This window comes from Nomascus leucogenys, chromosome 7b, assembly GCF_006542625.1.
Source record: "Nomascus leucogenys isolate Asia chromosome 7b, Asia_NLE_v1, whole genome shotgun sequence".
In the NCBI taxonomy this organism is placed as follows: domain Eukaryota; kingdom Metazoa; phylum Chordata; class Mammalia; order Primates; family Hylobatidae; genus Nomascus; species Nomascus leucogenys.
Genome location: NC_044387.1, coordinates 56,703,169 through 56,910,771, shown reverse-complemented (window position 1 = coordinate 56,910,771; position 207,603 = coordinate 56,703,169). Strand labels below are relative to the sequence as shown.

The following is a 207,603-nucleotide window of genomic DNA, read 5'->3' as shown; positions in this document are numbered from 1 at the left end:
CCGACCTCTGCTGGCCTTACCCGGGAAACCACGTAGAGGCTGGATCCGGGGCGCGGGAATTGGGTCCTTCGTTGGCCCAGGGAGGGACTCTTTCGGTTCAAGTAGGCTCCGAGTGTGACGCCCCAAGGGATTGCGTTTCGGACACCCGGCGAACATTCTTGTTTGGCAGTTAATCACATATACCGACCCCTATGAAACTTTCAAGACACTTGTGGAGGCCTGTTAGGTTTGCTGGCACTTTTCCGCCAGATCCCTCTGCTTCCCTTTAGAATTATTATTATTATTTTTTTTTTTTTTTTTGGGGGGGGGGACGGAGTCTCGCTCTTGTTGCCCAGGCTGGAGTGCAGTGGCGCGATCTCGGCACACTGCAACCTCGCCTCCCGGGTTCAAGCGATTTTCCTGCGTCAGCCTCCCGAGTAGCTGGGATTACAGGTATGCGCCACCACGCCAGGCTAATTTTGTACTTTTAGTAGAGACGGGATTTCTCCATGTTCGTCAGGCTGGTCTCGAACTTCCCACCTCAGGTGATCCGCCCGCCTCGGCCTCCCGAAGTGCTGGGATTACAGGCGTGAGCCACCACACCCCGCCTAGAATTATTATTAATCGTTATACCTACCTCGTGAGGTTGTTGAATTTCAGCGCACTGAATACATATCAGGCTTTAGAATGGAGCCTGGCATCCTATGAAATTGCTGAATTTGGGTTGAAAATGAAAGCATTCTTCATTTTATACTCTTATGATGCCCATTTTTGAACCATATTCATGTATTATTTATTTAGTGTCATCAAAGGTTATAACGGGTGTAGGGGGGATAATTATACCTTTCTGTACTTAGATAATAAATTCTATTTTAAAATGGCTCTTAGTAGTCAAATAGGGACAATTTACTGTGTTTTATCCTTTGTTTTTTGTTTTGAGACAGAGTTTCGCTCTTGTTGCCCAGGCTGGAGTGCAATGGGGCGGTCTCGGCCCACTGCAACCTCTGCCTCCCGGGTTCCGGGTTCAAGCAATTCTCCTGCCTCAGCACCCCCAGTAGTTGGGATTACAGGCGCCCGCCACCACGCCCGGCTAATTTTTGTATTTTTAGTAGGGACAGGGTTTCACCATGTTGGCCAGGCTGGTCTCAAACTTCTGACCTCAGGTGATCTTCCCACCTTGGCCTCCCAAAGTGCTGGGATTACAGGCGTGAGCCACCGCGCCCGGTCTACTGAGTTTTAACTGAACAATAATCACTCCATAAATGTTAGCTAACATTAGCATCAACCCCCCCACTCCACAGGTGAAGATCTTGAGAGATATGATAGAGCCACTCGCTGGCTATAATGCAGATAGTGAAAGGCAAAGCTAGGACTCAAACCCAGGTCTGTCCCACCCAGAGCCTGCTGGTTAGCACTGTGCTGCCCTGCTTCCAAATTCTCCCTACTACAGCCTCAGGGAATGTGAATTACAGTTCCGGAGTACTCAGCAGACATTGTTGCTGTAACGGTATATTAATGGAATAAATCTAGCTCTTCTGCACGGACCCCTACTGTGCCTGGTAGCACCGGCCAGGCCTCAGGAATGGTTTGCTGCCACACCCAGTGAGGCTGCTGTGGGAACTTTATGTCCTGCCTTCTGCTAGCAAATTCTCCCCACCAAAACTGATTGTTCAGCGCAGTATGGGCTTGGCATGGGAGTGTCTTCATTATCATTGCTTCATTTCTTCCCCGCAGGTGGGAGAACCGGGCTGGGTTTTCTGGGCTCCCCACAGGGACAACAAATCGCTGCTGATAGAAAATACGTGACACCGGCCGGGCACAGTGGCTCACGCCTGTAATCCCAGCACTTTGGGCGGCCGAGGCGGGAGGATCACAAGGCTGGACACAGTGGCTTACACCTGTAATCACAGCACTTTGGAAGACCAAGGGTGGAGGATCACATGAGGCCAGGAGTTCGAGACCATCCTGGCTAACACGGTGAAACCCTGTCTCTACTAAAAATACAAAAAATTAGCAGGGCATGGTGGCCGGCGTCTGTAGTCCCAGCTACTCCGGAGCCTGAGGCAGGAGAATGGCGTGAACCAGGGAGGCGGAGCTTGCAGTGAGCCAAGATGGCGCCACTGCACTCCAGCCTGGGCGAGAGTGCAACACTCCGTCTCAAAAAAAAAAAAAGAAAGAAAAGAAAAGGCGTGACACTGGAAACCCAGTGAGGAGTAGCAAAAGGAGGTAGATCAGATAGCAGGGACTAAAAAGCGACACTGATGATTGGTAATTGCTCATTTTTATGGAAAGACTTACCAGGTGCTAGGCACTGGGCTAATTGGCCCAAAATGCCAAATTTAATGTTCCTGGGAGGACATCCAGCTAGACATATGGGTTTGAATCCCAGAAGGGAGGTCAGGGCCAGGAATAAAAATAGATGTGATAGAATATTATGCTGGTATTAAAAGTGCCATTCACAGGCTGGACACAGTGGCTTACACCTGTAATCACAGCACTTTGGAAGACCAAGGGTGGAGGATCACATGAGGCCAGGAGTTCGAGACCATCCTGGGCAACATAGTAAGACCCCCATCTCTACAAAAATTAAACATTTAGCCAGTGTGTGCCAGGTGCGGTGGCTCACGCCTGTAATCCCAGCACTTTGGAAGGCGGAGGCGGGTGGATCACTTGAGGTCAGGAGTTCAAGACTAGCCTAGCCTGGCCAACATGGAGAAACCCTGTCTCTACAAAAATACAAAAAAAATTAGCCGGGCGTGGTGGCGCACGCCTGTAATCCCAGCTACTCCAGAGGCTGAGACAGGAAAATCACTTGAACCCAGGAGGCAGAGGTTGCAGTGGGCTGAGATCGTGCCATTGCACTCCAGCCTAGGTGACAGAACAAGACTTCATCTCAAAAAAATAAAAGAAAAAAAAAATTAGCCCTTGTGGTGGAGTGTGCCTGCAGTCTCAGCTACTCAGCGGGGCTGAAGTGGGATGATCACACCAGACCAGGAGTTGGAGTCCACAGTGAGCCACGATGGTGCTATTGCACACCAGCCTGGGTGACAGAGACCCCCAGCTCCCAAACAAATGCCATTCATAAAGAATAAATACAGCCAGGTGCAGTGGCTCACGCTTGTAATCCCAGTAATTTGGGAGGCCGAGGCGGGTGGATCACCTAAGGTCAGGAGTTCAAGACCAGTATGGACAACATGGTGAAACCCCATCTCTACTAAAAATACAAAAACTCAGCCAGGCGTGGTGCCAGGTGCCTGTAATCCCAGCTGCTCAGGAAGCTGAGGCAGGAGAATCTCTTGAGCCCAGGAAGTGGAGGTTGCAGTGAGTCGAGATCGTGTCATTGCACTCCAGCCTGGGCAACAAGAGTGAAAATCCATCTCAAAACAAAAAATAATAATAAATAAATAAACACAGATGATAATTATATGCACCAGATAAGAGTCTGAGGGGGAATTCAGACAGAGCTCATTATGATCTGGCACATAGACCCCAGTTAATAAATATCTGTTGAATGAATGAGTGATGGTCATAAGGAAATACTTATGGTGTCAAGTGTGGTCTGGACAATATTAGTAGCTACCATATTTTAAATGCTTACCATATACAGCACTCTGCAAAGTGCTTTGCATGCTTTATTTATCGAGATCTTTTTTTTTTTTTTTTTTTTTTGACATGGAGTCTCGCGCTGTAGCCCAAGCTATAGTGCAGTGGCACGATCTCGGCTCACTGCAACCTCTGCCTCTGGGGCCCAAGCAATTCTCCTGCCTCAGCCTCCCGAGTAAGTGGGACTACAGGTGCGCCACCACGCCCAGATAATTTTTTGTATTTTAGTAGAGACAGGGTTTCACCATGTTGCCCAGGTTGGTCTGGAACTCCTGACCTCAGGTGATCCACCTGCCTCAGCTTCCCAAAGTGCTGGGATTACAGACATGAGCCACCGCGCCCAGACTATTTTGACCTTTTTCAAAACCACATTTGGTAGGTGTAATATCCTCAGTTTATATCTGAGGAAACTGAATAACGCTGAAAAGAGGTAATTTACCCACAGCCATGATCAGTAGAGCTGCAATTTGCATCTAGGAATGGTTTCATCCATATCTCTCCTGATTTACACTTTGCTCTTCCAGATCAGTGGTTCTCAGATAGTGGTCTCTGCCCTACAGGGGACATTTGGCAATGTATGGAGATTTTTTTGGTTGTCACAACTGGGGGACGTTCCTGGCCTCTAAGGGCAAAAGCCAATGATGGCGTTCAACATTCCACAATGCACGGGACAACTCTCCACAACAAAGAATTATCCAGGTCAAAGTGTCAATAGTACCAAGATAAAGAAACTCTGCTCTAGAGCAGAGATTTTTGTTTGTTTTTGAGACAAGGTCTCGCTCTGTCGCCCAGGCTGCAGTGCAGTGGCAAGATCATGGCTCAGCCTAGACCTCCACTGGATCAAGTGATCCCTCCGCCTCAGCCTCCTGAGTAGCTGGGACTGAGAGGTGACAGCATGCTGGCAGCCCTGGCAGCCCTCGCTCGCTCTCGGTGCCTCCTCGGCCTTGGCACCCACTCTGGCCACGCTTGAGGAGCCCTTCAGCCCGCCGCTGCACTGTGGGAGCCCCTTTCTGGGCTGGCCAAGGCCGGAGCCGGCTCCCTCAGCTTGCGGGGAGGTGTGGAGGGAGAGGCACGGGCAGGCGGGAACCGGGGCTGCGCGCGGCACTTGCAGGCCAGCTCGAGTTCCGGGTGGGCGTGGGCTCGGCGGGCCCCGCACTCAGAGCCGCCGGCTGGCCGGCAAGCCCCGGACAGTGAGGGGCTTAACACCTGGGCCAGCAGCTGCTGTGCTCGATTTCTCGCCGGCCTTAGCTGCTTCCCCGAGGGGCACGGCTTGGGACCTGCAGCCCACCATGCCTGAGCCTCCCCCCACCGCCGTGGGCTCCTGCGCAGCCCCAGCCTCCTCTAGGAGTGCGGCTCCCTGCTCCAGGGCGCCCAGTCCCATCGACCACCCAAGGGCTGAGGAGTGCGGGCGCACAGCAGGGAACTGGCAGGCAGCTCCACCTGTGGCCATGGTGCGGAATCCACTGGTTGAAGCCAGCTGGGCTCCTGAGTCTGGTGGGGGCTTGGAGAACCTTTATGTCTAGCTAAGGGATTGTAAATAACACCAATTAGCACTCTGTATCTAGCTCAAGGTTTGTAAACACACACCAATCAGCACCCTGTGTCTAGCCCAGGGTTTGTGAATGCACCAATCGACACTGTATCTAGCTAATCTGGTGGGGACTTGGAGAATCTTTATGTCTGGCTAAGGGATTGTGAATGCACCAATCAGCACTCTGTATCTAGCTCAAGGTTTGTAAATGCACCAATCAGCCCTCTGTGTCTAGCTCAGGGTTTGTAAATACACCAATAGACACTCTGTATCTAGCTAATCTAGTGGAGACGTGGAGAACTTTTGTGTCTAGCTCAGGGATTGTAAAGGCACCAATCAGCACCCTGTCAAAACGGACCAATCGGCTCTCTGTAAAATGGGCCAATCAGCAGGATGTGGGTGGGGCCAGATAAGAGAATAAAAGCAGGCTGCCCGAGCCAGCAGCGGTAATGTATTCAGGTCTCTGTCTACACTAAGGAAGCTTTGTTCTTATGCACTTTGTTTGGGTCTGCACTGCCTTTATGAGCTGTAATACTCCTCGTGAAGGTTTGCAGCTTCACTCCTGAAGCTAGAGAGACCACGAACCCACTGGGAGAAACAGAAAACTCCAGAGGTGCTGCCTTAAGAGCTGTAACACTCACCGCGAAGGTGTGCAGCTTCACTTCTGAGCCAGTGACCATGAACCCACCAGAAGGAACAAACTCCGGACACGTCACCTTTAAGAACTGTAACACTCACCATGAGGGTCCGCAGCTTCATTCTTGAAGTCAGTGAGACCAAGAACCCACTGATTCTGGACACAGAACTACAGGCATGCACCATCATGCCACATCCAATTTTTTTTTTTTTTTTTTTTTTTTTTTTTTTTTTTTTCCGTAGAGAGACGGTTTTGCGATGTGGCTCAGGCAAGTCTCAAACTACTGGGCTCAGGCCATTCTTCTGACTCAGCCTCCCAAAGTGCTGGGATTACAGATATGAGCCACTGTGCTTGGCCTGTATGTTATTTTAAGCCACTAAATGTGTAGCAATTTATTACACAGCAATAGAAAACTGAAACAGCTAGAAAAACATTTTTTGGTAAAGAAATGGGAACTCTGTCACCCAAGCTGGAGTGCTGCTGTGACACGATCATAGCTAATTGCAGCTTTGAACTCCTGTGGTCAACAGATCCTCGCACCTCAGCCTCCCAATTAGTGATGGCTAAAGGCACCACCATGCCCATACTAATTTTTAAAAATTTTTTTGTAGAGACAAGGATCTTGCTGTTGCCCAGGCTGGTCTCAAACTCCTGGCCTCAAGCCATTCTCCCAGCTCGGCATGCGAAAGTGCTGGGATTACAGGTATGAGTCACCGAGCTCACCTCGCCCGACCAAGAAAAACAATTTTTGAGGCCCAGCACAGTGGCTCACTCCTGTAATCCCAGTACTTTGGGAGGCCGAGGTGGGCGGATCACAGATCGGGAGTTTGAGAGCAGCCTGACCAACATGGTGAAAACCTGTCTCTAAAAAAAATACAAAAATTAGCTGAGCACAGTGGTGCGTGCTTATAGTCCCAGCTACTGGGGAGGCTGAGGCAGGAGAATCGCTTGAACCCAGGAAGCAGAAGTTGCAATGAGCTGAGATCGCGCCACTGCACTCCAGCTTGGGCGACAGCGAGATGCTGTCTCAAAAAAAAAGAGAAAAACAAATTTTAACTCGCATCATCTACTGATTCACTGCTATCACATACTACTTACTGTTTTATGATTTGTTAATTTTATTTTATTTTTTGAGACGGAGTCTTGGCTGGGCTGGGGTGCAGTGGTGCAATCTTGGCTCACTGTACCCACCTCCTCCCAGGTTCAAGCAGTTCTCTGCTTCAGCCTCCCAAGTAGCTGAGATTATAGGCGCCCACCACCACGCCTGGCTAATTTTTGTATTTTAGTAGACACGGGGTTTCCCCATCTTGGCCTGGTTGGTCTTGAACTCCTGACCTTGTGATTCACCCACCTCGGCCTCCCAAAGTGCTGGGATTACAGGCGTGAGCCACCACGCCTGGCCGATTTGTTAATTTTTCATTCATTAATATATTATGACTATCCTCACCCGTCACTAAATATTTTATAATATAATTTTTTAAGAAATGTACAGGACTCTATGTATGTAAATTTTAAGTTTTTTTCTCTTACACACATTGTAACTCAAGTAATCAAGTTTCCTTCTTGCTGGTAAGAAGCTCAGAGCCAAATTATATGTCTGCCTCTGGCAATTGTACTTGACCTTGCCTTATTTTTGGCTTTATTTTATTCTTGCTGCTCTTGCTTACTTTGCAGTGAATTTTTCCCTACCCACTTACTATTTAATTGTTGCACTAGCTGTATTTCTTTTTGCATAGTTATAGATCTCTTATTTAAGGTTTTGTTCTCGTTTATTTATTCTTCTTGGGACAAGACCTTACATAACAAATTTTTTTGTTTGTTTGTTTGTTTTTTGAGATGGAGTTTTGCTCTGTCGCCCAGGCTGGAGTGCAGTGGCGCGATCTCAGCTCACTGCAACCTCCGCCTCCCGGGTTCAAGTAATTCTCCTGTCTCAGCCTCCAGAGTAGCTGGGATTACAGGTGCCTGCCACCATGCATGGCTAATTTTTGTATTTTTAGTAGAGACAGGATTTCATCATGTTGGCCAGGCTAGTCTCGAACTCCTGACCTCAAGTGATCCGCCTGCCTCAGCCTCCCAAAGTGCTGGGATTACAGGTGTGAGCCACCGCGCCCCGCCAACAAAGTATTTTTTAATGTGTATAATTTATAAGCTTTTTATTTTGACCTAATATTGGACTTCAAACCTGCAAAAATAGTAGAGTTTCCCTATATCCTTCAGTTAGCATCCTCTAATGTTAACATTTTACTTAATCGTAATACAATGATCAAAATCAAGAAATTAACATTGAGGCCTGGTGTGTGGCTCATGCCTGTAACTCTAACACTTTGGGAGGCCAAGGCGGGTGGATTGCCTGAACTCAGGAGTTCATGAAGAGCCTGGCCAACATGACAAAACCCCATCTCTACTAAAAATATAAAAAATTAGCTGGCATGGCGGTGCATGGATGTAGTCTCAGCTACTCATTGCCAGCTCCACCTCCCTGGATTCAAGGATTCTCGTGCCTCAGCCCTCCCTTGTAGCTGGGACTACAGGCCTGTGCCACCACACCTGGCTAATTTTTGTATTTTCAGTAGAGAAGGGTTTCGCCATGTTGCTCAATGAGGTCTTGAACTCCTGGGCTCAATTGATCCACCCACCTCGGCCTCCCAAAGTGTTGGGATTACAGGCATGAGTCACCACTTCCGGCCAGCCTTGACACTTTTTAGAGAGTATTGATAGGCTGGGCGCGGTGGCTCATGCCTGTGATCCCAGCACTCTGGGGCGCTCAGGTGGGTGGATCGCCTGAGGTCAGGAGTTCGACACCAGCCTGGCCAACATGGTGAAACGCTGTCTGTACTGACAAAACAAAAAATTAGCCGGGTGTTGTGGTGGACGCCTGTAATTCCAGCTACTTGGGACACTGAGGCAGGAGAATCTCTTGAACCCGGGAGAAGGAGGTTGCAGTGAGCCAACATCGTGCCACTGCACTCCAGCCTGGGTGACAGAGCGAGATTCCGTCTCAAAAAAAAAAAAAGAATATCGATAGAGTATATTTCTCAAAGGTCTGTCTCAATGTCAGTTTGCCTTACATTTGCTTAGGATTGGACTGATGTTCTAGATGCATTTTTGTAAGCTGCACCACCAGAGATAGCAATAAGCAAACTAAGAGGTGCTTGCCTATATTGCAGCCTCAGGGTCAGTGAGGTAACCCGACTCATTAAACATCACCTGGCCCAGGTGACCTTGCATGGTCAGAGGCTCAGCCAAGGCACCACCCTGGGGTACTGAACCTGAATGAAAGCAGGCTTCAGGTAATAACTCCTATCTGGACCTAGAACACCTTTGGAAATAAGTAGTACTCCTCCTGTGCTCTGTTCTCTTCAGGCCAGATTGCAGAGATTTGAATTTCTCTAGGATGTCAGTTGATGGTGGAGGCAGACAGGCCTGAGGTAGAATTTCTACTTCTCTGTAACCTTGGGCAATTTAACTTCTCTGAACTTCAGTTACCCCATTTGTAAAAATGGGAATACTGTAATAATAAATGATATGACGAGTTTAAAACCCCTCATAAACAGTAATTAATATTTATCGGCTGGGCGCGGTGGCTCATGCCTGTAATCCCAGCATTTTGGGAGGCCGAGGTGGGTGGATCACCTGAGGTTGGGAGTTCGAGACCAGCCTGACCAACATGGAGAAACCCCGTCTCTACTAAAAATACAAAATTAGCCGGGCGTGGTGGCATGTGCCTGTAATCCCAGCTACTGGGGAGGCTGAGGCAGGAAAATCGCTTGAACCTGGGAGGCAGAGGTTGCAGTGAGCCGAGATCATGCCATTGCATTCCAGCCTGGGCAACAAGAGTGAAACTCCGTCTAAAAAAAAAAAATTATCAAGCACCTCCTATGTCCAAGGTGCTGTGTTACCTCAAAAAGATTTTTACCATTTCCTGGCCTTCATTTCATCATCACTTAAAAAGGCAAGAATAAGAAACGGGGCGAGGCACAGTGGCTCCCCTGTAATCCCAGCACTTTGAGAGGCCAAGGAGGGAGGATTACTTGAGCCCAGCAGTTTGAGACGAACCTGGGCAATATGGCAAAACCTCATCTCTACTAAAAATATAAAAAATTAGGCCAGACGCAGTGGCACACACCTGTAATCCCAGCACTTTGGGAGGCTGAGCCAGATAGATTACCCGAGGTCAGGAGTTCAAGACCAGCCTGACCAACATGGTGAAACCCCATCTTTACTAAAGACAAAAAAATTAGGTGTGGTGGCGCATGCCTGTAATCTGAGCTACTTGGGAGGCTGAATCACTTGTACCTGGGAGGCGGAGGTTGCAGTGAGCTGAGATCACGCTATTGCACTCCAGTCTGGGCAATAAGAGCGAAACTCCATCTCAACAACAACAAAAAAATTAGCTAGACATGGTGGTGTGAGCCTGCAGTCCCAGCTACTCTGGAGGCTGACGTGGGAGGATCACTTGAGCCCAAGAAGTCCAGGCTGCAGTGAGCTGAGATTGCACCACTATGCTTTAGCCTGGGCAATGGGAGTGAGACCTTGTCTCAAAAAAAAAAAATTATTATTTTATTTTTTTGAGATGGAGTCTCATTTTGTCACCCAGGCTGGGGTGCAGTGGCACGATCTCGGCTCGCTGCAACCTCTGCCTCCTGGTTTCAAGTGATTCTCCTGCCTCAGCCTCCCAAGTAGCTGGGACTACAAGCATGCACCGCCATGCCTGGCTAATTTTGTATTTTTAGTAGACACTGGGTTTCACCATGTTGGCCAGGCTGGTCTCAAACTCCTGACCTCAAGTGATCTGCCTGCCTCCACCTCCCAAAGTGCTGAGATTACAGACATGAGCTACCCTGCCCACCCAAAAGAAATAAAAATAATTTTAAAAAAGAAATAGAGGCCAGGTATGGTGGCACATGCCTGTAATCCCAGCTACTCAGGAGGCTGAGGCAGGAGAATTCCTTGAACCTGGGAGGCGGAGGTTGCAGTGAGCCGAGACCGCGCCATCGCACTCCAGCCTGGGCAACAGAGCAAGACTCCATCTCAAAAAAAAAAAAAAAAGAAAAGAAATGGAATTGCAAATAGCAAATCCATCCTAAAAGCACAAATTTATTGAATTGTTACTGAATGCTCTTTTTTTTTTTTTTTGAGACAGAGTTTCGCTCTTGTTGCTCAGGCTGGAGTGTAGTGGTGCGATCTCAGCTCACCGCAATCCGCTTTCCGGGTTCAAGCGATTCTCCTGCCTCAGCCTCCCAAGTAGCTGGGATTAAAGGCATGCGCCACCATGCCCAGCTAATTTTGTATTTTTAGTAGAGACGGGGTTTTTCCGTGTTGGTCAGGCTAGCCTTGAACTCCCAGCCTCAGGTGATCCTTCTGCCTTGGCCTCCCAAAGTGCTGGGATTATAGGCATGAGCCACCACGCCCGGCAATTTTTGCATTTTTGTAGAGATAGAATTTTGCCATGTTGCCCAGGCTGGTCTTGAACTCTTGGGTTCAAATGATCTGCCCACGTCGGCCTCCTACAGAGCTAAGATTACAGGTGTGAGCCACTGCACCCAGCCTAAATGTCCCCTGTTCACAAGGACATTAGTCATACTGGATTACGGCTCACCCTAATGACCTAATTTTAATTTTATTACTTCTATCAAGACCTTATTTCCAAATAAGGTCACATTCCAAGGTACTAGGGGTCAGGACTTCAACATCTCTTTTTGAGGAAACACAATTCAACCCATAGCTCCCCGCTTGCAGGAGTGGACTCAAGTGGCCATATTTATGCTGGGGAGGACCAGGAATGTCATATTTTATTTATTTATTTATTTATTTATTTATTTATTTATTTATTTTTGAGACAGAGTCTAGCTCTGTCACTCAGGCTGGAGTGCAGTGGCACCATCTCGGCTCACTGCAATCTCCACCTCCCAGGTTCAAGTGCTTCTCCTGCCTCAGTCTCCCAAGTAGCTGGGATTACAGGCATGGGCCACCAAGCCTAGGTAATATTTGTATTTTTAGTAGAGACCAGGTTTCACCATGTTGTCCAGGCTGGTCTCAAACTCCTAACCTCAGGTGATCCGCCTGCCTCGGCCTCCCAAAGTGTTGGGATCATAGGCGTGAGCCACCACGCCTGGCCAACCTCCCTAATTTAAATGTCATATTTTACAAGAAGGATGCCTGCTGTAAACTTAACATGATTCAAAACTTTGTGTCCCAAGAATACGAGTAGGAGGTGAAATGCACTCACGTAACTCATAAATCTGCACAACCATCTGACCACATTTTTGCTTTTGATCCTGCTTTGTATCTTTGCAGCATTATCTGTACCTGCGGGCAGTCTCCTAAATTAACAGCACCACCTGTCATGGAGGTGGTTTGGTCTTCTTCATGGTGTCTCATCATATCCAATATCCACTCCAAAGGTGTTGATTTGAGGATATACTTTTCAGCACCAGCCCCTCTCCTTCAGGAATGCTTGAATGATGTTGTTATAGCCTTTTTCTTATTTGTTTTTGTTTTTTTCTGAGATAGTGTCTTGCTCTGTCACCCAGGCTGGAGTGCAGTGGTGCAATCTCAGCTCATTGCAACCTCTGTCTCCTGGGTTCAAGCAATTCTCCTGCCTCAGCCTCCTGAGTAGCTAGGATTACAGGCATGTGCCACCACACCCGGCTAATTTTTGTATTTTTAGTAGAGACCGAGTTTCACCATGTTGGCCAGGCTGGTCTCGAACTCCTGATGTCATGATCCGCCTCTCTTGGCCTCCCAAAGTGCTGGGATTACAGGCATGAGCCACCGCGCCCGGTCTTGTTACAGCCTTTTTAAGTGGTTTATAATAACAGTGCCTGACCAAATAATGGCACAAAAAACAATTGCTAGTGTCCCAAGCACGTCAACAACCGTGTGATTTGCTCAGTAATGACAGGATGTGAGCATTTGCTTCCTTGCTAAAGTGGCGCCACCTTGTGGCAATAGCATAAATAGTTTATAATCCGCTCCACCAGCTTTGAAATTGTTCTATACTTAACAAGTTAATTTTTTCCCCTAGCATTTGTATTATTTATAATCTATATGCGGAGTATTACTTTTTGTTCATTTTTTTTGAGTCAGAGTCTCACTCTGTTGCCCAGGCTGGAGTACAGTGGCATGATCTCCACTCACTGCAACCTCTGCCTCCCGGGTTCAAGTGATTCTCCTGCCTCAGCCTCCTGAGTAGCTGGGATTACAGGCGCGCACCACCACGCCCGGCTAATTTTTGTATTTTTAGTAGAGATGGAGTTTCACCATGTTAGTCAGGCTGGTCTTGAACTGCTGACCTCAAGTGATCTACCTGCCTCAGCCTCCCAAAGTGCTGGGATTACAGGCGTGAGCCACCACGCCCGGCCTGTTAATGTCTTTATGTGGCACTCTGTCAAAGGCACATGATTCATATCTGCATATGATGCATAGTCCAGAAAGGCTGGGACTTAGCTCTGTGGCTCTTGCCCCAGGTGAGACATAAAAGCTTTCTTGTCCCTTTCCCTCCTGTTTGGGGTCCCATAGGAGCTGAAGGATACAGTTCTCAGCAGTTGGGTCTGAGCATAAAAGCCCATTAATAAGGAGCAGGTGACACTGCCACAGCTGGGTAATTTGTCTCTTTGCTCGTCCGCAGCCCATTTGGTGATGATCTATTTGTCTCAGGGAATGAATGATGGCAGGTTTGTCAATATTTTACACTTATGAACCTGCCTGTTCCTCTCTGCCTGGCTCTGCCCATCTGTCTTTGTCCCTGGCTCCTCTCATTTCATTTTGCAGACTGGATAACAGACCTCGGCAAAGAGTTATGAAGGTGGATTCCATGAGGGCAACTTTGGGAAGGGAGGAGGGCGGGAGAGGAGGGGTCGGCTCTCTGCAGGGAGAGGAGGGGTGGGTGGGAGACATGTTCAGGAGAAAAAGATGTCACAGACATAGTGGTGGGCAGAAAGGAACTTCAGAGAGAGAGATCCTAGGACAGAGGACAGTGGCACTCTGGGGAGGCCTTGTAGAAGACAGCTTGAAGAACTGAGTCCAACCCTAATAATTAAGTTGGGCCTAGTACAAAAGCTAATTGTGCTAGCCAGCCTCCAGGATGTCCCACGTGACTCTCGCATGTTGATATTTACACCCATTGGTTATACATGCAGACCTGCTCACGTGTTGATATTTACATTCTGAGCGTGGATGGCGCATGCCTGCAGTCCTAGCGACTCAGGAGGCTGAGTCAGGGGGACTGCTTGAGCCCAGAAGTTGGAGACTTCAGTGAGCTATGATTGTGCCACTGCACTCCAGCCTGGGCAACAAAACAAGCCCCTGACTCCTGCTGAGGAGGGCTGCATGTCCAACCAATGGGATGTACAAAAACGACAGTGTGACTTCCAAGGCCAGATCACAAAAGTCCTTGAAGGTTTCACCTTACTGGATCACTTGCTCTGGGGGAAGCCAGCCGCCATGTGGTGAAGACACTCAAGCAGCCCTCTGCAGAAGCCCATGTGGCAAGGAACTGAGGTCTCCTGCCAACCGCCAGGACTAACTTGCCAGGCATGTGAATGACTCACCTCAGAAGGGGATTCTCCAGCCTTGGTCAAGTCTTCAGATATCTATAACCCAAGCCAATATCTTGATTACAGCCTTGTGAGACCCCCGGAGCCGGAACCGCCCCAGCTAACCACCCACTCCAGAATTCCTGACCCTCAGGAACTGTGTGAGATCATAAATGAGATTGTTTCAAGCTGCTAAGATTTGGGGTAATTTATTCCATAGTAATTGGAAATTGTCTAAATCCCTATTTGTGGAATTTTTTTTTTTTTTTTTAAAGATAAGATCTCCCTCTGTTGCCCAGGCTGGAGTGCCGTGGCATGATCATGGCTCACTGAAGGCGTGACTTCATGGGCTTAGGCAATACTCTGGCCTCAGCCTCCCAAGTAGCTGGGACTACAGGCACACACCACCAGCTAATATTTTAAAATTATTTTTGTAGAGATGGGGTCTTCCTATGTTACCCAGGCTGGTCTTGAACTCTGGCCTCAAGTGATCCTCCTGCCTCAGCTTCCCAAAGTGCTGGGATTATAGGTGTGAGCTACTGAGCTCAGCCACGTTTTTACAGTTTTACTGGTGAATTTTTTTTTTTTTTTTTTTTTTTTTTTTTTTTTTTTTTTTTTTGGAGACAGGGTCTGGCTCTGTCACCCAGGCTGAAGTGCAGTGATATGATATTGGCTTACTGCAACCTCTGCCTCTTGGGTTCAAGCCATCCTCCCACCCTCCCACCTCAGCCTCCTGAATTGCTGGGACTACAGGTGTGCACCACCACACCCAGTTAATTTTTGCACTTTTTGTAGAGATGGGGTTTTGTCATGTTGCTCAGGTTGGTCTCGAACTCCTGAGCTCAAAGCTATCTGCCCACCTCGGCCTCCCAAAGTGAGATTACAGGCATGAGCTATCGCACCTGGCCTATTGGTGGAATTTTATCCTAACTGGTTTGCTGACCAGAATACAGCAACTGGTTTGCTACACAGAATGAATGGTCTGTGGGTAAGGACAGTTCACATCAGGTGCTCAGTTAACCAGCATTGTATGTCACTGAGTGCCACAAAGAGCCCAGTTCCACCCTCACTCCTTTTTTTTCTTTTTCTTTTCTTTTTTTTTTTTTTTTTTTGAGCTGGAGTTTTGCTCTTGTTGCTCAGGCTGGAGTGCAATAGTGCAATCTTGGCTCACCACAACCTCTGCCTCCCAGGTTCAAGCGATTCTCCTGCCTCAGCCTCTCGAGAAGCTGGGATTACAGGCACATACCACCACGCCTGGCTAATTTTGTATTTTTAGTAGAGACAGGGTTTCTCCACACTGGTCAGGCTAGTCTCGAACTCCCAACCTCAGGTGATCCACCCGCCTTGGCCTCCCAAAGTGCTAGAATTACAGGCGTGCCCGGCATACCCCTTTTCTTTTAGAGTGAAGGTCTTGTTCTGTTGTTCAGGCTGGAGTGCAGTGACATGACCATAGCTCACTGCAGCCTCCAACTCCTGGGCTCAGGCAGTCCTCCCACCTCAGCTTCCTGAATAGCTGGGACTACAGGCACACACTACCATGCCCAGTTAATTTTTAAAAATTTTTTGTAGAGACAAGGGTCTCACTATGTTGCCCAGGTTGGTCTTGAAATCTTGGCCTCAAGTAATCCTCGTGCCTGGGCCTCCCAGTGTGCTGCGATTACATGTGTGAGCCACCGAGCTTGGACCCCATCCCTGCTCTCTTTCTTCCTTTCCTTTTCCTTTTCCTTTCCTTTCTTTTCTTTTCTTTTTTTTTTTTTTTTTTTGACACAGTCTCGCTGTGTTGCCCAGGCTGGAGTGTAGTGGCATGATCTTGGCTCATTGCAACTTCCACCTCCTAGGTTCAACCGATTATCCTGCCTCAGCCTCCTGAGTAGCTGGGACCACAGGCACCTGCCACCACACCTGGCTAATTTTTGTATTTTTGGTAGAGATGAGGTTTCACCACATTGGCCAGGCTGGTCTTGAACTCCTGACCTCAGGTGATCCATCCACCTCGGCCTCCCAAAGTGCTGGGATTACAGGCATGAGCTACCTCGCCCAGACCCCAGCTCCCTTTCAAGGAGGGTAAATAGATTTAGTTAAGCAAGGAAAAGATTCTGGGATGGAGTGGGTATATGTCCTGTGGAGAGAACTAGGGCCATAATTGGGGTGACCAAAGGTTCTGGCTTGTCCAGGACTGAGGGGTTTTCTGGGATGGAGGACTTTCAGTGCTAAAACTGAGAAAGTCCAGGATAAACTGGGATATGTGGTTGCCCTAGCTAAGGTGGGAGTGGGGGCCTTGAGCTTGCCCTTCTAGTCAGTGGCCACACTGTGGTTCATGTGGGATGGGGAGGGAGGCCCGTATCCCATCTGTCCCAGGCAGAGGTGGAAGCATGCTCCCAGCACCACCTTTTTTCACCCTCCTGCCCTATTTGGCTGGGCAGAGATGGAAAACCCTTCTTGGAAATGCTAAGACCCACAGGAGGAGGCTGCAGGTCAGACCTCCCTCATTCTCCTCACTGGGAGGCAGTGTGAGGCAGCCAGGAACACCGAGGCTTTGGTGAGAGCCTCTCACCCTAAACCAGCAAGGCCGGCTCCTCCCTGTCCTTGGGTCCAGCTTGCTGTGGCCTGACTGCCAAATGCCCTCTAACCACATAGCCAACGTGCTGCTACTCGGCCTCTGTTGACATAATTCAATGACATGTCACCAAGGCAGCCCATTCCATTGTTAGAAAATTATTCCAGCCAGGTGCGGTGGCTCACACTTGTAATCCCAGCACTTTGGGAGGCTGAGGCGGGTGGATCATTTGAGGTCAGGAGTTCAAGACCGGCCTAGCCAATGTGGTGAAACCCCATCTCTACTAAAAATACAAAAATTAGCCAGGTGTGGTAATGCAAGCCTGTAATCCCAGCTAGTCGGGAGGCTAAGGCAGGATAATCACTTGAGCCTAGGAGGTGGAGGTTGCAGTGAGCTGAGATCATGCCTTTGCACTCCAGCCTGGGCGACAGAGTGAGACCCTGTCTCAAAAAAAAAAAAAAAAGAAAGAAAATTATTCCTGTACTGAATGAGAGGCTGCCACCACATAATCACCACCCATTCATTATATTCAACTGTGCTTTCTTCCTGGAAGAGCCCTCAACACACCCCCCTCATTTTTTTTTTTTTTTTGAGACAGAGTATTGCTGTCACCCAGGCTGGAGTGCAGTGGCACAGTCTCCACTCACTGCAACCTCTGCCTCCTGGGTTCAAGCCATTCTCATACTTCAGCCTCCGGAGTAGCTGGGACCACAGGTGTGTGCTACCATGACTGGCTAATTTTTTGTATTTTTAATAGAGATCGGGTTTTGCCATGTTGGCCAGACTGGTCTCAAACTCTTGGCCTCAATTGATCCACCTGCCTCAGCCTCCCAAAGTGCTGGGATTACAGGCGTGAGCCACCGCGCCTGGCCTCTGGCAGCCCCTTCACATACTGTGTACGCATTGCTTCCTCTGAGTTTCCCCTGGTCCTTCCCTCTCCTGGCAGACTCCTACTCATCCTTTGAAGCTCAGGTCCAAAGTCAGGCTGGCGGAGGTGGTCGTTTCCACCGCTCCACAGTCAGTCTGCCACACTGGGTTCCTAAGGAAAGAGCTGCTCCCACCACATGACACCATTTGCAGTGCTTCCATCAACCCACCTGGGTTTTTCCTGAGTGGCTTTGACTGGGGACTCTGCTGAGATCATACTGACTTTTTTTTTTTTTTTTTTTTTTTGAGACAGAATCTCTCTCTGTCACCCAGGCTGGAATGCAGTGGCGTGATCTCGGCTCACTGCAACCTCTGCCTCCCGGGTTTAAGCCACATTCCTGCCTCAGTCTCCAGAGTAGCTGGGGTTACAGGTGTGCATCACCACGCCTGGCTAATTTTTGTATTTTTATTATTTTTTATTTTTATTTATTTTTATTTTTTTGACACGGAGTCTCGCTGTCGCCCAGGCTGGAATGCAGTGGCGCGATCTCGGCTCACTGCAGGCTCCGCTCCCCGGAGTTCACGCCATTCTCCTGCCTCAGCCTCCCACATAGCTGGGACTGCAGGCGCCCGCCACCTCGTCCGGCTAATTTTTTTTTGTATTTTTAGTAGAGACGGGGTTTCACTGTGTTAGCCAGGATGGTCTCGATCTCCTGACCTCGTGATCCACCTGCCTCGGCCTCCCAAAGTGCTGGGATTACAGGTGTGAGCCACCGTGCCCAGCCTGTATTTTTATTTTTTATTTTATTTATTCGTTTGTTTTGTTGAGACGGAATTTCGCTCCTGTTGCCCAGGCTGGAGTGCAATGGCACGATCTTGGCTCACTAAAACCTCTGCCTCCTGGGTTCAAGTGATTCTCTTGCCTCAGCCTCCCGAGTAGCTGGGATTACAGGCACATGCCACCACACCTGGCGAATTTTTATATTTTTAGTAGAGATGGGGTTTCATCATATTGATCAGGCTGGTCTTGAACCCCTGACCTCAGGTGATTCCCCTGCCTTGGCCTCCCAAAGTGCTGGGATTATAGGCGTGAGCCACTGCGCCTGGCCTAATTTTTGTATTTTTAGTGAGACAGGGTTTCACCATGTTGGCCAGTCCGGTCTCGAACTCCTGATCTCAGGTAATCCACCCACCTTGGCCTCCCAAAGTGCTGGGTTTACTGCCTTGAGCCACCGTGCCCAGCCTGATTTATTTATTTAATTAAAAAAATCATAACTCACTACAGCCTGGACCTCCTACCTCAAGTGATTTTCCTGCCTCAGCCTCCTGAGTAGCTGGGACTACAGGTGTGTGCTACCATGCTCAGCTAATTTTTTGAATTTTCATAGATCCTCTTGCCTTGGCTTCCCAAAGTGCTGGGATTACAGGCATGAGCCACCACATGTGGTCCTAATCTTAAAATTATTATTATTTTTTAATAGAGACTGGGTCTTGCTCTGTTGCCCAGGCTGGAGTGCAGTGGTGCAATCATGGCCTGGCCTCCATTTCCCCATGCCAACCATACCAGGAGGCAACCACTAGTCAGTGGGTGGACGTTCTTTTGGGGAGCTGTCCCTGCCCTTTTGGAAGTGGATAAAGCCCCTGCCCCCTGTGGGGTCTGCAGACTCTCCACCCCTGCCAATGTCTGTGATCTGGGGTATTGTGGGCTGAGAAGGGATTAGTTTAGAGGGCGGACAAAAGAGCTGGGCAGGGCAGAAAGAGGCCCCAGGATTTTCAGGCGGAGAAGTCAAAGGGGGATGAAAAGGGGAAAGGAGATGGTGGAGATAAAGTGTCTGCAGCTGACAGCCTTGTCCCTGTCTTCAGTTGTAAGGAAGTTTGTTTCTTTGATGGTGATAAACCTGGCCTGTGAATGCCTTTCCCCAGAGAATGCACCACACAGGAGCACATAATGTTGTATACAATTTCAGGGGGCTTACTGATGCAACCCCCTTTGCAGAAATTTTAAGTGAGAAAATTATGACAGTGAAAGTGATCTGACCTAACCGACTCCATTTTGCTTCTAACCCCCAAACTGTCCATCTTCATTCCTGGGCATAGGCCAAACTTACAGTCTTTTTGTTTGTTTGTTTGTTTGTTTTTTGAGACGGAGTTTCGCTCTTGTTGCCCAAGCTGGAGTGCAGTGGCACAATCTTGGCTCACTGCAACCTGCAACCTTTGCCTCCAGGGTGCAAGAGATTCTCCTGCCTTAGCCTCCCGAGTAACTGGGATTACAGGTGCCCACCACCATGCCTGGCTAATTTTTTGTATTTTTATTAGAGACGGGGTTTCACCCTGTTGGCCAGGCTGGTCTTGAACTCCTGACCTAAACTCCTGATCCACTCGCCTCGGCCTCCCAAAATGCTGGGATGACAGGCATGAGCCACCATGCCCGGCCGCAAATTTATAGTTTAACTTTGAAACAAAGATAACAGCCCTCTCCCAAAATAAACCCCTTTCTTGCCTGGGACCAGACTGCTTTTGTAAGACTAACAAATTAGCCACGAGATTAGAAATTACGGTTTAGGAGTCATGCAGGTAGTGGTCAGATTCTAAACCTCCCCAACTGCTCTTAGGGATAGCATCACTACTGTAAAACCTAAGATTGGTGCTCAAGATATTTTTCCCATCCTGCACTCAATGGATCCGCTGGCGACACACAGATTAAGAAACCGGATCATCCGGTCTTGTGGCCCCCACCCAGAGTTCCACTCAGCACAAGAGGACAGCTTCCACTCCCTATGATTGCATCTCCGACCTGACCAATGAGCACTCTCCACTCTCTGGCCCCTACCCACCAAATTATACTTAATAAATCCCAGTCTCCGAATTTTCAGGGAGACTGCTTTGAGTAATAATAAAACTCCGGTCTCCCATTCAGCCGGCTCTGCATGAATTAAACTCTTATTGCAATTCGTCTGTCTTGATAAATCCGCTGTCTGGGAAACGAGCAAAATGAACCCATGGGGTGGTTACAATGACCCTCTGCTGCACATCCCGGACAGCCCTATTAAGAACCCTTGGTAGGCTGGGCATGGTGGCTCACGCCTGTAATCCCAGCACTTTGGGAGCACGAGGCGGGCAGATCACGAGGTCAGGAGTTCGAGACCATCCTGGCTAACACGGTGAAACCCCGTTTCTACTAAAAATACAAAAAATTAGCTGGGCGTGGTGGCAGACGCCTGTAGTTCCAGCTACTCGGGAGGCTGAGGCAGGAGAATGGCGTGAACCCAGGAGGCGGAGCTTGCAGTGAGCCGAGATCGCACCACTGCACTTCAGCCTGGGCGACAGAGCGAGACTCCGTCTCAAAAAAAAAAAAGAACCCTTGGTATTATTGTTCCACGCTCCCATTTTACCGAGGTGGATCCTGAGACCCAGAGTGGGCAAAGGGCTTGCCAAGGTCGCAGAGCGCGCAGAGGATTAGAACCCTGACTTCCGTCCAGCACCAGCGGAGTTGGAGACGCCCACGGGCAACGCCCACCTGACCGGGTGAGTGGAGGGGACGGGCGAGCCGGAGGGGTGGAGTTTATTCGCGCCCCGCCTCCGCCACCAGGGCTTGGGGGCGGGGCCTTCCTGCTACCTTCGCGGCTCCAACATGGCTCCGCGGCTGTGCAGCATCTCTGTGGCGGCGCGGCGGCTGCTGGGGGGCCCGGGGCCCCGCGCTGGGGACGTTGCAGCTGCAGCTGCGGCGCGGTGAGAGCCCGGCCAGGCAGGGATAGACACGCGCGGGGTGGGGTGCAGACGCGGGGGCCAGGGACTGGGTCGGCGGGGAGGGGCTGAGGCTCCTTGCTTGGAATCTGGGGGTTAGAGGCCGGGCAGGATCAAGGCCTAGGGAGGGGTCTGGGCAAAGAATGGGGGAGGTGAGAAAGGGATGGGTAGGGTCTTTGTCCTGGTTGGGAACGGGCTGTGATGGGGACCTGATGAAAGATGGTGAGAAGGGCAGGTACTGGGCCCTGGAGAGCGGGAGAGGGCAGAAGACAGGAGGAGTGGCCCATTCCCAGGCGTAGCTTGTGATTTAACACCCACTGGGGGCTTCTGGTAGTCAGCTCCTCCGTCGGGAAGTTCTGTGGGAAAGAGATGATGGCAGGGGAGCAGTGCGGGATCCCCAGGGGCCATGGCTGCACAGACCCTTTGTTCCTCCACCTCGAACTGTACAGGTGGGGAAACGGACCTGAGAGGGAATGGGAGTTGTCCAAGGTCACCCTCCCTGCTGTGCCGTGGCAGCACCAGATCTGGGACCCAGGTCTGCCAATGCGCCATGCACTTTGCACCCAACTGGTGGCCTCCTGGGAGTGGGAGTCTGGCTGGGCCATGTGCTCTCAGTCTGGGCTTTTGTTTGGGCCCTGCTCTGGGCTGAACTAGGGCTTGGCCTCCCTGACTGGCCCTGGGCAGCCCCTCGCTCCTTGGTCCCCACAGCCCTGTACTTCCCCCATCTCTGTATATATCACCCTGCACAGTTATGACTTGGTGCTTGTCTGTCTCTCTCACTAGACCATGATCTCATTTTTCTCTGTTTCCCCAGCCTCCCACCCTCAGAGGGCTCAGGACTGTGTATGGTCAAGGAATATTTACCAAAGAAGTGAGGCCACCTGTTCCCCCTCCCCCAACCTGTGAAAAGGAAGCAAGCATCCCTCTTGCCCTGCAGCCCAGGAATGAAGCTGCAAAGTTCTGATAGCGCCTGCCGTGAGATGTTACAGCACAGAGCAGTGGGGCTTTTGGACAGCTGGGAAAGAGGAGTGGCATAAGCTCCCCACCTAGACTGCCCAATAATTAGGGAGAAAGCTGACACCGTGGGAAGAGCCTAGAATTTGCCTGGCACTAACATCTAACTCAGACTTTGTAGGTGGGGTGACCTCAGGACTCTTTAAGCCTCGGGTTCCTCATCTGTAAAATGGGAGTAATCAGGATGTATCTCATAGGGTTGTTGAGGATTAAAGATGCTGTGGTTGGTCAGGTATGGTGGCTCACGCCTGTAATCCCAGCACTTTGGGAGGCCGAGGTGGGTGGATCACTTGAGGTCAGCAGTTCAAGACCAGCCTGGCAACATGGCAAGATCCTGTCTCTGTAAAAAGTACAAAAATGGCCGGGCGCGGTGGCTCACGCCTGTAATCCCAGCACTTTGGGAGGCCGAGGTGGTGGGTCACGAGGTCAGGAGATCGAGACCATCCTGGCTAACATGGTGAAACCCCGTCTCTACTAAAAATACAAAAAATTAGCCGGGCACGGTGGCAGGCGCCTGTAGTCCCAGCTACTCAGGAGGCTGAGGCAGGAGAATGGCGTGAACCCACGAGGTGGAGCTTGCAGTGGGCTGAGATTGTGCCACTGCACTCCAGCCTGGGCGACAAGAGCGAGACTCTGTCTCAAAAAAAAAAAAAAAGTACAAAAATTTCACCATGTTGGTGAAACCGTGTCTCTACTAAAGATGCAAACAATTAGCTGGGTGTGATGGCTCACACCTGTAATCCCAGCTACTAGGAAGCTGAGGCAGGAGAATCAATTGAACCCGGGAGACAGAGGTTGCAGTGAGCCGAGATCACACTACTGCACTCCAGCCTGGGTGACAGAGCGAGACTCCATCAAAAAAAAAAAAGATTCTGTGGTTGTGAAGTGTCTAGCACTTGATGAACATGCAGCAAGTGTTGCTCCTTAACCCCAGCCTATGTTTCAAGCAATTTCTGCATGTGACCCACATAATGTTGAGGCTCAAAGGGCTCTGGGAAGATCATCTTTTATGAATCCTTTGTTTTCCAGATGAAAATATCAAGATTGGGGAAGGGACAGAATGGATTGGTGGTAAAACCATTTGTGTGGCAAACACCCAGAGGCCATAAAAGGAGCACAGGTCTTAGAGTCAGCCTGCTGCCCCTCACTCAGTAACCCCGGATGAGTTGCTGAACCTCCGTCAGCCTCAGTTTCCTTTTCTGTAAAGTGGGGATGTTGGTGTTTTCGGCAGGATTGCTGTGAAGACACTTTAATTAATATTTATCGAGTCCCTCAAGGACTGTCTTGCAGTTACTTATGCCTTAATTCCACATCGGATACCTGAGAACCCTCTGTCCTGCTGCCCCTCAGGCTGCCCCATATCTCTCTGGAGTCACTAGTAGGGCCAGCAGCAGCCCTTCTGGCCTGTGAGGTTTGGGGGCAATGAGGCTGCTGGGGTGGGGATGGAGTGTGGGCTTTGAAATCAGATGGACCTGGGCCAGGCACCGTGGCTCACGCCTGTAATCCCAACACTTTGGTAGGCCAAGGTGGGAGGATCGCTTGAACCCAGGAGTTTGAGACCAGCCTGGGCAACATGGCGAGATCCTGTCTCTATAAAAAATACAAAAATTTGGCCAGGCACGGTGGGTCATGCCTGTAATCCCAGCACTTTAGGAGGCTGAGGTGGGTGGATCACCTGAGGCCAGGGGCTCAAGACCAGCCTGGCCAACATGGTGAAACCCCATCTCTACTAAAAACACAAAAATTAGCCAGGCCAGGCTTGGTGGCTCCCACCTGTAATCCTAGCACTTTGGGAGGCCCAGGCAGGTGGATCACGAGGTCAGGTGTTCAAGGCCAGCCTGGCCAACATGGTGAAACCCCGTCTTTATTAAAAATACAAAAATTAGCTGGGCGTGGTGGTGTGTGCCTGTAATCCCGGCTGCTCTGGAGGCTGAGGCAGGAGAATCACTTAAACCAGGGAGGTGGAGGTTGCAGTGAGCTGAGATTGCACCAGTGCACTCCAGCCTGGGTGACAGAGCAAGACTCTGTCTCAAAAAAAAAAAAAAAAAAAAAATTACACAGGCATGGTGGCGTGTGCCTGTATTCCCAGCTATTCTGGAGGCTGAGGCAGGAGAATTGCTTGAACTGGGGAGCCGGAGGTTGCAGTGAGCCAAGATTGCGCCACTGCACTCTAGCCTGGGCGACAGAGGGAGACTCTGTATCAAAAAAAAAAACAAAAAACACGCCGGGTGCGTTGGCCCACACCTGTAATCCCAGCGCTTTGGGAGGCCGAGGCGGGCAGATCGCCTGAGGTCAGGAGTTCGAGACCAGCCTGGCCAATGTGATGAAACCCTGTCTCTACTAAAAATACAAAAATTAGCCAGGCGTGGTGGCAGATGCCTGTAATCCCAGCTACTTGGGAGACTGAGACAGGAGAATCACTTGAACCCAGGGGGCGGAGGTTGCAGTGAGCTGAGATCTCGCCATTGCACTCCAGCCTGGGGAACAAGAGCGAGACTTTGTCTCAAGAAAAAAAATTAGCCAGGCATGGTGACACATGTCTATAGTCCCAACTACTCCGGAGGCTGAGGCAGAAGAATCCCTTGAACCTGGGAGGTGGAAGTTGCAGTGAGCCAAGATCGTGCCATTGCACTCCAGCCTGGGCAACAGAGTAAGACTCCATCTCAAACAACAACAAAAATTAGCCAGGCATGGTGGTGCGCACCTGTGGTCTCAGCTACTTGGGAGGCTGAAGTAGGAGGATCATTTGAGTATGGGAGATAGAGGATGCAGTGAGCCATGATTGTGTCACTGCACTCCAGCCCGGATGACAGAGTGAGACCCTGTCTCGAAAAAAGAAGAAAAAAAAATAGAAGAAAAAAGAAAGATGAAGCTGAGCTAGGATCAAAACCTGGGTTTGTCCAGAGCTTGTGCTCGTAAGCACTAGTTCTGCTGTTGGTGTTAAGGATGGAAAGGACCCCCGATCCCTGAGTGAAGTCACTCTGGGTCAAGGTCTACTTCTTTTTTTTTTTTTTTTTGAGACGGAGTCTCACACTGTCACCCAGGCTGGAGTGCAGTGGCGCGATCTCGGCTCACTGCAACCTCTGCCCTCTGAGTTCAAGCGATTCTCTTGCCTCAGCCTCCCAAGTAGCTGGGATTACAGGCGCCTGCCACCGCACCCAGCTAATTTTTTGTATGTTTAGTAGAGACGGGGTTTCACCATCTTGGCCAGGCTGGTCTTGAACTCCTGACCTCGTGATCCACCTGCCTCGGCTTCCCAAAGTGCTGGGATTACAGGCATGAGCCACTGCGCCCGGCCTAAGGTCTACCATTTCTTTCCTTTCATACTTTCCAGCTTTCATCATTTTCATGCAAGAATGTCTTAGCTCCTCCTTCATTCATTTCTCAAACTTGGACTGCATTCTCACCATGTGCCCAGCACTGCTCCAAGCATAGGGGATACAGCAGGGATACAACAGAACAGACAAGGATTCTGCCCCGCTAGGGCTGCCTCCAGTTTAGAGACTGACAATAAACAAAGCACATAATAAACCAAAAAGTATAGTGGTTTTTTTTTTTGTTTTTAATTTTTAGTAGAGATGAGGTCTTGCCGTGTTTCCCAGGCTGGTCTCAAACTTCTGGGTTCAGCCGGGCATGGTGGATCACGCCTGTAATCCCATCACTTTGGGAGGCCAAGGCAGGCGGATCACTTGAGGTCAGGAGTTCGAGACCAGCCTGACCAACATGGTGAAACTCCGTCTCTACTAAAACATACAAAAATTAGCCGGGAGTGGTAGCACGCACCTGTAGTCCCAGCTACTCGGGAGGCTGAGGCAAGAGAATCGCTTGAACCCAGGAGGTGGAGGTTGCAGTGAGCTGAGATTGCGCCACTGCACTCCAGCCTGGGCAACAGAGTGAAACTCCATCTCAAAAAAATACAAAAAAAAAAAATAATAATAAGCCAAGTGCGGTGGCTCATGCCTATAATCCCAGCACTTTGGGAGGCTGGGGCAGGAGGATCACCTGAGGTCAGGAGTTCACGACCAGCCTGGCTAACATGATGAAAACCCGTCTCTACTAAAAATAAAAAATTAGCTGGATGTGGTGGCACATGTCTGTAGTCCCAGCTACTTGAGAGGCTGAGGCTGGAGAATTACTTGAACCTGGGAGGCGGAGGTTGCAGTGAGCCCAGATTACGCCACTGCACTCCAGCCTGGATGACAGACTGAGACTCCATCTCAAACAAAACAAAACAAAAAACAACTCCTAGGTTCAAGCAATCCTTCCCTCCTGCGTCAGCTTCCCAAAGTGCTGGGATTACATGCATGAGCCACTGGGCTCATCCTAGTATAGCGTTTTAGAACGTGCTCTGGAACAAGATGGAGAGCAGGATGAGAGGGCTTGGGGAGGTCAAGGGTAGGAGAACATTGTAACTTCACTGAGAAAGTGACATTTGTACTCTTGCAAAAGTTCCCTTGGGGATGCTGGCTTGGAGTTCAGACCCTCCACTGAGATCTTTGACAAGCTCCTTCTTGGATTTTACCTGTAGAAAACAGCTTTAGGGATGGGCTCCACCACCCTGCTCGTTTGACAGATGGGGAAACTGAGGCCCACAGGCAGGAAAGATTAGAGTAGTGGGAAGAGACGGGAGCCCATCAGAGCTCCTGAAGTTTCCAGTGTTCCAGCCCCTAATCTGTCTCTTCAGGGCTGGCTACTTGACTGATATTTATCTTGTTCAGTGCTGATGTTAATAAATTACTCAGTCTAGTCCTTTCTAGAGCAAAGGTCTTGCTTGATAAATAGTAGGAGCTGCTCTCACTGCCCATCTCCCTCCAGGGGAAGCAGCCCCTCTACATTAAAACCAAAGGTCAGGTCCCTCAGTGCCCAACCTGAGGTGGGGGTTGGCTTTCAAGGAAAGAGCGCTGGGTTGGTTCTTAACTCTGCCTCTGATTTTCTGTGTGGCCTTGGGCAAGTCCCTTAAACTCTCTGGGCTTCTTTCCATTTTATCCTTGCAAGAATGGGAATACTAATAGTACCAATACTATAAGATCATTGCATAGAGTCAGTGAGATCCTGCAACTGAAAAGTACATCACAGATCCCTGGCTTAGAGCGTCCCTTATTCTGGTCCAAAAACTTCACAGACCGCACTACCCATCTAATGATGATTGTCTTTTTTTTTTTTTTTTTTTTTTTTTTTTGAGACAGAGTTTCGCTTTTGTAGCCCAAGCTGGAGTGCAATGGCACGATCTCGGCTCACTGCAACCTCCGCCTCCCGGGTTCAAGTGATTCTCCTGCCTCAGCCTCCCAAGTAGCTGGGATTACAGGATTGCACCACCATGCCCAGCTAATTTTTGTATTTTTAGTAGAGACGGGATTTCACCACGTTGGCCAGGCTAGCCTCGAACTCCTGACCTCAGGCAATCCACCCACCTCGGCCTCCCAAAGGGCTGGGATTACAGGCGTGAGCCACTGCGCCAGGCGGATAATTGTCTTTTTGCTAATGAAGCAGATGCATGTACGATGACCGAGACAGTCCATGAATTCAGAAATGCTTAACATACTTTTTAAAAATCTTTATAAAAAATTACAATGAATAAAGAAAAATTTAGCCATCTCCTATTCCTCTTTCCCAGGTAAGCAGTATTAACAGTTTGGGACAAGTAATTTCTTTTTTTTTTCTTTCTTTCTTTTTCTTTTCTTTTTTTTTTTTTTTTTTTTGTGAAGATGGAGTCTCACTGTGTCACCCAGGCTGGCGTGCAGTGGCGTGATCTTGGCTCACTGCAGCCTCTGCCTCCTGGATTCAAGCAGTTCTGCCTCAGTCTCTTGAGTAGCTGGGACTACAGGCACACATCACCACTCCTGGCTAATATTTTGTATCTTTTTTTAGTGGAAATGGGGTTTTGCCATGTTGCCCAGGCTAGTCTTGAACTCCTGAGCTCTGGCAATCCGCCCACCTCAGCCTCCCAAAATGCTAGTATTACAGGCATGAGCCACCATGCCCAGCCTCTTTTTTTTTTTTTTGAGGCAGGGTCTGCTCTGTTGCCCAGGCTGGAGTGCAGTGGCCCGATCTCAGCTCGCTGCAACCTCCGCCTCCTGGGTCCAAGTGATCTTCCCACCTCAGCCTCCTGAGTAGCTGGGACTACAGGCACACTCGACACTCAATCACACCTGGCTAATTTTTTTTTTTTTTTTTTGAGAAAGAGTTTCACTCTTGTTGCCCAGGTGTAGTGGCCCGATCTCAGCTCACTGCAACCTCTGCCTCCTGGGTTCAAGCAGTCTTCCCACCTCAGCCTCCTGAGTAGCTGGGACTTCAGGCACACTCGACCATACCTGGCTAATTTTTTTTTTTTTTTTTTTTTTGAGACAGAGTTTCACTCTTGTTGCCCAGGCTGGAGTGCAATGGCCTGATCTCAGCTCACTACAACCTCCACCTCCTGGGTTCAAGCAATTCTCCTGCCCCAGCCTCCTGAGTAGCTGGGATTACAGGCATGCACCACCACGCCTGGCTAATTTTGTATTTTTAGTAGAGACGGGGTTTCTCCATGTTGGTCAGGCTGGTCTTGAACTCCTGACCTCAGGTGATCCACCCGCCTCAGCCTCCCAAAGTGTTGGGATTATAGGCGTGAGCCACCGTACCCAGCAATTTTTTTATTTATTGCAGAGACAGTGCTTCGGACTCCTGAGCTCAAGCGATCCGCCTGCCTCAGCCTCCCAAAGTGCTGGAATTAATAGGCGTGAGCCACCATGCCCGGCCCATTTCTCATTTTTATGCTTATACAAACATATCACCACTTTGGCCGGGCGCTGTGGCTCATGCTTGTAATCCTAGCACTTTGGGAGGCCGAGGCAGGTGGATCATGAGGTCGAGAGATCGAGACCATCCTGGCCAACATAGTGAAACCCCATCTCTACTAAAAATACAAAAATTAGCTGGGCGTGGTGGCGCACGTCTGTAGTCCCAGCTACTTGGGAGGCTGAGGAAGGAGAATCACTTGAACCCGGGAGGTGGAGGTTGCAGTAAGTGGAGATCGTACCGCTTTACTCCAGCCTGGCGACAGAGCGAGACTCCATCTCAAAAACAAACGAACAAAACGAAACAAACATATCACCACTTTAAGATTATTTAAAAAAAAAAATTATTATTATTTTTTTTGAGACGTGGTCTCTGTCATCCAGGCTGGAGCGCAGTGGCCTGATCATAGCTCATTGTAGCCTTGAGTTCCTGGGCTTCATAAGATCCTCCTAAGTCTCTCAAGTGGCTGAGACTACAGGCATGTGTCACCACACCCGGCTAATTATTGTATTATTTCATTTTATTTTTTATTTATTTTATTTTATTTTATTTTTTTTGAGATAGAGTCTCACTCTGTTGCCCAAGCTGGAGTACAGTGGCAAGATCTTGGCTCACTGTAGCCTCAACCTCCCAGGCTCAAGTGACGCTACCACCTCAGCCTCCCAAGTAGTGGGACTACAGCACATACCGTCATGCCCAGCTAATTTTATTTTTTGTAGAGACACGGTCTCACAAGTTTCCCCAGGCTTGTCTCATGGACTCAAGCAATCCTCCTGCCTCAGCCTCCCAAAGTGCTGGGATTACAGGCATAAGCCAGTCATATTTATTATTTTTTTTGTAGAGATGGAGTCTCATTTTGTTGCCCAGGCTGATCTTGAACTCCTGGGCTCAAGCAATCCTCTGACCTCAGCCTCCCAAAGTACTGGGATTACAGGCATTTAGCCATCGTGCCCAGCTGATTTTATCCGTCCCAATGGCTGCTGCATATTTTGGGAAAAAGTGATTGATTTTTTATTTGCAAGACATTTGTCCTTTTTTTTTTTTTTTTTTTCAGATGGATTCTCACTCTGTTGCCCAGGCGGGAGTGTGATGGTGCGATCTCGGCTCACTGCAACCTCTGCCTCCTGGGTTCAAGCAATTCTCCTGCCTCATGCTCCTCAGTAGCTGGGATTACAGGCGCACACCACCACGCCTGGCTAATTTTTGTATTTTTAGTAGAGACGGGGTTTCGCCATGTTGGTCAGGCTGGTCTCGAACTCCTGACCTCAGGTGATTCGCCTGCCTTGGCCTCCCAAAGTACTGGGATCGCAGGCGTGAGCCATCGCACCTGGCCTAAGACATTTGTCTAACCACATAAAAGTCTTAAAAAGGGATAGGGCAGCCGGGTATTTGTATTGTAAAAATACAAAAATTACCTGGATGTGGTGGTACGTGCCTGTAATCTCAGCTACTCAGGAGGCTGAGGCAGGAAAATTGCTTGAACCCGGGAGGCCGAGGTTGCAGTGAGCCGAGATCACACCACTGCACTCCAGCCTGGGCAACAAGAGTGAGACTCTGTCTCAAAAAAAAAAAAAAAAAGAAAAGAAAGGATAGGATAGGGCTTCTTGTGACCTCACTTGGAAAAAACAAAAGAGAAAAAAGAAAAAAGGGATAAGGCTTGCTGCTACTCAGGGATCCCTCTTGCCAGGCTCCCTGGCTAGGAATTGTCTCCATCGGGAGACTTCCTTTTCAGGCCTGGCTGCAAGCTGCACCAAGGCTGTGGAGCAAGAAGATTGGTAGTCTCAAAATAAGCACCCCTGCCTCCTGCTGGGACCCTGGGTATGTGTTTGGGATGGGAGTGCAGTTCTGGTCCAGTAGGAGCTGGCAGCAGACCCTCCACTGCCCTTAACCACAGTGCTCATGGGCAAAGCACATAATCATATTCATTGATCATTCATTCATTCATTCTCACAATATCCTATGGAGATGGGCAGAGCAGGTGTTGGCTGGATGAGTGAATGCATCTTGCTTTGCAATGCCTTTTACTCCCTCCATCTGCCACTATCTGCCAAACTAGTCCTGGGGACTGACCAGCTCATCTCCTCCTCTGTAGAGAGTCTGCCCAGGTTGCCAGAAGCAGAGTTAAGGCTAGTTCACCTGGGCTCTTCCAGAGACCCCTCCTATAATTGTGTCCCAAGGCCCATTTCTTCTAGTGGACTATGAGCTCCTCAAGGACAAAGCTTATTTGTATTTGGCTTTCCACGTGTGGGGTCAGGGTGGGGGCATGGGCCAAGTGCACCGTGAGAGTGCTGGGGAGGACGGTGAGAGCGGTCGTCTTTTGTTAGAGGGGATGGAACTTGTACAGAAAGCACAGAGTAGCAGAGCCTGTTGTGTTCAGGCAAGAGCATACCTGGAGAGTGAGGTGTACAGGTGAGGGGGCAGGAGGGGAGGCTGACAAGTTAGGTTGGGTTGTCAAGGGCTTTGGGCATGATGCAAGGTGGATTTGGGGTTGATCCTCTTGGCGAGAGGCTGCAGTTATGTGACCCAAGTAGAGGACCTCTTGGAAGGGGGATGAAGTGGAGGCAGGGAGGCTAGAGAGAGAAGTGGGAGGTGGGGCTACCTCTCCTGGCCTCCTGAGGCTCTGCAAAGCTTCAAGAAGCCAACTGGGCAGCTGGAATATCTGTAGAAAGGAGCTGGCTCCAATAGCATTTCACAGTCTGGAGCTGCCACAGGACTTCGTGGCCCTGTTCCCAGAAATGTGGGTCACTGGTCTAGGGGAACAGGACATCCAAGCAGATGGAATTGCTGGGGCTCCCCCCGACCTCCGCACATCCCCCTCAACTCCTCTGTCCTGCAGTTTCTATTCCAAGGACAATGAAGGCAGCTGGTTCCGCTCCCTCTTTGTTCACAAGGTGGATCCCCGGAAGGATGCCCACTCCACCCTGCTGTCCAAGAAGGAAACCAGCAACCTCTATAAGATCCAGTGTGAGTGGCTGCTGAGCTGACCAATTTCTGCCCTTTCAGGGGCTCTGGGGGCCTGTGAGGCTCCAGGAAGGAGATGGGAGGGTCTGGAATGTCCTCAGCTGTCCTGGGACCCCTGGCCTTGATGGGCTCCCCTCACCCCAAGTTCTTGCCTGTGTACACACCCTACCTCACTTCTTGTTCTTTGTCGTCTCTTGCAGTTCACAACGTAAAGCCCGAATACCTGGATGCCTACAACAGCCTCACGTGAGCATCCTGCATCCATACATCCCAGCCCCTGCTTGGGTGGGGAACACACTTTCACCAAATTCGCAGAACATCCTCCACCCTGTTCTTTTTTGTAGAAATCCAGGAGATGTAGATTTCTTTTATCCCCTCCCCTCCCTTCCCCTCCCCTCTCCTGGCTAATTTTTTTGTATTTAGTAGAGACAGGGTTTCACCATGTTAGTCAGGCTGGTTGCAAACTCCTGACCTCAGGTGATCCACCTGCCTCGGCCTCCGAGTGCTGGGATTACAGGCATGTGTCACCGCGCTTGGCCCCTTTTTTCTTTCTTCTTCTTCTTCTTCTTTTTTTTTTAAAGAGATGATCTCCAGGAGGCGGAGGTTCCAGTGAGCCGAGATTGCACCACTGCACTCCAGCCTGGGCAACAAGAGCAAAACTCTGTCTCACACACAAAAAAGAGAGATGGGATCTCACTTTGCTGCCCAGGCTGGTCTCAAACTACTGGGCTCAAGCAATCCTCCTGCCTCAGCCTCCCAGTGTTGGGATTACAGGTGTGAGCCACTGTGCCCAGCCAGAGTCGCAAGTCCTGAGGGCCTCTTGCCTAGCTTCTGCATTTTAGAGATGGAGAGTCTGAGGCCCAGCCCCAGGGTCTGTAGTTTGAACTGAGTTTGAACCCTTATCTCAGAGGCCCTGGTGGCTATGTGAACCCTGCCCCTCTCTGCGCCCCTCCCACAGGGAGGCTGTGCTGCCCAAGCTGCACCTGGATGAGGACTACCCGTGCTCACTGGTGGGCAACTGGAACACGTGGTATGGGGAGCAGGACCAGGCAGGTAAGGCGCTCACCTCCCTAGTGCCATTGCCACCGCCCAGCCCAGGCCTCCAGCACTTTTCACACTTGGCCGTTCTCCACTCCCTCTCCACAACAGCACCTGGTGGGGCTCTTACTAAAACCTCATCACCTCACTCCCCTGCTCAAATACCTGTCCTGGCTCCCCTGTCCCTCAAGGTGACCTGTGAAGCCTGTGAGTACTTCCCGGCCCCACCCCCAGCCTCATGGTGCCAAATCCTCCTTACCTCTCTGTGCTTTCCCACCCAGGACTCAGTTCCTCAGCTTGACAGTTTCACTCTTTAGTTGCAGACTACTGCTCATGCTCTTTCTTCTGCCTTAAGCATTATTTCTTGTTTGCCTGCTTTACCTGGATCACCGTCTCTTATTCTTTTTTTTCCGAGACCGAGTTTCACTCTTGTTGCCCAGGCTGGACTGCAGTGGTGCAATCTCGGCTCACTGCAACCTCCGCCTCCCCAGTTTAAGCAATTCTCTTGTCTTAGCCTCCTGAGTAGCTGGGATTACAGGCATGTGCCACCACGCCCAGCTAATTTTGTATTTTTAGTAGAGATGGGGTTTCACATGTTGGTCAGGCTGGTCTTGAACTCCTGACCTCAGGTGATCCACCTGCCTCAGCCTCCCAAAGTGCTGGGATTATAGGCGTGAGCCACCACACCCGGCCTTTTTGTTTTTCTTCTTTTTTTTTTTTGAGACAGGGTCTCGCTCTGTCACCCAGGCTGGCAGGTAGTGGCACAGTCTTGGCTGACTGCAACCTGCACCTCCTGGGTTGAAGAGAGTCTCCTGCCTCAACTTCCCAAGTAGCTGGGATTACTGGCCTGTGCCACCACGCCTGGCTAATTTTGTATTTTTAGTAGAGATGGGGTTTCACATGTTGGTCAGGCTGGTCTCAAACTTCTGACCTCAGGTGATCCACCCGCCTAGGCCTCCCAAAGTGCTGAAATTACAGGCATGAGCCACCACTCCCGGCCTTTTTTTTTTTTTTTTTTTTTTGAGACAGGGTCTTGCTCTGTCACACAGGCTGGAGTGCAGTGGCATAATCTTGGCTCACTCAAGCCTCAATTTCCCAGGCTCAAGCAATACTCCCACCTCAGCCTCCTGAGTAGCTGGGACTATAGGTGCGCTCCACCATGCTCGGCTAATTTTTGTGTTTTTTGGTAGAGACAGGGTTTCTCCATGTTGCCCAGGCTGGTCTCGAATTCCTGAACTCAAATGATCCTGCCTCCTCGGCCTCCCAAAGTGCTAGGATTGCAGACATGAGCCACTGTGCCTGGCCTTTCATTTTTATTCATTTTAAAATTTTCATTTATTTATTTATTTTTGACACCAGGTCTTGTTACCCAGTGGGGAGTGCAGTGGTGTGATCACAGCTCACACAGCCTTAACCTCCTGAGCTCAAGCAATCCTCCTACCTCAGCCTCCTGAGTAGCTGGGACCACAGGTGCATGCCACAATGCCCAACTAATTTATTTTAAATTTTTTGTAGAGACGGGATCTCCCTATGTTACCCAGGCTGGTCTCAAACTCCTGGGCTCAAGTGATCCTTCCACCTTGGCCTCCCAAAGTGCTGGGAGTACAGGCATGAGCCACAGTGCCTGGACTATTCACTTTTTTATTTTGGCATAGATGTCACCTCCTCCTGGAGGGCTGCCGAGATTTCCTCCACCTGGGCTGGGTCAGGCACCTTCCCTAGCTCTCCAGACCTAGGTAATCACCTCCTCATGCCCTGATCATGTACCCCTATAGCTGCCTGTTTAGTTGTTTGTCTCCATATATAGGTGAATCCCCAATATGCAGCACATATTTATGGACTAAATAGGGGTTCTTCTTGTCTGAGCTGGTGTCTTACAGTCCCAGGGGCACCCCTAGCATGCCCCATCCCACCCTAATAGACACACCAAAGTTGGCACCAGCTATAAGAACCCACACATGAATTTGGCTGACTCACAGCATCTCAGCCATTCAAAGGGACCTCAAATTCAGACCCACACTGTCCAAAATGATAGCCACTAACCGCATGTAGCTATTTATTTATTTATTTTTTTGAGATGGAGCCTCGCTCTGTTCTGTCACCCAGGCTGGGGTACAGTGGTGCAATCTTGGCTCACTGCAACCTCTGCCTCCTGGGTTCAAGTGATTTCTCCTGCCTCAGCCTCCTGAGTAGCTGAGGTTACCGGTGTGTGCCACCGCACCCGGCTAATTTTTGTATTTTTAGTAGAGACAGGGTTTCACCATATTGGTCAGGCTGGTCTCGAACTCCTGACCTCGTGATCCTCCCACCTCAGCCTCCCAAAGTGTTGGGATTACAGGCATCAGCCACTGCGCCTGGCCTATTTATTTATTTTTTTGAGACAGCGTCTCACTCTGGTTGCCCAGGCTGGACTGCAGTGGTGCGATCACGGCTCACTGCACCCTTGACTGCCCGGGCTCAGATGATTCTCTCACCTCAGCCTCCCGAGTAGCTGGAACTACAGGTGTGTGCCACCACAGCCAGCTAATTTTTTGTATTTTTAGTAGAGATTTCGCTATGTTGCCCAGGCTGGTCTTGAACTCCTGGACTCAAGCAATCCATCAGCCTTGGCCTCCTGGACTACTGAGATTACAGGTGTGAGCCACTGCACCCTGGCCTTACATGTAGCTATTGAAATTTATATTGGTTAAAATTACATAAAATTTAAAGTTCAAGCTGTGTGCCAAGGTGCTCACCTGTAGTCCTAGCTACTTTGGAGGCTGAGTTGGGAGGATTGCTTGAGCCCAGGAGTTCGAGGCCATGATTCAATACCATCACACCTATGAATAGCCACTGCACTCCAGCCTGGGCAGCACGGGGGGACCCTGTCTCTAGAAAAGAAAAAATTCAGGACTGAGTATGGTGGCTTATGCTTATAATCCCAGCAGTTTAGGAGGCTGAGGTGGGAGGAACACTTGAGGCCAGGAGTTTGAAACCAGCCTGGGCAATATAGCGAGACTTTGCTTCTATAAAAAAAATACATATTAAAAAAAAAAGAAGAAAAGATTTAAAAAAAGAAAAAGTTCAGTTTCTTAGTCATACTAGCTACATTTCAAATGCTCACTCATACACACACAGGGCTCATGCGGAATGTACTTTTGGACAGTACTGGTTTAGACTGTCTGCATAGCACAGCCATAACAGATGGTCCTCTAAACTTCCCTTGAACACTCCCAGCCATGAAGAGCTCACTTATAAGCCAACCTATTTCATCCTTTGACAGCCCTGATAATCGTGTGTCTTTGAAAATAATCTGTTACCTACAGATAGATAGGTGTATCTCCTTAATCAACTATTTGGTTTCAGTAACAGACATTAACATATTATTTATGTTTTATTTTTATTATTTCCATTTAGAAACAGGGTCTCGCTATATTGCCCAGGCCGGACTTGAACTTCTGGGCTCAGGCAATCCTCCTGAGTAGCTGGGACTACAGGCGTGTGCCATCGTGCCTGGCTAGACACTGATATGTGGCTAAGGGAATAAGAGAAAAGCAAATTGCCTTCAGTTTCAGCCACTACAGCTTTCCCATTTTAAGCTTGACTTGATCAGCTCCAGCAGTATTCCTTGAATTCTCTTTTTTTTTTTTTTTTTTTTTCTTGAGACGGAGTCTCGCTCTGTCGCCCAGGCTGGAGTGCAGTGGTGCAATCTCGGCTCACTGCAAGCTCCGCCTCCCGGGTTCACGCCATTCTCCTGCCTCAGCCTCTCCGAGTAGCTGGGACTACAGGCGCCCGCCACCACGCCCAGCTAATTTTTTGGATTTTTAGTAGAGACGGGGTTTCACCGTGGTCTCGATCTCCTGACCTCGTGATCCGCCCGCCTCGGCCTCCCAAAGTGCTGGGATTACAAGCGTGAGCCACCGCGCCCGGCCGACCTTGAATTCTCTTAAGCATTTGCTAGTTGTGAAATGAACTTTGAGGGATGGGATCCTGACTTTTTCTTTTTTTAATTTTTTGAGACCATGTCTCACTCTGTTGCCCAGGCTAGAGTGCAGTGGCGTGATCTCAGCTCACTGCAACCTCTGCCTTCCGAATTCAAGCAAGTTCTTATGCCTCAGCCTCCCGAGTAGCTGGGACTACAGGCATGAATCACCATGCCTGGCTAATTTTTGTATTTTTAGTAGAGATGGGGTTTCACCATTTTGGCCAGGGTGGTCTCGAACTTCTGACCACAGTTGATCCACCTGCCTCGGCCTCCCAAAGTGCTGGGATTACAGGCGTGAGCCACTGCCCCTGGCCTTTTTCTTCTTATTTTTTATTTTTCTGTTTGGGACAGGGTCTCGCTCTGTCACCCATTTTGGAGTGCAGTGGCATGATCATAGCTCACTGCAACCTCAAACTCCTAGGCTCAGGCGATCCTCTCACCTCAACTTCTCGAGTAGCTGGGACCACAGACATGCACCACCATGCCTGGGCTAGTTGTTTTGTTTTTTTTGTTTGTTTCGTAGAGATGAGGTCTTGCTATGTTGCCCAGGCTGATCTCAAACTCCTGAGCTCAAGTGCTTCTCTCCTGCCTCAACGACTCCCAGAGTGTTGGGATTACAGGCCTGAGCCACTGCACCTGGCTTTTAAAGCATACCCTACATTTTTTGTACCTTGAAGTTCAGTCCTTCACATAGAGTCAGCTGAATCATGTTGAGCTGTACCCTGGGAGTAGGGTTCAAGAATCTACATTTTAATAAACTTGTAAGAACCATTGATCCATCTCCTATAGGGAGCACCATAATTGTTAGGCAATTCCTTCTTCTTGGCTGGGCGCTGTGGCTCATGCCTGTATCCCAGCACTTTGGGAGGCTGAGGTGGGTGCATCACCTGAGGTCAGGAGTTCAAGACCAGCCTGGCTAACATGGTGAAACCCTGTCTCTACTAAAAATACAAAAATTAGCTGGGCATGGTGGCACGCGCCTGTAATCCCAGCTACTTGGGAAGCATAGGCAGGACAGTCTCTTAAACCCAGGAGGTGGAGGTTGCAGTGAGCTGAGATTGTGCCACTGCACTCCAGCCTGGGCGACAGAGAAAAATAAAGAAAATTCCTTCCTGTTGCCAATGATGCTGTCCTTGTAACTTTTCTCCGTTAATCCGTTTTCCACAGGTCATTCCTGGTTTTGGTAGATTTCCATCCATACAGTACTTTTGCCATTTCCTTTGGGAAAGAGGCCTTTAAACCATAGGGTCAGGCCATTTTGCAGATGGGAAAATCAAGGCACAGATGGAGTCAAAAAACAGGTGAAGGTCAGGCTGGGGATGGGGATGGGAAGTTACAGAGTCTGGGTTTCTAGACTGCTGGCAGCCAGCCGCCCTTAGCTGTAGCTTGCCTGTGTGGTCCCCTGGGGACCTTCCTTGCTGATGGGCCCAGCCATGCTCCCAGGATGGCAAAACTGTTTCCTTTCTTCTCCGCCACAATTAATTAGGTTTCTTTGTTACTGGGAATTAGATTAGTTTCCTGGGGCGGCCAGCATACCACAAACTGCGTGGCTTAAAATAACAGAAGTTTATCCTGTCACAGTTCTGGAGGCTGGAAGTCACAAATCAAGGTGTTGACAGGGCTGTCCTTCCTCCTAAGCCCTTAGGGGAGAACCCTTCCTTGCCTCTTCCAGTTTCTGGGGATTGCTGGAAACTCTTAGTGTTCCTTGGCTTGTAGACTTGTCATTCTAATCTCTGCCTCCCTCGTCACATGCTGTTCTCTCTGTGTGTCTCTGTCTTCACATAGTGTTCTCCTGTGTCCAGATCTCTCACTTCTGATAAGGATACCAGTCACTGGACTCAGGGCTCACCCAGTATAATTTCATCTTAGGTCGATTATACCTACAGAGACCTATTTCCAAATAAGGTCACATTCTGAGGTTCTGGGTGGGCATAAATTTTGAGGGGACATTGTTCAACTCAGTGCAGATAATATGATTTTTATTTATTTTTATTTTTATTTATTTATTTTTTGAGATGGAGTCTTGCTCTATTGCCCAGGCTGGAGTGCAGTGGTGCGATCTCGGCTCACCACAACCTTTGCCTGCCAGGTTTAAGCGATTCTCTTGCCTCAGCCTCCTGAGTAGCTAGGATTACAGATGTGCGTCACCACGCCCAGCTAATTTTTGTTTTAGTAGAGACAGGGTTTCGCCATGTTGGTGAGGCTGGTCTCGAATTTCCGACCTCAGGTGATCCACCCGCCTCGGCCTCCCAAAGTTGATTATTTATTTATTTATTTGAGACGGGGTCTCACTCTGCCACCCAGGCTGGAGTACACTGGCACAATCTTGACTCACTGCAACCTCTACCTCCTGGGTTCAAGCGATTCTCCTGCCTCAGCCTCCAGAGTAGCTGGGATTATAGGCATGTGCCACCATACCCAGCTAGTTTTTTTTTTTTTTTTTTTTTTTGAGACGGAGTCTCGCTCTGTCGCCCAGGCTGGAGTGCAGTGGTGCAATCTCAGCTCACTGCAAGCTCTGCCTCCTGGGTTCATGCCATTCTCCTGCCTCAGCCTCCCGAGTAGCTGGGACTATAGATGCCCGCCACCATGCCTGGCTAATTTTTTATATTTTTAGTAGAGACAGGATTTCACTGTGTTAGCCAGGATGGTCTCAATCTCCTGACCTCGTGATCCGCCTTCCTCAGCCTCCCAAAGTGCTGGGATTACAGGCGTGAGCCACCGTGACCAGCCCAGGATTTTTATAAATTCTAACAGTACAAAGAGTTTTCCATGCAAAGTAAGCTTCCCTCCTGCCCTCCATTCTGTGTCCCAGGGGCATCTACTGTCAATCTCTTTTTTTTTTTGAGACGGAGTTTCACTCTTGTTGCCCAGGTTGGAGTGCAATGGCACGATTTTGGCTCACCGCCACCTCCGCCTCCCAGGTTCAAGTGATTCTCCTTCCTCAGCCTCCCAAGTAGCTGGGATTACAGGCATGCGCCACCACACCCGGCTAATTTTGTATTTTTAGTAGAGACTGGGTTTTTCCGTGTTGGTCAGACTGGTCTCGAACTCCCGACCTCAGGTGATCCACCCGCCTTAGCCTCCCAAAATGCTGGGATTACAAGCATGAGCCACTGCGCCCGGTCTACTGTCAATCTCTTAAGTCGCCATTAAGAGGTGATGCATAAATTAGCATCTCTGGATGTCCTTGCCACCTCAACACATGAGGTAGCATACCACACATGCTCTTCTGTTCCTTGGTTCCTTTTTTCAATTCACTGTCTTGGAATGTTCCATATCAGCCCATCGGTTCTCCCCTGTCCTTTTGTCCAGCTGCCCCTCCAGGGCCTGGTGGTCTTCCTTATGCATGCCACTGCTTCCAGGATACAGGACACATCTGATCTTCTTGTTGCTATTTAAGGAAGATGGGGTGGGAGCATTATTCCCATTTTCAAGATGAGAACATTGAGGCCTAGAGCAGTCCAAGGCTGCTGGGCAGAGCTGGAGCTCAAATCCAGGTCTCCTAGACTTGTGTCTGGGGTCATCCCCTCCCCAGCATGGTCTTCCACCAAGGCAGAGGGAACTCAGAGAGTCTTGCTGCTACAGGGAACAAGGCCACCCGCCTCCCCTGTCCCCACCACATATACACTTAGCCAACTTTGGGGAGGTCATCTGCTGGGGGTCCCAGCAGCCCTCTGATCTATATCTCTCACCCCCAACAGTGCACCTGTGGCGATTCTCAGGTGGCTACCCAGCCCTCATGGACTGCATGAACAAGCTCAAAAACAATAAGGTATGTTAGTGTCCACTCAGCACACCTCTCTGGATGTGGGATGCAGCCCAGCCCTGTGCTGGGGACTCCTCTGCTACCCCATGAGGCACACTGTCAGGATGGAGCGCACTTCCTGGTAGCCATGCCTTTACCGCCATGCCCACAGGAGTACCTGGAGTTCCGAAGGGAGCGGAGCCAGATGCTGCTGTCCAGGAGAAACCAGTTGCTCCTCGAGTTCAGCTTCTGGAATGAGCCACAGCCCAGAATGGGTCCCAACATCTATGAGCTGAGGACATACAAGCTCAAGGTGCCTCCCTCTGACGGACCCCCTTCCTGCCCCCCAATTTCCCTGCTGCAATGCTGCTTTGCAGCTGCCCCAACACCTAGACTGGGGCTTCTGGCTTCTCCCTCCCTATGGGCTCAGAGCAGAGTTGTGTACACATGTGTGCAAACATGCATACCAGGTGTGTGTCAGGGCCTGCGAATGAGGCCAAATGGCCGCTGGAGCTTGGGAGGTGGGGAGACAGGGCAGTTTCCCTTCCTTGCCCGGCTGTGATGCTATGAATCTAAGGTGGGGGCTCATTCCTATCATCCCTTTGATTCTCTTTCAGCCAGGAACCATGATCGAGTGGGGGAACAACTGGTAAGTGGCAGCACCAGGACTGGGATTGGGGGGGCGTACCCTGCTCACCTGCCCCACCAACGCCCCTGGTGGGCCACCTTTTCCAGGGCCATATCACAGGGAACTCAGTACCCTCTGCCCCTCATGGATCTGGGAGAAGGATCCAACCAGGAGGTGAGGATCTCCTAGAAGGTTGTGACCCCTCCGTTGGTAGAACACCCTGCCATCAGTCCTTTCTCTCAGCATCCCGGAGAACCGTGGGTTCCACCTAGGCCCCTCCTGTGAGGTGTGGCCAAGGAATCAGCCTCAGTACCCTCTGCACCAGCCCTGACTTCTGCCCCATATTATTCTGCCTTCTCCAGGGCTCGGGCCATCAAGTACCGGCAGGAGAACCAGGAGGCAGTGGGCGGCTTCTTCTCACAAATAGGAGAGCTCTACGTGGTGCACCATCTCTGGGGTAGGTTGAGGACCTTCCAGGAGCCTTTTGTTAGTTCTCTTTCTCTGTCATCACTCTCTGTAGCCAATGGGGTTGTATTAGTGTCCTCATAGAACTTAATGTTCTAGCAGGAGACACTATCTTAGATGTAAAGTCACAAAAAGATCAATTTCAGATTATTACAAATAATATTTATAGAAAATAGGCAAGGAGTCCGGGCGCGGTGGCTCAAGCGTGTAATCACAACACTTTCGGAGGCCGAGGTGGGCGGATCACAAGGTCAAGAGATTGAGACCATCCTGGCCAATATGGTGAACCCCCATCTCTACTAAAAATAGAAAAATTAGCTGGGTGTGGTGGCGCATGCCTGTAGTCCCAGATATTCGGGAGGCTGAGGCAGGAGAATCACTTGAACCCGGGAGGTGGAGGTTGCAGTGAGCCGAGATCACACCACTGCACTCCAGCCTGGCAACAGAGCGAGACTCCATCTCAAAAAAAAAAAAAAAAAAAAGAAAAAGAAAAAAAAGGCAGGGAGAGATGATGGTGAAAAACACAGGGGATCTACATTGGTCTAGGTAGACAAATAATTCCTCTCTGAGGGAGTAAAATGTAAGCTGAGGGGTAAAATGTAAGCTGAGAGCTAAAGGATGAGAAGGAGCCAGCTGTGAATTGCTAGGCAAAAGCATTCCAAGTAGACAGAGCAGCACGTGCAAAGGCCCTGTGGTGGGGAAAGGCCTTCAGGGTTTTGAGGTGTGGCAAGGAGGCCAGTGTGGAGTGAGTAGGGAAGAATGTGGGGAGATGGAACAGGAGAGGGGGAATGAGTTGGGATTTATTGTAAATGCAGTGAGAGATTATTTGTTTTAAACAGCAGTGACATGACCTGATTTTTGTTCTAGTATGATTTCTCTGGCTGCTGTCTGCTTTGTTAAGAGTGCTTGGTAGGGGAGCAAGAGAGAAAGCAGGGCTTCAGAAGGCCATTACTCTAGTTCAGGCAGGAGGGGATGGGGCAGTGGGATGCTGAGATTTGTTAGTCTAGAGGTGGAACCAACAGGACTTGTGGATGAATTGTCTGTGTGGGGCAAGCGAAGGAGAAGGGCATTCCAGAAGAGCTCCCAGGCTCATGCTTGGGTCGTTACTGAGTCTGGGAGGTCTAGGGAAGGAGCAAGTCAGTGGGGTCAGGAGCGTAGTCTTGGCCCTTGGAATTGTTACTTTTTTTTTGAGACAGAGTCTCGTTCTGTCACTTAGGCTGGAGTGCAGTGGTGTGATCTCAGCTCACTGCAACCTCCGCCTCCCAAGTTCAAGTGATTCTCGTGCCTCACGCTCCTGAATAGCTGGGATTACAGGCGTGCAGTACCATGCCCAACTAAGTTTTGTATTTTTAGTACAGACAGAGTTTCGCTATGTTGGCCAGACTGGCCTCGAACTCCTGGCCTCAAGCAGTCCACCAGCCTCAGCCTCCCAAAGTGCTGGGATTATAGGCATGAGCCACCACACCCAGCCGGAAGTGTTACATTAAAAATGCTGACACACCAAAGTACAGATGTCAAGTAGGCAGTAGATGGATATAGGAGTCTGGAGCCCTTGGGAGTGTTTGCAACTAGAAATATAAATGTAGGCAATATTAACATATGTACTGATTGGATGGATTATTAAAGCAGACAGTGTTTGCTAACAGTCCGAGGGAGGCATCTAGGGAGGAGGAGACAGCAGTGCAGGATTTGGGGGACAGTGGGAAGAGGGCCCTGTGCTGGGTAAGGGATCTGATCCTCTGTGCCTGAGGACTGAGCCTGTGCCTTTCTCACAGCCTATAAAGACCTGCAGTCTCGGGAGGAGACTCGAAACGCTGCCTGGAGGAAGAGAGGCTGGGATGAAAATGTCTACTATACAGGTGAGTGAAGCCTTTGGAGGTCTGCTGAGAACCTGTCTGAGGATGGAATCCTCTCTGCAAGGAGATCTAGTCTTTCTTGATTACCTCCAGTGATGGGGAACTCACTTTTAAGACAATGAGTTAGTGGGTTTCTATCCCAGTGGCACACTCCATAGGATACCAGCAGGCCTAGGTGAGTACTCTAGGGGATGATAACATAGCCAGGGCCACGCCTCTGCCTAGGAGATGTGGATTAGCGAACACCCATTGTGACCTTGGGCACGGTTCTTTACCTCGCTGAGGCTGTTCCCTCGTCTGTAAGATAGTGATGGTGATAGTGCTTCTGTCAGAGGGCTGTAATGGAAGATTCTGCAAACTATTTTATTATTTTATATTTTATTTTATTTTATTTATTTTTGAGACAGAGTCTCACTCTGTCACCCAGGCTGGAGTGCAGTGGCATGATCTTGGCTCACTGTAACCTCCGCCTCCCAGGTTCAAGCCATTCTCCTGCCTCGGGATTACAGGCGTGTGCCACCATGTCCAGCTAATTTTGTATTTTTAGTAGAGACGGGGTTTTATCATGTTGGCCAAGCTGGTCTCAAACTCCTGACCTCAGGTGATCCGCCTGCCTCGGCCTCCCAAAGTGCTGTGATTACAGGCATGAGCCACCACATCCGGCCCGCAAACTCATTTATGAAAAGTGCTTTCTCCAGTGTCTGTCACAAAGGAAGCATACAGGAAATGTTTTTGAATAAGGTTTTTTGTTTTTGTAGAGATGCAGTCTTACTATGTCACCCAGGCTGGTCTCAAACTCCTGGGCTCAAGCAGTCCTCCCACCTCAGCCTTCCAAAGTGCTGGGATTATAGGCATGAGCTACTGTGCCCAGCCTTGAACAAGTTTTTTGCTCAAGGTGTTTGCCACTTTGCTAGGAACCCTGAAACCACCTAGAGTCAGTGGGTGTTAATTAAGCCCTCACTGTGTGCCAGGAACTGTGGTAGGTAGGTGGTTGAGGGGCACATAAATGAACAAGAGCCTGTCCTTGCCATTGAGAAGCTTACAGTGATCACTTACCAAGTGGTATGAGGGAGAATGTGTCTGCTGAAGGAGTTAGCAGGAGCCTTGCTATTCAGTGTGGTCCCAGCTGGGTATGGTGGCTCACAACTGAAATCCTAGTACTTTGGGAGGCCAAGGCAAGAAGATCACTTGAGGTCAGTAGTTTAACACCAGCCTGGGCAACATAGGGAGACCCCATCTCTATAAAACATTTTTTAAAAATTAGCAGGACGTGCTGTTTCCCACCTGTAGTCCCAGCTACCTGGAAGGCTGAGGTGGGAGGATCACCTGATCTCAGGAGTTTGAGGCTGCAGGGAGCCATGATTGTGCCATTGCACTCCAGCCTGGGCAACAGTGAGACCCTATCTCAAAAATGAAAAATAAAAATAATAAAAAAGAGGACAAGCACAGTGGCTTACACCTGTAATCCCAGCACTATGTGAGGTTGAGGTGTGTGGATCAATTGAGGCCAGGAGTTGGAGACCAGTCTGGGCAACATGGTGAAACCTCGTCTCTACTAAAAATACAAAAATTAGCCAGGCGTGGTAACTCAAGCCTGTAATCCCAGCTACTCGGGAGGCCGAGGCACAAGAATCACTTGAACCCAGGAGGCGGAGGTTGCATTGAGCTGAGAACCTGCCACTGCACTCCAGCCTGGAAGACAGAGTGAGACCCTGTCTCAAAAAAAAACAAAAAACAAAACAAAACAAAAAACCAAAATCAAGTGTGGTCCCAACTGACAGTACTGGCATCCCCTGGGAGCTTGTTAAGAATGACAAATCTCGGCTGGGTGCAGTGGCTCACGCCTGTCATCCCAGCACTTTGGGAGGCTGAGGCGGGCAGATCACCTGAGGTCGGGAGTTCGAGACCAGCCTGACCAACATGGAGAAACCCTGTCTCTACTAAAAATACAAAATTAGCTGGGTATGGTGGCACATGCCTGTAATCCCAGCTACTTGGGAGGCTGAGGCAGGAGAATCTCTTGAACCCGGAAGGCAGAGGTTTCAGTGAGCCGAGATAGTGCCATTGCACTCCAGCCTGGGCAACAAGAGTGAAATTCCATCTCAAACAAACAAAGAAACAAACAAGAATAACAAATCGCAGGCTTCCTGCAACCTACCAAATCAGAATCTGCACATTAACAAGAACTGCCAAGTGATTTGTAGGCACATTAAAGTTTGAAAAGCTCTAAGCTGGAGGAAAGAGTCTAACCTCCTGGATGACCTTGAGCTGACCTTCTCTAGGCTGCACCCTCTCCATCTGTAAAACGAGGCAGTTGGTCTAACTCAGTGTTTTTCTTTCTTTTTTTTTTTTTTGAGATGGGGTTTCGCTCTTGTTGCCCAGGCTGGAGTGCAATGGCCCGATCTCGGCTCATGGCAACCTCTGACTCCCGGGTTCAAACGATTCTCCTGCCTCAGCCTCCTGAGTAGCTGGGATTACAGGCATGTGCCACTATGCCTGGCTAATTTTGTATTTTTAGTAGAGAGAGGGTTTCTCCATGTTGGTCAGGCTGGTCTCGAACTCCTGACCTCAGGTGATCCGCCTGTCTTGGCCTCCCTAAGTGCTGGGATTACAGGCACAAGCCACCATGCCTAGCCAACAGATAACTATTAAAATGTAAGAAAATGTTATTCTCATCACCACCAAAGTCCTGTCTTATCCCATAATTTGAGGGATCTGGTGCTCTTCATGGGCCCTTCCACGAGGGCAATGGGACATTCCTGTTGCAGCATCTGGGGCCTCCTCCTGCCCACTCAAAGGCCAGCATGTGTGGGTGGGGCCAGGGGAGGTTGTTGGCTTGCTTGAGTCCCCTGTGTGACCTCTGCCTTTCTCTCTCCGCAGTCCCCCTGGTGCGACACATGGAGTCTAGGATCATGATCCCCTTGAAGATCTCGCCTCTGCAGTGATGCTGCCTACACCTCCACCTCCTTCCCCTTCTCCCTCAGGCAACCCCGACAGACAGTGGCACTCCTGGTCCTGCTCTCTTGGTTTTGTCTTCGCTCCGGGAGGACTCTGAGGGGCAGTGCTCAGTTCAGACAAGGGGGAACTGAAGGCTGACAAGTTCTGAGGATTACAGCTCTGCCCAGGCCCTGTCCACTTTCCCTGCCTGCCTCCTTCCCCCTGCTAGAAGTAGTTTCTAATTTCCCTGAATGAACGATAGTGATCTTTTAGGCCTTCTTATATCTTCTAAAATTCCTCATCTCAAGGCCACCAGTCCCCAGTTATCACCCTTGGAAATCCTCTGTTTAGCTTAGTTGCACAAAAGGTAGTATGTCCAGTGGCTAGAGGTGGGGTGGGAAGAGAGGAGGCCAGGCCAGGCCCTCAGGAATTCCCTGGTCTCCACTGGGCCACCCACTTGCTGGACAGTCTGAGCCAAGTCCCTCCTGCTGGAGAAAAGCCTGGAACTGCCAAACAAAAACAAAAACAAACAAACCTCGTCACCACGGTCAGGAGGAGGTCCAGACATTCTGCCCAGAGGGGCTGGGGAAAGGGATGGGAGCCAGGAAGGATTTAGGGGCAGGAGACAGACACATGACAGGAACTCAGAAGGTAGAACTTAGAATTCAGAACTTGGGTTTCAACTGTAGAATTTGGAATCTGGAATACAGAATTGGGAAGAAGAACAGAGATGACAAAAGACCACTTGAAGAGAGGTTCCTAATGCTAGACAGATGGAGAGTGGCTTGGCTGTTTCCCCCTACATATTGGGGTTGAAAACTTAAATGTGTAGTTCCAGTCCTTCTATGCAGGGTCTCTCCTGCCCTCCCTCCTTCCTGCAGGCAAATATATGAGCTAGGGCCTGTTCCCTCACCCTGTATTCTGTCTCCGCTAATTGACATTCTATCAGCCCAACCCTCATTCTGCAGGGCCACCTGGTGTGTGGAGGGGGGGGTCAGTGACTCTGGGGGTCTCCTCAGTGACCCCCATACCTCATCATGAACCCTTGGGTAGTCTGATTCTGCCTCCCATCCAGGAAAACTTACGCTGGAGTTGCTGATAGAACCAATTAAATATTTACTATAAATCACAGTGTCTTTTCTTCCTCTGCAAGGAACTTTAGCAGGTGCCTGAGGCAGGGCACAGTAGAGCTGGTGGGCTTAGTCCCACACGGCAGATCTACCCTCCTGGAGGGTACTGTGTTCTTGAGCTATTCTCAACAGTCAGTATTGGCTGGGCGTGGTGGCTCACGCCTATAATCCCAGTACTTTGGAAGGTGGGCAGATCACTTGAGTGAGGTCAGGAGTTCAAGACCAGCCTGGGCAACATGGTGAAACCCTGTCTCTACTAAAAATACAAAACTTAGCTGGGCATGGTGGTGCATGCCTGTAATCCCACCTCCTTGGGAGGCTGAGGCAGGAGAATCGTTTAAACCCTGGAGTCGGAGTTTGCAGCGAGCGGGGATTGCGCCACTGCACTTCAGCCTGGGTGACAGAGCAAAACTCTGTCTCAAAAATAAATAAATAAATAAAAATAAAAAAGAGCCAGTATGTTCCTCCTTGCTCCTGGGAAGGAGAAGAACTGGCCCCGTACAACCAGGGATTCAGGACACGTGTTACTAGCTCCAGATAAGTAGGATTTACACGAAAAAATCCTGGGCCCTGTTTGTACAGTTCATGCCAGGAGTAGGAAATACCTGAAGCTTTCAAATACTGCATTAGAAGCTTTCGAATACTGCGTTAGAGTTGTGACTCTGTCCTGGGCAAGTCAGGCCTAAAATGGAGAAACTGGTGATGCACTCCTCAAAAAGCCAAGTGTAAAATGAGGTTAATGCCCTCCCTGACTTGTTGCCTTCACTGGCGTGGCATATTATGGTGAAAATAATAATTAAGAAGTAAGGTTATGCAGGCAAATACTCTAGCGCCCAAATCTTCCCGGCCGCGCTACCAGGTTCTTTCGTGTTATCTTGGACATAACACAACATTAATTCAACTACTCGATGGAGCGCCCACTAGCTGCTGGACACTGTCTTAGGCCCTGGGCACGGTGAACGAGGAACGTGTGCCTTCGTCTTTGCAGTCTCACCACGCCGCCACCTCCCTCGGGGGCCTCCGCGCTCAGCTTCCGACCTCCACTCCTCGCTTCCGGTCTGCCACTCCTTCCTTACTTCCGCTTCTCTATGGTGCGCGGGCCACCTTTGCTCCGCCTCCGGAAGTGGTTTGCTCCCGGTGCCAAGTTCGCGGAGCTGCGAGGTGAGGAGGGGACAAGGGCAGTGGGGCTGGGAGATGGGGCGGGGCGGGGCTGGGCGCTCCGGGACTGAGGTGCTGATCGCCCAAAGGGCGCCCCTGGGCTGGGGTCTGACCCGGCTTCTCCTCCCTCACTACCCGCGGTCCCCGGCCTCTCGGCGCTGCGCTGTTACCTCATCCGAAAAGTGTTCGCTGCAGCATCCTCAGGCTTCACGTTGGAGCCTCTTGATCGTGATAATGTAGCCTGATGGGGGTGGGGGTGGTAGTGATGGTAACAGCTCACATATATTGTGCTCTTCTGTGTGCCAGGCATTCTACTGTGTTGCCAAAGTCAGGATTTCTCACACTTAAGCCTTTCAGGTCCGGTCTTTGTAGGCTTTGCCAGATCAACTTACCACCTGTACTACCGTTTACTAAAAATTTTTAGTCCAGTCCAAATTTTTTTTTTTACAACGGGGTCTCTGTTGTCAAGACTGAATGCAGTGGCGCGATCATAGCTCACTGCAGCCTGGAACTTCTGGGCTCAAGCTGTCCTTCCACCCCAGCCTCCAGAGTAGCTTGGGACCACAGGAGTGCGCCACCATACTAGGCTAATTTTAAAATTTTTTCTAAAGATGGAGTCTTGCTCTGTTGCCCACTCTGGTCTTGAACGCCTGGGCTCAAGCGATTCTCTCGCCTCCGCTTGCCTTGGTTTCCCAAAGTGTTGGGATTACAGGTGTGAGCCATGGTGCTGGGCCCAGTCACTTTTTTTGTTGTTGTTGAGACTGAATCTCGCTCTGTCGCCCAGGCTGGAGTGAAGTGGCCGCGATCTCGGCTCATTGCAACCTCTGCCTCCCGGGTTCGAGTGATTCTCCTACCTCAGCCTCCTGAGTAGCTGAGATTACAGGCGCCCGCCTCCACTCCCAGCTAATTTTTGTATTTTTGGTAGAGACGGGGTTTCACTATGTTGGGCAGGCTGGTCTCAAACTCCTGACCTCAGGTGATCCACCCGCCTCAGCCTCCCAAAGTGCTGGGATTACAGGCGTGAGCCACTGCATCCAGCCAAGTCACTTTTTAAACTCAAATTTACTTTGAGAGGAAACTTGAAATCTCTCCACCAGAAATGGAAAGCTGCTTTCACTTGTTTTATGTAGAAGGTAAAAATTAATATAGTTAATATAATGGAAATAGATCATTGTTAACAAATTCTGGCTAGATTTTGTTGTTTAAGGCTGTGGGATAGAGTTCTTTTGTTACAAAGGAACATTGGCATTCATAGATGTTAAAGACATACTAGGGAACTGAGATGTTCTCCTTGAAGCAATCAGAAGTTTCAAAAAAGAATTGAAAAGAGATTAACTTTCTCCTTAGGTGTTCAGCATTATTTAAGATCACCTATGCATCATCTGAAGCCACAATCCCAGGTCATCTTCATCACCTTCCCCAGTGGAATGCCTCCTGTGTTAAAGCCCACAACAACCCCTGTGGTAGGGACTGTTATTCTCATTTGATTTGTGAGGAATCAGACCCAGAGAAAAGTGAAGTGACTTGTCCGGGGACTCATAGCCATAAAGAATAGAACGGAGATCCCAGTTCAGGGCTCTCTGACTTTTACCATTACAAACTATTGGCTCCCTCAAGTCGGGGAGGTGTAAGCTTCAGTGAGTGATGGTTGTGCCACTGCATCCAGCTTGGGTGACAGAGCAAGAGGGATTAGGGTAAAGGGGACAGTGATGCCCACCTCAGGAGGCTGTGGTGAGGCAACAAGGGAGGATGCTTTGTGACCATAAAGCCCCATGAAATGTAGGTTCTATACTTTAAATTCTAGGATCAACCTGGGAGTCAATGGCATCACTAGATGAGAGGCTGGCAGGACTAGGAGGCATAACAGTGTAGTTAAGAGCACCAGTATGGTATTGATTGGATAGATCCAGATTTTAGCATACTAGTCATGTGACTTGCAATTACTCACAAGTAATTCCCCTTGCGAGCCTCAGTTTTGTCATCTGTGAAGTGGTGGTAGTTCTTAGCTGAAAAGTTTGTTATAAGGAACAAATGAGAACATACCCATAAAGTAGTTAGATCAAGGCCCAGCACACAGTGATCACAGTAGTATTGGGAGTGTGTTTAAATGCCAGACCGAGGAGTTTGGATACTAATTTATGGAGCACTCTGCCAGGCTCAGGGGGAAGAGGGTAGAGTTCACAATCTAGGTGGGAAGACAGGTAAACGATTCATAGAGGTAAATTCCCTAATAGTGTACCCAAAGTAGCCAAAAGAGGGCTTTGGGGAGACCTGACAGGCTTCCTGGAGCAGATCAGCATTGCTTAGTCTTGAAGGATATAGGGAGGAAAAGGAAGATCTTTGCAAGCGTGGGAAAGGACGTGGAGTGTTTGGGGAACTGGGATTGCAGGGTGCAGTTGCAGCTAGGAGCAGAGGTTGGGGACAGTGGGAAGGTCAGTAGGAATAGGAATGCAAGAAATGAAGTTGGGAAGGTGGGTTGGGGACAAACCATCAAGGGTCTTTATGACAGGTCAGGGCATATGGATATTCAGTGCATTATGAAGAGCCAGCAAAGGTTTTGAAACAGGAGAGGCATTAATTAGGTTGGTCTTTTTTAAGAAAGAGAATTTAGACAGTATTGTTGGGCAAGACTGTTAGAGTAGTCCTGGAGAGGAATGTGGAGGGCCTGGCCTAGGGTGTTGAGATGGAGACGCACATGGTTCCTGGATAGCTGGGTGAGCACTTGAATGCAGGTCTCTATGGAGAGTGTGGAGCAGGATATGGGTGGAGGCAGGGAAGGGAGAGGTTTAAGTAGATGATTCCGAGATCAGTGGGGGTGGGTGGTGATGCCTTTTTAAAAGAGGAGGTAGAGTTTGTTTTGGACAGGCTGAGGGATACTGTTGTATTACAGAGGGTTAAATTGAGGCTTTGAGGGGTTAAATGACTTCCCTGAGTTACCAAGTCTGTAAGTGGCCAGAACTGCTAGTTCGACTTCAGTGTTATGACTCCAGAAGAATCTCAAAAGCTTTCTCTTCTTAACAGGTCTCTGCCGTTTCCTCCTGACATCGAGGAACAACCATGTCATCAGAATCGAGCAAAAAACGGAAGCCCAAAGTGATCCGAAGCGATGGAGCCCCAGCTGAAGGAAAGCGGAATCGATCTGACACGGAGCAGGTGAGATCAGTCATGGTTGCCATGCTGCTGAGAAATTACATCTCATGGCCAAGCATCTGGCTGGGTGTTTGCAGCAGCTCAGGGTCGCATCTACCAGGTACAGCTTTGTGATGGCTTCCACTTGACCAGGTGACTGGGATTCCTGTTTCTTCACTAAAGCTGAGTGTCCACATCTGGTTTAGCTGCAGCATCTCCAAAACCAACAAGCCTGTATTAGACATGTTTAGTACCTGCCCGGAGAATGTATTCCAGTATGATATGTGTCTCCAGTTTTCCTGATGGTCAGAAGAAGGCAGTCCATCTGCAGCATGGCACTGGAGCTTCAGGAATCCCTTGGTGTGCTGCTGAGACAATACCAGAACCATGTGCCCACAGAACCTCTTGTGGCCTGAGAGCTCATGTGGTCGTCAGGTTCTTCTTTTTGTCTGTTTCTCTGTCCTTGAATCTGTCAACTTCATTTGTGACTTATCTATTAAAAAAAAATTTTTTTTGAGACAGGGTCTCACTCTGTCGCTCATGCCAGAGTACAGTGGCACGATTTTGGCTCACTGCAGACTCCGTCTCCTGGGCTCAAGCGATCCTCCCACCTCAGTCTCTCAAGTAGCTGGGACCACAGCTGCACGCCACCATGCCCAGCTAATTTTCTATTTTTTGTAGATATGGGGTTTTGCCAGGTTACCCGGGTTGGTCTCAAACTCCTGAGCTTAAGTGATCTACCTGCCTTGGCCTCCCAAGGTATTGGGATTATAGGTGTGAGCCACCCCGCACCCAGCTGGAATTCCTCTCTATAGTAGACTATCATGCAGCCATTTTGATTGAGATCTGTATTTACTGGGATGGTCATATGATTTGGCTGTGTCCCCACCCAAATCTCAACTTGAATTGTATCTCCCAGAATTGCCATGTGTTGTGAGAGGGACCTACGAGGAGGTAATTGAATCATGGGGGCCGGGCTTTCCCATACTGTTCTTATTATAGTAAATAAGCCTCATGAGATCTGATGTGCTCATCAGGGGTTTCTGCTTTTGCTTCCTCCTCATTTTTCTTTTGCTGCCGCCATGTAAAAAGTGCCTTTCACCTCCTGCCATGTTTCTGAGGCCTCACCAGCCAAGTGGAACTGTTAAATCCAATTAAACCTCCTTTTGTTCCCAATTTCAGGTATGTCTTTATCAGCAGTGTGAAAATGAACTAATACAGTAAATTCATACCAGTAGAGTTGGGGGTTGCTGAAAAGATACCTGAAAATGTGGAAGCGACTTTGGCACTGGGTAACAGGCAGAGGTTGGAACAGTTTGGAGGGATCAGAAGAAGACAGGAAAATGTGGGAAAGTTTGGAACCTCCTAGAGACTTGTTGAATGGCTTTGACAAAAATGCTGATAATGGGCCGGACATGGTGGCTCATGCCTGTAATCCCAGCACTTTGGGAGTCTGAGGCAGGTGGATCACGAGGTCAGGAGTTCAAGACCAGCCTTGCTAAGATGGTGAAACCCTGACTGTACTAAACATATGAAGAAATTAGCCAGGCGTGGTGGCGGGTGCCTGTAATCCCAGCTACTCGGGAGGCTGAGGCACAGAATTGCTTGAACCCAGGAGGCAGAGGTTGCAGTGAGCCGAGATCATGCCGCTGCACTCCAGCCTGGGCAACAGAGTGAGACTCCATCTCAAAAAAAAAAAAAAAAGTTGATAATGATATGAACAATAAGGTCCAGCCTGAGGTGGTCTCAGATGGAGATGAGGAACTTATTGGAAACTGCAGCAAAGGTGACTCTTCTGTTTTAGCAAAGAGACTGAAGACATTTGCCCCTGCCTTAGAGATTTGTGGAACTTTGAACTTGAGAGAGAGGATTTAGGGTATCTGGTGGAAGAAATTTTTTTTTTTTTTTGAAACGGAGTCTCGCTCTGTCACCCAGGCTGGAGTGCAGTGGCGCAATCTCGGCTCACTGCGAGCTCCGCCTCCCGGGTTCACGCCATTCTCCTACCTCAGCCTCTCCGAGTAGCTGGGACTACAGGCACCCACCACCACGCCCGGCTAATTTTTTGTGTTTTTAGTAGAGATGGGGTTTCACCGTGGTCTCGATCTCCTGACCTCGTGATCCGCCCACCTCGGCCTCCCAAAGTGCTGGGATTACAAGCGTGAGCCACCGCGCCCGGCCAAGAAATTTCTAAGTAGCAAACCATTCAAAAGGTGACAGGGCCATGTGCAGTGGCTCACGCCTATGATCCCAGCACTTTGGGAGGCCGAGGTGGGCGAACCACTTGAGGTCAGGAGTTTGAGACCAGCCTGACCAACATGGCGAAACCCCATCTCTACTAAAAATACAATAACAATTAGCCAGGCATGGTGGTGGGCCCCTGTAATCCCAGCTACTTGGGAGGCTGAGGCAGGAGAATCGCTTGAACCCAGGAGGCAGAAGTTGTAGTGAGCTGAGATTGCGCCATTGCACTCCAGCCTGAGCAACAAGAGCAAGACCTTGTCTCAAAAAAAAAAAAAAAAAAAGTGACTTGGGTACTGTTAAAAGCATTTCATTTTAAAAGGAAAACAGAGCATAAAAGTTTGGAAATTTTGTAGCCTGATGACACAGTAGGAAAGAAAAACCCGGTTGGGCATGGTGGCTCATGCCTGTAATCCCAGCACTTTGGGAGGCCGAGGTGGGTGGATCACTTGAGGTCAGGAGTTCAAGACCATCCTGGGCAACATGGTGAAACCCCATCTCTACTAAAAATACAGAAATTAGCCGGGCCTGGTGGCAGGTGCCTGTAATCCCAGCTACCTATGAGCCTGAGGCAGGAGAATTGCCTGAACCTGGGAGGCGGAGGTTGCAGTGAACTGAGATCATGCCACTGCACTCCAGCCTGGGCGACAAGACCAAGACTCCGTCTCAAAAAATAAAAATAAAAATAAAAAAAGGAAAGAAAAGCAAAACCCATTTTTTGAGGAGAAATTCAAGTTGGTTACAGAAACTTGCATAAGTAGCAAGGAGCCTAATGTTAATCCCCAACACCATGGGGAAAGTGTCTCCAGGCCATGTCAGAGACCTCACGGCAGCCCCTCCCCTCATAGGCCCAGAGGCCCAGGAGGAAAAAGTGGTTTTTTGGGCCAGGCCCAGGGTCCCTGTGCTGTGTGCAGCCTGGGGACTTGGTGCCCTGTGTCCCAGCCAGTCCAGGCATGGCTGAAAGAGGCCAATCTAGAGCTTAGCCTATCGCTCAGAGGGTGGAAGCCCCAAGCTTTGGCAGCTTCCATGTGGTGTTGAGCCTATGGGTGCACAGAAGTCAAGAATTGAGGTTTGGGAACTTCCGCCTGGATTTCAGAAGATGTATGGAAACACCTGGATGCCCAGGCAAAAGTTTGCTCCCGGTGTGCTCATGGAGAACCTCTCCTAGGGCAGTGTGGAAGGGAAATGTGGGGTCAGAGCCCCCACACAGAGTCCCTACTGAGGCACTGCCTAGTAGAGCTGTGAGAAGAGGGCCACCATCCCTTCAGACCCTAGAATGGTAGATCCACCAACGGCTTGCATCATGCACCTGAAAAAGCCGCAGACACTCAATGCCAGCCCGTGAAAGCAGCCAGGAGGGAGGGAGACTGTACCCTGCAAAGCCACGGGTGGAGCTGCCCAAGACCATGGGAACCCACCTTTTGCATCAGCTTAACCTGGATGTGAGACCTGGAGTCAAAGGAGATCATTTTGGAGCTTTAAAATTTGACTGCCCCACTGGATTTTGGTCTTGCATGGGCCCTGTAACCCCTTTGTTTTGGCCAATTTCTCCCATTTAGAATGGCTATATTTACCCCCATTGTATCTAGGAAGTAACTAGTTTGCTTTTGATTTTACAGGCTCATAGGCGGAAGGGGCTTGCCTTGTCTCAGATGAGATTTTGGACTATGGACTTTTGGGTTAATGCTGAAATGAGTTAAGACTTTGGGCGACTGTTGGGAAGGCATGATTGGTTTTGAAATGTGAGGACATGAGATTTGGAGGGGCCAGGGGCGGAATGATATGGTTTGGGATTTAAATCTCAACTTGAATTGTATTTCCCAGAATTGCCACGTGTTGTGGGAGGGACCCAGAGGGAGGTAATTGAATCATGGGGGCCAGTCTTTCCCATGCTATTCTCATGATAGTGGATAAGTCTCACGACATCTGAGGGGTTTATACGGGGTTTCTGCTTTTGCGTCCTCCTCATTTTTCTCTTGCTGCCGCCGTGTAAGAAGTGCCTTTCACCTCTCGCCATGATTCTGAGGCCTCCCCAGTGGGACTGTAAGTCCAATTAAACCTCTTTTCGTTCCCAGTTTCAGGTGTGTCTTTATTGGCAGTATGAAAATGGACTAATACAGATGGGAAGTTGCACTTAACAGCCCGAACAATATGATCCCGTTTTGTTTACAAATAAAATGTTTATTTATCCATAATCTTCACTCAGTTTCGGACTGAGAGGCGAAATTATAGGCAATTTTTCCATTTTCTTTTTGATACTCCTCTGTATATTCTGAATTTTTGACACCAGGCATGCATTACTCTGCAATCAGAAAGCAAAAGAGGTTTCTATTTTGAAGAGAAGAAAAGCATTTAATTTAAGGACCAGATCTTTTAGAGACCTGACTGAGGCTTCATTGTTACTGTTTTTATCTAAAAGGAGATGTCAGCCAAGTGTCCCTGATCCCAACAGGGAGACTTTTACCCCATGCACACAGAGCCTTTATCCTTACCTCTACAGGAAGGTAAATACTACAGTGAGGAGGCCGAGGTGGATCTGCGGGACCCTGGCAGAGACTATGAGTTATACAAGTACACCTGCCAGGAGCTACAGAGGCTGATGGCCGAGATCCAAGACCTGAAGAGCAGGGGTGGCAAGGATGTGGTAAGGAGTGGGACCAGGTGACCGTGAACCTGGTGGGTTTGCATAGATGAGGCTGTTTTTGCACCTACCAGGGCCCTTCCTGATCTTGGTCTTCTGTCCTAGCCATGATCAGGTGATTGGAGCCTCAGGGCTCCCAAAACCTATGAATTTATTGGAACTTCTTATCACCACTCAGTCACCAATTACAGGAATGAAAGTACAGGATAATTAATTTTTTCCCTACTAATTTGATCATTCATCCAATTAATATTTATTAAGTGCCAGGCATTTTGCTAGCTGTTGAGAAATGATGGTACTTATATACATTTGCTTGATACAAAGATTGATGTGTACAAGTAAATTGTAGATGCCAAAAATGAAATTATCATTAATAGTAAATGAATAAATGAGGTTTTAGGGGCAGAGAAATTAAACAATGTGACTAAAAACTCGATAGATAAGTTTTTTAAAATCCATTTTTTTCCCCAGGAATCTCACGTATTTGTGCTTATGCTGACAAGTTTTGTTAGAATTACTGCATTCAGTCTATTGTAGCCAAGCTTTATGGCTATAATTCTGTTATTTTCCATTTAAGTTATCCTGTAATGTTATTTATAGAGGTCAAATTTTATGGCAAGATGTTACTATTGCTGGGATCTCTGTGTAGGATCTGTAGAGACAGATTGTGCCTTTGCTGCCCTTATTCCATCTTCAATTCCTGTTACTCTAGTCCGAGCAGAAATTACTTTTTTTTGCCCGAGATTCTTAAGCATTTTCCTTACACAGTCGTCCTCTTATTTTCTTCATGACTCTTCTCATGCTTCTGAGCTCCCTCCGGTGCCATTTTTGGCCCCAGATGAGGATGGGTCAGTAGTGAGGGACTGAAGGAAGCTGAGCTAGCCCCTGTCGTCAGTGGGCTTTACTGTTTTCTTTGCCCACAGGCAATCGAAATAGAAGAACGGAGGATCCAGAGCTGTGTGCATTTCATGACTCTAAAGAAGCTTAACCGATTAGCCCACATCAGGTTGAAGAAAGGAAGAGATCAGACCCACGAGGTAGTAGTTAAAAGGTTTAATTTTAACCTTCCTCCTTTCTCCTCCCCATCCCCCCCAACCAGAGTCTCGTTCTGTCCACCAGGCTAGAGTGCAGTGGCACGATCTCAGCTCACCACATCCTCTGCCTCCCAGCTTCAAGCGATTTTCCTGCCTCAGCCTCCCAAGTAGCTGGGATTACAGGCACCTCCCACTACTATGCCCGGCTAATTTTTGTATTTTTTAGTAGAGATGGGGTTTCACCTTGTTGGCCAGGCTTGTCTTGAACTTCTTAGCTCAGGTGGTCCACTCACCTCAGCCTCCCAAAGTGCTGGGATTACAGGCGTGAGCCACTGCACCCAGCCCCATCCCCTTCTTTAGTCCCTTTACACCTTCTCTTAGTTTGCTGACCCTCTTCTCTGCCCCATCCTGACTTGCCCTGCTCACCTCTGATCGTATTCTCCTTTCAGGCTAAGCAGAAAGTAGATGCCTATCACCTGCAGCTCCAGAACCTGTTGTATGAGGTGATGCACCTACAGAAGGAGATCACCAAATGTTTGGAATTTAAGTGAGTTTGGGAGGACAGGGCTTTGGCACATGTGGTCTCTTGGTAACTGCTTTTTCCCATATAGCTCACTGTAAGTCTGTTTCTTTTCATTTGAGACGGAGTCTTGCCCTGTCACCCAGGCTGGAGTGCAGTGGCGCAATCTCAGCTCACTGCAACCTCCACCTCCCGAGTTCAAGCAATTCTCCTGCCTCAGCCTCCCGAGTTGCTGGGATTGTAGGCACCCACCTCCACACCCGGCTAATTTTTGTATTTTTAGTAGAGACAGGGTTTTGCCATGTTGGCCAGGCTGGTCTTGAACTCCTGACCTTAGGTGGTCCTCCCGCCTCGGCCTCCCAAAGTGCTGGGATTACAGGTGTGAGCCACCGCTCCCAGCCTAAGTCTCTCTTTAAAAAGAAGTCTGATGAGCGTAGAAAACTGTAGGATCTGGGAGAAGGGCAAATTGCAAGGGTGAATGTGGGAGAATTGCAAGCCGTGGTTTCAGGCTGCATAAAGAACCTCAGAAGTCTCTCTGACCTTTTTGAGTTTTGAGCTCTGCACTTGGTAAAAAGCAGGTCTCTCTCCCTATCAGGGGTCTTTACATTACCAGTTTGATTCCTGGGCATGTTGTATGGGAGCAACTCACTTCCAGTCACATTCTTTTAACCTTTTGGCCCAGTTTTCCTTTCTGTAGTCCCAGCAATTCATTATTGCAAATGGATTTTATTCTTTGGAACCCGAACTTCTTGCTGCTTAGCTGCCTTCAGGTGAAGAAACTACAGTTTGTCAGTGTCCTTCCTCAAAACCAAGCTGAGAGATGAGAAGGAGGAAGGAGTAAACGGGAAGAGAAGGGAAAGTGTTCTCACTTGATCAGACCTGTTTATGCAAACTGAAAACATCTTTTATCTGTAACAAACTTGACATGTGCAGGGGGCCTATTAGACATTGGGTCCAGGATATAGATATATGTATTTTTTTTTTTTTTTTTTTTTTTTTTTTTTTTTTGAGACAGAGTCTTGCTCTGTCGCCCAGGCTGGAGTGCAGTGGCACGATCTCGGCTCACTGCAAGCTCCGCCTCCCGGGTTCACGCCATTCTCCTGCCTCAGCCTCCTGAGTAGCTGGGACTACAGGCGCCCGCCACCATGCCCGGCTAATATTTTCTGTTTTTAGTAGAGATAGGGTTTCACTGTGTTAGCCAGGATGGTCTCGATCTCCTGATCTTATGATCTGCCTGCCTGGGCCTCCCAAAGTGCTGGGATTATAGGCGTGAGCCACTGCACCCAGCGGGTCCAGAATATTTTTAATAATCATGATGCTGATTGATTGTTTTGTTTTTTGTCTTTTTTTTTTTTTTTTTTTTCAGATAGGGTCTCACTCCTGTCACCCAGGCTGGTGCAGTGGCACAATCCCAGCTCACTGCAGCCTTGACTTGACTTGGCTCAGATGATCCTCCCATTTCAGCCTCCTGAGTAGCTGGGACTATTGGCGTGTGCCGCCACACCTGGCCAATTTTTTGTATTTTTAGTAGTGATAGGGTTTTGCCATGTTGGGCTAGTCTTAAACTCCTGGCTGCAAATGATCCACCTGCCTTGGCCTCCCAAAAGGCTAAGATTAAAGGTGTAAGCCACCACGCCTGGCCTGATGCTGATTTTTATTTTCTTTCTTTTTTTTTTTTTTAAAGACAAAGTCTCGCTGTGTTGCCCAGGCTGGAGTGTGGTGGCGTGATCTTGGCTCATTGCAACCTCTGCCTCCCAGGTTCAAGCAATTGCACCCATGAGCCACCATACCCAGCTAATTTTTGTATTTTTAGTAAAGACAGGGTTTCACCATGTTGGCCAGGCTGGTCTCAAAACTCCTGACCTCAGATGATCCACCCGTTTCGACCTCCCAAAGTGCTAGAATTACAGGCATGAGCCACTGTGCCCAGCCCTGATGCTGATTTTTGAGAGGCATCTTTATCTGTTCCACAAAATCGTCACATAATAATAGTTAAATATGAATAGAGACGAAATCTGCATCAGGTCTGTACTTGAGTTAATAATATTGTACCAGTGTCAGTTCCTGGTTTTGACAATGTATAATGTGGTTAGATAAGATGGTATCATTGGGTGAAGGGTACATGGAGGAAATACATTCTAAGTATTATTTTTGAAACTTCTTGGAGTCTTAAACTATTTCCAAATTAAAAAGGTATCAAAAACAAAATAATGTGATGCACTGGTCTGTAATCATCACCCAAATGGAAACTGACAAACCCAGAATACAGTGGAACTTGTGCCTGTTGGGAGGCAGGCGACCACATGGAAGGAGCATAGGCCTTGAAGTTACACAGCCTGGGTTCAAATCCCAGCTTGGCCACTCCCTAGCTGTGGACCTTGGGCAAGCTGCTTACTGATAGAAGCCTCCATCTCTGTCAAAAAATGGAGATTAAAACTCCCCACCTCTTAGAGTTGTTGTGAGGCTTAAATGAGGTGAGGATGACATATAGTGGGTGCTTATTAATATATGATAGCTGCCGTTATTATTACTGTCATCTGACCATAACCTGAGCAGTCAACTATGTTAATACAGTAAAGAGCGTTGGATTTTTTTGAGACGGAGTCTCGCTCTGTCTCCCAGGCTGGAGTGCAATGGCGCAATCTTGGCTCACTGCAGCCTCTGCCTCCTGGGTTCAAGCGATTCTCCTGCCTCAGCCTCCCAAGTAGCTGTGATTACAGGCATGTGCCACCACGCCCGGCTGATTTTTAGTAGAGACGGGATTTCACCTTGTTGATCAGGCTGGTCTCGAACTCCTGACCTCAGGTAATCCACCTGCCTCAGCCTCCCAAAGTGCTGGGATTACAGGGGTGAGCCACCGCGCCTGGCAGAATTTCTTTTCTTTTATACATATAAATCACTATGCATGCAACAGTTTGAGCCTCTAGATCTTTTTCCATCCAGTTCTCCCATGCTGGATCTTCCTCATTCTATTCTTAGGCAGCTAATGTCTTGAACTTAAGTGCAGACCCTTATATTTATTCCTGTTAAATGATGTCTTGCTTTCAACCTGACAGCCTAGGCCCAGGCTGTAGTGTTTTTATTTGACTTTTTAGCTATTAGTTCTCCTACTCAGCTTGGAGACATTTGTAAATTTGGTAAGAATCCCTTCCGAGTCTAATTCATGGGTAAAAAGGTTGGACAGCATGGATAAGGATCCTATGGCATTTCACCAACTACCTTTCTTCACACTGAAACATCTGCTAATGAGCATTTGTGGAGAAGACTGGATTCCAGGATCCTAAGTAATTGTAGACCAGGGCTAAGCAGACATATGTTGGGGGTAACTTTGGGCCTGCTTAAACTACAGTTTGGTTTCCTGAGAACAGCAGCTTGATGTCATGTTTTTGTCTGTAGGTCAAAGCATGAAGAAATTGATCTGGTCAGTTTAGAGGAGTTTTATAAGGAGGCTCCACCAGATATCAGCAAGGCCGAAGTCACCATGGGAGACCCTCACCAGCAAACACTGGCACGTCTGGACTGGGAGCTGGAGCAGCGGAAAAGGTAGCATTTCCTCCTTCCTGACCTTTTAACCACAAAGTGTCAGTGCTTTGTCATGACCCAGGATAAGGCAGCAAAACACTGTGGAACTCTCAGAATAGTTTCTAAGACCAAATCCCATTTTAAGATTAAATCACACTGGATAATTTAAACTTCACCAACCTCATCATGGATGGGATTGGGGTTATAATTGCTTAAGGGTTTTGTTTTTTTTTTTTGAGATGGAGTTTCACTTTGTCTCCCAGGCTGGAGTGCAGTGGTGTGATCTCAGTTCACTGCAACCTCTGCCTCCCAGGTTCAAGTGATTCTCAGTCCTTAGCCTCCCGAGTAGCTGGGTGATAGGTGTGCACCACCACGCCCATCTATTATTTGTAGTTTTTGTAGAGATGGGGTTTCACCATGTTGGCTAGGCTGATCTCGAACTTCTGACCTCAAGTGACCTGCCCGCCTTGGCTTCCCAAAGTGCTGGGATTACAGATGTGAGCCACTGTGCCTGACCCTTTTTTTTTTTTTTTTTTTTTCCAAAGAGATGGCGTTTCACTCTGTTGCTCAGGATGGAGTGCTGTGGCACTATCACGACTCACTTCAGCCTTGACCTCCTGGGCTCAAGTGATCCTTCTGCCTCAGCCTCCCAAGTAGCCAGGACTATGGGTTCCTGCCACCATGCCTGGCTAATATTTTTATTTTTGTAGAGCAGGGGTCTCACTGTGTTACCCAGGCTGGTCTTGAACTCCTGGCTTCAAGTGATCCTCCCACCTTGGCCTCCCAAAATGCTGGGATTACAGGTGTGAGTTACCATGCCTGGTCTCTCCTTGAAATTTTAATGCCAAAGACGTTATCTTTTGTACCATAAATCTAATTTTGTATTTGCCTTTCCCCTTATCTATAAGTGTATGCCTGTGGCATAAAGCTTTGTAAACACTATTTCAGGAGGTTGTGCAACATTCTAGTGTATAGAAAAATTCACAAAATTATTCCCCTGTTGGATTTTAGGTTGTTTCCATTTTTTACTGTCATAAATAATGCTTCAGCCAGGCGTGGTGGCTCACGCGTGTAATCCCAGCACTTTGGGAGGCCGAGGCAGGCGGATCACAAGGTCAGGAGATCGAGACCATCCTGGCTAACATGGTGAAACCCTGTCTCTACTAAAAATATAAAAAATTAGCCGGGCATGGTGGCGGATGCCTGTAGTCCCAGCTACTCAGGAGGCTGAGGCAGGAGAATGGCGTGAAGCAGGGAGGCAGAGGTTGCAGTGAGCCGAGATTGCGCCACTGCACTCTAGCCTGGGCGACAGAACGAGACTCCGTCTCAAAAAATAAAAATAAAAAAAAATGCTTCAAGTCACACTTTAGGTATAAACTTTTCTATATGAATAAAGAGGTTTATTTATTTATCTATTTATTTATTTATTTTTTTGACACGGAGTTTCACTCTTGTCGCCCAGGCTGGAATGCAATGGCGTGATCTCGGCTCACTGCAAGCAACCTCCACCTCCCTGGTTCAACCAATTCTCCTGCTTCAGCCTCCTGAGTAGCTGGGACTACAGGCGTGTGCCACCACGCCCAGCTAATTTTTGTATTCTTAGTAGAAGCGGGGTTTCACCATGTTGGCCAGGATGGTCTGTATCTCTTGACCTTGTGATTCGCCTGCCTCGGACTCCCAAAGTGTTGGGATTACAGGTGTGAGCCACTGTGCCTGGCCAATTTTTGTATTTTTAATAGAGACGGGGGTTTCACCATGTTGGCCAGGCTGGTCTCAAACTCCTGACCCCAGATGATCCACCCGCCTTGGGCTCCCAAAGTGCTGGGATTATAGGCGTGAGCCACTGTGCCCTGTTTTAATCTAAGTACTGTCTGTTTTAATCTAAGTCATTCTAAAAATACAGTGGGCTTTTTTGTTTGTTTGTTTTATTTTTCCATAATGAACTTTTCATGGTAACTTTTTCCCCTTTCATATTTGTACAAGAATACTAGGGCTTTTGATTGGCACATCTGTTCTGTTTTTTGTTGTTGAAGTAGCTGTATACTTGCCTTTTTCTGTTATGGAAGGTATTCTCTGTTTTTGGTTCATATTATGAATTTAATAAGCACTGAGTATTTTTTTTTTTTTTTGAGATGGAGTCTCGCTGTGTCACCCAGGCTGGAGTGCAGTGGTGCTATCTCGGCTCACTGCAACTTCCGCCTCCCCAGTTTAAGCAATTCTCCGGTCTCAGCCTCCTGAGTAGCTGGGATTACAGGCGCATGTCACTGTGCCTAGCTAATTTTTGTATTTTAGTAGAGACGGGTTTCACCATGTTGGGCAGGGTGGTCTCGAACTCTTGACCTCAGGTGATCCGCCTGCCTGGGCCTCCCAAAGTGCTGGAATTACAGGCATGAGCCACCATTCCTGGCCAAGTCTGATTCTTAGGAAATTTGTGTCAGTGTCTTAGCAGATGGGGCTGACCTGTCACTCTGCTGTCCAGTCCACTGATTGTGCTGGGCACTGACTCAGCCATCAGTGCTGCATTCTTGTGGCACTGGTCCAGAATTTATTCCCACCCTGTGCTAACCAGGCCAGTCCATGGGCGTCTTTTGGGTTATATAGCTGCTAAGTCCATGTTTGTGAAAGTTTTAGGTCTTACCTCTCAAGCAAGAAATGGAGCAGAAGATGGCATGTGTATTCCCTAGTGGTTACAGAGCAGACAGAGCCTCTGGAGAGCAAGAGACATGGATCCAAAGCCCAGCGCAGTGTTTGTTCTTAGCTGGATGCCCTTGGGCAAGTTATCTACTTGAGTGAGCCTTGGTTTCCTCCTTTGGGGATAAGAAAAGTCCCTGTCTTCCAGGGTCTTTATAAGGATTAAATGTAATTACGCTTTTAAAGAGCTCACCAAAGTACCTGGCACACATTGAGTGCTGGATAAACATTAGCAGTTAATCATGGCTGCTACCATTAGGTGGAGTCTGACAGTGGACAGGCGTGTTGAGGTATCACTGGGGGATATCAGGTGACAATGCTCTTTCCTCCCCCAACAGGCTGGCAGAGAAGTACCGAGAGTGCCTATCCAACAAGGAGAAGATTCTCAAGGAGATTGAGGTGAAGAAGGAGTACCTGAGCAGCCTCCAGCCCCGCCTCAACAGCATCATGCAGGTGGGGCCCGCTGGCCTTTCGCTTTGCCTTTACCACTGACCAGGCGCTGCCAGAAGCCGTGTCGCCCTTTGGGCTTTGCCAGGTCTATTACCCTAAATTATAGTATAGTATAAAGATGGCCTCGTCTGCATCCCTACCCAGTTGGTGTGATAAGCTTGTGTCTGGGAGGAAGAAGTGCTAGCCTCAGGAATATATACACACATTGACCTGGGTGTTTTCATCCAGAGCCTTCTCTGGGCAACGTACTTTCTCAGACTGTGTAAATTTAGTTTACCCCCTGCATGGCCCCCACCGGCCTCACAATCTCCAGGCATCTAAACTTGCTTCCTGTGGATGTCTGTTTGATCCCCCTGACCATGCTTCAGGGTCAGACTGCTCAGCAGATCTTCTCACTCTGAAAAAAACTTTACTCATGAGGAAGAGTCCACACTTTACCTGTAAAATATAATGTCTTTCTATATAGGTGACCCACTTTTTATTTGCTTTGCGAAGCCAGATTTGGTCTAAATCCTTATAATTTTATGAAGCAAGGTAGATGGCTAATATGAAAGAACTTTGTAAAAGGATCCTAGAGATAAATATGCTTTTTTTCTTAGGATTTGGCAAGACCTGTATTTCCTTTCTTCAACTCTAAGCGTAGAAGAAGAGTTGTTGACTGCTTGTGGTGCCTCATGCCTGTAATCCTAGCACTTCGGGTGGCTGAATGGGGAGGATCACTTGAGCCCAGGAGTTTGAGACCAGCCTGGGCAATATCAGGAGACCTCGCCTCTACAAAAAAAAAAAATTAACTGGGCATGGTGGCATGTGCCTGTCGTCCCAGCTACTTGGAAGGCTGAGGCAGGAGGCTTGCTCCAGCCTGGGTGATAGAGCAGAAATTAAAAGTTTTGGTTGTACTTAACCAAAGCCTCTGCATGGTTAAATTTTCTCTTGTTACCTGGAAACTTTCTAAATGTCCTTAAATAGGGTACAGGTTAAATAAATTCTTGTATGGTACAGCCTTAGAGCTCTGATGAAAGTATGGAATCAAACCACTGATATCGAACCACTGACAGAATAACTGAAATATGAAAGATCTGTCATATTATTAAATAAGAAATGTAAGTTGTAGAACATATAGTATGGACTCATTTCTGTACCTTGGTTTACGAAGTATCTGTAGGGATATATACATGTAGGAGTTGGGTATATGCTTGGAAAAGTCTATGTTCATACCAAACCATTAGCAGCTACATTGAGGACTGGGAACTGGGAGCTTTTGTTTTACAAACTTGAATACCACTTTTTTTTTTTTCGTTTTCCTTACCCACCTTTGCCACCACCCCCCATGACTTTAAAATGCTTTTTTTTTTTTTTTTGAGACAGAGTTGCTCTGTTCCCCAGGCTGGAGTGGGGTGGCGCCATCTCGGCTCACTGCAACCTCTGCCTCCCAGGTTCAAGCGATTCTCCTGCTCTGCCTCCCAAGTAGCTGGGTTTACAGGCGCCCGCCACCACACCTGGCTAATTTTTGTATTTTTAGTAGAGATGGGGTTTCACCATGTTGGCCAGGCTAGTCTTGAACTCCTGACCTCAGGTGATCCGCCTGCCTTGGCCTCCCAAAGTACTGGGATTACAGGCATGAGCCCCTGCATCCGGCCTAAAATGCTTTTTTTTTTTTTTTTTTTGAGACGGAGTCTCGCTCTGTCACCCAGGCTGGAGTACAGTGGCGCGATCTCGGCTCACTACAAGCTCTGCCTCCCGGGTTCACGCCATTCTCCTGCCTCAGCCTCCCGAGTAGCTGGGACTACAAGTGCTCGCCACCATGCCCAGCTAATTTTTTGTTTTGTATTTTTAGTAGAGACGGGGTTTCACCGTGTTAGCCAGGATGGTCTTGATCTCCTGACTTTGTGATCTGCCCGCCTCAGCCTCCCAAAGTGCTGAGATTACAGGCGTGAGCCACCACGCCCGGCCTAAAATGCTTTTTATTTTACTTTATATATTGCACAGTTGATCCTCATGCACTATGCAGAGTCTGCAAACTTAAAACTGAAGGCGATCTAGTTCAATCTTTCCTGAGTCAAGAAAAAAAGAAAAAAGAAAATAGAAGAAAAGCACACAAATAAAATCTCTGAAACAAAACCTGAATTCATTGCCTAAGGTCTTGAATACAACTTTTAAAAACAATGTACAATATATTACTTTAAAACAGAGTTTTATGTACAGAAAAGCATATAACTCGCAAGTGTATGGCTCAATGAATATTCACTAAGCAAACACATCTGTATAACCAGCACCCAAAATCCCAGAGAAAGAACATTAACAATTTCCTGGAAGCTCCTTTATTCCCCCTCCCGGTCCCTATCTTCCCTCACACCCCAGTAACCATAATCTTGACATCTTTACATCATAGGTTAGTTTTGCCTGTTTTTGAACTCTATACAAAGAGAATCATAGTATATACTCCTATGTCTGGCTTCTTTTGTTCAGCAGTATGTTTCTGAGATTCATCTGTGCTATTGTGAGTACAAGAGTTTGTTTTCATTGATGTTTATTAATTGGTTGTTTCCGGTTTAGGGCCATTTCAATAGTGCTGCTATGAGCATTCTTATACATGTGTTTTGGCATACATGTGTACATCTGTCTGTTGAATATATACCCAGGAATGAAATTGCTAGGTCATACAGTATGTTATACATATATTTAGCTTTTGTAGACACTGAAACGGTTTTCTAAACTGGTTGTACCGATTTACAGAAATTCCCACCAGCACCATATGAAAGTTGTAATTGTTTTACATCCTTGTCAACACTTTATACTGTCAGTCTCCTTAATTTTGGCTACTCTGGAGGGTATCTCATTATAGTTTTAATTTTTATTTCCCTGAGGACTAGTGATGTTGAACACAGCACGTTTTGCCTTTTGGATAACCTCTTATGATGGGCCTAGGCAAGTCTTTTGCCTGTTTTCTATTGGGTTGCCTGGAGATGAGTTTTTTCCCAGGTCTTTCCCATTCTGTAACCTCCTGCCTTTTCACTTTGCTAATGGTATCTTTTAATGAGTGCATGTTCCTAATTTTACTAATTATCCTTTTCCTTTATGGTTAGTACTTTTTTTGTGTCTTGTTTAAGAAATCTTTCTATTTAAATCTGTAGTCATCCTGGAAGTGATTTTGTATATAGTGTAAGTTAAGGGTGAAGATTCATTTTTTCTTTCCACATAGGTATTTAGCTGACCATTTATTGAAGACATTCTCTTTCCACTGCCCTGTAGTGCCACTTTTGTCACAAATCAAATGTCTTTGTACATGTGGATATGTGTATAATGTCTGTGTCCATCCTTACACAGTATCACACCGTCTTATTTACTGTGGCTTTATCAGAAGTCTCGATGCACAGTTCCAACCTAATTCTTCAGGACTGTCTTGGTTATTTTATTCTTGGACCTTTGCATTTACATACAAGTTTCAGAATCAGGTTGTCTGTTTTTACCTGCTGGGATTTTGACTAGGATTGCATTGAATCTGCAGACCACTTTAGAATAAATTGTTACCTGGACAATATTTGAGTCTTCCAGGCCATTGACATTCATACGTATCCACTTATTTTAGACTTTTCATTTCTCAGGTTTTTGTGTAGAGGCTTATATGCCTTTCATTTGTTTATTTTATTTTATTTTATTTTAAGGTAGGGTATTGCTCTGTTGCCCAGGCTGGAGTGCAGTGGTACAATCTTGGCTCACTGCAACCTCCGTCTCCCAGGTTCAAGCAATTCTTGTGCCTCAGCCTCCGGAGTAGCTGGGATTACAGGTGCGTGCCACCACACTTGGCCAATTTTTGTATTTATAGCAGAGATCGGGTTTCACCATGTTGGCCAGGCTGGTCTCAAACTCCTGACCTCAGGTGATCCACCTGCCTCAGCCTCCCAAAGTGCTGGGATTACAGGCATGAGCCACTATGCCCGGCCTGTTTATTCTTATTTGATGTTTTATTGATGGTATTGAAATGGCATCTTTTTATAATTTCTTTTTTTTAATTGATTTTTATTTTTTGTGGAAATGGCATCTCGCTAAGTTACCCAGGCTTCTCTCGAACTCCTGGCCTCAACTGATCCTCCTGCCTCAGCCTCCCAAAGTGCTGAGACTACGGGCATGAGCCAGGGTGCCCTGACAGTAAGTAAAATAAAACAATTTTATTTTCTTACTGTTTGTTGCTAGTATAAAGAAATATAATTTTGTTTATGTTGAGCTTTTATCCACCTATTAGTTCTATTAGTTTATCATGTATCACTTTTATAAATAATGATTTATGGTCACTAAGTAGCCACTTGTTCCTGTGCGGACTGGCTGAAAAAGGAAGAACAAAAATCTGTCTCTTGTGTGCAGGCTTCCCTTCCGGTGCAGGAGTACCTGTTTATGCCGTTTGACCAGGCTCACAAGCAGTATGAGACAGCCAGACACCTGCCGCCTCCCCTCTATGTCCTCTTTGTTCAGGCCACTGCATATGGGCAGGCCTGTGGTGAGTATGGGGCCTGGGTGAGGACGAGGGGCTATGGGAGCAGCAGCTGTGGCCGAGTGAATCAGTTGGAAGCAGTACCTGCTCAGGAAATTTCTCAGTCCTGCCCCGAAGCCCTCAGGTGACAGAAGCTTTCTTCCCTCTGCATTGCCCAGCATGGCTGCTCTGACCAGCTGGCCTAAGGCTGGATTAACCTGATGGGTATTTCACAATGGGTGGCTTTGAGTCATTTGTGAGCCTGGCTGGACAGCTGTTGGGTGCAGAGCCCAGGCAGCCTGTCTGGGCTCCCAGGTGCTCACTCCATCAAGGCACGCTTGGCAGTTAGATCAGTGCCTCTTGCTCTGCTTCAGGGTGGGGGTGCCTGGTGAATACAGGTCTCAGCCAGCTCTCCCAGGCTTTCACCATGCCTTGAATCAGGCTGCATGTCTCTGTGAATTTCCAGGTTAGACGATGTGTCCTCATTAAGCTTGAGGGCAGCCTGTGACTCTGCTAGGGTTTTGAGAAAATTTTGGAGACCCTGCCTTTTGCCCTAATGCAGCTTTCACCCAGCACCTAAATTTTCTCACCCCACTGCATCAGACAGACATATACTACACCAATGCTTGCTTCTCCTCCCACCTTGGGCACCAACACATTACTGTCTCTCTTCTTGTGTCTTCCTCGTCCTTCTGGTCCTCCCCTCCCCTTTGTTCTCCCTCCTATTTCCATCATCAGCTCATATGAAATCCTCCCAGCCCCCTAGACAGGGTGAGTAATTTTCTTTTCTTTTATGTTTAAAATTGGCCTGTTCTATTCTGATGTTCTTGTAGAATGCTAATATTAAATGGCTGAAAAAATAGTCTGGTGTTTGCCAGTGCTTGATGGGAGCAACTAGTTGTTTGGGGTGAAGGGTGGTGATTCACATAGGGTTGCAATAGATAAGGCAGTGGTCAGCCACTTGGGGGACGTTTGCCATCCCTCCTTAGTGTGGCTAGGCAAACCGTTTCAGGTTCTTGGGACTATCTGTACCCTTAAGAATGGAGTTGGACGGTGGTAGCCTATCTGACCTCACAACGCTAGACCCTCAGAGGGGATCCCAAGACATCACTCAATGAGGTGTCATACCTGGTGTATGCAACAGGCTGTTAGTTCATGTGCTGGAGAGGCCAAGCTTAAGTTGAACAGACCTGGTCTTGAATCCTGGTTTATCAGCCTTATGGCTGTGATGTCTAGCTTCTCTGAGCCTTAAGTTTCTCATCTATAAATGGCTATAATAATGGTATTACTCCTGTAGGGTTGTTGTGAAGATTAAAATTTTTTTTTTTTTTCTGAGATGGAGTCTGGCTCTGTTGCCCAGGCTGGAGTGCACTGGCGTGATCTTGGCTCACTGCAACCTCTGCCTCCCAGGTTCAAGCAATTCTCCCTGCCTCAGCCTCCCAAGTAGCTGGGATTGCAGGCACCCACCACCGTGCCTGGCTAATTTTTATATATTTAGTAGAGACAGAGTTTCACCATGTTGGCCAGGCTGGTCTCGAACTCCTGACCTCAGGTGATCCACTCGCCTTGGCCTCCCAACCAGACATGAGCCACCACACCCAGCCTAAAAATTAATTTTTAATAATTTTATAGTTAAAATTACAAGCATCAGCTCATTCAGTCCCCACCACTAATGGGGCAGCTACTATTTTTCTTTTTTTTTTTTTTTTTTGAGACAGAGTCTCACTCTGTTGTCCAGGCTGCAGTGCAGTAGCATGATCTTGGTTCGCAGTAACCTCCACCTCCTGGATTCAAGCAATTCTCCTGTCTCAGCCTCCCAAGTAGCTGGGATTATAGGCACATGCCGCCACACACAGCTAATTTTTGTATTTTTAGTATAGACGGGATTTTGCCATGTTGGCCAGGCTGGTCTCAAACTCCTGACCTCAGGTGATCCACCTGCCTCGGCCTCCCAAAGTGCTGAGATTACAGGTGTGAGCTACTGCACCCGGCAGCTGCTATTTTTCAAGTCCCCATTTCATAAATACAGAAACCGAGGCTCAGACAGTGACATAACTTTCCAGGTCATGTGTTTGAGAATTGGTTAGGCAGGGACTCAAGTCTGGAACTGGACTGCAAGATCCAAGTTCCTATTCACTGTGCTACTGCCTCCCAGTTAAGTGAGACAATGGCAGCCATGTGCTTGGTATAGTGTAGAATAGAGAATAAGCACTTAGGGGAGAGTCATTGTTTCTGGGATGTGGACAGGCATGGATTTCTGGGTGAGAACCACTAAGACAATTGGCAGAGGAGTTCCATGTGGCTTTAGGCCCTCAGTTTGAATTTCTGTGCTTTGGTGTGCACCAAAAGAGAGGCATTCACTGCTAGTTTCAGGTGATGCTGGTTTAGGAATTTGTACTTAAGTTCTCTGTTCTCAGTAAATGACGGGAAAAAAAAGACTTAAGTGTCCCACCTTGTTTCCCTTCATCTGGAGCAAGGACTTTTGCTCTTCCACCCTTAGTCAGCAAGGAGCTGGGCAGAAGTGGGAGAAATGCAGCCCCAGAGCTGGCCTACTCGTGCTGCTTAGCACCTTTCCTCAGCAGCTTTCCTACCAGACTTCTTCTTGCCTCCCAGATAAGACGTTATCTGTGGCAATCGAAGGCAGTGTGGATGAAGCCAAGGCTCTGTTCAAGCCTCCAGAGGACTCCCAAGGTAATGTGGTGGTTGGGATTTCTCCCCCAGGGACACCAAGTCACCATCTGAGGGCAGTCCTGGTCTTTGGAGAACTAGCTGGACTAGTTCTGTGTAGCAGGAAGCTTGACTTGAATGTCTTAGCACCCTGGAGTAGACAGGAAAGAGCTCACTTCCCGGAGTCACAAGGTGCAGCCCGTGGATTTCAGCCCTGCCACTCACTAGCTGACTGACCCCGAGGAAGGTATTTAATATTTCAGAGCCTCAGTTTATTCATTTGTGAAAACAGATAGTAACACCTCATGTAGGATTGTTATGTGGATTAAATAAGGTAATGCACATACAGCCTTTAGCATAATTCTCAGCACATTGTACCCCCTCAAGTTATGCTTGCTTCTACTACTATTATTATTATTTGTGTTACTATTATTACCACAGCCACCACCACCATCACAAGGAGGGGCTTGTGTTCCATCTAAATGATATAAAAAGCCCTTTGAAAAAAACGAGTTATACGTCATTCTTCTTTTTTCTTTTTTCATCACCATGTTTTCTGAATAAGAAGCAGCAAGTTAATTTATTATTTATTATAGAGAAACTTATTTACAAAAGACAGAGTCAGGGCCCCTTTATGCCATGTGGGTTGGAGTGCTTTAGGGAGCATTTGGAGCCCCCTCAACTCTAGCCGCCTTCTCTCTGTGGCTGCAGATGACGAGAGTGACTCGGATGCCGAGGAGGAGCAGACCACGGTGAGAACCATTTCCTCTAGTGGGGGCATCAAGCAGCTGCATGCACTGGGGCATGCTTGTTTGCAGGTGCCATGCTCCCTAGAAGCAGAAGAAAGAGGTTTGAAAGAAAGGGCTGCTGGGAGGGGAGTCTGACAACCCAGCTAGCTGAAGCAGCAGGTGCCAGGCAGTAGGGCTGAGGCCTGGCTGGTTGGGAGAGGGAAGGGGAGATTGGTATGACCGATCCTCATCAGCTTGGCACTTTCCTTTGTCCAGAAACGCCGGAGACCCACGCTAGGGGTTCAGTTGGACGACAAACGCAAGGAGATGCTGAAGAGGCACCCACTGTCTGTCATGCTCGACCTGAAGTGCAAAGGTTTGGCTGCACTCACCTTGTTTAGGGGATTTGTAGCACCTAAGAGTTCACCCAGCTGCAGGTGCAGAGGGTCCGGGAGCCAGACGCCTATTTGCCCAACAAAGGATTCCCATTTCATATTGCTTTGTCTTTCCTTATTGTTTTGTATAGACTTTGTTTCTTCTTGTTGTTAAATCATAACCGTAACAACATAGCAACAAAACTCCAGTCACATAAGACAGAAGCTTGAGAAAACTACACGTCTTTCTGAATCTGGCAAGTCAAATATCTAGAACAAGTTGCAAAAGTATACAGGTTTTGAGTAAGACCAACATGTTTAATAAATATAAGTATAACTTTGTATTCTGCAGAGTATATGTTTTGAAGTTGGTTTGTATGAAAAAGTACCATATAATAAAATGTTCTAGCAGTATAAGAGCTAACAGTAAAATTTAAGTTTCCCTCTCACCACAGGTTCCTATATACCAGTCCTAGGTCTCACCTCCAAGGGCAACCATTATTACAGACTTCTTATGCATTTTCTAGAAAGATTCTTTGCACCTAGAAGCTTTTATACAAATGTATATTTATCTGCTTCCCACTTTATTTTTTACACAAATGGAAATAGGCTCTACACAATGGTTTTCTTTTTGCTGGTTGTTTGTTTGTTTGTTTTAGAGATAGGGTCCCACTCTTGTCATCCAGGCTGGAGTACAGTGGCATGATCACAGCTCACTGCAACTTCAACCTCCTGGGTTCAATCGATCTTCCCACCTCAGCCTCCCAAGTAGCGGGGGCTACAGGCACGTGCCATCATGCCAGTTAATTTTTGTATTTTTTGTAGAGATGGGGTTTTGTCATGTTGCCCAGGCTGGTCTTGAACCCCTGGGCTCAAACGATCCTCCTGCCTCAGCCTCCTAAGTAGCTGGGACTGGAAGCGTGCACCACCGTGGCTGGCTTTGAGATAATTTTAGGCTCATAGAAGACTTGCCAAAATAACATGAGTTCCTATATACTCTTCATTCAGCTTCCCTTAAAGTTACATCTTAATTAAAGATGGTATGATTAACAGTGATCCACACCACTCTTAATTTCATTGGCCCAATACTGTTAACAAAATGACAGAATTTTTTTAGTTTCTTCCTTTTTCAATTAATGTCCTTTTTCTGTCCCAAGATCCAAGCCAGGGTCTCAAAGTGCATTTAGTTGCCATGCTCCTTAGTCTCCTCTAGGCAATGAGTTTCTCAGTCTTTCCTTGTGTTCCATGACCTTGATTAGACTGAGATTATGGATTTGGGGGGGAGAATAGCATAGATGAGGTCGTCACTATCATGTCATATCAGGAGTACCTGATATCACTGTCTTATTTCTGCTGATATTGACCTTGATCGCTTGGTTCCCTTTCCATCTTGTATTTGTTAGAAGCAGAGTCACTAAGTCTAGCCCACGCTCAAGGGCAGAGAAATTAAGCCCTACCTCTTGGTGGGAAGAGTAGCAAAGAATTTGTAGATGCTCTCTTTGCTTCTTTTTGTTCATTATATTACTGTTGTGATTTTTTTTTTTTTTCTTGAGATGGAGTCTTGCTCTGTCGCCCAGGCTGGAGGGCAGTGGCATGATCTCTGCTCACTGCAAACTCCGCCTCCTGGGTTCACACCATTCTCCTGCCTCAGCCTCCCAAGTAGCTGGGGCTACAGGTGCCCACCACCACGCCCATCTAATTTTTTGTATTTTTAGTAGAAACAGGGTTTCACTGTGTTAGCCAGGATGGTCTTGATCTCCTGACCTCGTGATCCACCCGCCTCGGCCTCCCAGAGTGCTGGGATTACAGGTGTGAGCCACCGCGCCTGGCCGATTTTGTTTTTATAGTAAATGATTGTAAAAGTCTCTTTGAATTTTTCTATGATTCTGTTTTTCTTTTTTTTGTTATAATTTCAACTTTTATTTTTGATTCTGGGGATACATGTGCCAATTTGTTACACTATTTTGCGTGGTCTTGAGGTTTGGGGTATGAATGATCCCGTCACCCAGGTAGTGGGCATAATACCTAGTAGTTAGTTTTTCAACGCTTGACCCCCCTCCCTTACTACCCCCTATGACTCTGTTGACTCTGCTCTGAGTGTTTTGACTCATAAATTCTCTCATCTTCCTCCCCTCCAGATGACAGTGTGCTTCACCTGACTTTCTACTACCTCATGAACCTCAACATCATGACAGTAAAAGCCAAAGTGACAACTGCCACGGAGCTGATCACCCCCATCAGTGCAGGGTATTGAGCAGGCGCTCTGGGCAGTGACGTGCGGGATGGGGAGGTGATGAGAGCCTCATTGTAGGACTGCTCTCGGTTCCTCCCTCTGGCTCTGGAGAGGGCCACGGCTGTGTTGACTTGTCTTGTATTCAGATGGACCAGAAGTCCTGGCACATCGCTGGTATTTAGAAAGCACTCTCTGACTTTAATCTGTGAAGTCCTCTTACTACACAGCAGATGATAAAAGTGACAACAGCATATTTGCAAATTGAGTAGGTGGGGCAGAGCACCAGCTTTTTGCTACCAGTGGAAAGTGTGTGAATATAAAATGAGATTTGGCAGACATTATTAGGTTGCCAGATTTAGGCCACTCTTTCCCTTTTCTCTTTGTATCTCAACCAAGGTGCTGGGATTTTTGCTCCCTAGCTCAGCCCAAGCCCATGTCCTTATCTGGGTGGTGGGAGGACTGTGGTGGGTCCCTGTGAAAGTTTTGAGAAGAGTGAGCAGAGGCACAGTAATGACAGCCATCACTGCATCCCCAGGAAGGCCCTGACTACAGTGTTCTTTTTTTAATTTCTATTTTTGTTGATACACAGTCTCACTATGTTGCCCAGACTGGAGGACCATGGCATGATCATAGCTCACTGTGGCCTCAAACTTCTGGGCTGTAGTGATCCTCTTACCTCAGCCTCCTGAGTAACTAGGACTACAGGTGCACACCACCATGCCTGGCTGACATTTTATAGAAATGGGGTCTTGCTCTGTTGCCCAGGGTGGTCTTGAACTGCTGGCCTCAAGCACTCCTCCCATCTCTGCCTCTCACAGTGCTGGAATTCCAGGCATGAGTCACTGTACCCGGCCCAATCATGGCATTCTTCTGCAAACATGGGTGGGAAGAAGGGTCAAGGGGGGCTGAGGGTGAAATAGCTTCCATTCACAAGAGCACTGCCCTGACCTAGTCCCACTTTCAGCTGTAGAAAAACCACTGAGGCTTAGGGAGGTATAGCTCTGGTGCCTGGTGGAGCAGGGCTCTTTCCACCCCTTCCAGTTCTCCATGATGATGGTGTCTCTTGGGTTTTAGACTCTGCACTTAGAGAGTCCATATCCCCTTCAGGCCACAGCAGCTTTGGCTGCTGTGCCTGAGAGTGTTGTTGGACCCCCCAGGGGTGCTCTGGATGAAATTGGCCCTGTTCCCATCTGACCCCAGCAGAGGGAGCCCAGGGCTTGCTTCTGAGCGCCCAGTTCCACTGTCCAGGGCTCTCAGTTCAATGAGGAGCTGCAGGGCCCCCAGATCGTGGTAGAGCTCATCATGAACATTCTGCTTGTTCATTTCTCAGGTGCCCTACCTGCTAATAAGAGGGCTGCAGCCTGGCTTTATTGCATGCTCAACTCCAGCTCTTCACTAAGCTGTATACCTGGTCTCAGAATCTGTTTCCTCGCTGTGTGGTTGTTAATTGTAATATCCCCTCCCAGGGTGCTTGTGAAGAGTCAGGTCAAGTGCTTAGCATAGAGGAAGCACTTGGTAAAGGACAGCTGATTTATCATCATTGACTCTTTTAACTTTCACAATAGCTCTATGAGGTGAGTTAACTGAGGCTCTGGACAGTTAAGGGGTTGCCTCAAGGTCACAGGTAGAGAGTGGAGAATTTTGATTCGAAGTCAGCGAGACCTGTATACCACTGCTGTCATTGCCAGGTGGGCCCTGACCCCCAAACAGGGAGGAGACATAAAAGGAGATGCCGCTGTGAAACCGAGATTAGGTCTTTTAGGCCTTCAGGTGTTGTCTAGCTCATCCTCCTTTTACAAATAGAGAAACCGAGGTCCAGGGAGCATACAACCAATTATCGCAGCACTGGACCTAAAGCCCAAGACTCTGGACTCCCAGCCCAGAAGCCTTTGCTCAAATACAGGCTGCCTTTGGCCACATGAAGACACCAACCTGGCATACAGTTTTATTGATTTATCTATTAAAATATAAGGATATATTCTCACACTAATTCTTGAATATCGTACTATCATTCTAATTTCCCTGATTTTTTTTCATACATTTTTTTGGGAGAGGGAGGTTTCAGATAAACAGTTTTTTTAAATAGTTTTGTGTTTTGAGTCTGGATCACTATAAGGCCCATACATTGCCAATGAGCAAAGCTTCTCTCAAGTGTCTTCTTATCAGAAGGTCCTGCCATCTTTTTTGTTTTCTCCTAAGATTCATTGTCTTGGGCTTTCCACCGTCTTTTTATTTGTTGAAGAAAATGGGTCGTTTGCTCTATAGGTTCTACCTAGTCTGGATTTTGAAGACTGTGTCCCTGCGGTATCGTTAAGTGTGTTCGTCTTTCTCCCTGTATGTTCTTGTGAACAGGGAGTTGGCTTAGAGACTTGATCAGATTACATTTTCGAAATTTTTTTGTGGTGGTGGGGGTGAGTAGAAGGCAGGACTATATCATGGTTGTTGTTGAATACTTCCATCAAGAGGCAAGGCTCTCTCTATTTTTGTGATGTTACTGTCATTGACAACTGTTGCCTAGATCCATTAATTCATTAGAGAATTTTTAAAAATTCCGCCTGACAGAGTTAATGTTTTTATTTTATTTTATTTTATTCTTTATTTATTTATTTTGAGAAGGAGTCTCTCTGTGTTTCCCAGGCTGGAGTGTGGTGGTGCGATCTTGGCTCACTGCAACCTCCACCTCCCTGGTTCAAGTGATTCTCCTGCGTCAGCCCCTCGAGTAGCTGGGATTACAGGCATGTGCCACCATGCCCGGCTGATTTTTGTATTTTGAGTGGAGATGGGGTTTTGCCATGTTGGCCAGGCTAGTCTTAAGAGTTAATGGTTTTGTTTTTTTGTTTTTTTGAGACAGAGTCTCGCTCTGTTGCCCAGGCTGGAGTGCAGTGGTGCAATCTCAGCTCATTGCATCCTCCGCCTCCCGGGTTCAAGCAATTCTCCTGCCTCAGCCTCCCAAGTAGCTGGGACTACAGGTGTGTGCCACCATGCTGGGCTAATTTTTGTATTTTCAGTAGAGACAGGGTTTCACCATTTTGGCCAGGATGGTCTTGATCTCTTGACCTCATGATCTGCCCGCCTTGGCCTCCCAAAGTGCTGGGATTACAGGCGTGAGCCACCACGCCTGACCACTAAGGTTTTTTTAATCCCTTATTTTTTTATCAAAATTGTATAACAAAGATTTGAGTGGTTGAGAAGTTTTTTTGTTTTGGTGTTATATTTTTATGACTATAAATAGCCTTTCCTTTTATGTTCATCATTTTTACCAAGTTCAGTTGTCTTGAGCGACGTGTTGCAGATATAAATTTTGCCAAGAAGGTTTGATTCCTTCATCAGGTTTTGTCAATTAATAACCTTCATCATGGGCAGTTTTGGTTCTGTTTTATTTATTTACTAATAGATTGATTATATCTATTAGTAATAGTCCCTAAACACTTGCTAAAAGACTGAAACGTTTTTATTTATTTATTTATTTATTTTATTTTATTTTTTGAGACGGAGTCTTGCTGTGTTGCCCAGGCTGGAGTGCAGTGGCATGATCTAGGCTCACTGCAAGCTCCGCCTCCCAGGTTCACGCCATGCTCCTGCCTCAGCTTCCTGAGTAGCTGGGACTACAGGTGCCCGCCACCACGCCTGGCTAATTTTTCGCATTTTTAGTAGAGATGGGGTTTCACCGTGTTAGCCAGGATGGTCTTGATCTCCTGACCTCGTGATCCGCCCGCCTCAGCCTCCCAAAGTGCTGGGATTATTGGCGTGAGCCACCGCGCCCAGCCTTGAAACATTTTTATTTTATTTTATTTTATTTTATTTATTTTATTTATTTTTTTGAGATGGAGTCTTGTTCTGTTGCCCAGGCTAGAGTGCAGTGGCGCGATCTCGGCTCACTGGCAGCTCCGCCTCCGGGATTCACGCCATTCTCCTGCCTCAGCCTCCCTAGTATCTGGGACTATAGGCGCCCACCACCACGCCCAGCTAATTTTTTTTTTTTTTTTTTTTGTATTTTTAGTAGAGATGGGGTTTCACTGTGTTAGCCAGGATGGTCTCGATCTCCTGACCTCGTGATCCACCCGTCTTGGCCTCCCAAAGTGCTGGGATTGCAGGCGTGAGCCACCGTGCCCGGCCTGAAACGTTTTATTTGTTTTGTAGTCAGTTCTCCATTTGAGGCGGTTCCCCAAAGACCTTGGGGAGGAACAGGGATACTCAGTGAGACAGAGTAGAGAAGAGCTGGAAGCTTCCATAGTCCTAGCGTGGAGTTCCTGAGGGCATGCTGGGGCCAAAACTCAGGATCGGCATGTGCTGCCCAAGTTGCTCCTGATGTTATCCATGGAAAGATGAATGAGAACCCCCTTTGGTTCAGGGAAAGAATGGGCCTTGTCATCCTTCTGGTAAAATTACTACATTACCCTCCCACATTATCTCTTCTTTGCTTGTCACATTTAATGACAAACTGTGCCAGAACCATCCCAGGTGGGTGGCAGTGGCGTCACTATTTCTCTCCGCTTGTAGCTCTGGGTCTCCAGTGTATGTGATTGTATCTTTTTCTGGGAACATACAGGGAGCCTTTTTCTGTGATAAGCATAAGATTTGGTCAAAGTGAGAGAGACATAGCACCAAAGCTATACACTTGTTCTCTCTGTAGCAGAAAGGAGTCTGTTCTGCTTTTATGAAAATTGAAATTATTTCTACTGCTGGTGTCATGGGACTTTGCTCCCCTGAGGTAAGGCCTTAGGCACCATATAAATCTTGAAGGGATTAGTTTTTTAAAAATTAATGATTAAGAGTACTAGTCTGTTTGGTCAGACAATATAAAGCCACCTCTGGCACTTACTAGCAGTGTGATCTTGAACAAGCCATATCTTTTAAAGCCTTGAGTTTTTCCTCTATAAAATGGAAGTGATAATCCTCCCTCATAGGGTTGTAAGGATGCAATGACCTCAAGCATATAAAGGGTCTGGCCCACAGAAAGCCTTCAATAAATGGTGGCATTGGTCATCAGTGAGATGTGGTATTACCATCCCCAAATGCCCAAGCCTATGTTGAAGAAAGATGTTGGCTGCATTCTCACTGCTTACTGTTTTTCCTTTTCCAGTGACTTGCTGTCTCCTGACTCAGTCCTGAGTTGCTTGTATCCTGGGGATCATGGAAAGAAAACTCCGAATCCAGCCAATCAGTATCAGTTTGATAAAGTTGGGTGAGTCAGCAGTTTCCTCCTCTCCCAGCTCTCTACTTCTGAGTTTCTCTGGTGGCTCAAGCTAAATGCTGGAGACCTGTTAGGGCCAGAGGTGACCCAGAGGATAGGAAAGACCACAGGGTAGAAAGAAATGCTTGTTCTTTCTTGCTTACAAAGCAAAGGGAGATCACAAGAAGGGTGGAAGGATCAAAACTCGGAAACATGCTGGGTGTGGTGGCTCACGCCTGTAATCCCAGCACTTTGGAAGGCCAAAGCGGGTGGATTCCTTGAGCTCAGGAGTTCGATACCAGCCTGGGCAACATGGCAAAACCCTGTCTCTACAATAAATACAAAAATTAGCTAGGCATGGTGGTGGGCATTTGTAGTCCCAGCTATTGGGGAGGCTGAGGTGGGAGAATTGCATGAGCCCAGGAGGTTGAGGCTGCAGTGAGCCATGGTCATGCTGCTGCACTCCAGCCTGGGGGCAACAGAGCCAGATCCTGTCTCAAAACAAAAACAAAAAGAAAAACAAAAAAAAACCCTCTGGAAGCTTATAATAATACATGATACAATAAAAATGTTTGACATTTTAATTATCCGAGGATTAATTTTAAAAATATTTTCTAAATTGGTAGCCCAATCAAGACATTAGTACACTGCCTTTGTATTTGATATTTGCTTATAAGTTGAAGGCTGCAAGAAAAAAAGGAAAAAGAGGAAAGTGAATGTGAGAGAGATGAAATTCACAGTAGGGAACTGACAAAGTTGAAGGGCTTTGCCAGCAGCCTAGCTGTGAACATGGCCAAACCTGCAGGACTGGCTGGTTTGTGGGGCATGGGAGGATGGGAGGAGGCTGTATCCTGGGACCACAGCAGAAATGACTTACAGCACAATTTTATTTATCTTCTTTTCTGCAGCATCCTGACTTTGAGCGACTATGTACTTGAGCTAGGTCACCCCTATTTGTGGGTACAGAAGCTGGGTGGCCTCCACTTCCCCAAAGAGCAGCCCCAGGTCTGTACACTGATCTCGTCTAGTTGGCTGAGGAGCTTACTTCCTCTCTTCCTGTATAGACTCTAGAAAGGCCAGGCCGGGCGCAGTGGCTCACGCCTATAATCCTTGTGCTTTGGGAGGCTGAGGCAGGTGGATCACCTGAGGTCAGGAGTTCAAGACCAGCCTGGCCAATGTGATGAAACCGTGTCTCTACTAAAAATACAAAAAATTAGCTGGGTGTGGTGGCACATTCCTATAATCCGAGCTATTCAGGAGGCTGAGGCAGGAGAATCACTTGAACCAGGGAGGCAGAGGTTGCGGTGAGCTGAGATCATGCCACTGCCCTCCAGCCTGGGCAACAAGAGCAAAACTCCATCTCAAAAAAAAAAAAAAAAGGCCTGTCATGGCCTTTGGAGTTTTGAACTGGCAGAACGTGTCCCCCTCAGGGCTGTGACCTGTCTTCTATCCACTCAGGACACTGAAATGTCTTAGACTTATAAGAGTTTAGGTACCTTTTGCCTTTTCTCTGAGCCTAGTAGCCTTCTAGACTCAGGTAACTTGAGTCCTTGCTCTGGGACTCATGGCTGCAGGCTCTGCCGCCCTTGTTCTTGTGTGCAAGTGCCAAATATGAGGCATGAGCAGAAATCCAGGGGGCCTGGCCCCTTAGCAGAAGCCTGTGTTTCCTCAGGAGTTGGACACAGCTTCTCAAGAACCCAGCATATTGTGTTGTTTCTGCCAGGACTCAGCGTCTGGCCTGTCATAGCAGATAAACCCTGCCATGTCTAAAGGGTACCCATCTTGGGGCATGGATAATCCAGGCTGCCGCAGGCAGGCAAGTCCAAGGAGAGAGATGGTGCCTGGAGGAAGGGATGGGGGAGCACACGTGTGTGTGTCTCATTGTCACTCACAGCAAACAGTGATTGCTGACCACTCGCTGAGCGCCAGCCACATGGAGACCACCATGAAACTTCTGAAGACCAGGGTGCAGTCCCGCCTGGCCCTCCACAAACAGTTTGCATCCCTAGGTAAGCTGATGATGGGGCAGTGGTTTAAGAGTCACTCAGACAACACACGGACAACAACAACTTAGCCTTTCACTCTAAACTTGAATCCTGACGACAAATCAAGACCTGGATTCCTGGCTTTACGGAGTGGGAATCTTGGCAGAGCCACTGGGGAGAGCTCCAGGCCTGTCCAGGCAGAGGACTGAGCTCCCCCTTAGAGCCATCAGTGCTGTCCTGCCTCACAGAGGAGGCCCAGAGCCATTGGGTGGCACAAGTTTGTGGATTGGTCAGGGGCAGCTCATCCTAGGTCATGCACTGCAGATTTTGATGTGCATTTGACACATATTTAATGAGATCCTGATTTATGCCAGGCACTGAGCATAGTGCTGGGGGAAGAACTGAGCACAGTGAACCCCTGCCCCTGGCTCTGTGACTCACAGTCAGCTTATTTGAATATAGCTATCCAGGGAGCAACTTGCATATCCCTTCCCCAAGGCCTGCTGACCTGGTGTTCCCCAGGGTGAGGCTGAGCCTGTTTTCTTCTAAGCTCCCAAGTGATAATGATGAGCCACTGACTTAGGTGGTGGCATCTGGGGGCTTCTTTTAGTTTATTCACTCAGTAAATGGTTGTCAAATGCTTACCATGTGGCAGGGGGATGGGGTCAAGATTTCTCTGATCTAAAAGAGTCTCTGGGCCAGGTGCAGTGGCTCTTGCCTGTAATCACAGCACTTTGGGAGGCCAAGGCAGACAGATCACTTGAGGTCAGGAGTTCAAGACCAGCCTGCCAACATGGTGAAACTCCGTCTCTACTAAAAATACAAGAATTAGCTGGGCATGGTGGTGTGCACCTGTATTCCCAGCTACTCAGGAGGCTGAAGCAGGAGAATTGCTTGAACCTGAGAGGCGGAGGTTGCAGTGAGCTGAGATGGCATCACTGTATTCCAGCCTGGGCAACAAAGTGAGACTCCATCTCAAGAAGTAAAAAATAAATTAAAAAAAGAGTCTCTGTCAGGAAAGGCATTGGGTTTCCAGGACACATCTGGAGACCACTCCCCACCAGTTCTTAGACTCCACACAGCTGCCGATCTCTCCAGAGCACCGATGTTTGTCCATTAGGCCATGCTCCCCATCAGCATTGCTGAGTTTGTTTTGTCCCAAGGTAGGGAGCCTGTCATTCTGGACAGTACTTACTGTGTTGGCATATTTGCTTATTGAAATGCCAGCAGGAATTTACCCTGGAGCGGTTCTCTGGCTCTTCTCCCTGACACACAACACTTCAGTTGTTTCCTCCATCAAGGTCAGCTATGAAAACACAGGCCTCTAGGCTATTTGTTCTAATTAACAGTCACTGCTGCAGGGGCACCCTCCCTAGTTCTGACTATAGGGGTTTTTCTTTGGCAGGCTATCATTTGCATTAAAGAGAAAGCACCATAAGTGCTGGCACTGGATCTGGCCACAAGCACATAGCACTGGGTGAAGGTCAGGTTGACATGCTTGCATTCCTGGCACTTGTTGACCTGGGTACTTCCTGAGTACCAGGTATACCAGGATAGCTGGCTGGGCCATCTGAGCCCTTCAGAGAGCCCCAGGAGGATGCTAGTTACTCATCTGTGGCACCTGATTTCTACCTGTGATGTCACCTGTCTTGTTCTCTTTTAGAACATGGCATTGTGCCAGTTACCAGTGATTGCCAGTACCTCTTCCCTGCCAAGGTTGTCTCTCGCCTGGTGAAATGGGTGACAGTTGCCCATGAGGATTACATGGTAGGTGAAGGAGTGACAAGTTACCCTTACTGTCCTAAGGATTGCAGGACCATGTCACCTTTCAGCTCCTGCCACCTCACTGGAAGGGCAGGGGATTTAACCAGAGGAGCCAGCAGTTCACTTCTTGTCTGTGGTACCTCTTCTAGGAGCTGCATTTCACCAAAGACATTGTGGATGCGGGACTGGCTGGGGACACCAATCTCTACTACATGGCACTCATCGAAAGGGGCACAGGTAATTGCTCTGCTGATTACAGGGGTTCTAGACAAAGGGCGCTGCCAAGAATCAAACACTCTCGGGGGTTGCCCAAAGAAAGCAGAAGATCCTGGAGTCCTGCTGCAAGGACTTAACAGATAATAATGATCGTGAGAGCCTGTTCAGCAAGGACTCATTCTGCAACACGGTCACACACACGCTGTGTCTCACTGAAACCTCACTGCAGTCCTAGGGGTGGTGCTGTCATTTCCATTTTACATGGGAGGAAGTTCGGGCTTAGTTGCAAGCCCAGTCTGAGCGCTGAGCCCGAGCTCTTTGCTCCTTCCTTCACCGCTTTCTAGTACCGGACATCTCCTCCTTCTCCCTCTTCATAACAGGGCTGAGGTGTCACCCTCAGGTTGTAAAGGGCAGGGTCACAGGGCCTCCCTCCCTCTTCTGCAGTCCCTGCCCTCACTTTAGAGGCATCAAAAGCTCAGATTCTTCACACCTCTTCTGGCATCTGACTCTGCCAGGGCTCCCTGCTGAAGTCCTGGGATGTTGCGTTTGGGCTGTTGTGCTGTTGTCCCACCCAAGCCACAGCAAGCCTGGCACTGCCTGTGGGATCTGACACCCCCAAGACTTGGTGCTGAGCTGAGGAAGTTGTCTGAAGTTCTAAGACAGTTCCAGAACTGTAAGGAAAGGCTGAACTCTTTGGTATCAGAGTTTCTGTCCTCACTACCCCACTTTCTTCTCTATTTTTCATGTCTTTTAAAATAAAATTCTGAAGAAACTGAATATTTTAGATACAGTTGAGGCCTCCCTATCCCACTTTATTCCCTTTCTCCTAATAAGTGACCACTATTTGGATTTTATGCATTTGCTTTCCATCTTTCCATCCTTTCCCTGCCACACAATTTTTTTTTTTTTTTTTTTTTTTTTTTTTTTTAGTAGAGATAAGGTCTTGCTTTGTCGCCCAGGCTGGAGTGCAGTGGCACGATCATAGCTCACTGCAATCTTAAACTCCTGGACTCAAGCAATCCTTCTTCCACCTTAGCTCCCTGAGTAGCTGCGACTACAGGTATGCTACCATGCTCAGCTAAGATTTTTTGTTTTTGTTTTTGTTTTTTTGTAGAGGCAGGTTCTTACTATGTTGCCAAGCCTGGTCTCAAACTGCTGGCCTTTCTCCCAAAGTGCTGGGATTGTAGGCATGAGCCAGCATGTCTGGCCTCTCCCCTTTTAAAATTTAATTTAACTTAATTTATTTTTTGAGACAAGGTCTTGCTCTGTTGCCTAGACTGGAATACAGTGGCTCAGTCATGGCTCACTGCAGCCTCAACTGCCTGGGCTCAAGTCATTCCCCTACCTCAGCCTCTCGAGTAGCTGGGGCTACAAATGTGCACCACCATGCTTGGCCAATTTTTTTTTTTTTTTTTTTTTTTTTTTTTTGTAGAGATAAGGTCTTGCTTTGTTGCCCAGGCCAGTCTCGAACTCCTAGGTTTAAGTGATTCTCCCAATTCGGCCTCCCAAAGTGCTGGGATTGCAGGCATGAACCACCACACCCGGTCTTCCTTTTACCTCATCCCTGAACAACATAAAGTACAGGCATACCTCAGAGATATTGCAGGTTCAGTTGCAGACTACCACAGTGAAGCAGACTTTGCAATACAGTAGGTGACACAAATTTTTTGGTTTCCCAGTACGTATAAAAGTTATGTTTGCACTATAGTCTAAGTGTACAATAGCATCATGTTTTTAAAAAACAATATACAGCTGGACGCAGTGGCTTATGCCTATAATCCCAGCATTCTGGAAGGCTGAGGTGGGCGGATCACCTGAGGTCAGGAGTTCGAGACCAGCCTGGCCAACATAGTGAAACCCTGTCTCTACTAAAAATACAAAAGTTAGCTGGGGTTGGTGGTGGGTGCCTGTAATCTCAGCTACTTGGGAGTCTGAGGCAGGAGAATTGCTCGAACCCGGGAGGTGGAGGTTGAAGTCAGCCAAGATCGCACCACTGCACTCCAACCTGGGTGATAGAGCGAGACACTGTCTCAAAAAATAAATAAAAATACTTTATTAGGCCAAGTGCAGTGGCTCATCCCTGTAATCCCAGCGCTTTGGGAGGCCGAGGCAGGCAGATCGCTTGAGTCCAAGAGATTGAGACCAGCCTGGGCAACATGATGAAACCCCATCTCTACTAAAATACAAAAATTAACAAGGTATGGTGGCACACACCTGCAGCCCCAGCTAGTCAGAACAATTGTCCCTGAGGCACAAGAATCTTGAATCTGGGAGGCAGAGGTTGTAGTGAGCCGAGATTGTGCCACTGCACTCCAGCCTGGGTGAAAGAGAGAGACCCTGTCTCAAAAAACAAAACAAAAACCACCTCTATTACTGAAAAATACTAATGATCATCTGAGTCTTCAATGAATCGTAATCTTTTTGCTGGTGAAGGTCTTGCCTTAGTGTGGATGGCTGCTGACTGATCCAAGTCATGGTTGCTGAAGGTTGGTGTGTCTGTGACAATTTCTTAAAATAAGACAACAACAAAGTTTGTTGCATCGATTGACTCTTCCCTTCATGAAAGATTTCTCTATAGCATGTGATGCTGCTTGATAGCAGTTTACCCATGGTGGAACTTCTTTCAAAATTGAAGTCAGTCCTCTCCAACCCTCCCTCTGCTCTGTCAACTAAGTTTACGTAATATTCTAAATCCTTTGTTATAATTTCGGCAATGTTCATAGCATCTTCCCAGGAGTAGATTCTATCTCAGGAATCGTTTTCTTTGTTCATTCATCAGGAGCAACTCCTCATTTGTTGAAATTGTATCATGAGATTGCAGCAATTCAGTCACGTCTTTAGGCTCCACTTCTACTTTATAATAGTTATGTTGCTATTCCCACATCTGCAGTTACTTCCTCCACAGAAGTCTTGAAGTCTTCAAAGTCATGATGGTTGGAATCAGTTTCTTCCAAACCTCTGTTAGTGTTGATATTTTGACCTCCTCCCCTGAATCACAGATGTTTTTAATGGTGTCTAGAATGGTGAATCCTTTCCAGGTTTTCGATTTACTTTGCCTAGATCCATCAGAGGAATCACTGTTTATGGCAGTTATAACCTTACAAAATGTGTATCTTAAATAATACGACTTGAAAGTCAGAATGACTCCTTGATCCATGAGCTGCAGAATGGATGTTTTATTAGCGGGCATGAAAATATTAATCTCCTTGTACACCTCGATCAGTGCTTTTGAGTGACTAGGTACATTGTCAATGAGCAGGTCTCAGCAGTGGGCTTAAAATAATTCAGCAAACCATGCTGTAAACAGATGTGCTGTCATCCAGGCTTTGTTCCGTTTATAGAGCACAGGCAGAGTAGACTTAGCATAATTCTTAACGGCCCTAGGATTTTTGGAATGGTAAATGAGCATTGGTTTCAACTTAAAGCCACCAGCTGTATCAGTCTAACAAGAAACTCAGCTTACCCTTTGAAGCTTTGAAGCCAGGCATTGACTTCTCTCTAGCTCTGAAGTCCTAGATGGTGTCTTATTCCAATAGAAGGCCATTTCATCTACATGGAAAATCTACTGTTGGCCAGAAAAGTGGCTCACGCCTGTAATTCCAGCACTTTGAAAGGCTGAGGTGAGTGGATCACTTGAGGTCAGGAGTTTGAGACTAGCCTGGCCAACATAGTGAAACCCAATCTCTACTAAAAATACAAAAATTAGCTGGGCGTGGTGGCACATGCCTGTAGTTCTAGCTGCTTGGGAGGCTGAGGCAGGAGAACCGCTTGAGCCCAGGGGGCGGAGGTTGCAGTGAGCTGAGGTTACGCCACTGCACTCCAGCCTGGGTGACAGAGTGAGACTCTATCTAAAAAAAAAAAAAGAAAATCTATTGCTTAGGCCGGGCATGGTGACTCATACCTGTAATCCCAGCACTTTGGGAGGCTGAGGGCAGGCGGATCACTTGAGGTCAGGAGTTCGAGCCAACCTGGCCAACATGGCAAAACTGCGTCTCTACTAATAATACAAAAATTAGCCGGGCATGGTGGTGGGTGCCTGGAATCCCAGCTACTGGGGAGGCTGGGGCACGAGAATCACTTGAACCCAGGAGGTGGAGGTTGCAGGGAGCCAATATCGTGCCACTGCACTCCAGCCTGGGCGACAGAGTGAAACTATGTCTCAAAAAAAAAAAAAAAAAAAAAAAATATATGTATACACACACACACATATATACACACACATATATATACACACATATACATATATATATATAATTTAGTGTAGCTGTCTTCATCAGTGATCTTAGCTAAATTGTCTTATTAACTTGCTGTAGCTTCTATATCAGCAGTTGCTGCTTTGCCTTGCAATTTTATGTCATGGAGATTACTTCTTTCCTTGCACCTTGTGAACCAACCTCTGCTAGCTTCAGACTTTTGTTCTACAGCTTCCCTCACATCTCTCAGCCTTCATAGAATTGAAGAGAGTTAGGGCCTTGCTCTGGTTTAGGCTTTGGGCTTAAGAGAATGTTGTGGCTGGTTTGATCTTCTATTCAGACCACTAAAACTTTCTCCATATCAGTGGCTGTTTTGCTTTCTTATCGTTCATATATTTACTAGAGTGCCACTTTTAATTTCCTTCAAGCACTTTTAATTTCCTTCTACTTGGCCCTTTGGCTTCAAGGGACTTAGCATTTGGCCTATCTTGGTTTTCAACATGTCTTCCTCCCTGAGTGTAATCATTTCTAGCTTCTGATTTAAAGTGAAAGATGTACAACTCTTCCTTTCATTTGAACACTTCCAGGCTGTTGTAGGGTTATTAATTGTCCTAATTTCAATATTGTGTCTCAGGGAATAGGGAAGCCCAAGGAGAAAGAGACAGATCTTCTTCTTGGTCAGTAAGAACACATATAGCATTTATCAGTGAAGTTTGCCATCTTTTTAAAAATTTTTTTAAGACGGAGTCTCTGTCACCCAGGCTGGAGTGCAGCGCCACAATCTTGGCTCACTGCAACTTCTGTCTCCTGGGTTCAAGCAATTCTCCTGCCTCAGCCTCCCTAGTAGCTGGAACTACAGGTGCATACCCACCACGTCCAGCTAATTTTTTGTATTTTTAGTAGAGACAGGGTTTCACCATGTTGGACAGGCTGGTGTTGAACTCCTGACCTCAAGTGATCTACCCGCCTTGGCCTCCCAAAGTGCTGGGATTACAGGCATGAGCCACTGCTCCTGGCCGAAGTTTGCCATCTTCTATATTGCAGTTCACGGCGCCCCTAAACAATTACAATGGTAACATCAAAGATCACTGATCATGGAATCACCCAAACAGCTACAATGATAATGAAAAAATTTGAAATATTGCAAGAATTACCAAAATGTGACAGAGACATGAAGGGAGCACATACTGTTGAGAAAATGGTGCCATTAGACTCGTTCAAGGCAGAGTTGCCACTTAACCTTCAGTCTGTAAAAAGCACGATAAAGTGAAGCACAATAAAATGAGGTGTGCTGGTACTGTTTTGAAAGGTCACAAAATGTTCAGTCCAAGAAATTTACAAGCCCAAAAGAGGGGACCTCATTAGAAGAGATCACTTCTACTTTCTGGCTGAGCTGATGAAAGCTTGGAAAGACCATAAGTATTCTAGATTCATACATAGGATGAATGTGATCATTAAAATTTTCATTTGAGGCCGGGTGTGGTGGCACATGCCTGTAATCTCAGCACTTTGGGAGGCCGAGGCGGGCAGATCACGTCAGGAGATCGAGACCATCCTGGCTAATATGGTGAAACCCCGTCTCTGCTAAAAAATACAAAAAATTAGCCGGGCATGGTGGCAGGCGCCTGTAGTTCCAGCTACTCGGGAGGCTGAGGCAGGAGAATGGCATGAACCCAGAAGGCGGGGCTTGCAGTGAGCCAAGATCGAGCCACTGCACTCCAGCCTGGGCGACAGAGCAAGACTCCGTCTCAAAAAATATATATATATTTTTTTTCATTTGAGTGCATTGTGAAATCGAAAAGCAAAATTTAGATGAATAAGTGGGCAACAATTGCAAATACAATTCTTCAGTCATGGCTGGGCACAGTGGCTCAGGCCTGTAATCCCAGCACTTTGGGAAGCCGAGGCAGGCGGATTACAAGGTCAGGAGATGGAGACTATCCTGGCTAACGTGGTGAAACCCCGTCTCTACTAAAAATACAAAAAATTAGCCAAGCCTGGTGGCAGGCGCCTGTAGTCCCAGCTACTCGGGAGGCTGAGGCAGAAGAATGGCGTGAACCCGGGAGGCGGAGCTTGCAGTGAGCTGAGATGGCACCACTGCACTCCAGTCTGGGCGACAGTGCGAGACTCCGTCTCAAAAAAAAAAAAAAAAAAAAGAAATTCTTCAGTCATTTTACAACAGATCCGTTTGGAAACTTTCTGTAGTGTGAATTTAAAAATTGGTGAACAGCCTGGGCGTGGTGGCTCACGCCTGTAATCCCAGCATTTTTAGGTGGAGGTGGGTGGATCACAAGGTCAGGAATTCAAGACCAACCTGGCCAAGATGGTGAAACCCCGTCTCTACTAAAAATACAAAAATTAGCTGGGCGCGGTGGCACATGCCTGTAATTCCAGCTACTTGGGAGGCTGAGGCAGGAGAATCGCTTGAACTTGGGAGGCGGAGGTTGCAGTGAGCTGAGATCGGGCCATTGCACTCCAGCCTTGGTAACAAGAGTGAGACTCTGTCTCAAAAAAAAAAAAAATTGATAAACAGAGATAAATCCAGAAATTTCTGCTGATTGTTAGGACAGAAGCAATACAGCAGCAGAGAAAGAAAATACTTTTTATTTTATTTTTATTTTTTATTTATTTTATTCTTTATAGAGATGAGGTCTTGCTATGTTGACCAGGCTGGTCTTAAACTTCTGGCTTCAAACAATCCTTCTGCCTCAGCCTGCCATTGTGCTGGGATTACAGACGTGAGCCATGACGCCTGGCCAGAAAGCACTTTTTATTTACTTATTTTGAGACAAGAGTCTTGCTTTGTTGTGTAGGCTGGACTACAGTGGCATGATCTCAGCTCACTGCAACCTCCACCTTACCAGGTTCAAGTGACCCTCCTGTCTTGGCCTCCTAAGCAGCTGAGATTACAAGCATGTCCCACTAGGCCTGGCTAATTTTTGTATTTTTACTAGAGATGGAATTTTACTATGTTGGCTGGGCTGGTCCTGACCTCAAGTGATCCACCCACTTCTGCCTCCCAAAGTGCTGGGATTCTAGGCGTTACCCATCATGCCCAGTCCAGAACGCACTTTTCTGGGGACAGGGGGAGGTAAAGCAACTTTTTTTTTTTTTTGAGACGGAGTCTTGCTCTGTCACCCAGGCAGGAGTGCAGTGGCACAATCTCTGCTCACTGCAAGCTCCACCTCCTGGATTCAAGCGATTCTCCTGCTGCAGCCTCCTAAGTAGCTGGGACTACAGTCGCCCGCCACCACACCCAGCTAATTTTTTGTATTTTTAGTAGAGATGGGGTTTCACCGTGTTAGCGAGGATGGTCTCGATCTCCTGATCTCGTGATCCTCCCACCTTGGTCTCCCAAAGTTCTGGGATTACAGGCGTGAGCCACCGCACCAGCCCCAACTTTTTAATTAATGTTCTGACTGTTAGGGAAGAATTGTGTTAACCTCTCCTCTCCTCTCCTCTGTTATTTGAATAACTAGTGGTCAGAGAGTTAAAGTCTCCCCCCAAAAAATAACTAAAAAGGAATGGCATACCTATCCCACTTGAGAAGAGAAATGTCTTCCTGTTGAAAAAGGCAAAGGCTTTCACCAGATAACAAATGAGTATGTTCAAAAACACAAATATTTTGTTTAATGATTATGAACACAGCTTGATATCAGCCAGTTCTGGTTAAACTCAGCACTGCTACTTTCCAACTATTTGATGGTAGGGAAGTTTCTGTCAGAGCCTGTTTCTTTATGTGTAAAATGAGGATGACGATAATAGTACCTAACTCATAGAATTATTGTTAGGATGAAATAAAATGTGTCTGGAGGGTTTAGCACAGTGCCTGGGATACAGTAAGGACTCTCTACATGTTGGCTAGTATAAAGAATTTTGTGTAACAAAGTATGTAAAAATCAAATGAAGAAAATATATTTGATGGGACAGTTGATACACAATATTGTTGAAAAATTAGTAAGCTTTCACATGGAGAAAACCTTAGCTTGCTGGCAAATAAAGAAATGACAATAACACTTCTATCAAAGTAGCAAATAGAACTCATGGAGAAAGCCAAGGTGGACCAGGCTCTGGGGAGTCCGCAGCTTTGTGGCACAGTAAATATGTCAAAGTCTTTGAAGAGACCAATTATAGGACCTCACATTCTGCAAGCTGCAAGCTGGCAATTCCACTTAGGACATTCTGGAACAGTTGGTACCAGAATATACTCTGCAGCATTCAGATTAATAGGAGACATCTGAGCTAGCCTCAGGGGTGCAATGGGGAGGCTGCCATGGCTGGCAAGCTGGGTCTTAGAACTGAGCATTTCCCCTCTCTCCTCTCTTCCCAGCCAAACTGCAGGCCGCTGTGGTGTTGAACCCTGGCTACTCCTCCATCCCACCTATTTTCCAGCTCTGTTTGAACTGGAAAGGGGAGAAAACCAACAGCAACGATGACAACATTCGGGTAAGACCCAGCTGGGGATGACAGGAGGAGCAGGCAGAGCTCCCGGGGGAGGTGGCTGTGGCAGAACCCACTGCAGCTGAGGGCTTGGGCACTGCCTTAATTCCCAGAACAGAAGGCTGTGCCAGGATTTGCAGAATTTGCTGGAGCTTGTGTGGTGTAATAGAGGAAAGAGCCCAGACCTACTTGCCTACCTTGGGGTCCACAGGTTTCCTCACTTAGAGAGTAAGGAGAAATACCTACCTTGAAAGGTTATTGGCTTGGGCTCCTGTAAAAAATGTGAATAAGCTCTGAAGCATTATAGAAGCACTGGAATGACATGAGGAATGACATCACTGCAGCTGTTAATCAGCATTGCAGCTGTTAAGTAGCAGCCTATGGCTGCTACTAAATCAAATGCACCATGGAACACATTTTTAACCAACATCTTCTGACTTAGGTCTTATTTTGAGACTCCTTCCCTGCACACCTCTGTTTTCCTGGCTGTGGGCATATGAGGCAGGGAAAGCTATAGGTCAGAATCAGGAAGACCTCATTGTCTTGATGAGGGGGCCTGAGGACAAGCCAGTCTAGCTTGATCTGATGGCCTAGCCCCTGGCCCAGCCCCTGCAGAGGCATCAGCGCTCGGGCCCATCCAGGGACGGAAGCCCAGCCAGTATGGTCCCCCGCACGCAGGAAGGTAGTGCTGAGATGCTGGCTTTCCCATCACACAGGCCATGGAGGGCGAAGTCAATGTGTGCTACAAGGAGCTGTGTGGCCCTTGGCCCAGCCACCAGCTGTTGACCAACCAGCTGCAGCGGCTGTGTGTACTGCTGGATGTTTACCTGGAGACCGAGAGCCATGACGACAGTGTGGAGGGGCCCAAGGAATTTCCCCAGGAGAAGATGTGTCTGCGGCTCTTCAGGTGAGGGGAGGGCTGGGGCTCTGGTGACTTCTCACGGTGATATGGGGCAGAGATCAGAGCCAGATTTTCTGGGGAGAGCTTGCTTCTTCCTTCCTGAAACTTCCCCTGCAGCCCATGGCTATCACTCTGGTCCACCTGTTTTTCACTAACACCTCCTGAAGGTGTTAGTGCCAGGTCTGAGCCAAGAGGATTTGGCTGAACTTTATTTTCTATACTTTCTGTGGAAAACAATAGAGTTTATTTGCTTTTTACTGTCCAAATAAGCTTTTTAAACTGTGAGCATCCTCACCTGTCCCCAGGGAGTCTGCTGTGGTCTTTCTAGGGTACTGTCCTGTCAGTGAGAATCACAGCTTAGGCAGTCAGGTGGCACAGAAGGAACCAGCTTCAAAGTAAGACAGATAGGAGTGCAGATCTCTGTTTTGCTGCTGACCTTAGAAGAGTCACTTATGCTTAGCTCTGAGCCCTCCCCCAGCTTTTTTTTTTTTCTTTCCTTTTCTTTGAGACACGGTCTTACTCTCTTGCCCAGACTGGAGTGCAGCAGCATGATCACAGCCCACTGTAGCCTTGCAGTCTTGACCTCTGGGGCTCAAACAATCCTTCCGCCTCAGCCTCCCTAGTAGCTGGGACCACAGGCATGCACCACCACATGCAACTAATTTTTAAATTTTTTTGTAGAGATGGGGTTTCACCATATTAGCCAGGCTGGTCTCAAACTCCTAGGCTCAAATGATCAGCTTGCCTCAGCCTCCCAAAGTGCTGGGATTACAGGCGTGAGCCGTTGTGCCTGACCCCCATTTTCTAAAGACAGAAGTGGTGAAAGTAATACCTTCTAGCTCGTGATGAAGCAGAAGTAATTCATATAAAGTCTTGGCACAGGACTGGGACTCGGAAAATGCCAGCAGTTCCTAACAGCTTGGTACTCAAGAGTGTCTGGGCTCATGGCACTTCCAGCCACTTTTCCTTTCTCTTTCATTTTGGGTCCTTTATTTCCCTTTCAGCCCCTAACTCATGTTCTTTTAAGAGTCAGTTTCAAAACTGCAGATTTCACTGCTCAGGCGTCCCTTCCCTTCTGAGTGAGGTTGGGGAGGAGCAGTGTTTGGGAAGGAAGAAGAGTGATAATCTGTTTCTAATCAGAACATCCCCCCTTGTTCCCTGTCAGTCTAAATAGTGCCTTACCTCTCCCTCACCTTGTTCTCTGTTCCCTGTCACTCTAAACAGTGCCTTACCTCTCCCTCACCTTGTTCCCTGTTCCCTGTCAGTCTAAACAGTGCCTTACCTCTCCCTCACCTTGTTCCCTGTTCCCTGTCAGTCTAAACAGTGCCTTACCTCTCCCTCACCTTGTTCCCTGTTCCCTGTCAGTCTAAACAGTGCCTTACCTCTCCCTCACCTTGTTCTCAGACAGCCAGTTCCAGCCCCTAGAAGCAGTCCCAGCATCCTTTCACCTCATCTGACGCCTCCACTGCCCTGGTTCATTGTGTTGTCTCATAATAACCAGTTCCAGCTCTGAGTGGCTGCTGGGAAGTGGAGCTGGTGGCCACATGCTGGCATCTTCTAGGACTTGCTCTCCCTAGAGGGCTTGTGTGAGACCTCAGCTCTTCCCACCTGCCCAGCCCACTCTAGCACGTTGCCGGGGTGGGAACTCTCACATGGCCAGCATTGATTTTCTCTTCTCCAGTGGTTCCCAAAGAACCCATTTCTTTTTCTTTTTTCTTTTTTTTTTTTTTTTTTGAGATGGAGTCTCACTCTGTCGCCCAGGCTGGAGTGTAGTAGCACGATCTCGGCTCACTGCAACCTCCACCTCCCGGCCAAAGGACCCCATTCTTGAAGGGCTTTGTTGTGTCTCCAGGCTGAGCTCCTCTGTCAGCATTCTGGGAAGGTGCTCCTTCAGTGACTCACATCCAGTTAACTCTATGGCCTGTAGATGTGAGAGGCAAGGCTCTCCGGCCAGGATGCAGAGTGCTGGCATGGGCAGCAAGAGACCTGAGGCCAGGAGTTCCACCAGCCTGGCCAACATAGCAAAACCTAAACCTCAACCTGAACCCGGGCGTGGTGGTGCATGCCTGTAATCCCAGCTACTTAGGAGGCTGAGATACGAAAATCCTTTGAACCCGGGAAGCAGGGGTTGCAGCGAGCTGAGATTGCGCCACTGCACTCCAGCCTGGGCGACACAGAGACTCCGTCTCAAAAAATAAAAAAAGGAACAATCCTAAAAAGTGAGGGTGCCCAAAGCTATGTCCCCGAAGTGCCACTGTCAGTGAGGGCCTTTCCAAGTTTGCATTCACTCATTTGCAAGCACAAAAAGACATTTTTACAAAAATAGTATCGCACCTTGTATGTTGTTCTGCCATATGCCTTTCTCAACGACATTCTGTGTCATGTAACTCTGCCTCTTCTTTTTCCCTTGTGTGAATGAACCATAATTTATTTTATCAGCCTAGAAGGTGTGTTATTAACTACTCCATTCTCCTATTTCTCTAGGGGTCCCAGCAGGATGAAGCCGTTTAAATACAACCATCCTCAGGGATTCTTCAGCCATCGCTGACCTCCCACCCAGCCTGTTGTTTCCCCCAAGGCCTCACCCTGAGCACTGGGCTTCTGCTTTCTGCTCTGGCCCACATGTGACTCTTGATATTCTCCAAAGACACCAGCCGATTAAAAAGCATCACCTGAGTGGCCTTTGTCTGTGGTTCCTGGCAGTGGCTTTGCAGTCTGGAAGGGCAGGTGGGGGAGCTGTGACACGGTGTGAAAAAGCATTTGTAGAGAGACTTTTTCTCAGCAGCCAAGAAAAGCAGAGTGGAAAAAGATTCCAATTCTGCAGAGAGATGCTCACCTCTTATCTGTGCACACCCTATTTCTGCTTTCAGGGGTGAGGTCCTCATGATCTTGGTATTTATTATCCCAGGTTCCTGCTATTAAGAGGTGGTAGGAGAAGCCAAAGGCAGCAGAGCACAAAAAGCAAAAGCTCTTCCCTCCCCACCCGCTCTTCCCATTAGTCCTGTCAGGGTTGCCGATGGACAAATTGTCTCTGATCGTTGGATGTTTTAAATGTCTGACAGTGCAGTGTAAACAGAAGACAAACTCAGTTGATTCTTGAACAACTCAGGGGTTAGGGGCACCAACACCCCCTGCCCTGCACAGTTGAAAAATCCATGTATAACTTTCGACTCCCTAAAAACTTAACTAATAGCCTACTGTTGACCAGTAGCATGCTATTAGTAGTTACTTACTGCTAACATAGTCAGTACATATTTTCAGTACATATTTTGTATCTTATACACTGTATTCTTACAATACAGTAAACTAGAGAAAAGAAAATGTTATAAGGAAAGTCACAAGGGGGCCTGGGTGCAGTGGCTCATGTCTGTAATCCCAGCACTTTGGGAGGCCAAGGCGGGTGGATCACTTGAGGTCAGGAGACCAGCCTGGCCAACATGGTGAAACCCTGTCTCTACTAAAAACATGGAAATTAGCCAAGCGTGGTGGTGCATACCTGTAAGTCCCAGCTACTCAAGAGGCTGAGGCAGAATTATTTGAACCCGTGAGGCAGAGGTTGCAGTAAGCCAAGATCACGCTCCTGCGCTCCAGCTTGGGCGAGAGTGAGACTCCATCTCAAAAGTAAATAAGAAAGCCATAAGGAAGAAAATATATATCTACTATTAAATAGAAGTAGATTACCATAAAGGTCTTCACATACTGTCTCAGGTTTGAATAGTCTAAGGAAGAGGAGGGGTTGGTCTTGGTGTCTCAAGGATGGCAGAGGCAGAAAAGGTAGAGGAGGTGGAAGGGGAGGGAGGCACCACTGTTATTTTTATTGAACAAATCTGTGCAGGGGCTCATGACTGTAATCCTAGTACTTTGGGAGGCTAAGGCGGGAGGATCCCTTGAGGCCAGGAGTTCAGGTCCAGCCTGGGCAACGTAATGAGAGACCCCGTATCTACAAAAAATTTAAAAATTAGCCAGGTGTGGTGGTATGCACCAATAGTCCCAGTTACTCAGAAGGCTGAGGTGGGCAGATGACTCAAGTCCAGGAGTTCGAGGTTGCAGTGAGCTATTCATTGTGCCTGTACTGTACTCCAGCCTGGGAAACAATGCAAGACCCTATCTCTAAAAAATTTTTTTAAAAATCTGCATATAATAGACCCACAGAGTCCAAACTGTTGTTCAGAGATCAACTGTACTTCACAGAGAGTAATTCTAAGTCTTACAGGATTTCATGGAGATGGCGAGAGTGGTGTTGGAGAATCAATCACATACAGAGACACAGGACAGTGAGCCAATGGTAGAGTGAGACCAGGTAACATTTGAGGAGAATTTTTTTTTTTAATTGAGACAGGGTCTTGCTCTGTTGTCCAGGCTGGAGTGCAGTGGCGTGAACACAGCTTACTGCAGCCTCAACCTCTCCTGGGTTCAAGTGATCCTCCTGTCTCAGCCTCCCAAGTAGCTGGGACCACAGGCGTGTGCCACCATTTCTGGCTAATTTTTAAATTTTTTGTAGAGGCGGGATCCCACTATTTTTCCCAGGCTGGTCTCAAACTCCTGGGCTCAAATGATCCTCCCACCTTGGCCTCCCAAAGTGCTAGGATTATGGGCCACCACACCCAGCCTGAGTAGAGTCTTTAAGGTAATGACAAAAGTGCCTCAAAATATAATGGTTTGATTCTCAAAGGATTAAGAGAAGTCTTGGGAAGATAGGTAACAACCTTTAAAATGTTCATAAAATTGCCTCCTTTGTAATACTCCTGCAAGTCAAAGTAAAGGATGGCATAGACTATTCTTGGACAGTTTTGTCAAAAAGTGTATCTTGACCCCACCATCAGTACTCCATTCTTTAATTCATTTTAAAAAATAAGATGGGCTGGGTGCAGTGGCTCACGCCTTTAATATCAGCACTTTGGGAGGCCGGTGGGTGGATCACCTGAGATAGGAGTTCAAGACCAGCCTGGCCAACATGGTGAAACCCCATCTCTACTAAAAATAAAAAAATTAGCTAGGCATGGTGGTGCATGCCTGTAATGCCAGCTACTTGGGAGGCTGAGGCAGGAGAATTGCTTGAATCCCCGAGATGGAGGTTGCACTGAGCCGAGATTGTGCCACTGCACTCCAGCCTGGACAACAAAGCAAGACTCCGTCTTGGAAAAAAAAAAAAAAAAAGATGTAGAAGTATAAAAATATTTGAGGATTATTACATACTTGCAGATACAAAGTTTGCTAACTCCAAGAGGAAACACATTTTATTTTTTGTGACTGTCCTGATGAAACTTTATTCCCCCACAACATGCTGTTAAGCTTGGTCCCCATCATAAGCATGTTCCCCCTAAGTGGACTTTTACTGATTTCCCTTGGATAATGCAGACCTCCAGTATAAAAGCTATTCCTCCAGGTCTCTCTGCCGATCACTGAGTATCCCAGGGATAAGGATTTTCAGAGGAAGAGCTAAGTAATAAATTCCTACCCCTAGCAGGGCCGTTCATTTTACGGATGAAAACCTGATCCTTGCTGGGTGTGGTGGCTCATGCCTATAATCCAAGCCATTCAGAAGGCTGAGGCAGGAGGATTGCTTGAGCCCAGGAGTTCAAGACCAGCCTAGGCAATACAGTGAGTCCCCATTCGGAAAAAGAAAAGAAACCTGAGCCTAGCAAGGAGAAGAGAGTGGTACCTTCGGTGGCTGTTAAATCACCACCGCTACCGTCAGTCCACATCAGTCCTTTGAATTCCAAAGGCAGGTGCTCTCTAGCTCAGAGGTCCTCGAACTTCAGCCTGTGTGGGAGTCACCCATCCTGGCACCTGATTAGAAACACAGACACCCAAGTCTCATTCCAAATACTCTGACTCAATTGACCTGAGATGCACCAAGGAAGTGTGTTTATTTTTATTTTTATTTTTTGAGCCTTGCTCTGTCACCCAGGCTAGAGTGCAATGGCGCGATCTCAGCTCACTGCAACCTCCACCTCCTGGGTTCAAGTGATTTTCCTGCCTCAGCCTCCCAAGAGCTGGGATTACAAGTGTGCGGCTAATTTTGTATTTTTGGTAGAGACAGGGTTTCACTGTGTTGGCCAGGCTGGTCTCAAACTCCTGACCTCAGGTGATCCACCCACCTTGGCCTCCCAAAGTGCTGGGATTACAGCTGCATGCCACCACGCCCAGCCAGGAAGTGTATTTTTAACAAGAATCCCCGGGTATAGGCTGCCCTGGTCTCTATGGAAGGCACTGTACTCCCTTCCCTTCCCTCTCCTCCCCCTCCCCCTCCCCCTCCCCTCCCCTCCCGTCCCCTTCCCTTCCTTTCTTCATTTTTCTTGATGACTCTACAGGGCCAAATTCTCTGGGCAGCTCTCTTTCTTCTCCTGTCTTCTGCACTTGGGTAGCAGCATGAGCGTCTGAGTGCTTTTTTTTTGGGGGGGGACGGAGTCTCGCTCTGTTGCTCAGGCTGGAGTGCAGTGGCATGATCTCGGCTCACTGCAACCTCCGCCTCCTGGGTTCACGCAATTCTCCTGCCTCAGCCTTCTGAGTAGCTGGGATTACAGGCGCCCACCACCATGCCCGGCTAATTTTCTATATTTTTAGTAGAGACGGCGTTTCACTGTGTTAGCCAGGATGGTCTCGATCTCCTGACCTCGTGATCTGCCCGCTTCAGCCTCCCAAAGTGCTGGGATTACAGGTGTGAGCCACCGCGCCCGGCGAAGTGCTTCTTTCTCTCCACATAGCAAGATCTCCTTGTCTTTTCCCTGACCTACTTGCCTGGGACTTTGTCCCAGGCAGCATCCCCCTGGTCTGTCCACCTTCAGGCCTTGTGTCTTACCGCCTGTGCTGAATAAGATTGAAATAGAGCCTAAAAATAGTTTAATGGCCCTTGCATTGCAGCCTGCACTTCTCTGTTCTTGGCTGGAAGGCAGCCAAACTGACTCAGCACAAAAGCTGATCTCCAGAAGCCGGGACAAGATTTCAAGGAGGGCTTGTGAGGGCTGGGAAGAGGCTTTGCTTCTTAGACAGGAGATATCAGAGCCTGTCACCCTCCAGAAGAGATTTTCCCTTTCCAGAGAAGCAGACTGAACAAAAGAATCCCTTGGCCTTAAGGAGGATTTTAAAACAAGCGAGAAGCCCAGGTCAATCGCTCCCCTGTGAGCTACTTAGCCATTCATGCCAAGGGTGGGCAGATTAGGGGGAAAGGGACTGGCTTGGGAGGACCTAGAAGCTTCCTCCTCAGCTGGAATTGTCCACGGACTTTTGGCAGATTATACTCTGGAGCATATCGCAGACTGCAGCCCATCTGTCGCTCTCTTGTACCTGGGACTCAGCCTGTGTTCCTTGCCTTTTTTTTTCCTTTACAATTTTTTTAAAACATTGTTTTTTTCTTTTGCAGAGACAAGGTCTTGCTATGTTGCCCAGGCTAGTCTTGAACTCCTGCAATCTTCCCACCTCGGCCTCCCAAAGTGCTAGGATTACAGGCATGAACCCACCATGTCAGGCCTGTTCCTTGCCTTTGTAAAGCTGCCATCCACATTCCTGATTTATTGGTATCTTCTAGTCTCTCCCTTATTTTCTTGCCAGCTTACCCCTTACTATTTTCTCTGCAAATAACTCCACAGACCCTTTTCATAAACTTAAGGGTGTTCTTGCTGATCACTCCGCAAAGCTAAGCAAAACCCTATCCCTAGGAAGGAGCAGGGCTGCCAGACTTCCAAAGGAACTTCGTCCCTGTCGGTGTAGCCAACTCTGTCCTTTCTATGGCGTTCAGCAGTGTCTCTGATGAGAATAGGCATTAAGCATCTATTTTGGGTCAGGCCCTGTGCTAATCACAGTTTTACATTCACTGTCCTATTTAAATGAAACTTAGTGTATAAGTCTTTTGCCTCCTTGGTTAAATTTATCCCTAGGTATTTTATTATTTTTGATACTATTATAAATAGAATTGTTTTCTTAATTTCTTTTTCTGGTTGTTCATTTTTGGTGAGTAGACATACAATTGTTCTTTGTGTATTGACTTTGTCCCCTGCTGCTTTACTGAATTCATTTATTAACTCTAGTAATTAAAAAAAACTTTTCTGCCAGTCTGGGCAATATAGTGAAGCCCTGTCTATACAAAAATAAGGTTTAAAAATTAGCCAGGTGTGGTGGCGCATAATTGTAGTCCCAGCTACTCAGGAGGCAAAGGCAGGAGGATCACATGAGCCCAGAAGTTGGAGGCTACAGTGAGCTATGATCACACAGGTGCACTCCAGTCTTGGGGACAAAGCGAGACCTTGGTCTCTAAATAAATAAATAAATAAATAAATGGGTTTACTGTGGATTATTTAGGATTTTCTATATATGTGGTAATGTCATCTGCAAATAGAGATAGTTCTATTTCTTCCTTTCCAATTTGGATGCCTTTTCTTTTTCTTGCCTAATTTCTCTGGCTAGGACTGCCAGTACTGTGTTGAATACAACTGTGAAAGTGGGCATCTCTGTCTTGCTCCTGATCTTAGGGGAAAAGCTTTCAGCCTTTCACCATTGGTTTTGTGTTTTTTGTTTTAGATACAGGGTTTTGCTCTGTGACCCAGGCTGGAGTGCAGTGGTGCAGTCAGAGCTCACTGCAGCCTTGAACTCCAGGGCTCAAGCAATTCTCCCACTTCAGCCTCCCATGTACCTGGAAATACAGGTGTGAGCCATCATGCCCAGCTCCCCTTCATTCTTTAAGGTAAGGTAGTGTATTACATTAATTGATTTTCTTTCCTTTTTTTTTTTTTTGAGACGGAGTCTCGCTCTTTCACCCAGGCTGGACTGCAGTGGCGCTATCTCTGCTCACCGCACGCTCCGCCTCCCGGGTTCACTCCATTCTCTTGCCTCAGCCTCCCAAGTAGCTGGGACTACAGGTGCCCCCCACCACACCTGGCTAATTTTTTGTATTTTCAATAGAGATGGGGTTTCACCGTGTCAGCCAGGATGGTCTCGATCTCCTGACCTCGTGATCCGCCTGCCTCGGCCTCCCAAAGTGCTGGGATTACAGGCGTGAGCCACTGCGCCCAGCCGATTTTCTTCTCTTTTCTTTCTTTTTTTTTTTTTTGAGATGGAGTCTCACTGTCGCCCAAGCTGGAGTGCAGTGGTGGAGTCTTGGCTCACTGCAACCTCGGCCTCCCAGGTTCAAGCGATTCTCCTGCTTCAGCCTCCCGAGTAACTGGGACTAGAAGTACTTGCCGCACCATGCCTGGCTAATTTTTGCTTGCCATTTATTTATTTATTTATTTTTATTATTTTTTTTTTGAGACGGAGTCTCCCACTGTCACCAGGCTGGATTGTGCAGTAGCACAATCTCGGCTCACTGCAACCTCCGTCTCCCAGGTTCAAGCGATTCTCCTGCCTCAGCCCCCCGAGTAGCTGGGATTACAGGCGCATGCCACCACGCCCAGCTAATTTTTGTATTTTTAGTAGAGATGGGGTTTCCCCATGTTGGCCAGGATGGTCTTGACCTCGTGATCTGCCCGCCTTGGCCTCCCAAAGTGCTGGGATTACAGGCATGAGCCACTGCGCCCAGACTGTATTTTTTTTTTTTTTTTTTTTTTTTTTTGAGACAGAGTTTCGCTCTTGTTGTCCAGGCTGGAGTGTAATGGTGTGACCTCAGCTCACTGCAACCTCCGCCTCCTGGGTTCAAGCGATTCTTCTGCCTCAGCCTCCCAAGTAGTTGGGATTACAGGCACGTGCCACCATGCCTGGCTAATTTTTGTATTTTTAGTAGAGACAGGGTTTCACCATGTTGGCCAGACTGGTCTTGATCTCCTGACCTTGTGATCCACCTGCCTTGGCCTCCCAAAGTGCTGGGATTACAGGCGTGAGCCACTACCCCCAGTCTGATCTTTTAAATATGGTGTTGGATCAGATTTGCCTAGTACTTTGTTGGCGATTTTTGCATCTGTATTTATAAGAGATATTGGTTTATAGTTTTCTTGTGGTGTCTTTTTCTGGCTCTGGTATTCGGGTAACACACAAGCCTCATAGAATGAGTTAAGGAAGTGTTTCCTCCTATTGTTTGGAAGACTTTGAGGACTGGTATAAATTTTCCTCTAAACGTTTGGTAGATTTCACCAGTGAAGCCATCTGGACCTGAACTTTTCTTTGTGGGTAGTTTTAAAATTAGTACCTTAATCTCTTTATTTATGATAGATTTATTCAGATTTTCTCATTTTTCTTTTACTTATTTCTTTATTTTTGAGATGGAGTCTTGCTCTGTCACACAGGCTGGAAGGCAGTGGTGTGTTCTTGGCTCACTGAAACCTCCGCCTCCCAGGTTCAAGCAATTCTCCTGCCTCAGCTTCCTGAGTAGCTGGGATTACAGATGTGTGCCACCATGCCTGGGTAATTTTTGTATTTTTTTAGTAGAGACAGGTTTTCACTATGTTAGCCACGCTGGTCTCGAACTCTTGACTTCAGGTGATCCACCTGCCTCGGCCTCCCAAAGTTCTGGGATTACAGGAGTGAGCCACCCCACCTGGCCGGATTTTCTCATTTTTCTTGAGTCAGTTTCAGTAGTTTTTATATTTCTAGGAATTTATGCATTTAATCTAAATTATTGAATCAGTAGACATACAGTTGTTCACAGTATTGCCTTATAATTCATTTTATTTCTGTAAGGTTGGCATTAATGCCTTCTCTTTTATTCTTGATTTTAGTAATTTGAGTCTTTCTTCTTTTATCTTAGTCAGTCTAGCTAAAGGTTTGTCAATTCAATTTTGTTGGTCTTTTTAAGACCTTTTTTTTTTTTTTTTTTGAGACAGAGTTTCACTGTTGTCGTCCAGGCTGGAGTGCAATCTTGGCTGAGTGCAATCTTGGCTCACTGCAACCTCCGCCTCCCGGGTTCAAACAATTCTCCTGCCTCAGCCTCCCAAGTAGCTGGGATTACAGGCACTTGCCACCATGCGTGGCTAATTTTTGTATTTTTAGTAGAGATGGAGTTTCACCATGTTGGCCAGGCTGGTCTCAAACTCCTGACCTCAGGTGATCCACCCTCCTCAGCCTCCCAAAGTGTGGGATTATAGGTGTGAGCCACTGTGCCTGGCCAAGACCTAACTTTTAATTTCATTGATTTTCTATGTCATTTTTATATTCTCTATTTCATTAATTTCCACTCTAATCCTTCTTTGGGTTTACTTTGCTCTTCTTTTTTCAATGTCTTAAGGTAGAAATTTAGGTTATTGATTTGAGATCATTCTTCTTTTCCTTTATTTATTTAATAGAGACAGGGTCTTGCTCTATCACCCGGGCTGGAGTGCAGTGGTGTGATCGTAGCTCACTGCAGTCTTGAACTCCTGGGCTCTGGCAACCCTCCTGCCTCGGCCTCCCAAGTAGCTGGGACTACAGGCACACGCCACTGTGCCTGGTTAATTTTTTAATTTTTATTTTGTAGTGACGGGGGTCTCACTATGTCCCCCAAGCTGGTCTAGAACTCCTGGACTCAAGTGATCCTCCAGCCTCGGCCTCCCAAAGTGCTGGGATTACAGGCGTGAGCCACTGTGCCTGGCCTCATTCTTCTTTTTAAAGGTAGACATTTACAACTTTAAATTTCCCTCTAAGCATTGTTTTAGTTGCATACCATAAGTTTTCATGTGTTATATCTTCATTTTCATTCATCTAAAAATATTCTGATTTCCCCTCTGATTTCATCTTTGACCCATTGGTTATTTAGGAGTGTTCGGTTTTCACATATTTGTGACTTCCCCAGATTAGTTATTAACTTTAGTTTTACTCTAGCGTGATCAGAGAATGTGTTTTGTACGATTTCAATTCTTTTGAATTTATGGAAGCTATTTTTTTTTAATTGAGGCTTTTTTTTTTTAAAGATGGAGTCTTGCTCTGTTGCTCAGGCTGGAGTGCAGTGGCGCCATCTCGGCTCACTGCAACCTCCACCGCCTGACTTCAAGTGATTCTCCTGCCACAACCTCCTGAGTAGCTGGGACCTGGTACTGGTGTGCATTACCACATCTGGCTAATTTATAAATTTTTTGGTAGAGACAGGGTTTCACCGTGTTTGCCAGGCTGGTCTTGAACTCCTGACCTCAAGTGATCCACCTGCCTCGGCCTCCCAAGTGCTGGGATTATAGGCATGACCCACTGTGCCCAGCCCTAATTGAGGCTTTTTTATTTTTTTATTTTTATTTATTTTTAATTCATTTATTATTATTACTTTTTGAGACAGAGTCTCACTCTGTTGTCGAGGCTGGAGTGCAGTGGCATGATCTCCACTCATTGCAACTTCTGCCTCCCGGGTTCAAGTGATTCTCCTGCCTCAGCCTCCCAAGTAACTGGGATTACAGGTGTGTGCCACCATGCCTGGCTAATTTTTGTATTTTTGGTAGAGACAGGGTTTCTCCGTGTTTGCCAGGCTGGTCTTGAACTCCTGACCTCAGGTGATCCACCTGCCTCAGCCTCCCAAAGTGCTGGGATTACAGGCGTGAATATATATATATATATGATGGAATACTACTCAACCATAGAAAGGAATGTATTAACAGCATTTGCAGTGACCTGGACGAGATTGGAGACTATTATTCTAAGGGAAGTAACTCAGGAATGGAAAACTAAACATTGTATGTTCTCACTGATATGTGGGAGATAAGCTATGAGGACGCAAAGGCGTACGAATGATACAATGGACTTTGGGGACTTGGAAGGAAGAGTGGGAGGGGGGCGAGGGATAAAAGACTCCAAATATGGTGCAGTGTACACTGCTTGGGTGATGGGTGCACCAAAATCTCACAAATCACCACTAAAAAATGTACTTATGTAACCAAACACCACCTGTTCCCCAATAACTTATGGAAAAATAAAATAAAGTAATAAAAATTAAAAACAAACTAGTTTTATTTTTTGCTTTAACATGTTTACTAATATAGATGTAATTTATTTAGCCAGTCTCCTATTAGTGTATATTCAGTATATTTTCTGTTGTTCCAAATTATAACCAAAACTGAGGTACATAGATTTCATATTTGAATATTTCTGTATATACCTAAGTATTATTTAGGATACATTCTTCAAAGTGGCATACCTTGGTTAAAGACTATCTAAGCTTGAGGCCAGGCACGGTGGCTCACGCCTGTAATCCCAGCACTTTGGGAGGCTGAGGTGGGTGGATCACGAGGTCAGGAGTTCAAGACCAGCCTGGCCAAGATGGTGAAACCCCGTCTCTACTAAAAATACAAAAATTAGCTGGTTGGGAACCATTTTATTTGATTAATTTTTAATTTATCTCTTAGAGACAGGGTTTTACTCTGTCACCCAGGCTGGAGTACAGTGGTAGCAATCATAGCTCACTGTAACCTTGAACTCCTGGGCTCAAGCAATTCTCCTGCCTCAGCCTCCCCAGTAGCTACAACTACAGGCATGCACCACCATGCCCAGTAGTTTGTTTGTTTGTTTAATTTTTGGTAGACAGGGGCTTTGTTGCCCAGGCTGGATTCAATCTCCTGGCCTCACACAGTCCTCCTGCCTCAGCTTCCCAAAGTGCTGGGACTACAGGCACTTGGCCATTGGAGCCATTTTAGAGGAAGCCTATCACAGAAGCCAATATTGAGGGAAACAGACCTGAGAGCCAAGAAGTGACTGAGTCCAGTGACTTCACTTCAGCCTTTGAATATTGCCATTAGGTTTTGTCACATGCAATATTCTGAAATGTGCTAGAATGGCTGCCCAAACAGAGGGAACAATTCATCCCCATTTGCCCAGGACTTTCCTGGTTTTAACACTAAAAGTCCTATATCTTGGGAAACTCCTATATCCCAGGTGAATTGGGACAGTTGATACCTGACATAGCAGTCATTTGATGACCAAAATTAAACCAATGCAGCTTGCTCAGGATTCTATGGCATGGTACTACAGAAAACATGGACTCTGGAGTTAAGTTTTGGGTTCAAATTCTGGCACTATCATTTACTAGCTGTGTGGCTCTGGGCAACTCACCTCACCTGTTTTCTCACCATTAAAATAGGCATCAGAATCTCTACATTGAAAAATGCCCATGTGGATTGGAGAGAATTTATGTAAAAACATGGTTATCTCTGCCGGACGTGGTGGTTCACACCTGTAATCCCAGCACTTTGGGAGGTTGAGGCAGGTGGATCACCTGAGGTCAGGAGTTTAAGACCAGCCTGGCCAACATGGCGAAACCCCATCTCTACTAGAAATACAAAAATTAGCCAGGCGTGGTAGCATGCGCCTGTAGTCCCAGCTACGCGGGAGGTTGAGGCAGGAGAATTGCTTGAACCCAGGAGGCGGAGGTTGCAGTGAGCCGAGATCACTCCACTGCACTCCAGCCTGGGTGACAGAGCAAGAGTCCGTCTCAAAAACAAAAACAAAAACAAAACATGGTTATCTCAACAAATGGTACTTGTCATCATTGTATTTTGAGGTTCTCAACCAACTGTAACTTTTTTCAGACAAGACACATGGGTATTTCCTGGGTATTAGATCCCAGTTTGATATTCAGATGCTGTACTATGTGCCTGGGCCTGTGGAGGTCTGTCTGATTTCCCTAGGGCAGAGCTGCTCAAAAAATTAGTGCTTAGGTTTTCATAGAGTCCTTGGGCATGTTTGATAATGAAGAGCCAATCAATCAAAGCCATTTCTTTCTCTCTCTCTCTCTGTTTTTTTTGGAGGAAAGGTCTCACCCTTTCACCCAGACTGGAGTGCAGTGTGTGATCATAGCTCACTACAGCCTTGAACTCCTGGGTTAAAACAATCCTCCCACCTCAGCCCCCCAGTAGCTGGGACCACAGGTGTGTGCCCCATGCCCAGCTAATTTTATTTTCTTTTTCTTTTTTTTCTCTATCACCCAGGCTAGAGTGCAGTGGCACAATCTCGGCTCACCACAACCTCTGCCTCCCAGGTTCAAGCGATTCTCGTGTCTCAGCCTCCTGAGTAGCTGGGATTACAGGCGCCTGCCACCATGCCCAGTTAGTTTGTTTTTTTGTTTTTTGAGATGGAGTCTTTCTCTACCACCAAGGCTGGAGTGCAGTGACACAGTCTTGGCTCACTGCAATCTCTGCCCTTCTGGGTTCAAGCGATTCTCCTGCCTCAGCCTCCCAAGTAGCTGGGATTACAGACGTGCACCACCACACCCAGCTAAGTTTTGTTTTTTTAGTAGAGATGGGGTTTCACTATGTTGGCCAGGCTGGTCTTGAACTCCTGACCTCAAGTGATCTGCCTGCCTCGGCCTCCCAAAGTGCTGGGATTACAGGCGTAAGCCACCACGCCCAGCCAATTTTTGTATTTTCAGTAAAGACGGGGTTTCACCATGTTGGCCAGGCTTGTCTCGAACTCCTAACCTCAAGTGATCTGCCCGCCTTGGCCTCCCAAAGTGCTGGGATTACAGACATAAGCCACCATGCCCGGCCCCAGCTAATTAAAAAAAAAAAACCAAGTTTTTTTTAAGAGATGGGGTCTATGTTGCCCAGGCTGATCTCAAACTCCTGGGCTCAAGTGATCCTCCCACTTTGGCCTCCCAAAGTGTTGGGCTCATTGGCATGAGCCATCATGTCCTGCTGGAGTGTTTTTTGTTGTTTTTTGTTCTGAGACGGAGTCTTGCTCTGTCGCCAGGCTGGATCTCGGCTCACTGCAAGCTCCACCTCCCAGGTTTAAGCGATTCTCCTGCCTCAGCCTCCTGAGTAGCTGTGGGACTACAGGTGCATGCCACCATGTCTGACTAATTTTTGTGTTTTTAGTAGAGATGGGGTTTCACCATGTTGGCCAGGCTGGTCTTGAACTCCTGACCTTGTGATCTGCCCGCCGTGGCCTCCCAAAGCTGGGATTACCGGTGTGAGCTACCACACCTGGGCAAGCGTGCATTTTTTTTTTTTTTTTTGAGATGGTCTTGCTGTGTCGCCCAGGCTGGAGTGCAGTGGCGCAATCTGCACTCACTGCAAGCTCCGCCTCCTGAGTAGCTGGGACTACAGGTGCCTGCCACCATGCCCGGCTAATTTTTTATATTTTTAGTAGAGATAGGGTTTTACCATGTTAGCCAGGATGGTCTCGATCTCCTGACCTCGTGATCCACCCGCCTCGGCCTCCCAAAGTGCTGGGATTACAGGCGTGAGCCACCGCGCCCGGCCAAGCGTGCATTTTTATAATACTCCCAGGTGATGCTGCTTCATGAAGGCAGTCCACAGTCCACACTGAGAAACCACATTACCAGTCCACCTGTACAGATCATAAAAATAAAGCCCCTAGCACACCGCCTGGCACATGGTTTGTGCCCAGGAAACAGCACTAGAGAGACCATGCAAGTCGCTCTAGACCCACGAGGGAACTGATGCTTGCTCAGTCCCATGCAGTCTTGGGTGTCACATCCAGACCTCCCCCGCCCTGACCGCAGCCTTCCCAGGGAAAGAGAATAAATAACAGCAGCAACATTTTCATTTTATAAGCACTTGGTTTTATTGCACAGAAGCAATTGAAAGTGAACTCCAGTGGAAAGTGCGCCCTGGCATAATTTAGTGGCCAGTGCCCGGCCCCTCCTGGACCGCTCTTCCAGAATAGAGAGCTCTGGGGCTCTGGGCAAGGGCTTGACCACTCCTTTGGAAAACAGAAGGCATTTGGGAATAGGTTAAGACATCTCAAGCATAATGTGTTTCTAACTGCTCATTCATTATTGCGGTCATCTGTCAGTTGCACATAGAGGCAATAAATGCACTTATTTGGAAAGGAGGGGGGCAGTTTTTATAGTCAAGTGTTTACGTGTGGCATTCGGCATGTATCACATTCAGCTACATAAGCTATCATAACATAATTGTCCATCGCCTGGGGAGGGCATGGGGGCAGGGGCCTGAGAGTGCCCTCTTTTGCTAACATATTGCTAACAGAAATTCCTGTTTGAAGAAGGAGGCCCCGTCATCTAAGCAGTTTCTTCTTACATAAAGAGAGAAAAAGTGAAAATTGTGTTACTCCGATCCTTGAGCTCCGGGACTCTTCTGAGTTTCTTTGGCTGTTCCGGATGTTCCTTTCTCCCTGCCTTACTTCCCCTTGGCGGCCTTGTCTTCTGTGGCCTTCTCTGGAGGCCTGCTGTCTTTTTGGTCTGTGCTGGAGGATTTTTCAGCCTTTTCTGCCTTAGGCCTGCTAGGCTCTTTTGAGAGGGTCTTGTCATCCTCCTTGGCTTTGGCCTCTGTCTTGGGTTTCTCCTCAGGCTTCTTGGCCTTCTCCTCCTTGGTGTCTTTTTTCTCTGGTGCTGCCTCCTTCTTCTCTGCTGGTTTGCTGGGTTCCTTCTTGGCCACCTCTGTCTTCTCTTTGGGTTTAGCGTCTTCCTTCACCTCCACCTTGGCAGGAACCTCCTTCTCTGGGGTGGGGACTTTTTTCTTATCTTCAGCCTCTTCCTTCTTGGCTTCAGCTTTGGATTCTTTGGGCTTTTCGACAGCAGGTTCCTTCTTCTCCTCCACCTTGGGCTTTGGAACCTCCTTCTTGGGTGCCTCCTCTTTCTTGCTGTCCTTCTTCTCCTCCATTTTTGGCGTGGTGGGGGCTTTCTCTTCCTCTGCCTTCTTTGGGGGCTCTTTGACTTTCACCTCCTGGGGCTTCTCCTCCTCCTTCACTGGGGACTTCACCTCTTCCTTCTTTGGGATCTCCTTCTCAGGGGCCTTGGCATCCTCCTTCAGGGGAGATTTCACCTTCTTTGGGGACTTGACCTCCTCCTTGACAGGGCTTCTGGCCTTTTCGGGGGATTTGTCTGCAGGGGACCTTGCTTCTTCCTTCACTGGAGTCTTGGCTTCTGGAGACTTCACAACAAGAGTCTTGGCCTTCTCTGGGGACTTTGCTTCTTCCTTCACTGGGGACTTGGCCTTCTCAGGGGACTTTGCTTCTTCCTTCACTGGGGACTTGGCCTTCTCGGGGGACTTTGCTTCTTCCTTCACTGGGGACTTGGCCTTCTCAGGGGTCTTTGCTTCTTCCTTCACTGGGGACTTGGCCTTCTCGGGGGACTTTGCTTCTTCCTTCACTGGGGACTTGGCCTTCTCGGGGGTCTTTGCTTCTTCCTTCACTGGGGACTTGGCCTTCTCGGGGGTCTTTGCTTCTTCCTTCACTGGGGACTTGGCCTTCTCGGGGGACTTTGCTTCTTCCTTCACTGGGGACTTGGCCTTCTCGGGGGTCTTTGCTTCTTCCTTCACTGGGGACTTGGCCTTCTCAGGGGACTTGGCTTCTTCCTTCTCTGGGGACTTGGACTTCTCAGGGGACTTTGCTTCCTCCTTCGTTGGAGACTTGGCCTTCTCGGGGGACTTGACCTCAGCTGGAGATTTTGCTTCTTCCTTCACTGGGGACTTGGCCTTCTCTGGAGACTTGGCCTCAGCCGGTGACTTTGCCTCTTCCTTTGCTGGGGACTTGGCCTTCTCGGGGGACTTGACCTCAGCTGGAGATTTTGCTTCTTCCTTCTCTGGGGACTTGGCCTCAGCCGGTGACTTTGCCTCTTCCTTTACTGGTGACTTGGCTTCCTTCTCTGGAGATGCAGCCTCTTCTGCTGGGGGAGATTTTGCTGCTTCTTCTCCCCCTTCTGCCTCCTCCTCTTCACCCCCTTCTTCCTCCTTGCCCTCCTCCTCTTTGACCTCTTTCTCCTCTTCTTCAGTCACTTCTTCAGTCACTTGGGTCTCCTCTGTCTGTTCCTCCACAATCACAGTTTCTTTCTCAGACTTCTCCACCACTTTGATCTTCTCTTCGCTTTTGACCTTTATGTGAGTGGACACAGAGGGAATTTTGGGGAGTCCTTCTGGAAGCGAGAAAGGAATTGGGCCAAAGCCAATCCGACACTCTTCACCTTCCAGGAGTTTTCTGCACGATGGATAATGGAACACATTAGTATAAACTCAGAGCAATTCACTATTTGGGTTCTTCCTAGACTATCCTGAAGGTCACTGACATCAAATGATACGGGTTTTGGTGGAACAGGAATGTGAATGGTGGGCATTATGAGACTGGAGAAAGTCACTTGGCAAATCATTCCAGTGACCACCCAGAATGTGTACCCTGGCGGGACTGGTCTTTTGTTGTTATTGTTGTTGTTTTTGAGAGGGTCTCGCTCTGTTGCCCAGGCTGGAGCAACTGATCTTCTTCAACACAGCTAAGCCTGAAACTTTTGAAATAAAACAACTTTTGCCCCATAAAAAATGACCCTCAAGAGAAAGCTCCTAAATAAATTTAATAAAAGTTAAATTTATTGTCCCTCAAACTAAAATATTATTCAAGAGAACCCTGGGAGCCTGAGCAAACAATTCCACTTTTTTTTCCTTTTTTTTGAGACGGAGTCTCGCTCTGTCACCTAAGCTGGAGTCCAGTGGTGCAATCTCAGTTCACTGCAACCTCTGCCTCCCAGATTCAAGCAATTCCCCCGGCTTCAAGCAATTCTCCCGGCTTCAAGCAATTCTCCTGTCTCAGCCTCCTGAGTAGCTGGGAGTACAGGCGCACACCACCATGCCCACTTAATTTTTGTATTCTTAGTAGAGACGGGGGTTTCACCATATTGGTCAGGCTGGTCTCGAACTCCTGACCTCAGGCGATCCACCCGCCTCGGCCTCCCAAAGTGCTGTGATTACAGGTGTGAGCCTCCGCGCCCGACCACAATTCTACTTTTATAAATTTGGGTTTAAGAGGTCTTAGAATGCTCCCATTTGAATCGCGAGTGTCTCTCATCACCCTATATTACCATCTTTTGAGTTTCAGGAATAAGGTAGAGGCCGCAGTTTCCCCTCTTGGCTTTGCTCCTCACTAGATGGGTGACCTTGGCCAAGACACACAAACTCTTTGAGCCTCAATTTCCTCACTGGAAAAAGAGGGTCAATAGAGTCCCTACGTCAGAGGGTTGTTTCAATGAGACAATGAATGGAAAAGACTTGGCAGAGTGCTTGTCTCAGAGTAAGTGTGGGGGTTACCCCTCAGACTAGTACTTCCCAAATTTAGCAGCACACAGATGACCGGGGATCTTATCAAAATGCAGATTCTGATTCAGCAGGTCTGGGGGGTGGTTAAAGTCTGTCTTTTGTTGTTGTTGTTTTTGAGACAGTGTCTCACTCTGTGATGACAGGCTGGAGTGCAGTAGCACGATCATAGCTCACTGAAGCCTCCAACTCCCAGGCTCAGGTGATCCTCCCACATCAGCCTCCCGAATAGCTGAGACTAAAGGCATGTGCCACCATGCCCAGCTATCTTTTTTTTTTGTTTGTATTTTTTGTATTTTTTGCCATGCTGCCCACCTTGGTCTCTGAACTGAAACAATCTGTCTGCCTTGGTCTCCCAAAGTACTGGGATTACAGGCATGAGCCACTACACCCAAACGAGAGACTATCTTTCTGATAACCTCTTGAATGATGCCAATTCCGCTGGTTCATGTGCCATGCTTTGAGTAGCAAGATTATAGACGAGAGCCAAGAGGTAGGAAACCACGGGTCACCAGTCAGAACTGGGACAAGTCCTCGGGGAATCAGTCCTGCTCCCTAGCCCTGCTCCCCCAGGTCTTATTCCTGAGACTGGCTTCCCCAAGGCTGCCATTGACTAAGGGTTCCCTCTGTGGCGGCCCAGTGGTACCTGTGCTTCCTGGATTAGCTTGGGAATGGGATTAGCTCATCTTCCTGACAATTCTATAACATGGGTGCCCTTATTATCATCTCCACTTTATTTTCCCAAGAAATGAATGCTTGCAGAGCTAAGAAACTCTAAAGGACAGAGTTTTAAAGGTCCCTGACAACTCAAGCACCTCTTTTCCCTCCAAAGCAGGCCTCTGGCTGGCTGGATTTGGGGAGGGGATAAGGAACTTCCACCCTCTAAATCATTTCAGAATGAAAGTAAGTCACTCTCAAGACTCACTGGCTGGGCGCAGTGGCTCACGCCTGCAATCCCAGCACTTTGGGAGGCCGAGGTAGGCGGAACACCTGAGGTCAGGAGTTTGAGACCAGCCTGCCTGGTCAACATAGTGAGACCCGGTCTCTACTAAAAATACAAAAAATAGCCAGGTGTGGTGGCATGTGCCTGTAATCCCAGCTACTCGGGAGGCTGAGGCAGGAGAATCACTTGAACCCAGGACACAGAGGTTGCAGTGAGCCGAGATAACGCTGCTGCACCACTCCAGCCTCGGCAACAGAGTGAGATTCCATCTGAAAAAAAAAAAGGTCTCATGTTTCTCACAAAGTAAAAGAGTGGCTGCCAGGGGCTGAAGGAAGGAGAGAATTAGAATGACGGTTTCTTGGGTATGGAGTTTCAGTTTGGGATGATGAAAACAGTTCTGGAGACAGACAGTGGTTACGGCTGCACAGTAATGTGAAAGTACTTAATATCACTGAACTGTCTGCTTAACATTGTTGAATGGGGCTGGTCATGGTGGCTCTCGCCTGTAATCCCAGGACTTTGGGAGGCTGAGGTGGGCAGAGGGCTTGAGTTCAGGAGTTTGAGACCAGCCTGGCCAACATGGTGAAATCCCGTTTCTACTAAAAAAAATATAAAAATTAGCCAGGCGTGGTGGCGGGCACCTGTAATCCCAGCTACTCAGGAGGCTGAGGCATGGGAATCGCTTGAACCCAGGAGGGAGAGGTTGCAGTGGGCAGAGATCGCACCACTGTACTTCAGCCTGGGCAACACAGTAAGTCTGTCTCAAAAAAATAAATAGAAAATAAAATAAAACAAATTGATTCAATGGTAAATTATATGGTCTATTTTGCCGCAATTTAAACAGAATTTTGTCCCTAAGACAGGTACGCTGCCTAAACAGGGTCTTGAAACCCAAGGCTTAGCATCTCGTAGGAACACAAGGTTTCTCCACCATGTGACAGCCCCTGTGCGTCTCACCTGTAAGCGGCTATCTCTATATCCAGAGCCATCTTGACATTGAGCAGGTCCTGGTATTCTCGCAGCTGGGCGGCCATCTCCCACTTGGTGTTCCTCAGCTCGGCGTCCAGCTGCTGAATGGCTTCCTGGGAAGGAGAGGTGACACACATCACATGCCAGCCAGTGTCTGGCCCTCAGTACCAGAGAAGCTATGGCAGGCTGTGTGACCCCAAAGCAGGCCCATCCAGCCAGGCTCACTGGGGCCAACCCCAACCCTGCCAGAGCTGTAGGGTCCTCATTAGTGGACATGGAACAATCTGGAGCAAAAATCCTGCTGTATAATAACCTCAGACTGGAGAAGGTCTGAAATGAAATTCATCAGATGTCAACAGTTGTTTCTCTGCTGGTTTAGCTGGTAGGATAATGGGATAACTTTTAGAGATCTTGAGCTTAGAAAGTGCTCAGTGAGGCCGGGAGTGGTGGCTCACACCTGTATTCCCAACACTTTGGGAAGCCGAGGAGGGTGGATCACTTGAGGTCAGGAGTTTGAGACTAGCCTGGCCAACATGGTGAAACTCTGTCTCTACTAAAAATATAAAAATTAGCCGGATGTGGTGGTGCACACCTGTAATCCCAGCTACTCGGGAGGCTGAGACAGAAGAATTGCTTGAACCCAGGAGGCGGAGGTTACAGTGAGCTGAGATCACACCACTGTACTCCAGCCTGGGAGACACAGCGAGACTCTGGTGGTTCATGCCTGTAATCCCAGCATTTGGAAGGCTGAGGCAGGAGGATCGCTTCAGCCCAGGAGTTTGAGACCAGCCTGGGCAACACAGTGAGATCTCATTTCTACAAAACAATTAAATAATTAGCTGGGCATAGTGATGTGCACCTGTAGACCCAGCTACTCAGGAGGCTGAGGGAGGAGGATTACTTGAGCCCGGGAGTATAAGGCTTCAGTGAGCTATGATCTCGCTGTCACTTTCCGGCTCCGGCAACAGCGTGAGACTGTGTCTCAAAAAAGAAAAAAAAAAGCCCAGTGGGAGCAGGGCCTTGCCTGCTTTTGCTCCTGTCTTTCTCCAGTGTGCCACAGTGTCCACCACATAGTCAGAGTTTGGTAGTCACTGATGACTGCCTCAGCCTTCTGAGTAGCTAGGACTGTAGGCACACGCCACCATACCCAGCTAATTTTTTTATTTTCTTTAAATTTTCCTGAGACAGAGTCTCGCTCTGTCGCTCTGTCGCCCAGGCTGGGTGCAGTGGCACAATCTCGGCTCACTGTAACCCCCATCTCCCAGGTTCAGTTGAAGCGATTCTCCTGTCTCAGCCTCCCAAGTAGCTGGGATTACAGGCACACACCACCATGCCCAGTTAATTTTTGTATCTTTTTAGTAGAGACAGGGTTTCACCATGTTGGCCAGGCTGGTCTCAAACTCTTGACCTCAAGTGATCCACCCGCCTTGGCCTCCTAAAGTGCTGGGATTACAGGCATGAGCCACTATGCCCAGCCGCCAGTTATCTTTAAAAGAAGGAATCTGCTAAGGCCTTCCCCCAGCCACCCAAAGACACTGGTTGCTGTTTACCGAATGTCCACTGCGACCAAGACCAACCTAGTGAGTGGCAGGGCTGGGATTCAAATCTAGAAAGATTCGAATGTTGAAGACCTTGCCAAGCTCATTCACAAGTTCACACTAATCTCATTTAAAGTCTATCTCTTTAGGCCAGGCACGGTGCCTCACACCTGTAATCCCAGCACTTTGGGAGGCTGAAGTGGGAGGATTGCCTGAACCCAGGAGTTTGAGACCAGCCTGGCCAACATGGTGAAACTCCGTCGATACTAAAAATACAAAAGTTAGCCAGGTATGGTGGCATGCGCCTGTAGTCCCCACTACTCAGGAGGCTGAGGCACGAGAACATCTTGAGCCCAGAAGGCAGAGGTTGCAGTGAGCTGAGATCATGCCACTGCACTCCAGCCTGGGCAACAGAGTGAGACTCCATCTCAAAATAAATAAATAAATAAATAAATAAATAAATAAATAAATAAATAAATGTCTATCTCTTTAATCTTTCCAGCTCTGCAAAGCAGGCTTTTTTTTTTTTTCATGGCTGGAAAGGAGCTCAGATTCAGAGAATTAGATAACTTTCCTAGGATCACACAGCTGGAAAGTGCTGGTATGTCTGACTCCAAGGGCCACAATCTTAACCACTACAACCCTAGTCAGTGAGGGACAGTAACTTGTCCAGGGCTACCCAATGAGGTAAGGCAGTCTGGCTGTCTGCCTTGCCCCTGCCCACCTGGTAGGAGGCAATGTCGGCCTGATGACGGTCCTCCAGCTCAGAGCGCTGCCTCTCCAGTGAGTCCTTGGTGCTTTTCAGTGCCTCCAGCTCTGTGGTCCTGGCCTGCAGCTGACGCCGGTACTCAGTTATCTCCTCCTGTGCTGAGCGCATGGCGTCTGTGTTCACCTTGGCTGCCTCCGACAGTCGGTCCAGCCTCACTGCAGGAGAAGGTAGCAGGGCACAGGGTTAGACACGCCTGGATTTGGGTTCTAATGCCCAGATTTTTTTCTTTTTTTTTTCCTTTGGGACGGAGTCTCGCTCTGTCGCCCAGGCTGGAGTGCAGTGGCGCACTCTCAGCTCACTGCAAGCCCCGCCTCCTGGGTTCAAGCGATTCTCCTGCCTCAGCCTCCCGAGTAGCGGGATTACAGGCACCTGCCACTACGCCCAGCTAATTTTTTGTATTTTTAGTAGAGATGGGGTTTTGCCACATTGGCCAGGCTGGTCTTGAACTCCTGACCTCGTGATTCGCCCACCTCGGCCTCCCAAAGAGCTGGGATTACAGGCATGAGCCACCACGCCCGGCCTAATGCCCAGATTTTGAAGGTGACACATGTGGATTGACCTACTGCGTGTGCCAGGCACCATCCTGGATGCTTGACTCACTCTGTCCTGTGAGATAAAGGCAAGTGACTACTCCCCAAGGCCACCCAGCTAGTGAGTGGCAGAGCTGGGACTCAAATCCCCAAAGATCAGGCTCTGTCTCCCCCAATGTGGGATCCAAAAACCCTGCAGGGCAGAGGAAACCCTGGTCCTAATTCCTGGTCCAGCTCCCTAGCAAGGGCCTGGCAGTGCTGGAGGTTCAGATGTGATACCTGGCCCATGAGGCTTAACACTGAGCTGGAGGCTGGAGGCTTGTGGCTGAACAAGTTAATGAGCTTGTGACCTTTAGGAGGCATGAGGGTACCATGAGCAATCGGGTCACCTTGTAGCCATGGTCCCTTCCTTACAGGTTTCTGCGCACAGTCCAAGGTCAGTGCAGAGCCCGTGGCCTGGGTGCCAACCCCCCTGTCCCTTTCTCCACCTAGCTGCGCATTGCCCCTGAGCATTGGTAGCCATACCCCGGCCCCTGCCAGCAACCAGCTCCTGGTTCCCAGGAAACCTTCCAGGGGCAGTGGAGGTCTGGAGACTGGTCTTTAGCTCATAAAAGTGAACATCCTGAATCCCCAGATAGTGGCACTCAGGGCACGAGTCTTGGTAGGGAGGAAGGAAGGAAGCCAGCTGAGTGGGCCAGTACAATCCTGGCCCTATGACTGGCAAACCCAAAAGAGGTTTGCGCAGGGAGGGGCCTTGCTGCGGAGATGGAGGAGGGGATGGTTTTGCTCTGCAGAGGAGTGGAAAAGGAACAGAAAAAGCTATGCATCAAATACCCAGCTTTCCCTGCTAGTGCTGGCAAAGACTTAGAAACCATCCAGGTGGTTGGGGATTCTCAAATATTGTCGATCACAGATGCTTTTGGAAAATCATTGAAGCCTCTGCCCTCTCTCCCGAAAACAACGCAAAGTTTTATAGACAGTTTCGTGAGAGATCATGGAACTCCCCGGATTAAGCAGCCCAGTTTATCTACCCTCCTCTTTCAACTCAAAAAGAAATGAAAACCAGAGAGGGCAAGTGTTGGTCAAGGTCACCCTGCAGCTACTGGGCACAGCCTCAGGGCAGCGCAATCTAGCTGACTCAGGGCTGCAAGGAGTTGCGGGAGGGGCAGACTTGGGAGGCTCCCAGCTTCCCTAAAGGAGAAAGGGGACATTAAAACATGAAAGGGCCCACCAGCCACCTCCGCCACAGGCAACAACTGATTGTAGTAATGGTTCCCCCTCTAGGAAGAAAGGATGCGAAAAGGCCCTGACCCACCCCACGTGGAAGATTAAGGTAGGGACGTTAAGCACTGAGCAAGTAGTGGGAAGGAGCCTGTTAGGGGTGAGAGAAATACGGTTCCTTGCAGGGTGCAGGAGAGGGGATGGCAGCATTGGCGGGGAAGCCTTGCTACTTAGAAGGGCTAAGAGTCTCCAGCGCTTGCAGACCAGAATCCTGCACCACTTTTTTCCTATAGATGAAACTTGTTTTGTTCTTGACGGGGGAGGGATCTGAGTGGGGTCGCCTAAGCTTGGGGTAGAGAGCAGCGGGGGGCCCAGAGTTGAAGTACAGCCGTAAAGAACCTGGAAAGGGGGAACCGAAGGACAACCCAGAGTTGGGGCGTCCCACAAGAGATCCAGAGTAAAACCGCGATTTAACTAGGGGCATGCACTTTGCAGAGGGAAGGTGAGCAGCGCGCCACTCTACGCGCAGTCCAGCAGCGCCCCCTCGGGTCACGCAGCCCAGAAGCTCGCTGCGGGGTCAGCAGGGGTGCCCCTCCCCCTACCCGCGCGCCTGTGTACCTCGGAACCACTCCTCGGACTGCAGCGTGCTCTGCACCGCGTGGCCTTCAAGCTGCGCGCGAATCTCGCGCAGCGCCGACGTCACGTCGCACTTCAGGGCGTCGCGCGTCTCGGCCTGCATCTGCGCCTGCGCAGCGCCGGAGCCCTGGATCTGGCCGAGCAGCTCGCCCACCTCCTCCTGGTGGTGGCGCCGCAGGTAGCCGCACTCCTCTTGCAGGGCCTGCGCCTTCTTCTGCAGTTCCACGCGCGCCGCCTCGGCCTCCTGCGCGAAGCGCGCGAGCGCGCGGGCCGCCGCCTCGGCCTCCTCTCGCTGCCGGGCCTCGTCGTCGAGGCGCTGGCGCACGTGCGCGATGTCCTCGAGCAGGTGCTCCTGCTCCAGGCGTAGCTGACCGCGCGCCGCGCCCAGGCGCAGGACCGCGCCGCGCATCTCGCGGACCTCGCGCTCGTACAGCTCGCCCATAGCAGAGCGGCCCGCCTGCTGCTGCCGCAGCGCCGCCGCCTCGCCTTCCAGGCTACGGTTGTGCGCCTCCAGCTGCCGCACCTTGTCGATGTACCCGGCGAAGCGGTCGTTCAGCACCTGCAGCTGCTCCTTCTCACTGCGCGACGCGGCCACCGCCACCACGCAGCCCTCCGGCCCGTTGTTCAGCGTGTCCAACGAGTCGGTGCTTGATGCACCGCGGAAGCGGCTGGGCGAGGCGGATACGGAGCTCACAGACGTCCGTGTCCACGAGTGGAAGCCGCTGGAGGAGCCGGCGGCGGAGCGCGTCCCGCCTGCGCCACCCTTTCGGGCCAGCGCGTAGTGGAGGCTGCCGCCGCCATGCAGCGGCGCGAACGGGGCGCCCAGCAGCGCATCCGCGCCGCCGAAGCTCATCATGGCCGGAGCAGGTGAGCGAGGCCGGGACGGGGCGGGAGGCACTGCGGCAGCACCGGGGCGCCGGGCCCTTTTATAGCCGCCGCGGCCGGGTCCAACCCCTTGGCAGTGAGGGAGTGGGGAGGAGGGCCCCGCCCTCTCCGCCTCCTCCCCTGCGGCCCCGGGCCGACCGGCTCCGCCGCAGTGAGAAGGGCGGGGCAGGGGACCGAGGAGGGAAGGGGAATCGACGCTGCGTCAGAGGAGACCCTCGAGGTTGGGGAAGCGGGCAGAGGACTCCCGGAGTGGGCCAGTGAGGACCCCCGGGTGCGCGTCGAAAGAGCCTGCGAGTGTGTTCGGAATAAGAAAGGGGACTTGAAACAGGGAGAGGACAAGGAGAAACCTGATGGGAATAGGGGCAGGATGCCCTCGGGATGGAGCAATGGAAGATTGCAGTCATTAGGATGAGGGGATCCCTGTATGAGAGAGGACACGAGGCTTTCCAAATAGTTAAGAGAGGCTCTCAGGATAGGGGGTGCAGAGACTGTGCAGCCAGCCCCGGAACAGAGGAGGGAGCAAGGCAGTCCTAAATGGGAGCATGGACGCTCTATAGTACGGAGACAGGAGACCCCTGACCGGGGGAGGTACAGTGTTCTCCTAACATCTAGAGGACCCACTTGGAGAGCGCTCAGGAAACTCCGCGGCCAGCCCTGTAATAGATGAAGGGGGGACCTGGAGTTGGGGAGAATAGCAAGGCTACCCTGAATGGGGGTATGGGAGACATTGCAGAGGATGGAGAGAGGGAACCCCGCATGGGGTTGGGGGGAGGCAAAGCATTCTCTAAAAAGTCTGCAGTGACCCCCGAGAGAGGAGACGGGAGACCCTGCTGCCAGCCCCAGTAAAGGGGACGGACCCTCAGCGAAGCGGGCAGAGGGTCCCCTGAACAGGCAGGAGGAAGCTGGGCTGAGTTTGAGGGGCAGAGAACCTACAGTGGGGGTACCATAGGAGGGCTTGGGCATGAAGTTAAGAGAGCTGGCCCCTGTGTGGGGTGGGGGGAAATGATGGGTGTCACCCAAGCCAGCTTCTGCACACTGGGGTCAGCTAGGCAGTTTGCTGGTCGAATGACCTTGGACAAGCTGTGTCCTCCCACCCTTGTTTTTCCATCTGTACAATGAAGGGGTCTTGCCCCAGAGACAAGCTCCAACTCCTGACCCCTGACTGCCCCAGGAAGTTCCACTTTGAGGGGTCTCTGGCTGAACTGGGGATGGGGAACCCACATCTTGTCGTTCTCTCAACACTAGGAAGTCCTCTTTCCTCCCTCCCCCTCCCCATCTTCTCAGTCTCAACTTGTTCTCTCTTCCCCCACCCCCGTAACAGACAAGAAGGCGCCTGAGTCGGCATCCCTTCTCTCTTACAGGGAAGTGGTGGGATGCTTTCTGGGTACCAAAGTCCCTCACCCCAATAGGATGTCAGGTAGAAAAAGGGGTCCCCAGGATTTAGGGGGCCCTGCAACGGCTGTGACATTTGGCTCTTTATTGGTTTTGGCTCATGTTTTATTCCTTGGGAGTGGGGGTGGTGCTGAGGCTGGCGCTTCAGCACCGGGGACAGGGCCTGCTCTTTGTTGGGCGTGGGGCGGGGAAAGAGATTAACCTCTGCTTTACTTTAGGGGAGGGAAGGGAGGGACACTGTGCTGAGGGGACCCGAGAGGGGAGGCAAGTGATCCGGCAGGGTCACGCAGTGAGCCAGGGACCCCTCCCTGGACTTCCTGTCGGGGGTCCAGTTCCGTGTTTTCTGGGCTGTTCCCCTCCTGCTTAGGGACCCCTGCGAAAGGACCCCTGGGGATGCGGGGAGCCCTGAGACCCCCTTGAGAGTTTGTAGACTCTTACTTCCACTCTGAACCTCCCCCAGGCAGTTATCTCAACACCCACTACACCCCTACTTTACCCGGGTTTTCCTGCTTCAGGATCCCCAGGACAGAACAGACATATCCCCCAGGAAAGACCTCTGCCAGTTCCTTTCTCTTTGCCCTCTGTCTCCTTCCAGCCCCCTAGTTCTAAGCAGACCCTCAGAGCTGGGAAAGTGATGGCGCTGTCCCTTTAACCACGTTTTACTGGAAGGAGAGTGCGCTGGGAGGAGGGAAGAGGGGGAGGGAGTTTCTGGTTTTGCATGAAGAAGCAGAACATGATGAAGCATTTTTCCCCCATCTAAAGATCCAGTCGTGCTCCAGTTTGCAGAGGGCAAGGGGCTGGTTGCAGGTGGTGCTGGGAGGATGGAGGTGAGTGGCTGGTCTGAGGTCCCTGAGAAAGGCATGGGGGGGTGTTGGGCAGGACTCCCTTGCTCTCAGATGGCTCCCCATTTATTTGTCATTCTACTTGGAATTTTGCCATTGGAGCCTTGTTCCTCTGGGTCTTTTCGGTCTGCACAATGCTGATACATTCTCTGGATGTGAGAAGGCTCACAAGCAGCTGACGGCAAGGAGGAATGGGGGTTTGGGGTAAAAAGGGGGCTCCAAGATGTATTCTGTTGAGGCCAAGGGGCCACAACCGTCAGATTGAAGCTGCCTATATAGTCCAAGAAGCCCCAAGCATGACTCTTGTGGCTGGAGAAAATGGCATGAGGGCTGGATCCCTGAGGTCAGTTCCCCCAAGGGACCCTTCAGGCTCACCTCCAGAAAGCCATCCCTGGCCGCCTTCACCCCCACGTTTAGTTAATTGTCCCCTCCTGGTTGTTCCCATGGTTCCCAGTGCTAATCTCTAATGCCGCTCTTACCACTGTGTGTTGTGTGAATGAATCAATGAATGAATAAGTTCCGTCTGTTCTCCAGCCAAACTTGTGGTCTAGAGGGGCTGTGAATGGGTTCTGCCCTGAGTCCTTGGGGCTCGAATCGCTTTCACGTTCCTCCCTGTGATTCTTACCATTTGGAAGTGAGTAGAATGATATATTCATCTATCTATCCATCCATCCATCCATCTATCCACCCGCAGTTCTTGAAGTATATCTTCCCAAAGCGTGGACTTGGCAGTGAGCATTGTGAATCTCCCAGAGGCAAGTAGAGTGTGCTGAGTTTCCCAAACTTAACTGCTCTTGGGCCCTTCTTGTCCCCAAGTGTCTCCAGGACAAGGGTCCAGTGGCTCACACTGAAAGACACACTGAGATTTGGGTCTCAGCCCCTGCTGTCCCTGGGCTTTTGTGGACCCCAAGGCTGATGCTGTTCAGGAACATACTTACAGGGTGAAGGATAAAGCAGTAGGCACTTAAACAGCCACCAGCTTTGCTGTTACTCACTGTTCACTGGGCAGGGATCATTGTCCCTATTTTATAGGCAAGTAGACTGAGACCCGAGTGAGGAAGTGGGTTGCCTGAGTTGACTCAGTGACACAGCAGAGCCCAGTGTCTCAACTTATCCAGACCTGAGCTGGCACAGGACACAGGGTGGAAACTTGTTTCTCTTGCGTAGTAGAGGCCTAGATGGTCTGAGGGTAGAGGATTGAGAGGCCTTCAGAGAGGGGATGGGCAGCTTTCTGGGGCTGGGGTTGGGGTCTGGCCTCTGACAGATCACCCATCTGTGAGTCTCTGTGGCCCATGACCCAACATCAGCATAGCTTGTATGTGAGAGCCTACTTCCCGGCCTGGGTACCCTCTGACACTGTGTCACCTCTGTGGGAGCTACATGTGACCACTGTTTGAGATGCAGATGCTAAAATCCTCGTTCACTTTTCCTGCTTGTTTTTTCTCCATAGGACTTGACCTTTTCTGACACGCTACTAGCATCTTCTCCACTAAATAGAACTTCATCAGGACAGGGATTTTTGTTTGTTTTATTCACTGCTGACATCTCTAGTGCTTGGAATATTGTCTGGCATACAGTGGGTGCATGGCAAGTAGTTTCAGGATGACTGCGAGGCTCTGCCTGAGAGGCCCGTGATCACCCAGACATTTTAGCACTGGGCATCTGGACAGTTCCAGGCCCTAGGGAGGCTGCCCGCAGGTTGACTGGAGAAGGAGGTCTTGAAAGTGTGGCCCCCATCCTGGGGCCTGAAGCCTCCCAGCCTGAGCTGTGTGGTCCCCTTTGCTGAGGCTCAACCTTGCCGGCTCTGTTGTCTGCAGACTCACCCCGCTCCTGCACAGCCTGTTCCTTTTTATGTTCAGCAGTTCCTTTTAGGAAGTGCTGAGCCTTTCTTCTTGCTTCCTTTGCCCGTGAATGTCCATCATGCCCCACATTCTCCATCTCCCCTCTTGCCCCTCCTTTCTCCACTGCATTCCCTTCCCTCTCCCTCTGTTATATCCCTCCCTCTTTCCCCCCAATTTCTCTGTCCTCTTTATTCCTCCCCTTTTCCTTCCCCTCCCTCCTTTTTTCTCCTCTCCCTCTTAGAGATGCCCTCTTTTTGCCACGTTTGAATCTGATTTATAATAAAAGGGCGGCAGTCTCCCCATGCCTACTCCTTTTAGGACACAGACAGCAAAAAACTAAACTGTGTGCAGTTTTGCATAAGCCTCCCCCTCCTAGCTTCCACGCACAGCCTTAATCCCCGGGGACCAGCCACCACTGACCCCCGCCTGCCCATCTGCCACCCTGGGACTGCACCAGGTGGGAAGCTGGATTCTACCCCAAAGGCCAGGAAATGGTGGATGGGGTCACAGGTCCGCCCTGTCTCCCCTGCTGTAGTTCCTGCTGTGGGAGATTATGGATGAATGATTCTTGGGCTGTGGTTCCCAAGATGGAGAGTGAGATGGTTTATTGGACTTTCATCTAGTAACTGGGGCTTGCCAAGTTACAAGTGCCCCAGGGCTGTCATTACTCTTCTTACCTAGAGCAAGAGGCTAAGTAGCAATGGGAATGAAGGCTGTCATCTAAGGAAAGGAGGAGATGCCTGGCCTCTCTTATTCTTGCAATCTTATGAAATAGATACCATTACTATCCCTGTGTCATGGTTTGAGAAATGAAGGCTCAGAGAGGCTGGTCATGGTAGCTTATGCCTGTAATCCCAGCACTTTGGAAGGCCAAGGTGGGAGGATCACTTGAGCCCAGGAGCTTGAGACCAGCCTGGGCAACATAGCAAGACTCCATCTCAATTAATACTAATAATAAATAAGTTTTTAAGAAAATGATGGCTCAGGTTGAGTAACGTGCCCCAGGTTATACATCTGATAAGTGGTGGAGCTGGGATTTGAACTCAGGTCTGATGGGCTCTGCAGGAGGAATACTGAACTACAAGACTGTACATCTCACATTCAAGGCAGGCCCAACTGGACCCAGCACTTTCCTGATTCCATCACAGCTGGCCAGGGTCTTTGCTCTAGGGGTTCTTTCTGGTGCCTTGGTGGAAGCAAGGGGGATTGAAAATTGGCTCAATCAAAATTTGTTTCTTTTCCCCCAGGTTTTTATATTCTCTCTGGTTGTCTTGAGGGAAGGAGGCTTCCCAAGCAGTATAGTCAGGAAGTTAAAATGATGACCAGCTCAGCTTTCTGGATGATCCTGACTGAAAAGATAGATAAGTAGAAAGAAGTCATGGGACAGTGATTGATGTTCACAGTGTAAATCTTTTTTTTTTTTTTTTTTCAACGTCTTGCTCTGTCACCCAGGCTGGAGTGCCATGGCACAATCTGAGCTCACTGCAACCTCTGCCTTCCAGGTTCAAGTGATTCTCATGCCTCAGCCTCCTGAGTAGCTGGAATTACAGGCATGCACCACATGCCTAGCTAATTTTTGCATTTTTAGTAGAGGTGGGATTTCGCCATGTTGGCCAGCCTGGTTTGGTCTTGAACTCCTGGCCTCAAGTGATCCACTCGCCTCGGCCTCCCATAGTGCTGGGGTTACTAACGTGAGCCACTGCACCCAGGCTCACAGTTTAAATCTTGAGTAATAAACAGCTTTGTCATCTTTTACATGGTGGGCACCTGCCTGCTGTGCACCACGTACATACATGGTGTCTGCAACAACTCTGTCAGCTGTGCAAGGTCACTGTCCTCTACAGAGTAGAATATCAACACTGAGAAAGAAAGTGACCTGCCAAGGCCGCAGAGCAAGGTGGTGGAGGGGCTGTGGCTCACATTCTAGGCTTTGTCCAGGACACTTGCACCTCCCAGTATCCATACTGACTCTCAGGAAAAAAATAAGAAAAGGTTTCAATGCTGTTTCATCTCTATGCCCTAAGATGGTTTTAGGGGAGGAGAGGCAGGATCCTGCTGAGTCAGTGGAGGATCTAGAGTTAGGACTCATGCAGCCCCCATCTCTCAGGTTGCCAACACTAGCTGCTGGCCTAAAGTGGCATTAATGGGCATTAATGGGCATTCTAGCATGTCTCTGGCTGGCAGCAGCTCCTGGGGAGGGGCAGCGGCCGCTGAGAATAGGAAGGCGGAGGAATGGTGTTAGGACTCCTGTAGTGTGTGCCGGGGACTATGGCTCAGCGCATCCTTGTGGTTCCACATGAGTTAACTGAAGTGTGTGCCGTGCTTTGGGCTTTTATGAAGTGCATTTGCATCAATTGTGTCCTCAAGACAGGGTTTAGTGGCATAGGGTACAGGGTTCTCAATGAGCAGTATAGGGATTCGACTACTGCGGACCTGTACAAGGGATCAGGAACCCCCAAAACTGCAGGATTGTGTAGGTGATTCTCCAGAGGCATAAGACCCAAAAATGTCAAAAGAGTTCTTGATTTAGGAGTCAGAAGACCTGCTCACTAGATCCCATCCCCATTTCTCCCTTTCTTCCACCCTTCTTCTCCTTCCTTCCTTCCTTCCTTTCTTTCTTTCATTCGTTCGTTTGTTCGTTCGTTCATTATAGAGACAGAGACTTGCTGTGTTGCCCAGGCTGGAGTGCAGTGGTGCAATCTCAGCTCACTGCAGCCTTGACCTCCTGGGCTCAAGCAATCCACCCACTTCATCCTCAGCCTCCCGAGTAGCTGGGACAATAGGTGCACACCACTATGCCTGGCTAATTTTGTTATTTTATTTATTTATTTTTTGGTAGAGACACCCCATCTCACCATGTTGCCTGGCTGGTCTCGAACTCCTGGGCTCAAACAGTTCTCCCACCTTGGCCTCTCAAAGTGCTGAGATTACAGGTATGAGCCACGGCACCTGGTCCTTCCCTTCTTCCGTCTCATCCATTCAACAGACATTTCCTAAGATGAGTTTCAGACCCCACCCTGCACTGGGAATACAGCCATGAAGAAGACAGGCTCCCAGCTCCCCAGCAAGTTTGGGGCCAGTTTTGTAAGAACTGATAGAGGGGGCAGGTCCAGGGGTTGTGAGAGCTTCAAACTGGGGCTCCTGACCCAGCATGTGGTGGGGGGCAAGTTGGGAGTCAGCAGGGGAGTCCTGGCTCAGTGCCTGTGGCCTTGGGTAGGCCACTAGCCTTGCTGAGCCTCAGTTTACCCCCTCTCCTTGATGGGACCACTTCACAGGATGGGGTGAGGATGGAGGAGATGCGGGCCTGGTGGAGCCTCCTCAAAGGGGATGTGGCTGTGTGTCGGCTCCCATGGAGCCAGGACACCACCCGGGCACCCAGGCTCACAGCACAGTGCTCCCTATGCTTTGTTGGAGCTGGAGCATTTCCTGTTTGAAACAGGCCAGAGGAAGAATACTGGTGAGGAAGTCAGAGATCTGGCCCTGGGCCCCAGGGCTCTGCCTGGCCTCACTGGCCAACCCCAGACACCTTACCGAGGGCCTTAGGCTCCCACACACACACACAGGAGGCCAGGCTGCCCGATCTTCTATGGACAAATGTATATGAGCAGCGGGGGTACCAAGAAAGGTGAGCAGCCGGGGAGAGCTTCTCAAAGGAGGTGGCATAGCTGCAGCCTGAAGGATTGAGAGCAGGAGTGGGGAAAGAACTGGATGGGTTCCCTGGTCCTGGAGTGTTTCTGGTAGAACCTCTGGGGGTGATGGAGGAATGTGGGGATGGGGCCCTGGGCTCGGGGAGGAGAGAAGGAGGGTCGGGGAGAGCTGCTCCTTTGCTCCAAGGCTCTCTTAACTGGTGACAAAGAGCAGGCCCTTGGGGTCAGGAAGGTCTCAGTTTGAATCCTTTTTGGCATTGCTTCATTAAGGGCCCCTAGGTAAGGGTTTCATCTGTCTAAGTTTCATTACTTCCATCTGGGAAATGGGGTGATAATCACACCATGTTCAAAAGGTTGTTGGCTATTATATGACTTTATTTATATGAAATATCCAGAATAGGCAAATCTGTAGAGACAGAAAATAGATTAGTGGCTACCTAAACCTGAGAGGATAAGGGACTTGGGGAGTGATAGCTAAAGAGTATGAGGTTTCTTTTTGGGGTAATGAAAATTTTTTTTTTTTTTTTTTTTTTTTTTTGAGACAGAGCTCACTCTGTCACACAGGCTGGAATGCAGTGTTGCAATCTTGGCTCACTGCAGCCTCCGCCTCCCAGGTTGCAGCAATTCTCCTGCCTCAGCCTCCCAAGTAGCTGGGACTACAGGCACATGCCACCATGCCTGTCTAATTTTGTATTTTTAGTGGAGACAGAGTTTCACCATGTTGGCCAGGCTGGTCTCAAACTCCTGACCTCAAGTAATCTGCCTGCTTTGGCCTCTCAAAGTGCCGGGATTACAGGTGTGAGCCACCGTGCCTGGCCTGGGGTGATAAAAATGTTCTAAAATTGATTGTGATGGTTGCACAACTCCATAAACATGGCATTGTTGCTTTAAATGGTTAAGTTGTATGGGATGTGAATTATCTCTCAATAAAGCTGTTATTAAAAAACCAAGAGGTTCAGACAAGATGTTCCACACTCCCTAAATGTTGGCTGTCACTGGTGTTATTTACTTCTGGCGGCTCTTCCAGCCCTCCTCCAGAGAGGGCTGATAGGTTCCGGGAGAAGGGGAAGGGGCCTGGGCCACTACTAGCTGGCTGGGGGCCCCAAGCAAGCTACATAACCTCCCTGAGCCTGTTTTCTCATCTGTGAAATGGGTGGGGGGGATTTTCCAGGCCTTGGCCACCTCTTTGGACACTGTGCTGCTCAGATCAGACCATGGGCTTTGCTAGATATAGTTACATGGCCAGATGTAGAGAAGGGTGGTGGGGGGTTTGGATATTCTCTCCGTCTGCACCCAGAGGGGCTGACTTCACGTATCTGCTCATGGTTGCGTACCGAGTGTGGTTTGTGTGCAAGGCACTATGCAGGAGATAGAGGAGGGACCGCAAGAGCCTGTGCCCCAGCCTGCCTGGAGCTCAGAGCCCTGGAGAAGGGACACGCAAGGGTTTGCCAGGGCTGATTGGAGCACCCCTAGCTGTGCAGGCCATCATTTCATCACTCTGGCCCTCAATTACCTCATCTGTAAAAAGGGGAATAAATGGTACCTCCCTGCTAGGGTTGGGCTGAGGCTCACAGTGGCTGGCATAGCATCTATAGTAAATACACAGGAACCATTGTCGTCACTATGGCTGTGATTAATATGATCATCAGCCATCAGGTGCCTTTTTTCCCTTCCCCTTGGCTAACCTGTCACATGGTGAATTATGTCAGGGCTAGCTCTCCTGTCCCTGCCCCTGCCCCAGAGCATCAACCAACTCCCAGGGTGGAGCCTGGATGCTCCCTTTTCAGACCCAGCCCACGCACCCAAAGAAGCTGTAGGCTCCTCAGGCTCGGGCCCCTTTCCTGCCCCCATTTCTTCAGGCCCAGCTGCAGAAGGCATGACCCTCTGGCCAGCCCGAGACTGAAGCCTCCCTCCTGTCCTGTCCTCTCCTTCCACCTGGCTGCAGGGTAAGGTCAACAGGCTACCCCCAGCCAGCCTTTCTGGGCATTCTGCTCTCTCTGCGGCTAGAGCCAGTTGAGCCCAACTCAGCATCTCCTCCCGCATTCGTCCCCCTGCAGAGCTGCAGCAGGGCTGGGGACCTGGCCTGGGCCTCCACAGCTTTTGCAGCATCCCTGTCACTGTGGTGGGCGAAGGGCCCAGATGGGGGGCAGGCATCCCTGCTGGATGCTAGTCCCTGCTCCCAACCAGTAGCCACAGTGCCTGATTTATGGCTCCCTCTGGGCTCTCTCCAGCAAAACTGCTTGCAAACCACTCCTGGCCTGTTTTTTTCTGGGTGCTGGTTTGCAGACAGTCAGGTTGCCTCAGGCCACAGCCTGCAACCCCACCCCACCACACCCCCAGTCCCCAACCACCGGCACCTGGGACATCAGGGCAGGTTGTGCCTTGAGAAGAAGGACAAACTTCCATCCCAGCCCTGCCATGGGTGGGCTGGGTGGCCTAAAGTGGCTTATGGAACCTCTCTGGGCCTCAGGTTTGCTATTTGCACATTAAATGATCTTGAAGGTATCCTCACTGATATCCATGCTTCTGAGTTTCCTTCACATCGCCCCACCACCTCCCAAGTCTTTTGCCTTGGAACTGAGTCTACTTTTTTTTTTTTTTTTCTTTTTTTTGAGATGGCGTCTTGCTTTGTTGCATAGGCTGGAGTGCAGTGGCGCAATCTTTGCTCACTACAACCTCTGCCTCCCAGGTTCAAGAGATTCTCCTGCCTCAGCCTCCCAAGTAGCTGGGACTACAGGTGCACGCCACCATGCCCGGCTAATTTTGTATTTTTAGTAGAGATGGGGTTTCACCATGTTGGCCAGGCTGGTCTTGAACTCCTGACCTTAGGTGAACCACCTACCTTGGCCTCCCAAAGTGCTAGGATTACAAGCGTGAGCCACCGCATCCGGCCTAGCCAGCATCTTCCTGATGGCCACTCTGCACCTGGGTCTGCAGAGGACAGTTCTAAGCACCTTACATGCATTAACTTGCTTTTATCCTCATGACAACCCTGCAGGGTAAGCACTGGTCACATCATTTTTGCTCAAGGTCACACAGCTGATAAATGGTAGAATCAAGGTCTGAAGCCGGGCCATCCTGTCAAGTCCATGGCAAACGCCTTTTCTCAGCTTCGCACCGCCCTCAGCACCAGCCTGCTTCCTGCTCTATCTGGAAGCACCATTGCATCCCCACTCTGGCATTCACTCTTGCTGCTCACTGCACCCCACCCGTTTCCTGACTCCCTTTCTCCTCTGACTGAACAACAAACTGACAGTCAGCCTTCAAGACTCAGCTGTATGGCCGGGTGCAATGGCTCATACCTGTAATCCCAGCATTTTAGGAGCCCGAGGTGGGAGGATCACCTGAGGTCAGGAGTTCAAGACCAGCCCAGGCAACATGATTGAAACCCTGTCTCTACAAAAAAATACAAAAATTAGCCAGGTGTGGTGGTCAGCATCTGTAGTCCCCAGCTACTCAGGAGAGTGAGGCAGGAGGATCACCTGAGCCTGGGAGGTCAGGCTGTAGTGAGCCGAGATTGCACCAGTGTACTCCAGCCTGGGCAGCGACAGTGAAACCCTGTCTTGAAAAATAAAAAAAGACTCAGCTGTGGCATCACCTCCTCCAGGAAGCCTTCCTTGATGCCCTTCCTGTCCCAGGCTGGGTTAGGCTCCTCCACTGGCCTCTCTCAGTTTCCCCTGTCCGGCACTCATCAGTCTTGTTGCAAGCATCTGTTCATGTGTTTGCCTCCTCTACCAGACTGTGAGCCCGTCATCCTCACCTTGACACCCACTGTGCCTGGCACCATTTGTGGTACAGAGGAGATCACTGGGGAATTTTGAAGGGCCAAATCTTTTTTTTTCTGAGACAGAGTTTTGCTCTTGTTGCCCAGGCTGGAGTGCAATGGCACGATCTCAGCTCACCACAACCTCTGCCTCCCAGGGTTCAAGTGATTCTCCCACCTCAGCCTCCCGAGTAGCTGGGATTACAGGCATGCGCCACCACAACCGGCTAATTTTGTATTTTTAGTAGAGACAAGGTTTCTCCATGTTGGTCAGGCTGGTCTCAAACTCCTGACCTCAGGTGATCACCCGCCTCAGCCTTCCAAAGTTGTGGGATTACAGGCATGAGCCACCGTGCACGGCCTTTTTTTTTTTTTTTTTTTTTAATGGAGGCTTGCTCTGTTGCCCAGGCTGGAGTGGCATGATCTTGGCTCACTGCAACCTCTGCCTCTTTGGTTCAAGCAATCCCCCCACATCAGCCTCCTGAGTAACTCAGATCATAGATGTGTGCCAGCATGCCCAGCTAATTTTTTATATTTTTAGTAGAGACAGGGTTTCGCCATGTTGGCCAGGCCGGTCTCGAGCTCCTGGCCTCAAGTGATCTGTCTGCCTCAGACTCCCAAAGTGCTAGGATTACAGACATGAGCCACCATGCCTGGTTAGATGACCAAATCTTGATCGTTCATAACCTTGTGAATAGTGGACAAGTTCTAGTATCTGTTTCACAGAGGAGGAAACTGAGGCACAGAGAGGTGACATGATTTTCGCAACTCACAGAGCTAGTGGTGACAGAGCTGGCATTTGTTGGAATGGCCTCCATTTCAGAACAAGCTCCTAGAAGGGTTTACCAAACCAGGGCTTAAATTTTTTGAATTATTTATTAATGGTTCAAAAGTCTGAAGGCGCAAAGGGTAGACAGTGAAAAATCTCCCTTCTCTTCTGTCCCCAGCCACCCAAATCCTCCTAGGGAAGCAGCTGGGGTGATCTGATCCTCAGGTGTCCTTCTCAGCAGTGTGTGTGTTCCCAGACAAACCCAGCGTGTGTTATTTAGAACCAGGTTTAAACCCAGGCCTGTGGGATGCCCATCTCACTCGGGGCTGCTCAGGGATTGGACAGGGCCCACCATGTCCTGGCAAAGATATCGGGCCACCAGAGGCCTCCATCCCCCCATCCTGGGTCCCCTCCCTGTCCCGGGTCCCCTCCCGCTGTTGCTGTGCCTCCTCAACAGAGCTGCCTGCCTGACTCTGCTCCCCAGGCTGCAGCAGAGGCTGGGCTCAGGCCCACAGCCTAGCGGGGCTACAATGGTGAAGGGCTGCTTTGGGCTGAGGGGGCCTCCCTTCAGGCAGTCTGACACTTGCTTTATTATTCCTCACAGAAGGGGACCAGTGTGGGGAAACAAGCCCAGCAAAGGCAGGGGCCAGAGTGAGGAGGCACTGGGCAGGCAGGGTGCACAGGGCACATCACGGCAGGGCAGGGCAGGGCAGGAATGCTGGCTCCACCCCTTTCTGCTGGGAACCGAGTGGGCATAATAGCTCCCTGAGCAGCCTCTTTTCTCTGAAGATTAAGAGACAGTACCTGGAATTGCTTGGACAATGCAGTAAGCGCTCCAGAAGTGGTGACTGGAGTGTTATAGTTAGGGAGGCTTCGGGCTTTTCCACCACCCTAGACTTCCCTGTGACCCCTGAAAAGCAGAGACACAAGACCCTTGGAGCCTGTGCTCAGGACTCTGACCCAGTCCCTTCCCCTGTGTGCATAAATATTTGGGGGATTGTTGTTGTTGTTACTCTTTTTTTTTTTCTCTTGAGACAGAGTTTCGCTCTTGTTGCCCAGGTTAAGGTGCAGTGGCACGATCTCGTCTCACCGCAACTTCTGCCTCCCAGGTTCAAGCAATTCTCCTGCCTCAGCCTCTTGAGTAGCTGGGATTACAGGCATGTGCCACCATGCCCAGCTATTTTTTTGTATTTTGCATAGAGACATTGTTTCACGGTGTTAGCCAGGATGGTCTTGATCTCCCAACCTCAGGTGATCCGCCCACCTTGGCCTCCCAAAGTGCTGGGATTACAGGCGTGAGCTACCACGCCCGGCCCTGTTGTTGTTATTCTTGTTGGTGTCCAGTCTTCTGATGTCCAATAGGAAACCAGGACTCCCACCTCCACCCTGTTGCCCAGGGTAGCTTTGGTGGAGGGCAGGGCAGCAGTGAATACGTGCACAGGTTTGGAGGGTGGGGAGGAGGCTACCAGGAGGCTGGGTGGGGCACAGATAGAGCACAGGGCTGGGAACCAGGCCTTTGGGGTTCACCTCTTACATAGGAGCCCTGGGTCTGCCTGAGCCCAGTTCCCTCGTCTATGAAATTAGGGTGATCATCCCTCTCCCCATTAACCTCATGGGATTTGGGATGCTCAGGGGAGAGAATGCATGAGACGGTCTTTGCCTTGAACTCCTGGCCTCAAGTGATCCTCCTGCTTCAGCCTCTCAAACTGTGGGGATTACTGGGATTACAGGTGTGAGCTACTGCACCTGGCTGGGGGTCTTTGCCATCTGCAAATCAGAGGTGGCAAGCAGGCATCCACAGGCCTGCAGAACCACCAAGGACATTAAAGGGATTTGATTTGGAAATAGTAGTAATGATTGTGTAATATTTTGAATATAATTAATACCACTGGCCTGTATACTTAAAATGGTAAAAATGGTCAGTTTTGTGTTATAGATTTTTTTCTTTTTCTTTTTCTTGCCCATCATTTACACAATCTTTTTTTTTTTTTGAGACAGGGTCTCGCTCTATAAGCTCAGGCTGGCATGCAGTGGCGTGATCTCGGCTCATGGCAACCTCTGCCTCCCGGGTTCAAGTAATTCTCCTGCCTTAGCCTCCCAAGTAGCTGGGATCACAGGTATGCACCACCACACCGGCTAATTTTTGTATTTTTAGTAGAGACAAGATTTCACCATGTTGGCCAGGCTGGTCTCGAACTCCTGACCTCAAGTGATCCACAGGCCTTGGCCTCCCAAAGTGCTGGGATTACAGGCGTGAGCCACCATGCCCGGCCTTACACAGCCATTTTAAATATGGAAAAAAAAAAAAAAAAAGAGGATTTGAATTAGTTGCCCTATCAGTCAGAAAAACAGAACCCACTTCAGGGCGTCCAGTGGGGGAAATTTTGAAAAGCCAAACAGGAGGCTGGACAGAAGTGGGTTACCCAAACCCATGGCCTGGGACCACAGAGGTCTGTCTGGAGGGAACTGGAAGTTTGGAGAAGACCCAGCCACTGCCCAAAGGCTGGAAAAACTCGGGCCTCTTCTACCTGCCAGTCTCCCTTCAGTGCCTCCCATTGGCTGGACATAATCAATGCTGGTTTGCAAAGGAGCTTGGGAAATGTAGTTTGCAGCGGTTAGTTCCCCCACCTTTCCAGATGGTGAGCAGAGGAGGGACAGCAAATGGATATAGAATCATACAGCAGGCAGGGCATGGTGGTTCATGCCTGAAATCTCAGCACTTTGGGAGGCCAAGGCGGGAAGATGACTTGAGGCCGGGAGTTTGAGACCAGCCTGGGCAATATAACAAGACCCTCATCTCTACAAAAAAATTTTTAAAAATTAGCCAGGCATGGTGATACATACCTGTAATCCCAGCTACTAGGAGGCTGAGGTGGAGAATGGCTTAAGCTCAGAATTCAAAGCTTCAGTGAGCTATGATCACACCACTGCACTCCAGCCTGGGTGACAGAGCAAGACCCTGTCTCTAAAAAAAAGAAGAAACATCATATGGCAAATGAGGGTTATAGTTGTCAACATGAAATGACTGGGCGATTTAGCATAAAAATCTGGATTTATAGATTCTCCTGAAACACCAAAGGCTCCACTCCCTTGAGTCCACCATCTTAGCCTAGTTTGGCTGTTTACATTGTCCTTGGGGAGCCCTGCTGAGGAGTCCTGAGAAGGCTACAGGGTGAGGGGCATGAGGGGACCCCATATCCTTCAGGGTGGGATCAGAGGAGGAGAAGCCATGAGGACCCTGAGGCAGGTGGCCTGAGCAGGCAGGGCCAGGGGATCCAATGGGGCCATCAGATTCTAGAGAGAGCACATTGGGGATCTGGAACTGTGGGGACCTTCCTATTGTAGCTCTGTCACACCCAGGCTGGAGTGCAGTGGTGCAATCTCGGCTCACTGCAACCTCTGCCTCCTGGGTTCAAGCAGTTCTTTGCCTCAGCTTCCTGAGTAGCTGGGACTACAGGCACCTGCCACCACTGCCAGCTAATTTTTGTATTTTTAGTAGAGACGGGGTTTCACTATCTTGGTCAGGCTGGTCTTGAACTCCTGACCTCGTGATCCACCTGCCTCGGCCTCCCAAAGTTCTTAGATTATAGGCGTGAGCCACCGCGCCTATTGTAGCTTTTAGACTGTCTGGTCTTACGCAACTGTGAGGGTTGTGTTTGTGCCTTTTAGTTATTTTTCTGACACTGTCCGGCCCTGTGTTCTAAATTTTCCAGGAAAGTCCAACGTGTAAACTGATGACAGACTTCCTGGAGGAAGAGGTGGGGCAGCCTGGAGTTTTCCTCTGGACATCCTGAGAGGGATACTGAAGCACTCAGAAGGGGTCTTAGACCTGCCCAAGCTCACACATGCAGTTTGAGAAGAGCTGCGCTTAGACCACAGGCCTCTTCGCTCCTGGGAAGCTGAGAGCGTCGGCGCTGGAGTTCGTCAGACAGGGGCAAGTCCCAACCGCAGCTCAGTGACCTCAGACAAGCCCCCTCACCTTGCAGAACTGGGTTCTTCTTCAGAGTTGTAGGAAGGAGTGGAGGAGGGTCTCCGCATGTCAGATGTCCACACAGTGCCTGGGAGCTGAGGTTGTCATGGTTACCAAGAGGCCAGTCTCAGGGCTGCTGTGATGACCTGGGCTGCACTCCCATTCCCAAGAAGGGGAGAACTCCTCAGATTCCCTACTCTGCTCTTGCTCCTTCCCAAGCAATACATGAGCAGGAATTTGTCCTCTGCAGGAATGTGCAGCGAGAAAGTCTCCTTTTTTGATGAGACAGTGATGAGGTGATGTCTGGTTTTTTATATCCTCATTTGCTGAACTGGTGCCAGATGTAAGAGTCCAGCCTGGATTCCATTAGCCATATTTGTCCTCTGGGCTCCCAGCCCTGCAAGGACCTTCTGGGGGCCCACCTTGAGACCCTCCATTTGGTAAGAAGTTGGCTGAGGCAAATGATGCAGCCCTAAGACGAACCATTTCCACTGGGGACTCAGGCAGGGTCCTTGAGAGCCTGACTCACTCGAGTATTTTCTTTAAAATTAAAAAAACAAGGCCGGGCACGGTGGCTCACGCCTGTAATCCCAGCACTTTGGGAGGCCGAGGCGAGTGGATCACGAGGTCAGGAGATTGAGACCATCCTGGCTAACATGGTGAAACCCCATCTCTACTAAAAATACAATGAATTAGCCAGGTGTGGTGGCAGGTGCCTGTAGTCCCAGCTACTCAGGAGGCTGAGGCAGGAGAATGGCATGAACCTGGGAGGCAGAGGTTGCAGTGAGCCGAGACTGCGCCACTGCACTCCAGCCTGGGCGACACAGCGAGACGCCATCTCAAAAAAAAAAAAAAAAAAAAATTAACAAAACACACTGATCTTTTTTTTTTTCCTTTTTACCTAAGTAAAAAACCCTTTGAAGTTTAGGAACTGCAACTAATCCACGTTGAAGGCTAATCGGAGGTCTAGATAGGTTAATACCTTTCCCAGAAGAACCCAGTGGTAAATGTAAATGTCAGATTGATCAATTGTAGATTGAACTTCAGAAGCTGGAGTCCTCATTACTATTCTGGGATGATGGTCGACTCCGTTTGCTCAACAGAAGGATCAGTGGCCTGGAGAATTTGAGACGGTGATAACATTATAGGATTCTATTTTAAATGGGAAAGAAATTCCTAAAAGTAACACGCATGTTAAAAAAAACTATATTAAGGCCGGGTACGGTGGCTCATGCCTGTAATCCCTGCACTCTGGGAAGCCGAGGTGGGAAGATTGCTTGAGCCTAGGAGTTCCAGATTAGCCTGGGCAATACAGTGAGACCCCATCTCTAAAAAAGAACAAAATTAGCTGGCATGTCATTGTGCACTTGTAGTCTCAGCTACTTCGGAGGCTGAGGTGGGAAGATTGCTTGAGCACAGAAGGGTGAGGCTGCAGTGAGCTGTGATCACACCACTGTGCTCCAGCTTGGGTGACAGAGGAAGACCTTGTCTCAAAAATAAAAAAATTCATACACAAAAATGCCTGAGGTGTACAACGAAAGCTCTTGAAAGCCACTGTCTAGAGATAAGCACTAGAGCCACTTACACAGATTTTTTCAGATTTTTCTATGTATTTATAAGTATATGTTAAAATTTATTTTTTTAAAAGATGAACACTATACATTCTGTTTTGCAGTTTGCTTTTTGCAAATAGCAGTAGCTCCTGAAATGTGGAAATCCTTTACCTGGCCGATTCATGACAAACCTGGTGGGAGAAGTAGCTGGTAAAGTTTTATGCAAAATTGTGTGTTGTGTGTATGTGAGTATTCTTTAGAAATAGTGACTACGATTCTCATCAGAATCTTAGGAAAGATTCAGACCCAAGACCCTTGATTTCAGATGGGGAAGGGACTCAGGTGAGGTGAATGGGGAGCTCAGTCCTCGGGGTGGTCTTGAAGGATGAGGACAAGAATGCTGCAATCACCTGGCCCTGGGCATCCTGCCCTGGCCTTGGAGAGGAGCTGCATCCTGCAGAGCCAGAAGGAGGACAAGAGAGGCAGCCTGCCCAAGCACCAGGCTGAGCCTCTGCAGTCCCTGCCAGGAGAAGACTACAGTCGCTGGGAGCTTGGGAAGGTTACAGAGTAAAAGCTTCTCGCAGTACTTGGGAGGACACTGCCTGCAGCACCTGCCATGGGCCTGCTCCAGGGTCAGGGAAGCCTCCGAGGGACAGGCTTGGGGCACAGGGGCAGGTGAGGGGCAGGGGAGAGAGGGCACTCTCCGGGCCAGGACCCCGGCACACCTAGCACACAGACCATGGGGAGGGCGCCAAACACAGGACTTGGCTACATTTTGTTACTGTCACTTTGAGTATTACCTATGCAGTCCGGCAGGCTTTATGGATCTCAGACTGCCCAGGACTTTTCTAGCTGCTATGGGAGGATGTAAGATTTACCAAGAACAACGGCCATCACCCAGAAAGTGGGTTTCTCATGTGAGCCCTGTGCCAAGCACTATATGTGCACATGCCAGATTTTAATTTGCTGTGGGGAGGTCCTGTTATACTTGCCACTTGACAGTGGCCTCCAAAAAGCCAAAAAACCTGTCCAAGGCCCATGGGATCAGCAGATGTTGATTTAATACTGGTACCCCCAGTTGCAGAGTCCCCAGCCTCAACCATAGGCACTCTCCTCTGCCCCCCCGGGGAGGGACTGCCACCCTGACTCAGGGATGACCTCTGTGAGATGAGAGCAGAGGGGTTTGGTTCTGTTTCAACCTTTTTTGTTGTTTGTTTTTGAGACAGAGTTTTTGCTCTGTTGCCCAGGCTGGAGTGCAGTGGCACAATCTCAGCTCACTACAATCTCCACCTCCTGGGTTTAAGCAATTCTCCTGCCTCAGCCTCCCAAGTAGCTGGGATTACAGGTGCATCTCACCATACCCAGCTAATTTTTTGTGTTTTTAGTAGAGATGGGGTTTCACCATGCTGGCCAGGCTGGTCTCAAACTCCTGACCTCAGGTGATCCACCCACCTCGGCCTCCCAAAGTGCTGGGATTACAAGTGTGAGCCACTGAGCCCGGCCTCAACCTTTTTTTTTTATTATTATTATTTTTTTTGAGACGGAGTCTCACTGTTGCCAGGCTGGAGTTCATGGCACAATCTCGGCTCACTGCAACCTCCACCTCTAGGGTTCAAGTGATTCTCCTGCCTCAGCCTCCTGAGTAGCTGGGACTACAGGCACCTGCCACCACGCCCGGCTAATTTTTTGTATTTTTAGTAGAGACGGGGTTTCACCATGTTGGCCAGGATGGTCTCGATCTCCTGACCTTGTGATCCACCCGCCTCAGCCTCCCAAAGTGCTGGGATTACAGGCGTGAGCCATCGCATTCAGCCTTTTTTTTTAAACCACAAGCATGTGTCACTTTTATAGTTAAGAGAAAAAACAAACTTTTTCTGAAAATCTGTATTTCTGAAATGGTTAGCAGGAGCCCAGCTGAGTCTGGGGTGCTACAGGCCTCCTGCCTGTGGGGACCTCTCCTAGGCACCTCCTTTCTTAGACCCATCCTTAGGGCTGGGAGAAACTCCTTCCACAGTGTTCTTGGCTTCAAAGCAGGAGAGGCTTCCCAGATGAGGAAGCTCACAGGCTGGTGGGGGTGAGGTGGGGTGGGGAGTGGCAGGAAGACCTTCCAGGCCAGGTGTCCAGCCTAGAAAAAGGCTCAGAAGTGTGCATGAGTGTGAGCTGTTGTTGGGAATAAGAAGATTGTCCCAGGAGGGCCCAGTATGCACTAGAGGCTTATAAGTAATATTGCTGGGGGCCAGGCGTGGTGGCACGCACCTATAATCCCAGCACTTTGGGAGGCCAAGGTGGGCAGATCACCTGAGGTCAGGAGTTTGAGACCAGCCTGGCCAACATGGTGAAATCCTGTCTTTACTAAAAATACAAAAATTAGCCAGGTGTGGTGGGGGGTGCCTGTAATCCCAGCTATTTAGGAGGCTGAGATATGAGAATGCCTTCAACCCGGGAGGCAGAGGTTTCAGTGAGCTGAGATTACACTGCTGCACTCCAGCCTGGGTGATAGAGTGAGACTCCTCAAAACAACAACAACAACAAAAAGAAATAGGCCGGGCATGGTGGCTCATACCTACAATCCCAGCACTTTGGGAGGCCGAGGCGGGTGGATCACCTGAGGTCAGGAGTTCGAGACCAGCCTGGCCAACACGGTGAAACCTCGTCTCTACTAAAAATACAAAAATTAGGCAGGTGTGGTGGCACACATCTGTAGTCCCAGCTACTCAGCGGGCTGAGGCATGAGAATCGCTTGAACCCAGGAGGTGGAGATTGCAGTGAGCTGAGATCGTGCCACTGCACTCCAGCTTGGGCAACAGAGCAAGGCTCTGTCAAAAAAATAAATAAATAAAAGGGAAAGAAAGGGAGAAAGGAAGAAAAAAGAGAAAGAAAGAAAGGCCGGGCGCAGTGGCTCACGCCTGTAATCCCAGCACTTTGGGAGGCCAAGGCGGCCGGATCACGAGGTCAGGAGATCGAGACCATCCTGGCTAACAGTGAAACCCCGTCTCTACTAAAAATACAAAAAATTATCCGGGCAAGGTGGCGGGCGCCTGTAGTCCCAGCTACTGGGGAGGCTGAGGCAGGAGAATGGCGTGAACCCCGGGGGGCGGAGCCTGCAGTGAGCCAAGATCGCGCCACTGCACTCCAGCCTGGGCAACAGCGAGACTCTGTCTCAAAAAAAAAAAAGAAGAAAGAGAAAGAAAAGGAAAGGAAGGAAGGAGAGAGAGAAAGAAAAAGAGAAAGAAAGAAGAAAGAAAAAAGAGAAAAAGAGGAGAAATACTGCTGGGCACCTGGGTGAGATGGCAGAGATGGCATGCACTATAATCCCAGCTACTCAGGAGGCTGGATGGGAGGGTCACTTGAGCCCAGGAGTTTGAGGTTAAAGTGACCTATGATCTTGCCTGGGTGACACAGTGAGACTCTTTCTCTAAAAAAACAGGAAGAAAAAGCAATCTTGCTTTGCATCTGTAGTTCTTGGGGGTGTCTCTTTATTCTCACCTGTCCATGCATTCATGGTGTCCAGGCCTAGGGCCCAGAGTGACTTTACCTGATGGAGCCTTAATTGTCTCACCTAGAAACTGAGGATGCAGAAATGGCTTCCTGAGGGGTTGAAGGTATTCTGTGACTGTCAAGGGCTGTGCCAATATCAGATATTATTGCTTGGATTCACATGAAGCTGGGTATACAGTAGGTACTCTCTCTATATATATTTTTTGAGACAGAGTCTCGCTCTGTAGCCCAGGCCGGAGTGCAGTGGCACGGTCTCAGCTTGCTGCAACCTCCACCTCCCAGGTTCAAGAGATTCTCCTGCCTTGACTTCCTGAGTAGCTGGAACTACAGGTGCACGCCACCATGCCCAGCTAATTTTTGTATTTTTAGTAGAGACAGGGTTTCACCATGTTGGCCAGGCTGGTCTGGAACTCCTGACCTCAAGTGATCCACCCGCCTCGGCCTCCCAAAGTGCTGGGATTACAGGCTGGTCTTGAACTCCCGACCTCAAGTGATCTACTCTCCTCAGCCTCCCAAAGTGCTGGGATTACTGGCGTGAACCACCGCACTCTGCCAAATATTTTAAAAACTTTTTTTTTCCTTCTTCATTTTTATTGTGGATGATTTAGGAAATGTATATAAGCAAAAAAAGAATGTAAATGTTATCCATGATCCCACTCCTGCTAACATGTGGGTCTGTGTTTGTCTGTGTGTACTTACAAAACTGGAATTATACTGCATGGTCTCATCTTTTATGCGTTAATTTTTTTTTTGAGACAGGATCTTACCGTGTTGCTCAGGCTGGAGTGAAGTGGTGTGATCTTGACTCACTGCAGCCTCTGCTTCCCAGGCTCAAGGTATACTCCCACCATGGCCTCCCAAGTAGCTGGGACTACAGGCACACGCCACTAAGCCCCACTAATTTTTTATAGAGATGAGGTCTCCCTGTGTTGCCCAGGCTGGTCTTGAACTCCCGGGCTCAAGCAATCCGCCCACCTCAGCCTCCTAAAGTGCTGGGATTACAGGCATGAGCCACCACACCTGGCCGATTTATTAATTTTTAAAAATTGAAGTAAAATTCATATAAAAGTATTCATTGTAAAGTGTACAACTCTGTGGCATTGAGGACATTTATAACATTTTGGAACCATCACCTCCCTAGTTGTAAAACATTTTCATCACCCCAAAGGAACCCTGTTCCCGTTAGCAGCCACTCCCCACCCTCTGTTCCCCACTCCCTGGCAATGGGCTTCCTGTCTCTATGGATTTACCTACTCCAGGCATTTCATATGAATGGGATCACACAATATTTGTCCTTTGTATCTGGCTTCTTCTGCCTTGCATAATGCCCTCCAGGCTCATCCATGCTGTCGCATGTGTCAGTGCTTTATTCCTTTGCAAGGCTGAATAACCCTCCATTTGTCTGGATAGACCACATTGTGTCCATTTATTAGTTGACAGGTGTTTGAGTTGTTTTCACGTTTTGGATGTTGTATGTTAAGTTTTCAAACCTACTTTTTTCTTTTCTATTCTATTCTTTTCTTTTCTTTTTTTGAGACAGAGTCTCTGACTGTCTCCCAGGCTGGAGTGCAGTGGCGCAATCTCGGCTCACTGAAACCTCCGCCTCCTGGGTTCAAGTGATTCTCCTGCCTCAGCCTCCTGAGTAGCTGGGATTACAGGTGCCCACCACGACGCCCGGCTAATTTTTTGTATTTTTAGTAGAGACAGGGTTTCACCATGTTGGCCAGGCTGGTCTCGAACTCCTGACCTCATAATCTGCCCGCCTTGGCCTCCCAAAGTGCTGGGATTACAGGCGTGAGCCACCACACCCGGCCCTTTTTTCTTTTCTTAGCAATGATGCGTGGCGAACATCTCTTCGTGCTAGTAAACCATGTTTATATCCTTGCATTTCAGGCATATACCCGTCTGCTGTGTGGCTGGACCATGTGGGTAAACTCTCCGGAGGCCTGCATGAGCTAAAGGGGATGCTCCATCCCATGCACAGTGGAGCCTGCCTCCATGGGCCCTGCTGGCCTTCATGGCACCACCTCTCCCATAGACATCAGAGCTCCGGTGCCGGCGCTCCCCCCCTGCAGACCCACTTGGTCGTGCCCAGCCAGGCTACCCTGCACAGCGTCTCACTCATCTGTGCCAGAGTGATGGCTGCTCAGCTAGCCATGAGGGGGTAGCACACCCTCTGCCCATCCTGCAACATGTCTGAAGCCCACCTAGACCCCTTCATCCCATGGACACTGCATTAAGCACATGCACAAGCACCTGGGCTTCAGGTAGGAGCTACCTGGCCGCCTGCCAGCCTATCCCCTGGAGCCAGCCTGTGCTGCCTTCCTGCCTGAGGCTAACCTCTTCATGCCCTGCATGTGGGGAGACCCAGAGATCCTGGTACTAATTTTTTTTTTTTTTGAGACGGAGTCTTGCTCTGTTGCCCAGGCTGGAGTGCAGTGGCGTGATCTCGGCTCACTGCAAGCTCTGTCTCCCAGGTTCACGCCATTCTCCTGCCTCAGCCTCCGGAGTAGCTGGGACTACAGGCACCCACCACCACACCTGCCTAATTTTTGTATTTTTAATAGAGACGGGGTTTCACCGTGTTGGCCAGGTTGGTCTCGAACTCCTGACTTCAGGTGATCCACCTGCCTTGGCCTCCCAAAGTGCTGGGATTACAGGCGCGAGTCACTGCGCCTAGCCCCTGGTAGTAATTCTTATTGTTCTCCCTCAAAACCTTGAGAAGTAGGCACCAGCCCAGTGATGACAGAATTACTAATAACAGCAGCTCAGGCGTACCAAGAGCTCACACCCTATTGGGCATTGGCCCAGGAAGCCTTCCCTGCAAGTTTGCCAGGTAGGTTCTGTTATTACCTCCAATTTACAGATGGGGAAACTGAGGCACAGAGAAGTAAGTATTATGGGCCTATATCACAGGACTCCAGAGTGGCAGGGCCTGCCTCTACTTGGTGATGTGTGTAGGGACACTGCAAGCAGTTCAGTGTGGTGGGGCCAACTGTCTTCATCATGGTAGGACTGGCTCCAGGAGGGATGGTGGAGATATGAAGCCAGATGGGGCACAGGGCTGTGTTCTGAGGCGCCTTGAGGCCTCAGAGAGGGCTTTGCACTTTATCCAGGGATTTCAGCAGCCATGAGAGGGGTATAAGCAGGAGGGGCATCTGGTTGGGGCTTTGCTGGAAGGCTCACTCCTTTGGCCAGGAAGATGGGGAGGCTGGTGGCAGAGAAGCCCATTGGAGGCTGTTAATGCCACCCAGGCCAGGGAGGCAGGGCCCAGGTGAGCCAGTGACAGGAGTGAAGGAGAGAGGGCGCCAGGGTAGAGAGGGTAGAGAGAGCTGAAGGGGCAGTGGCAGTGCTGGGTAGCCCTGGGTAGCTCAGCACATTTTTGGGGGTTGAAATCCATTAGATATTTTCAAAAGGTGGTTTATAATCAAATAAAATGAAAAAATAAATAAATAAATAAATGTATCCGATGGAGCCTGGCATGGGACTGGTGAGCAGTCAGGAAGTCCAGTTCAACCCTCTAGCAGGAGCCAAGCGTATACTCAGAATTCATCTCAGCAGACATTCCAGGGGGTATCTTAGCGCATCCCAAAGTGTGTACATTTGTCCACCTGTAGCTCCCACAGTGGGTCCACCACAGGCATTTCTGAGTCCTGACCACCCTGAGCTGCTGTTTTTTCACCAGTTCTTTCTTCAGCTCACCTGTCATCATTTATCCCTTCTCAAAACCAGATCCTGAGTTTCCAACCGCTAAGACAAGAGCATAGCTCACGCCTGTGATCCCAGTACTTTGGGAGGCTGAGGCAGGCAGATCACGAGATGAGGAACCAGCCTGGGCAACATAGCAAGATCCTGTCTTTACAAAAAACAATAAAATTAGCAGGAGGATCAGTCGAGCCCAGGAGTTTCAAGGCTGCAGTGAGCTATGACCATGCCACTGTTCTCCAGCCTGGGTGGGTGACAGAGTAAGACCTTGTCTCTAGAAAAAGAGCACACAGTGACATGGGAGGGCCAGGTACACATAGCTCAGGGGTGGCTGTTAAAAGCCAGAAAAGAGCCTTACAGATGCAGGTTCGAGTCCCTGCTCCACCCCTTATTAACCCCATCATTAAAATGTTTACCGAGCACCTATTATTAAATTGCGCCCCATTGTGAGCAGTGATGAAATCTCCAGCTGACTGGGGTGTGAATCCTCCCTTTGTCCAATGTACCCACGCTAGTTTTCACTACCCCGTAATCACGTAGTAGCCCTGCCAGTTATCAAATCAACCATCACAGTTTTGCAGTGCTTGTGTTCAAGAAATCCTTATCTGACTTAACTGTGGCCCCAAAGAACAAGATTCGTGATGCTAGCAATTCAGATATGCCAAAGAGAAGTTGTGAATTGCTTCCTTTAAATGAAAAGGTAAAAGTTCTCAATAGGAAAAGAAGAAAATCGCTGGGTACAGTGGCTCACGCCTATAATTCCAGCACTTTGGGAGGCTGAGGTGGGTGGATCACCTGAGGTGGGTGGATCACCTGAGGTCAGGAGTTCAAGACCAGCCTTGCCAACATGGTGAGACCCCATCTCTACTGAAAAATGCAAAAATTAGGCTGAGCATGGTGGCTCACTCCTGTAATCCCAGCACTTTGTGTGGCCAAGGCGGGTGGATCACGAGGCCAGGAGTTCAAGACCAGCCTGGCCAAGTTGGTGAAACCCCATCTCTACCAAAAATATAAAAAATTAGCCAACCATGGTGGTGGGTGACTGTAATCCCAGTTACTCGGGAGGCTGAGGCAGAGAATTGCTTGAACCCAGTAGGCAGAGGTTGCAGTGAGCCAAAATTATACCACTGCACTCCAGCCTGGGCGACAGAGCAAGACTCTGTCTCAAAAAAAAAAAAAAAAAATTAGCCAGGCGTGGTGGTGCGCACCTGTAATCCCAGCTACTCGGGAGGCTGAGGCAGGAGAATTGCTTGAACCTAGGAGGCGGAGGTTGTAGTGAGCTGAGATCATGCCACTGCACTCCAGCCTGGGCAACAGAGCAAGACTCTGTCTCAAAAAAAAAAAAAGAAACGAAGAAAATCTGCTGAGCGCTCTAGGGAAAAAAGTAAAAAAGAATGAGATCATGTCCTTTGCAGCAACATGAATGGAGCCGGAAGCCATCATCCTAAGCAAACTAACACAGGAACAAAAAACCAAACACCACATGTTCTCAATCAAAAGTGGGAGCTAAACATTGAGTGCACACGGATGCAAAGAATAATAGAAATGGGCCTACTCGAAGGTGGAGAGTGAGAGCTGTAAAACTACCTACTGGGGCCTGGCTGGGTGGCTCATGCCTGTAATCCCAGCACGTTGGGAGGCCAAGGCGGGCGGATCACCTGAGGTCAGGAGTTCGAGACTAGCCTGGCCAACATGGTGAAGCCCCATCTCTACTAAAAATACAAAAATTAGCCGGGTGCGGTGGTGGGCACCTGTAGTTCCAGCTACTCGGGAGGCTGAGGCAGGAGAATTGCTTCAACCCGGGAGGCAGAGGTTGCAGTGAGCCGAGATCATGCCACTGCACTCCAGCCTGGGCGACAGAGTGAGACTGTTCCTCAAAAACCAAAACAAACTACCTGTTGGGTATGGTACTTATTACCTGGGTGACAAAACCCTCTATATACCAAGCATGCAATTTATCTGTAGAACCAACCTGCACATGTACCCCTGAAACTAAATAAAAGTTGAATTTGTAAAAAAAAGAAAAGAAAAAAATTGTATGCTGAGGTTGCTAAGACCTATGATAAGAACAGATCTATCTGTGAAATTATGAACATGATGTTATCATTGTTCTTTTTGTTCATCTCTTGTTTTTCATCTCCTATTGTGCCTAATTTATAAATGAAATGGTTTCACAGGTATGGGTGTATAGGAGAAAGCATAGTATATATGGGCTCAGTACTCTCCATGGTTTCAGGCCTCCTCTGGGGATCTTGGAATGTATCCCTCCAGGGATAATGGGGGGGATTGTGGTCGTCTTTTGGTCTCCTGTCCCCCACTCAACCCTACCACCCCCACTCCCATCCACCTCGTGTGTCTCATCCACTGTCCTGGATCCACCTGTGGCTTTCCTGATCCTTAGTCCTGGCCTCTGGGCCACCTTTCAGGTTTGCTCTTCCATCTGGATGTCCCACAGGACCCACCACCTCACTGAGCCCCAAAATCATTCATTTTCTTAAATTTTAAAAATATTTGTTCATTTATTTATTTATTTATTTTCTACTGAGACAAAGTTTCACTCTGTCTCCCAGGTTGGAGTGCAGTGGCGCAATCATTGCTCACTGTAACCTTGAACTTCCAGGCTCAAGTGATCCTCCTGCCTCAGCCTCCAGAGTAGCTGGGACTACAGGTGCACTCCACTGTACTTGGCTAATTTTTAAAAATTTTTTCTGTAGAGATGGAGTCTTTCCATCTTTCCCAGGCTGGTTTTGAACCCCTAGGCTCAAATAATCCTCCCATGTCAGCCTTCCAAAGTGCTGGGATTACAGCTGTGAGCCACCGCACCTGGCCCAAACCATTTTTTGATCCATTCAGTAGATGTGTAATGGGCACTCACTGTGCCTGGCTCTTTTTGGATATTGCTGAGACACAGGAATAAAACAATATAGACACAGGAATAAAACAAACCCTCTTGGAGCGCACCTTCTTCTGCACAACCATTCACGGATTCATTTGGCAAACACTTCTCATGCTGGGGAGTGTCACCCACAGTCAGGAAAGATGTCGTCTGTGTTCCTGAGGTGCTCAGAATAGGCAGAGGCTGTACTGCATGACAGCTAAGGGTATGGGCTTTGGAACCAGGCAGCCAGGTTCTGCCTCTTGCCAGCTGTGTGATCTTGGGTGAGTCCCCTCCCTCCCTCAGTCTCAGTTTCCCTCTGTAAGATGGCGGAAGTAATGATACCTACTTTGTAGGGTGGTTGTGAGAATTAAAGGAGATTTTTTTTTTTTTTTTTTTTTGAGATGAGTCTGACTCTGTCACCCAGGCTAGAGTGCAATGGCATGATCTTGGCTCGTTGCAACCTCTGCCTTCCAGGTTCAAGTGAACTTCAGCCTCCTAAGTAGCTGGGACTATAGGCGTGACCACCATGCCCAGCTAATTTTTTTTTTTTTTTTTTTTTCCTGAGAGGAATTCTTGCCCTGTCACCCAAGATGGAGTGCTATGGTGTGATCTCAGCTCACTGCAACCTCCGTCTCCCAGGTTCAAGCAATTCTGTAATCCCGAGTAGCTGGGCCACTGCACTCCAGCCTGGGCGACAGAGCAAGACTCCGTCTCGAAAAATAAAAAAAACAAATAGTCCACTTGCAGCTCGGAAGAGGGGGCCATGTATTCATAGGCTCCTGTGCCCCATGAGTCGGTGTGCCTGTGGCTGCCAGTTCCCTCTCAGGACTGGGCTAGTGTGCCAGGAAGCACCAAGAGCATCCCATGTCAGATGTCAGTGAACCCAGGGTTGGAATCAGAGAGAGACGTCTGCAGGTGGCCAAGGCAGCAGTGACAAAGACCACGCACACGCAACGCGCGCGCGAGAGAGAGAGAGAGAGAGCGAGCGAGCGAGCGAGCGAGAGGGAGGGAAGGAGGGAAGAAAAAAGATCCAGACAGGAAGAAACAAGGAGATGCAGGGAAATGACAGGAGAAGAGCCTGGGGTGGGAGGGAGGGAAAACAGAACTGCTGGATGTGCTGCCCCTCCGGCCTGGGGTTCTGCCGCACAGGACCTTCTGCTCACAGTTCTCCCAGGGGCGTTCTGGATACCAGGGGTGGGGTGTGGCTTCATTCTAAGCATGGATGCCTGAGGGCACTGGGGCTCCGTCTCCTCAGGGAATCCTTGAAGAGAAAGGCCAAAGGGATACATTAGTAACTACAGTCTGTCTTTCACATAGTGTTCTTTCTTCCTGTTACACATTTCTGTGAATTTTGAAATATTTATGATGTTATGTTTACCATTTTGATCTCATGAGGAGTACTCTCCCTGCTCCAAAACTTCCCTCTACTTATGAATCTCTGTCCTCTTTCTCCAGAAACCTTACCGACTATTGATATTTTTACCGTCCCCTTGATTATGCCTTTTCCAGAATGTCATATAGTTGGAATCATGTATTAGGTTGGTGCAAAAGTAATTGCAGTTTTGCTATTCTTTAAATGCCAAAAACCGCAATTAGTTTTGCACCAACCCAGTATTATGTAGCTTTTTCAGATGAACTTACTTCACTAACATAAAGTCACCCTGCTCTGCTGCCTTTCTGTGTGGTCTCATCCACGCAAAGGCATGCCCTCACAGTCTTTCTGATACATGCCATTGCCTTTTCTATGCCTTGATGGAGAACTCCTTTAAATCACAGAATCATATTGTGTTTTGTGGATGATTTTTTTTTTTTCATTCACCTCTTGAACATCTTGCTTCTAGTTTGGGTGGTTATAGATAAAGCTGCTGTAAACATTCCTGTGCAGACTTTGTGTGGACATAACTTTTCATCTCAGCTGAGTACATACCTAGGAGCACAATTTTTGGATTATATTGTGAAAATATGTTGGGATTCATAAAAATTTGGTGGATTTCATAAGAGAAAGCATTTGGTTCTGGTGTTGTCTTTTTGGAATGTTCTTAATTCACTTAATAGGCAGAGGCTGTTCAGATTGTCTGTTTCTAGTGTGACCTTGGAAAGATTAGGTCTGTCAAGGAATTGATACATTTCACCTAGGTTATCAAACTGTGGGAACAGAGTCATTCATAACAGTCCCTGATTATCCTTTTAATGCTCAACAGTTTGGTAGACATGGCCCCTCTTTCATTTCTAATATTAGTAATGTGTCGTGTTTTTTTTTGCTTTGTTAGCCTGCAGAGGTTTATTAATTGTAACAATTATAATTAATAATTATAATAATTAATTGGGAGAATTATCGTTGTTAATGTAGATGAACGCACATCCAGGAAAATGTTACCTATACTGAGCAATGATGGCAACAGCTTGTTTTTTCAGTTCTGGATAGGACATAGGCATTTTTCCAGCTCTCTGTGCAAATACACACACACCCACCCACACACACACATACACACGCTCACGCATTTACTATGAATAAAATCTATTGTACTCCTATCATTTAGAAAATCACATAATCTGGCTGGTGCAGTGGCTCATGCCTGTAATCCCGGCACCTTGGGAGGCTGAGGCGGGTGAATCATGAGGTCAAGAGTTCGAGACCAGCTTGGCCAACATGGTGAAACCCTGTCTCTACTAAAAATACAAAAAATTAGCTAGGCGTGGTGGCAGGTGCCTGTAATCCCAGCTACTCAGGAGGCTGAGGAAAGAAAGTCACATAATCCATTAGGTGATATTCCAATGTTTATTTAACTCATAACTTCTATAATACATTAACTTGAACTTACAGAAATAAAAAAGCATTTGGAAATTGATCCCAGAATACAGAACATATCTATAGGAAACAAGATGTGAACCATAAGACTCAATGAGTTCGATGGTGGCAATAATTAATACTTAGGACTCAATTTATAAACTAATCAAATTAGATTAAGTATAATCATGAAATGTCCCATATTTTTCTCCTATGACCTTGTATAATGCTTTTACCGAGTAGAAAATTCCTAAGTCTGCCCACCCAAGTAATTTTCTTAACCTGTTTTTTGTTTTTTTGCAGTGGGGGCTTATTTGGGCTCCCCAGGATGGACTGGAGCATCAGTAGTGCCCGAGTTCATCACAGGACAGATGCTCAAGACACCCTGATCACCATTAGGTGGACTTGGAGGAGCCAAAAATGGGCGCAGTGGCTCCTCAGCAGAGACACTCCTGAATGTATAGACATGAGAACCACCTTCAGCATCAAAAAAGGAAACGTTGTGCATGCCCATATCCAGAAAAATCCCCACTCGCTGTAACTTGCGGTCCACGAAGAGGAAAGTCAGGGGCACCGTGCTGGCAGAGAGGCGGCTTCCATCCCTCAGACTCACAGTCCAGAATCCACCCTCTGTGGTCAGATGGATCCTCCCTTTGCGGTGAACAGATTCTCTGCAGACTCCCAGGTCCCATTCTGTGCTTGTTCCCACGTCCACCTCCCAGTAGTGGCGGCCACAGGTAAAGCGAGGGGAGCCCAGGACACAAATGGACAAGTCAAATCTCTCGGCAAGGTCTTGCCGATTCTGTCTGATGCGCCCACTTCGGACGCTCCTGAGGTCGTCAGAAATGAGGAGGAAGTTGTTGGCTGTGTTGGCATCCAAGGTCATATCCACTGTGAAAAGGAAAACAAGTTGATCAGAAAATGGACAGAAGCCAGCCCTTTGCCTCTCCTCTACTTCAAAGGCCCAAATATCTCTTGACTTTGGTTTCTTTAATTCTCTTCTTCCCCCAAAATCAAAACTTTTCATGAGGCAACTTCCCTGACTAGTTCAAATTCTCATAGGTATGCTTCATGGCAATACCCAACTCATTCACAGTAGCAATTATTTTACTTTATGTCACGTGTTTGCTTCATTGGACTTTTCTTCATTTAGAGTGGAGGGTCTCTGAAGGCAGACACCATGACCCCCTTTCTACTACCTTGATGCGTGAAAAAATGATAATTAAGACAATGCAAATGGTCGATATTAAATATGTTTCTGCTTCCACCTTGTATTGCTCAATTCAGTATATAGAGCATGATTCCAGGCCTTCGTTTTCCACGTTTGTAAACAAATTAATTGTGCACGATTCTGACAGCAGATAGGGTATCTCTGCAGCTGACAATGTGATGACAGAGGTGCCGATCCTGGACATCAGGAGGCTCCAAGGCCAGGAGGAGGAGGGGGGCCTTAGATGAAAGAATGTTTTTCCATCCTACATGGGAGGTGAGACCTTAAGCAAAACAATGGTAAATTTTGGAGAGAAGAGAAAGGTATTTGAAAGTTGTTCGTTGGCCGGGCGCGGTGGATCACGCCTGTAATCCCAGCACTTTGGGAGGCCGAGGCGGGCGGATCACGAGGTCAGGAGATCAAGACCATCCTGGCTAACACGTGAAACCCCATCTCTACTAAAAAAAAATACAAAAAAATTAGTTAGGCGTGGTGGCGGGTGCCTGTAGTCCTAGCTACTCAGTAGACTGAGGCAGGAGAATGGCATGAACCCAGGAGGCGGAGCTTGCAGTGAGCAGAGATTGGGCCACTGCACCTCAGCCTAGGCGGCAGAGCAAGACTCCATCTCAAAAAAAAAAAAAAAGTTGTTCGTCATAACTGACTGTAGAGAATAAGGGCAGCAAATACAAAGGTCAATAATTTAAGGCATTGGGTATGTGGTTGACAGGTGAAGCCACCAATTCTCATGGAGGAGGCAATGTGATCTGGCCTAGAGAAAATTAATTGTCCAGAACATTCTGAAAAGAAAATCTACAGAACATATGATCCTTCAAGTCAAAAAACTGATATGATCACCAATATAGATTTTATAGATTACAGTAAGACTTGAGGAGATTGATTGCTGTTTGATGGTGAATTAGGGAATGAAATGAGATGAGTGGACATGGACAAGGAAGGAGGAAGAGGGTTCCAAACATGACTTGGGCAGGGTGAATCTGTCCTCCATATTTCAGCAGAGACACAGTCAGGTATGGGTAGGTGGATGAGTAGAGACCGTGGGTGTCAGGGCAGAAGCTACCAGTGTTGGGGACATAATAGGGGCCCACCACCATTTATAGGTGTAATTCTTTGCCCAGGCTGACCCTAACCTCTTCATTTAAATGTCCCTTTTCTCCAGAGTTATGGAGAGTGATAGTATTTTCTGTAGCCAGGACAACTGTTGAAGCCCATGGCGCACGGATGAGTAGACCAGCGTCTGAAACTCTCCCCACACTCACAGAAACAAACACCATAGGTGCTCCATTCCAAACTCTTCCCAACCCTGGGGTGAGGTTGTTTGGTACAATGGGTGCCAATATTCACCATGCATTAGAATTACCAGGCCCATTTTAATGTCAGAGTCCTGGGAACCTTTGCTAGAGAGAAATTCAAATTCAGTTGTTCTGTTTTTGCTGCTCAGCAAAATCCCCAAGCCAGTGGGATCAATCCTGAGACTTCCCAGTTAAGAATCTGCATTTTAACGAGATCCCCAGGTAATCTGAGCACACTAAGTTTAGAGAATCCCTTGTCTAACCCATGACATAGACATTGGGTTTTTTTTTTTGAGATGGAGTCTCACTCTGTCACCCAGGCTGGAGTGCAGTGGCACAGTCTTGGCTTACTGCAAGCTCTGCCCCCCCAGGTTGACGCCATTCTCCTGCCTCAGCCCTCGAGGAGCTGGGACTACAGGCGCCTGCCACCACGCCTGGCTAATTTTTTGTATTATTAGTAGAGACAGGGTTTCACAGTGTTATCCAGGATGGTCTTGATCTCCTGACCTCGTGATCCACCCGCCTCAGCCTCCCAAAGTGCTGGCATTACAGGCATGAGCCACCGTGCCCAGCCTTTTTTTTTTTTTTTTTAGATCACCAGGTGATTCTGTGTGTTGTCAGAGCTGAGAATCTGATGATGAAGAAGCATCTCAATTTTAGATGCCAGACAGCAGCTAATCCCCATATGGAATGAGGGGCCAATTGCACAAATGATTTTTCCTGGTCTGGTCGTGGGAAGGGGGCAGGGGATACAGATTCCTTACCTTGGAACTTCCGCATCTTTGGGTTCATCTGCAGAATCTTCTTCAGCTTGGGCTCCAGTTCCTTGATGTGGGAAACCAGCCTCTCTAGGTGCCGATTGGGCCTGATTTTGTTCCTCTGAGAGACCATGGAACAGCAACAGCAAAGTAGATCCTGCCCGTGGGGCTCCTTCTGCAGTGAATTGATGCACTTGAGGCAGACGGCGCATCCACACTCCAGGGACATTGGTTTCTCTAGATAGTGTGAGCAGACCGGACAGCTGCTTGCTTCTTGGAAGAGTGCAGCCATGTCCACTGCCAGGGGAAAAGTGCACAAGGGAAGAAAATTTCCGTGAGGTGAAAGCCTGTTAGTTGTGACGAGTGACAACCTTTTCATGCATAGAGGTATTGTGTTGCAGCTTTGTCACTCCGAGAATGAGACCATGAGTACAAACACTCAAGCACATCCCCCCACCCCCCCACCCCCCGTCTTCAGAGATTTGAAGTGCTATTGGGAAAGAAAGTCACGAATCATCACTGTGCTCTGAGCTGAGGTGGAGGAAGGGTCCGTTCTCCTGGTGACCCAGCAGCTGAGCCTGAGCCAGTGACATGGCAGCACCCATGTGAGGAGCAGCGAGCTGGGGTCATTTCACCTCCTCCTAGGGGAACCCCAGGAAGAGATTGATTGATGAACATAAGAATTAGGGGCTGGGAGGCCGGGCGTGGTGGCTCATGCCTGTCCAGCACTTTGGGAGGCCGAGGTGGGTGGATCATCTGAGGTCGTCAAAAGTTTGAGACCAGCCTGACCAACATGGTGAAACCCCATCTCTACTGAAAATACAAAAGAATTAGCCAGCCGTGGTGGCAGATGCCTGTAATCCTAGACACTTGGGAGGCTTTGGCAGGAGAATTGCTTGAACTGGGAGGCAGAGGTTGCAGTGAACCAAGATCGTGCCATTGCACTCCGGCTTGGGCACAGAGTGAGACACCATCTCAAAAAAAAAAAAAAAAAAAAAAAAAAAAAAAAAAAAAAAAAAAGAGGGACTGGATGCAGTAGCTCACATCTGTAATCCCAGCACTTTGCGAGGCCAAGGCTGGAAGATCCCTTGAGCCGGAGTTTGAGACCAGCCTGGGCAACACAGGAAGACCCGTCTCTACAAATAATAGAAAAATTAGCAAAGAGCAGAGATCACGCCAGGTCACTCCAACCTGAACAACTGAGTTAAGACCCTGTCTCACCAAAAAAAAAAAAAAAAAAAATCACATCCTTCTCCAGCCTTGGAAATGAATACCAGATTGACTGCCACCACTCCTAGACTGGGGATCCAGGGTGACTGGTTTTCAACTCTGAGGCAGCACTCAGAGGGCCTTTGTTGAATTCATTAATTAGGAATTTCTCTCATTCATCCCCCCAAGTCATAACCCCCATTTCTAGGCATCTAAGGAGGAAAAACACACACACAGGCATGGGCTCACCTCTTCTGCTGGAAGCTCCTCTGTCCTCCTGCTGCTTCCACTGGGAGCTCAGGTCTTGTGGGGAAGGGGCACACGAGGGCCTTTTATTGGTGAGACTCCCACCTCCCACTGGGTAACGCCCTTCCACACCCTCTAATCTGATGAGGCTTTGATTTAATTATAACAGGGAATTAGGTTTTTACTGGTGATATATCTCCAGTTAATTGTAACTTCAGTAAATCCTTCATCCTGACAGTGTATTTTTCTTTCATATGAAGATAAGATTAAATTGCCTTTATATTAAATTAGGCTTAATGTGCTAACTTCAAAAGCTTATTTTAGAGTTGTTTCCATCAGTTGTCAGTAAAGATAATTCCTGTAATATGTTGTAGGCTTCAAGCTTTGCTTGGAATCCTAAAGTATTAAGTATGATTGGATTTGCAATTTTACAAAATGGTTTAAATTCATATACATCAGACTCAAAGGTAATAGGGGCAGGCATTCCATTGAGGAAATTCTAGGTAATTTTTATTTGTTTCCATTGGTTTATTTCTGGTTTTGAAAAAATTTCATAATTCATAGGAAAAAATTGGATAATTACTATTTTGACAAATGACTATTAAGCTTCTTGGACCTTGAGTACTTCACAGAGTGTTAAGATAAAAGTCACAATTAAAAAATAAAAGATGATTTTCTTGTGAAACTTGTGTTCTCAAATAAAAATTGTTACCCGTGAAGTGAGTTGTGGTTTCTTCCATTTGAATCAACCCCGAATCTTTTCATTTTCATGCCTTTCTGTGTAGTGGGATCTTTACTGCTTTGTTTTCAAATTTCAAATAATTTGAATATAATCTTATCATTTTCCCTAACCCCTTTGGCACATATTAAAGGAATTTTCTCTTTTTGCATAATTAAAAATAAAGACCTAATTTTGATCAGCTTTAAACATGATTCCTCATGGGATTAGAGGACTCTGAGACACTCAGGTTTTGTTTTGGTTTACTTTTTTTCCCTCGTTACTTTCAGTTGACATGTAATAATTGTACATATTTATGGCACAGTAATATTTTAATACATGCATAAAGTGTGTAATAATCAAGTCAGGATAATTAGCACACTCTAAACATTTCTTTTTGTTTTTTGAGACGGAGTCTCGCTCTGTCAGCCAGGCTGGAGTGCGGTGGCACAAACTTGGATCACTGCAACGAACAGCTCCTGGGCTCAAGCAATTCTCCTGCCTCAGCCTCCTGAGTAGCTGGGATTACAGGCATGTGCCACCATGCCTGGCTAATTTTTTATTATTATTTTTTTTTTTGCATTTTTAGTAGAGACAGAGTTTCACCATTTTGGCCAGGCTAGGCTCTAACTCCTGACCTCAGGTAACCCGCCTGCCTAGGCCTCCCAAAGTGCTGGGATTGCAGGCGTGAGCCACCACGCCCAGCCAACATTTATTATTTCTTTGTGATGGGAGCATTCATAATCCTCTTAGCTTTTTGAAAATATGCAGTCATGTATAAGTGACCATATTTACCCCACAGTTGTGCTAGAGCCCATTTCTCCCATCTAGCGGTAATTTTGTTTCCAATAACCAACCTCTCCCCAAGCTCCCCTCCCCCTACCCTCCCAGCCCCACCAAGCCCTTCTCCATCTAGCTGTAATTCTGTATCCAAACCCCTCCCCATGCCCCCTCCCCTTACCCTTCCCAGCCTCCACCAAAGCCCATTTCTCCCATCTAGCTGTAATTCTGAATCCAATAACCAACCTCTCCCCAAGCTCCCCTCCCCCTTGCCCTTCCCAGCCTCCACTAAAGCCCATTTCTCCCATCTAGCTGTAATTTTGTTTCCAATAACCAACCTCTCCCCAAGCTCCCCTCCCCCTTACCCTTCCCAGCCTCCACCAAAGCCCATTTCTCCCATCTAGCTGTAATTCTGTATCCAATAACCAACCTCTCCCCAAGCTCCCCTCCCCCTACCCTCCCAGCCTCTATACGCACAATTCTATTCTCTGCTTCTGTGAGCTCAGCATTTTTCTTTTAGCTCCCATATAGGAGTGAGAACATGTGGTATTTATCTTTCCAGACCTGATTTATTTTGCTTAACATAATGTCCTCCAGGCTGAGACTCAGGTCTTGACCAGAAAACTGATGAATCTGCAGGTATCATGGAAATGGACAGGTTAGTGATTAACTTGTACTTAATTCATAAAATAACAGCTTTGTTTTCAAATATCTTTTTTTTTTTTTTTTTTTTTTTTTGAGACGGAGTCTCGCTCTGTCGCCCAGGCTGGAGTGCAGTGGTGCAATCTCGGCTCACTGCAAGCTCCGCCTCCCGGGTTCACGCCATTCTCCTGCCTCAGCCTCTCCGAGTAGCTGAGACTACAGGCGCCCACCACCACGCCCGGGCCGGGCTAATTTTTTTTTTTGTATTTTTAGTAGAGACGGGGTTTCACCGTGGTCTCGATCTCCTGACCTTGTGATCCGTCCGCCTCGGCCTCCCAAAGTGCTGGAATTACAAGCGTGAGCCACCGCACCTGGCCTGTTTTCAAATTTCAAATAACTTGAATATAATCTATTTCCCCCTCCTAAAATGTATCACATATTAAATGAAGATTTTTTTCTTTGTATATATATTTTTAAAAGACCTACATTTAGTTCTATTATAAGATGATGTACAATGGGATGAGATCACTCCTCGGGATTCAGTGTCTGAGCAAGAAAACGAGGCTTGGGAGACAGTGTGTAAGGATCCAGGTTAACTTTATGTGATTGGAATGAATTGGATCCGGTCATAAAGCAATCATTTGGGGTTTGCTCTTTGCTGGATTCTGGGTCACTCCACATCCACATGTAAAGACAGAGTCCAGCCCTGGCCTATCCTCTATGTGAGAAAAACTTTCTGCCAAAACCAGGCTGGATACAATGTAAAGACTGTGAGAATGACTTATGAAAAGAGCCAAATTCACAAGGTGATCCTTTCAGCTGCTCCAGGGAAGAAGGAACAGACAGACAGCAAGATAGATTTGCAGAAGAGATGTGATGTCAATGAGACAGCGGCATGGTGCAGGGTGAGGCAGCCAGGGCACAGAGAGGCAGCAAAGCCACTCAGACAGCTGTGGGAGGGACACGGAGCCACGGCCCATAAAACCCAAAGGACAACTGTAACAATACTTTTTAGTATTTAAGATGCAATTTCTTATTAATCTACTCAATTGACATTCATGGTTTGAGATGTTCCATATTTTTCTGCTGTAACTTTGTTCCATTATCTTGTACCAAGCAGAAAAGTTTCTAGCATTGAGCATAAATTGATTGTCTAAATGGTTTTGTGGCTAAAAGTTTATTTGCCCTGCTCAGGAGAAACTGTAGATTTGTCAATGCCGAGATTAATCACAGGACAGATAGGAAGCCTTGGTTATCGATAATTGAATCAGCAAGAGCAAAAAACGGGCACCGTGGCTCTGCAGCAGAAATCTTAGTGAATGTAAAGATATGAGTGCCATCATTAATGTTGTAAAAGGAAACCATTCTCATACACGTATCCAGGAAAATGCCTACTCTGCATAGCCCGGGACTCACCCAGAGGGTGGTTAAAGGCACAGTGCTGGCTGCAAAGAGCTTTTCTTTCCTCACACCCACAGTTCAGAAGCCAAGTTCTGAAGACAACACAATTCTCTTGTCAATTAACAGATTCTTTGCAGGCACCCAGATCCCATTATTTTCCTGTCACCGTGTCTACCTCCCAGTAATGGTGTCCAGAGGTGAAGCGAGGGGAGCCCAGGACACAGATGACTTGTTTGAATCTCGGCATACTCTGCAGTTCTAAGAAATCCACAACGGACACTCCACAGGTCTTCAGAAATGATGAGTCAATTGTTGGCTGTGTCAATATCCGGCGTCATATCCACTGTGGAAAGAAAAAAGGTAAATCAGCAAAGAGAAACTTCCCTGCATTTCCTGATTCCGTAGAATTTCTTATAGAAGATTGAAATAGAATGTAACAAATCCCTCTTGTTCATAGTAAGCATTCTTTTTAAATTTTGATTATTCAAGATTTTTTCTTTTAGTACATGAGATCCATGAAGGCAGAAACCATGTCTGTTGTTTACTCTCAAAATCATAAAATTTAGCAGACTCTGTTCAAATATAGATATCTAATGAATATTCTAGATGATGGAAAAACTACTTATTATACTATTAGATCAGGCTGTGTATGGCGGCTTATGTCAGTAATACCACCAATTTGGGAGACTGAGGTGGGAGGATCACTTGAGCTGAGGAATTTGAGACCAACCTGGGCAACATGAAACCACATCTCAAAAAGATTTGTGTATATGTGTGTGTGTGTCTGTGTGTGTGTCAGAAATCCAGATTCTCAACCAGCCTAGTCCAATAGAATGAGAATTTGCATTTTATAAAAGATCTCCGGGTAATTTTAAATTTTTCTGTAGACATTAAAAAAAATTCAACAATACTTTAAATAACATATGATAAGCTTGTGTATCCAGAATTATTGTCACTTCCACATGGGGTACACCCATGTTTCAAGGGCCCCATAGCCACTGGTGGCTACTATATTGGACAGCACAGGTCTAGGGTATGACCCAAATGTTATATTTTCTTCAAAATCTTTTGTTGTCTCTAATCTATACTCACAGCTGAGAACTGTTGTTTGGTGGGCGTACACATTTTAGGTGCCAGAATTCAGCTAATGCTCCTATTTAATGGAGAGCCTTTTGAACAGTTACTTTTTCCAAGGCTGTTGGTGGGCTGAGTGCAGGTTACCTTGGAACTTCCACATCCTTGGGTTTTAATATAAGAATTCTCCTCAGCTGGGGCTCCACTTCCTTGATTTTGGAAACCAGTTTTCCCAGCAGGAGATGGGGCCTGATGTCTTTTATAGTGACCACAGAGCAGATGGTGCACAATACATCATCCCCATTGGGCTCCTTTCGAAGTGAACTGATACAGTGGAAGCAGCAGAGATATCCACACTCCAGGTATGTGGGTTTTTATTTTTTTCTTTTTTCTTTTCCTTTTTTTTGGGGGGGGATGGAGTCTTGCTCTGTTGCCCAGGCTGGAGTGCTGTGGTGCCGTCTTGGCTCACTGCAACCTCTGCCCCTGGGTTCAAGCGATTCTCCTGCCTCAGCCTCCTGAGTAGCTGGGATTACAGGCACTGCCACAGCACCCGGCTAATTTTTGTATTTTTAGAAGAGACGGGGTTTCACCATCTTGGCCATGCTGGTCTTGAACTCGTGACCTCGAGATCCACGCACCTCAGCCTCCCAAAGTGCTGGGATTACAGGCGTGAGCCAATGTGCCTGGCTAGTAAGCGGGTTTTTCAAGATAAGATAGGCAGCTGACACATCGACTTGCTTCTTTAAAATGTTCTGCCATGGCCAATGTCTGCGGAACAGGTACATGATACTGGAGTTCAATGAATTGAATGACAATACTCCTTTGGGCTCTTTCACTTTTACATGCATAGAGACATATCAGTGCCTGCTATAAACAATCACTAGTGATAGGTGATAAAAACTCTATAAAATACATATAAGAAGAGTCATGGCCTTGAACTTCTAATATCGGAAATGCTAGTTGGAATGAAGGACATGATTCTTCCATTGAGAAGCTGGTGTTGTGAAGGGTATAGGCCCAGGGGCCCAGCCACATGTGGTTCTTGCGCACCCCAAATGGGGCTTATTGGAATTGAGATGTGCCTTTCTTGTAACCAAGCGAGTTATAGAGAAACGCCACACTTTGAGACTAATTCAGGAGTCCTTTATTAGCTGGTGACCGAGAGACAGCTAACGCTCGAAGTTCTCTCGGCCCTGAAGAAGAGGCTAGATTTTCTTTTATACTTTGGTTTAGAGAGGGGAGGGGGAATTGAGCTGAAGCAATCTTACAGAAGTAAAACAGGCAAAAAAGTTGAAAAGACAAATGGTTACAGGAAAACAAACAGTTCCAGGTGCAGGGGCTTTAAATTCATCACAAGGTGATAGGAGTGCGGGCTCGGGACACAAACTCGGGGGCTTTAGAGTACTATCACCTGAGCGAATTCCTGGGCACCCTGGACATAGCTTGCCACAGTACCTTATCAGTTAATTGCACTCTTTTGATGTGCTGAGAGTCAGCTTGCGTAAATTAAGTCCTTGAGGGAGGGAGTGGGTAAGGAGTCCTTAATGTCTTGCAAATGAAGCAACGGAATGGAATCCACCTGGCTTTCTTAGCTAAGAGAGTCAATCAAGTTAATGCAAGTTAGGGTATCACACCTTCAGTGTAAATGCACGCTGGATTTTGAAGAGGAATGAGAAAAAGAGAATTTAAGTTATCTTGTTAAGAACTTTGGCAGATGTGGTGGCTCACGCCTGTAATCCCAGCACTTTGGGAGGCCGAGGTGGGTAGATCATGAGGTCAGGAGTTCAAGACCAGCCTGACCAACATGGTGAAACCCCATCTGTACTAAAAATACAAAAAAAAAATTAGCTGGGCTTGGTGGCGCACGTCTGTAATCTCAGCTACTCAGGAGGCTGAGGCAGGAGAAAATCACTTGAATCGTCTCTGGGAGACGGAGGTTGCAGAGAGCTGAGATCGCACCACTGCACTCCAGCCTGGGCAACAGAGTGAGACTCCATCTCAAAAAAAAAAAGAACTTTTAAAGATTGATTACATGCTGAAATAACACTTTGTTTTTGTATTAAAATTTACATTTCATAATTTAATGTGGCTGCTAGAAAACTTATAATTGCATATGTGGATTACATTATATTTCTTTCTTTTTTTTCTTTTTTTTTTTTGAGACGGAGTCTCGCTCTGTCACCCAGGCTGGAGTGCAGTGGCGCGATCTCGGCTCACTGCAAGCTCTGCCTCCTGGGTTCACGCCATTCTCCTGCCTCAGCCTCTCTGAGTAGCTGGGACTACAGGCGCCCGCCACCACGCCTGGCTAATTTTTTGTATTTTTAGTAGAGACGGGGTTTCACCATGGTCTCGATCTCCTGACCTCGTGATCCGCCCGCCTCGGCCTCCCAAAGTGCTGGGATTACAAGCGTGAGCCACCGCGCCCGGCCAGATTACATTATATTTCTACTGGACAGCTATGGACTAGACTCAGAGACCCTCTTGCAGGATAGACCACTATCCCCTGCAAAATTGTTCTAATCTGGCTGTGGCAACCCCCCCCCCCCCCCAAGTAGCGGAGAGGTTGAATAGGTCAAGGAGAGAAACTCCATCATCATCTCATCGAGGTGGCCACACTATGATTAAGGAAAATGAAGACTGTCATTTCTCCAGACTGGGTACTGAAAATTTAAGTTCTGCTGTCTGCTTCTAGAAGAGGACCCAGGGTCTCTCTAAGTGCACACACTGTGCCTGGAATTGAGCTGGCCTCAGACAATGTTGCCGAATTCATAGTGACTCCATCCTCCAGCCCTTGCTCTCTAATATCTGCCCTTGGTAGGAATCTAGTAAGTCAGGAAAACTACATAAGCCTGGATGTGTCTCCTCCACTAGGATCTCCCCTGGCCTCCAGCTGCTTCCACCGACAGCTCAGTTGTGAGTGAGCTCCACTTACAAGCGGTTTTTACTTCGAGAGCCCCTCCTCTCCCCTTATTTACATCCTGCTCATCTTCCTTAATCCAATCGGATTTTGATTTAATTATGCAGTAATTTTAACTGAGGTTGTAAACAGGTTACCCCAAGTAAAGATTATTTTAACTTAAGGGTTTTTAAAATTGATATAGGCAAATATTGCCACCTCATTCTAAATTAGGCCATGCATATTTTGGGTGTTGATAAGATTTGGGATTCCTGTAGCTATCTGCTTAGGAAAAATAAAAAGATTCAGGATTAGGGTTTTGCCCTCACCCCGCAAGCCTTAAGTACTCAGGTTCTATTGCACTGAGCCTTTTAAGGGTCGTTTGTTGAGTGAGGGTAGCTGAGGACAGCTTTGCCTTCCACTGGGTTTTTAGCTCCCTGGCTGAGCAGAGCCTGCCATCATGTTTTTGATGCTTTTGTCTTCCTCGGAACCTTTGTAGCTTCCATGGTTCCTGTTGCTTCAATCCAGAGTGGCCTCTAAGTTTCTTTTTTTTTTTGGAGAGAGGATCTCACTTTGTGTCCCCCAGGCTGGAGTGTGGTGGTGTCGTGGCTCACGGCAGCCTCGACCTCTAGGCTCAAACGATCCTCCAGCCTCAGCCTCCAGAGTAGCTGGCACGGCAGGCGCATGCCACCACACCCAGCTAATTAAAAAAATTTTTTTTTCGTAAAAACGAGGTCTATGTTCTGTGTTACCCAGGCTAATCTCAAACTCCTGGGCTCAAGGGGTCCTCAGTCTCTCTCTTTTTTTTTTTTTAGATGGAGTCATGCCCTGTTGCCAAGCTGGAGTGCAGTGGCACCATCTCAGCTCACTGCAACCTCCACCTCCCAGATTCAAGCGATTCCCCTGCCTCAGCCTCCTAAGTAACTGAGATTACAGGCTTGCACCATGATACCGGGCTAATTTTTTGTATTTTAATAGAGACGAGGTTTCACTATGTTGGCCAGGATGGTCTTGATCTCCTGACCTCATGATCCGCCTCCCTCGACCTCCCAAAGCGCTGGGATTACCGACATGAGCCACCCTGCCCAGCCGATCCTCAGCCTCTTAAAGTGCTGGGATTACAGGTGTGAGTGACTGCACCCGGCCTACCAGTTTCCGTCTTGTTAATTCCTATCCTAAGAGTCATCCCTCACTGTTGCCTGGCCCATCTGAGGCCAGGCGCCTGAAGCTGCCCTCAGCCAACAGCATAGGATGTCTTACGTGCCTCCCTCCAGTTCTTTTGGAAGTTAGATACCGGGAATCGTCCCCTGCCAGGATAGGGAGAGATCGCTCATATTTGCCTCCTTTTCTTAGGGGAGATCTTCGAGCTGAAGGCAGAGCTCAACAGTGACAAGAAGGAGAAGAAGAAGGAGGCAGTGAAGAAAGTGATTGCATCGATGACCGTGGGCAAAGATGTCAGGTGTGCAGGAGTAGGCCTGGTGGCAGCTGGAAGCTGGCTGACAGGGGAGGGTTTATAGCTTGGGTCCACTTCAGTCTCTCGTTTAGGGTGTCTAGGGACCCATGTCTCCCCTCATACAGCTCCCTTCATAAAACTTTCTTCCCAATAGAAGGTTTTGTTTACACAGGAATCACAAGCCCAGACACTGACAGGTCAGGAGGTGATGCAGTGAGTTAACTGGAGTAGGCGGGAAAGGCAGCAGGCGATGGAGTGGGTGTGGCATGAACCCTCCCAGAAACTCCAGAGGATCACTGCTGGCTGGGGAAGAGGACCCAGTGTGGCCAGGTCTTCTGGTTTTTAGAAAGAATGGGAAATCTGGGCCAGGCGCGGTGGCTCACGCCTGTAATCCTAGCACTTTGGGAGGCCAGGCGGGCGGATCATGAGGTCAGGAGTTCAACACCAGCCTGGCCAATACGGTGAGATGTCTCCTCTAAAAATACAAAAATCAGCCCAGCATGGTGGTGTGCACCTGTAATCTCAGCTACTCGGGTGACTGAGGCAGGAGAATTGCTTGAACCTGGGAGGCGGATGTTGCAGTCAGCTGATATTGCACCTCTGCACTCCAGCCCGGGTGACAGAGCGAGACTCCATCTCAAAAAAAAAAAAAAAAAGGGAAATCTGGATTTTTCATTTTAAATCTGCCTGTCTTAAGTGGCCAGTTGATATTAAACAAACACTGTGTGGTGAAAGTAAAACATATGTGCAGATTGGATTTCTCTAATTTGTCACCAGTGTGCAGCCTCTGTCGCACCTGATGGCTAAAGCAGGTCGTGTGTAGAGTGGCTGCTGCACCTTGGCTCATGCTTCCCCTGTGGGAGCGCCCAGTGACCCAGCTTGTCTTCCCATCTTTAAAAACCCATTCAAGGCCGGATGCGGTGGCTCACACCTATAATCCTAGCACTTTGAGAGGCCGAGGCGGGTGGATCACGAGGTCAGGAGTTCAAGACCAGCCTGGTCAACATGGTGAAACCCCATCTCTACAGGGGAGTCCGGCCAGCTTGAGCTATGCGGATCCTGAGCGTGATCCCGGGTAGGCGTTTGCCCCGGTGGAACACCTCGTCAGAGCAGTGCACGGCAGGCCCCCGCAGAGGATCAACGCAGTGGCTGAGCAACGGGAAGGAACTGGCGCTTGGAGTCCGGATATCTGGAACACGGTAGGACCGGTCTGGGGAACTTGCCCACTCCATTTGGGCGGAAGCGTGGCCTGATCACCCACGGCGTGCCTCTATCGGCACTTTGGTTTTGGTTTTGATTTTGACTTGGTTTAAATTGCTTGACGAATGGGCGTGCCTTTATCGTCACTTTGGTTTTGATTCCGATTTGGTGTAAATTCCTTGAAACCAGTAACCCACGGACGGCCCAAATGCAGTCAGTCTGTAGCAGCAACTGCTTTGCTGACAGAAGAAAGTAGAAAAGTAGCTTTTAGAGGAAACCTCATTGTGAGCACACCTCACAAGTTCAGAAGTACCCTAAGTTAAAAAAAAAAAAGCAAAAAGGTAGCTTCATAACTCAAAAATAAAGTATGGGGCTACTCCGTTAGAAAAAGATGATTTAACATAAACCCCTGAAAATTCCCTTAACCCAGCAGATTTCCTAACAGGGGATTTAAATCTTAATTACCATACAAAGGTCCGACCAGACCTAGGAGGAACTGCCTTCAGGACAGGGTGACAGATAGTTCCTCCCGGGTGATTAAGGAAGAAAAACACAATGGGTATTCTGTAATTGAGGAAAACTCTTGTAGAAGCAGAGTTAGGAAAATTGCCTAATAATTGGTCTGTTCAACTTTGCCACTCAGCCAAGCCTTGAAGTACTTACAGAACCAGGAGAAAAAAAAGCCATCTATACCAATTAATTCTAAGTTAGTTTGGACTAAACAAGGTCTTATTAATAGCAAAGGATAATTGAAATCCCACACTTAGAAGGTTTTCAACAAAAGTAAAGTTGTTTTGCTAAAAGTTAACAGTGTAACATGTATGATAGTAACTTCTAATCTGTGGCCTTAGACGGTCTAGTCCACAGACCTGAGGAAGTTTGCTTTGGAAAAGAATGGTTATCATCTTCGAAAGAAAGAAAAAAGAAAAAAAGTGGGGGTGCAGAATTCATATAAAAAGGAATGTTATATGGAAAATTCTTGTCCTGAAATAAATTAACTAGCTGTTTAAAGAAAGGGATGTTTCCAATAAGTCAGAAAGTTGAGGCATGTCGAAGAATTGTCTGTGAAAGTCATGAAAAAAAGTGTTAGAAATTTATGCAAGAAATGTTGTATAATTTAAATTAATTAGTCCTCCTGAATGTAAAACTATGGAAGAAACAGTTTATGTGCAAGGTATATAAGGAAAGTAAAATATGCCTTTGGTAAAAGAATTATAAGGAAGCATAAGAATGTGGATTTTTACCTACATTAAAAGGTTACAAAAATTGTTTTGAAGGTTTAAGCAAGTTTGAAACATTAATTGTAAAGAAAATTCTGTGTTTAAACATATTGGCTAAAGTTAAAGGGGTATCATCCGGTTTTTCTGTGAACTGGACATTAAAATAAAAACAGAATGGGTTTTTCTTAAAGCACTAACCTGCTCTTTGAGAAAAATTATAAAAGGTTAAAAAAGTCTATAAAAATCTTATGGTCAGACATTAAAAATTGAATAAATATGTCTACAAAGTTTTATTAAAACTGTTTAACATTAATAACACTAATATAAAGGTGAATCTAGCTTATGTGGTATAAACATACAGGAAGCATTGTCAAATATAAAATGGTGTTTGGCTTTCTTCGGTCTAAATGTTGTGCCCGAGCCAGTTAGAAAAACGCCACACTTTTGAGATGAATTAAGAGTCCTTTATTAGCCGGCGACCGAGAGACGGCTAACGCTCAAAATTCTCTCGGCCCCAAGGAAGGAGCTTGATTAACTTTTATATCTTGGTTTAGGAAGGGGAGGGGGGTCAAGTTAAAACAATTTTACAGAAGTTAAGTAGTCAAAAAGTTAAAAGGATAAACGGTTACAGGAAAGTAAACAGTTCCAGGTGCAGGGGCTTTAAGACTATTACAAGGTGATAGACGCGGGGCTTTGGGCATTATCAATCAGACGAATTCTTGGGGACTGTGGATATAGCTTGCACAGTATCATATCAGTTAATTGCATTCTTGGATGTGCTGCGAGTCAGCTTGCACAAGTTAAGTCCTTGAGGAAGGGGCTGCCAGTGAAAGAGCCAAGATGGAGTTTGTCTGGTTCTCTTAGCTAAGGGAGAAACAAGGCCAGGTGGAGAAAGAAAAAACAAGGTCGGGCATTACATAAAAACTAATAAAAGTAGGTGCTAAAGGAAATTTCTCAGTAAGAAGGCACCAAGGACTATAAGTCCACTGCTGATGTCCCCACATTTAAAATAAAAGGTCCATTTCTTAAAAATCATATACTTGGTTTATCTCCCACTTTCCTTTCCCTCAAAACTAAAAGTCTTTTAGCACATGTACCACCCCTAGAATTTCCGGTAAACCAGCACCAGCCTGAAGATCATGTTCTCATCAAAGGGTGGAAAGAAGGAAAACTCGAGCTGTATAAACATGTGGCTGCTGGGCCATTGCATGGTGGCTGTTGTGATGAGGTTCTGAATTTTTAATTGTATATATTTAAATGTATTTAACCATGAAGAGGCACATATATGACTGAGAACCACACTAGATGGGACAGCTCCAGAGATCCAGAAATGAGGAAGACAAGACTCCCCTATCCTGGTGTTTTTTTTTTTCAGAATTGTTTGCTGCTCTGATCCTAGCATACATTTAAGGTTACTTCCTAGGCATCTGCACAAGGGCCAGTCACTGTGTGGGGCTGGGGATATGACCATGAGGACAATATCCAGGTCCAGAGGGATTCCAGCAGGGGGCGTTCTTGCACCCAGTGGAAGAGCATGGCCCTGCACACCCTGTCTAGACAAGATCAGAGCGGCAGGAGCAGAGAGGTAGGGGCAACTCGCTGTCCTCAGGAGCTCACCCTCATCTCCAGGGACCGTGAATCATAAGCTGGGCAGGCTCCAGGATGAGTGTGGGGCTCAATAGGCTGGACAGGCTGCAAAGAAAACCTTCCCACACCTGCACTAGATCCCAGCCCAGGGATGATCTAGAACTCATCCCTGGGGTGTGTTCATTAAAACATCCACGGGGCCTAACATGTCTTCCCCAGGACTGAGCTCTGGGATAAGAACAAATGAGGAAGAGACAGTCACTGCCCTGGCAGTAAACACCCATGGCCAGGGTTCCTCTATCCATCTGTGGGAAGACCCCAAGTTTATACTGAAGATGTTAAACCATCTCCAAAGTAAGTGGAAACTGAGGTGTTGTGGATTCCACAGAAGAGTTGCAAGGATGACCTGGACTCTAGGGTCAGTCCCCACCCCTTTGCTGAGCTCACCCTGCACTGGAACTCGTGTCCCTCCCCACCTCCCCTGCTACTTGGGAGCGCTGCCACTGCCCTGTCCAAGAACTTGGGGGCTACGTCTAGTTGAAACATATTTCTGGGCCAGACAACCATTGGCCAACAGTGTCTACTGAAGGACCGTTCCCCAGGTGACTTCCAGAAGAGGTGAAAAATGAAAGCTTATCTGTCCCAGCCCCAGGAAGATCAGGTCTGGGACCTCTCTGTGTCTGGCCTGACTCTGAAGTCCATCCCTACTGACTCGTGTCCTGTCTGCTCTGTGTCAGAAAAGTGGGGACCTGATTCCTGTTCTGCCCCTCTCACCAATTTCTGCTGGAGTCATTGCCATCATCACGCAAAGAGATGGGGAAGACATGGTACAATAAGGAAGCTGCTTTCTCGAGGCACTTAGGATGATGTTCACACCATGCTCTCGGCAGACAGGAAGGCCAGGTCCTGCTCACTCCTACTCAGAAGGGGTCTCATATCCTGCCTGGGCCCCGGTGATGATGTTGAACTGATGCCTCTAACCTTGCAGCCTTGAGCTTCTCCTCCAACAATGTCCCAACATCCTCATTTTTTTTCCTTCTGATCCTCTAAATCATGTTCCCCTTCAGGTCTAGCATGAGGCTCTCTCTTGCTCTCTCCCATGGAGCCCACTGGGCAGCTGTCCATGAATTCTAAGAACCTCAATGTTGGTAACACTGATATTTTCCTTGAATCACACATAGCAGGGCCCCTGAAGCACCACGGGGAAACTATTCTCTAGAGATGAAAGGTGTCTAGGACAAGCTGGTCATGAGAAAATCACTTCTCAGGTGAACAAGTGACATTGCCAAATCAAACAGTTTCATTGTTCTATTTTGTTCATTGAGAGATACTGACACATACAGGACAATCAAATTCTACTGAAAAGCAATGTATTTCCATAGAATGCATGCTCCGAAAGAAACCTCAAATCATCATGTGGTCCACTTTATTCATATTCATCATGACTTAAAGCAACTACCTTGGCTTTCTGTGCGTGGAGGTTTTCAGAAGCAAACAAAAACCTATTTCAACAGTAGCATCAACAGGGCATGATGGAGATTCTCCTGTCCCAGGGTTGAGTTTGTCTTTCCCCACCTTGTGAAGCTTGACCTACCCTTTATCCTCCTAGGAAGGAAGCCAAGAGGTCAGCCTGATGCTCAGTCCCTCAAGCAAACCTGTTGTACCCTTTGCATTTTACAGGGTTTCCTGAGCAGAGCACACAGAAACTATGACTAGGCTAAGTGAAGAGAGACTGAGTTTCCACATAAACATGGCATTTCCTATCTCTAGTACCATTATCTGAAGACAAATGTTAGATGTCATTAGCTTTTCCTTCCCAGCTTCCTACCACAGCTGAGTGTCACATGTGGCTGGGCCAGGGTCTAACTTCAGAGGAACAAGCCCTGCCCCACTCTGTATGCTAAAGATGGCTGTGGAAGATGAACTGAGGCCTTTCCTAGAAAAGGCTGGTGAAGGAGAGGTGGCAGGAGTAAAGTATACAGATGAGTCAAATGCTGTGAGGAATAGAAAGGCCAGTCAAGAGGTGACATTTCTTATTAATGTCTTAAATGAAGCTCTTACTGTGTCTTTTTGTATTAACCTATTCTTTGGGTGACTGTTTCACATTGACTAAGTTCCCCTGGTTGGAAAGCCAAGGCTCGGTCATCATTTCTTTCCGCCCCTCTCTGCCTTCCTTCCTTCACCACCAAGGAGGATGGCTCAGCAGCAGCTCAGTCCCTGCTTGTCAACCACTGACCTCCATACACTCCAGCCCCGGTCCATATCCCCCAAGGCTCCTCGTGGGATTCCTAAGCAGCACCAGTTCACTGACTGTCACTCTACTCATTTATTGAAAGAACGGTAGGCAAAATAATTGTATTATATCTTTACTAATCCTTTGTTACAAAGACAAGTAAATAAAAAAAGCTCTTAAAATGCTGCATTTCCCTATTATTTAGAGATAGTGAGTGCTAACCCTGTGCTATTTCTCTTTCTGGTCTTCCCTTTCTTTACACTGTCTGTGCGTCCATTGAGTCAGTGGCCGTTCATGTTCATACCAGCCCCCGGCAATGAGACGGTCCATCATGGGGGTCAGCACATGCTGAGTGCTGAGCCTCACAACCCTAGCTATGCAGGAGGTCTCCAATGAGGGTGATGGGTGCCAGGCTAACAACAACGTTGTCCTCTGCATTCTGATGTGGCACTGGCCCTTGTCTGTCTCCTATAGATTGGAGCATTTCTGAGGCTTGAGGTGGTCATGTTATTAAATACAATACAATTATCTTCCTGATTTTCCCCTGCTTTGACCAAGTGCTGAGGAATGACCCCAGCTCTAACAGATGTTGATGTGCACTGTTCTATGTGGTATCTTACACTTCTCAGAATCTGTGAGCTGACCAGAAGCCTGTGGGCTTTCTATGTGTATTTCACAGTAATGCCCATGTTAACGCCTGCTGTTCCAGTATCTTTTGCTACCCTGGGTTATGTGACCACAGAGGCCCCCTTGGATGATGGGCAATGTTTAGCATGCTTTATAGGCCATTACAGTTTCGGGTGTACACATAAGTGCTGGAACTCCCTGGTGTGGGGACACCTTATCTCATGCCTGAGTGACACAGTGGAGTAACACAGAGCATCAACATTGGGACCCATTTCTGGGTTCATGTTTGCCTCTTCCATTCAGGAGGTCAAAATCTGGGTTCATTCTTTTCTGTACCATCTCCATCCCATCATATCTAAGTGGGATTATTCAACTGGCCTTCCGGTACAGCTGTGATGAGGGAGGAAAGAGGTGATTTATATGAAGTGTATGGTGGTGGTGGGATTTTTTCTTCCTTTCTATTAGATGAATGACATGACTCGGGAGGCTGAGGTGAGAGGATCACTATAGGCCAGGAATTCAAAAACAGTGACACTTGTACTGTGTTGTGCATGTGGGTCCACATTTTCTGGGGGAAACACACACATTGACAAACACACTCACAATCACTACATATTAACTCACTACTAGTTACCTCCCAGCCCTTCTGCACACAAACCCACACCATCTAAATGATATGACTCCAACCTAGGGGACAGAATAGACTTCGCCTCAAAGCAAACAAATATCTATATATTAGGTATATATTGTATATTTATATATTATATATATATTTATATATTGTTGCGGGAAGTCAGGGACCCCAAACGGAGGGACCGGCTGAAGCCATGACAGAAGAACGTGGATTGTGAAGATTTTATGGACATTTATTAGTTCCCCAAATTAATACTTTTGTAATTTCTTATGCCTGTCTTTCCTGCAATCTCTAAACCTAAATTGTAAAGATTTCATGGACACTTATCACTTCCCCAATCAATACCCTTGTGATTTCCTATGCCTGTCTTTACTTTAATCTCTTCATCTTGTCAGCCGAGGAGGATGTATGTCGCCTCAGGACTATGTGATAATTGCATTAACTGCACAAATTGTACAGCGTGTGTTTGAGCAATATGAAATCTGAGCACCTTGAAAAAAAGAACAGGATAACAGCAATGTTTAGGAAACAAGAGAAATAACCTTAAACTCTGACCGCCAGTGAGCCGGGCAGAACAGAGCCATATTTCTCTTCTTTCAAAAGCAAATGGGAGAAATATCGCTGAATTCTTGGAGCTTTGGTGACAAAGCACTTGTTCTATATAGCCCAAGGGTAAATGCCAATACCTATTGAGAATGGAGCAGGGAAATTGAAAATAAATTTGAACCCTTCTACTGTTTCATATCCTGGCTCTTAGCAGCTGAGTGACCTCGGGCAAGAAATATAACCTTTCTGAGCCTTCATTTTCTCACCCTAAAATGGAGATAACTTCAATATTGTCTCCATCACTCTCAAACCCCCTTACTGTTTGGTAAGAATTACATGAGATAAAATATGTAACTAGCACAGTAACTGGAACAAAATAAGGACTCAGTTAATATTAGCTCTTCTTCCTCCACCAGCTCAGCTCCTTTCCTCTTCCTTATCCAGGAAATACAGAAATATATGGATTCACCGTAGAAGCTGGACCCAGCTCCTCAGATGCAGCAGATGGATTGGCCCAATCTGTAATGACCCAGGATGGGGCAGTTGTTCTCCTGCAGGGTGACTGAGAATGTGAGCTTCAGAATGAAATGTAAGAACACCAGGCTCCATGAGGACTGGCTGCAGCCACAAACTGCAGGTCACTGTTCACAGGTTCTCAGTAGGGAGAGAGGCTTGTGATTTTTTTTTCACCCAGATGGAAATATGCATTCATAAAATGATTTTAGCTGGGCGTGATGTCAGGCGTCTGTAACCCAGCTACTTGAGAGATGAACGCCGGAGAAGTCCTCGAACGTGGGGGCTGATGGGTTCATTGAGCCGAGATCATTGAGCCAAGATTCTGCCATCTTAACCCAGCCTAGGGGAAAAGAACAAGACTACGTCTCAAAAAAAAAAAATATATATATATATACACATATATATATATAATTTACGTATCTATATATCTATATATACTTACAGAGGTAATCTTCCAATCTCTCCTTTGCCTGCAATAGGAGAAAGGAAAACGCCATGAGGATCAGATCATGCTGGGCCCTGTTGGCACAGGTCTATTATTAACTTGGTGACAGTAGAAAACAACATGTCAAACAGTGATCAAGTCACTGGCCTCCCGAATGAAGCATAGATGATGCTTGTGGAAAAGGCAATGGGTTTTCATGGAATATTTAGCAAGTCCATGTTGGCTGGAAAACACAAGATTATTTTTCAAGAAGAAAAAGTTGCTACTGAGAAATATGCTCACTACCAGACAGTTTGTAAGTGATGCTCTCATTTTTGACTACCGTCATCCAATAGGACTCAGTTGGTCACAGACTCCAGTGACCGGTCGCTAGAGTCCATGATCAACTAAGACCTGATGGACGACGGCAATCAAATATGATATTCCCTTGATATTCCAGCCAACAAAAAAATTGTATTTGTCTTCTATAATATACATGGTCAGATTTTTATATCTTCATTTCATTAATAAGGCAAGAGGACCCAGAAAAAACATTTCTCTTCCAGACAAACAAATGCATCCTACCATCTCCGATGTCATGAGGTTTTCAAAATCGTCGTGAGTCTTCACTGAGATCTTCTTCACTGAGATCTTCTTCACTGAGATCTTCAACCAAATCTAGGAGAACATAGTGACAGTCAGTGCATTGGTGCTGCTGAGGAATCTCACAAGGAGCCTTGGGGAGTGTGGACCGGGGCTGGAGTGTGGAGGTGGGCGGTTGACAGGCATGGACTGAGCTGCTGCTGGACCATTCTCCTTGGTGTTGAAGGAAGGCAAAGGGGAAGGGCAGAAAGAAATGAAAGAGCCTTGGCTTTCTAGCTAGGGCAACCTCATGAATGTGAAATAGTCGCCCTAAGAACCGGTTAATACAGAAAGGCACTGTACTATAGAAACAGGAAGTACATTCGTGGCTGCCTAGATCCAGGGGTGTGGGAGATGGGAAAAACAGAGGAGTGACTACTAGTGGGGTTTCTTTGAGGGAGAAAAAAGAGGTTCTAAGATTAGATTGTAACAATGGTTGCACAACCCTGTGAATATAGTAAAAAGGCTGAATCACCTACATTAAATGGGTGAATTGTTTTGCATGTCAACTACATCTAAATAAAGCTGTTTAAAAAAAAAAAAAGAATACGTACCGTGGTCGTGCTTGGCCTTAGATTTTTCCTGCAATAAGAGAAAAGAAAAAGAAACACCATGAGGAACAGATCATGCTGGGTTCTGTTGACAAAGGCCTTTTATTCACTCGGTGAAATAAAAAACCAGATGTCAAACAGTGATCCAGTCACTGGCCCCCAAATAAAGCATAGAGGAGGCTTGTGGAAAATGCAGTGGGTTTTCTTGGAATATTCAGCAAGTGTCCATGTTGGCTGGCAAATACAAAATTATTTTTTAAGGAGAAAAGGTTGCTACCGAGAAATACACTCACTGACAGAGGGTTTGTAAGTGATGCCGTCCTTTGACTGCCGTCGTCAATCAGGCCTCAGTTGGTCATAACCTCCAGTGACCGGTCGCTAGTGTCCATGACCAACTGAGGCCTGATTCATGATGGCAGTCAAAAATGATATTCACTTGATATTCTAGAAGCCCCAGAAAAAACAAAAAGCATTTCTCTTCCAGAGAAAGAAATACATCTTACAATATCTGATGTTACCTTCTTCTCCCCACTGCTGTGTGCAGATGCCTGCACATCTTCAACGAGACCTAGGAGAACATAGAGTGACAGTCAGTGCATTGGTGCTGCTGAGGAATCCCACAAGGAGCCTTGGGGGGGTGTGGACCGGGGCTGGCGTGTGGAGGTGGGCGGTTGACAGGCATGGACTGAGCTGCTGCTGGACCATTCTCCTTGGTGTTGAAGGAAGGCAAAGGGGAAGGGCAGAAAGAAATGAAAGAGCCTTGGCTTTCCAGCTAGAGCAACTTCATCAATGTGAAATAGTCACCTTAAGAACCGGTTAATACAGAAAGTCACTGTACTGTAGAAAGAGGAAGTACATTGGTGGCTGCCTAGATCCAGGGATGTGGGAGATGGGAAAAACAGGAGTGACTACTAGTGGGGTTTCTTTGACGGGGAATAAAGAGGTTCTAAGATTAGATTGTAACAATGGTTGCACAACCCTGTGAATATAGTAAAAAGGCTGAATCACCTACATTAAATGGGTGAATTGTTTTGCATGTCAACTACATCTAAATAAAGCTGTTTAAAAAAAAAAAAAAGAATACGTACCGTGGTCGTGCTTGGCCTTAGATTTTTCCTGCAATAAGAGAAAAGAAAAAGAAACACCATGAGGAACAGATCATGCTGGGTTCTGTTGACAAAGGCCTTTTATTCACTCGGTGAAATAAAAAACCAGATGTCAAACAGTGATCCAGTCACTGGCCCCCAAATAAAGCATAGAGGAGGCTTGTGGAAAATGCAGCGGGTTTTCTTGGAATATTCAGCAAGTGTCCATGTTGGCTGGCAAATACAAAATTATTTTTTAAGGAGAAAAGGTTGCTACCGAGAAATACACTCACTGACAGAGGGTTTGTAAGTGATGCCGTCCTTTGACTGCCGTCGTCAATCAGGCCTCAGTTGGTCATAACCTCCAGTGACCGGTCGCTAGTGTCCATGACCAACTGAGGCCTGATTCATGATGGCAGTCAAAAATGATATTCACTTGATATTCTAGAAGCCCCAGAAAAAACAAAAAGCATTTCTCTTCCAGAGAAAGAAATACATCTTACAATATCTGATGTTACCTTCTTCTCCCCACTGCTGTGTGCAGATGCCTGCACATCTTCAACGGGACCTAGGAGAACATAGAGTGACAGTCAGTGCATTGGTGCTGCTGAGGAATCCCACAAGGAGCCTTGGGGGGGTGTGGACCGGGGCTGGCGTGTGGAGGTGGGCGGTTGACAGGCATGGACTGAGCTGCTGCTGGACCATTCTCCTTGGTGTTGAAGGAAGGCAAAGGGGAAGGGCAGAAAGAAATGAAAGAGCCTTGGCTTTCCAGCTAGAGCAACTTCATCAATGTGAAATAGTCACCTTAAGAACCGGTTAATACAGAAAGTCACTGTACTGTAGAAAGAGGAAGTACATTGGTGGCTGCCTAGATCCAGGGATGTGGGAGATGGGAAAAACAGGAGTGACTACTAGTGGGGTTTCTTTGACGGGGAATAAAGAGGTTCTAAGATTAGATTGTAACAATGGTTGCACAACCCTGTGAATATAGTAAAAAGGCTGAATCACCTACATTAAATGGGTGAATTGTTTTGCATGTCAACTACATCTAAATAAAGCTGTTTGAAAAAAAAAAAAAAGAATACGTACCGTGGTCGTGCTTGGCCTTAGGTTTTTCCTGCAATAAGAGAAAAGAAAAAGAAACACCATGAGGAACAGATCATGCTGGGTTCTGTTGACAAAGGCCTTTTATTCACTCGGTGAAATAAAAAACCAGATGTCAAACAGTGATCCAGTCACTGGCCCCCAAATAAAGCATAGAGGAGGCTTGTGGAAAATGCAGCGGGTTTTCTTGGAATATTCAGCAAGTGTCCATGTTGGCTGGCAAATACAAAATTATTTTTTAAGGAGAAAAGGTTGCTACCGAGAAATACACTCACTGACAGAGGGTTTGTAAGTGATGCCGTCCTTTGACTGCCGTCGTCAATCAGGCCTCAGTTGGTCATAACCTCCAGTGACCGGTCGCTAGTGTCCATGACCAACTGAGGCCTGATTCATGATGGCAGTCAAAAATGATATTCACTTGATATTCTAGAAGCCCCAGAAAAAACAAAAAGCATTTCTCTTCCAGAGAAAGAAATACATCTTACAATATCTGATGTTACCTTCTTCTCCCCACTGCAGTGTGCAGATGCCTGCACATCTTCAACGGGACCTAGGAGAACATAGAGTGACAGTCAGTGCATTGGTGCTGCTGAGGAATCCCACAAGGAGCCTTGGGGGGGTGTGGACCGGGGCTGGCGTGTGGAGGTGGGCGGTTGACAGGCATGGACTGAGCTGCTGCTGGACCATTCTCCTTGGTGTTGAAGGAAGGCAAAGGGGAAGGGCAGAAAGAAATGAAAGAGCCTTGGCTTTCCAGCTAGAGCAACTTCATCAATGTGAAATAGTCACCTTAAGAACCGGTTAATACAGAAAGTCACTGTACTGTAGAAAGAGGAAGTACATTGGTGGCTGCCTAGATCCAGGGATGTGGGAGATGGGAAAAACAGGAGTGACTACTAGTGGGGTTTCTTTGACGGGGAATAAAGAGGTTCTAAGATTAGATTGTAACAATGGTTGCACAACCCTGTGAATACAGTAAAAAGGCTGAATCACCTACATTAAATGGGTGAATTGTTTTGCATGTCAACTACATCTAAATAAAGCTGTTTAAAAAAAAAAAGAATACGTACGGTGGTCGTGCTTGGCCTTAGATTTTTCCTGCAATAAGAGAAAAGAAAAAGAAACACCATGAGGAACAATCATGCTGGGTTCTGTTGACAAAGGCCTTTTATTCACTTGGTGAAATAAAAAACCAGATGTGAAACGGTGATCCAGTCACTGGCCCCCAAATAAAGCATAGAGGAGGCTTGTGGAAAATGCAGTGGGTTTTCTTGGAATATTCAGCAAGTGTCCATGTTGGCTGGCAAATACAAAATTATTTTTCAAGGAGAAAAGGTTGCTACCGAGAAATACACTCACTAGCAGAGAGTTTGTAAGTGATGCCGTCCTTTGACTGCCGTCGTCAATCAGGCCTCAGTTGCTCATAACCTCCAGTGACCGGTCGCTAGAGCCCATGACACTGAGGCCTGATTCATGATGGCAGTCAAAAATGATATTCACTTGATATTCTAGAAGCCCCAGAAAAAACAAAAAGCATTTCTCTTCCAGACAAGAAATACATCTCACAATATCTGATGTTACCTTCTTCTCCCCACTGCCACGTACAGACGCCTGGTGGTCTTTAGCGCGCCCTAGGAGAACATAGAGTGACAGTCAGTGCATTGGTGCTGCTGAGGAATCCCACAAGAAGCCTTGGGGGTGTGGACGGGGGCTGGAGTGTGTGGAGGTGGGCAGTTGACAGGCATGGAGTGGGCTGCTGCTGGACCATTCTCCTTGGTGTTGAAGGAAGGCAAAGGAGAAGGGCAGAAAGAAATGAAAGAGCCTTGGCTTTCTAGCTAGGGCAACCTCACCAATGTCACCTTAAGAACAGTTTCATACAGAACGGCACTGTATGGTTCAGCGATAGCATCTCATCACACCTCCTCCCCATTTCAAGGTCCAGGCAGATCCCCAATTTTATGAAATATTACAAGATCATGTGACGTCTGTAGATCTATATATCCTGCCACTACATTGATCATCTACCCTGTTGTGTTTTTCAGATTGTAGTGAAGCATCCATATTTATCATTTTAATTATTAAGTGTGCATTTTAATGAGATTACATTCAGTGAGTTACATTCAGGATGCTGTGCCAATAATGAGAAAGATCTAAATTCATAATCTAAGCTCCAACTTGGGCAATGAGAGAAAAACAGCAGTATAATATAGAACAGAGGAAAAATAAAGAATGATTGCACAATACAGTGGAAGAGAAAACAGGAAATCCTCAGAGAAAATCAACAAAACCAAAAGCTAGTTCTTTGAAAAGATCAGTAACGTTGATAAACCCCTACCTTGGCTACCCACAAAGGAAAGAAAGAAGTCACAGTATACTAATAATATCCATTTAAGAGGAGTCAAATCAAAAAATAGTAAATAATAAAGGAATATCCTGAACACATCTGTGCTTGCAATTGGATACGGTAGATGAAATGAGCTAATTGTTAAAATCTATTTTAGAAGACCAAAACTCAGGAGAATTAGACCATCTGGATAGGCCTATATTTATTTTAGAAATTGAATCAATGATTAATATCTCTTCAAAAAACTGAAACACTATATTCAGATGATTTCACTGGAAAATTCTGCCAAAATTCTTACAAAGAAAAATGTAGTCTTACCATACAAACAAGTAATCATAATCCTAAGTATTTCCTCAGTTACATTTTAAAAATTGTGTTTCCAAACAAGACACAGGAAGGTTTATAATAGCTGTATTCATAATTGACCAAACTGAAAGCAAACCTCTAAACCTTTGAGATGTCCGTTACTATCATGGGCAACATGGTAAAATCCCGTCTCTCCAAAAAAAAAAAAAAAAAAAAAAAAATTAGCTTGCTACAGTGGCGTGTGCCTTATGGCCAGCTACTTGGGAGGCTGAGGTGGAAGGATCACCTGAACCTGGGGAGGTCAAGATCGCAGTGAGCTTTGATTGCACCAGTGCACTCCTGAGTGACAAATGAGACATTTTCACACACACACACACACGAACCAAACTCGGCCGGGCGCGGTGGCTCACGCCTGTAATCCCAGCACTTTGGGAGGCCGAGGTGGGTGAATCACGAGGTCAGGAGATCGAGACAATCCTGGCTAACACAGTGAAACCCCGTCTCTACTAAGAATACAAAAAATTAGCCAGGCGAGGTGGCGAGTGCCTGTAGTCCCTGCTACTCAGGAGGCTGAGGCAGGAGAATGGCGTGAACCCTGGGGGGCGCAGCCTGCAGTGAGCCGAGATCGCATCACTGCACTCCAGCCTGGGCGACAGTGAGACTCTGTCTCAAAAAAAAGAAAAAAAAAAAAAAAGAACCAAACTCTAAGTTGTCAATGTTACTTACTTGTGTAGTTGTATCATCTACCATTGATTTAATGCATTTAAATTGGCACAAATGAAATAAATGAAGAACATGACATAGCATTTACTGAGTTTCTCTAATATGGAGCACTGAATGAATAAACTGGAATTATTTGCTTAAACGAACTTAAATGATTTAATTTCCACCGTACTTGCATTTCGTCGATCCAAACTTTCAAAATAGCTCTGTAACATTTCTAAGTAGGCCTCGGAGTGGGCGTCCAAATCTGCAAGGTAGAGAAGACTTCTTATAGATTCTAGAAAATGTATTATAATAAAGACAGTGCTTGACATGTTGCTGGCAGAGGACAGCGGAGAAATTAGTAAAAACTTATTCACAGATGAAAGTTTTCATCCCAGTTTTCATTGTCTGCTTTTCAACTCTACCTGAATTAGATTTGGGTTCTAGGAAGATTTTGCAAGCTTCATTGCACTTAAAATGGACTGTTTGTGCAGGCAGATACCTTTATTTAGATGAGACCATATAGAAAAGCAGCAGATCCAAGTCACCAAGAATGGCCTGGGTTGAAACCCTACTTAGAATCTGCACATACCTGGGAGAGTGAAATGAACCCCTCTGTGCCTCAGTTCCCTATTCTGAGATGTGGGAATGTTAGTAGATCCATGCTAGAGACCTACTAAGATCTATTGGGCTAAAAAGAATGAGATACAGAAAAGTCTTAAGAAGACTCATGCTTTGTAAATGCCCAAAAGTGTTCAATAATTCAATGTCTGGAAGAATAATCCAGATACTTGGTAGTGGTTGAATCCAGAGAGGGAGCGTGTATGGCTCCCGGGCAGGGGAGGGTGGAAAGTGACTTCACTGTTTCCATGGGCATGATGCTTTCCAGCTCATGAAAGAGATCTGTCGTTTCCTTGATCCCCACATTAGCCCCGAGGGATGGGCAGAGCAGGGGCTACAAGCCATATTTTCCAATTCAGTGAATTAAAACTTAGACGCTTTGAGTGACTTCCCCAGAGTTACCACAGTGAGGCATGAAGATCTGGGGCAAGAATGTAGTTGGTTCCATGGGCACAGAGATCCCAGAACATCTGAGTCCTCTAGATCATGCCCTGGACCCTGAACTGAGAGCTCTTCTCAAAAGCTTTGTCAAATATTGGCAAATAATGGCAAACTTGCCCCAATATTTCTTTGGGATGGTTGATGTCCTAGAGAGGTGGGAGGTGGCTTACTGCGTTCACTCACCTGCTCTATTATCCCTGTGTTGTCACTTTGATTAGCTTTATGACCCATAAGAGAAACATTTAAAGTCTCTCAGTTATGATGCACAGTCTGAGATTTTACCTAAATCCACTCTTTCCACCCATCAGGTGATTCTCATCTGCTGGCCTGGAGGTGGCCTGCCATGTAAGAGGACACACAGCATACCATGGAGCTGCTGCGTGCCCCAGTCCTGTGCACACTCAACGCCTGGCTTCTGCTTTCCCAGCTCTGACAATCCTAATTCTGGCTTCCAAAGCAATCCTGTACTTCCCTCGCAGTTCTCAGACTTGCCTGAACTGTTTAACGTTTTAATCAATCTTGTGACCACGACTGAGCTGTGACATTTGATACATCATAGTATATTTTTATCCATTTATAGATATGTTAATAGCATTTAACTTCATTTTTCAGAGTTTAAGGAACATTTCTTGGCTAGGTGTGCTGGCTCATGGCTGTAATCCTGACATTTTTGGAGGCTAAGGCAGGAGGATTCCTTGAGGTCAGAAGTTTGAGAGCAGCCTGGGCAACATAGTGAGACCTCTTCTCTACAAAAAATGTTTTAAAAATTAGCCAGGTGTGGTAGTGAGCTCTTGTTTCCCTAGCTTCGTGGAAGACTGATGAAACAGGAAACAGGAAGTACATTCGGGGCTGCCTAGATCCAGGGGTGTGGGAGATGGGAAAAACAAAGGAGTAACTACTAGTGGGGTTTCTTTGAGGGGGAATAAAGAGGTTCTAAGATTAAATTGTAACAAGGGTCGCACAACCATGTAAATATAGCAAAAACACTGAATCACATACTTTAAATGGGTGAGTTGTTTTGCATGTCAACTATGTCTAAATAAAGCTGTTTAAAAAAATGTATACGTACAGACTGGATACTGGACTATCGGCTTTCTCTGCAATAAGAGAAAAAAAAACACCATGAGGATAAGATCGTGCTGGGTTGTGTTGGCAAAGCCCTTTTATCCACTTGGTGAAATAAAAAACCAGATGTCAAACAGTGATCCAGTCACTGGCCCCCAAATAAAGCATAGAGGATGCTTGTGGAAAATGCAGTGGGTTTTCTTGGAATATTCAGCAAGTGTCCATGTTGGCTGGCAAATACAAAATTATATTTTAAGGAGAAAAGGTTGCAACTGAGAAATACACTCACTGGCAGACGGTTTGTAAGTGATGCCGTCCTTTGACTGCCGTCGTCAATCAGGCCTCAGTTGGTCATAACCTCCAGTGACCGGTCGCTAGTGTCCATGACCAACTGAGGCCTGATTCATGATGGCAGTCAAAAATGATATTCACTTGATATTCTAGAAGCCCCAGAAAAAACAAAAAGCATTTCTCTTCCAGAGAAAGAAATACATCTCACAATATCTGATGTTACCTTCTTCTCCCCACTGCCATGTGCAGACCCGTGTACATCTTCAACGGGACCTAGGAGAACATAGAGTGACAGTCAGTGCATTGGTGCTGCTGAGGAATCCCACAAGGAGCCCTGGGGGGTGTGGACCGGGGCTGGAGTGTGGAGGTGGGCGGTTGACAGGCATGGACTGAGCTGCTGCTGGACCATTCTCCTTGGTGTTGAAGGAAGGCAAAGGGGAAGGGCAGAAAGAAATGAAAGAGCCTTGGCTTTCCAGCTAGAGCAACTTCATCAATGTGAAATAGTTGCCTTAAAAACCGGTTAATACAGAAAGTCACTGTACTGTAGAAAGAGGAAGTACATTGGTGGCTGCCTAGATCCAGGGATGTGGGAGATGGGAAAAACAGGATTGACTATTAGTGGGGTTTCTTTGACGGGGAATAAAGAGGTTCTAAGATTAGATTGTAACAATGGTTGCACAACCCTGTGAATACAGTAAAAAGGCTGAATCACCTACATTAAATGGGTGAATTGTTTTGCATGTCAACTACATCTAAATAAAGCTGTTTAAAAAAAAAAAGAATACGTACGGTGGTCGTGCTTGGCCTTAGATTTTTCCTGCAATAAGAGAAAAGAAAAAGAAACACCATGAGGAACAATCATGCTGGGTTCTGTTGACAAAGGCCTTTTATTCACTTGGTGAAATAAAAAACCAGATGTGAAACGGTGATCCAGTCACTGGCCCCCAAATAAAGCATAGAGGAGGCTTGTGGAAAATGCAGTGGGTTTTCTTGGAATATTCAGCAAGTGTCCATGTTGGCTGGCAAATACAAAATTATTTTTCAAGGAGAAAAGGTTGCTACCGAGAAATACACTCACTAGCAGAGAGTTTGTAAGTGATGCCGTCCTTTGACTGCCGTCGTCAATCAGGCCTCAGTTGCTCATAACCTCCAGTGACCGGTCGCTAGTGTCCATGACACTGAGGCCTGATTCATGATGGCAGTCAAAAATGATATTCACTTGATATTCTAGAAGCCCCAGAAAAAACAAAAAGCATTTCTCTTCCAGACAAGAAATACATCTCACAATATCTGATGTTACCTTCTTCTCCCCACTGCCACGTACAGACGCCTGGTGGTCTTTAGCGCGCCCTAGGAGAACATAGAGTGACAGTCAGTGCATTGGTGCTGCTGAGGAATCCCACAAGAAGCCTTGGGGGTGTGGACGGGGGCTGGAGTGTGTGGAGGTGGGCAGTTGACAGGCATGGAGTGGGCTGCTGCTGGACCATTCTCCTTGGTGTTGAAGGAAGGCAAAGGAGAAGGGCAGAAAGAAATGAAAGAGCCTTGGCTTTCTAGCTAGGGCAACCTCACCAATGTCACCTTAAGAACAGTTTCATACAGAACGGCACTGTATGGTTCAGCGATAGCATCTCATCACACCTCCTCCCCATTTCAAGGTCCAGGCAGATCCCCAATTTTATGAAATATTACAAGATCATTTGACGTCTGTAGATCTATATATCCTGCCACTACATTGATCATCTACCCTGTTGTGTTTTTCAGATTGTAGTCAAGCATCCATATTTATTATTTTAATTATTAAGTGTGCATTTTAATGAGATTACATTCAGTGAGTTACATTCAGGATGCTGTGCCAATAATGAGAAATATCTAAATTCATAATCTAAGCTCCAACTTGGGCAATGAGAGAAAAACAGCAGTATAATATAAAACAGAGGAAAAATAAAGAATGATTGCACAATACAGTGGAATAGAAAACAGGAAATCCTCAGAGAAAATCAACAAAACCAAAAGCCAGTTCTTTGAAAAGATCAGTAACGTTGATAAACCCCTACCTTGGCTACCCGCAAAGGAAAGAAAGAAGTCACAGTATACTAATAATATCCATTTAAGAGGAGTCAAATCAAAAAATAGTAAATAATAAAGGAATATCCTGAAGACATCTGTGCTTGCAATTGGATACGGTAGATGAAATGAGCTAATTGTTAAAATCTATTTTAGAAGACCAAAACTCAGGAGAAATAGATCATCTGGATAGGCCTATATTTATTTTAGAAATTGAATCAATGATTAATATCTCTTCAAAAAACTGAAACACTATATTCAGATGATTTCACTGGAAAATTCTGCCAAAATTCTTACAAAGAAAAATGTAGTCTTACCATACAAACAAGTAATCATAATCCTAAGTATTTCCTCAGTTACATTTTAAAAATTGTGTTTCCAAACAAGACACAGGAAGGTTTATAATAGCTGTATTCATAATTGACCAAACTGAAAGCAAACGTCTAAACCTTTGAGATGTCCGTTACTATCATGGACAACATGGTAAAATCCCATCTCTCCAAAAAAAAAAAAAAAAAAAAAAAAATTAGCTTGCTATAGTGGCGTGTGCCTTATGGCCAGCTACTTGGGAGGCTGAGGTGGAAGGATCACCTGAACCTGGGGAGGTCAAGATCGCAGTGAGCTGTGATTGCACCAGTGCACTCCTGGGTGACAAATGAGACATTTTCACACACACACACACACGAACCAAACTCGGCCGGGCGCGGTGGCTCACGCCTGTAATCCCAGCACTTTGGGAGGCCGAGGTGGGTGAATCACGAGGTCAGGAGATCGAGACAATCCTGGCTAACACAGTGAAACCCCGTCTCTACTAAGAATACAAAAAATTAGCCAGGCGAGGTGGCGAGTGCCTGTAGTCCCTGCTACTCAGGAGGCTGAGGCAGGAGAATGGCGTGAACCCTGGGGGGGCGCAGCCTGCAGTGAGCCGAGATCGCATCACTGCACTCCAGCCTGGGCGACAGTGAGACTCTGTCTCAAAAAAAAGAAAAAAAAAAAAAAGAACCAAACTCTAAGTTGTCAATGTTACTTACTTGTGTAGTTGTATCATCTACCATTGATTTAATGCATTTAAATTGGCACAAATGAAATAAATGAAGAACATGACATAGCATTTACTGAGTTTCTCTAATATGGAGCACTGAATGAATAAACTGGAATTATTTGCTTAAACGAACTTAAATGATTTAATTTCCACCGTACTTGCATTTCGTCGATCCAAACTTTCAAAATAGCTCTGTAACATTTCTAAGTAGGCCTCGGAGTGGGCGTCCAAATCTGCAAGGTAAAGAAGACTTCTTATAGATTCTAGAAAATGTATTATAATAAAGACAGTGCTTGACATGTTACTGGCAGAGGACAGCGGAGAAATTAGTAAAAACTTATTCACAGATGAAAGTTTTCATCCCAGTTTTCATTGTCTGCTTTTCAACTCTACCTGAATTAGATTTGGGTTCTAGGAGGATTTTGCAAGCTTCATTGCACTTAAAATGGACTGTTTGTGCAGGCAGATACCTTTATTTAGATGAGACCATATAGAAAAGCAGCAGATCCAAGTCACCAAGAATGGCCTGGGTTGAAACCCTACTTAGGAATCTGCACATACCTGGGAGAGTGAAATGAACCCCTCTGTGCCTCAGTTCCCTATTCTGAGATGTGGGAATGTTAGTAGATCCATGCTAGAGACCTACTAAGATCTATTGGGCTAAAAAGAATGAGATACAGAAAAGTCTTAAGAAGACTCATGCTTTGTAAATGCCCAAAAGTGTTCAATAATTCAATGTCTGGAAGAATAATCCAGATACTTGGTAGTGGTTGAATCCAGAGAGGGAGCGTGTATGGCTCCCGGGCAGGGGAGGGTGGAAAGTGACTTCACTGTTTCCATGGGCATGATGCTTTCCAGCTCATGAAAGAGATCTGTCGTTTCCTTGATCCCCACATTAGCCCCGAGGGATGGGCAGAGCAGGGGCTACAAGCCATATTTTCCAATTCAGTGAATTAAAACTTAGACGCTTTGAGTGACTTCCCCAGAGTTACCACAGTGAGGCATGAAGATCTGGGGCAAGAATGTAGTTGGTTCCATGGGGACAGAGATCCCAGAACATCTGAGTCCTCTAGATCATGCCCTGGACCCTGAACTGAGAGCTCTTCTCAAAAGCTTGGGAAAATATTGGCAAATATTGGCAAATTTGCCCCAATATTTCTTTGGGATGGTTGATGCCCTGGAGAGGTGGGAGGTGGCTTACTGCGTTCACTCACCTGCTCTATTATCCCTGTGTTGTCACTTTGATTAGCTTTATGACCCATAAGAGAAACATTTAAAGTCTCTCAGTTATGATGCACAGTCTGAGATTTTACCTAAATCCACTCTTTCCACCCATCAGGTGATTCTCATCTGCTGGCCTGGAGGTGGCCTGCCATGTAAGAGGACACACAGCATACCATGGAGCTGCTGCGTGCCCCAGTCCTGTGCACACTCAACACCTGGCTTCTGCTTTCCCAGCTCTGACAATCCTAATTCTGGCTTCCAAAGCAATCCTGTACTTCCCTCGCAGTTCTCAGACTTGCCTGAACTGTTTAACGTTTTAATCAATCTTGTGACCACGACTGAGCTGTGACATTTGATACATCATAGTATATTTTTATCCATTTATAGATATGTTAATAGCATTTAACTTCATTTTTCAGAGTTTAAGGAACATTTCTTGGCTAGGTGTGCTGGCTCATGGCTGTAATCCTGACATTTTTGGAGGCTAAGGCAGGAGGATTCCTTGAGGTCAGAAGTTTGAGACCAGCCTGGGCAACATAGTGAGACCTCTTCTCTACAAAAAATGTTTTAAAAATTAGCCAGGTGTGGTAGTGAGCTCTTGTTTCCCTAGCTTCGTGGAAGACTGATGAAACAGGAAACAGGAAGTACATTCGGGGCTGCCTAGATCCAGGGGTGTGGGAGTTGGGAAAAACAAAGGAGTAACTACTAGTGGGGTTTCTTTGAGGGGGAATAAAGAGGTTCTAAGATTAAATTGTAACAAGGGTCGCACAACCATGTAAATATAGCAAAAACACTGAATCACGTACTTTAAATGGGTGAGTTGTTTTGCATGTCAACTACGTCTAAATAAAGCTGTTTAAAAAAATGTATACGTACAGACTGGATACTGGACTATCGGCTTTCTCTGCAATAAGAGAAGAAAAAACACCATGAGGATCAGATTGTGCAGGGTTGTGTTGGCAAAGCCCTTTTATCCACTTGGTGAAATAAAAAACCAGATGTAAAACAGTGGTCAAGTCACTGATCCCCAAATAAAGCATAGAGGATGCTTGTGGAAAATGCAGTGGGTTTTCTTGGAATATTCAGCAAGTGTCCATGTTGGCTGGCAAATACAAAATTATATTTTAAGGAGAAAAGGTTGCAACTGAGAAATACACTCACTGGCAGAGAGTTTGTAAGTGATGCCGTCCTTTGACTGCCGTCGTCAATCAGGCCTCAGTTGGTCATAACCTCCAGTGACCAGTCGCTAGTGTCCATGACCAACTGAGGCCTGATTCATGATGGCAGTCAAAAATGATATTCACTTGATATTCTAGAAGCCCCAGAAAAAACAAAAAGCATTTCTCTTCCAGAGAAAGAAATACATCTTACAATATCTGATGTTACCTTCTTCTCCCCACTGCTCTTTGCAGACTCCTGCCGATCTTCAGCGGGACCTAGGAGAACATAGAGTGACAGTCAGTGCATTAGTGCTTCTGAGGAATCCCACAAGGAGCCTTGCAGGGTGTGGACCGGGGCTGGAGTGTGGAGGTGGTCGGTTGACAGGCATGAACTGAGCTGCTGCTGGACCATTCTCCTTGGTGTTGAAGGAAGGCAAAGGAGAAGGGCAGAAAGAAATGAAAGAGCCTTAGCTTTCCAGCTAGGGCAACCTCATCAGTGTCACCTTAAGAACACTTTCATACAGAACGGCACTGTATGGTTCAGCGATAGCATCTCATCACACCTCCTCCCCATTTCAAGGTCCAGGCAAATCCCCAATTTTATGAAATGTTACGAGATCATTTGACTTCTGTGGATCTACATATCCTGCCACTACATTGATCATCTACTCTGTTGTGTTTTTCAGATTGTAGTCAAGCATACATATTTATCATTTTAACTATTAAGTGTGCATTTTAATGAGATTACATTCAGTGAGTTACAATCAGGATGCTGTGTCAATAACGAGAAATATATAAATTCATAATCTAAGCTTCAACTTAGAATTTTAAAGTAATCAGAGCTCCATGGCTAAACTCTTTTGGGTAAACCCAACACAAAAACAAGATTGTCACCTGGCACTCCAGCCTGGGTGACAAAGCAAGACCCTGTCTCTTAAAAATACAAAGCATTTCTGAGTTACAAGTATCTCCATTTTATTTCTCATTATCTAATGTTACTGTTTTAATCCTGAGGCTTAACTACTTCAATAAACTAAAGGAATTTTTTTTTAAAGAGGTAGTATCCAAAGCAGCTCATACGCACCTTTTAATAAATTCTGGTTATATATGCCACGTCTAGAATGTGCATTCTTGATCTGACTCTTACTTTTTCAAACCTTGAAAAACTCACTTTATACTTCTTAGAACCAGCCTTCTCATATGTGACACAAGGAAAATTCCCATATTACACCTAACTTAAAACATGAGAGGATCGCCGTGCGCGGTGGCTCATGCTTGTAATCCCAGAGCTTTGGGAGGCCGAGGCGGGCGGATCACGAGGTCAGGAGATCGAGACCACGGTGAAACCCCGTCTCTACTAAAAATACAAAAAGAAATTAGCCAGGCGTGGTGGCGGGTGCTTGTAGTCCCAGCTACTCGGAGAGGTTGAGGCAGGAGAATGGCGTGAACCCGGGAGGCAGAGCATGCAGTGAGCCGAGATTGCGCCACTGCACTCCATCCAGCCTGGGCGACAGAGCGAGACTCCGTCTCAAAAAAAAAAATGAGAGGATCAAATAAAACGCAAGAGCAGTCTATTTACTAGATAATGCACAATCAATTACAAAGCAAGGCTTCTGGGTGAAAAGTAAATAGCTAACATCCTGCGGAAAACCCATAGGATAATAACATTTAGAGAAAATAGACACTTTGGCTACCCACTGAAGTTAAGGAGAAAATAGTCACAGGTCAGCATCAAGAATTCCCCAGCATTGTTTTTGTGTTTGTTTTAATAATCACATATTATTCCCCCTGCTTTCTTTCATGTATGTTACTGCATGTTGTCCCTTTATGCTATTCTATGTAACCTATCTGGGGAATCACTCCATAGCAGTAAAAAGACATCTTACCCTCATTTACAGCTCCATAGTTCTCCTGTAGGTGGAAGTACCAGTTAATTTTACTAGTTCCTTACTAGGCATTTCAGTAATTTCCAATATTGAGCTATTGAAAATACTGCAACAAGGACTTTGTGCATAGGTTGTTTCATATTTATGGAGGGTACCCTCCGGATAAAATGGCTCAAAGTAGGATTTCCGGTTTAAACGCATTTGCAAGGTTGTGAGATTGTGCCAAATTCCCCTTCGTGGAGTCGAGCCATTTTGCATTTCCACCAGCAATCTATGCATGCAACTTTCCTTACAGCCAAACCAAAGAATGTATTGCCACGTTTTTGGAATTTCACTCAATAGGAGAGACACTGCAGTATAGTTGTCATTTGCCTTTCCCTTATGTGTGAAGATGTGTTTAAGGATCATCTGTATTTCTTTTCCTGTGACTTGTCTATTTACCACTTTATTACCTACTTTTAGGTTCACTTGAATCTAGAGATTCTCAAGTCACCCTGTTTCAGGTCATTATTGTTTGTCTCTTCACTGTTGACTCTCACCTGAACTACGCCACCAGCCTCCTTGCCGGTCTCCCTGCTTCCACCCTTGCCTGCATTACAGTATATTCTCACAGAGCCACTGGTCAGTCTTTTTCTTGGAGGATTAACAGTAATCCCCAGGCTATAATCCTCCAGTGGTTTCCCATCTCAACTAAAGTCCATATTCTTTGTCATTGCTCACTACGTGTACAAGGCCTTAGCCCATGACATTCATTTCACTCTGCTGCAGCCACCTTTGTGTCTTCCCGTCCTTTTCCCAAAACAACTTTGTTCCCATTTCAGGAATTCCAAAGAAGAATTTCCTCTCTGGAAGCCCTCTCCCATCATCCTCACAAGGCTCCCCCTCACTTTCCCATTTATTTTAAAAAACAAATAAGATGGGATCTCCCTATGTCTATGAAGGTGGGGACCTTCTGTCTTATTTCAAAAAGAAAGGGACACAAAAAGCACCAAGAGGCACAAAAACAATCGTGAGAGTGTAGTCAGAGCTCCTCCTTCCACTACCAGCTACTGACTGAAGGCTGCTGACCCTGGCCGATGCCCAGTACCCACAAAGCCTCCTGTGTCACCTGGTTGCCAGGAAACAACCAAGTCAGGCTAGTGGCCCAAAATGGCTGACCCCAAAGACTCACCCAATGGCTCACAATGCCCATCCCTGCTGCTGCCCACCTTGTGGCCACCCTGCCCCTCTGTGGTGACTGCACTATTCGTCCTGGGCTGCCTGAGCTTTCCAGTCCTGGGAAAAGTGCAGGGGAGTGAGGGTTGTTATTGGAAGTCACCCTGGGCAATGACCTCAGTAGAAAACCCTGGTTACTAATGTCAGTTCCATTAGCATCTCTGTTTTCCTGAGTCTGGCAGCTTTCGTTTGCTCACCAAATGTAGTTACACACAAATTTCAGACTGCTTTTCTAAGTAAATGCTTCTCTCCTGTCTTACAAGTGTTAGCTTTTGTCTTCAACTTGACCATAGCAACTCCTAGAGCCCTGGTCCCACTCTGGATACAGCGTGATGACTGTGACTTGAATGAAACCCTAGGACACATCACACTTTCCCTTCCTTGTCTATGAAACACGGACTACAGTGTTCTAGGGCTGAAGACACACTCATGTCCAAGTGGGAATTTTAAAGTAATAGGAGCTCCATGGCTAAACTCTTTTGGGTAAACCCAACACAAAAGCAACTTCTTTACAGCTCTGGCAGTAACATTTCATACATTTTGCAGTCATTTTAAGCATGTCCCCCAATTTTTTGTCCTTCTTTCTTCAAATTACAATTGGAAGAAATAAAGCAGCTTCTGTCAATGTGACTTAAACCCATCTATTAAGAATACCATATAATCTCTTCCATGGCAAACTGTATTTTGAATTTAAGAAGTCTCCACATATTTGAGTCTAAATTATCCCAATTATTAGCTACCTTAAGGAATGGGAGAAAAGAAAGAATTGGGCCCCTAACTGGCTCCTTCACTTAGGTACCAGACCAGCTGGATGGGTAAGGATAGAGAATGGGATGGGGACTCCAAAACTGGAGTATTTGAAATTTTACTGAGAAAAGGGAGGGATTAGACCATAAAAGCCTCAACAAAGAAGGCTCAACAACAAAGGCAAGAAGGCAGAAGCAGCCTTTGTCCCCCATGCCTAGCACTGGGAAAGCTGGCCATGGGCAGGAGGGAGCTGGAAGCTGAGGATGTCTCTGAGGGTGAGGGACTGCAAAGGGGTGGGGGCGGTGGTGGCTAGAGAGATGCCAGAGAGCAAATGGCACCCATGGCTTCTTTACCTTTGGGCGTCTCCGGCATCTTCCGTGTCTTCGGGAGGCTTAGGTACTGCATGAGTTGGGCCTTCCTGGCTCTGAAAAACAATTTGGCCCGCTTGGCGGTGGTGGATGCTGGTGCTGCAGCTGGTGCTGCGGTTGCTGCAGGGATAGCAATCTCAGCCTCCTGGGCGGGTCCCACATCTGGGACAAGATGGACAGGTGGGCCTTTACTGAGATCTTCGACCAAATCTAGGAGAACATAGTGACAGTCAGTGCATTAGTGCTGCTGAGGAATCTCACAAGGAGCCTTGCAGGGTGTGGACCGGGGCTGGAGTGTGGAGGTGGGCGGTTCACAGGCATGAACTGAGCTGCTGCTGGACCATTCTCCTTGGTGTTGAAGGAAGGCAAAGGGGAAGGACAGAAACAAATGAAAGAGCCTTGGCTTTCCAGCTAGGGCAACCTCATCAGTGTCACCTGAAGAACAGTTTCATACAGAACCGCACTGTATGGTTCGGCGATAGCGTCATCACACCTCCTCCCCATTTCAAGGTCCAGGCAAATCCCCAAGTTTATGAAATGTTACAAGATCATTTGAGTTTTGTGGATCTACATATCCTGCCACTACATTGAGCACCTACCCTGTTGTGTTTTTCAGATTGTAGTCAAGCATACCTATTTATCATTTTAATTATTAAGTGTGCATTTTAATGAGATTACATTCAATGATTTATATTCAGGATGCTGTGTCAATAATGAGAAATATCTGAATTCATAATCTAAGCTTCAACTTGGGCAATGAGAGAAAAACAGCAGTATAATATAGAACAGGGGAAAAATAAATAATGATTGCACAATACAGTGGAACAGAAAATAGGAAATCCTCGGAGAAAATCAACAAAACCAAAAGCCAGTTCTTTGAAAAGATCAGTAACGTTGGTAAACCCCTACCTTGGCTACCCACAAAGGAAACAAAGAAGTCACAGTATACTAATAATATCCGTTTAAGAGGAGTCAAATCAAAAAATAGTAAATAATAAAGGAATATCCTGAACACATCTGTGCTCACAATTGGATACAGTAGATGAAATGAGCTAATTGTTAAAATCTATTTTAGAAGACCAAAACTCAGGAGAATTAGACCATATGGACAGGCCTATATTTATTTTAGAAATTGAATCAATGATTAATATCTTTTCAAAAAGCTAAAACACTATATTCAGATGATTTCACTGGAAAATTCTACCAAAATTCTTACAAACAAAAATGTAGTCTTACCATACAAGCAAGTAATCATAATCCTAAGTATTTCCTCAGTTACATTTTAAAAATTGTGTTCCCAAACAAGACACAGGAAGGTTTATAATAGCTGTATTCATAATTGACCAAACTGAAAGCAAATGTCTAAACCTTTGTGATGTCCTTTACTATCATGGACAACATGGTCAAATCCCATCTCTCCAAAAAAAAAAAAAAAATTAGCTTGGTATAGTGGCATGTGCCTTATGGCCAGCTACTTGGGAGGCTGAGGTGGAAGGATCAACTGAACCTGGGGAGGTCAAGATCGCAGTGAGCTGTGATTGCACCAATACGCTCCTGGGTGACAAATGAGACCTTTTCAGACACACACACACCACACACACCACAAGAACCGAACGCTAAGTTGTCAATGTTACTTACTTGTGTAGTTGTATCATCTACCATTGATTTAATGCATTTAAATTGGCACAAATGAAATAAATGAAGAACATGACATAGCATTTACTGAGTTTCTCTAATATGGAGCACTGAATGAATAAACTGGAATTGTTTGCTTAAATGAACTTAATGATTTAATTTGCACATTACCTGTATTTTCTAGAGGCAAAATTCTATGCCGTCTCCATATCATTCTTAAGTAGCGCTTGGAATCGGCGCCGAAACCTACAAAGCAGAGCAGACTTCTGATAGATTCAAGAAAATGTATTATAATAAAGACAGTGCTTGACATGTTACTGGCAGAGGACAGCGGAGAAATTAGTAAAAAACTTATTCACAGATGAAAGTTTTCATCCCAGTTTTCATTGTCTGCTATTCAACTCTACCTGAATTAGATTTGGGTTCTAGGAAGATTTTGCAAGCTTCGTTGCACTTAAAATGGACTGTTTGTGCAGGCAGATACCTTTATTTAAATGAGACAATATAGAAAAGCAGCAGATCCAAGTCACCAAGAATGGCCTGGGTTCAAATCCTACATAGAATCTGCACATACCTGGGAGAGTGAAATGAACCCCTCTGTGCCTCAGTTCCCTATTCTGAGATGTGGGAATGTTAGTAGATCTATGCTATAGACCTACTAAGATCTATAGGGCTAAAAAGGATGAGATACAGATAAAGTCTTAAGAAGACTCATGCTTTGTAAATGCCCAAAAGTGTTCAATAATTCAATGTCTGGAAGAATAATCCAGATACTTGGTAGTGGTTGAATCCAGAGAGGCAGCGTGTATGGCTCCCGGGCAGGGGAGGGTGGAAAGTGACTTCACTGTTTCCATGGGCATGATGCTTTCCAGCTCATGAAAGAGATCTGCCGTTTCCTTGATCCCCACATTAGCCCCGAGGGATGGGCAGAGCAGGGGCTACAAGCCATATTTTCCAATTCAATGAATTAAAACTTAGACGCTTTGAGTGACTTCCCCAGAGTTACCACAGTGAGGCATGAAGATCTGGGGCAAGAATGTAGTTGGTTCCATGGGCACAGAGATCCCAGAACATCTGAGTCCTCTAGATCATGCCCTGGACCCTGAACTGAGAGCTCTTCTCAAAAGCTTTGTCAAATATTGGCAAATAATGGCAAACTTGCCCCAATATTTCTTTGGGATGGTTGATGCCCTGGACAGGTGGGAGGTGGCTTACTGCGTTCACTCACCTGCTCTATTATCCCTGTGTTGTCACTTTGATTAGCTTTATGACCCATAAGAGAAACATTTAAAGTCTCTCAGTTATGATGAACAGTCTGAGATTTTACCTAAATCCACTCTTTCCACCCATCAGGTGATTCTCATCTGCTGGCCTGGAGGTGGCCTGCCATGTAAGAGGACACACAGCATACCATGGAGCTGCTGCGTGCCCCAGTCCTGTGCACACTCTATGCCTGGCTTCTGCTTTCCCAGCTCTGACAATCCTAATTCTGGCTTCCAAAGCAATCCTGTACTTCCCTTGCAGTTCTCAGACTTGCCTGAACTGTTTAACGTTTTAATCAATCTTGTGACCACGACTGAGCTGTGACATTTGATACATCATAGTATATTTTTATCCATTTATAGATATGTTAATAGCATTTAACTTCATTTTTCAGAGTTTTAGGAACATTTCTGGGCTAGGTGTGCTGGCTCATGGCTGTAATCCTGACATTTTTGGAGGCTAAGGCAGGAGGATTGCTTGAGGTCAGAAGTTTGAGAGCAGCCTGGGCAACATAGTGAGACCTCTTCTCTACAAAAAATGTTTTAAAAATTAGCCAGGTGTGGTAGTGAGCTCTTGTTTCCCTAGCTACGTGGAAGACTGATGTGGGAGGATTGTTTGAGCCAAGGAGTTTGAGGCTGCAGTGAGCTATGATCATGCACTGCACTCCAGCCTGGGTGACAAAGCAAGACCCTGTCTCTTAAAAATAAAAAGCATTACTGAGTTACAGGTATCTCCATTTTATTTCTCATTATCTAATGTTACTGTTTTAATCCTGAGGCTTAACTACTTCAATAAACTAAAGGAATTTTTTTTTAAAGAGGTAGTAACCAAAGCAGCTCATACACACCTTTTAATAAATTCTAGTTTTATATGCCATGTCTAGAATGTACATTCTTGATCTGACTCTTATTTTTTCAAACCTTGAAAAACTCACTTTATACTTCCTAGAACCAGCCTTCTCATATGTGACACAAGGAAAATTCCCATATTACACCTAACTTAAAACATTGAGAGGATCAAATAAAATGCAAGAGCAGTCTATTTACTACATAATGCACAATCAATTACAAAGCAAGGCTTCTGGGGGAAAAGTAAACAGTTAACATCCTTTGGAAAACCCATAGCAAATTAACATTTTGAGAAAATAGACACTTTGGCTACCCACTGAAGTTAAGGAGAAAATAGTCACAGGTCAGCATCAAGAATTCCCCAGCGTTGTTTTTGTGTTTGTTTTAATACTCACACATTATTCCCCCTGCTTTCTTTCATGTATGTTACTGCATGTTGTCCCTTTATGCTATTCTATGTAACCTATCTGGGGAATCACTCCATAGCAGTAAAAAGACATCTTACCCTTGTTTACAGCTCCATAGTTCTCCTTTAGGTGAAAGTACCAGTTAATTTTACTAGTTCCTTACTAGGCATTTCAGTAATTTCCAATATTGAGCTATTGAAAATACTGCAACAAGGACTTTGTGCATAGGTTGTTTCGTATTTATGGAGGATACTCTCCGGATAAAATGCCTCAAAGTAGGATTTCCGGTTTAAACGCATTTGCAAGGTTGTGAGAATGTGCCAAATTCCCCTTCGTGGAGTCGAGCCATTTTGCATTTCCACCAGCAATCTATGCATGCAACTTTCCTTACAGCCAAACCAAAGAATGTATTGCCACGTTTTTGGAATTTCACTCAATAGGAGAGACACTGCAGTATAGTTGTCATTTGCCTTTCTCTTATGTGTGAAGATGTGTTTAAGGATCACCTGCATTTCTTTTTCTGTGACTTGTCTATTTACCACTTTATTACCTACTTTTAGGTTCACTTGAATCTAGAGATTCTCAAGTCAGCCTATTTCAGGTCGTTATTGTTTGTCTCTTCACTGTTGACTCTCACCTGAACTACGCCACCAGCCTCCTTGCCGGTCTCCCTGCTTCCACCCTTGCCTGCATTACAGTATATTCTCACAGAGCCACTGGTCAGTCTTTTTCTTGGAGGATTAACAGTAATCCCCAGGCTATAATCCTCCAGTGGTTTCCCGTCTCAACTAAAGTCCATATTCTTTGTCATTGCTCACTACGTGTACAAGGCCTTAGCCCATGACATTCATTTCACTCTGCTGCAGCCACCTTTGTGTCTTTCCGTCCTTTTCCCAAAACAACTTTGTTCCCATTTCAGGAATTCCAAAGAAGAATTTCCTCTCTGGAAGCCCCCTCCCATCATCCTCACAAGGCTCCCCCTCACTTTTCCATTTATTTTAAAAAACAAATAAGATGGGATCTCCCTATGTCTATGAAGGTGGGGACCTTCTGTCTTATTTCAAAAAGAAAGGGACACAAAAAGCACCAAGAGGCACAAAAACAATCGTGAGAGTGTAGTCAGAGCTCCTCCTTCCACTACCAGCTACTGACTGAAGGCTGCTGGCCCTGGCTTGCCTAGTACCCACAAAGCCTCCTGTGTCACCTGGTTGCCAGGAAACAACCAAGTCAGGCTAGTGGCTCACAATGGCCGACCCCACAGACCCACCCAAGGCCTCACAATGCCCATCCCTGCTGCTGCCCACCTTGTGGCCACCCTGTCCCTCTGTGGTGACTGCACTATTCGTCCTGGGCTGCCTGAGCTTTCCAGTCCTGGGAAAAGTGCTGGCAGGTGGGGGTTGTTATTGGAAGTCACCCTGGGCAATGAACTGAATAGAAAACCCTGGTTCCTAAAGTCATTAGCATCTCTGTTTTCCTGAGTCTGGCAGCTTTCGTTTGCTCACCAAATGTAGTTACACACAAATTTCAGACTGCTTTTCTAAGTAAATGCTTCTCTCCTGTCTTACAAGTGTTAGCTTTTGTCTTCAACTTGACCATAGCAACTCCTAGAGCCCTGGTCCCACTCTGGATACAGCGTGATGACTGTGACTTGAATGAAACCCTAGGACACATCACACTTTCCCTTCCTTGTCTATGAAACACGGACTACAGTGTTCTAGGGCTGAAGACACACTCATGTCCAAGTGGGAATTTTAAAGTAATAGGAGCTCCATGGCTAAACTCTTTTGGGTAAGCCCAACACAAAAGCAACTTCTTTACAGCTCTGGCAGTAACATTTCATACATTTTGCAGTCATTTTAAGCATGTCCCCCAATTTTTTGTCCTTCTTTCTTCAAATTACAATTGGAAGAAATAAAGCAGCTTCTGTCAATGTGACTTAAACCCATCTATTAAGAATACCATATAATCTCTTCCATGGCAAACTGTATTTTGAATTTAAGAAGTCTCCACATATTTGAGTCTAAATTATCCCAATTATTAGCTACCTTAAGGAATGGGAGAAAAGAAAGAATTGGGCCCTTAACTGGCTCCTTCACTTAGGTACCAGACCAGCTGGATGGGTAAGGATAGAGAATGGGATGGGGACTCCAAAACTGGAGTATTTGAAATTTTACTGAGAAATGGGAGGGATTAGACCATAAAAGCCTCAACAAAGAAGGCTCAACAACAAAGGCAAGAAGGCAGAAGCAGCCTTTGTCCCCCATGCCTAGCACTGGGAAAGCTGGCCATGGGCAGGAGGGAGCTGGAAGCTGAGGATGTCTCTGAGGGTGAGGGACTGCAAAGGGGTGGGGGCGGTGGTGGCCAGAGAGATGCCAGAGAGCAAATGGCACCCATGGCTTCTTTACCTTTGGGCGTCTCCGGCATCTTCCGTGTCTTCGGGAGGCTTAGGTACTGCATGAGTTGGGCCTTCCTGGCTCTGAAAAACAATTTGGCCCGCTTGGCGGTGGTGGATGCTGGTGCTGCAGCTGGTGCTGCGGTTGCTGCAGGGATAGCAATCTCAGCCTCCTGGGCGGGTCCCACATCTGGGACAAGATGGACAGGTGGGCCTTTACTGAGATCTTCGACCAAATCTAGGAGAACATAGTGACAGTCAGTGCATTAGTGCTGCTGAGGAATCTCACAAGGAGCCTTGCAGGGTGTGGACCGGGGCTGGAGTGTGGAGGTGGGCGGTTCACAGGCATGAACTGAGCTGCTGCTGGACCATTCTCCTTGGTGTTGAAGGAAGGCAAAGGGGAAGGACAGAAACAAATGAAAGAGCCTTGGCTTTCCAGCTAGGGCAACCTCATCAGTGTCACCTGAAGAACAGTTTCATACAGAACCGCACTGTATGGTTCGGCGATAGCATCTCATCACACCTCCTCCCCATTTCAAGGTCCAGGCTAATCCCCAAGTTTATGAAATGTTACAAGATCATTTGAGTTTTGTGGATCTACATATCCTGCCACTACATTGATCATCTACCCTGTTGTGTTTTTCAGATTGTAGTGAAGCATCCATATTTATCATTTTAATTATTAAGTGTGCATTTTAATGAGATTACATTCAATGATTTATATTCAGGATGCTGTGTCAATAATGAGAAATATCTGAATTCATAATCTAAGCTTCAACTTGGGCAATGAGAGAAAAACAGCAGTATAATACAGAACAGGGGAAAAATAAATAATGATTGCACAATACAGTGGAACAGAAAATAGGAAATCCTCGGAGAAAATCAACAAAACCAAAAGCCAGTTCTTTGAAAAGATCAGTAACGTTGGTAAACCCCTACCTTGGCTACCCACAAAGGAAACAAAGAAGTCACTGTATACTAATAATATCCGTTTAAGAGGAGTCAAATCAAAAAATAGTAAATAATAAAGGAATATCCTGAACACATCTGTGCTCACAATTGGATACAGTAGATGAAATGAGCTAATTGTTAAAATCTATTTTAGAAGACCAAAACTCAGGAGAATTAGACCATATGGACAGGCCTATATTTATTTTAGAAATTGAATCAATGATTAATATCTTTTCAAAAAGCTAAAACACTATATTCAGATGATTTCACTGGAAAATTCTACCAAAATTCTTACAAACAAAAATGTAGTCTTACCATACAAGCAAGTAATCATAATCCTAAGTATTTCCTCAGTTACATTTTAAAAATTGTGTTCCCAAACAAGACACAGGAAGGTTTATAATAGCTGTATTCATAATTGACCAAACTGAAAGCAAATGTCTAAACCTTTGAGATGTCCTTTACTATCATGGACAACATGGTCAAATCCCATCTCTCCAAAAAAAAAAAAAAATTAGCTTGGTATAGTGGCATGTGCCTTATGGCCAGCTACTTGGGAGGCTGAGGTGGAAGGATCAACTGAACCTGGGGAGGTCAAGATCGCAGTGAGCTGTGATTGCACCAATACGCTCCTGGGTGACAAATGAGACCTTTTCAGACACACACACACACAAGAACCGAACGCTAAGTTGTCAATGTTACTTACTTGTGTAGTTGTATCATCTACCATTGATTTAATGCATTTAAATTGGCACAAATGAAATAAATGAAGAACATGACATAGCATTTACTGAGTTTCTCTAATATGGAGCACTGAATGAATAAACTGGAATTGTTTGCTTAAATGAACTTAATGATTTAATTTGCACATTACCTGTATTTTCTAGAGGCAAAATTCTATGCCGTCTCCATATCATTCTTAAGTAGCGCTTGGAATCGGCGCCGAAACCTACAAAGCAGAGCAGACTTCTGATAGATTCAAGAAAATGTATTATAATAAAGACAGTGCTTGACATGTTACTGGCAGAGGACAGCGGAGAAATTAGTAAAAACTTATTCACAGATGAAAGTTTTCATCCCAGTTTTCATTGTCTGCTATTCAACTCTACCTGAATTAGATTTGGGTTCTAGGAAGATTTTGCAAGCTTCGTTGCACTTAAAATGGACTGTTTGTGCAGGCAGATACCTTTATTTAAATGAGACAATATAGAAAAGCAGCAGATCCAAGTCACCAAGAATGGCCTGGGTTCAAATCCTACATAGAATCTGCACATACCTGGGAGAGTGAAATGAACCCCTCTGTGCCTCAGTTCCCTATTCTGAGATGTGGGAATGTTAGTAGATCTATGCTATAGACCTACTAAGATCGATAGGGCTAAAAAGGATGAGATACAGATAAAGTCTTAAGAAGACTCATGCTTTGTAAATGCCCAAAAGTGTTCAATAATTCAATGTCTGGAAGAATAATCCAGATACTTGGTAGTGGTTGAATCCAGAGAGGCAGCGTGTATGGCTCCCGGGCAGGGGAGGGTGGAAAGTGACTTCACTGTTTCCATGGGCATGATGCTTTCCAGCTCATGAAAGAGATCTGCCGTTTCCTTGATCCCCACATTAGCCCCGTGGGATGGGCAGAGCAGGGGCTACAAGCCATATTTTCCAATTCAATGAATTAAAACTTAGACGCTTTGAGTGACTTCCCCAGAGTTACCACAGTGAGGCATGAAGATCTGGGGCAAGAATGTAGTTGGTTCCATGGGCACAGAGATCCCAGAACATCTGAGTCCTCTAGATCATGCCCTGGACCCTGAACTGAGAGCTCTTCTCAAAAGCTTTGTCAAATATTGGCAAATAATGGCAAACTTGCCCCAATATTTCTTTGGGATGGTTGATGCCCTGGACAGGTGGGAGGTGGCTTACTGCGTTCACTCACCTGCTCTATTATCCCTGTGTTGTCACTTCGATTAGCTTTATGACCCATAAGACAAACATTTAAAGTCTCTCAGTTATGATGCACAGTCTGAGATTTTACCTAAATCCACTCTTTCCACCCATCAGGTGATTCTCATCTGCTGGCCTGGAGGTGGCCTGCCATGTAAGAGGACACACAGCATACCATGGAGCTGCTGCGTGCCCCAGTCCTGTGCACACTCAACGCCTGGCTTCTGCTTTCCCAGCTCTGACAATCCTAATTCTGGCTTCCAAAGCAATCCTGTACTTCCCTTGCAGTTCTCAGACTTGCCTGAACTGTTTAACGTTTTAATCAACGTTGTGACCACGACTGAGCTGTGACATTTGATACATCATAGTATATTTTTATCCATTTATAGATATGTTAATAGCATTTAACTTCATTTTTCAGAGTTTTAGGAACATTTCTGGGCTAGGTGTGCTGGCTCATGGCTGTAATCCTGACATTTTTGGAGGCTAAGGCAGGAGGATTGCTTGAGGTCAGAAGTTTGAGAGCAGCCTGGGCAACATAGTGAGACCTCTTCTCTACAAAAAATGTTTTAAAAATTAGCCAGGTGTGGTAGTGAGCTCTTGTTTCCCTAGCTACGTGGAAGACTGATGTGGGAGGATTGTTTGAGCCAAGGAGTTTGAGGCTGCAGTGAGCTATGATCATGCACTGCACTCCAGCCTGGGTGACAAAGCAAGACCCTGTCTCTTAAAAATAAAAAGCATTACTGAGTTACAGGTATCTCCATTTTATTTCTCATTATCTAATGTTACTGTTTTAATCCTGAGGCTTAACTACTTCAATAAACTAAAGGAATTTTTTTTTAAAGAGGTAGTAACCAAAGCAGCTCATACACACCTTTTAATAAATTCTAGTTTTATATGCCATGTCTAGAATGTACATTCTTCATCTGACTCTTATTTTTTCAAACCTTGAAAAACTCACTTTATACTTCTTAGAACCAGCCTTCTCATATGTGACACAAGGAAAATTCCCATATTACACCCAACTTAAAACATTGAGAGGATCAAATAAAATGCAAGAACAGTCTATTTACTACATAATGCACAATCAATTACAAAGCAAGGCTTCTGGGTGAAAGGTAAACAGTTAACATCCTTTGGAAAACCCATAGCAAATTAACATTTTGAGAAAATAGACACTTTGGCTACCCACTGAAGTTAAGGAGAAAATAGTCACAGGTCAGCATCAAGAATTCCCCAGCGTTGTTTTTGTGTTTGTTTTAATAATCAGACATTATTCCCCCTGCTTTCTTTCATGTATGTTACTGCATGTTGTCCCTTTATGCTATTCTATGTAACCTATCTGGGGAATCACTCCATAGCAGTAAAAAGACATCTTACCCTTGTTTACAGCTCCATAGTTCTCCTGTAGGTGGAAGTACCAGTTAATTTTACTAGTTCCTTACTAGGCATTTCAGTAATTTCCAATATTGAGCTATTGAAAATACTGCAACAAGGACTTTGTGCATAGGTTGTTTCATATTTATGGAGGATACCCTCCGGATAAAATGCCTCAAAGTAGGATTTCCGGTTTAAACGCATTTGCAAGGTTGTGAGATTGTGCCAAATTCCCCTTCGTGGAGTCGAGCCATTTTGCATTTCCACCAGCAATCTATGCAGGCAACTTTCCTTACAGCCAAACCAAAGAATGTATTGCCACGTTTTTGGAATTTCACTCAATAGGAGAGACACTGCAGTATGTTGTCATTTGCCTTTCTCTTATGTGTGAAGATGTGTTTAAGGATCACCTGCATTTCTTTTTCTGTGACTTGTCTATTTAGCACTTTATTACCTACTTATAGGTTCACTTGAATCTAGAGATTCTCAAGTCAGCCTGTTTCAGGTCATTATTGTTTGTCTCTTCACTGTTGACTCTCACCTGAACTACGCCACCAGCCTCCTTGCCGGTCTCCCTGCTTCCACCCTTGCCTGCATTACAGTATATTCTCACAGAGCCACTGGTCAGTCTTTTTCTTGGAGGATTAACAGTAATCCCCAGGCTATAATCCTCCAGTGGTTTCCCATCTCAACTAAAGTCCATATTCTTTGTCATTGCTCACTACGTGTACAAGGCCTTAGCCCATGACATTCATTTCACTCTGCTGCAGCCACCTTTGTGTCTTCCCGTCCTTTTCCCAAAACAACTTTGTTCCCATTTCAGGAATTCCAAAGAAGAATTTCCTCTCTGGAAGCCCTCTCCCATCATCCTCACAAGGCTCCCCCTCACTTTCCCATTTATTTTAAAAAACAAATAAGATGGGATCTCTCTATGTCTATGAAGGTGGGGACCTTCTGTCTTATTTCAAAAAGAAAGGGACATGAAAAGCACCAAGAGGCAGAAAAACAGTTGTGAGAGTGTAGTCAGAGCTCCTCCTTCCACTACCAGCTACTGACTGAAGGCTGCTGGCCCCGGCCGATGCCCAGTACCCACAAAGCCTCCTGTGTCACCTGGTTGCCAGGAAACAACCAAGTCAGGCTAGTGGCTCACAATGGCTGACCCCACAGACCCACCCAATGCTCACAATGCCCATCCCTGCTGCTGCCCACCTTGTGGCCACCCTGCCCCTCTGTGGTGACTGCACTATTCGTCCTGGGCTGCCTGAGCTTTCCAGTCCTGGGAAAAGTGCTGGCGGGTGGGGGTTGTTATTGGAAGTCACCCTGGGCAATGAACTCAATAGAAAACCCTGGTTCCTAAAGTCAGTTCCATTAGCATCTCTGTTTTCCTGAGTCTGGCAGCTTTCGTTTGCTCACCAAATGTAGTTACACACAAATTTCAGACTGCTTTTCTAAGTAAATGCTTCTCTCCTGTCTTATAAGTGTTAGCTTTTGTCTTCAACTTGACCATAGCAACTCCTAGAGCCCTGGTCCCACTCTCGATAAAGCGTGATGACTGTGACTTGAATGAAACCCTAGGACACATCACACTTTCCCTTCCTTGTCTATGAAACAGGGACTACGGTGTTCTAGGGCTGAAGACACACTCATGTCCAAGTGGGAATTTTAAAGTAATAGGAGCTCCATGGCTAAACTCTTTTGGGTAAACCCAACACAAAAGCAACTTCTTTACAGCTCTGGCAGTAACATTTCTTACCTTTTGCAGTCATTTTAAGCATGTCACCCAATTTTTTTCCTTCTTTCTTCAAATTACAATTGGAAGAAATAAAGCAGCTTCTGTCAATGTGACTTAAACCCATCTATTAAGAATACCATCTAATCTCTTCCATGGCAAACTGTATTTTGAATTTAAGAAGTCTCCACATATTTGAGTCTAAATTATCCCAATTATTAGCTACCTTAAGGAATGGGAGAAAAGAAAGAATTGGGCCCTTAACTGGCTCCTTCACTTAGGTACCAGACCAGCTGGATGGGTAAGGATAGAGAATGGGATGGGGACTCCAAAACTGGAGTATTTGAAATTTTACTGAGAAAAGAGAGGGACTAGACCAGAAAAGCCTCAACAAAGAAGGCTCAACAACAAAGACAAGAGGCAGAACCAGCCTTTGTCCCCCATGCCTAGCCCTGGGAAAGCTGGCCATGGGCAGGAGGGAGCTGGAAGCTGAGGATGTCTCTGAGGGTGAGGGACTGCAAAGGAGTGGGGGCGGTGGTGGCCAGAGAGACGCCAGAGAGCAAATGGCACCCATGGCTTCTTTACCTTTGGGCATCTCCGGTGTCTTCGGGAGGCTTAGGTCCTGCATGATTTGGGCCTTCCTGGCTCTCAAATCCCATTTGTCCCGCTTTTCGGTGGTGGCTGCTGGTGCTGCGGCTGGTGCTGCGGCTGGTGCTGCGGTTGCTGCAGGGATAGCAATCTCAGCCTCATGGGAGGTTCCCACATCTGGGACAAGATGGACAGGTGGGCCTTCACTGAGATCTTTGACCAAATCTAGGAGAACATAGTGACAGTCAGTGCATTGGTGCTGCTGAGGAATCTCACAAGGAGCCCTGGGGGGGTGTGGACCGGGGCTGGAGTGTGGAGGTGGGCGGTTCACAGGCATGGACTGAGCTGCTGCTGGACCATTCTCCTTGGTGTTGAAGGAAGGCAAAGGAGAAGGGCAGAAAGAAATGAAAAGAGCCTTGGCTTTCCAGCT

General features: G+C 47.3%; 4 protein-coding genes and 2 long non-coding RNA genes across 15 annotated transcripts; 4 read left to right on the top strand and 2 right to left on the bottom strand.

The window, feature by feature from the left end:
- The first annotated feature begins 21,086 nt into the window (after nucleotides 1-21,086).
- On the top strand, nucleotides 21,087-47,963 carry NIPSNAP1 (nipsnap homolog 1). Of its 4 annotated transcripts, XM_030816063.1 has the most exons (12): nucleotides 21,316-21,440; nucleotides 22,270-22,326; nucleotides 32,080-32,207; nucleotides 32,405-32,450; nucleotides 33,163-33,257; nucleotides 34,898-34,978; nucleotides 40,908-40,978; nucleotides 41,124-41,264; nucleotides 41,569-41,600; nucleotides 41,942-42,036; nucleotides 43,820-43,903; nucleotides 46,781-47,963. In XM_030816063.1, exons 1-12 carry the CDS (start codon nucleotides 21,343-21,345, stop codon nucleotides 46,843-46,845), a joined length of 993 nt encoding a protein of 330 aa, XP_030671923.1. In that variant the 5' UTR covers nucleotides 21,316-21,342; the 3' UTR covers nucleotides 46,846-47,963. The 4 variants fall into 4 exon arrangements, with proteins under 4 accessions (XP_030671926.1, XP_030671923.1, XP_030671924.1 ...); XM_030816064.1 differs by lacking the exon at nucleotides 22,270-22,326; XM_030816065.1 differs by lacking the exon at nucleotides 34,898-34,978.
- A 1,106-nt stretch (nucleotides 47,964-49,069) lies between these two features.
- On the top strand, nucleotides 49,070-97,324 carry THOC5 (THO complex 5). 3 transcript variants are annotated; one of them, XM_030816061.1, is made up of 22 exons: nucleotides 49,070-49,128; nucleotides 50,473-50,588; nucleotides 52,147-52,278; nucleotides 56,993-57,136; nucleotides 58,057-58,170; nucleotides 58,617-58,714; nucleotides 62,084-62,230; nucleotides 65,239-65,353; nucleotides 69,710-69,842; nucleotides 70,554-70,586; nucleotides 72,429-72,506; nucleotides 73,194-73,234; nucleotides 73,487-73,586; nucleotides 75,723-75,831; nucleotides 80,901-81,002; nucleotides 81,899-81,995; nucleotides 82,885-82,999; nucleotides 84,639-84,742; nucleotides 84,889-84,976; nucleotides 93,479-93,594; nucleotides 94,305-94,495; nucleotides 96,974-97,324. In XM_030816061.1, exons 3-22 carry the CDS (start codon nucleotides 52,183-52,185, stop codon nucleotides 97,035-97,037), a joined length of 2,085 nt encoding a protein of 694 aa, XP_030671921.1. In that variant the 5' UTR covers nucleotides 49,070-49,128; nucleotides 50,473-50,588; nucleotides 52,147-52,182; the 3' UTR covers nucleotides 97,038-97,324. The 3 variants fall into 3 exon arrangements, with proteins under 3 accessions (XP_030671921.1, XP_030671920.1, XP_030671922.1); XM_030816060.1 differs by lacking the exon at nucleotides 50,473-50,588 and having other exon boundaries at nucleotides 49,072-49,128; XM_030816062.1 differs by lacking the exons at nucleotides 50,473-50,588; nucleotides 70,554-70,586 and having other exon boundaries at nucleotides 49,072-49,128.
- Nucleotides 97,325-110,868: 13,544 nt separating this feature from the next.
- Nucleotides 110,869-121,896, bottom strand: NEFH (neurofilament heavy). Its single transcript, XM_003258049.4, has 4 exons — nucleotides 120,955-121,896; nucleotides 118,541-118,740; nucleotides 116,267-116,391; nucleotides 110,869-113,263 (listed from the first exon to the last, which is right to left on the bottom strand). The coding sequence occupies exons 1-4, from the start codon at nucleotides 121,826-121,828 to the stop codon at nucleotides 111,469-111,471; spliced, it is 2,994 nt and encodes a 997-aa protein (XP_003258097.1). The 5' UTR covers nucleotides 121,829-121,896; the 3' UTR covers nucleotides 110,869-111,468.
- Nucleotides 121,760-154,348, top strand: LOC115836002. 4 transcript variants are annotated; one of them, XR_004030998.1, is made up of 4 exons: nucleotides 123,980-124,076; nucleotides 137,825-138,521; nucleotides 145,026-145,399; nucleotides 152,807-154,348. It is a non-coding gene; the product is annotated as an uncharacterized LOC115836002 (long non-coding RNA). The 4 variants fall into 4 exon arrangements; XR_004030996.1 differs by lacking the exons at nucleotides 123,980-124,076; nucleotides 152,807-154,348 and adding an exon at nucleotides 121,760-121,839 and having other exon boundaries at nucleotides 145,026-145,565; XR_004030995.1 differs by lacking the exon at nucleotides 152,807-154,348 and having other exon boundaries at nucleotides 145,026-145,565.
- RFPL1 (ret finger protein like 1) lies at nucleotides 152,481-158,354 on the bottom strand. Of its 2 annotated transcripts, XM_030816058.1 has the most exons (3): nucleotides 157,240-158,354; nucleotides 155,788-156,078; nucleotides 152,481-153,394 (listed from the first exon to the last, which is right to left on the bottom strand). In XM_030816058.1, exons 2-3 carry the CDS (start codon nucleotides 156,071-156,073, stop codon nucleotides 152,814-152,816), a joined length of 867 nt encoding a protein of 288 aa, XP_030671918.1. In that variant the 5' UTR covers nucleotides 156,074-156,078; nucleotides 157,240-158,354; the 3' UTR covers nucleotides 152,481-152,813. The 2 variants fall into 2 exon arrangements, with proteins under 2 accessions (XP_030671918.1, XP_030671917.1); XM_030816057.1 differs by lacking the exon at nucleotides 157,240-158,354 and having other exon boundaries at nucleotides 155,788-156,551.
- Nucleotides 158,355-166,099: 7,745 nt separating this feature from the next.
- LOC115836000 lies at nucleotides 166,100-183,619 on the top strand. Its single transcript, XR_004030994.1, has 3 exons — nucleotides 166,100-166,206; nucleotides 167,229-167,399; nucleotides 183,292-183,619. It is a non-coding gene; the product is annotated as an uncharacterized LOC115836000 (long non-coding RNA).
- Nucleotides 183,620-207,603: the final 23,984 nt, after the last annotated feature.

What these genes read in the sequence shown, in the direction of transcription:
- THOC5 (XM_030816061.1), top strand. Translation starts at nt 52,183, where the DNA reads ATGTCATCAGAATCGAGCAAAAAACGGAAGCCCAAAGTGATCCGAAGC. An exon ending in CTCCCAGCCCCCTAGACAGG is followed by an intron (nt 70,587 to 72,428) that starts GTGAGTAATTTT and finishes CTTGCCTCCCAG; the next exon opens with ATAAGACGTTATCTGTGGCA. An exon ending in TCCCCAAAGAGCAGCCCCAG is followed by an intron (nt 81,996 to 82,884) that starts GTCTGTACACTG and finishes TGTCACTCACAG; the next exon opens with CAAACAGTGATTGCTGACCA.
- NEFH (XM_003258049.4), bottom strand. Translation starts at nt 121,828, where the DNA reads ATGATGAGCTTCGGCGGCGCGGATGCGCTGCTGGGCGCCCCGTTCGCG. An exon ending in CCGACATTGCCTCCTACCAG is followed by an intron (nt 116,392 to 118,540) that starts GTGGGCAGGGGC and finishes TCTCCTTCCCAG; the next exon opens with GAAGCCATTCAGCAGCTGGA. An exon ending in ATAGAGATAGCCGCTTACAG is followed by an intron (nt 113,264 to 116,266) that starts GTGAGACGCACA and finishes TCCATCGTGCAG; the next exon opens with AAAACTCCTGGAAGGTGAAG.
- NIPSNAP1 (XM_030816063.1), top strand. Translation starts at nt 21,343, where the DNA reads ATGGCTCCGCGGCTGTGCAGCATCTCTGTGGCGGCGCGGCGGCTGCTG. An exon ending in TGAGGACATACAAGCTCAAG is followed by an intron (nt 41,265 to 41,568) that starts GTGCCTCCCTCT and finishes ATTCTCTTTCAG; the next exon opens with CCAGGAACCATGATCGAGTG. An exon ending in TGAAAATGTCTACTATACAG is followed by an intron (nt 43,904 to 46,780) that starts GTGAGTGAAGCC and finishes CTCTCTCCGCAG; the next exon opens with TCCCCCTGGTGCGACACATG.
- RFPL1 (XM_030816057.1), bottom strand. Translation starts at nt 156,160, where the DNA reads ATGAAAAGGTTGTCACTCGTCACAACTAACAGGCTTTCACCTCACGGA. An exon ending in AAAGATGCGGAAGTTCCAAG is followed by an intron (nt 153,395 to 155,787) that starts GTAAGGAATCTG and finishes TCCTTTTCACAG; the next exon opens with TGGATATGACCTTGGATGCC.